Source organism: Pezoporus wallicus, unplaced genomic scaffold (genome assembly GCF_028554395.1).
Source record: "Pezoporus wallicus isolate ANWC-B61680 ecotype Strahan unplaced genomic scaffold, APGP_CSIRO_Pwel_v1 scaffold_7392, whole genome shotgun sequence".
Lineage (NCBI taxonomy): Eukaryota > Metazoa > Chordata > Aves > Psittaciformes > Psittacidae > Pezoporus > Pezoporus wallicus.
This window is the reverse complement of record NW_026639923.1, coordinates 4870931-5158296: the sequence shown is the minus strand read 5'-3', so window position 1 is coordinate 5158296 and position 287366 is coordinate 4870931. Positions and strand designations below refer to the sequence as shown.

At 39.9% G+C, this 287366-nt stretch overlaps 11 protein-coding genes and 3 long non-coding RNA genes across 26 annotated transcripts; 8 read left to right on the top strand and 6 right to left on the bottom strand.

Moving 5' to 3' along the window:
* Nucleotides 1-2031: 2031 nt before the first annotated feature.
* LOC130603303 (acyl-coenzyme A synthetase ACSM3, mitochondrial-like) lies at nt 2032-13296 on the top strand. 2 transcript variants are annotated; one of them, XM_057416951.1, is made up of 13 exons: nt 2048-2551; nt 2786-2996; nt 4317-4524; nt 5369-5512; nt 6369-6525; nt 7381-7460; nt 8594-8717; nt 9467-9547; nt 9697-9798; nt 11169-11296; nt 11404-11503; nt 12127-12246; nt 12867-13296. In XM_057416951.1, exons 1-13 carry the CDS (start codon nt 2351-2353, stop codon nt 12951-12953), a joined length of 1743 nt encoding a protein of 580 aa, XP_057272934.1. In that variant the 5' UTR covers nt 2048-2350; the 3' UTR covers nt 12954-13296. The 2 variants fall into 2 exon arrangements, with proteins under 2 accessions (XP_057272935.1, XP_057272934.1); XM_057416952.1 differs by lacking the exons at nt 7381-7460; nt 9467-9547; nt 9697-9798; ... (2 more) ...; nt 12127-12246; nt 12867-13296 and having other exon boundaries at nt 2032-2551; nt 8594-8733.
* Nucleotides 13297-13591: 295 nt separating this feature from the next.
* LOC130603302 (acyl-coenzyme A synthetase ACSM4, mitochondrial-like) lies at nt 13592-25097 on the top strand. 4 transcript variants are annotated; one of them, XM_057416949.1, is made up of 15 exons: nt 13592-13794; nt 14959-15040; nt 16082-16348; nt 17173-17383; nt 17791-17998; nt 18377-18520; nt 19274-19430; nt 20005-20084; nt 20735-20858; nt 21370-21450; nt 21564-21665; nt 21976-22103; nt 22772-22871; nt 23575-23694; nt 24503-25097. In XM_057416949.1, the coding sequence occupies exons 3-15, from the start codon at nt 16148-16150 to the stop codon at nt 24587-24589; spliced, it is 1743 nt and encodes a 580-aa protein (XP_057272932.1). In that variant the 5' UTR covers nt 13592-13794; nt 14959-15040; nt 16082-16147; the 3' UTR covers nt 24590-25097. The 4 variants fall into 4 exon arrangements, with proteins under 4 accessions (XP_057272932.1, XP_057272929.1, XP_057272933.1 ...); XM_057416946.1 differs by lacking the exon at nt 14959-15040; XM_057416950.1 differs by lacking the exons at nt 13592-13794; nt 14959-15040 and adding an exon at nt 13834-13851 and having other exon boundaries at nt 16172-16348.
* Nucleotides 25098-36868: 11771 nt separating this feature from the next.
* LOC130603309 (uncharacterized) lies at nt 36869-37786 on the bottom strand. Its single transcript, XR_008973120.1, has 2 exons — nt 37487-37786; nt 36869-37151 (listed from the first exon to the last, which is right to left on the bottom strand). It is a non-coding gene; the product is annotated as an uncharacterized LOC130603309 (long non-coding RNA).
* A 1352-nt stretch (nt 37787-39138) lies between these two features.
* On the top strand, nt 39139-48883 carry LOC130603304 (acyl-coenzyme A synthetase ACSM4, mitochondrial-like; the record flags this gene model as incomplete). The annotated part of the gene is made up of 13 exons (XM_057416953.1): nt 39139-39393; nt 39848-40058; nt 40577-40784; nt 42627-42770; nt 43227-43383; nt 44832-44911; nt 45399-45522; nt 45897-45977; nt 46181-46282; nt 46639-46766; nt 46856-46955; nt 47546-47665; nt 48016-48883. Coding segments are annotated over 13 exons (1797 nt in total), but the record flags the coding sequence as incomplete, so codon positions are not given.
* A 1303-nt stretch (nt 48884-50186) lies between these two features.
* On the bottom strand, nt 50187-52642 carry THUMPD1 (THUMP domain containing 1). The gene is made up of 4 exons (XM_057416954.1): nt 52393-52642; nt 51891-52071; nt 51280-51528; nt 50187-50703 (listed from the first exon to the last, which is right to left on the bottom strand). Exons 1-4 carry the CDS (start codon nt 52600-52602, stop codon nt 50375-50377), a joined length of 969 nt encoding a protein of 322 aa, XP_057272937.1. The 5' UTR covers nt 52603-52642; the 3' UTR covers nt 50187-50374.
* Nucleotides 52643-58354: 5712 nt separating this feature from the next.
* ERI2 (ERI1 exoribonuclease family member 2) lies at nt 58355-64251 on the bottom strand. The gene is made up of 8 exons (XM_057416955.1): nt 64219-64251; nt 63838-64088; nt 63651-63778; nt 63391-63547; nt 62793-62893; nt 61561-61642; nt 60828-60916; nt 58355-60199 (listed from the first exon to the last, which is right to left on the bottom strand). Exons 1-8 carry the CDS (start codon nt 64239-64241, stop codon nt 58856-58858), a joined length of 2175 nt encoding a protein of 724 aa, XP_057272938.1. The 5' UTR covers nt 64242-64251; the 3' UTR covers nt 58355-58855.
* On the top strand, nt 63929-79718 carry REXO5 (RNA exonuclease 5). 3 transcript variants are annotated; one of them, XM_057416944.1, is made up of 20 exons: nt 63929-64015; nt 64622-64735; nt 66552-66673; nt 67516-67642; nt 68474-68558; nt 69860-70009; nt 70165-70253; nt 70971-71086; nt 71907-72045; nt 72614-72708; nt 73485-73587; nt 74190-74326; nt 74650-74758; nt 75100-75207; nt 75331-75468; nt 75980-76072; nt 76552-76771; nt 77276-77469; nt 77973-78082; nt 79501-79718. In XM_057416944.1, exons 2-20 carry the CDS (start codon nt 64625-64627, stop codon nt 79568-79570), a joined length of 2316 nt encoding a protein of 771 aa, XP_057272927.1. In that variant the 5' UTR covers nt 63929-64015; nt 64622-64624; the 3' UTR covers nt 79571-79718. The 3 variants fall into 3 exon arrangements, with proteins under 3 accessions (XP_057272927.1, XP_057272928.1, XP_057272926.1); XM_057416945.1 differs by lacking the exon at nt 63929-64015 and having other exon boundaries at nt 64523-64735; nt 79504-79718; XM_057416943.1 differs by lacking the exon at nt 63929-64015 and having other exon boundaries at nt 64524-64735.
* An 8249-nt stretch (nt 79719-87967) lies between these two features.
* On the bottom strand, nt 87968-106377 carry DCUN1D3 (defective in cullin neddylation 1 domain containing 3). 2 transcript variants are annotated; one of them, XM_057416756.1, is made up of 4 exons: nt 106356-106377; nt 95654-95729; nt 90491-91023; nt 87968-89047 (listed from the first exon to the last, which is right to left on the bottom strand). In XM_057416756.1, exons 3-4 carry the CDS (start codon nt 90919-90921, stop codon nt 88576-88578), a joined length of 903 nt encoding a protein of 300 aa, XP_057272739.1. In that variant the 5' UTR covers nt 90922-91023; nt 95654-95729; nt 106356-106377; the 3' UTR covers nt 87968-88575. The 2 variants fall into 2 exon arrangements, with proteins under 2 accessions (XP_057272739.1, XP_057272738.1); XM_057416755.1 differs by lacking the exon at nt 106356-106377 and having other exon boundaries at nt 95654-96361.
* A 196-nt stretch (nt 106378-106573) lies between these two features.
* LYRM1 (LYR motif containing 1) lies at nt 106574-116664 on the top strand. Of its 2 annotated transcripts, none has more exons than XM_057416758.1 (4): nt 106574-106596; nt 113491-113649; nt 114684-114776; nt 116400-116664. In XM_057416758.1, the coding sequence occupies exons 2-4, from the start codon at nt 113491-113493 to the stop codon at nt 116514-116516; spliced, it is 369 nt and encodes a 122-aa protein (XP_057272741.1). In that variant the 5' UTR covers nt 106574-106596; the 3' UTR covers nt 116517-116664. The 2 variants fall into 2 exon arrangements, with proteins under 2 accessions (XP_057272741.1, XP_057272740.1); XM_057416757.1 differs by lacking the exon at nt 106574-106596 and adding an exon at nt 108133-108320.
* Nucleotides 116665-118873: 2209 nt separating this feature from the next.
* Nucleotides 118874-124408, top strand: LOC130603198 (uncharacterized). Its single transcript, XR_008973086.1, has 3 exons — nt 118874-119098; nt 120200-120333; nt 123735-124408. It is a non-coding gene; the product is annotated as an uncharacterized LOC130603198 (long non-coding RNA).
* DNAH3 (dynein axonemal heavy chain 3) lies at nt 123528-190282 on the bottom strand. Of its 3 annotated transcripts, XM_057416769.1 has the most exons (62): nt 190122-190282; nt 187477-187579; nt 185821-185922; nt 183187-183412; nt 181628-181697; nt 180374-180563; nt 179693-179882; nt 177211-177406; nt 176112-176237; nt 175217-175412; nt 173750-173929; nt 173237-173373; nt 172976-173081; nt 172215-172393; nt 171311-171495; nt 169918-170041; nt 169204-169357; nt 167388-167532; nt 166919-167130; nt 166503-166594; nt 165946-166060; nt 165249-165365; nt 163818-163997; nt 161920-162056; nt 161025-161226; nt 160019-160111; nt 159608-159718; nt 157949-158063; nt 157354-157552; nt 155856-155964; nt 155396-155509; nt 154071-154247; nt 153030-153121; nt 152388-152607; nt 151435-151569; nt 150341-150452; nt 149496-149737; nt 148907-149007; nt 148723-148828; nt 147303-147432; nt 146569-146805; nt 146087-146190; nt 144562-144856; nt 143975-144154; nt 142876-142999; nt 142627-142783; nt 140918-141061; nt 139610-140276; nt 139329-139494; nt 138769-138985; nt 137648-137830; nt 136575-136773; nt 133196-135337; nt 132097-132322; nt 131509-131753; nt 129998-130114; nt 128807-128961; nt 127864-128031; nt 126320-126462; nt 125563-125767; nt 124121-124258; nt 123528-123939 (listed from the first exon to the last, which is right to left on the bottom strand). In XM_057416769.1, exons 2-62 carry the CDS (start codon nt 187507-187509, stop codon nt 123586-123588), a joined length of 12216 nt encoding a protein of 4071 aa, XP_057272752.1. In that variant the 5' UTR covers nt 187510-187579; nt 190122-190282; the 3' UTR covers nt 123528-123585. The 3 variants fall into 3 exon arrangements, with proteins under 3 accessions (XP_057272752.1, XP_057272750.1, XP_057272751.1); XM_057416767.1 differs by lacking the exons at nt 179693-179882; nt 181628-181697; nt 183187-183412; ... (1 more) ...; nt 187477-187579; nt 190122-190282 and having other exon boundaries at nt 180374-180444; XM_057416768.1 differs by lacking the exons at nt 123528-123939; nt 124121-124258; nt 125563-125767; ... (8 more) ...; nt 187477-187579; nt 190122-190282 and having other exon boundaries at nt 131611-131753; nt 180374-180570.
* A 317-nt stretch (nt 190283-190599) lies between these two features.
* Nucleotides 190600-196057, top strand: LDAF1 (lipid droplet assembly factor 1). Its single transcript, XM_057416770.1, has 5 exons — nt 190600-190802; nt 192122-192260; nt 193196-193364; nt 193746-193884; nt 195150-196057. Exons 1-5 carry the CDS (start codon nt 190750-190752, stop codon nt 195238-195240), a joined length of 591 nt encoding a protein of 196 aa, XP_057272753.1. The 5' UTR covers nt 190600-190749; the 3' UTR covers nt 195241-196057.
* Nucleotides 196058-218551: 22494 nt separating this feature from the next.
* On the bottom strand, nt 218552-267693 carry CYTH3 (cytohesin 3). 3 transcript variants are annotated; one of them, XM_057416872.1, is made up of 13 exons: nt 267603-267693; nt 240917-240999; nt 240308-240372; nt 239816-239882; nt 235519-235637; nt 231755-231835; nt 229613-229725; nt 228350-228498; nt 227450-227561; nt 220119-220195; nt 219970-220041; nt 219658-219812; nt 218552-219043 (listed from the first exon to the last, which is right to left on the bottom strand). In XM_057416872.1, exons 1-13 carry the CDS (start codon nt 267631-267633, stop codon nt 218971-218973), a joined length of 1197 nt encoding a protein of 398 aa, XP_057272855.1. In that variant the 5' UTR covers nt 267634-267693; the 3' UTR covers nt 218552-218970. The 3 variants fall into 3 exon arrangements, with proteins under 3 accessions (XP_057272855.1, XP_057272853.1, XP_057272856.1); XM_057416870.1 differs by lacking the exon at nt 267603-267693 and adding an exon at nt 251296-251428; XM_057416873.1 differs by lacking the exons at nt 231755-231835; nt 235519-235637; nt 239816-239882; ... (1 more) ...; nt 240917-240999; nt 267603-267693 and adding an exon at nt 230753-230999.
* Nucleotides 267694-270217: 2524 nt separating this feature from the next.
* On the top strand, nt 270218-271315 carry LOC130603264 (uncharacterized). The gene is made up of 2 exons (XR_008973102.1): nt 270218-270866; nt 271000-271315. It is a non-coding gene; the product is annotated as an uncharacterized LOC130603264 (long non-coding RNA).
* The last annotated feature ends 16051 nt before the right edge of the window (nt 271316-287366 follow it).

The following is a 287366-nucleotide window of genomic DNA, read 5'->3' as shown; positions in this document are numbered from 1 at the left end:
TAATAGGCTCCTTTCCAAAGATGCCTTCCAAGTAACATTCTAGGACTGTTAAAAAGCATCTTCTGGAAGTACAGGGAAAGCCTGACAAGGCTTCTTACCTGAACAGGCTTCTTACCTGACAAGGCTTCTTACCTGAACAGGCTGTGTTGTAAGCTCAGAAAACAGCCTGAAGCTCCCAGAGCATCAGTAGGATGACAAAACCATTTGCTTAGAAAGCTCATTTTCCTCTTTCTGCCACTAAAACAAGTAACAGTCAACACAAAGGCCTTTTGGAAATCTCCTACTAGGAAATGGGCGCTATTTTTGATAGGACTTCTAACCAATATGTCCTGGAAGGAAACTGCAGTTTCCGTCATATTTGCAGTGAGGAAAGGAGTGGGATTAAGCAGAGCTGAACAGAAAATTGAAACTGATGGAATACAGTGTTTTGGTTTGGGCATACAGCAGATTAGGTCACATTTCTGCACATTTCTTTATCAGTGCTGACTAGTTCTGGCTCCTTCGTTGTGTGCTTTACAGTTTTTGAGAGGTATATGGAAAATCTGACTTTTGCAGAAGTCACAGGCTGGTCAGCAGGAAACGCTGAATGCAGAGTAAGTACAATTCTTGGGCCTTCTGGTCAGTTACTGCCCACACCCTGGAAATTGTTGTACGATCGAGAGCCATTGACAAATGCCTCACATGTGAGCACCTTCTATTTGCATTTCTGTTTTGCCTCACAAATACAGTGATTTTAGAGTGGTGACACTGTTATTTATTGGCATTTGTCGTGGTTTAAACCCAGTCAGGTAATTCGTTCGCTCACTTCCCCCCCCCCTTTCTTGCCCTCCCCCTGCTCTCGGAGGGACGGAGAGGAGAATCAAAAGAATGCAACTCCCACGGGTTGAGATAAGAACAGTTTAGTAACTAAGGTATAACACAAATCACTACTGCTACCACCAATGATAATAATGATAAAGGAAATAACAAGGGAACAGAATACAACACCTCACCACCCACTGACCGATAACTCGCCCCCAAGCCCGACCAAGCTCCGACCGATACCTCCTCCAACCCTGCAGTCTCCCAGCCCTTCCGGCTAACTCCCAGTTACATCCTGGGCATGACGTGCTGTGGTATGGAATACCTCTTTGGTCAGTTTGGGTCAGGTGTCCTGTCTCTGCTTCCTCCCAGCTTCCCCTCCTCCCTGGCAGAGCATGAGGCTCACAAAGTCCTTGGCCAAACCAAAACATCTCTATCAGCTCTGTTCCCGAGCCGAAAGTCAAAACACTGCACTGCACCAGCTACCAAGGAGGAGAAACATGACTGCTACTGCTGAACCCAGGACAGCATTAAACACTTTAACCTGTTACGAGACCTACACTTGCAATACATAATGAAAGTAACTGTGCAGTATCCCTGTTAGAAAGCTTTGTGCTATTAAATAAGGAGAAGGTAATGCCACAGAAGGGTTTAAAAGCATCAAGAAATTGGTTATACTCAAAACAAGTTTGTCAGAAGATTCTTCATTTGTGAGTAAAGATCCAGTTTTATTGACTTACAAGGCTGGGCTTTAAATAAGTGCAGTATCATCAATTTTGTCTCTTCCACAGGTACCTGTATGGTGTGTAGGAAAGACTAGGAGGAACTGGAAATGCTGGAATTTTCTTTGCACATTTGTTTTACAACATGTATTGTTTTCCAAGTTGCACACTTCAGCTGAATTGCAAAGCAAATGGAAATCTTTGACATTTCACCTTTCATTGACTACTGTTTATTTTGTGTTTATTCCATGCCTCAAATGAAAATAGAACTCACAAGGAAATAAATTAGATTCATTAGTTTTATTGTTGTCTAAGTTCAGTGTGAATCGCCACCTAGTGTATATTTAAGACACTGCATAATTACAGAGATTTTTAAATCAAGGTCGTAAAATGTCCTCAGAACACTTTCTATAGCTAGTGGCATTTTATTTCTGTATGCAGGCAAAATAAAATCTGAAATCTACAGGAATCAAGAGATAGATATTCAGAAAAGGACTGGCAGGTGAAAGTTCAGAGGTATGAGATTCATTCATCAGCTGGCCAAGTAGAGAGCAAAGATTAAAATGACAAAAACAGCACAAGATTTCTTTGCCAGAAACAGAGAAACACTTATTTTACAAATCACATAAAATAATGGGGAAAAATGAGGACAGACACAACCAACCTATTTATTGAAGCTGGCTTGCATTAATTTGTCCAGCACCACAAGGTAGGCAGCATCCAATACATGGCTGATTTTAAATGTGTTTTCTTTCATTTCAGATGACCGATTCCTGCAGGTGTGCATCTGATTTTTTAACCCACTGTCTGATAAAACATCATTGATCATGAGGACATTTATTAAATCATGGATTCCTCAGTGTTTGCAGATTTTTGGGTCACCTTGCAGGTTATTCCATGGATGCAACAGGCTTTTTACATCTCAGATTATTTCTTATTATGACTCTATAAACCAGTGTAAAAAGGAACTGCCGGAATATTTCAACTTTGCAAGTGATGTCTTAGATGAGTGGTCACGACTGGAAAAGGTAATATTTTTCTTTTACTTCATAGACATTGGAACAAATCTTAGATGATACAAATCAATTTTCCTGATTGATACTGGGTAGTATAAGCTGCAGAGTAGAATGCACTGCTTTATTTTTCTGCGTCAGAAATATGAGTGTCATTTTAAGACACTAGTTGCCAGGGTGAATTGGTTATCTGGAGTTATTTTGGATAGAAATGAAACATTTTAAGGTTTGTCTTTTGTTGCATTCTAGGTTGGAAGACGAACAGCAAATCCAGCTTTTTGGTGGGTAAATGATGAGGGAGAAGAGGTAAAGTGGAGCTTTGAAGAGCTGGGATTTCTTTCTAGGAAAGCAGCTAATATACTTTCTGAGGCATGTGGTTTGCAGAGAGGAGACAGAGTTATAGTAGTGCTGCCTCGTGTTCCTGAATGGTGGCTACTGTATGTAGCCTGTATGCGAACAGGTGAGTGAGTTTACTGATCTCTTGGATGCAGAAAAAAATAAATAGAAGATATGAAAAGTACACTAAATTAAATTGGGAAAAAAAATGTAAGCAGGAATATGCTGCTGTGCCCTGTACAGTTCAGCTTTTGCATAGAGGGAGAATTGGCAGCACCCACACAGGAACCAAAGCAACACTGTACTAGGTGCTGAGCAGACATGGTCCAGTCAAACGCCTTCTTAGTTGAAGCCATTGAAGGTTGAATGGTTATAAACTAAGGCCACGTTTAACCAGATACTTTGTCAGTATGAACAGTTTTAATGCAGTAAGATGTGTGACCAGACTGGTTAAGAATTCATCACAATATCTTTTTGCTCAGCTATTACAGTTTTGCAAATTCTTTCACAGAATTTAACCCATTGCATTTTTAGAGCGCTAAGCATTCATAATAGAACAATTTAGCATCAACAGGGACATAATCAAGTATTTTTGTCCCACTTATAAGCTCTGTGATTTTGGTGGGTTGTAAATGTGGTTAAGGCTCAGAGAATCCAGTTCTATCTTATCCAAGATTTTTTTTGGAATATGATGTGGGAGTAGCATTCAGTATCTCAGTGTCTCCATTTCCCAGTTGTAAAATTTGGTAGACATCACTGAAGGTGCATGAAGACTGTAATCAGTATAGGTCAAGTCTGTTGAAATCCTTGGGAAAAGGAGGATATAGAAAGCACTAAAGGGCATAGAAGTGCACTAAACTGACATTCAACCACTCTCAATGTGATTTCAGTCACATTGTAGTCAGTATCCAAACTCAGGTTTGTTCACATTACAAAATGAGTCCAAGCTTGAGGGATTTGTTGACTGAGCAGCGTATGTAAGCTGCCTGACTCAATCCGTTTATCCCATATCAAGACGTATTAATTCCTTATTGAAATGAATAATGGCTTTATTCCAGATGTAAATATAATCCATATGCTGGTCGTCTTCATGTACTTAATAAAGGGGATGATAACACTTCCTTCCTGAGTTATAAATCATGAAGGAAATGCTCAAAACCACTGTAAATCTACATCTTACTCATGATATAGATAACTTTAATATGGATGACACAAAACTTAACATCAGTGCTTCAGGGTTTGAAGGTCTTTTAGAGCCAGATAATTCCAGGTCATTTCTAGGGCACAAATTTACCCAAGCTCTGCCTACAAACATGAATTATACTTGAGTCCCATTTCTCAGAGAATAAGAAATAGCTCAGCTTTTCTGTGTCTGGGGTCATGTCCTGTGAATGTAATAAAGAGAAATGGTCAATTTTCTAAATTGCTTGTTGTTTTTTTCCAGGAATTGTCTTCATTTCAGGAACATCTCAATTAACAGCCAAAGACATCTTATACCGACTCCAGACTTCAAAGGCCAAGTGCATCATTACCAATGACACACTGGCACCTGCAGTGGAATCGGTCATACCTGACTGCCAGTTTCTGAAAAGCAAACTAATTGTAGCCAAAGGGAGCAGAGATGGGTGGCTGAACCTCAAAGAACTCTTTGCGTGAGTATCTAGCCGTTACACCATCACCCCTGTGAGGTGAGAAGCTGTATCAGGTGACATTGCTGAATTTTTTAATTAATTTCCAGAATGCAAATGCAATACAATTTTGCACCCCTCTGCCAACTTGCTGTAATCACTGCATTAGGTACAAAACCCCCCAACACACTTCTTGGGAGCTATGTTCAGATCTTTCTGCTGCTTTTTATTCAGCAGCCTGACAGTTTGTAAAAGCTCTTTGCTTCTACTGGGATCACAGGATAAGCACGCAGAATACTAATCTTGCAGTTGTTTCACACTTGTCTTCTAGAGCCCAGTCTAATGCCACTTGAATTCAATGAGAAGATGCCCATTGCCAGCTCTTAGAGCTCAGCTAACCTGGGATCAGTTATTTCTTCCCTTTGCTATGTTGGTAGCCCAGACAATCTGAATTACTCATCAGTCTCTTGAACATAAATGGTATAGTACATGTCTAGGACCTGGCATGATAGACTGAATTTGGCCCCCATTGTCTTCATATTGTGAGACAATATGTGTTGAGATAGAAGTTGGTTTTGTTCTGTAACAAGCACCCTGAGTGCCCTTGCGAAATAGTTGTAAACAAAGTCACTGGAATATGCTGTAGATACTCACATCTTGAAAGTTACAGCACACAGAGCACACTTGTGACTAGCAAAATGTGCTCTCTAACTCTTACCTATGGTGTCTGATGCAACTATTTATTTAGTGAGATGTATGACTGTATAGTCAGGGGCTGTTTTCCTGTATATTTCGTAAGCCCTGAGAAGTACTGCTTCCTTCGTGAAAAACTACATACAGTAACTGTCATATACTGTTTCTTCTGAAGGGTGGCATCTGCTGACCATAAATGTGTGAAGACAAGGAGTCAAGACCCAATGATAATTGGTTTTACTAGTGGAAGTACAGGCTTTCCAAAAATGGTGGTGCAGTCCCACAGCAGTTACGGCATTGGATTTGCAACCAGTGGCAGGTAAACCTTGCAATTGCTCCCAGTGTCCTGGTTAAGTGACATGATCACAGTTAAATTTAAAATGTGACTGTAAAAACTCCAGTAAATGTAGGCATTTCATAAGTGTAAGTTCTTGCTTCTTCTTCACCTTTCCCCTCTCACAGTGAATCCTTATTATAAAAAGCTTCTTGAAGACTCAGTAGACAGCATCAAACGCAGTGTTCCAGCACTCAGAGGACTGACTGTGGAGTAGCAATAAGGGCAGCGTCCTTGTAGCAAAACCAGATAAAGTGCTTTGGTATTGTGTAAACCTTCCTTGAGAATGAAAGCAACCTTGGGCCATAGCGTTATACCTTAAAAGTTACAGTTTATTCTGAATCTCTGTTTTGGTACTGATTTGCTTTCATTTAACATCTTTTGTTTATGCTTTGAAGGAGTGAGAAATTTCATTAAAATCAAAGGATACATTTTCCAAGGAACACTGAGGTGGAACTTGATGATATATAATCCATAGAAGTAATACGACTAGTTTCATAGAGAAATAAAATGTGATTTAGCTGATGTCACTAATCCACAAGGTGGGGAAGGCCTACTCCAAGTGATCTGTTTGGTTTTTCATATAGATCCAGATTGTGCAACTCAAGCCAAGGATGTTCTGCACTGTTCAGAAGGAAAACAAATGCTGGAAATGTTAAACAGGAGGGAGTGATGGGAAATAAGAGAGTGTTTAAGATATTTCTACTCTTAGAAACTTTCTAAGAAGCCCTACTTGCTGACATAACATCTTCTAACGCAAGCCTCTTGCTCTTTAATTATGCTATGCCTGAGCCTTTCACACTCTATGAAGCATTTTTTTTTCTCTCTGTTTTATCACCAGGTACTGGATGAACTTGACTCCTTCAGATATAATGTGGAATACTTCTGATACTGGCTGGGTAAAATCAGCTTGGAGCAGTGTTTTTGCACCATGGATCTGTGGATCCTGCGTCTTTGTACACAATATGCCACAGTTTAAACCAGAAGTTATTGCACAAGTAAGTGTAACATTTATAACTGAGTTTTATTTCCATTTTGCATAACAGGAGCAAAGCCCATACAGAGCATGGGTACCCACTGTTCTGTAGCAGAAGGGATAATAATTCCCACATCCCAGGCAATCATCCCCCCTTTTGGTGTCCAGAAACCTGAAGGAACATGTGTTTTCCATCCTGGTTAGGCCAAGTGACATGGCTACAGGGTAGAGGGGATGTGGTGAAAGATGCAGGATAAAAAGAACTCAGGATCCCTGCTGTCTTGTCCCATATTTAGCCAAAGTTCACTTCAAGTACAGACTTAAGCTGCTTTGGGTTCAGGATGAGCATAGGCCAGTGATCAGAGTATGGCATAAATGTGAATCAGGGCCTTCTTATCCTGAATTTTCAGTGAGTTGCCAAAATGCCTGTTCCTCCACCCTGCCGTTTCACAAAACCAGTTAGCTGGCCTGTATGCCCCAATGTTGGTCTCTTGTGTGGAGAGGAGACCCAGACCTCCCAAGAATAAAATTGGAAAAGCTTTGATCTAGTTCACTGTTGTCACTTAGTCTTCAGCCTAGGGCACAGTTGCCTGGGAAGCAGAAAACAATCTTAACTGGAGCTACTGCTTTCAGTGATGTTCATTTGCATAAGAATGGTATTTGCGAGAGCAGTGGGACTGACAGGTACAGCCACTCCACAGTCAGGATTCAGTCACTAATGCATAGGTGTTTTCTGTGTCGAATGTATGTTGCATTTTTATAGTTTTCATTTTGCAGACATTTGCAGACATAACTTGTGTTAATCACCTTCACATTTGCAGGATCAGACCCAACATTGCATTCTCTTTTCAGCAAAATAACTTTCTGTGTTTCCTAGACTCTCTCAAGATACCCCATCACTACCTTTTGTACTGTTCCCACTGCCTACAGCATGCTGGTCCAACATGATCTGAGCAGGTACATCTGAGCATCTGTCCATTCCAGGGGGAGTAGAGAGAGACTGGGATACAATACTGTGACAGCTGTAGCTGTTTAGTTCCTTATGTTGCTTATTTTTATTTTTTTCTATTAAAAGAAATATAATTGAAATTGCTCTAGAAAATTCTCAGTGTCTTATTTGATCTAGAATGTTGGCATGTAACTCAGCTGTCCACAAATATCTGATGAGCTTTCTCAGACTTCTCCTTTCTTGTTAGCTCTTCCAGGAGAACACCTTTCCTCCCTCTTCTTCCAGAAAAAAAAATAAAAAAACAGCTACTTCTGTAGGCTTAAATTATAGGTTTAAACTAACAATAGTTCATGTGGCTTTAAACTAACATAGTACAGCAAACTGTTCTCACTTGCTAACGCAGAGAGGGAAAGGAATGTTTGGCTGATGGGAAAAGCATCATCATGGGACTGATAACAACTAAGGAGACCCAAGGATGCTAGCCTTCAAGATAGCAGAGTGGTGCCCAATGTGGGGTGAGACTGGAACAGAACAGAAGCAAGGACATACCAGCTGCTTGGTAGTAGGACCTTGTGAGCATGTGCAAGCACTGAAGTCATTCAGTGAACACAGTGAGGAAGACTATCAGTGACCACCAGAGACCCCCTACTCAGCAAGATAATAAGAATACATAATTAGAATGCAAATATTATAATTAGTTCATGGAAATATCATGAATATGCAAGCTATTTCCTGGAAAAGCTTTAAATATGCATGAGTGTGCTAAATATGTAACTGTTGCCAACAAGTAATGGGCACGCTCACCTTTGCAACACTATTCACATGTGCACCCAGCACTGCAATAAAGAATGCCTGCCTGCTGAAACTCCAAATTGAGTCTTAGAGAGTTTCTCTGTCCAACTTTCATGGTAACACTTCCAGTGACACAGATGTAAACCCCATTGTCCTTAGTGGTAACATGAGCAATCTACGAGTTCAATCCAGATCTGTGTAGCGGGATGATTATTGTAATTTCCAAAGTAGCTTTTGAAGTTTTAAGCATACTAGCTCTGAAAGTTGAGGGAGGCTGTTCAGTTAAGACCATTCACTGCTCTTTTCAGGAGTTTAAGAAATAAATATTTAATTTGCTACTTCTCTCAAGGTATAAGTTCATGAGTCTGAAACACTGTGTAACTGGAGGGGAACCGCTCAATCCTGAAGTGATGGCAAAGTGGAAAATCCAGACAGGGGTGGATATCCATGAAGGTTATGGCCAGACAGAAACCGTATGTTTGCATTAATTCTTGCAGTATGCCTTTTCAAAGGTAACAATACCAGAGGCACATTGTGCTTGATAAATCAATGGAAAAGGTGAGAATCATTTAAATGAATTATAGGCAATATATAATTATGCTTATATAGTTCCAAAATCAACTAGCAGCATGTTTTAATGTTTATAGGAAGTACTGTGACTGTGGAGTTCAGCCCTCTGCAAAATCCGTGCCAGAGATTATCTCAAAGAACGTGTAGTAGATCCCTTCCATCACCTTTACTTAAAAGGCAGAACTAAAAAGAAATAAAATAAATAATTTGCTCTGGGTATCAATTTGGCCTGTGTGAGGTTTTAATGAAAAATATTAAATCAGTTCACATCCAGACTTCTCTGCAAGTGAATATTAACGAAGCTATTAAGAGTCAGATTTCAGGCATTCTCTCTCTCCTCTTACCCTTGGTATAGTCCCAAATTAATTGTCCCATTAGTGAAATAGAATCTGTAATAATTTCACATCTGCTGTCTTGCAAAATCAAGTGTTTTCAGAAGAACCCAGTGGCTCAGACTGAGCACAGCCAACCTCATTCCACAAGGCTGAACTAGAATGCCTCTCAAACCTCTCTGATGTGCTTGGGTACCACAGTGCGTTAGTCCTGATTCAGCCCTTGTCCCGACAAAGTCATGAAGAGGTGTCATGCCTAACGGAAACAATAATAAAGTCTACAAGATGCTGCACAAATGAAAAATAAAATCTATTTGCAGGTGACAATTTGTGCCAATATGAAAGGGATGAAAATTAAACCTGGCTCTTTGGGAAAACCTGTTCCCCCTTATGATGTGCAGGTATGTTGATACATCTCCTCTGAGCTCAGCTGCGGTTGTGGGTACAAGAGTAAGGGAACACTGTCTGTGTCCCTTCTCTGCCCTGCACTGTGCTGTAGCAGATATTTAATTGAGCTAATCAAAGCTGTAATGATGTGTCCTTTCTGCAGATCATAGATGACCATGGGGATGTTCTGCCTGCAGGAGAAGAAGGCAACATTGCTGTCCGTGTTAAACCAACGCGACCATTCTGCATGTTCTCTGAGTACTTGGTAAGTCTTGGTCTGTGCCTTCCAAGAAGCTGAAGAGAGATCCAGGGCAAAGTTCTGACTTATTCAAGAAGCAGAATTTCATCTAGGATCTTCACAAAGTCTCCCTAGGCTGCTTGAGGACTTTGGGCCTGATCAGTACATTGTTCTGATAATCCTGGAGCAGACTGGCAGAGCATAACTTCAAGATGCAATATAAACCAGGTGCTACCTTGTTCCAGACCTGTACCTCGTAGTTGGCACAAACTTCACATTCAATGCATCACTCTCTTCCATTCTACTCCCATCCTTGGCTAAGGATTAATGAAGGAAGCTCATAAAGGCTACTGTAATACATCAAAAGTTCAGGAAGACTTTCCAAAGAGCACAAGTATGTTATGACCTCATATCACTGTCAGAGGTATCAATAGATTTCTCTCTTACATCTTTAAAAGTTACCACCATGCACGTATATCTGGTGTCAGAGAAACCCTTTGACAGTGATGATCCCATGGGTTTGTGGTAGTGGCATATGTAATCTAACATCACTATTCAAATGGGAATGCTCTACCCACTGCAACCAGAACAGGTTTAACAGAATTCAGAAAAATGGCCATCTTGGTTCAGATCAAAGGTCCATCTAAGGTAGTATTCAGTCTGCGATGGTGCTGAGTTGTAGTATGTACTTAAGAAAACACTAGAATCGGGAAGATACAAAGATACTCTTCACTGCATTTGAACTATAATGTGTATGCTTTGGGAACCTGTCTATGTGTTTAAACCTCCTCTGAAACCCCATAAGATTTGGATATTTTTAGCATCCTCAAACAACAACTGCCACAGAGTAATTACTATGTGATAAAAAGCTCCTTTTGGTTCAGTACTATTATTTCAACTTTTCATTTTGTCTTCTGTCGTCAAGGTGTTTTTCCTGTGTAATCTGCACCTGATAGATCAGTTTCGATAGTGAAGTTTTTCCTGTAGGTCACCTCATTTGTGTTTTGATCTTGAAGGCTGGGGGGTAAACAGTTTCCACTGACAGGAGGTTATTGTGGCAACCCCCTGCAGTGATAAATTATTTCCCTGAAGACAGTAGGTTATTCAGTTTAGTAATTTGCTGTGATGGATGAGCATTTTGATTTAACACAGCCTTTTTTCCCTAGAACATGAAACCATATCTACACAAATGATGTTTTCCACCTCTCACAAGTTTCCACCACAAAATTGCTGTTTTTCTTAATTGAAGACATAAAATAATACTTACGTTGAGAACAACTTAAAAATTGTCGTGATCGTTTTTAGCATCACTGCAAATAAATGCATTACATTTCATTACATATATTACCTTTCACTAACAATCAGATACATTTTTTTACATGTTTGATTGTTGTCAGGATAATCCAGAGAAAACTGCTGCCTCTGTGTGTGGAAATTTTTATGTCACTGGGGACAGAGGGATTATGTGTGAAGAAGGATATGTCTGGTTTGTTGGAAGAGCTGATGATATAATTAATTCTTCTGGGTAAGTCAGTTGCTATTAGCAGTGCTCATTTGTCTGTTAGAAGTCCATCTGAAACACCAGTTGAGTGGCTGCCTTGCTGCAGCTGTCATGTCTGCTTTTTCTCCCAGGTATCGCATTGGCCCATTTGAAGTTGAAAGTGCATTAATGCAGCACCCTGCAGTCTCAGAGGTAGCTGTTGTCAGCAGTCCTGATCCAGTTCGAGGGGAGGTAAATAGAAAAAAAGAAGATATAGAAAGAAATACACTTTATTCTGAGCATCAAGTTCCTTGTGTGTACTAGGCTGCTTTGGAATTAAGATGTTGCTAATTTATAAGATTAAAATCAGTCAAAAAAACTTTAAACCCATACCTTGACAAATCTTAGAATTTCATTATTATTTCCTTGTTTGCAGGGTTTTATTTGGGGAAAGAAAAGTTTGCCTCTTAAGACTTAGTTTGGCATCTTTTTGTCTAAGAACTAGGATTCAGATTATTTCTCTTTTTGTCACTAAGCACCTGGTAGCAATTATATGCAGAGTATGTAATTTTTCTTTATGTTTCAAAGTTGACAATATAGAAGCTTTGAGCTCCAGGGTGAGATTTTCAGCTGGTTATTTTTTTTGTTGTTCTACAACTTTCTGAAAGTTTAGTAGTGTATAAAGTGGAAAAAATAGCTGCAGAGTATTTCCTTCATAATATTGCATTCTGTAATAAACAGCCAATGAAAAGAGAAATTAGAGAAAAAGCTCAAATTTTTGCATTCTGAATTTTGATACTCAGTTCTGGCAAGAAATATATCCCTTTATTCCCATGTCTGGAAGGTAATGGGGTCCCTTAACTTTTGTGGTACAGGTAGTCAAAGCCTTCATTGTTTTAGCTCCTGCTTATGTGTCACACGATCCAGAAAAATTAACTCATGAGCTTCAGCAGTATGTCAAGAAGGTGACTGCACCTTACAAGTATCCGAGGAAGGTAAGTACACCACAGAAAGACAGGTCTTCTAATGGCATCAGACATTGAACAGTCTTTGTCCTGCTTTGGCTTCTTTTCAGCTGCCTTCTGACAAACACCCCAAGCATAGTTAAATAAAATTAAGTAAATTACAGGATCTGTTGCAGCTGTGGCCTTGGGTTCACTGTATGTGCTGGAAAGAACCCATAGGGAGGAAATGGTAGTGTAAATTGCTTTTATCAGAGTCCTTTCATAAAATACTGAGGTTTTCATAGCAACTTAAGGGCAAGACATTCAGCTCTTACAAATTCCGCCCTGGAGCTCTGTTCAGACTCTCACCCAAAGCAAAGGGGAAATTCCTGCTGGCATCAGATGGGTTGGAATCCATCCCTTATAACCAGAAAAAACATCAGTAACTCCCTGTCCTGACAGCTGAAGCACTTACCTCTTCAGGACTGTGTCCCTGCAAATACTGCCTGTGCAGTCAGATAAGATGTGTGGTAAGGAGTTTCATCATCCCAGCCCCAAGTTGTGCAGCTTCCCATCTTTTTACTCCAGCCATAATTAAAGTGTCCCTTTCTTGCACCCAGGAGTTTAATCAGAATGTTATTTCACTAAAAGTGAGCATTTTTGCCCTTCAGGTGGAATTTGTTCAGGATCTGCCAAAGACGGCTACTGGGAAAATCAAGAGAAAGGTTCTAAGGAACAAAGAGTGGGGAAGAGTCTAATGTGATCTGGAAACTGAGGAGAGAAGATTCCCATCATCTGTACCAGCCATAGTGCATCACACTTGGCATGTGGTCATGACCCAGAGCACTAGGAGAACTTAGGAAAAAACAAGCCATAGGAAAAAAAGGGGGAAGTAACACTCACATGGCTTGAGAATGCCATCGGCCTACAGATTTCCAGGAGACAGAAGGTGAAAGTAATTAAGAATGAGGACTAGGAGAGAAAAAGATGATTACAAAGGTTTAATTATTTTACTAGAATTAGTATGAAAAGTTTCCTTAAAAAAAGTGTAATGACAATATTTTAATAATGTTTACAAATAAATGAGAAATTAATAAAAATCGTCTTTCTCCTGTAGTGGGTATCAGCAGTGAAGTGATATTCTCTCTTTAAAACCTACCACTGTAACATTCCCAGTTTCTTTCTGTCTGGAAGGAAAAAGACATGCTCTTTAATACCTTCTTCTTGATGAATTTGTGATCTACTTAAGTGGTTAAAGTGGGGGAAAAAAGAAGATACAAAGTACTTTAGGTAAAGGTGCAATTTATGCACAATTGACAACAGTGTAAATGATTACATGAAAAAGGTTGCTCCGCAGGAAGAATCATGCTTCCTGGTCTGTTTTGTGCTATGTCCTCATTACTGCAAAAGAAGCAAGACAAAGAGTATAAAGGGTTTCACTCCAAATCCTTTTTGGCAGAATGTCATGTTTGTCAGGTTCAGATAAAAGCTAATCTTTACAGTGCCTTGTTTGGGAAACATAGGTCCTGAAAGCAGAATGAACTGAATGAAGAGGATTTACCCAGCCAGCTCTCCATCTATACTGTCCACAACAAACAGGTCAGGAAAACATTGTTTGAATTCCTAGTGTTGCTGACGGTTGAGAAGCAGCAGATGGTACTAAATTAGGAAAAATAATGTCTGATTCTTGCAGCAGTTCAGAGGTCTTTGCTATTACCGGTCTTTTCCTCAATTTTTTCATTTCATTTTCACCTGTAAGCTTGCTGGTGAAAAAGTGCTAAAAACTGAAGGCTGTCACAGAAAAACTGTGATGGAATTTTTATAGATCATTAGGGAATCCTGGATTTAAAATGTTCATCTTTCTACCGGTCCCGAATACCATTTCCAATCTTGAATACTATTCCTGAATGTTCTTTCTCTCCTATTTACTTCACAGGCTATTGTGTAAATTTTGTTATTGCAATGCTCTTAAATCTGCAGATTAGAGCTAAACCGTAGAACCAGAGAAGACTAAGAAATGAGAAGTGTCTGTGTTATTAAAAGGAATAATCAGAGTTATTAGGTTCTTCTCTTAAAGGAATTAAAGTGAATCCATTGGTTTTTAGCATTAACAGTGGAGGTCATGACCTCGAAGAAAGGTTACATTTAACAAAAATCTTACCTGTTTTTACTGCCAGTTGTTTCCTCAGGTAAGAAAAAAAAAATAAAAAAAAAAAAAAAGAATGTCTAACCCAAAATATGATAAAAACCCCCTGAATTAATGTCTATTTTCTATGGATGTAATTAGGGAATACTTAAAATACCTTTTTTCACTAATAAAATCCTTTTAGATTAATTTTTTCTGCCAGGTGCTATTAATAGAGTTTTGATTTAAAAACTCTATGTAAAATGTAAGTACTGTCTAAGTTTCTGCTCTATAATCATCATTCTGAAGTGGGTGACACTTAGGGACACAACACTTAGTTTTATATCCATGTCCTGTGATTGTTTCTCTGGAGCAAATTACTCCTTACAGGTTTATTTACAACTGGTCAGTATTTCTGTACCCCAGTCTCAATGTAGCATGAAGAACGCTGTGAATTACTGTTGATTTAACAACATATCTATTCTGGGGGAAAAATTATGCTGTCAGATATCACTGAAAAGATTAAGTTGTCCAAGTTCTAGGTATTTGAGTTCATTCACCTGGTAAGCAGATTAAATATTACTGTAAAAGCTTCTGCTAAGGAATAAGGAGCTGTTAAATAATTTACTTTTTCTCAGGGGATAAAATTTGACCAGAACTGAGATCCAGGCATCAGAGATGTAACGATAAGTGGTTACAGTTGAAGGCACAGGACAAAAGGTAAAGAAATACAAAAAAAACTTTAAACCTTGGGACAAAGGGCAAAACTTTGCAGCTTTGTTCAGGCCACAGAACTTCCCACATGGCAAGGAACTTAGCTGAGAGCTTACCTATAATATGGTCGCTAGTTTGTGAATATCTTCATCCTTTATAAGAACAGAAAATTAACCTGTATTTCAGCAGTTACTCACCTTAAACTTAGTAACCTGTGCTTGTGGTTAAAAAAGGCATAGATAGACCTAGGTTTTAGTATCATCAACTGGCTCCTGCTCTGACTGCAGGCTCTCCCAGATATGTTTGATAATCTTATTGTGCATGTACAAGAAACCTCTTGATAGCTTTGAAATGTTTGGAGTTGAGCACGGTCTTCTAGGTTGTTGAAAATGATAGTAGTAATATAAAAAGAAAGAAAAGAAGTGCAATGGAAAGGAAGAAAATAATTTGACCTCAGAGCTTTTAGAGTCATTATGGGGAGTATAGATGGAAGAAGGCATTTACAGCAAGCAAATGTAGAAGTGTCTAAATAAAATTTGGGGACCTATGTAAGGGATTACTGAAGCAAAGGTTCTCTGAGATATGTGGTGATGAATGGATATATCAGTCAGCAATTATTCAAGCTAAAGCAGTGAGAATCTTGATGGAAATAGTCTGGAAACATCCTTCAGCTCCATGTGAAGGAAAAGGAATAGAGAATCAGCTACTGAATGCTTTGGAGTAAGAACCAGTAACCTTCTTGCATTGCAAACAATAACCTCTGAATTTGTGTTTGACTAAGGAGAGTTGTGGACAATTAACAGCCCCAAAGATCCATAAGGGTCTGCTGAGTTACAGGGAAGAAGCCAGATAAGTACAGTACGTTAAATCCTTAAAAAGCTGATGGTAAAAAATGAAAGAAAGCAGGATGGAGAAGTTCACATCTAATTGAACTGATAAAAACATCAGTTTGGCTGTGACTAGCCTAAGTGACTTCAAATAATAACTTCAAACTGAATTGTCTTTGGATAATCTTAAGGTTCTTTTTTTCTTTTGTTGTTGCTGCAGGATTCACTGCAACGATTCTGCTAATTTTCATATAGTCTATAGCATCTACGTACATCCTCTTCTGCCATGAAGCTGTTGTTCAAATTACAGACTCTAAAATCTTTGTGGACTTTGAAGCCTCCTAATAGAAATTTCCATGGACACCCCAGGCTGCTCACATCTGATGTATATTCACAATACGAGCCTGTCAGGCAGGGCAAACAGGAAATACCAAAATACTTCAACTTTGCAAGTGATGTACTGGACAAATGGTCTGAAACTGAAAAGGTAGTCATCTTTTGGTGTGCAGATGAGATACTTTAATTTGAAATTTTCCTTGAAATAAGTTGGGTATTTCTTTTATCAAAAAAATCAGTTGTCAAAACCCGTTTGCATTAGGAAATGATACAAAATCTCATTCTTTCTTGCTTTATTTTAAAAGTGTCCCTGATCCTTGGTGCTTCCTATATAGGTAGAAAAAGCAGTGGTAAGTCCCTTTTGACTTTGATTTAACTTCGGAATGGCTGTGTTTCTTCTGCATACTATAATATGAGATATTCACATCATAAAAATACAGGTAACATAACAATAACATCGCATGCTAGGGAAAACTCTCACACAAATATTTTAATTGCCTTGTCCCAAAGTGGATTTGTCCAGATGCCCTATAGTTGAAGACCACTTAACTCTCCTGCTCTTGGCACTGTGTCATCCTGTTGTTTTATTTTGTCCTCTGTCTGTGCTGCTTGTGTTTAAGAGTGTTCCACAACTTCATCCAGAATATCAGGAGTAGTATGTGAAGTATATCCTATTATCTGCTATTTTGTAGGAGCATTAATGCTGACCATAAGGTTTAAACTGAAATAGGGTCTAGACTAGGCCTTGAGACTGGAAACAGTTTAGCTGGTAAACATTTCTGGTTCAGAAAAGGAGAATTTATTGGAAATACCTGAGCTTGATCCATTAAGGACAAAGGAAAAAATAATAGTTTATATACCAGTTGTGAAATACTCAAAACTTGCAGATACTCAGTATTTGCAGATATTTGTGCATTATAATTTCATGTTTTTTTCAGAAGAAATGTTTTGGGGTTTGATCCCTGTATTTTATAGGCTGGAAAGAGATCATCAAACCCTGCCTTTTGGTGGATAAATGGAGAAGGTGAAGAAGTGAAGTGGAGCTTTGAGGAGCTGGGGTTCCTGTCTCGGAAAGTGGCAAATGTACTGACTAAAGTATGCGGACTGCAGAAGGGGGACAGAATTTTTGTGATCCTGCCACGAGTTCCAGAATGGTGGCTGATAACTGTGGCTTGCATGCGAGCAGGTCAGTGAGCATATCTGAGACTGGTAAAACTGGCTAATGCAAATTGGTTGAGAGGATCAAGAATTTAGTATGGCTTGTAAAGAAAAAGTAATAATCTAGGGAGTATCCTAGCTATGCAGGCAGTCTTGGATGATTTGCACTAGGTGCTGTGGGAAAAGTGGCCTGTACAGCAGGCATGGAGGTGAAAGGAGTCAGGGAAGAGCCATGGAAGCCACCAGGGAGGTCCATGTTTCATTCCTTACAGGGGAGCACAAGCAGCTCCACTATTCCACTATAACTGTTTGGCTTGGGAATGCCAGGGCAAATTAATCTCAGAGGTCAGTTTAGGATTAGTTAATAGTTTAGGTTCTCAGAAAAGGATCAGATGTGAAAAATGCTATCCCTAACTAACTTTACTGCTCTTCCAGGAATTGTCTTAATTCCAGGAATATCCCAGTTGTCAGCCAAAGACATATTATATCGACTCCAGGTGTCAAAAGCCAAGTGCATCATTACCAGTGACACACTGACTCCTGCTGTGGACTCAGTGGCATCTGAGTGTCAGTTTCTGAAAACCAAGCTAATTGTGTCCAAAGGCAGTAGGGAAGGATGGCTCAACTTCACTGACCTCTACAAGTGAGTATGAGTTAGAGACACTACAGTCATGTTGCAGAAGGCAGACCTGTTCTTCACAAGTACTCATTTACAAGTATTCATTGTAACACCAAATTGCCAGCATTAAGGTGTTAATTGTGACAGCTTGATTGCTGATACACATGAGAATTGTTTACCAACAGTGGTCTTGTTCTGGGCAGTTTCTGTCCTGTTCTTAAGGGGAAGTCTGTCTTTGAGGAAGTGTAACTCCAAATTATTTTAGTCTGATTTGGTGAAAAGCTTCTGTGAAGCTTATTTGGGGTAGGAGTTCTGCAACATGCAATAACTTAATTACATTCTGAATGTAAAGTAACCATTGAATTATTTGCATTATTGATTATTGCATTCTCTATTTTAAAGAAACCAATCTGCTGACCATTCCTGTGTCAAAACAAGGATTCAAGACTCGATGATTATCTTCTTTACCAGTGGAACCACAGGTTCTCCAAAGATGACTGAACATTCCCAGGGTAGTCTTGGTTTCAGACCCCTTTTAAGTGAAAGGTATGAAAGGTCTGAGCCTGGTTGAACTTGGGGTAATTAAAGCTGCATAGTAGAACTGATGAAAAATAACTGAATAAGAAATACAATGTATGGCTCTAGCCCTTCTCTCTCCAAAATCAGACTAGAAACTCCAGCAGATTTCTAGGGCAGTAGGATCACCCCCAGTGTTCCAATTTTTCAATGAATAGATGTTACCCTTTCTTTGGAGTGGTTCAAAGGACAGCCATCGGCTGGAAATGGTTTGGTGCAAAGAACCAATATATATTGTGCTGTTAGGGCTGCAAAATGCTTGGTGATGTGTAGATGAGCAGAGGTAGAGTCTATATTGGTTGAACAGATCATCCTGTCCCATAGCCTTAGAACTGAAATACCCAGTGTCCAACAGAGCGTCCATCAATGCTGCTGCTTCAGCCCTATCTTCCTACCTAGTGGAAAGTCACTTTATTGAAAGAAATTCATACTACTCTCTTCCCCTTACTCTGTCTTATGAATGTCATCATATATGTATGATATACATGTGAGCGTATACTTATGCAAGCATATAGTTAGGTGCCCTTTTATCCTAGGGCTAGCTCATAAAATAAGCTTATTCAGAGCGCACAGTGCACATGTATCTTGTGAGAAATCTTGTGCTTGTTGGGTTTTTGGTTTGTTTTTTTTACATTTTGGGTTTTTTTAGTTTTGTAGTTTAGGTGAAGGTGTTAAGCATAAATTTTTCATTATCTTTTTGATCATTTTTTTCTGCTCTATCAGGTACTGGTTGGATTTGACTCCCTCAGATGTGATATGGAGCACAGCAGACACAGGATGGGTAGTAGCTTCACTGGCATCTGTTTTTGATCCCTGGGTTTTCGGATCATGCGTCTTTGTACATAAGCTACCACGGATTGAATCAGCAGTCATCTTAAATGTAAGGAAAAACTCATGGAGATGTGTCAGTTTGCAGAAAGGGCACAAAAAAAAAATATTCTTAGCAGCATCTATAGATCTCATGACTGTTGTGTTTGAGATGCTGTGTCTGTTGTATAAAGCCTCTACTTGCATCTTTGATGTACACAGAACAGGCCAAACCTGCCCTTCATTCACACATTTTGCTTATATCTGGTGAGCACGTGAATGAAAATCATCCAAAAGCAGCACTAATGGCTGGTATTAATGCAGACTGAAACCTAAACATTCCTCTGCCCATGCTGACCAAGATGAAAGTGAAAACCTTACCTACAATGTTGACAAAGAGAAGCCTATTCTGGCCATGCTCCAAGCTACGTGATCTGGGTGTCACATCGACATGTTAGCACGGGATTTTGTCGTTCCAAATATCCTGTGAATCACTGCAGGAGGGTTTCTTACCCAACAGAGAGTGTATGGTGCTTTTCCATAGAAAGGGGAGCATACATTTTCCTTCTAGATTACCTATTCACTATACATCCAAAACGCAGTTTTTTTGTCTCAGCTTCATATGTCTGTCTTGTTTAACTCACTAGACTCTCTGCAGATTCCCTATTGACACACTGGTTAGTGCTCCAACATTGTTCCGCATGCTGGTACAAAATGATGTTTCCAGGTATGTCAAGGAATTGTTTACTCAAATTTATCCAAACCAAACTTTAGTGATCTCCCAGATCTAGCTGTTTGACCAAAAATAGGGTAGTAGTTTAGTTTAAAATACCCTTCATGAAAAGACTGGCATAGAAAATGTCATAATTTTCAATCACTGAATTAATTTTCCATGCCTTGGGAAGGAGTGTCATCCTAGAAAGTGAGTGTCAGCATATCTGTGAGGGAGTGACTTGTTGTGGCAGTTGTACATCACCCCCTGCTCCACTTCCCACTGCCTGCCACTGTTCCTGCTTCCCCTCTTGCATTTTCCCACTTGGGCTGCTGCAGAGGGTCAGCAGTCAGGGCCCTGACCCAGCAAATTGCTCTGTGATTCGTTATAAGCATGTCCTTAAATCCCAGCTGACTTCAGCAAAAAATTTACTTTGTTTTTCATGCGTGTTTAATTCTGACTACTACTACTCAGAGTGTTGAGCACAGACTGATGACTTTCCTGTATCAGGAGCTGAAGGATCAGGGTTCCTCTGATTTCCCCAGTTCATGGGACTAACTCTCGCAGTAAACAGCTCCCCAGTATTATTTGTTTATAGTTGCATGTTCCTTGTCTTGCCACTAGATTGAAATACTGCTTCTTTTGTTTTTTAACTCCTTGTGAAGCTACAAATTCATGAACCTGAAGCACTGCGTGAGTGGAGGAGAGCCGCTCAACCCAGAAGTTCTGGAGCAGTGGAAAAGCAAGACTGGGCTGGACATCCATGAAATATATGGGCAGACTGAAACGGTACATCTGTAGGGTCAATGTTCTGTTAAATCTTTATAACTCCTTTTTGTTGCATGATGTTTTCATGGTTTGTTTTGAAAGAACACAGCCTCTTTCTTCCTTGATGTTTCTATGTCTCAGACCCTTGCCACGATAACCTCTGAAAGAAACAATTTCATGGCTCTCCTCACAGAACCTGCCAGAAACATGGATTGCTGAGAGGAAATGTGCTAATTTCCATAAATGTCCTTCAGCAAATCCCAAGAGACAGGGACAGGCAAGAGGGCACAGTCTGACTCTTAAGGAAGGGGACTGCTTAGCAGAGGGCATTAGTTCTTTGGAGATAATGGAAAAGTATCCTTTCAGGGAGTTTCTTGATTTTGCTTATCTGTACCACATAGCTCTGACATACAGGATCCTATGAATCTTAATTCCTTACTTTGGAATTACTCTAGAAAGTGCATTTAATGAATTGAATATAAATGTAGCTGTTTTCTATTGTAAAACATTGATTTAATTTTGATTTTTTCAGGGAATAATCTGCTCTGGTTTTAAAGGAATGAAGGTTAAACCTGGATCAATGGGGAAGGCAGCTCCCCTTTACGATGTTCAGGTTTGTTGGCTGCTCTTAAATTCTTTCATCAAGTATTTTGTTTGGTTGGGTTTGGGTTTGTTTTGGGTTTGATTTTCCCATTGGACTAAAATATGTGTTGTTTCTCATTCTAGATTGTAGACAAAAATGCTAATATTCTGCCTCCAGGACAACAGGGGGAAATTGCTGTCAGAAGCAAACCTATAAAACCACTTGTTTTTTTCTCTGGATATGTAGTAAGGACTTCATTTTATTCACACCACCACTGATCTGTCCAGTTGAGCATAGTGGCTCAAAAGGTTGAATATTTTTCACCAGTTTATTATTTATCACCAGAGTAATTTCTTTGTTTGGATTGATGGATGTTAGAAAATGGAAGAGTTTGCTGAAGATTGAGTTAAAATTTTATAGCAATACCAGTAAAATTCTTGAACATTCTTGACTGAAAAATTAAGTTTCAGTGCATTTAATGTTACGTGTGTTATAGCACAATGTGTAGGTAGTGCATGTTCAAAATCTAAACTACTGTTTGTAAACCACTTTGAGGATAACCCTAAGAAAACGGCAGAAACTGAACGTGGGGATTTTTATGTCACTGGAGACAGAGGGACTGTGGATGAAGATGGATATTTTCAGTTCATTGGAAGAGATGATGACATCATCATTTCTTCAGGGTCAGTTTGCACACTTCCTTTCAAAATCTGCCATTGTATAATCTTACATGTTGTGTTCCTCGTGAGCTTCTGACATGGTAATTCTGTGATGAATGCATTGACCTTTGATTTAGGAACACTTGCTTTTATTATTAACTTTTCATAGACTTGCAGTACCATCTTGGTGATGTCAGTGGCATCTCTGTCAATTTCACCTGCAACATCTTGTCTGTTTCAACAAGAAGTGAAGACTGCCATTGACAGAGGAGGGATTTTAATCTAGTTTGGGTTTTTAACTAAAATTGAAGGACATTGCTATCAAAAGAACATTTGAAATGTTTTATTTTTAACGTGGTGGAATGAAACAATTTTATGTTGTATGATGTGATACCATAACATGACATTGGCTGGTACTACAGACCCCAGCTATCAGGTTGAGATGGAGCTCCAGTGTAGGAGCCGCAAGGAAAGGGGAGAGATGGGAGAGCCTCAGCAGTCCTCTACCACATGACCACCATGAAATGCTCCTACCTTTTAACACAGCGAACCTTCCCATTCTGCCTGAGGTTTCTGTAGTTGGTTGTTGGTTTGTTTTGGGTTTCTTCTGCAATATGAACATTAAAAACCCATTTGGTACTGGTTTTCCAGCTCATAAAGACAAATCCTACTTTTTTTTTTTCCTTACCTAGATATCGCATTGGGCCTTTTGAAGTAGAGAATGCCCTGATAGAACACCCAGCAGTAGTAGAAACAGCTGTTGTCAGCAGCCCAGATCACCTCAGAGGAGAGGTAATGATGGCTGAGCAGTGGTGGGGGAAGCAGTATTTTTGTTTAAATATGTAATTTTATAAGGCAGTTCCTCCTTTACTGAATAATGTACAGCTCTAAGGCAGTCGTGTCATCACAGATAATCCTGTTTGGGATGACAGGCAAAATCCCTTCTTATTTACATGCCTTTGCTTTTAGTTTATTTTCATCCCAAGATCTTCTCTGGAGAATATTACAGTGATGTTTACTTTCCTCTTGTTGTTAAGCACTTGTCTATACACTGAAATTGTCTTTTTTGGCTGTCTTGGTGTAACCAAAGTTATTCTGTACTAGCATACTGTAACTGGCATTAGAAAGCACAGTGCTGTGCGGGGATGATATGGGCCTTCTGTCCCCCATGTGAACTTCAGAGAGAAACAAAATGTCCCTCAGCTTCAGGGAGAGCTCTGCAGAGGCACCTTTTATTACTCCTCCTTCTTGATGCATACTGATAAGATAGAGCAAGTGCTCTTGCTCTGTAATGAGAGAAGAAAAACTCTGCTTTCAACTTTCCCTTCTGTGAGACGTGCAGAAGCTGGACACAGCCATTTCTTACATCGTGCTGGTTTCTCTGCTCCTCCCTTTTGCATGTCATGAGACTGAGCAGTACTGTTCACTGGTAACTTGTGTATGAGCTTTTAAAAATAAATGGTGTTAGATCACTTCCATTGACAATTTCTTACAGGTTGTGAAAGCATTTGTGGTCCTTTCCCCAGCTTTTTCATCCACTGATTTAGAGAGTTTAACCTGGGAATTACAGGAGCATGTCAAGAAAACTACTGCACCATATAAGTACCCCAGAAAGGTAAATGCTTCTGAGATGGTCAACCAGGTCACCCTTCCATAAATCTCACAGAATTACTATTTGGATTTTCATGATTGACCTGAAAGAGACAGTGGCAAAGATTCAGCTAAAGCCCTGGCTCCAGGAAATCTTTCCTAAATAACATTTGCTTATTTTGGTTTTCATGCATTTGAGTTAAATGTTTGCTTAAACCTCCCAAAAATTTCTAAGCTTCATATATTATGCTAGTTAGCTCTGTGTATTTTAAGTCAGACTCACAATTATAATTCTCCATTTTGTATTTAATCTTCAACTGAGCACTCTCTAGTGACTTTAGGGTAGTATCTGACTGAGTCTGAATAAGTTTTTATCTACTGCTTCTCACAGTTAATATGTAAGATAAAAGCCCAGGAGGATACACTTGGTGTTTCTTGGTTATCCCAGCCCTACAGGAGAAGAGCTACTAGCAGTGCCCTAGTTCACTTGTGCAGAACTCATAGGAACTAAAGACCATAATATCTCTTTCTTCTTCTATCATTTGTCTCTGACTTCTGATACCATTTAGGTATTCATCCTTCTGTTACAGTACTGATGCTGCAGTACTCGGTTAGTTGGGAGGCAGCTACACAGGTCTTTGGCCATCTAGGTAGCCAAAGAAACAGTTTGACAAATGGCATAATACACTGCTTTGATTTGGCTTGGACTTGATCCTTTAGGCAAGCTGTTCTTACTGACAGGAGTCCTCTTAGTTTTCTGCATATGCTAAGAGCTAGTCTTGGAAAATCAACTCTGTGGAACTTGCTACATTGTTGTCTGTCTTTTTATTTAGGTGGAATTTGTCCAAGAGCTGCCAAAAACAGTCACTGGGAAGATCAAGAGGAATGAATTAAGAAAGAAAGAGTGGGGACAGATGTAGCACTGTTTGGAAATTAACAGAACTTCTTTCATTCCATTAATGAATTACACATTTCCCTGATGTAATTGCCTTCCTCTGTTTTGTTAAAATGCCTGAGTATCAAAAGCTATAGATAACACCAAGATGTGATGTTTGCACCTGCTTCCAAAGTGTCAGTACCACTGTTTCAGTTCCTGAAGCACTGCTGGAAAAGGGAACAAATGATACAACTCCATTCTAGTCCCAAATGTTCACAGGTTCACCAGAATTTGGCTGGTGACCCATCTCTTTTAGATAGCATTCAGGATGAGTGAAGAGAGATTGCTGATTGTCGGTTGTCTAGCTCGAAGCTGCAGAAAAGGCAGAAATGGATTTGAGTGGTTTAAATGCTCTGTACTTAAATGCAGTGTGTTTAATCTGAATGCAGCCCTCCTATCACTTATTGAAGATGGAAAGACTCCTCTTTATTGATATCACCATATGACCTTCATAAACCTTTCTTGATTAATGCATGTCTTGATGATAAGCAGTGCTAGCTTCTCCTGTGCTTTATCCACAAATAATGTCCATGCAGAAGTGGCTTCATTGTTCCCCTCTGTTCCAATGTTTGCATACAATGGACAAAACTCCCCCCTCAACTCCGTTCCATTCCATGCCATTCCTCTCCATTCCATTCCATTCTGTGCCAGCACCTGGCAATGCAGCAGCCACAATGCCCCGAGATAGGATAAAAGAGAACAGCCTCCTGTGTCCCCTGGCAGAGGTGGCAGGGGCAGCCCTAAGACATCCCAGAGGAAGCCCTTGAGCTTCTGGAGTTAGCTACAGGGACCTCAGGCAGGAAGGGCAGCTGCTGGTGGAGGCTGCTGGAGGTTCTCAGCTGCAAGGCCAGCTCCTGGCTGAAACAGCTATCCCTCATGGGAGGGATAGCAATCCTTTTCAGCTGGATAGCCATGGCCAGAGCATAGGAATATGTTCTTGAGGAGCACTGTAGAGCTCACCATCCTCATCTGTCACAGAGCCAGGGGCAGCAGCTGTAAGAAATAGGATGCAGAGGTGTTTCCAGGGATCCTGGTGCTTCTCTCAGAAGCCCGTGAGGTGACTGCAGGTTGAGGGAGAATTGGGCTTGGGTATCTCCTGGGGGATGTGACCAGCCTATGGACCAGGAGCAGGTCTTGCTCACATGCTCAGGGACAGCCAATCGCCAGCACTGGGGTCAGGAAAGAATTTTCCCCCGGGGCAGACTGGCATTGGTCCCCGACGGTTTTTTGCCTTCCTCTGAGCATTGACCAGGACCACTTGTCCTGGCTCCTCTGGTCCATTCTGCTGGGTTACTGCCTGCTGCTCATCAACCACAAAGGTGGCCCCTTGTGTCCTGCAGCTGGGGGGGGAAGGCTTTTTTTCCCCACAGAGGACCTGCAAGTGTCCCCAGGGGTTTTTTGCCTTTCTCCGCAGCCAAGCACAGCCCCTTCATGGGGTTCCTTTGGGCTATTGGGACCAAAGGTTGCTGCTCGTGCTCCATGCAGGTGGCCCTCATGCCCTGCATGCGGGGGGGAGGAAGCTTTCTGGCCTCCCAGGGTATTCCCCGGGTGTTGCTGCTTGTCCTCTGGAGCACTGAGCACATCCCTTTGTCAGGCTTCCCCTTTGGCCTTGGTTCTTGCCTGCTGCTCTTGCACCTCCAAGGCACTCTCGTGTCCTGACTCTCTTTGGCTCCATTGCCCAGTGCAAGCTTGGAGCGGGAGCAAGCTCTGCTCTTCCCTTAGCTCCATCTCCCTGGGGGTTCTTGCTTCTGCACAGCAGCCTGTGCCTGGGAGGGCTCCAACCTTGCTGCCCCATCAGCAGCTGTCACTCTCCAGCTCTCGCTGCTTGCAACAGCAGCAGCAGGCAGGCATGAGAGCACTTTTCATGCATCCCTGGCCAAGAAGCACAGCAAACAAGCAAGTGTTGGAACTCAATTGTGTGTTTATCATCTATAGGTGTCACGCTTTGAGAAATACCCCATGCTACCACACACCTGCTGCTTCTTGCACATTTGTGTGTGGTCGACGACAATGCTCATAAATAATAATATAAAACTTTCAGTCTGGATGTAAGGAAGAAGTGTCAGGGTGCTGTCAGGGTGCTGAGGCACTGGAACAGGTTGCCTAAAGAAGCTGTGTGTACTCCTTCCCATGGCGATGTACACAACACCACCGCATTGCACAGACCCTTGGGTGATATCTCCTAGCGAGGTATAAGACCAGGCTGCACCGAGCCTTGTGGGACATGTTTCTTGTGTGAGGCGTCCCTGAAAATTGCAGGGCAGCTGGAACTAGGTGCTCTTGAAGTCCTCTCCAACCCTAACTAGTCTATGATTCTAGGATGTAATGATTCTAAAAGAAGATAAAATATAAGAAACCAAACCAAAATCAAATGGAATAATAAAATAAAATCTTGTTTCCGCATGAAAGCTTTGTGATTTGTGTCCCTGAAAGTGCTTTTGTAGCTGAAAACCCCTGACATTGAAGAGAAATCAGTGTCACTGTTATTGAGCTCAGGTTGAGCGTAGGGAATGGAATGGAACTGAGTGAAATGGACTACACTAGACTAGACTAGAACAGAATTGGTATAGGTTAGGCTATGTTATGCCTGCAGCTCTGCTTGACAAGAGATGCCCTTGTTGTTGGGCAGGTGGCCCAATTTATAAAACAAACCATGGTTCTTTGCCATAGTAGACACTTGCTACAGGACCAGTCTATTTCTGCAGTCACTTAGGGGTGAAACCAGTGAAAAACATTCCTTGGTCTGCTTTGGATGATCACATCGTTTTTTAACAGTTAACTCTGAACTTTATGAATAAGCATGTACGAAGTGTGCAGACCCTTACTTCTTACAGTGGCACATGCAATAGTGGTACAGACTTCAAGGTAGTATCAGTTCTTAGCTATTCATCCTGGGGTTTTGTGGGGTATTTTTTTTGTTTTTTGAATTTCATTTTATGGCACAAATTTTTTATTATTTAACAAAAGCATCTCCAGCCTTAGAGTCCTCTTATGTTCATTAAGTAAGAAGAAATTGCTGGGTAACAATAGCATCTCTAGGTAAGAAAGAAGGGGTTTTACAGTTGTGTCTCACTTCTGGAGTTCTGTGTCTGCTGTAGCTGTAGAGTGGGATTTGGAGCATTCTAATCTTGAGAAATGAAAACATTTTATTTCTTGAGAGTAAATGCTTCTGTCACTAGAACAATTTCTGTACTACCAACTGCTTGAAATAAAAGTAATTGTCAATAAATACATTTACATCACTCTTTTTGACAGTAGCTTCATTTTTTTGAATTTTTAATATTACAGAGAAGCTTTAAAACACTCTTTCACTCCTGAGTTTTCTAGGAGCATTAGATTATATTATTATAAAACTGATCATTAGTTTCTTCAAGGCACTTGTTTGTCCATGTCACTTGTTGCTGCCTCAAGGTCTTTTCTGTACCCAATTCAGTTTCCTTTAACAGCCATGTACTGTTGGGCCTTCCAAGGACTCTACATCTCCTAGATCTTTCTGCTTGGTTTTAAACAGAAAAGTGTTTTAAAGCAACAAAAAAGTAGACAAAAAAAAAAAAAGGCTGCAAAAAGTGGAATGATGAACAAGTGTACAAACTGGAATTCAGAGCACCTGGAAACTCCCCTTGTACCTGCAGTTAGCTGTTTGGGCAGTTAAACTCCAGTGATGTCTGAGAATTAGGAAGTTTTGTGGTTTTTTTCCCCTTACCAAATTTAAGGACCTAAAATCAAGCAACTGAATTCAGAGTTGGGATTCAGAACCTTAAAAGAAAAGGTCTGAATCGAACTACCACACTGAAGACTGGAGTTTTACCACTGATTTCAGTGGGGTTATGACTCTCTAAATTCTAGTGTGTCTCATTGGAATAATGTGCTCCAGGCTTCAATGCTAGAACTGTCATCTACAGTAATCCCTTCCTCATTTGACCATAGAAACTGGGTTTCTGTTGTGCTGTAGTACCCAGGTTTTTGCATGAACAGTCCAGGGTCAAAGTCAAGCAGACTGAAAGGTTATTCATGCCACCTGCTGTGGCTCTAGGCTATGAGGTGCTCTGCTCCACGCTACAGCAACCTCTTATTAGCAATATCCAGTACGCTGATCTATCTCATGTTTAAGGTAGATGGTTTGTTTACTACTTCTCCTATGCCCAGAATAAGAGAATTGCTGATATATTTCCTCTGATCCATGCAGAATGATTTCAGAGACACAGGCTTGCAGCTACAAGCAATTGAAAGCAAAGTAAATCTCCGTAGCCTGTCTTTCTTCTGGAGCCACAAAGTTTGAAACTTGACTGCATTGCATCATTCTGGCTGAAAAATATAATTTTCAGTAGACTAGTCTTTCCCTTTGAGACCTCCTCGCCTTCCCTCTTACAGCCCAGCTTCATAGTACATGCTTAATGTTGCATGTATATGTATACTCTGTGTGTGTGTATATATGTTGGGTGCATGTATTTTGGCACATAAAATTGTTCTGCTTGCATTAGTAAAAAAGTTAATATTTAGTTTTATGCCTAGAGATCCTTCATACATTTCCAGAATGTGTTTGGAACCTGGTCTTGCAGACTTGCTGGATGGTGATTTTATGACTTTGCATGCCCTTTACATGACTGACTTTTAGCCAGTCCATTGAGCAGGAGCATTTTATAAGTGATCTACAACTTCATCTCCTTTCCAGCATACAAGAAGTTGGAATAAAGGTGCAGCCATGAGGTGAGTTTGGGTTTAGTTATTCATAAGGCAATTATTATGCTAATACTTGATCTGTCCCCCTCTAAGAATAAAAAAGAACACAATTTATAAATGAAATGGATGTAATCATATCTGTGTGAGAAGGGTTCATTATTAAAAAATCAATTACAGAAGGGGTAATTAGCCAAGTTTGGCCATTACATTCAAGTGTTAGATTTAAGATGCAGATCAGAACTCACCATCAGTGTCTGAGTTTCATCAGCTGTGGCAGAGCAACAGAGTCCAGCAGCTGCTTGTTTCTTAAGGGATTCCTTTGCAGTCCTAAAATCCAAAACAAAGTTATCTTCAAGCACAATCTCACACGCTTCTAGTGAGCGTAGAAAATCCACCATGAGAGAAAAAATTTGTTTAATGTGATTCTGCCAGAAGAAAAGTGAACAAAATAAGCTTGTGGTCAAATCTGGGTCTAGCAGCTCTGTCTGCCAAGAAGCCCATGCTCTAAACAGCTCCATACTCTGAATCAGGTTTCCCTAGAGATAAGGAAGCTGCAAGCACCAGACCTCTCCTTTTTTAAGCCCTCTGTGAGTGCCACACATTGCAGATAAATGGGCTTAATCAGAGGAGGTAACACACTTCACCTCTAATTCAGGGTATTTATTTCACTTGCTTCCAGTGGGTGATACAGCATATGGGTATGTTTCCAAAAAATTCTTATCTTAGCCCTTTATGATGCTTTCATAAAAGCTCAGTTTTTGTTTCCCTGTGATACTTCCTAGGCAAGTGCAGGCAAGTGCAGAGGTGAGGTTATTTGTTGGGCAGGGGGACAGGCATTCATAGCTAGATTGTTTAAACCTCATTGCCTGTTATTATGGTCAGATGGGCTAGTTCTGGATAGAAAGCATTATTTTCTTAGTAAATGAAATAACAGAAATTTGAAGGAAGCAGAGAGGACTTTGTGTGCTTCCTTTAATCATTTTAAATACTTCCACGGGTTGTTTTTTTTCCTTTACATATTTATGATCTGCAGCAAAATAACATTAAAGGTAAACCTCTCCTACTCGGTGACATGAAGCTACACTCCTGAGAGATCCGTTAAAGAATCAGGCCTGTTAATGAACGGAAAGAGGATTATGTAAATTGACAATGTCTCCATCTGCTTAGCCCCATTTGCAAATTCTTTTTTCCTATTAAATGCTTCATTTATAATTTTCTCATCATTACTAAGCTTTGGGGGAATTTGTATTCCTCTGATACACTATGGGGTCTGATACAGGCTGGATAAAATTTGACCCTTCTACCTCATTTTCTCCATAGATTCAGGGATCATGCCTCTTTTCACGTGGCTAGCTACAGATGACACAGAAACTATTTTAAATGTAAGAATAAAAAGTGTGTTATCAAAAGCAAAAGCTGTTGTATAGGTGCGTTGTTAATGCCTGGTGGGAGACAGTGCTCTTGGTAGAGTGGAAATTCAAAAACACATTCAGTTTTTTGTACCACGCACAGACACGAGGATTGATCTAGGGCAAGTCACATCTCTCTGTAACACCACAGATTCTTTTTCATCAAAATGAGTACTGAAATCTCCCTCTGCACTGTAAACTATTCTGAGGCATGCTCTGCTTCCACCAAATAATGGTGTCACTGTCTCTCTGATTTTTGCTTAGTGTTTGCTTGTTGGAGCTACATAAAACATCTAACATATGTGTGTGTTGAGAAATAGCTGTGTCCATGAGGGAAATACTGGCTTGTATAAACATTGTAAAGATGTAGACTGGCATTTTCAAATACATTTTTGTATGTATTTAAAATACATACAAAAGAGGAATCTAACTTCCTTTTGATTTCAGAAAAATTAAGGGCACCCACACCAATGCCTTCTCTGTATTCCAGTGAGATCCTATAGCTTGAAGCAAAGTACCCTACCTATTCTTAGGAAGATCATTAAGTAAATATGGCTTATCTAAGTCACTCCTGTTCTTTAACACTGAGGACATGACATGCCTGCCTAACCACCAGTGAAGGATTCCTGTCTTGCTGGGAATGCCACTGTGCTGTTTTAAAGCCCATTTCTGGAACTCAACAAATGATAAAAACCAGTAAGTTGTCCAGCATCCGGCTTGGAAACTTGTATTTCTATGAGTTTGAAAGAGATTTGATTGTAGAAAATTGTGTTATTCGTCTTAGTTTTTCTATTGACCATTATTCATCAAGTTAGTGACTGCTGAATTTTGCCTTACTCTAGCTCTCCCCTTTAGGTGGTAAAAGCTTTTATTGTTCTGTCTCCTGAATTTATGTCTCAAGATCCTGAAAGTTACTTCTTCAGCACGTGAAAAAAAGGCACTGCGCCTTACAAAGACCCAAGAAAGGCAAGTACCACAGAGTTCTCAATATACAGGTAGTTCCTGGCAATACACTCTAAAATTAGAAGTCCTCTAATCAACCCTAATAATCAGATAAGAAATACAGTCAGGTTATGTTTCGGAATAGTAAAATTTTGCTTTTTTTCTCCTGGAACTTCTTTTAATCAGGTTTTGAAATGTAACATTGAGAATCTGACAGCAACACACATCCTTTATATGAGCAAACACTGCTTAGCTGAACATCATAGGGCTATCCTGATAGGATCTAATGTTGTCTTCTTACGTTGAAACTACAGAGGAACCTATATTAGATTTCACTGTGATTATATGCAGGGAAATGAAATGTTCCTTTCCCTAATCAAATTGTATCTATGAGTATAAATTCATCCTGATCATTTTAAACAAAAGAATCAGACCCTACAAATTCAATACAATTATAAGATATTAAATGCATTTCTTTACATCTTGAATGACTAACTGAACAGAGACAGATAATTCTTGGATGTTATAACAGAGGGTTGAAAGCCTCAGCTGGCAACAATTGGCCTGTCAAGTTCCTCAGCAGTTATCACAGTTTGCACTGGTTGCAGATTATCAGGCTCAAGGGGTATGGCAGGTTTGAGGGAATCTCAGCATGATTTTCACATCTTATTACTGGTGGCAGTGGGCTGTGCAAAGGCAAACAGTACTACAGCTAGTGCAGGTGGAGCAGGACTCAGATTCCACTAGCGGAGCATCTAGAAAGGTTGAAAAGAACCCCAGGGCCTCCAGAGTTAACATGAATAGTTCATCAGGAGAAGAAGGATAAGCCCCACCTGGCTAAGCAATGATGTGCCAGGTCCCACCAAAAGTCTTCAGAAAAGACTTCGCTGTCTGCCTTTGGCTTCCCTCAGTTTCTGCACAGGGTTCCACAGCCATGATGGAGGGTTTTAAATTTTCCTTCCCTTTTCCTGAGTAACAGCTTTGCTCTGGGAGATTAATTTTTCTCTCCTTGATTCAGTTGGAACAGAGGGAAAACACATTGGATATTTTAAACGTAATCCCATTTTTTTAGCAGAATAACTAGAAATAGGATTAGACTGTTAAGTGCAATCATAAAAACATGTTGAAAAACGTAATCCAGTCACCATTTTAGAATCTGACTCTTTTTAAGCACATTCAGATTTCAAATGTCAGTACTTTCTGGCAAAGTAATCCATTTTTAAGTGAAGTAATCATAATCCATTTATTCTAGGTCAGTAATTTTTTTTTAACATAATCTAATTATGAGCCTGGAAATTCATTGTTTTTAAAGCAATCTTAAAACTGTAATCCTGGAAAAGATTCTTGGGCTTTGGTGCTGGTCTGTGTTGGGTTTTAAATGGGTATGGTGAGATTTTCCTCTGAGCCCTGTTCTAGTGGTTTGAATTGCTCATTACAGCAGGGAAGGTCTCACACAGGAGATTTCCTGTCTGGTGCAGTGTCGTGGTTTAAACCCAGTCAGGTAATTCGTTCGCTCACTTCCCCCCCTTTCTTGCCCTCCCCCTGCTCTCGGAGGGACGGAGAGGAGAATCGAAAAGAATGCAACTCCCACGGGTTGAGATAAGAACAGTTTAGTAACTAAGGTATAACACAAATCACTACTGCTACCACCAGTGATAATAATGATAAAGGAAATAACAAGGGAAGAGAATACAACACCTCAGCACCAGCTGACCGATAACTCGGCCCCCAAGCCCGACCAAGCTCTGACCGATACCTCCTCCAACCCTGCAGTCTCCCAGACCTTCCGGCTAACTCCCAGTTACATCCTGGGCATGACATGCTGTGGTATGGAATACCTCTTTGGTCAGTTTGGGTCAGGTGTCCTGTCTCTGCTTCCTCCTGGCTTCCCCTCCTCCCTGGCAGAGCATGAGGCTCACAAAGTCCTTGGCCAAACCAAAACATCTCTATCAGTTCTGTTCCCGAGCTGAAAGTCAAAACACTGCACTGCACCAGCTACCAAGGAGGAGAAACATGACTGCTACTGCTGAACCCAGGACATGCAGTCACAGACTTCTTAGTCTATACACTGGGTCTTTCAGACTCACCAACATGTTAGTGCAGTTTTGTAATCATAGATCCAACTAGATTGAAAAAGACCTTTAGGATCATCAAGTCCAATCATTACCCCAGCACTGCCAAGTCCATCACTAAATCATGTCAAAACCTGAACTTGACCAGGAAAATAAAAGAAGAAACAAACAGGTGAATCAAAACATTTCTGTTGGGGGTGTGTGCCGGAGTGTCCAGTGAGCTCTGCCTCACTGGCCAGGGTTTCCAGCAAGCAAATAAAGCCTCTTAGTAGCCCCCTTTCCCAAGTTGTGCTCAAATTCAGTGGGGTGAGATTGTCCCGCACAAGTGGTTTGAAGAATTGCTGAGTGACCCAAGTGATGAACTCTGCTTCTTTTAAAAGTCACTCTTTATTGAGCAATGGGTATGCTGCCAGCCTGCTTCGTCCTCAGAAGAGCTTGTAGCTTTTAAAATCACAGGCTTGCCACAGAAAAGGAACACAGCTTGGAATTAAGCTGGAAGTTCTGTCAAACTGCTGAGTATTGTTATTTCTTTACAGACAAGTTGGAGTTTGTGCAACAACTGCCAAAGATGGTCTCTGGGAAAATACAAAGGAAGACTCTAAGAAAGGAAGACTGGGGAAGAGCTGAGTTTTGCTGCTGAGCTGCTGGCCAGAATGTGCTGAACATGACTGCTTTTCTGCTTTCTGGCATCCTGTTCCCTAACAGTCTTAAGAGGTGCTGGAGAACCTTCTGAGTAAGAGTAGAAGATACCAGGTTTTGGTCTTGTGCTTTTGGGTATTTCTAAAGCAATATTTTCCCTATAATTTACAATGTATGTGGGAGAAGCTGGTTTGAAAATAATGATAAACGAGGGGAAATCAGACTTGCCTTCAGCTTTTGCTTTTATGTTTGTATGTGCATCGTTTCACTGAAAGCCACAAAGTGTGCAAGTCAAATCCTATTTTGTGAGAATGGTTTTTAATAATTGTTCATAATCAGACTTCACACTTTAGACAGTGCTGGGTCACAGATAGTTTCAGGTTTAAATATAATCAAGGATTTCCTGGACTAAGTAGTCAGTTCAGGCTGTGAGAAATTTCCATAACAGCCAAGCAGAGTTACGTGGCTGTGGCTGCAGCAGAGGTTTAGATCATCCCTGTTAGGTCACATCTCACATTTCTTGTGACCCCTCTGTAGCATTTGCACCTCACACAGTGCTGCTACAGCACAGGCTGTGTACTCTTTATTCTTGCTTCAGAAGATGTAAGTAGTAGTTGAACTCTATGACCAATGCTGTATTTACTAGAAGCACAAAAACACCAGTGCACAAAACCACCAAGCCCAGGGTTGTTTATCTCCCAATTTCCTTGTTCTGCTGTAAAGCCACTATGCAGTACCCATGAACCCATCTGCTGTTGTACCAAGAGCCTGGGAAAACAGCAAATGCGCTGCGTAGTAAAGCTGTTGATGACCTTTGAGGACAGCTAATTGAGTTATTAACTGGCTAACAAAGACAAGTCCCAGGAGGGGCTGTGCCAGGAGGGTTCTGCAGGTGGATCTCACCTCTTTCTTACTCTTAAGCTCTGAAATGGATATTGCTTTGCTTTCCACTTAGAAAGCACGAAATTGCCTGAAGTCAAAACCAAAGAGAAAGCAAACGCACAAAATGCTATGTCTGTGTAGATTACATCAATCTAAATGTATCTGAGCTTGCACTACTCAGGGGATAGATGAAAATTTATTTCTTTAGGAGCAGAATTAGACCTCAGATGAAAAATAAACCTTACTCTCTGGAGTATTTGCATGCTGTGAGTGTTAAATGTTTTAGGGAAATTATGAAAGTGACTGAAAGGAGGTGGTTTGGGATATTTTATTAACCAGTCCTTTGGAGATTCATTCCACAGAAAGTCTTCAGACTGTCCAAAATGTTGTACTTGAAGTAACAGACATGCAGAGAGGAACTGTATCATCTGCCTTGAATGGTTCTCTACATTTGCATCAACAGCTGCTCTAAATTCTACTTCCTGGGAGCAGGTAGTTAATTTGGTGAGCAAATGAGAAACTTCTCTGGATTTCATTGCAACTACCATAAAAATCATGGGTCAACTGTTTTTTTTTCCATGTGTGCTAGTGGAAGACTGCTGCAGTACATTCACTGTTTGGGGGCTGTCACCCTTTTTGTTTGTTCTAGGATTTTGTGGACAAGTTGGGCTGACCCATCCATGTGTGTATGGTTCATCATTATTGCACCGAATACTGGTTTATGACATTTACAAACAGTAGCAGCTGTGTTGTGTGTCTCCAAATGTATTTACATGGTGAAGGCAGCACGAGGGATGTCACTGGAGTTGTTGCTGTAAACCCCTGAGTGCTCATAGAAATTTACCCTGGGAAAAAGGCCAAATCTGTCTGCCCTGAAAATTTGTGAGCAAACTCAATCATTGGTTTCAGTCTCTCCACGCTGGGTTGAAGACGGGCTTAATGCCCTCTCATGTATGTACATTAGAAACACAGTGTGTTTGGAGTGGCTCTTCATGTGTGTATTGCACAGCTCAAAAGCCACTTAACAACCACAATAAAATGAGGAATGGGAGGAGTAATTTCAACATGGGGAGAGCAGATGGAAAATTCTGTGCTCTGTTACAGAGGCCTGAAGTTCCTCAAACCCTGACCCAAACATGGGTCCTCCTGAAGTGTATATTCAAATAACTGAGCACTGCACTGTGGCTTTTCTGCAGGTTTCACTGGGAATTTCATGTGGTTGCCACTGCTCTGTCCATTTTAATTTCTCTGAATACGTGAGCTACCAGGCAGCATAAGACATAGTTATCTTTGCTCCTAGTCTTGACTGAAAAATAGTAAGAGGAGAAGCAGAACCAGTTAAATAGCAGTCAGATCAGAAAAATGGGGTAATTCTCTTTTCAGATCACCTTAACATCAGTAAACACTGTCACTTGAGGCAGTCTGCTGCATGCCCTTTTTAAAGTGTTAAGATGAGAGACAGGTAGCCTGCAATTACTTTAGCTTTGGGTATCTGCATTTTCAGAATATCATATGTGATTTACCAAGCTGGGGAGGGTCATCTCCTAACACTACAGCAGTAGGTTGGGGGAGCTGGCTCCAAGTCTACAAGACACAAGAGACAGGGAGAGAGGTTGTATGTGACTTGTGCAAAGACACTGATGCCAAATTGGATAGTTTACTTCTGAGTAATTTCAGAGCTTACATTCAGTTTGCAAAAGTGGCTTGAAAGCTATCCAATATCCCTAACACACAGCAATTCAATGGTTTTCTTGGAAGACTGGGCATGCATTGATGCCTGCAGGGATTCTGCATGTGGTCTCCAGCAGCCTGGTTCTGCCTCTTCGTAGTCCCTTATTTCCATGGCTGTTCTTTGTGCTTGTTGTTTCTAGCAGCATCTCTGTTCCCTGACTCTGATCCTTAATTATACCCTGTACTGCCTCTATATAGAATCATAGAATAATTTAGTTTGGAAAAGACCTTTAAGATCATCAAGTCCAACAATAAGCCCAACTCTGCCAAAGTCCACCACTAAACCATGTCCCTAAGTGCTATGTCTACACATCTTTTAAATACCTATATTTATACACAGCCTGTATATATCATATAGTCTAATGTGTATGCTTATGTATAGCTTTTATTTATCTACATCTTAGTTTAAAAATATTTTTCCCCTTGCAGAGGTTATTGCTTGTGGTAGCAATACTAACAGACATTACTGTGACTGCAGGAGAATTCACCTAGTCCAAGTTTGCCAAGCTCACCATAATTGAATACCTGGAGATCCTGTGTCATGTCTTTCAGAGCATGGATTTTGTGTCTCAGCCCTTTGTGTCCCTTTTCATAGCAATTACTATGGAGTTTTCATTGTCCTCAGAGCTGATGTCAGAACTGCATGTATTTTGTGCACAGAAGTATCCGATCGTGGATATTATAGGTGATATTTATTGGCAACAGGCTTATGAAAATCTTCATATCTTTATCACACCAATTCTCATACTATGTTTAACTCCAGAATCTGAGAATAAAGCCCCATTGTTGCTATTTTCAAAGTCATTGGTGCCATAAAATAGTTATACAGTATAGTTATACAGTAATGTATGGTAGATTATCCATTCTCCAAAGGAAGTGAACCAGAAACACAATCATTCATACTCAGCACTCTTTCTATCTTCTCTCAGTTTTTTCAGTGATTGTGCCTTTCTCCAGAAGGAGATTGGAGAAATGAATTCTGTGCTCTCAGGGGAAATAATCCCCACCACGGAATCTGATGTGTGATCCTAATGAAGGGCCACAGCTGCTCAAAGAACTAGAGAGAAGCCAGAAGGCATTACTCACCAATTAAGTACTAGGCAAGATACATGAGGAGGAGTTGAAAGAAGTCTCACCTGATCACAAATAACACCTCCAGGTAAGCCCAACCTATTTAAACACCCCGAGAAATTAGTTTTTATTTAATAGTTGTTCAGATGTCTTCTCAAATGAAAGATGCCATCTACTAACATAAAAAAATATAACTCTATAGTGCTGTGTTTTATTCCTCTTTCTTCGCATGATTCTCACTTTTATGAAAGAAGGTGGACTACTTTCCTGGTTTGTCCCAAGCAGACTGAAGAAGTAGCTTCTTTCTGCAAGAACATCTTCTAGGTCTGAGTCTGCAATCACTGGCTCAGATCTAAGGGAAAAATAAACCAGCAGCCGTTTCCACAAAGATGTCACTGATTAACCGTGAGTTCTGGAATCTGGCTTTTTTAATGACCTCTTAGGGATAGAGATAAGAAATAATGTGTTATAAGCAAACTATGTGAAAAAAGAAAAACCCTCTTTTATTAGTCTCTGAAGCTGATGTATCCTGAGCACCATGTTCCCACACATATGGCCGTAATTCACTCTTTTGCAAAGTGTTTTCGAGGTAATGCAAAACTACAAACGGTATTTTGTAAAACCAAATGCAACTCTGTATATTTAAGGACAAATGCAAATGTGGCAAAAGCATTAGTCTGGTAAGCAAATCAATAATAGAATGTGGAAAGCCACCTCAGAGTTATTCATAAGACTTTGCTATCCAATTAATAAAAGGCAAATGCCAGTGGTGGGAGGGAACACAGTTTTTTCTGTGAACAGTAAAGAAGGCAGAGGAAATGGTACAATGTAGAATGCTCAGCTTAGCCACTACTTTGGTTGGAAAGAGTAGGAATTGTCAGCTCCAGGGGGAATTCTCTGAGACACCTGTGGGCAGATGGAAAAGTAGGAGACTTAAAAGTGGTACCAGAGCTCTAGCTTACCCATAAGGAGAGGTGGGATAAAATGTCATACAGATATGGACTTGCTGCTCTCATTTGGAGCCAACAGCCCATCTGGGAATATGCACACCGTAATACTATTATTGATTTTTCAGCCTCTTGTAGGAGGGAAATAATCATTAAAAAAACGGTTCTGATGGTTATTGTATCCAAAAGCCCCCATACATCTGCTTTTGTACCACAAAGATTTTACTTGTATTTCAAGTGTTGCAGTCCTCATGGAGCACCCACATACTCCGCAGATTATTCCACCAGTATCACAAGACTTTTGCACCTTTGAATTTCTCATATTATGAAGCTGTCAGTCGTTGTGAACAGGAAGTACCAGAGTACTTTAATTTTGCAAGTGATGTGCTGGACAAGTGGTCTCAAATCGAAAAGGTAACGTTTCTGACCCTGTAGATTCAGTATTTTTAGTAAAACTGTGCCCCTATCCCCAAAATCAAGCCTAAAACCATCACTGGCTTCAGTGGGACCAGAATTTCCTCCCCTATTTCTATTTTAGCATAATATTGACATTGCAGAGAAAGGAGAGGCAATTTGCTTGGCATCAGAAGGGACATGGTGCTTTGTCTCTGTGACTCTGATTCAGCAGTGTGTGTAGTGCTGGGGTTGTAAAAGCCTCTAAGTAAGTTATGAACATTGCAAATCAGGTAGATATACTCACCAACTTATAGTTGCCTTGAAAAAGGTCTCTTTTAAACCACATGTGTAATATCCCTGCCCTAGAATATGTCACACTATCAGATTCCACTTCCTGGACCATCCCAAAAGCTCTGCATGGAACTGCAGGTGTATCAGAAATAACCAACATGCTCTGTACGCTTGTGTATAGGAACGGAAAGGACCATCAAATCCAGCTCTATGGTGGATAAATGGAAAAGGAGATGAAATTAAATGGAGCTTTGAGGAGCTGGGCTTCCTGTCCCAAAAAGTGGCCAACGTGCTCTCTGGGCCATGCAGTCTGGAAAGAGGAGACAGAGTTTTAGTGATTCTCCCCCGAATCCCAGAGTGGTGGCTGCTGAGCGTGGCTTGTATGCGAACAGGTGAATTGTATCATTGCTAATGGTCTGTAGATTGGTTGTTACCTTCTATGCCGAAAGTTGGTTAGCAGTTCATTTAACAATTACTTTCTTATTTGACTGTGTAGCAAACATTTGACAATCAAAGAGGCTGACAGTGTAGTCTCTTATGACTGATGGAATTACCCTCATCATTTTGCTTTGCTTTCTGTGGCTTGCGTTGATTGTGTTAAATCGATTTGGTTGTGTTAAATCAATTTAACTTCAATAGAGTTAAGTTAAAGCTGCTAGTGTTTACTGCCCCAAAGTTATGCTTTCTACTTACATTGTGCCTGGAGCAAAGGATCTCATAAAAGCAAAAGCTATATTGTACTGCAGATCGGCACATCTGTATTCAAGTCCATGTGTGTGGCACTTGTTTATCTTCTTCTCATTTCTGGACTGAATGGTGCTGATTTTCAGCAATTCAGGAAAAGCTATGAAGTTATCAGGACTGAAAGTGACAAATACCTAATAAATTCCCAATCTTATTGCACTTTCAGGTGTTATCATCATCCCAGGGACCACACAACTGACAGCACAAGACATCTGCTATAGACTGCTGGCTTCCAAGGCTAAGTGCATTATTACAACTGATGTGCTTGCTCCTGTGGTGGACTCAGTTGCATCCAAATCTCAGTTTCTGAAAACAAAGGTAATTGTATCTGAAAGCAGAAGGGCTGAGTGGCTGAACTTCAGTGATTTGCTCAAGTAAGTGCCTTCTACCGTTAACTCCATCATTGTTACCTCTAGTGGAACATTTCTCATGTTGTTTAAATACACTTGTGCACTTGTGTCTAGATATGAGATAGATACCTTTGAGGGGGTGTGAGAGAAGGCAATTATGTCTCTTTTCTACAGAGCATTTGGAAATAGCCAAATTAAAAAATAAGTACAGTCTTACAATGACTAGTTTTTTTTATATATGACTATGAAATAATACAGAATAATGAACAGGAAAGCCTCTCTTATTGACAACTGTGGCCCGTTTACCCTGTAAAGCTCAAAGAAAAATATTCTATACCAATTATTCCAATCCATGTTCCTAAAACTCTACTATAATAAGGTTAGTAGGAATAGCTTTTCAGTGTGAAAGGCTAAAAAAGGGCACTGCAAAAATAACCTAATGTGTTTAGGAAACAACCTGCCTCATGGCTGAAAAGTAGCTACTAAAACAGCACCCAACAGACAGCTCTTCACTGCAGTGCATGGGACTGTAGAAAGGGTGGAAAGGCAGAGTGGAGAAGGAAAGCAAGTACCCTGCTAAAATCAATGTAGCTAAAACCATTATTTCAAGGTGGGATCCAAGCTCTTCAGTCACTTTAAGAGCTTCATAAGATGTACCATATGTTCTCACAACTACGGATGTCTGAACTAGTATTACATGTGCAGCTCACTGTACAGCCTGACTGTATTTGCATCTGTTCTTTTGAACAATGGCCCATTTCAGTGTCACTAAACTGAAAGACAGGGAAAGCACTAAGACTGCATTCTCAAACTTCCTAGAGCTACTAAAACATTGTCAAGTCTATTTGATGAATCCTCTTTCATGCTGGGCTAATATTCCATGTCTCAGTTCCACAGCAGAGAGTAAAATTGATTTTGATAAAACCTAAATATTGTCTGGAGCTGCATCAGTCCTGCAGAGGCTGTGCCTGGCGGTCAGGCAGGTAGGCTGGCTGGTTTCCCAGGATGGCTGCCTTGTGAAGTGCTGGCTGTCTGGCTCCAGGGTTAATCAGCTGTCAGGCTCACAGTGTTTCTAGAGTTCTGGGCTACTGTCCCGCCTGACTCGCTATCTTGCCAGATCACTGGCAGCCTCCCTACCTACTGGGATACTTGCCCAGTCTGCCCAGCTCCTCATGTCCTTGGCTGCCTTAGCCAACTGCTAAACCAGCCAGGAGGCTGTGAGGCTCTGGAGCGAGGGCTCCTGGACAGCAGGTCTGCCTGGCAGCCAGCACAGGGAGATGGCTGGCCTGGGCAGACTGACTTCCTATGCCCAACCTTGCAGGCATGGACAGTGTCTGCATGCCAAGTAAAAGCTTTTTGAACATCAGTCCTGACAGAGGAAGGGTTTTGCTTTCTCATCCTAGAAAGTGATGAGAAATATTTCCCTGTCACATGCCAAACGACTGAGAGTTTGAGCCTCTTCATACTTCCCAAACATGGCAGGGACAATTAACTAGTGGGACCATGTACCCAAAGAAATGGTGGGTCCTCCCTCAGCTTATCACATTAAGGATGGCAGATACGCTTTCTGGAGGGTGCTTGGGTCAAACACAAGGTGCTGGGCCCTTTTGGTGGCTGTTAAGGGAGGCAAATAAAGGTCAGCCAGTTGGTGTTTTTACTGTGGAGAAGGTGGACATGGAGAATAAAGACCAACATCAACAATGCCTTAATACAGAACTAGCAGTGCAAGAGTGAGGGAATCTCAGTAGTTTCTTATCACTCACATCTCACTATACAAAGTCCTGCATATATTGGGTACAGAGGATTGAACCTGAGTGTGCTGAATAATGCCAGCCACTGTTTCAATAACCTGTTTTTTCTTCTAAGGGCTGCCTCTGCTATCCATAACTGTGTGAAGACAAAAACCCAGGATCCCATGGCAATCTATTTTACCAGTGGTACTACAGGTTCACCCAAAATGGTTGAACATTCCTATGGAAGCTTTGGTCTGGGTTTTTTTCTCTTAGGAAGGTAAAGTATTCAGCTAATTATGTCTTTACAGCTCTGGAATGTGAAGCAAACAGAGAGATTTTGTGTGTGATAGAATTACGATAGATGATGAGGTGCCAGCAATACCGTACATGTAATTTCTTTCAGTCTCCTCAGCTGAATTATACCCAGGAAGCAAGGATCTATTTCGATATGGTCTGTGGCTCCATTTTAGAAATTACTTGCCTGTTAGGCTAAATAATGAATTAGGATATTGTTTGATTTTCTTTTATCAGTACAAAGGCTGGGCAAAAGGCATTTATTTGAGCTCCTGAGTTTCGGATCAAATTTACCATGCCTTTCTAAGGAAAAATAAAACCAAAACAACCACCAAAAAAACACCAAACAAACAAAAAGAACCCACAAAAAAATCCTGCCCACCTCACATTCCTAATTTCCACTTGCAGACTTTCTTATAGACACCTTTGTCTTCAACAGCTACTGGATGAATTTGACTCCCTCAGACATCTTGTGGAACATGTCAGACACCGCTTGGGTAAAGGCAGCTGCTGGGAGCGTTTTCGGGCCATGGTTCCAGGGCTCATGTGTTTTCATACATGCCATGCCACAGTTTGATGCAAGAGAAACCTTAAATGTAAGAACACCATGTTCATAATGAACAATTACTCATATTTCATGTTGTTTTCCAAGCAGGCCACAAAACTAAGCTTCTCAGGTTTATGGGATTAGCCGTTTTAAGATGACATAACTACAGGGTGATTGTTCTTTGATAGGAATATAATACAGGAAGGATTTTGCAGCATGACTCTTTTGGGCACAGGATATTACCAGCTGCTTCCGATCAGGAGGAGTTACTGGTATTACTTAAGCCTCTTCCCTACTGTATTTCACTACTGAAATGATAAATGAGCTGGCTTACATGTAAATTAATATTTTAATTACACTGTTGTGACCATTAAGGAAGTCAAGTCAGTACTGGGAAGCACTGAAGCTGTGAGATTGACTTGAAAGAAATTGTTCTTGAAAGAAATTGTTTTCAAGCTTCTCAAAGCAATCTGAGTTTTAATCTAACAGAAGAGGAACACTGCTGTTCCCAAAGGGCTCAAAGCACCTATGTGGAAAAGTGTATAATCCTAACATGGGGGTTATTTGGGGATTTGAAGACTGTTTCATTTCCATTTTAAAATTGTAGTTGCTGGTTTGGTTTTCTTTTTGTATGAGTTTCTTGGCTGCTTTACCCATGGCATGGCTGGAGTGAAAGCTGCTGAAGGAGAGGTCTTTCCCCTCTGTGAGCAGACTTGCATTGCAGGCAGAAAGGAGTTTAAAGAAAAAAGAAGTAAGGCTTAGCTCTGCCTGAGTGGCTGCGCATCATCTGCTGGTGGTGTGGGTGCGAATTAAAGATGCGTCAGAAAACAGACGCTTGACTGAGATCTTTATTTTGTTAGCAAGCTGCTCCTGTCCTGGCCCATGTAGAGGAGGATATATAAATATACTAGTCCAAACCAACCTTTTAATACAGCATTACTCACAACTCAGCCAGAGCTCGTGGAGACTTGGCTCTGCATGTCAGGCCTTTTGTTAGGACAGCTGGGGGAATTAGAACCTGTCTAAAGATTAGTGACAGTCCTTTTCAGAAAGCGTGGGGCTAGATAAAAGACAGGCAAAATGTTCAAAAGAAACGTGCAATTTTAGTTGCCTCTATTCTGAGGTGTCTGACTTCGTCCTAGGGTGAGATGTGGGTTTTACAGTATAAAGTTCCCTGCAAAACTTAAGTTGCTCCTCCAGGGCCAGGGTTTCATACCAAGGGGTGGTCCTTGTGCTTCAAGTAAGCATCAGGACAAATCAGTTACACCAGTGACTTACGACAGTCAGTGTATCACCTCTTCAGCTGATGTTTGAGCCCTGTAACATCTTTCCTGAATGCTGAAAGTGACACCAATTACTTTGCTTTCCATGTAAGTAAGTGAGGTTAAAATCAGGTCTTGCATTTTGTGCTGTAGTATACAATAGAAAGTAATAGTTTGCAGCAGGGTTTTTCCCAAAACAGTATTATTTAATCTTCTTTTTCTTTTTATTTGTTAGACCTTGTGCAGATACCCAGTGACCACTCTGTGCAGTGCACCAACTGCCTACCGCATGCTGGTACAGCACGACCTCACCAGGTACAGCATGTCTGTTAACAAGTGGCCATGCTGTGTCTGCAAGCTACTATCTGGCTCTTAACAGTGATTTCTACAGGACCTCATAGCCATTTAAACTCTTAGAGTAGTGGAGATTTGTTGGAGACAGATCCTTCTTTTTAGCACTGCAGAGAGAGGTGATGAAATCCACCCCTCAGGCACCTCCAATGCAGAGCAAGTTTTGCCCTGAGGCATTAAGGATAGTGAATACAGAGGCTGGTATTCAGCCCTGGAAGGCACAGGTGTGGCTGCACTGTTGCCACTCCTGTGCATCTTTGCACCCCACTGCTTAGGCAGCCCCTTTCCAGACGCACTCCAGTTAGAGCTCTAGATTTTCTCACAACCCTAACCCTTACTCTAAGAGAATCCGGTGTGTCCTGAAGTCACAGGGTTGAACATAACAATTGCCAGGGAGAGCATTTGTCCCCTTCTGTCTTCTGATACTCAGTAATGTCCTCTGCTTATGAAGGTATGCGTTCAAGACACTGAAGCACTGTTTGACTGCAGGTGAACCACTCAACCCAGATGTGATGGCACAGTGGAAAAGCCAAACAGGACTGAATATCTATGAAGGCTACGGCCAAACCGAAATTGTACGTTTTTTGTGAAGCTCAGCTGTCACTTGGGGCCTTAGAGTCTATCTCGTTCCTCTTAGTAAATATGGAACTGGGCCATACATATTTGATGAAAAAGAAAGATGGCATTAGAATATGTGGCAATTGCCTACAGGAGGGTTTATGGGTTTTAGAATTATGTGCTTGGTTATGATACTGCTTCTAAGACTACTTAAGCTGTAAAATATCTTGAACTATTTGTCCAAGACTCAGTGAAATTCAGTGTTTTGGCTCACACAAATGGAAAACTTACATTTTACACTAGCTCAACTATGGGCATAGTACAAGAACAGGAAGAGCCTCAGGAATACCAGTGAAAAATACCTGGGCTGGTTGTTTGTCTTTTCCAACAGGGAATGGTATGTGCCAATACAAAAGGAATGAAAATTAAGCCAGGTTCCTTGGGAAAGGCAGCTCCCCACTATGATATTTCGGTAGGTGGTCCCATTTTCTGCTTACTGTTGATTTCATAGGAAGTAGAACATAAGAGAGTAGACCATACTGTACAAGTTTCAGTACCATACAGTGGTATTCATGGCAGGCTTTTTTGGTTGAGCTGTTGGCTGTTGGTTAGTTTTAGAACATGGCTTTCTTAAAATGGGAAGTTATAATCACCCACTTGCCTTTTCTATTGCAGATCGTAGATGAAAATGGCAGTGTTCTGCCTCCTGGGAAAGAAGGAGACATTGCTATCAAAGTAGATGCCAAGTGGCCATTTACTTTTTTCACTCGATACGTGGTAAGCCTGAAGTGAATTTCCAGAGAGCCAGTTGAGGCCTGCAGCATGGTATGTATTTATACCAAGAGGAGCAGGTGCAGCACCAAAGAGCTTTGGCTCATCTTGACCTCACAATGTTTTGACTTACAACACTTCAATTCTCTATGCCAGTCTTCTGCAGACCTATTATGTGACCTTAAGTTCCTTATCTGGCCCTGTGATAAGTTTTCCCCTCTGGAAGAAGCAAGCACAAGCTACTGCATACTTGAGACAGAAAACAAGCAGTGAAAAATATTTGGGTAGTGAACAAAGAGGCAAAACTCATCTCTAAGGTTCAGGCTTCTCAATATTCAGAATAATTGTTGCTTGTTTAACAGGACGATCCAGTGAAAACTGCTTCCACAATCCGTGGGAACTTCTACATCACTGGAGACAGAGGGAGCATGGATGAGGATGGATACGTATGGTTTATGGGGAGATCTGATGATATCATCATCTCCTCTGGGTTTGTAGATTTCAGTTAAAATGCCAAGAAAGGTCTAAAAAATAAGCATATACCTTTTACTTACTAAGCATTTCATTTCTTCCTCCCAGGTACCGTATTGGACCATTTGAAATAGAGAGTGCCCTGATAGAGCACCCAGCTGTTGCTGAGTCAGCTGTGGTCAGCAGCCCAGATCCCATCAGAAGGGAGGTAATTAGCAGTCACTCTCCTGTTCACAAACTGCCTTGTATGACAGAGCTCACACTCAAGCTTCCACTGAACTTCTAAGATTTTTAATACAGCTACACAAACTTCTCTCCATCACTTCACCCAAAGCAAGGGGAGCAGTAGTCTGTGTGTACCCTTTTCTGTCTTAAAAATGAAAATATAGTACTTGGTTTCCTAAAGAACATGACACTGAGTATAAAGGTGACTCTGGTAAGAACTGATGTACACTTTGACCCACTGCCTGGGGAATTATATTCTTTAGCAACATACCTTTACAGAAAAGGCTGTAGCATCTAAGAACTGCTTTAAGCAGTGCTTTAGAGAACTCTAAATTTTAAGCAGAGTTTAAAACTTTTCTTATGTATCACTTAGGACCTTTACTAATGTAAGGTAGACTCAATCTTTTGTCCTAATTTTATATTTGCTTACACAAAAGCAAGATTTGCTGTATTGCAGAGGTATGACAGAATACACCTGTAGTGCAGGCAGTACTCACTCTCAATTAACTGCCTCATTTCTTAGGTTGCTCTGGTTGAACTAATGCTGCATTTTTATCCATTTTCCCTTTGTAGGTGGTAAAAGCTTTTGTGGTACTATCTCCTTCCTTTAAGTCAGAAGATCCAAAGAAACTGGCCCGTGAATTGCAAGATTATGTCAGGAAAGTCACTGCTCCATACAAGTACCCCAGGAAGGCAAGTAAACATAAGTGTATTAAAAAAAATAAATAAATAAAATCCCAAACACCTATTTGAACCATGGGGAGGCTACAAACAAGAACAGACTCAGTTCAAATGCAGTAACAGAAAAAGCCCAAATATTTGCCGTGCAAGAAAAATAACAAGCATTATTATTTAAAGAACCTCTTGGAAAAGAACAGATCCAACACAATCTAAAATGAAATTAGGAGTTATTTCCACAGTCCCCTAATACTTATTGAAATTAAGTAGGATGAAGACTTTAAGTAGGATGGAGCTGTTCTGAAAAAGAAAAAAACAATTTAAGTGACATATACTCATTGTAGTTTCTTCCTCTTTTGAATCAGATTGAATTTGTCCAGCAGCTGCCGAAGACAATCACTGGGAAAATCAGGCGGAATGAACTGAGGAACAAGGAATGGAGAAAGACTTAATTTTGATAAGCAATCTAAAAAGGCCTATCCCTATCAATTTCATTCATAATGGAGTTCTTCTAACAACTGTTAAGCACCAACACAGGATTACATTTCACCCACTGAGCAGTGACTGTAAGAATGCACAAGTATAAAAACTCCCAACTCTATGTTTTTTTAAATGCTTGTGTTCTTGCTTAAACAAAAATCAAGCCTACCTTGGCAAGGCAGATGCAAACACAACTTCCAGCCACCTAGCACTTTTCAGAATCACAGTACAAGTAGAAGTGATTCCAAATGAAGGAGCAGTGTGTTCATTCTTTTGAGACCAGATAATTTAATTCACAAGAGGCTTACTAACAAGGAGATCATGATAGTATACAATGAAGTTCCCAGAAATGGCCACAGATCTTGCATGCATCCAAATTAAGCACCCTGCTTGTATGAATATAAATAAATTTAGGAATTAATGTGTTAACAGTGAATGTTCAGTAAGGGCAAGTTATAAAAACAAGAAGGATGGCATCTTTTAAGACTGCAGCACAGGCATCACGTAAATGTCACACAGACACAGGCTTGACAAACAGCAGCTATTCAGCAGTTTCTTCTGAAGAACTGTTGGTCCTGTAGACACATACGAATGAGAAGGGTAAAAAAAAAAAACCCCAAACCAAAACCCAACAATCAAAAAACTACAAACTATCCATGAGTCTATCCTTGTCCTTAGTAAGTAAGGTAAGCAGGCTGTTTTGAATCATGACCATCAACATGAGCCACCAATAAACATTCACAGTTGACCTTCGTATCTGGTCTCAAACGATTCTTTCCTATGTGTTATCCAGACATTGCTGGTTTTAATTCACACACAAGCAGCTTTAAAATTTAAAGAAAACACTGATGGAGGTAAGAAAACAGAGTTTTAATAAATGGGTGGTAAGGGAAAGAGGACTTGGGAAAAGAGCTGTCTTAATTTTCCAGCTTCTGAAAGAATTTTGAGAAGAAGAAAATACAAATTCAACACTGTTGAGAGACTTTGACAAATCCTTTTCATTAAGCCAAGACAAGTAACAAGTGGTGTTCTTCAAGATGAGTCTTTTCCCACTGGCAACCCACAAGCTTTTATGCTAGAAATGAAATACTAAAGCTAGACAGCTGTACAGGAAGCATACTCAGAACCCTATTGGAAAGCAGGTTATAGATGCACTGGCTTTGGTTGTTTTTTAAGTCACTGGGATATCAAAAGAGCTGCTGTAACAAACAGGCAACAGACAGATTCACTAACATTACTTTCAATCTGAAACAAAATTAATACTGTAAAGCTAAAACTGTACCAAAAATTAAGCTTAATTCCCTTTATCCAGTATAGTTGAATGGAAGTTTCTTTCATAAAAAGTTCCCAAGCAGTATTTAAATTCAAATTTTGAGACCTAAATAAAAAATAAAAACCAAACAAAAAAAAGACTTCATAAACACCCCCAAGGATTAAGTCTTTGGAAAGAGCAGCAAAAGGCTGTTGCAGGAAATTACTCAAAAGGAGTCTGTTCAGCGACTACAACATTTCTTACAAACCAGTAACTGCTGTATACACAGCTAATGTAAACACACATGTAGTTTTTGCTGAAACCATCTGCAATGCCTGCACTATACTTCTACTGTCCTAGAACAGTCAAATCTATTACTCTAAATAGTCTCATAATATTCAAGTATTTTGATGATAGTTCTTCCCATTTACTTTCAACACTTAGCATATCCTTGTAGATCAATGTGTGTGTGTATATATATATATGTATATAACCCTCCATCAGACAGGAAATGATCAGGTTTAGCTCATTCTGTTGATCACACAGAAAACTGTATCTGAGTTCTGCAGTCACACAAGTTGTCAGATCACATCCTTAAAACCCTTCTGCAGTCAACTGTCTTTTTCAGATATCTCACTTTCATCAATACTTCCTTATACAGCTGACTCTGCACTGCCTTTTCACTTCTGTAGCCATCAGATATAACAAAGGAGAGTCAGTGTATGTCAGGATGGCCACATTTCCATATGCCATGCACACACTCCTGCTTTTTGTACTAGGTAAAGGCATTGCAGAACAAAGCTTCACCAGAAAGGTGAGCACTCTTGCATCTGTTGTAATGTCAGCGCCACCTGCAACAAGCATTGAATTCTTACACATGATAAAAACAAGATTTCAAAACAAAACCACTCTCCTCTTTAAAAACACCCTTTCAGAACTCTAGGGCAACTCTTAGTTTGGACTGTGTTTATCTTTCCCTTCTGTCACACTTTTTACACTGTCAGCTTATCATTCCCCTTGGGCTCAGCTTCTGTTTCACCTTGATTCTTGTGCTCTAGTTTTACTTCTTCTGAGCTCTTCTCCTCCCCCTCAGCTTCTGGTTTTACTACCTTGGAGTTCTGTTCTTCCGTCAAACTTGATGGGTTTTGTTGTTTGTCTTCTTTGTTGTTCTTCACCACCTCCTGTAGATTGTATTTTCTGAATAGAACATAGTCTCTCACCACACTCAAGCAACAGACGGTTTTTATTATTTCCACCACAACTGTATATTGTGGGTTATTAAGGTCGACTTTGTTTTCTGGATTGAGGCTGCCCACAATTCCTGTAAAACAAGATGTAGTTTAAAAGATGCTGGGAAAACTGTTTCAGTAAACATGCCCTAATGAAAGGAAAAAAGTTAAGAGAAAGAAAGCAACACGCCCCTTAGTTGTAACCAACTACTTGTTTTTGTAATTGCTTAAAATAGCCAAACGGAGCAGGACTCAGAATATACCAGCGTAACTGAAAAACTGTCCCACTGCAATTACCAAGAAACAAAATACTAGAGTAAGGTGGAGCTATTTTATAAGTCATATATTCAATGGAAATAGTGACACACTATTTCAACATAGCATCCAAAGAGAAAGCCTGACAGCATTAATTTCACAGCACATGTAACTAACATGCCAAACACTGGACTTGTTTCTGCTTGTTGTCTCTTGAGACATTAACACCAGCAAGGAATATTGATGTCAAGATTTTTTTAAGTCTTAGAGAAGCTTTTGTAATTCAACATAAAGATTTTAAGCAACAAATGTGTGTACCCATTAAGACCGCTTGTAATAATCTGACATGTTATGCATGCAGTTGTGGACTGCTTATGTACTTGTTCTCAGTTTTGTGAGAAATCCATACATACCTGCTAATTCCTTAATTACTTCTTCCCTACTCATATGACTGTTATTCCGAGCTTTGTAAACAATCTGAAAAGTACCCTTATTAGGGGCTTTAAACCAAGGCTCAAAAAATGTTTCTGTGTACTTTTTCATATCCTCCATAAAAGCCTTGCAAGTTCCAGAAATGGGCAGCATCCTCAGGATGACTCTTGTTTTCTTCTTTTTAGTGGCATGCATATCCTTTAATATATGGTGCACCAGGTTCTCAGGTTCTACAAGAAAAACAGCTAGGTATGAGAAACCAATTGAAGGCATTTTCTCCCTTCCTGACCCCTCTAAGTAACACAGTGGGGAAACACTCAGCTGCGCTGCTGTCAGTCTCAAACCCTTTTCTGTAAAGAGTTTTTTCCTATACCAGAACTGGGTAATCAGGGATTATTTTGTCAATGCAGATTCCTCTACCTTTAGCAACTCTGCTAATGACAAAAGTCAGGGGCTATGCGAAAAGGAGGGGGAAACCCTGTATGCATTTGATACACACGAGTTTCTTGGAAGTCACTCTCTGTGGCCTTTTACTAACACTGTTCAGTGTAGTTTACCCCACAGCATTACATAGCATCAGCTGATGTCCTACCAATGCCCTGGGTTCTGATGAAGACCACATTGTTGGCACCACTCTCCACCGACTGGAACCGCCGCAGCTTCTGCTCTGTCGAGGCACGGATCTGGCCGACCTCCTTCTTCAGGGCTGCCTCAACGTCATCCTCATCCTCCTCCCTCTCGCTCCCAGACAGCCGCTCCTCGTGATCTGAAAACTTCACACACGGCACGTCTCGTTTGAGTACTGAGCAACAGTGCACACAAAAGCCGCCAGCATGGCCCTGAAACCTGAAGGTGATGGGCAAGGACTTTTTATCCACCCAACCCTAGGGGTTGATGCCAGAGACCGCCATTTTCGTGTGTGGTGACCACAACCATGGGGTTTTACACACAGAGGAGGCTCCAGGCACCGCCCTCCCCGCCCCGCAGGGTCATTGCTGCCAGGCCGCGGGCAGCAGCGGAGCGGCCGATGCCGCGCTCCCCGGCGCCATGGCCGTCTGCCGCCCAGCCCCGCCCGCCCGCCCGCCCGCACGCACCTGCTCAGGCCCGTAGAGCAGGTCCCCGTACTCGCCGAGGAGGCTGTAGGCCTCCCCCACACACTTGCGCTCGTTCATGTTGCAGGTGATGAGGATGCCGCGCATGCCGGCCTCCAGCTGCCTCCCGCCGCCGCGGGGCCGCTTGGCCCGCCCCGCCGCGAAGTGCCCCTTGGGCCGCCGCTTCCTCGCCGCCGGCTCCGCCGCGGCCATTGACCGCCCCTCGCTGCCGCCGTCGCGCACTGCGATGGCGTCAGCGCCGCGCCGCCAGCCCGCCGGAGAGAGCGCCGCCCCGCGGCCCCTTACTGTCGTGCCGGGGAGCGCTGGGGGAGGCGGGCGCGGCGCCTCCTGTGGCGCATGCGGGGGAGCCGGGCCGCGGCCGCGGGTGATGCCGTCAGCCCGCTGCAGGCTGCTCTGCCAGCCGGTGCTGCTGTGGGCAGCGCAGCGCCCCTGTTAAAAGCGGAAACAAAACCGCTCCCTCTAAAACTACGGTTCACCTCAGGGGTCACATGTGCCGGGGGAAGGTTGAGCATTCCCCAGGCAGGTGCTCAGGACTCGGTGCGGTCGGCTGTGCCAGGCTGTCACTCGCAGCCCTCCATGCTTTCTCTCGTAGCCCTTCATGCTTTCTCTTCTGCCGAGCTTCAGTTCCAGCGTTAAAGTCTGGGTTCGTGTTAATGATTCCAGAGCGGATGATCAGTGGGACGGGGCAGGAGGGGATGAATGGTCAGTGAAGTGCAGGGGAGCAAGGAGACCTCAGTCCTGCTCAGCACTGGAGCATGAAACACTGACCTGTACACTCCAATGGGGGGACAGACGAATCAGCTGCTTCCGTGTCTTCATATCTAACTCCTGAAGGTGTCGTGGCGTAGAGGGACCAGCTGAAACAGAAACTCGTTATACAGGTAAATTTAGGCGTGAGGTACTAGAGAACATGTGTTGGGAGCAAAGGCATGGGCCACAGCATGGATCCTAAAGGAAGGTGTCTCTGTGCTTCCCTGGCCGTAAGAGCCTTCTCTGCCTACAGTAACTCTTGAGTTTCTTGGGCAATTAATAGGGGAGAATTAAGGCCCTCCTCATTTTGTGAAAACAGGTAGAGGAGTCAGGTAAGGAGGTTTCTCTAGGGGCAGGACTATCACTGACCTGCAGAGAATCCAGGTGGGCTAAAGTGCTGTCCTCGGGGGAGGGTTTGAGGTTAAAAAAAGTTAAGTTCACTGTGAGGGTGGTGAGGCCCTGGCATAGGGTGCCCAGAGAAGCTGTGGCTGCCCCATCCCTGGCAGTGTTGAAGGCCAGGTTGGATGGGGCTTGGACAACCTGCTCTAGTGGAAGGTGTCCCCGGCCATGGCAGGACTGGATGAGCTCAAGGTCCATTCCAACACAAACCATTCTGTGATTTTATGGAAGTAGGAAAAAAGGGATCTTCATGAATTGATGCAAGTTACAACCACAACAGGAGGTGGCGTTTATGTCTTATCTGAAGCTTTGTTCCTGCAAAGCCTTTGAGGTTCATACAATTCTACAGCAATTGTTAGACATCAGTGGGATTACTGACCATGCATAAATTAAGTCACTCAATCTCTGTAGGGCTGGGGTTGTGTGAAAGACTCAAAGTTGTGGTGAAGTATAGTGATAGTCTCTGGAGTTGGGCATGTCAGAACATGTTTGAAAAGTGAAGAAGTTCTACAGGCAGCTATGAGAGGTGCAGAGGAAATGCAATTAACCATACAGAATGTAACTAGGATACTTCAGTGTTGAAAAGTGCTGGAGGACTTGGAAATACCCACTGGTACTCTGCAGATCAGTTGTATGCCCTACCAAAAGAGTAGGTTACAGGTTAGGTCACTGTGGAAGTTAAGGGTTTCTTCTTGAAGTGGATACCTTTTTACCTACATATTACTGGCACATTTCCTGACTCTTATCACAGGCCATTGCTCTTAATGTTCATGCCTCCTCTGGAGTGATGTGATCTGGGTAGGGAATCCCTTTCAGGCTGTTCCTCTGCCATTCCTCTGGGAGACTTCCATCGCATGCATTTCAAAAAGCTGTTTAAAATATCACTACTGCAGACTGACTGTGCGAGCAGGTTTGTTGTTTGGGGAACTGTTTTGAATCAGTTTCTTTCTGCTGCAGTGAATGTTACAGGGAAGTGGTTAATATCTCATTGGAGAGTGCTGTTTACAGACATGGGCAGAACCCCAGGAGGGAGTTCTGGCAAAATTACAGGGCTTATGTGCCAGGAAAGACTGCCAGTGTCACCCTCACTGATCAGTACCCAGAGGACTGTTCTGCTCCCAAAACGTAAATGGATGTTAGCAAGCTCTCTGCTGATGTCAGAATCGTGATTTGAGGATGAAGATACAGTGGGAGCTATTTAGGACTCTGATAGCCAAACTCTTATGATGATGCCCCAATTTAAGCTACATCTGTCACTAGCTCCCTAGTGAGTGAAATCCCCTCAGGAGAGGCTGAAGGTAGAGGCACCCATCAATGCCACACTTGTGCCCACAGTGATGGTGGGCTGTGGCCTTAATGGCCGAGAGGATGGCACATGTTCCCTCCTGCCTCTCTCATGGGAGCAGAGCAGAGGAGGCAGCAGTGCTGGAGCACCACATGTGCCCTCTGAACATGAGGTAGAGCCCTTACAAAACCTCACAATTTACCAGGTATTAAAGCTGGCCCTGGCACCAGCTGCAGCATCCCAGGAATCGGTACACACTGTTGTCACGGCTGAACTGCTGTGGTTACGTGCAGAGCCCCAAGCTACTTGCTGAGCTGTGTAGTCACAAAACCAGTCACAAGGCTGTTGCTCCTGGGTTGCCCCAGCCACAGTGCAACAGATGTAATCTGGCTGTAGCAAGGTTTTATGACTGTGGTGAGTGGGAAGAGAGAAGGAAAAGGAAGCAGGAAAAGATTCAGGACTCATGTTCTACCTCCACTCTGAGCTCCACAGAAACCTATCAATCACCTTTCTTATTACATAGGCCTTGTCTCTATAGATGTAGGACTGTTTTTACAGTCTCAGGCTGTTCATGATGAGGAGCTAAACACAGTTATGTCCAGCCTGGCAGCAAGGACAGAGCAGAGGTATCACTTATCTGACACAATTATTCCTTTTACAGGAAAAACAGGTTTTGGCAGGCTGTAGATAGAACAAGAAACAACCTCTGGAGAAGATGCTTTACCTTCTGAAGTGTACTGTTAAAATCTGCTCCTCTGAAAATGAACCTTGGTGTTACTCTACCTTCAAATACATAATAAGGTAACATATTCTTGCTGCCCTAGTGACTTTTTCGCTCAGGAGGTGACTTTATTGCTACTGCTAAATGCATTAGCCCACTTTAAGGCACATTGCATGCATACGTTTCAAATCACTTCACGTATCAGGTAGGTGAGATACTTTCTAAAGGTCACACTGTGTGGGCCTATGCTTTTGCAATGTTGATTTAATTTGCAGAAGTACCGGAGAGGCCCAATTCCAGATGAAGGAAGTTCTTCATCAACTACAGAAATCCAAGGCAAAGTGTGTACTCACTGATGATTCTGTGGCACCAGCTGTAGGCTCAGTTGGGGCTGAATGCCAGTCTCTGAAATTCAAATTGCTTGTGTCAGAGAGCCACGGAGAAGGATGGCTGAACTCCTGAAGTGAGTAAATACCACTGTGAAAGCACCATGGTAATAATGAAAGAAAAGCACAGTGGTTTGTTTTGAATAAGAAAAGCTGGCACACAGCAATATATTTTCACCCCATTAAGACTGCACAGTGAAAAAAAATCAGATATTTATGACACTTGCAATTGCTGCAGTTATTTTGGTTAAATATTTTCAAAATAGTGTAAGTCACTTTCAACTCACTTTATTAATCATTTTGCTTATTTTAAGAAGTGTTCCTGTCTGCCCACAAAGTGTCAAGATCCAATGGCTGTCTGTTTTACCAGTGGTACTACAGCATCTCCAAAACTGGCTGAACATTCCCACAGCAGCTATGGTATTGGCCTCACAGTAAGTGGAAGGTATAGATATCCTGGGCTGCATCAAAAGGAGCGTGACCAGCAGGTTGAAGGAGGTGATCCTGCCCCTCCAACTCTGCTCTTGTGAGACCCCACTTGGAGTATTGTGTGCAGTTCTGGTGTCCTCATCATGAAAAGGACATGGAGCTGTTGGAACAAGTCCAGAGGAGGGCCACGAGGTCACACAGCAAAAGGAAGAGAAACATAAATTTTTTTACTAGGAGCTTTTGCTTCAATAGTTCAAAACCAGCAACTGTTTTACATCCCCAAAAGTGTGTGTGGGTTTATTTTTATAAAATAAAGGCAGTTCAGAGAATGTAGCAGTCATATAGTCACTGATTTCTTTTTAACATTAACTTCTGGTAAATTCTTCACTGTGTGTAGTTAATAGATTGCCTATGAACTGAACATTAGCACAAGTTTATGAATTCTGTACCATACAAGGAAAAAAAAAAAAAAAGAGTCTGTTAGGCTTCTGAATTCACATGTGTCTGGATTAGACACAGCTCCTGCAGAAACAAAATACTGATAGTTCAAAGTCTTTAAATTTATAAGGTAATGTTTATAAAACTGATATGGCAGAGCTCTTCACTCTGACAAGCAGAGAATAACAAATGAGAAAATATCAAACTAGAAGTAAATAAACAACAACAAAAAACCCTCATCCCTAAAAATGAGTTCAACAAAACGGCAGCAATCTCATACATATATTCATACAACACCATGTTCTGAGGTGGTGGTAGCTTGGCTGCCAGTATAATTTTTCCCTTAGAAAAATGCAACATCAGTCTATCATGCTAACATCCTCACTATGCTGTTACTTAACTCCTGCTCAGAAATTCACACTTTTCTAATTGCCATTTACCCAAGACAACTGCTGATGGATTTGCTTTACTGGCATGTCCCTTGTTGATATTTTAATATTTGCCTTATTCCTGCCAAATAGAGACTGTGGAACATTTCCTTCTGCACCAGGTACTGGCTGGACTTGACTTTCTCAGGTACGTTTTAGGATACATGAGACACTGGCTGAGCAAAGTCAATTTGGAGCAGTGTTTTTCACCATGGATTCAAGGGACATACATATTTGTACATAAAATACCACACTTTGACCCAAGCATTGCATTTGAGGTAAGTGAGGAGAGCCAGCAACAAATAGCTGTGTTCTCTGTGGCTGCTCTTGCCCAGGTTTTCATTTCCCCTAGCACTGCACAGGGGCAGCATGCAGCACAGTTATAACTTCAACCGCATAGCAACCAACCAGTAAGTAGTGAGTGCTGCAAATATGTACCCTCAAACAAGAACATATTTGCCATCCAAAGAGTTTCATCATACATTCTGCTCTGGATTAGACTGCACAATACCCGCAAACATCCACTAATAGGCCTAAAAGTGAAGCACATGAGAAATCGTTCTGGGATTTGTGGAGCACTTTGGTGCTGTTATTAGAGTAAGTGACAACAGCAGATGAATGAGAATTTCAGTTGCCTGCACCAGGTAATTCAAAGTTAAGGAGTGAAGTGGCAGCAAGGTTGAATTTCTTTAAAAAAGACACCAACATTATATTCCCTTGCATCCTCCACACACAGCTCTTCATAATTTGAATGAAACTATCATATTTCATTTTGCATGGAATGACTTTTTCATCATATCCATGTTAGTTAATTGCCTGTTATTGTTAGGCTGTGTTGAAGAACAGTCAGTTGTAACACCAACAGAGCATCTAAAAAAAGAGCCTTATGATTTCACTTGTTTTTCTACTGCAATTATGGAGAAATTCTGCAAGAGAATTAGTTTTAGGTTTGAATAAATTCTTACCCGATTCCCACCATTTGGCTGTCCAAGATGGTATATTAATAGTACAGAAATAGTACAGAAGGAGGTGGATTGAGTATACAAATGAAATGGGAAACTCATATAGTCTGAGTCAAGGTGGTGGGTAAATAAAGTATTTAATGAAATGCCACCAGCATTTTATCTTTATTGTTACTTAAAGGATAAAAAAACATTAAGAGTTTAAGAAAACATTACTGCTTCAAGAATCCCTTTGTGAAGTGCAACAACTTCTAAATACATTTTCTAAAGTTAGTTATAACCATTACAAGTGTATTTAGGAAAAAAAAGTATAAATAAAAACACTATCGTTACTAGTCCAGACCTTAAAGAATATTTTAAGGTATTTAAAATACTTGATAAAACAGAAATTTAAGATTTGTTGCAACAACTGTTTATACGTTAATTTTAGCGCTTAATAGTTTTGTCTGTTCTCTGACACATCACTAAAGAGATACTTTGATATATTGATATTTTTTATGCTTGATTGATTTCCATTTCTGTGTTAACTAAGCAGTGTAATTTCTGACCCATTCTTAGATTACGTATCTGACATCATTTGGCTGTCCTGATTATACCGAGGATGATCAGCTTAGAGTTTAAGATTTGGCCAAAAAATTTACCAATTTCTAAGTTCGCATGGAGGGCCTAAGACACAAACGCTTTTTGTTGGAAGAATTTTCTGAATTATTAGCAACACTTCTGAGAGAGGTCAAAGCATCTGCATTCCAAGCAGGACCATTAGATTTCTCTTTTAGAAGTGCATATTCCCACTTGAAGTATCCACAACCTTTCTTACTACCTTCGTGCTTGCCAACAGGACAACAGAAAAATGCTTTGCCATGATTTGGACCAGCATTTGACACATACCGTTTTTTAGCTCTTCTGCCACACTTACACAGAGGGGGAGTTGGTTTTCCATTTTTCACAGCTCTTACAGACTGATTCAAATTGACAGTGGAGTTCAGAATGGCAGGAGACACTTCAGACAAATTTGAACATCTTAAAGGTAAGGAATGATCAAACGAGGCAGTTTTCTCTTGATATATAGCAAAAGACACTTTTTTCGCTGGTGGGAACATTTTTGGACTAGTTGGCTTTCTTTTAGGAACCTCTGAAGGAGTAGAATAACTTCCAGTTACTGCTGATTGTGATGAAATAGTATTTACCCTTGCAGACGGTAACTTACAAGCTGAGAAATCTGAAGTCTGCCTTTGTACTGCTCCTACATTATTGACAGTAGTATCAGGACTTTTGTAAATTACGGATTTCAGAGGTCCCACAGGTACTTCAGTTTTCTGCAAACTTTGATTAGCTGAACTCATTACAGCTGATGGTTTCAAAATTACTCTTTCTTCAGACACTGGTAAAAGATCTGTACTGGAGTCATCTTCAAATTGAACACAGTCTGAATTCTGTTCATACTGAGACTCTGGTATTAAAGCGACATCTTCCCAGTCAGTCAGCAGAGATAAGCAATCAGAACTAGTACTGGTATCCTCATTGGAAATATTGATTGAGGAGATCGTAGTGGAGACAAGCACTAATCCTGATCCATATTCTGGAAGGCTGTATCTGGCTGTACTCAGAGGTTGCCCATTGTTCAGTCCTTGTGGAATGCCTGTTGATACAGTGCTGGGATTTTGCTGTGCCTGCTCAAGAGGAACAGGAAATCTGTCAGTACATACGGCTGAAGAGCTTTGGGACTGAGCAGGTAATTCAGGCCTTGAGTTGCTGGTAGGTACAAAGAGGACAGCTGCAGAGGAATCGATGCAAGTGGTCTGTTGTTCCTCAGTTTGTACAGTAGAATTTATCTTAATTCCAGCAATACTGTTACGGTTTTTCTCAGCCAGAGAGTTTGTTTCGCAAATTCCATCTCTAGATGCTTCAGGTCTGCTTTTACTTCCCAGCGGACTCTTGTCAGTGGAGTTTATAGTCAGTGTTCTGGAAATAAAGTTATTTTTCAGACGTGCCTAGGGAGTCCGTAAACAAAAGGAGATTTTGGAAAGTAAACATCCAGCAGTTTTAGAAATTAGTGCACAAAATGAATAAGCATATTATCCTAGGGATATTCTGTTCAGTTCATAGTCAAGGAGCACCTCCCATATGAAGACAGGCTGAGAAAGTTGGGGCTGATCAGCCTGGAGAAGAGAAGGCTGCGTGGAGACCTCATAGCAGCCTTCCAGTATGTGAAGGGGGCCTACAAGGATGCTAGGGATGAACTATTCATTAGGGACTGTAGTGACAGGACAAGGGGTAACGGGTTAAAACTTAAACAGGAAGTTTAGATTGGATATAAAGAAGAAATGCTTTACTGTGATGGTGGTGAGGCACTGGAATGGGTTGCCAAGGGAGGTTGTGAATGCTCCATCCCTGGCAGTGTTCAAGGCCATGTTAGATGAAGCCTTGGGTGGCATGGTTTAGTGTGAGGTGTCCCTGCCCATGGCGGGGGGGTTGGAACTAGATGATCTTAAGGTCCTTTCCAACCCTAACTATTCTATGATTCTAAGATACTGGCTTTATTATTTGAACAACTCACCTCTCATCTGTATTCCAGGGCTACAAAGCAAGTAAAAGGGAAAATATGAAGTAGTTACTAACCTTATCCAAAGATTTGGTAACCTTCAGCACACATCCGTCACAGATCAGCCTCCAAGCTAGACAGGCAGTATTCCGGGAATCATCCAACCCTTCAAAAGGTTATATTAATACCTTATTTTTAGACTACTACTGGGGATATGTTCTTGTTAGAGGAAAAGTGTAGTCTAGGTAAGCCTTACATAAATGACAGGGATTCACAGAACTCTTGAGACATAGTTACCTAGTTCAAAAAAGGAAAGCAGAAGTAAAAAATTCTAGAGAATTCCCTGTGTTGCAATGGCTGAAGGACCAATTCACTGAGCTGAATATACATCCACAAGTTTTAAAATCCTTACTGTATTATTAATCATGTAAAACCAGTCATATTGTACTGGTATTCTCTAACATGCTATCCAGACCTCTCAGGTAAAATCAAGTTTCCTTATCCTCCCCCTGATTCAGAAATTGATCTTGTTGAATATGCGCTCAATAGCACAAGGGGAAATTACAGAAATGAAGCAGGAGGTTAGCAATAACAGACTCGTATCTTTGAAGCATCAAGCTGTTCTTGTTCTGATGTTTTTGCTGGACAGAATGTTGTCTATCCTGGTAACAATAGTTTCTATTTAGATTAATGACTAGCTATTACTAGCTGCTTTAGTTTAACTGAATAAAGCTAAATAGTAGCTACTAAGCTTTATAAAATATATATATATATATATATTAAAATGAGGATCATCATTATCATACATACCAGAATGTTCCCGTCCTGTAAAAGCTATCCCCAAATCCTGCAAAGCACCATTTAGCCCTTTAGGCTTTCTGTTATAAAAGACCTAAGGAAAGAAACACAGGTGCTTAACATAAAGCACTTCATAACCTCTTCATAGTGAAGTGAAAACCATTTCAGAAATAGCATCTTACAAATCTCACAAGGCAATTGTGCAAGTCAGGTATCTTCATTTTACAGTTGGGATAAATAAGCCTAAGACCGTAAGTGACTTATCCTGTAACAAATTAGAATGGAAAGAACCATGAATCCCTTCTCTCAGTCTTAAACTAATCCACTCTGTCTTAGCTCTGGAGTCATTCATTTGCACTTTATGGCTTACATTGAAGGCCTTAAACAGAGCAGCATTGAAGAATACAACTGTAAATGATATCTTGAGATGTTTAAGCTGTTCCATATTGCACAGACATTAATATATTTGGCATAGGTATAAATTCTTTTTAAATGAGAAACAGCAAATATTGCTACTCACTCCCAGCAATTCATTTGATCACAAAAAAAAAAAAAAGAGGGAATATTCACACCATTTATCTTTAATAGAGACCTAATTCTGCTGTCTAGATTAAGAGCCTAAACTCCACTGTCTAGATTAAGAGCCTAAACTCCAAGTGTCAGAACAGGTGAACTCCTAGATCACCCTCCTGAAGTTTACTTGACCTTCAGTGCTGTCAGCCCCCAGGCTGGAACTCTGTTGCAGCATAGACTATGTAATCAAACATACATTCATTTTTTCAATATTATTCATGCTATTCAGATTATACTTCCTGGTCCAAGTGCAGTTCACATGCTAGGCCTTTAAGTATTTCTACACAGATGCTGATGATTATTTTCTACACAGCAATGAAAGGCAGCAATAAAGCACAAAAACAAGGTAAGTTAGGAAGTGAGCAGAGCAAAAGATGTCAGAAAAGCAAGAGGAGCCTGAAAAATTCTCCTAGGAGAATTCATTTATCTATCAAAAGAATTAATTTATCCAACAATAACACCAGGTTGTTTTCCTAGCATTAAGATTTCTATTAAAATTCACACAGTTCTAGGACATGCACTTTGTTACTGAGCAATAACAGCATGGAAAGAAAACAAATGGGTTCCCCTAATCACTGGATTGTACGATATTGGCTTGCAACCTCAGGTACAGTTAGCCTTTGAGACGATAAAATGAGTATAAATGCTTCACAGTTTGTGGATCTTCTCACCCTGTATGTTGCTTTGAGATCAATCCAGGAATTTAAAATGTCAGGTTTTCGCAGCTGCTTCCTTTTACACTCATAATGCAAACACACACCCAGGTCCCAGTCTGCAAGGAAAACACCCACAAATATTCTGTCACTAAAGAACTGGCCTGAAACGTGTGTAAAGGGACGTAACATCAACATAACAGTAGCATCCTGTAGTGCTGGGCAGGAAGCATAGGCTAATGCAGTGTTTGTAGATAAAAAGCACTAGGACTGTTGCAATGGAACATCAGGGTTAGTAAATGCCTGTTGTTAGTAAAGAATTATTTTATGTGGGTAAAGATCTCAAACACCTCAAAATCATTTAGACACAGTGACACAGTGCTTCTGTAAAGCAGAAAAAGGTAACAAGGTCAGACCCTGAAGATGAAGATGTAGGGAACATATCAGGATTGAGGGGGTTTCATATTTTCAGCCTTACCCCAATACTGGACATCTTTAACACTTAATAACAGGGGTTTGGCTCCCTGGAAGTGAAGACAATCTCACTAGCACCACCAAATGTTAATTTTTTAATGTGTATTACTCCCCAGAAAAAGCAAATCAGAACTTTATTTACCTGTCCAAGTAACAAAGGTACATGGCTTTGCTTCTGAAGTAGAATTGCTGAGGATATCTGTACCGAATACAATTTTCTTCTCCATTTTTATCTTTTGAATCCATTTCAAAAACTGTGATAAACAAATGCTTAGGGGGACCCCTTCATCAACCTGATTCTTTATGAAACGGAACAAGAAGTATGTGTTAGTATGTACTGAAAGTCATTTGAGGTGTATTTCTTTTTAGCTCTTTAAATAATACAATAAATAGTAATTATACCTGTGTTATGCCAGTCAGTTCTGTGCAAAATTCAGAGAGAACAGGATGCTCCTGGGGCTGGACGTAGGTGTGGAATTCAGATTCAATCTCTCCTGTTGATGTGTTTAAGAGGACTGCTGGGAATTCGACTGTGACAAACCAGGAGGAAGACAAGGAAGCAAAGAAGCGAACCAACCAGCCCCAAAGCCTGGCAGGTTAGAGCCGTTCACACCCCAGTCCCTTGCTGTGCTCGGGGGTTGACCTGTCAGCCGCGCCAGCGGGCGTTCGGAGCGGCCCCCTGCGCCGCCCCTCCCGCACTCACCGATCTCTGGCGCGCGCCGCCCCGCGTCCCGCCAGCACGTGGCCTCGAAGTCGATGACGATCAGGTACCCGAACCGCTGCCGCGCCGCCCGCGTGCTGCTCCGCGCCCGAACTCTGCTCCGCGCCAGCCCCAGCTGCCTGCGGACCGCACCGGCACCCATCAGCGCCCGCCCGGACGCCACCGTCACCCCTTCCTCCCCACCTCGATCCCTTCAGGAGCTCCACTGGGGCAGCAGCACCCCGTCGAAGCTGCGGCCACGGCCCGCACCTGGCCAAACGCTTGGTGGCCATCCCGGCCCTCAGCCGCAGCGGCCACCCCACGGCGCCGCCACCTCCATTTCAAACCACCCGCCGGCGGCAGCGACCCGCCCCTATCTGCGCTGTCGGCGATCGGCTGCTCTGGCCTTGCCCGCAGGCAGGCGCGGGTAGCTGCGTGCCGACACGGCGAGCTGCCCGGGGGGGGCGGGGGACGCTGTGTGTTCGAGGTGGGATCCGCGGCCAAAGCCCCTTCTCGGGGGGCCGGGGGAGCACGGGGCGGCTGGGGATCGGACCCACGGCGTCAGAGCTGCCCGGGGAGCCCCGGCGGTGGGCGGGCGCTGGGGGTGTCCCCACGTGTGAGGGGCCGGGGAGTGTCGCCCCGGCCGCCATGACCCTGCGGTGGTTTCGTCTAGGCCATGGCGAAGGCTGGCTGCCCGAACGGGTGCAAGAGGCCCGCCGGCGAGGGCGCGGAGGGACAGGCGGCTCGGAAGAGGAGGAAGGTGGATGGCGGCGGCAGGGGTCCTGAGGTGAGCAGCGGGGCCTGTCGCGTCCTGCGGCTGGGCGGCTTTTCCCTCACAGTCCCCTTGTGGTACTTCGTGATGGCATTCACTCTGGGATGCTGGAAATCCAGCAAAAATGAGTTTTACTGGCACAGGGTTGGCTAAAGGTAATCCCTGCGGAGAATGGTTTGGTTTCTGCCATTTCTGCCAAGAAACATGGAAATGAACTCGCTTGGAGTGTTGGGCGTTAATATTTAAAGAGGTTTTTTTACAAAATAAAGACAGTCTCTAATATATTTTTTTCCGTTATGCTTCCGTGTTAAAGGGTGGCTACGAAAAAGCTGCTCCTTTTTACAAGGAGTTACATGGAAAAGACAATGGGTAATGGGCACAAGTTACTCCTGGGGAGATACTTGGACACGAGGAAAATTGTTCACAATGAGAATAATCACCCCATTGGAATAATCTCCCCGGGGAAGTGGTGGACACCCAGCACTGGGCACCTTTTAATATTTGGCTGGACAGGGTGCTGGGACAGCTGGTCTGGGTCATGCTTTGCATGGAGACGTTGGACCTTAAGGTCCCTCCCAACCTGGGAATCTACAATTCTTAAACAAAATAGATCATGGAAGAAATACTGTGTTCAAGTTTCAGCCTGATGGTAACACCTTGCTCACCCAGGTTGTGACTTACTTACTGCCCAAAAATAGGACAAGAGTAAGCGTGTCTGACCTGTGAGATCAGCCTTATTTGTACTCAGTTAGAGACTGAAATTCCTGTGGCTGGCAGGTAGCCTTTGCTTGGTGAAATGAAACTCATGCTGTTTGGTTGGGTTTTTGGCAAAGCTCTAATTAGGCTCTATTGAAAACAACAGTGTCATTATTTACTTGTCTGAGCAGGAGAGATGAGGGACTGGCAATTATACAACCCTATGTTATTATTATCAGATGATTTTTAACTACTTGAACCTCAAGGACTGTCACCTCTATTTAGCTTTCTCACCCAATGACAAATAGCTTTCACAGTGCACCAGCTCAATCCCAGGTGGGCCGGCATTGTCAATTAATGAGCACAAAGCTTGTTAGCGTGGTGGGAAGACACAGCTTCTGGTAGTTGTTTGTCCTGTGGGATTCAATATTCTGTAGTGTTCCGTGGTCTTTTTTCTTTTTCCCTGTAAGCTGTGATGTCTTTTTGTTGCATAAGAGCATCTTTAAAGTTTTTACAGTCTGAAAGAGCCCCATTAGAACAGGCAATATAGTCACTGGAGGGCTCCAAAATCATGCATTTACTTGAAGATTAGCTTTGAGAATTCCTGCATTTAGGCTTAAAAAACTGGTGTGTTGAACTGCGTGGTACAGTCTCCATCTCATCTGTTTGCTTGCTTTCTGCAGTTTCCTTGGATTTTACTGAAACTTTTCCTGCAGGGGTCAGCAAACCCACATGCCAAAACAGATCACATCACATAAATGAAGTAAATGAGTTTCAGCAAAACCATACCTAAAGTGGTATAAATGCCCAAAGCTGTAGAGCAGCAAGTGGATGAATGGGTTGAGAAAGCAGAACATTGTGTTTGCAAATCAAATAACCTTGTCTCCTTACTACATACATCTCCTTACATTAATCTTTATCAAATCCTTGAAGTTAGAATACCTGAAATATTAATAGTAAAATTAATATTGAAGAGTGATCTGAGGGGAGCCTTGCCTGTAGTGAGTGGAAGAGTTATTTTAAATATCACTGATTGTATCCAAATAGTTTCCTTTTACTTTATAACTGTCTTAATTTTCTGTGAACCCGTGTGATCAGATAAAAACTTTGTTAACAAGCGTTTCCCTTTTAACAGGAAAAGTCATCTCGCTTGTCAGCAGCTCTGTTTGGTGAGGACTGTGAGATCAGCTGCGACCAGCTGTATGAGCTGTTAAAGTATGCAGCTCTGGGAAAACGCCACAATGCAACACAGCCCAGGTATAACACATTCGGGAATCAGCTGTGCATTCCCACATGTTGTGAAAATGTAGCTGAAGGCATATTGGCCATGCTGGTTTTGGAATACTTGCAACACACTTACCATAATGACAGCCTGTATTATGTAGATACAGGTGCTATTAGACTTGCCCAGAGACCAGAATTCCTCTTCTGACAAAAAATGATACCATTTCGTAGTTTTGTTTCATGCAGTTATCAAAAACTAAACAATTTTGTAGAACCAGAGAAATTCACACTGAGAAGTGAAGTACTATGGTAAAAATACTAACACAACACAGAAAATTGGAGCAGTGTTCTAGAGTGTTTTGGAAAAAACATTTTAATCACTTTGCCCTTTTTCAGGGCAACTTCTCAGCAGTGGAGGGGGAAGGCTGAGGAGGGTATATAACCTTGGATGGCCAAAATATGGTGAAATGTAATGACTCTTGAAATGAAACTCAAGGCAAAAATGATCCCACTTTAGGTTTTTAGTAGTAAATAGAAAATGATTTTGTGAAACCTTTTTGATGCATTAATTCACTAGACTGCATCACTACAGCTGAAGTTACTCATGTATTCACATTCTGATGCATATAAATGAGGTATAAATGTCTTGAAATGGTACTGCAGCACAGTTGTAGCAAAACTGATTCTTTCTTTGCCTCATATATTCTGTTGCTTTCAGGAATATGTAGTTCTTTGAGATAAGCTATAAAGTCTGTTCTCATTGAAGTCATTTGGCACTTTGCCATTCAGTGACTTAAATGCTGGGCTGGTTCCAGGTTTGTTTTTAAGAGTGTTTGATAATTGTTTTGCTTTGATTTTTTCTTTTTCAACTGCAGCTGGTGCCGTATTTCTCACCAAAGCCACCTGGCTGGGGTCGTGGTTATTGTTCTACATGAAATGAGCCAACTCCATTTCTACAAATTCTATTTGCAGTTCAAGCACCTCAGGAAAGTGTTCCGGCATGTAAGTGCCCAAACTATATCACTGTCTTCTAAACTTCTTCCAGTCCTGAAACCGTGTTCCAGGCACTAATCGCTACAGTGAAATTACTGCCTTTTCCAATAGGAAGTGGACATGTTTTGACTCTCAAAGCAAGCTACTGAGAGGATCTATTTGTAGCCATGTCAGCTCAGAACAAAGGCTTTGATATTAGAAACAGGTTTTTGAGACTTATGTCTTTGAAGCCTTACCAGGTGAAACATGTATTGATGTTTCATTCCTCTGACTTGTTATGCTTCCTGCATCATCAAGATGCCAGTGAGGTTAAAAATATCTCAGTTAATTTGGAATTTACTCTTGAGTGAGTGATGAGACTCTCAGTAGAATTATGGTAGTCTCACTTCATTACAAGTTTCTCCCATTTCCCCAAAAGATTATGAAAGGGATTATTTCAGTTTTTTGAGTTACAGGCAACATTTTTGAAAGAAGAAAGAAAGAAAAAGCATTTCAATTCAGACTTACAGAGAATTCTCCCTGAACTTCAGCAAATGCAGATCGCAGCTCAACTGGAAAGTCTGGTACTTGCTTTAGTTTCTATCAAAGTCTTGAGATTTGCCTTCTTGATCGTATCAGGCAAGGCAAATCTGTCCCTTACTACAAAGAATCCTATATCATCTGTCATTAAAACAGGTTGGGATTTTTTGTCTTCCTTGGGAAAACACCAGACAGATTTCCACTACCTTTTTATCCATCCTTCTCTAAGTATGGATGGTTTGGGCATCAAGAAACATCTCAGTTGCTTGATATTTCTGCTTCTGTTTGAAAGTGTCTGACATGTCTGTGTTTTTTTTCCAGAGATTCATATTAACACCTTCAGCTAACTTTTTCGCCAGCCTGTATGGAGAGGGAGCAAACCTGAAGCCTCAGAACACTACACAAGGTAGCTTGTTTGGTTTTGCATCATCTCTTTCAACAGTAATTTATGCCTTTGCATCCTGTGCAATCCCAGCATGCTGCTGTGGTAAACTTATTTACAAAGAAAAATGTACAGTGGCTTAAACCATGACACTAGTTACCCTGACTCAATCAGTAACTCTCTGTGGGGCTTATTGTCAGAAGTAAATGCAAAAAGCAGAAAGTTTTTAACAAGTTTAATCCAAAATTCTGATGCTTTATTATTCATTTTGTGATTATTTTGTTCTAAGGTGTATCTAATAAAAGATACAGATATATAAATCAGATTCAAGTTAAGTAGTTACTCATTTCTTCTTAGTTTTCTTCATTATACTGAGCAGCAAATCAAGTTAAAAAGATGGGTGTGTTGACAACTGATTTCCTACTTTTATACTCTTTATAGAGGTGGTTGTGACCCATCAGGCTTGTACAAAACCTGCAAGATACAACAGTGTGAACTTCACTGAAATTGTTAAAGCGTAACAAAGAATCTTGGAGTCCTAAATGGGAGAACGAATAGCTGTTACTTTCAGTGTATTGGCAAAGTCCTCTAGCACCCTGACTGTAAACCTCACAGATCTGAGATGTCAGATATATTTTTCTTTTAAGTGCAATCTGCAGAGAGTCACCTACAGATTGTTTAACTTTATACAGCTGTGGATTCTGGTGTCAGTTCAGCACTTGCTTCTTTGTGAGCCACACTTAGAACGCATTTTCTCCTGATAATATTACAGAAAAGAATTTCACAAAGGGGTAATAATAATAAAAAAGATAACTTCTTTTACAGCGTGCATGATTACGTTGTCATGCTTACAAGGCAAGTTTGTTTTCTCCATCTCTGAAAGAAATGTGAGACACAGACTTGTGATGCTTCTGAATCAGCCAGCAGTCTGTAGCTGAAGTGGGAAATGATTCAAGTATCCTGAATATCAAGTATATTTTTCACATATACAGAGTATATATACTGTATACATTACGTATAGTATTGTGTATATATAATTATGTACATATAATTTCTACAGTGTATGTATGTATAGGCACACAAATGTAATGTAAACTGAAGATACAAAAATACATAAACTGGAGGGAAAGAGAGAGAAAAATAAACTGGAGATAGACAGACTATTGTCTGTCTATCTGTCTATCTAGTCTATTTCTCCAGTTTATTGTTCCAGGCAGTGTTTTCCTTTGAAATGCTGTAGCCTGTTAGTGTGCATACTAATGCAGAAAACCAACTGCAGGCAGGTAGTTCTATCTGAGCTTGACGGATGCTTCTGTATTTTACAGGTTTGACTTCTACTGGCAGTGAATGTATTCAGAAAAACTCAGACTTGCAATGTGATCCCATCATTCGGAAATACGGAATAAAACCCCAAGGCCTTACTAGCTATATTCTAACTTTAGAAGAGCAGAGAAAAAATGACTATCCCATAAAAGGTCAGTTCTGGGCAGCTTTTGGTTGGTTAGTGAGGGTTTTTTTGTTGTGTTTTGTTTTTAATTTTGACAGTTGTGATATGTTTGGTCATATAAGATCAGTGATGAGTTCTGAAAGAGAGGTCTGTTTCTTATTCATGGGTGTCTTTTCATTCCAGGCTCCCCAGGATCTAAGGGCTATATATATACAGAGTGTGATCAGCAGAGGACAGACAGCAGCCCCCTCTTTGGTCTGGATTGTGAAATGGTAAAAATAAATGTGTATGGCCTTACAAAATGCAGTCAATCAACCAAACTTCTAGCAGCTATTCCACCCTGTGTATTTGCTAAACCACTTCTGATACATTAGTATCTGCTGCCAGCCCCTTCACTGATGGTACCAGTGCTAAGGCAGGCATGAGAAGGACTCAGGAAGTGGTTCTGGTGCCGAGACAGAAATATCTTGAGCAGTGCAGCAGAGTTCAGTTCTGTGTTGGTTGTCAGAGCAGCAGCTGGATCTGCCGGGCCCGTCAGCAATGCTGCAGTAACCCCTGACACTGCTGTGGAATTCCTCCTCCCAGCCCTCCCCAAAGTGTAGGAAAGGAAAAATGCTTCCCTATCACACATCTTTCTTCTTTGGCATCATCACTGAGTAACTAATGATACAACCTAGACTCTGCTTTTAAATCTTCTCTGGTGAAGATGCGCTCAGTGACACACAGGCTGATTCTATGAAATCAGTACTTCTTTATAATGGTTTTCTTTGTGTTGTGCTTGCCTGTGTGTTTGCTGCACTAATGGTGGGCATTTAACAATTAAAATGAAGTATGCTACAGTATAAAACAACTAGTTATGACTGGTAGATCTCCAAGTTGAGTTAACTCCTTAGTAGCGATGCTGGCCACAGCCAAAGCAGATGTTAGCAAAGGGTTTTGAGTAGCAGCATTGTCCTGATTCAACAGTTTTTTCTGCTTCTTCCCCACAGTGCCTGACTGCAAAAGGGAATGAAGTCACTCGTGTCTCTTTGGTGGATGCACAGGGTCAATGCCTCTTGAACGAACTAGTCAAACCTGAAAGCAGAGTGATGAACTACCTTACCAGGTGACTTGCACAGAAGGTTCTTATCTTGTCATCTTTAAGAGCTGCAACCCTTTCAAATTAAGCCTGTTACACAGGACCTTTCAGAAGGCTTTGATTTGCACAGATGCCTATTGCATTTTACTCCCTGTTAAGAATAGAGTTCTTGCTGTGTGGCTAGAACAACCAGCATTATGTATACACTCTGCTACATAGTGCCTGCATGGCTACTAGGCAGAAGCATTACCATTCTGCAGTGTTGTAGGAAAAGTTCTGTTACAAATTAATGATACACAATGCAAGTTACTCTTTACTGCTGGGTATAAAATAAGGAGGGTAAGGGTACAGGATTGCAGTATGGATCTCTCTGCTCCATAGTTAAGTTTGCTTATCTCTACAAAATTAATAAAGCAGCTCATCAGCTTGTACACACCTCTAGGGCTGGGCTCAGGATTATAACAAAAGCAGGCAAAACTCAAGCCTTGTCTTTTCCAAAACTTTGCCTGGCTTCATCCAGGAGGTGATGTGCCAATTCCTCAGGTTTCTTGGAAGCATCTCTTCCCACCATCAGTCTTGCAGCATTTCCTTACCTGTGCTAGCTGGTTCTGAGAACTGCATTACTTAAGAATAAGTTGTACTTGAGAAAGATAAACTTTCAAAACCAATGTGGTAGCACTCATACCAGTTTACTATACCTGTAGTATATCTTCTTATGTTGGAACAGAAAGCAGTAAATAGTGTTCTGTCATTAGTTACACTGAGTTCATATTTTACATGCCTTGCTCATAATATAGCTCAATAGGCTAGCATGTTGCTTTTACTTTATCCAACTTTTGATTTGAAGATTCTCAGGGGTCACAAAGAAAATGCTTCTTCCAGTGAAAACAAGACTGTCAGACATCCAAACCAGACTAAAAGAAATGCTTCCCCATGATGCAGTATTGGTGGGTCATTCTCTAAATGCTGATCTTCAGGCTTTGGAAGTGAGTATGCTTTTAAGAGTATTTTTCCCGACCCTGTGATACTTATTTCAGACCTGAAAACTCCACAAACAATTAATCTTTTTGTTAATGAACATGTGTTAATTGTTTTTTTATTATGAATAGCCTTATATCTGTAAGGATTTAAAAGATAAAGACTCTACATCTGTAAAACTTGTATGGGCTGTTCAGAACACAAAAGGAAGGGAGGAGTCTGTCCATATATAGGTACGGTTGCAACAGAAGCTTTAAGTCTCTGCTTTAGCCAGATGCTTCTGATATGCTCTGTCATGGGAAGAACTGAAGTCCTTCCTATATTTAATTTAACCAACCTAAAATGCTTGAATCATAATTAATCTTTCTAACCCAATCTAGATCTTCCCAATAGAGTGCTGATAGGAGAGTTGGGCGTGTTTCATTATTCCCATCTGCTCTGTTGTTGTGGATCAGTTGTCTATCACTGAGAAACTGGCAACTGAAATGAAAAGGCAGAGGCACAGATGATAATGGAGTTACTGCCCCATTTTGTATGACTGCTGTTCTTAAATGGGTGATGTTTTCTCTCCTCCAGATGATCCACCCCAGCGTTATTGACACTTCACTGCTGTTTGCCAGAAATGAAGGTCGAAGATTTAAGCTCAAATTTCTAGCCAAAGCTGTTTTAGGGTAAGATTATTGCTGCCTTGTAATGAGAAATACTAGAAACTGTCATGGTGGGTCATAATGAAATTTGAAAGAAAGGAGCAGGCTCTGCAAATAGACATGGTAAAGGGGAATTTACTGCCTGCTGGAAACATCAGGCAGCATAATAAATTGGCTTGTGTTTCAGCAAGCAGGACACTGTGACCCAGCCAGGTTTGAGTCCTAACAAAACAACCTTTTCTGCGGGCCTGTAGCAGGACCAGTGTATTGAACTGCAGAGCAGCAAAAGCACTTTGGCTCACACAAATGAAATTAGTTGCAGTTAGCAAGAAAGAAAGGCTAATGTATGAAAGTATGTTTTACTGACATAAGTTATATTCCTTGGTGTACTAGCAACCACTGGATAGTATCTTAATGCTACAGTTCTCACTATTCACATTAATATTAATATTCTGCAGTGCCAAATTTCACTGAGTTGTTGGCTACTTCCCTGTCTTTGTGCAAATTGTGAGCTGGGTCATTGGTCAAAGAAGTACAATTAAAAATAGCCATGCATTAGAGTACCAAGTATTAGCACTGCTTGTGTCAAACCCAGTAAACAGTGTTTTGCTCAACATTGCAAAAACATTTCTTGCAGTAACTTTGGGGAGTATTTCACAAGAATGCTGCTGCACAGAACTGAAAACCGTTTTGGAGAGGGGAAGCTATTTTGCCTGAAAAGGACCCAGTTTAGAAAAGACAGGATGTTGGTCAGTGTGGAAACAGATAACCTGCCTGTACACCTGATTTTGATGCCGTAGGAAGGAGATTCAGTGTGAACAGAAGCTTGGGCATGATCCTGCAGAAGATGCTAGAGCTGCATTGGAATTGGCTCAATTCTTTATTGAGCAAGGACCAGCAAAGGTAGCTACATCTAATTTAGATTTCTGTCCTTAATTGCAGAACATACAAGTTGTGAAGGAAAAAAAAAAAATCATTTCTCTCCATCCTTTTGTTGATTTAAAAGAGAAAATGGAGCTGTGGTAGAGGCCTCAATTTTGACAGCTTGTTACTTTCAGCATATATCCAGGTATCTCAATAACCTGAGAGTTACCGGTGTTTCAGTACTCCAACACTGACGTGAGTCAGCATTGCTGCTGATCTTGAAGAGGGGTATTGAGTAAAGAAGCATTGAGACACTTCCAGCCTACAGGAATGCCTGTCATTTTTCCAGATGAAAGAAATGAGAGACCTTGTATGTTGTGGTAGTGATTCAGCTGGCTTTATGAGTCTCTTGCTTGTGTTGTTGATTTCTGGAGAACTTTTTTGGAGCTGATTGCTGGTTGATGCTGTGAGTGCTGCATGCTTCAAATGACAACAGAAAATAATAAGGCAAAAAATTAATGCCCGTGTTTGTTCACTGCTGTGGAGTGTGCCTATGTGACTCATAGAGAAAGCACATGCTTTTTGGTTAGCTACAATTAGCTGAGATGAAAGCCAACTGTTAATCTTCTTCCTTCCCCAAGGTAGCAGAACTAAACTTGGAGATGCTTCTGACAATTGAAAAACTGGCTGAGGACTCACAGAACAAAGCTGCATTACAGCCACAAGGATGTAGAGTCCAGAAACAGTTGAATGAGCCTCCACATTTATCCAAACCATGGTAATAAGATTCTCAAATACGCATGTTTTTTCTTCAGTCAGACTCTCAGTAAAATCAAAGAAGTCATGTTATGTTTTGCAGAAGCCATCAGGATCTTCAGAGAGACACACAAATAATTATAGCATAGCACTGATAAACTTACTGAGAAGTTGCATTTATATTTCACAAAGCTTTTTCTTGGCTTCTTTTGATGTTGTGGACAAGAATATTTTTTCAAATATCTTCAATGAACTGTATCATTTTTCTCTGACAAGCACTTCTTAAAAGCTTTTAATTCACCATATCAATAAATCTGTGATTCACAGCATTCTTCTCTCTGCTAGTTTTTTAGACTGCTTGCAGGTGACTGGCCAAAAACCCGTCCTGTTGGGCAGACAGGGACTAGACTCTTCTGGTCTGTGTCAGAGTAACCTGAGCACTTCAAACAAACAGGTGAATGGGCTTAGAGTGAGTGGGTTGGTCTAAGCAAGCATCAAAGTAGTTCAAAGTTCTTGTTCTGGGGGTGGGTAGATGAGTCCTATTTTAAAAAGCTGACTGACAGTACTGTTAGCAATAGTGTTAATACCAGGTTAGCTAAATCCATTTTAACATTTTGGCAATAAGCTTTGATCTTCTACATCCTCTCATGAGTCACTAAAGAAGAATTTCTGCCTGAGGGCTTCCTTGAACAATAATGAAAATTAAAGTTGGGAATTCAGTTCTGTAGCTTTGTTTCTGCTCCTTTGCAGTACAGTTCTCTTGTATGTCTGAGCCTTATACTCTTCTCCCTCCAGATTCTTAAGAGAGCCTTAGAAGATGTTCCCCTGTCCACATTCAGTATCATTCAGTTCAGTTTGGGTCCAGAGTACATTGCATCTCATCTTCCTGCACTTTGTGAACAGGTACTATTTTTTTGAGAATAGTCTTCACTGCTGAGCTTGGAAAGAGTCGTTATTTATCTGAAGGCACCAAGCGGTTAGTTCCTTTGCTTTGTGAAGTTTCTTCTCAACTCTGTGTTCCTACAGGTGAGAAGCAAGCTGACTGACATGCTGACAATTTATGCAGGTCCTTTTGAAGAAGGCTTTTGCCTACACTCTGTGAAAAAAAAATTTGGGAGGTGTGGACCAATCCAGTCTCTTACAGTGGTAACTGAACCATACAAGGTAGGGAGTGCTCAAAGCATTAAGCTTGCTGATGGGCAGCGCAGGGTAGGCTGAAGTAATCTCTTGGAAAAATATGGATTAGAACCACTGAAATACCAGTTACTCCATTCGGTTTTGGGGTTGGTTTTTTTTCCTGGTGGTTGAGGCATCAGCTACAACAGTTCAGGATATCTAAAAGTTGTTGCACAGAATGACAAGAGTAAGCAGAGCTCATGTGGCTTTACTGTGCTGTTGAACACAGGAGTACTTTGAGCATGGAGCTGAGATGCTTTTTGTCCCCTTTTTGAACTTACACGCTAAGGCCTTTAGTGGCAAGGAAAAACAAAGTTGTTAACTGATGAACTAATTGAAGGTTGTTTGTAACAGATACTGTGTATGAAGTGTTAGATGTATTACCTCTAAATCTTTTTATAAAAAGAAAACACAACTTTATTGAGACCTGACTTTTAAAAAAGGGAGGGCTAATGTGTCTTATTGATCAGCCTGAAGTATCTTATCATTCTGTTTCAAGCCTTATGTCTGTATCCAATATGAAGTGCTAGAAGCTGCCCAGCTTGCTGTGGAAAGCCTAAATGGAGCTGAGGTAGCAGGATCCTGCATTAAGGTAAACAACACAAATAGCAAAAGCACAGGAACAGCATCCAGTATGTCTCTTAACATCTACTCCCAGCCTAGCATCTGAGCAAATGCTGGCTGTTTGTGCTGTTACAATCTCCCTGTCCCTAGACAATTTAGGGCCACTGGCAGAAAGGAAATGGTGATAGCTCCCTTCTTCCCTTTCTGCCTGTCAGCAGAAAACGTTGTCCTCCAGCTGCAGCTTCAAAAGGAAGAGCCAAGTAACAGGGTGTTAAAATGCCGTATCCAAAGCATGGAGTTCTTAATTTGATAGTGGTTCTGCATTACAAACATAATCTCTCTTCCTTCTTTCATGATTAATTAAGTTAACCTTCATTAGTCATATTTTTTTTCTAGAGAGAGGAAATAGCTTGTCAACTCTTGGTAATGGGGGGAAATAATTTACTATAGAAGCTCAGAACACAGAGCTGCTGGGGCTGACATTTGTGCCTGCTGAATCTACCCCAGGTCCAGAGACCTGTCACTGCAGCAATGCTCGACTGCGATGATTTGATAAAGGAACTAGAACTGGATGTAGAAAATGAAGGTGTGATTTATGTGGCGGGGCTAAAGAAGTCATTAACAGAGATGGACTTGCAAGAAGAATTCAGCCAGTTAAAAGACCTGGAAATACTGTTCCTGCCAAAGGACCTCCAGAGTGGCAAGCACAGGAACTGCTGTTTCCTCAGTAAGTAGCTTCACATACAGCCTGCTTATTTCCTTCAAGTAAGCTCATCTAGCAGCCCTTGGGCCTTTGCAGAGACAGAGCAAGAACAACTGCCAGTCATGTGTGCTCAAAGTGATGGTATTTAAAATACTGCAGTGAAAGAGGGTATTGTTTGGAGGAGCAGTTTACACCTAAGTATTTTAAGGGGAGGTGTGGACCTGCTAGAATTTGACTTTAGAATAAGTTCCAGGATAGCTCATTGACTCTAGTACCTCAGCTTGAGGGCTGGCCACTATGCAGCTCCACACAGACAAGTAATCACCTCAGAAACCTGGGTGAGTGCTGTTGTGGTTAACTTGCAGTTCTATGGTCTGATGTTTACCTGTAGCAAAACGAGGATCTGTTTGCTGCAGTGATTTCAGTTTCTTAAGTCCCTTTTTCTCCACATCTGTAGCCCTGCCCTGCAGTGCCAAGGAACAGGGCAGCAACATCCCTGCCAAAGCACATCTTCTCTTTGTGTTTCAGAATTCCAGGAATCACAGAGTGCTGCAGATGCCCTTGAAGTTATAAATGGATGGACTGTGAAGGGTAGCAAACTAAGAAGTAGGAATGCTCTTGCTTCAGGTCACCTCTGGAGATGGATTTGGCAAATGAATCACAGCAATGAGAAGCAAGGAGGACACATCTTATATGAGAAGATGGAGCAACTGTCTGACTCTGTGAGTTTAAGGCTGTGCCGATGTTCGTTGCATTTAGTGAGGAGGTACTGCCTGGGAACTAGCAGTGATAAATTTGAGCAGATTTAGGTGTAGAGCTGCATGTGGCAGGAGGGGCTTCTTGTGAGAGGAGAGCAGAAAGGCTGCCAAGGATCAGTTCCCACAAGGCAGTTTGGAGAGGTAATATCGTGTGAGATATTACAGGGTACTGTATAACCTTAAAACCAGCATAGCTGTGATGCTACACAGGAGCTGAAGCTATCACTTGAGAGCAGATAGAGCTATGTACAGGTGTAATAGGTGGTATGGGAGCCGGAGGGAGAGGTGACTAGTGGTGTAGCCATATGGGGGGGGCAGATCTAGTTGCAGTAACAGAATCACTGCTGTCCTCACCTCTTTGCTCTCAACACTGCCTGAGGTCAGTCTCGCCACACCTGCTTTTAAGTGTGATTGCTACAGATCTGCAGATGAATTGGGGATTTTAATGCTCATATTCTGTTATGCAGGAGCAGGATCTAAAGAAGAAAGTGAAGAAGTTAGACCATCATATCAAAAAGCTTTATAGAAGTCTTCAGAATAATACCCTGTGTGTTGTTCTCTTTCCTGGAGTGAACAGGTAACTTGCCACTGATTTTGCAAAGTGCCAAGGAAAATACATAGCCAAATAGTTTTATCTTAATCTATTAAAACCCTGCACAAGGAAGTGAAAGCCCAAGAGAAGGCCTGAAGAAGCTGTTGTACTTCTTCAGTCTGACTTTCATGTTTGGCCAGTAAAACCTCAGCAGTAAGTTCTGCTGAAACCACTTATGTCGCAGATGGGCCAGATTAGCAAGGCTGAAGTACACAGCCTTGATTAATTATGCAGGTCTTCTCAGTTCACCTGCCTTTCCCAGCTGCATGTTCCATCCCTATAAACAGCAAAGGTAAGTTTTACACCAGAACCCAGCAGTTTCCACAGCAGCCAGTTTTTTGAGTGGTTGTTTTTTAAAATGACCCAAGTGCTGCAGCTGAGGCTCCACCTACCAGCTGTTGTGTTGTTGTACCCTGATGTGCTTCAGCCACAGCTGATGGTTTATGCCCTCATTCTTACATGAAGGACACAGCTGGGGAAAAAAAGAACACTTTCAGTCCATAAGCTGCTGTAGGAAGGGACAAGCCCTGGAGCTGAGTTGGGCTTCAGCAGTAACACTGGGGATGCTTCCAGCTAGGGCGGGCTTCGTCATTTCAGACTCTGGAGCCCAAACTGCCAGTCATTGACTGCTTAATTTTTAACCAGCAAGGTTAAAGCTTTCCTAGGCAAGGCCCTAGTTACCGAGGCCATACTTACTTCAGCAGTCTTCTGTTCTCTTACTGTGTCACTAGTTAGACAGTCAAGTTAAGGTCACATCTACCCTTGCTGTTCTTCAGTTTCCCTTCAACAGAAGGGGTACCATTCCTTGTGGAGACAGAAGACATGCCTTGAAATAGGAGCAGGGAGGCAGGGCTGCTCGGCAGCATCTCTTCTCCGTGGCCAGGCAGCCAGGCCCGTTCCCCTCTCTTGTAAAGCTTCCTGAGAAGAACATTGATGCTGTATTACCCTCTGCACCAAACAGTGTCCCCAAAAAGGGAGATGCATCCCAAGCCACAGGTATATTTAGGCTTAATAGCAATGACAAGCTGTTTCAGCAAGGTTGCGTGCCAAGGGCTGCTCTTGGTGTGATTTGCTCCAATTGTTCAATTTCCAATAACTTTGTTTTTTTAAAGAATATGGTTTTGGTTGGTTTGTTTGCTTGGCTGGGCGGGTTGGGAGGTTTGTTCGTCCCAGGCTTGGAAGAGGCTTCTTATCCACAGGACTGTTTCCCAGAGGACTGGCAGCCCAGGGGAGGTTTCTTGATTAAAAAGAATGCCAAATAATTATTGAGTGGGGAAAAAAAATAGGGTTTCCAGTCTGCTGCCTCTGAGGGCTGCAGCTTCCCACCACTAAGACCAGCAAGCTTATTGTGTGCATCAAGGTTACCCTGAGCAGAAATGACGCCCCTCTTGTTTATGTTGCAGCAGGCACGGAGCACAACCTGGCCTTGGTCTGATGGCAGTAAAAGATGATGGAGGGAGGAGTGCTCACTGAACTGCCAAGTTTTTAAGCAAAGTCTTTTGTTAAGATATTTTTAATTACTTTAAATATTGATGTCTTTGTAAAGCTCTCCTACCATATGAACAATAGGCTTCCACTCTGTATATTTTACAAAGTCTAAAAATAAAAGCTATTCAAAACATCTTAAAGCACAAAACTTTTTCCATTAACCCTTCCTGCCATGGCAATTTCCCTTGGCAGTGGGTGAGGTAGGCAAGGGCATGGGAAGAACTGGGGACAAGCCAGGGGGGAGTGTTGCTTAAAAGCCCATCTTACAGGCTGGGTTGTCTTCACTGAATCATTGCAGGCTGCAAACCAGCAAGCCCAGTTCATGCAGTACCTGCAGCAGCTGCTCGGTATTAACAGCTGTCCTCAGGAATTGTGTGGATTTCTGGCAACACAGTGTGCCAGCTTCTGAAGCAGTCACTGCCTCCTTTCTGGGAAAGCATTGTACTTAGTCCATGGAAAGGAGGAATTGGTGATTCATACTTCTTGGACAATCTCCACTTAATCCTCCCTCCCTCATCACCCCCCATACCCTTCACACACAGAAAAAAAAGAAGAAAAAAGAAGTTGCAAGGGCTGTGTTAAGGAGAGCACAGTCTGTGGGAGCTTCACACATCAGTGCTTTCAGCAGGGCGCTGGAACTGCAGTTGGAGTAACAGTGCACAACCAGCTGCAGGATGAGGTGTTTGCAACAACTTCAGACCTATGCTTTACAGCCATTGCCACCTCAAATAAAGTCTGCTGGAGCATCTCTTGTTAACCTGGGAATTTCCAAGCAGGAAAATGCCTGGGAGACCTTTTGGCACTCAGAAAAAAAAAAAGGAAATGCTTGTTACAAGGTTTGAACATGAGACAAAGAATGTCTTGATATGAATTAGAATGGGCTGAGATGAAGTAGTTATTATTCCAGAAATTATTAAATACAGCTGATAAAATACTTACACCCTCCTACTTTCCAACCCCAAGTTGGCAGTTTATGGAGTGGAAGCTGTGAGTTGCTGTGTGGAGGAGCAGACAAAAATAGAGGCAAGAGTGAGAAAGGAGAAAGACAAATGCAGTGCTAGCCCAGCACTAGTAAGTGGGTAGTGGATGCACACGTCAGTGTTGTTCCCACATAAATTTAAAGGCTCCAAAATTCCTGAAATGAAATCTTAAAGATGAATGCAGCCAGTTTTTTTTTCTTTTAAAAAGGCACTTTATGCCCTCCAGGTGAGCCTGGTGGCCTTTGGCTGCAGCTATCAAACTGGGAATAGCATCAATATGTGCTACTACAGGATGTGAAAGGAGGCGGTCCCTCACCCAGCACTGCCCATCCCCTTGGCTCCCTGCTCCGTGGAAGGGGCTGAGTGCCGGCCTGCCCCAGCGCTCACCTTCTGTGAGAGCACACTTCTGTTAAGGCTACTCACATCCAGCATCTCCTTCTTGTAGACATCTGCACTGCGAAGCTGGAAAATCCCAGCTGTTTTTCATTCCATGCACTGAGAAACAATGGGATCACTTCCTTGCAAGGACTAGGCAGAATTTAGTAAGCATCCAGGATTCCTGCTTGAGAAACGCTGGAGATGACAAATAAAACTAGCAAGAGTCCTATTTATAGGCATGAAAAAATAATTAATTTGTCCCCTTTTAATTGAAAATGTAAAAAGGACTTCAGCTTTAAATAAGACATTTTGTACAAAGCTTGAGCACAAAAAAGTGAACACCAATGTGTCATGTAAACACCAAAAACATTACTCATTTGTTCAGTAATGCACAGAGCAGCGTGCACATGCCCCTTCCAGTGGATTAGATTGCTGTAGCTGTTCCCCTCCCTCCCCTCAGACCTTAATGGAATACAGGAAACCCAGAAGCTTTGGAACATTTACAAAGCTACAGTAGGCAGGATACATTGTGACTGAAGGGTTATTTTGTTTTCTTTGAGGGATTGGTCATTTAAATATACAGAATTTCAATAGTCTCACAGGTAAATGAATGGCAACTTGGATTAGAAAAAGCACCAAAATATTTAATATACATCTGGCACAAATTCCACAAGAAGTCAGTAATGGACAAACCAATGCTTTGCTTAAAAGAAAAAACTCAGACTGCACTTAATGTTCTTCTTCCAAAAGGGACACGACAAAAACATTGCACTCAGGATTGCTATCAAGTAAAGACAACCTTCTCATTACAACCTATTTGCATTGTGCCTTAAATTGCACATTCTAGAAGATGCTGTTTCCATTCTGTTCCAGACAACAATGGTGAGCAGAATTTCACATAAGAAAAGTAACTGTAAAACTACAAACCCAAAGGGATGCAGGAGATGCATCGGCTTGAACTTCTCCCACTTGTCCTCTACATCATGGTTTACAAATTTGGCCACATCTCTTTAAAAAAGGCCCTACATGAAACAGAATTTACTCCAGCCATTTCAAGCATTAAATTTACACAGCACCTCTGATACTGCTGCCTTAAAGAGGAAGCACAGGTCTGCTCCACAACAAGCAACACATTCATTGTTTCCCAGAGCAAAAAAACTGGATCATACAGAGTCATCTCTTGGGTGAGTCTGAAAAGGCAAAACCCACTCCCAACAGAGAACAGCAGATCTGATCCTATCCACGCTTACTGCTTTACTGAGGGATGGGGAGACTGATTCTATTTCCTTAGTTAGAACTACTTACTTCTCTGGGAGCAAACACTATCAAAATGCGTTCCTTCCATAAAGGGTGAGTCAAGACTAAGTTGGGGCCACAAAATCCACAAGCAAGTCCTCCAAGAAACCCAGCTTCGTCAACGAGTTCCCCCAGGCTGACCCTTCTCCTCCAAACATCCTGTCAATGATGTGCAGTTGTTTCATGTCCTCAAGACCAGCCAGCACAAACTCCAACAGTGCAGGGACAGGACCTAAACCTGACCATTGCATCCACAGCTCTTGGAACTCAAGTCATTCAACAACTTAACAGCATGAGGCCCCCCGACCATTCCTACCAGCCCATCTCCTTAGTAAGGACTCTCTCAAACTCAGAGCTAAGAAAGCAAGCCTACTTTAAAGATAATGTATGTTTAGTGTGATTTAAAAACTCACAACTTCAAAATATTAAGCACTATTCTGTGAAGTCCTCTAATGGGTAATACATATGGGAGTACAAAAACAGCAGCCAGCCCTCCTCAGCTCCACCTCTGTGTGGGATTGCCACTTCTGGCCACACATCTCCCCCTCTCATGGGCCCAGAGAAGAGCAAGACTCAGCAGTTGTAACTGCATACAATGGCAACATTCAAGTAAACACACTGGTTCAACAGTAGGCAACCTGTAGTCCAAATATAATTTACAGGGAGGAAAAGAAACACTTTACAGCAAGAACACTGGAGCTGGACGGTTCCTCCACCTGCGTGTGAAGTGAATGCTATTCAGAAAGGGCTCATCTCAAGAGTGCAATTATGCAAAGATAGAAGCTTTTCAAAAATAATTTAAAAACTCTGTAAAACCTCCAGAACCTGTTGGATTTTAAAACCTAACTACAGACAGGCTGAGGATTGCTATAGTAGTGAGGAACTGCTCTAACCTCAGTGATTTAAGGCAAGCTGTTAGCAGGACTAGGACCTTCAGCCTCCTTTTACCCAGTGTCTCACACAGCCCCCATTCCCTTGAAATATGTGCCTGTACAGATAGTGCAAGAGGTCACATCCCGAAAGCAGCCCCCAAACGGGAAGAAGAATCCTGTGGCAACAGTTGCGACAGCACAGCATCTGCTTGGGATCTGCAGTGACCATAACTGCGGTGTAGTTCTCTTTGGGGGAAGAACACAAGGAACACAGGTGTGTTCCATGACAGAGACACCACCTGAACACACTAATGAGCACAACGGAGACAATCTGGCACCTCCAATACACTTGAGAACACTCCAGCTTTGCTCATGCACATGGGTTTTGTCCTGAGCAAGAGTCTGACCTTGGGGATGAAAAGGATGCGTGCAGCCTCCTGCAGCTCCCATCTTTGCTGGGTGTTACAGGTCCAGTCCAACACGGAACAAAACACAGTCATTTCCAATTAAAAGAAAAATACACTCATGGCACTGCATCAGGTGGGTTCCTACAGTTTTCCAAGGGCAAAGGAAAAAGCCGATGGCTCCCTCCCTCTTGGGGAGCAGCTGCTCCATCATCAATGTATTGTCAGTACAGGCAGCCCGACCAGGGGAGAGGGTGCGTGATAAAACCCCTGAGTCACATGCAGAGTAGCTCCCAGCTGGTCACTCTGTGGCACTCCAAAGCTAGCACCCAGGAAGACCAACACTTGTTTGCAGCTTGACTTGGCTCCCTTTCAAAGGGAGCATGCAGATTAAAAGCAGTTTACCAAAAAGGATGGCAGAGAGATAATACTTAATTTGGGTCAATTAAAACAGAGTACTCATCCAGGCATTAAATCCTGGGAGAGAAGGATGGTAACCTCAAACAATTCAAGTCTAAGAACAAGAGGTAGAGTTACCTATGTACTTCATGGTGAAGGAGTTACAGCCTTCCATCTTACAATCTCATGTATTTCACTGCAGTTGACAATATAAAACCAAAGCTGCAATCTCCAATAGTCCAGAGAGAAAATTTTAACACTGGTGGTTTTGTTTGCACACAAGATTTAAGCAGACAGTCAGCTTTCAATACTCATTGGAGAAAACATGTAATGTTTTGCTGTATAAACACTACCCTGAAGAGTTTTTGAGTTTCAGGTTAAGCATCTTCCTTTTTAATACAAAAGGCTAAATTCACATGCACACGTTTTGAGCACAGTGAGCTCAAGGGAAGAACCAGGCACCCAATTCACCAAGGGTCTTCTAAAAAAGGATCACACTGCAGAACACAAGGCTGCAAGACCCAGAAGCTCACAATGACTATTATTTTCTGATGAATGGGAATGATGTAGTCTCAGCCAACAAATTACATCACGACTGAGGTGGCTGTTAAACTACGTGGTGTTTCTTTAACTTTGCTGGGCTTTATTTGGAAACAAGGATTAGAACTGTAAGGAAGATACTTGTGTCAGGAAAATACTAAGGTATAGCCATGCCTGGGAACCACGGGTGACAGACTAGCTCTGGGATCCATGGGTTCTTCAGGCTCTGACAGACATGCAAGGAGAGAAATAGAAGTCACACAGGCAAAGCTGCTGCTGCCCCCAGTGCTCTGAACCCTCACCTCAGAGCCACCCTGCCTGGGGGGGGGGGGGGGCTGCATCTGTGTGCAACCGGCCTCAAGTCACCCAACAGCAGAGCAGAGTGAACTCGTTTCATACTCTTCAGTGTATTGGCTGAAAAGCCATCACGGTTCAGAGGCTGATGCATGAGCAGATCTGCCATACCAGCCAGGGGCAGCCAGGGCTCAGCACACCCAACTGCCACAGGTGTCCACTTTTCTGCCACACCTCCATGTATTTTTCCTGTGGTTCTTTCATTACAATTGCACAGTATTAAAAAGCTATAATCCTCCATTCAGAATAGCACCAGCAGCAAGTAAACTCACAATTCAGCATTCAATTTCCTCAGTCATGTCTTATGGGTGGAATCTTCCAAATCCATACTTGAATCAATAGCATTGACCTCAGCAATACTCACAAGTAAAAATTAGCACAACTGAGCTTCCAGTCATTCTGGGAGCCAAATTCTAAAGGTGTTGCAAACTATAATGCGGTGCAGGTGGTCAGTGTTTTATTCCTAGGGACTGAAGTTTACAGGAGTTGTATTTCTTTGCATATCAGAGAAGGCAGTAAGATGCCACAGAGTGTGGATGTCAGACCAGTTTTCCAGTACATTACTATAACTAACTATATAGCATTCTATAGTTATTTACCCCAAGTTGCAGCAGATTCACTACATGCATAAGGTTTCCTAGCACATACTATAATTAAAATAAAGTTAAATAGTTGCAATGGTTCCAAGGATTTCATCAGCTGCTCACTACAGTCCTGTGCCTACACGAGGATTTAAAGTATAGAAAAAATGAAGAGTGAAAGTATTTGGCCTGTTCCATAGATATTCACAGTTTAACCATTAAACAAGCATATCTTTAGAGGCTTCTCAGAACCATATAGAACCCCCACTCCCACACGGGAACACCAGCATTACAGAGTATGGTCTAGTCTTGTTTAGGGTCATACAATCACCAGACAATCCAAGGGGAGGTCTGACTCCCTCTCTCACTGTCAGCACATCACACGGGACCTTCAGCTCCTGGTTCAGGAATATAAAACTGATACAGGTCTGGTCTGCATTCTGTAAATGGCAATTAAAACATTGAAGTTAGACTAAAAATAAATGGTACTTTGCTAGATAGAGCATTTGGCTATTTTTGCAAGTATTCTACCCATTGGGTGGAGCTGCTCCTGCTAGGCTGAAAGCAGCAGAACAAGAGCAAGGCTGGCCTCATATACATGGGACTTAAGTCACTGAGAATCGTATGTCTTTTCCCTAGGAGGAAAGAAGATTTTCACTTCCTCTATATTCACCACCACCAGCTTTAAGAAGCTGTATTATTTTTGTTATACTAAAATGGCTCAGCCTTCATGTGCTTCAGATTGATTTCCTCATGGCTATCCACATTCAGGCCACAAGATAAGTGCCAGCCTTAAAGCACTCCATCCCTCATCCTCTGGAGCTGCTGCAGTTTAGCACATGACTCAGTAGCAGCTGCTGCCATGATTTGGTGTGTGTGTGTGTGTGTGTGCATGCACTGCCTATTCATCTGAATACTCAGTTTTCACACTCTGGACATTTTAAATTACCTTTAGAGGAAAAACTAGAGATGAACAAAGCATTTAATAGCTGAATGAGAAGTCTCAAACTTATAAATACAGTTTTCATTTACTAAATCAGGCTCCATATGGAACTTTCACTAACAAAGCAGCCTCTGTTAGGGAGCTTTTCTTTTTTTAAACAACAGCACCAGCAAAAGTCTCACCATAAATTCAATTATAGCAGCACAAGTGCTTTGGCCTGCTTTGTTCACCGACTTGGAATAAAGTTTTGCTGCCAAACTGTGCTTAGGCCATGGTAGCTTGTAAGGTTATAGTAGCAAGGACAAAGCTTTGGGTGCATTTACCTGTAACACAGCAAGTTCGGGGCTCCCCTCCTGCAAAGGGACAGACTCAGCTGCACCTAGAACAACATTTGTTTTCTACAGCTTAATGCATGTCCCAGCAAGAGCTTGCAGAAGCAGCATGGACCAAACTCTCCTTTTATTAGATGAAAGAGATGCTATCTGTGGCTTGTGGGTTTGGTTTTTAAGTTTTCAATACCCACATTTTGTTGGTGATTTATGATCTCAGACCCAAGCTATTGCATAGGCTGCACACCAGTAAAGCCAGTGACAGAATTCAGGCAGATCCTCCTCTCTCTGCTACCCCCTCTGGGCACAGCAGACGTGCAAAGCATGCCAGTGACAGGCTCATCACCTAAAATCTGGTTCCCTTTAACTTTAAAACCCTGGTATCACAAATGCCATTAGGTGCTATGGATGACTGTCCAGGCTTTGGTTTTGGTTTGTTTTTTTAAATTGAAGCCATTCTATGACCCTGAAATGCAGCTCTAAAAATAAAAGGTGTGTAATGGAAATGTATCAAATTCATTAAGCCAGCACTTAGCTCTGCAGAAAGCCTTGGCAACCATCCCTTTTACCAAAAGGTGTAAAAAAGTTGACATACTAAAATTAAAAAAGGTAGCATCAATAACCAAAAAAAGTTTCAACCAGTGTTAATAAAACTCCCTTTAAGTCACAAGTTTCAACAGGCAAATAGTCCCAATACAGGCATTGTAAAATAATATATTGACTCCTATCCAAAGATTATCAAATCCGTCTAAAAATGACTCATCTACACTGTTGTCATTAAGAACACATTAAGAATTCACTTTGTCATCAGATGCCGATATTGTTGCTCCAGGAAGTGTGCAGTATTAACTGCACCTTAGCAATTAAACAGAGGCTTTAAAAAATTGGTTTGTCAATATTAATGCAAAAGATAGTTCGTTACATAGAAGTACTGTGCTTGCCAGACAAGTAAGGTAATACTTTAGGTATAAATCAAACAAATTAAAGCAGAATTATACCACAGTTTTCCTTGAAGACTTAGGGTTTGTGTGTTGCTTCTGTCAATGTGTAGCAAACTTAAGAAGCAGAACCTTTGGTTCTTTTAGTCAAGTAAAAATAGTCTCATGTAACCACAAAAATACAACTTCCAGAGAAAAATGGAAGTCCATCAAGAAGTCCACTTTCAATAAAACTGAGGTAGTACTGCTCTTTTATTATGTGATGTGTAAGAGATTTGGGTACAAATCGTCATTTACCACTCAGTTGACTGACAGGTACAGTAATTTTATAAAACAATCCCAACATTTAGTTTGAAACTCCAAAAAAAAAAAAAAAAAAAAAGGAATGATCTGGACTCATTCGCTAAGAGCTCAAATGGGAATCAGCTGTATTACAAAAGGCTGTTGGTTTTGTTGGTTGTTTGGAACCTTATACCGGGGGATTAATGCATTTGTAGTTAACACTGCTGTTCATCTTGGTAGAAAACCTTAAAATTATTACAGCCTAAAACGTCAACAATGTAAACAGCACTACACACAGTACAGACCTGCCCTGACGGATGTGGTATGAAAAACTTATATCTGGCACTGTATAATTTAGCAATGTTAATTTAACCTAACGGAAAAGATCTACATTGTGCAAGAAATATCAGATTTACTTATACTAATCTGAAGTCTTAAAAAAACAAAACAAAAAACAACCCCAAAATGCTTAACTTGGGGCCAGGGTCAAATATTTCAGGGCAAGAGTAAAAGGAATAACCAAAATTAAGAAAGTGCCTAAAACATGTTACAGCATTTTAGAGCCCTTTCAAAGACAAGGCAGAAAAAGGTGTAAAGTAGAAAAATCTGGAGCCTTGGTAATTTCCAGAAACATCCAGAGTTTACATTTCATGAAGGGCAACAGGTTGCTTCCATCACCGCTGCTTCGACGCCGCTAAGTCTGTTCTGCCTCTGTGTCCGAAGACAGAATACATTTGGTTTCCTCCTCCTTTTTCCTTCGCTCCATTTCCCACTCCACAAAGGTATCGAAGAGACTCGGCCAGGCCTCATCTTCACTGTAGTTGCTAAGGTCCGGTCCAATCACCTGAGTAAAATTTAGAAACATGTTCCACGTGTCCCGGGAGATTCCCTTGATTCCTGAGGGGTTCTCGACTAGGAAGTGTAACCACTGGTCCAAAATAGGGGGCTTGTTTTGGGTGAAGACTAATTTCCAAAGGGCAATGGCTATTTCCCGATGTAGCGACCTCTGTCCTTCTTCAGAGTCCAGGCCAAACTGGAAGGTGAAACGATAGAGATCCTTGAATTTATCTTCCTGCTTGGCTTCGTTTAAGAGGCTGGGGAACCTTGCACAAATGCCATCAATGCTGTCTGCGTTTATTGCTTTGCAGCCTTCAAAAAACTCCTTCCTATTGAGCAAGAGAAGAGAAATTAGTGTGAGCACTTCACCCTGACCTCACATGCTGAACACTTCCCATCTCCATTCAGCTATGCCAAATCAGAAGAGGGTTGTCTGGGTAAGGCAAGGTGTACTCTTAAGCCCAGGTGGCACAAAGATTTTGGCAATGGGGCTGGTGGAAAGAGACACATTTCCAAGCAGTTCCTCATGGCCTGGGGAATCACATACACCCCTCACATTTCATGGGGTTTGAAAGATTTTGCTGCCTGGCTTTCTGACAACAGAAGACAACATTGCTTTCCTTGATGAAAGAAGTCAATCAGCACCAATCAGTGTGCCCTTGAACAAAGGTAGCCTCTCACCACTAGATTTGCCCTCTCCAAGAAAATCAAAATGATGTTAATAAAACTCACGGTGGTTGTGCAGAATCCCAGACACTACACCTGCAATTCACGTTAGCAAATACCTGTCCCATCAGTAGTCATTAAATCCACATTTGCATTCCAGACTAATTCACCCATTTGACACCCTCCCATGTCCACACAGACCCTGAAGGTGCTGGAAAAGTTGTGTTCAGTGCACAGCAAAGGCTTGTTTCAAGGCTCAGAACACCAAAGTAATTTTGAAAGTTATAAGCTGAGTAAAAATAGGAAGCATTACTGAAAATAAAAGATTCATTCTCTCTCAGCAAGTCCCTGTAGGAAATCTTGCTCTTACCTGGATATCAACAATCAAGGTGGGGAAGGCTGCTGTAGTTTTGGAGGGTTTTTTGTTTGTTTTTTTTTTTCAGTTTTTATTGATAAGTTTTAGCCATTCTGCTGTTTCCTGAAGGATCACACGTGCTATCAGCCAACTGACTGACCCCCTTGTCCAAGACAGACAGCACTCTAAATACCAATCACTTGTCAGCCAGTATGAAATAGCTACAAGTGTCAAAACCCTTGCAATTTCCTTCCCTGTCTATACTTCAACAGGATTATTCTTGGAAAAAGACATTAATATAATACTGGTTGGGCAGGAACAATTCTTTGGAAGCAGTCTGTCATTCTTCACAGGATGAGAATAGAGCTGGTAGCAATTATTAAGGAATCTCACATTACTTTAAAGCAAAAATTAATTTTTGTGTCCAATCTCATCACCAAATAATGCTGGAAACAGTTAAATTGGTTTTGGTAAATTAAGAATAAATTCGTATCTACAGAATTTCATTACACTGTTGTTCTTTAGCAGCACAATGTCCAAAACCACTTTTAGGTTCTGAAACCCACTGTGAGGGGAAGGGGAAAAGAGGACAATACAAAGCTTACCTTCTCAGCAGTAGGAATTAATGTGATCAAAACACTAGTGTTAGAAAAAATAGGTAAGTGAAGCTAATAAGGCTGCCTCTCCAACACACAGATGACAGGATATACTTTAACATATGAAAATAATTACAAGTTCTACAAGAACTAACCTTGTAAATTTGCACATGGTAGCAGCCTGGAATTTCCAAGCCAAAACTAGCACTTTAAATTCAGTGGGATCAACACAGAGGTCATTGCAAAATCGTTCCATTCCTTCTTCCAGTATGGCATCTTCCCGTTCATCCTTATATCTCCTAAACAACTCCCCGATCCTTTGGAGTGAAGATTCTTCTGCGCTGGTAACAGGGTCTTTCTTTATATCTCCAGAAAACGTTGAAGGCTGACTGGACTCCACAGCAGCGTCTGCTTTCTTTGTCCCATTCACAAGTATATCTCCTGGAGACTTCCCACAAGCTGAACCATGGTCATCTTTGTGGACTGTACTTCTTTTACTGTGCGACTTGCTGCTGGATTCCCTTTCCCCATTTTTGCTGCCAAGGGTAGAAGAGGGATTCTTGCACTTCGTTACACACTGGCCCATGATGTTGCACGCCCAGTTTCTAGAGCAGTCCCCTTACTGTCGGACACCCTCGCAGCTGCTCTTCAGCACATCTCACCATGCCATTAGTGGTAGTCAACTGACCTGAAAAGCAGTTTCAGAGTCAAATTGCTGGTTTTTCCACAAAGAATATTATAAGTATTGAATGTCGGATAACATTCAGCAGTAAGAGACCGACTTCAGGATATTTAAGTCTTGCGTACTGAAAAGGAGTAGTGTAGAGAAGGTTGGCATATGCCATAAATTTCAGGCAATTTCAGGCTGTTTTACCTAGAAATCAATGCAGCTCACTCAGTGGCTGCAGTATACTAACAGGTCCTAATAAAGGAAATTCCTAAAATTCTTACTGTAACATAGGTTACAAAGAGGTTGATTCATGTACAGGCTTCATCAAGACAGACTACTCTAACCCAGAAATATTCTAAAGGAAATGGTTTTAAAAGTATACCCACATTTCATTTACAGAAAATAACACACTAAAACAAAGTAAGGGGAGAGGAGGCAGGGGGAGGGAGGGTGGAGACACCGATGGGACAACCTGGCAGCGTTAAGCATTAGACTGTACCTTCAGCAAATGGGAAAAAAAGGTGTTTTTTTTTTGGGGGGGGGGGTTGGGTTTGGTTTTAACCTGGGGGGGGAAGAAGGGGAATGACGACAAGGGGAGGCAGGGATGATGGGAATTGTGCGTTTGTTTGGGTTTTTTTAAACTGAGTCTGTAATCTAGATTTTTTGTTCTTGACACACATACAGAGGGTGTTTGCAGAAAGGTGCAACACTCACTTTCCATGCAAGATAGCATTTAGGAATTATTCATTGTTTCAAGTGGGTTCCTCCCTTCAGGTAAGGAGACAGACAGAGGGAGGGGGCCTTTGTAATGAACCTCTTCAGACAGACGCCCATGCAGATAAGAAGTAGCAAATCCAGTTCAGTTTAAAAAAAAAAATAATTAAAATGCCAAATGATTTCATCATTTTCTGTTTTTATAAGTCATAATGTTAAAGTCTTTGGAAAAGAATTTTTTCCCACAGAAAAGGTTTCTTAAATGATCCCTGTTAAAACCAAGCTAACACTCTGACACTATCCTATCAGCACGCAGCCACACCATGGACAGTCCATTTCTCAGAAACATCAACTCCAAGAAAGCAATTGCTTATCATATTCCTCCTTTACCCACTTACTTGCATTTCATCTCTGCTGTCAGGTAGGCAAAAGCCTTGAACATAAGAATTGGGTTTGCCTTGTCTTTGTTTACTGCTCCCAGGTTACAGAACAAGAAAGGAGATTAAAATTACAAATGAAAAAATGAAATAGACTTCAGGTTTTCTGTATTCTTCTGAGATCAAGTCCCCATTTTAAGCTGTAAATCGACTTGGAACAGCAGCACCAAGTGCAGATGAATTCTCCAGATATTAGGATTACAAACATCAATCTTCTCAGCCATTATACCCGCTTTGTCAAAACAGCATGTATGCAGTTTCAGGAGCAAAGAAAAGGTATTTTTTGCCAAGATGATGGTTTCAAGTACCTGGCTTCCCCTCCCCAATTCCTTTTCTTAAGCCCACAACCCACAAACAAAACTAACAAAAACCTAGTTTTAAGCAGCAGAAGAAACAAATACCTGGTATATCCCCTCATCAAACTGCTTTAACCATGAACTTTGCAGCATCATTTTTATAGGCAAGTAAAGTTCAATTTAATGTATTCAATAATAATTTCTTATTCATTTGTATTTTAAAGGATTCATTAAAATATGCATTTCTACATAAACAACCCAAAAATCAATTTTATCAGTCCTTAGTACTTCACAGCTCTTTGTGAATTACAGAGTACAGCCTGGCACTGGTTCCTGTGCTGCCATGCGTCTGAGCAACAGCATCATCTCCAGTCTATACCATTTCTTCATTACACCAAAACAAACAGGATATTATTAGGCAGTGTAAATTACTGCTTAGAGATGAACTCCCAGATACCAGCCTTTTTTTATTCTCCCCTTTAAATTTATCAGAATTCAAATGCTCCATCTACATTAATCCTTGTTCTTCCATCAGTTTCTCCAAGGCAGCTAGCACTGCGTTGGTAAGTTTTCCTTTAGACAGAAGCATGCAAGTAAAGGGACAGAATGAAGAAATCCTAAGTAAAAACCAGTAGCAGAATTTAAAGTAGAGTATAGCTAGTTTATGAAGCTTTCTGCTGTTCAGGATTCGGAAAAAGCTTTTCCCTATGGACAGCCTAAAGAATAGCTGCCTGTTAGTGAAAGGTACTATCCTTTAAAATAGCTGGCAGCAGTCAAATCACACACGACATAATGGACAGAGATTAATCCAATTCACTTCAGGAATCCACATTTAAGGTTAGAAAGACAGTTTGCAAGACTTACTTATATACTCTGCCCCTAAGTTTTCCTAATGCAAGAGATTCATGCTGTCATATTTCCTAAGCAATGGCTTGTATTAATGATGATCTAACATCTGAGTCTATAAAGTGACATCACCAATCTGATGAAACAGATGGGGTTTATTGTCATTTGCTGTCAAAGACAACATTACAGTACACAGAGCGAAGGTCAGCCAGCATTATTGAACACCTGTATGTGAGGAAGTGTCCCAACAGCTGTTTCCAAAAACCACTGGAGAGCACAACATTAACCCATAGAGTGCAAGTTAACCACATCCCCTGCAGCATACCCCTCTAACAAGCATGTTTTCTGTACTTCAGCCTACTTGCCTTACAAGTAACTGGCTGCTGCTCCTGAACAGCCACGGCCTGGGCTCTGCAACCACTGCTCTTCCCTGCAGTAACAGAGTTCTTTCCTCCTCCCTGCCGAAGAGGCTTTCAGAGTCCAATCCTACTCATTAGGAACAAACACTATAGAAGATACTGAAATACAGTTACTGCAATGCCTCACTTTTCTACTACACGAAACTTGATGCCATGTGCCAGATACTTTGAAGCATTCTACCCCAAAAATAGCAAAACCTGCTTAAAAAAAAATTAAAGGTCAGACTGCATCCGCTGGCAGCTTGTGCATGTATCTGGTTTTGTAAGAGAAAAATCTTCTGGCGCTCCATCAGTTACACTCTTACAAAATGCCTTCACTGAGCTGGATCCACTTCACTTACTAGTCACCTCCGCTTCCTACATGACTCAGGTTTCAAGGCTTGAAAGGAACAAGAGCCTCGGAAGGAGATAGAAACAAGTGGGAGAAGTCGGCCCTTTTGTTAAGGGAGGCTGGAGAGAGGATCCAGTTGCAGCATCGGGAGCTGCATGGAACTCAGCGTTCAAGGAATATGGAAAAAGCACTCTTAGGAAAGCGAACAAAGCGACTCATTTAACTGCAAAGCAAAACAAACATCATGTCTAGGTCATACTGACTGCAGCTAAGTGAGCCAAGGATGTGCAGAGCTGTTTCTCCCAGCTGGATCAGGAACTACAAGTATGAAGTTCTCATATACCCAAAGGTTATACTAGATTGGTGACAAAACACTAATTCCCAAACGGATCATATCCCAGGAGCAAAACTACTGTAACAGTACAACATGAACTGTGAGACACAAATGTAGTGCTCACCACTAGTTTTGCCGTTCTGCTAAAAAAGATCAAAATTGAGGGCTAAGGTTGGAACATACTTAGTGCTACAGGATACAGTACTCCCAAAGAGATACTCAGACAAGCATTGAGCAATAACCTACAGTAAATATGAATCACCAAGAAGCCCATGAGGCCATCTTCCACGTAACAGGAACTGCAAAGCAGAGATTGACAATGATGCTCTCTACTCCTTTCTAGAAGGTAAGGAAAAGGAGAGCCTCCATCTAAGAACAAAGGATGTGTAGAACTACATTGCCCAATACATTAAACATAAAACCTAGAGAAGATTGGAAAGACCTCGCTATGCCTGGGGGGGCTTTTTGGTTTGCTTCTTGGGTTGGATTTTTTTGGGGCTTTTTAGGGGTGGGTTGGTTTTTTTTTTAAGTGCTGTAAAGGAATTACTTTTCTCATTTTCAAGTGACCAGATCACATGCAACCCAAGATTGGAAGGGAGCAAAACAACAAAATGACTCAGTAATAATTTGCTGTCATACAAGCATGCCATGGCACAACTGAAAACAGCAGCACTGCAGTGGGGGAGAGCTGGCAGAAGGAGAGAAGATGCAAAGGAAATATTTAAGTCACCCTGTATTTTTCCTTAATGACCAACATTAGTGTAGTAATAGAAATTATCAGATACATCCAGAGAACAACACAGGCGAGCATTATGCCATTTAATAAAGTGTTGCATCAGAAGGTATTTACAATGAGTTTCAAAACACATTAAGTATAAAAAGAAGAGGAAAAAAACCCTCCACAGACTCAAGAACAAATCAAAAACAAATTTAGGAACTCTCGTAACAAAAGAGGACACAGCTCAGCCAACCATTAAATCCCTTCCAAAGTAGCAGTTCACTAGTAAAGGCAAAGACAACATTGCTAGAGCTTAACTCAGCCTCAACTTTTCACTACACACTATCTACCTTTCAGTGGACAGGGATACAGGACTTCTTCAATAGCTGGAAGTATCATGGGTGCCCTGTCTTTTGCTAGCTTTGAGCAGATACACACAGATTTCCTCTGGGGAGGCACGAAAGGATCACTGCAACTGCTGAACCAGAAGCAATTGCTGTTTTAAGAGTTGATGCTGGACAAGTGATACTGTAAGCAAACATCTAATACTCACATAGTTTCAGTTACACGGGGAATCATTCCACTAGCTTCACAGCCTCCTTCAGGCTCCCTGGCTTCCACATGAAATGCTGCAAGACAAAAGACCACACAAGTCTTTACGTTCAAAAGAGGCTATGAAACCACAGAATACACCACATTGCTCAGAAACGACTACGCACTTAATAAAACCTTCATAGCCAAAATCCATTTGTTGAAAGAGTCATTTTATACAACTATTTCACTTTTTGACTTACAAAGTATCATTAACACCATTACCTCTGCACTGTCATTAAAGCATAGATCAGGTACTGAATTCAACACGCAAGCTCAAATGTTTGTTAGCAGTAAACACACACTTCCGGATACTTGCATGGCTTTCAGCATGGGAGAGTTAAATCCTCATTTCATGCACTCAAAGCAAAACAGAGGACACGCTATCATTGTCAATGCATGTTAGCTAAGCGGCTGTTTAATCTGTGAATGCCAGACAGCTGCTTCCTAGCAAAGCATCATTTGGGTCTAGAAAGCAATTCTCTTTTTTCATTCTCTAGCACATTCTTTTCCATGTTTGTTTTCCCATGTTCAGTTCAGCTGGCTCAACTGCGCTTCTCTTAAATTCCCAGCTCTGCTATGGAACTATGAAGCTCTGAAGATGACAGACAAAACGTGTGGTTTGTGTAGCAAAAGCTACAACCACAGCACCTAGTCAACACCTCTGTTTATATCTGATCTAGGGAACAAAAACACCAAACAAAAACAAGACAGCTCTGGTAAAGCTCCTCTGCTCCACCATACTAAACCACTGAAATGGCTTGCTTTTACAGCTCCTAGTACATCTGATGAGAAAGCAGGTGATCAAAAGCTGCCTTTCTGCATACTTCTTTTTACATAAAACCTACTACTGAGGAAACAAGTGGGAACATTAGCTTGTTCAATGCTTCCTTCAGTAAAAGCAGGCAATGATGTAGAAAGACTGCCATGAAATAAGTTCATATCGCACAGGCCAGTCTCCGCACAAATTGAGTTTTCTGCAAACTTAAGTCTTAGGACAAATCTGACCAACAAATAAAACCTAGTGCAGATCAAAGCTTTTAAAAGCCCAGGAAGCAGCCTCCAAAACACTTCAAAACCCACAAACACAAAGCAAAAGTATATCTCAGATGTACCATTTTTAGCCATTTACTTTTGAGATGGATAGTCCAAAAAGCCTACTTCTGTCTGGATTTACATCCTCTGCTTCCAAACCTCATCTTCTACACAAACAACAACCCTTTTGCATCCACTCCATGGCCTCACAGCTATTGTAGAGCTCTTGTAGCACACATTCCTGCTGAAAGGGCCACCCTGCGCAGGTGCACAGCCATCAGCCCACTTAAACGTGTATATGAACAGAGGAGTTCCTGTCCTTCTCACAGTGGAAGCACTAGGTTGGATTTCTTTCTATTAGACCATAGCACTTCATGAATTTCAGGAATTTAAGAAAAAGTAACACTTAGCACTTCTGTGTCAATTCCTTTTGGTCCCCTGCAACCAAATAATTCCTTTTATAAATCATTGGGGAAGGAAAGAAGCGACGGGAGGGACATCAGGGCACTGTAGAGCCTCATTCCCCCAGGAGCCGGCTTAAATAGAGGAGAGGGCAACATCTTACACTTCACATTTTAAATTCATTGTCATGGCAACTTTATGCAACAAATTAACTACTTTTCAAACACATCTGTATTTCTTTGGAAGAAATCTATGATCCACCAAAACCACATTTCCAGCTAACTACTGGAAGCAAACCCTTATTTCAAAGTTCAAAAGGAGCTGAATCTGATGGAGTTCAATTCTACCCAGCAAAAGCCAAACTTTCTCAGGTTGGTTGAAGTAGTTTCCAGGTCGGCTGACCTGTACACACACACTGTAGAGCTGGGAGCTGGAAGCTTTAACATCTGTTAGAACCACCAGCTACAATTCTTCCCCCATTATTACTACTTCTATTCTACCAAGTTGCCCATATCACCTTTTTTTTAATTTTTAATGTAGTAGCAAGTGGAAACTTCTGTGGCAACACCATTATGGGATGTGGAATGAAAAGCCAGTATGAGTAGTAAAGAAACCAAGCTCTTCAAGCTTGCATTTAAAGGCTATCAGAGCACAGCAATGTGTTGTGGCTGACTTGATGCTAAATAATGTAAGGTGACTGGGATGGGAAGAAGCATCAAACACATGACACAGGTTTTAATTCAGTCCTTGTGTCAGGTTTGCAACGTATAGCTGTATGCTACGATCACCAAGCATTTCCCCTTGCTGGCACAGCAGGAGTGTCACACTACAGCAACTCAGAAAACAGTCTGCATCGTGGTTAGCAATCCTACTCAGTGGTCCAATGGGACAATACATAAAGGGTGTGTGCCCTCAGGATTATGGAGACCTTTGTTTTGCTCACCTGCCTTTCTTTACACCTGTGCCTGACTCCCCCCTGCGACTTTGGCTCTCCTGCGCACTGGTGCACAGAGGATCACACTACAGAACACTGCAGCACCAAAACTGCTATTGCCTTCCACACTTGTCTTCAGCAGCTTTTTCCAGGTATAAGAGCTGACAGCATTCTCACAAAAGGCAACTTTCTTTGCTTTCCTGTGGGGAATCAGTGAAGAATTAGTGATACTGTTTCCCTCTTCAGCAAGCAGAATTTTAGAGGATGTAAGCTTTATCATACAGCACCAAAGCAGTTGGTGCATTAAGTGTTAAAGCACCAAGAAAGCTTCGGTCAGCAAAGCCATCACATATGGAAACTGCTTATTTCAAGTCATAACCTGCAATTAAACTTTCTCAGCAAAAGCAGTCTGACTCCAGCACAATGGGCACATTATGGGCTTTCATTAGCGCAGAAGACACCTCACTACATCCCTACCCAAGCGCTATGCTAGCACCAGTGTGTCACACACATCTGCTCTGCACCTCTGCTGCAGAAAAATGTTTATGCAAAGTTACTTAAGAGGAAGTCTTAAGCAGGAAAGTCCTGCTGCAATTAGTTACAATGAATTATTAGTCTGTCAGGCTACCTGCAGTTCAAGCACCTTTTGATGAACTACAGCCAGGTAATGATTTTGGGAGCATACAGATGGGAGCTCTCTCCACCTCTTCCAAATCACAGATAACAAGCTATCTCTAATTCACCTCACTTTGAGCTTTGGAAACAAATTAGATTTAGAAATTCAATCGAACTGCATAAGTCTGTCTCTATAGAACATACCTGTAACAGAGTAGAAGCCACGTATGCTGAGGCTTGAAAAGGGACCATACAGAGTTTTGGCTGCAGGCTAAATGGCAGTCAGTGGGAAAACCAAGCCAGATAATGTGTATCTTGGAAGCCTGAATACTTTATCAAATGAGATGTGGTCATCTTTGAGAAAGACAATACCAGAAAGGCTTAACTAGCATGGAAGAAAAAACAGGGGCAGATACAAAAATGCCTAAAAAATATTGTATTTAAGTGACAATATATTCAGAAACTGCCTTACCATGTCTACAGTCCATAATGCTGGGCCAGCTCTCAGTGTCAAAAACCAGGGATACCACCAAACCACTACCTAGAAGCAGCCCCACTGCTGCCAGAAGCAGACAAAAAACTCTTTAAAGAACTGATCCTCAATACAGTGTGCTGTCACTTCAAGACAAGGACTGGGACATCAAGGAAGTCTTTTCCATTCAAGACCTTGGGCAGAAGAAACCTGCCTTCTGTACTCTGGAAAGCACCCTACTAAGATACAGGTCATGACACCACTTTTCATGTCCAAAGTCCAACTAGTAGTTTTAAAAAACAAAACAGATGTTTTGGAATTGTAGTTAACTGTCTGAAGTAATTTTACAAGATTATTCATTTTTTTCTTAAGATAATGTGAAAAATCATTGGGAGAGTAATGGCACCTTATTGCTTTCTCTCATGAAAGGCATTCCTTAAGCAGCTTTTTCAGCAGGCACGCATCATCCTCAAATCCCTCCCTTTCTTTTATACCCTCTAACAGCACAATACCTTACTTACTGATTACTTCTGTTTTACCACTTAGCCCCATTTAAAAGTCTTAAATCCTTTCCCATTATGCACTTCATCCTACTTTATTAGGTGGGTGAAACAATTTGTTAGTATTATTGTATTTTCACAGAGCGAACCCAAGTCCAGTTAGCTAAATAGCATATAATCTTAGAAAGGTGCCTTCAGGTGCTTCTGTAATGTAAATAAATTAATGAACCAATTCATACAGCAGCAGTACTTGTTTTGAGAAGTCTATTTATACTATGAACAAGACAATGGGCAGAGGGGAAATCAAGACAGCCAAACAGCATGGCTCTTCAAGATCACACTGTTTTCAGTAAAGCTGAAAACAGAACCCCAACCAGATTGCATACAATGCCCTACCTCATTCATACTTAGACATGAACAAACTCGTTTATTTCACTGCACATAACTCAATTCCCGGATGAGTCTGAATCTATCACTTTGAAAAAAAACAAAGAATCAGTCAGTGAGCAACTCATCTCTATCGGTTTAAAACTACCAACCTTCCCCCTCTGCCCTGAGATGAGGCCGCACAACTCTCAAGGTCCAGCACTTCCGAAAAAGCAAATCATCATCTAATGAAGGTGTGTGGGTTTTTTCCCTTTTACATGCAAAGGGCTGTAAAAGAATAATCCTTCAGTATTTTTCCAGGGTACACTGTAACTTTTGCACAGCACGATAACCTTTAGCACCTCAGTATGCATTATGAATAATTAAAGCAGCACATACCAGAGCAAGAGACACTTTGTGCTCAAACACAACCAGCAAAACTGCAGGTTATGGGACCAACAGAAACCATGACCCTCAGATATCTGACACAGATTCATTCCACTGTAAGCATCTGAAAGTAGCTGCGCTACAAATATTGACCTTACCCTGTCTCAGTCAGTTCTGTAAACTAATCTACGGAAAACTCTAACTAGCCTGTAGCCAAACCAGAATAACTCTGGAAAACCACCTTGTTCTACAATCCACTCTGCAGTGGGGAAAAACACATTGACTTTTAAACCGAGCTAAGTGTGCAGAGATTTTCTTTTGCACCAAGTTCAGCTAGCAGGCTTCACCCTGAAGCAGCTGAGGCATCTTCATCCATTATGTCCAGCTGAACATAATTCAGGTAGATAAAGTGATTCCTTGATATCTACTTGAATTACATTCATATAATAAGATATGCTTTAAACTAACTGTAATAAGTGAATAACTTTCTATTTCTTACTCCTGTTAATGATGAAGAAAACACACTGATCACAAAACATAAAGGAAGTCCTTCCAGCAGCTCTGGTCAATAGTATCCCATCTCCAGCACAAAGCACAAAGCAGCTGTGAGAACCATGACCCAAACAGCCACCTCACAGGGCAGCAAAGGGACAAGTCTAAAGACAAGAGCCAGACCACCTCATAAGATCACTGCTGGCAGCAGATGCTCATAAGTTTACAGAAGCAGTGACAGCCATCTCGGTAAGTGTAACATGGTTTACAGGATGCCAGCCAAAAGAATCACTCATTTAACACAGTTGTGTAGGAACTTCATTACCATTCTGACCACATAAAGACTCAAATCATATTTAGTTATGTACAAAGAATTGTTCTAAGTGAAAGGGCTGACATCTGAAAGTGCTTTAAGAGAACGTGCTTGATTTTTACGTCGACTGCAGTTTTTAAAGCAGAAAATACACAAGCCACCTGCAGAGACCCCAGTTCACTCTACTGATTAGAGTCCTGACTTCCCTATTACAGTGAATCATACTAACACTTCACACTGTACAAAGGATGCTGCAATATTTAGATGTTAACCGTATCAACTGCTTCAAAGGAGCTCCTCCGAGTACTCAAACTTAGGCCATCAGTTATAACATAGACTCTCAGCTCTCCTTGAGAAATCTGGTGGCAGCTTCAACCAACACACACATTTTGTTAGTAAGTTTTCACATTTCCCAGATTTCACTTGATGTCCTGTGTCTCAAGAGACATACGGTGTGTAGGCATGTATCCTGTGCTTCATGAGACATAATCACTAACTTCACTCACAGGTAACTGTGCTTGAAGCTGGTATACATCAGACCTTTGGCACTTCCAGACCGCCCACTTACGTGCTGATCCAGACTACCCAAGGCTTACAGTACAGACTCATCCGCAGTGAAAACATTGAACAGTCAGCATATGACCAAAACCAAGTTCTAGGACATTTGTGTTTGTGAGTCCATTACTAAGCTACACACGCCTCCCATAATCATAGGCATTTAGGTGATTTTTCTCCCTCCCTTTCAATGTTTAAACAAAAGGGCAAGACTGACTGCATTAAATGTTTCAAAGCTGCAGAAGGAAGTTGTATCGCACTAAAAAATTTCAGAATAAGAACTAAAGCCTGTCACTTTCTGCTACTACGTGGATGCAAAAATAAGACTGGTATTTTTCAGGAACACATAATCCCTTTGGTTTAAAAAAACACTTATGTTCACTAAATAGGAAAAGTGAAACAACAAATAACTGACTGTCATACTGTCTTTGGCAGTCTGACTTTCTGGGACTAACAAACTGTGACAGGAGGTCAGTAACAGCATTCTCACATTTTGCTAAGTAAGTTTTGTCTTTCACAAAACAGATGTCACAGACAGAACAGCATTTATAACTATTCTTTCTGAGACACCAGAAGATTATACTAGTTCATTCTCTTTACCGGAATCCTGGCTCACCACCTATGCTTCTGTTGGTTTCTCTACAGTATTTCTACTTCTGTGAAAGAGCTTTTTAATACTTACTTCTCAACAGTCCCCTAACCATCACTCTTTTAGTAGCAAAACACTGCAATTAAATAACCTTTACCTGAAATCCAGATTTTCTGCTTCTTTCAAGATGCCCACCACTGGACTAGAGAGCTGCCCCTCAACACACATGGATAAAAAGAAGACATAATGAGTCTAAACTGGTTAGCTCTCACATTATCTTTTAGACAAGCAGCTTTGTTTCAGCTCTTCCCTTGTTTGGTCTGTTCTGATTAGCACTAGAATCAAAATGTAAAAGTCACCAAACTGTCACACCAAAGCCACATGCGACAAGAACGTTTTTATAGCACCACAAAGAATAGCGGCATTTGTGCAAGGGAAAGCAGAGGTCCCATTCAGATGTCAAACACCATTGCCCCTGGAGCTCTCAGACCTCCTCACCAACAGCCAGTTACCAATAGCTGAGCAGTTCCACAAAGCCTTCCCATGAAAGGGTGAGGTGAAGGTACAAGTGAACGATGGGAGCAAGTCTGGAAGTCTTGGCTTTTCTGGTCACTCCCTGGAAAGGCTTCAACCCAGATCTGTAATTACCTGACTCAAACTAGAGTCAAGGGGGGGAGGCGTAGGGAAGAGATAGCTGACTGTTTTGAAAGACACACTTGAGACAACTTACTGTACAGAAGACACTGAGAAAACTAGCACAGACAGTTTACTTGTGTCATATGTTTACAGGGGGTAAATTGCAGGTGGCTCTTTACCAGAAGGCAACATTGGCCTTGAGCATTTGCCATGAAATTACCATTGTTTCAAGTCAAGTTACTATGTCATTACTTCTGAATAATTTAGTCAAGTATACAACTAATCCATCTCACCAATGTAGATTATCTGCAAAACATTACAGCCATTTAATATAGTATTTTTAAAAGGAAGAAGGGGGAAAGAGACAAAAGAAATTATTAGATTTCCAGTAACCAGAAGACAAAGCCTATTAGTCAGAGGCAAACAGACAAAAGGAAGCCAGTGAGATAAGATGCAGACCCCTAGGGACAAGCAGCCAGAGAGAAGGAGCCCAGTCAGGGAATTCTGATGAAGGCTCTTAAGGGGGTTCCCTCTTATCTTCCTGTGTCTACTAAGTCCCTTAAGTGTTTACAGATTGTTCTTTCAGTCTCCAAGAATTCTGGCTACCAATTTTCAGCTCCTTTACTTTTAAGAATGAGGATGAAAGAAATTACTGTTTTTCTAACATCCTATGCTTTTATTTTTACAGTCTCCTCTTACTCAGAACACAGTTTTCCTGTTAACATTCACCACTACAAATCATGTGCCTAATGGAACAATAACATTGTTTCTGTACTTTGCAAGTTCTTACAAACTGCCAAAACCCATCACAGTGGATTTTATAGCGCTCCAAGACTCTAAATTTATCAATGCTTCCCCAGCACCAAGTGCTAAAGTGTGGGCCACTTCTGAGGAGACTCACCCCTGGCAGCTTGCAGCTGTGCATCTGATATCCAAACCACCTTTACATGGTTTTCTGCCATGAGGAAATGCAAATTTAGAAGAGTAATTTCTATATCCCACTGCTCCATCTACTTTATATTCCTATGCCCCTATTCTTTCCAACACACACACACACACCATACAGGATTTTTTCCTGTTCCTTAAGCTGAACCAATGAAAGCAGCAGAACCAATCCTCTTCCTCATCCACACAAATTTGTCAGAACAAGTCCCTTTGTCTCAATCTGTCAAACTGGCAGCCCCTGTTGCTCAAATATATACTATAACTAATTTCAGTGACAGTCTTCCAAAAGAGCCGTTCTTAGTTTTCTCTCAAATCCACCTCTTCAGTTCATCTGATCACTTTATTTAATACAATTCATGCTAAATAGAAGATACAATTGTGAATTTCCAAGATCAACAAACTGTAAGAATTACTGACGCAAATCAGTTAGACTTTGCTACAAACAGAAAATGTTCAATTCCAAAATAAAGCAAGAAACCGTGCAAAGAATGAACCTAACCCAGCCTTTAAGATCCAGGGGCTGATTACAGATCATGTTGCAGCCTATCAGTCTCCAGGTGAAACCAATTTCACACTGAGCAGACAGAGAGCATCAAAGCTGCAAGTCCCCCTATTAAGTTCTGCGAATTTGTTTAAGGATTATCATCATTCACACCTGCATATAACTTACTATTAGAGAATAATCTGTATTTCAGAAACCATTACAAGAGCTGATATTTGCAGTAGCTTTGTAAAGGCAGTTACACTTTGCAAATCTGAACCAATTCAACACAAATCACAAGTTCTCATCTTTCTGCTGATGTGCAGAAAACCTTTGCTTTAGACTGCGTGCTGCCTTTCATGTAAAGTGCTATGAAGGTTTCCCACAGGTCACACACACACCCGTGCATGGGGAAGATTTTAAATACAAGCCTCAGAACTGACAAGAACATGAAGTCAGATCTCTCTACTTGCACATGTGATTTTAACCAAGGAACTGTTTCCTTTCCTGAGGATTATCTTCTACTGGGGAAACAAATAGCAGTGCTAAGATGCACTTGAGAAACACCAGTACTCACTCTCTTCCCATTGCTAGCCCAAATAAAACACTAATACCATAGTTACATATTAACTATTTAACAAAGAGGCTCTTAAACACATAATGTGTTTAGAAGATACGTATTCAACCGGTTGTTCTCCCAACAAACACAGACCATGCAGTGCAACTGCCAGTGAGGACTGCCTGTAATTTACAGGAAGGTAAGGCAGTTTTGTGCTTTCTCTGCACAGCTCTACCCCTTTTTTCAGAGCACTTAACCTATTACCTCTTTAAATTATGCGGCAGACAGTCCCATTTAAAAAAAGTTCCCAGCTGTGGATCAATGCTGTATTCCGATAGCCAGCATCAGGCTGTTCAGTTATCAATGTAACATTTTGAAGGACAGCATATCAGCAGTGTTAACTATTTAAAAGATAATCAATGATTCTTTCCAGCAACCACAACACTAAGAGGAAAAGCATATTGCTTCAACCAGTATCTGCTTGAAACAGTGATTAAGCAAGTTAGAATTTATGCTGTTAGGAGCAGCTTGTTTGTACCACCATAGCCCCAGACACTAAGAGTGATTAGCACACACTGCAGGTTTCACAAGAAGGATATACACATCCTCGGGAGAGGGGACGAAAGCTGAAGTTAGAGGAAAAGTGGCTGTGCAAGGGTGGCATATTCAGATTATGGAAAATATGTTGGATATAAATTGATCTACGTTTCCCCTTTGCCTTTTCTCCGCAAACACAATGATTATCACAGTGCTACACGCATAAAGCTTGACACGGAGTGGGGTTGAACAAAGCAGCTGATCCCCGCGGAGGGATGCGGTGCTGCTCGCAGAGAGACGGCTTGTCAAGAAACGTCCTGGAACCCTGTAGAAGGCACACACCGACATGGAAAAATAGGGAGAGGACCCTGAGGTGAGCCGGCACCATTACTTGAGGCGCACAAATTGGTGTCGGGCGGGGGGACTCCAGGGGTGCACCCGCCTGCTGAGCAGCCGTATTGGCCTGCAACGGAGCCAGACCGAGCGACCACCCGCCAGAGAAGCGCCCGGACGGGGCGGCCCCGCGCCGCTGCAGCGGGGGAGGCTCCGGCTCCCGGCCGGGCAAGCCGGCACCCGAGGACCATTGCAGCGGCTGCCAGCCCCACGACCGGGCGGGCTGCGACGGGCCCTGCCGTGAGGGGGCGGCGGCGGCGACAGGGGCCCCCCGCACCCAACCGGCCCTGGCGGGGCTGGGGGGCAGAGCGGAGGCCCCCGCCACCGCCGAGTCTGCCGGCCGAGCCCCGCAGCCCGCGCCGAGCGGAACCCGGAGCCGAGCCCAGCACCGCCGCCGTACCCCCCTCCCGCTGCCCGGCGCGGACGGGAAGAGACACGGTCCAATTCACTCACCTCCGCGGCTCCCTGCGAGACTGCCACCCCTCCCCGCATCACTTCCGGGGGTGAGCAGTCAGCTGGCGGCGGCGGCGCCGTGACGCAAGGCGGCGTGCCTGACGCCGCACGCACGGTGAGGGCAGTTTGGGCGGCTGCTCGCCGTGTCCCTCGCCCACCGGAGCGGGGGGACGGGGCCTACTGGGGCGGAACCGCCGCCACGAAGGTGGGGAGCGGGACCTCGATACTCTTCCTCCCTAAGGTAAAGCGAGAAGATGGAGGGCGGGCAAGCCGACACGCGGGGAAGGCAGAGGGGAGAGCACTGGCTGGAGGCCTTTGGGGTTGGGCAACCCTCTCCTCTTCACGCAGTGGTTCCGCCCGGCTGCAGGGGCAATGCCGCCCCGGCAGCCAGCGGGCAGGAGGGCGCCCGCTCCTGCAGCGCCCCCCGGCGGCAGCGGGCAACGGCGGGGGGGCGGCCACCGCCATCGTAGCGCTGGCAGCAGCCTGCGTGGTGCACAGGAGGCGGAGGACGGCCAAGTCCCACAGTCACACTGCTCTCCGCCAGTGCATTTACAGCCCTGCGCTGTGTGAACGGGACCTTTCTTAGGGTAGGCCTGACCCCCACAGCCTGTGCCTGCCTGGGTGCAGCAGTAGCTGCAGAGGTGACTGTGGCATGGCCTGGGTCCCAGGTGCTGGCAAAATGAGTCCCGAACCTCTCACCTGCACCTGCATATCCTGTCAAGGAGGTGTCCTGTCACCATCAGGCCCAAGGGTTCTCCACAGAACCCGAGAGAAGACTGGGACAGATAGAGCAGCACTTCCCCAGTGTTCCTCTGCCCTTGTGCCAGCAATGAGGCAGGAGCCCCAAAGGCTGATCAATCGACCATTCAAGAGCGTCTAGTGCAAGTACTCCGTGAGGTTTTCTTGGCTCCAAAACTCCATATATATGGCGTGCTACAGTGCTCAGATAGTGACTGAAAATCATATCTATCAATGTCCTGAGACCAAGGTGCTTGGAAATGGAAGGAGAGGGCTCGTAAGCTGAGTTTCATCAAATGACCCACAGAATGAAGTAAGAAATGGGGTAGGGAGGATTGTTTCTCGGATAGCATTAATATTTATACCTGTTCTTGAGTTTGGGAGCATTTCCAATGCTGGAAAATATTTCTATTCATGCATTCAGTTGCATTTGGCTCAAAGCCAAGATATGAATAAGGTGCATAAATCCATACTGGGATTTGTGTCTACACTGGTATCTTTCTGTATGCTTCTCTATTATATAAGTAAGGCCATCCAAGGATAGCTGAGACTTCATTTTCTCTGCTAAATATGTTGCACCACATTAAAACCTCTTTCTCTGCTTGTAACTAACAGAGAACTAAATACAAAGGAGGAGGAAAAGAGAAAATGGTTGTAACTGTATGAAAGCATAAGCAAAAGGGCTGCACAAGACTAGAGACAAGTTCACATTGCTTTAGTTTACCTGGAGACTGCGTGATTTTCAGGAGAAAGCTAAGAAATAGGTAAAGTGCTATTTTTTTTTGCTTCTCCTCCCCATCTCCACAGTCCAAGTCAGTATTTTTGTTCTTCCTGAGGCTACTCCAGCCCAGGAGGCACTCACAGCGCTGGAGTCCCTATGTCCTACTAAAGGTAGATAATGCCTCGACCAACTCAGACTGACAAAATGAAAACTTCATGATCAAAAGAGACTAGTTAAGGGTTCCCCTTTCATTTATACAAATGGAGAAAATGTTGTAGAATCCTAATTTCCTGAAATTTCAGTTATTTGAAATAACATAGGAAATCCAGAGATAAAACACAAGTCCTTGGTTTTACTACTTAATTGTATTCTCTTTGCATGCAGTTCCCTTTTTCTGATCAAAAGATTGCTCCGTATGTAAGAAAAAGCTTAGAAGAGATCCCAGTTCAGTCAGAAATCCAAGGCATGAATAGAACAGCAAAGCCTCATCCCAGCTGATGAACAGTGTAAGTACAACGACTTAGAGAGGCTGGTTCAGACGTATCGATCGGGGTTTCAGATCACTTCAGTTTGCCAGCACAAAGATACTGGTATGACAAAATCTGAACCCATGTGAAAGTCACTTTGCTTTCAGGTATCGTAACTGAGTAACTTGATTCATTAACTTCATTCTTTTTCACCAAATCTGCATAGATTTCTGACTGCAGCATGTAGATTGAAACAGTGAGAAATAGTTGGAATCGCATTAATCCTTGATGGAAACTACTTGAAATTTACTTGCATCACTGGTAGAAAGGAGGATGTAACACCATCATGGAAGAATAAGAGCTTTCATTTTAGTTTGTTTTTCACCATGTGAAGATGGACTATTTTAGCTGTGATTAAAGTTCTGCTATGATTTGGTTTTGACTAAATACTAAAGAAAGATTGTTCAATTAAGAATAAAAATCAGATGAGCTTTCACTTTGCTATGTACTGCAGCCACGTGTGGTCGATGTTTGCAGGGCACTAGCTGTCACAGGCCACTAACTCACTGATTTGAGTAAAAGAAGATAAAATTATTTTTGTAGAAACTGGATTTTGGAAATTAGTATCACTGGAAGGCATGTGACTTACCCAGCTATCACAGGAATCTGTGACCCCTTCTCTTCTCCCTGTGCCACAGGAACTCATTGTTTCAGTTGTTGTCCCTCAAGGGAATGATAGAACAAATTCACTGCTGCCTTAAGAAGCGCAGACTCATTTTGGCAGACTGGCATGAAAGATGAATATGGATTACTGACCTCCAGTTGCTGTATATAGCTGTGAAAGGAATGATAGCAGCAGGAGAGAGACTGCAGGTCATTCTTTCGCTAAATGGTATAATTTAGCTCTTAAAACAAAGGCAAGATATGTACAGGTCTTCACATCTCTTTAGTTAGCCAAAAAGTGCATTTGAAACTATGAGATATGGGTTATCATGCAGGCCATAGCTGCTGTTGATCCATGCTATAATGTTGATACGCCATGCTTTTGAATTATGTCACTTATTTCTGTAACAGAAATGTGATTATAGCTTGATTTGGATGGCAGTCAGCCCAGCAGTTTGTCACTGTGTCTTTAGGACTATTTGCCAGTAGCAAGCCAGCTGTCAAATAGAATTTGTGTTGTTTCTAAATAAAACATTTTACATCTGAGAAGTTCAAAGGCGTTTTTTTGAATTATTTCACACAGAGTTCTGTTCCCCACCATCTCTTCCCCTGAGCAAATATGGTTTCAGCATCAGCATTAATGCATGCCCTACTTAGCTGGGACGTAAAAGAAGAGATCTATTTGTTTAAAATGTAATTTTTTACCCATGAGCTATTCCTTGCACCCTTTGTTTCCTAAAATCCTCAATGTACTCATTGCTGACAGATTTTATATTTCAAGTGAGTAGCTAATACTTGACTTGAAAAGAAAGGATGAAATAAAATAGACTTACAACTTCATCAAAGGAGATAGGAGGAGAGTGCTGGACATGCTTTCTTAGCCAAGCATCCCTCCCTGGGAAGTAGCTGTAATTTAGCTGCTCTTAGATAGTCAGTGTTCATGCAGCTTGCCTTCTTTGCTTTGACAGTGCACTGTTGGGGTCACTTTACAGTGCAGTTGACAGATTCCTCTCCTTATTTTTATATAAACTTTAAATTCTAAACAAACCTGCAAGTAGCAGAAGACAACTGGTGTTTGACTGATTATTTAGATTAGTGAACTTCTGGGTCAATCATCTAAAAATCCAAAGGAATGCGTATTTGTTTCCCCAAAGAAAAATGTTATTACATTTCATAGTCTAAAGGACTATTTGTTTTAATTAACAATGAAAAAAGTTTGCATCCTCACCATGCAGTAACTCATTAACTGCTCAAGCCTCCTTTGCAAGTTTGGATACAATGGGATATTTCACGTGTTTGATCTGCATATTGGTAACAGGGGTTTGCACGTAGATCAAAAGAATGATACAACCCTGCGTTACCAGAACTCTGCCACGGCATCCAGCAAATGCTGTGTGGAAGGCAGTGCTTGGCTTCCCTCCAAAGGCTGAATTCTAACACTCAGCTCAAAAGCAACCTACCACTTTTCCCATCGATACATTTGTGCCTACAGACCTACCTTTGACCTCTCACAGCTTGTTTTGTTGCAGTGAACACCTGAAATTTGCTCAGTTAATACAACAGCCCTGTACTTTTTGACAAAAATGCCTGTGGTTAACCTCTGTGGGCTGCATTCTGCAATAAAATGAAGGGTGGCAGAAGTTAAACAATGGGTGTGAGTACCACAAGATGAGTGTTAGTGGGAAAGTGGTGTAACATCCACTTAACATTCCAGAGATGTGAAATATAATTATGATTTAAATGCCAAAGATGTAAGTTGCAAGATGAGTAACTACAAGGACATGAAAGCCTCCCTTATCTTCCTTTCTGTCCCACTCAGAATCATTTTTACACACCCACAAAACTAATACAAGTAGTGTCACTTCATGAAATTACACCTGATACATTACTTGTACTGTCACTTACATTTCTGTCAGTGTGGGCTCTGTTTATACCAAAGAAGAAAACCTGCAATCTCATTTACAGCATTTTAACTTGGAAGTAATTTTGCTGTTGGTGGAATTATCCTGTATTTAGAGTCCCACTCAAAATCTGAGCCAGGCTTTGAGTTTTGTCCTGTCTGCTCCCATCTGTGATAGACAGGGGTCCTCTGGCCGTAAAGAGTTCCTCACACATTCATTTATGTATCTTTGCAGAAATGGTCTATGAGCAGGTCTGTAACATTAGAGATTGTTGACTAAATGAGCCATATATATGAAAAGCTGCTTAATGTCTTTCACATCATCTAGCATATGTGGGAAGGAGAGCAATAATGCAGAAATGCAGCCCATGCCTAGGTGAAGGGCTACACAGTTCTCTATCAATTCCAACACTAAGAAATTAAAAAGTTCTAGGTGGGGGAGCAGAAGCAACTAGTGGGGAAAAAAACCCCACTGATTCTAAAACTTTAAACAATAATTTTATAAACAGGTTCTTGGTATGATTAAAACCCAAAAGCGACAGGTATGATTACAGCTCTGAGCAAAGGACATGCACTGTGCAAGTTGTGGCCTTGGAAACTGTCTGATGTCTAGGTCAAAATTTAAACCTCTATTTTAAACATTTTTTCTCCTGACATTATTCCTCTAATTTTTCTTTATGTATTACATGAAAACCTGAGCTGACAGTTTCCAGTGCAGTACTACCTTTTATTAGCTGTCAGCAGGAAACAAAGAGTCTACCAGAAAGTGATACCTTCAACTAAAAGCAGAGGGGTGAGAGGCCAGGAGGGGCTGTAGGTTAAGGACACGATGTGGGACTTGGCTTGTGCTTGGTCAGCCGTTGTAATTGAACTGTTTATTTTCTGTACAAAATACGCACTTCGCAGAGGGAAGCAGTGGTTTTTCAGATACACGTACACACATAGCTTTGTGTATGACTAACGCTATTGCCTGAAATGGAGCTGCAAAGTGGGTAAAGTGAAGCATTTATTCCAAAGTGTTTCCTATTTCTATTTCCTAGAAATACCATAAACATTTACTAGAAATACTGGGTAGGAAGGATCATTTTTATATCTGAGGGGAAAAGATATGATTGCTTAAATGTTTTAAAAATACAAATAGAAAAATAAAAAATGTTCTCTCAAGAATCAGAGAAAAACAGTTTTATGTCTGTACTTCTTAAGATCCTTAACAGAGTTCATGAAGCAACAAAAAGTCCTTAAATCATAGCAACAGTTAAGACAAAATATGCTTGGATTTAATACACTGGGGGCTTTTTTAGTGAAACGAACTATGGCACGAGTCATGTCTTCAGTTAGCATCTGTAACTCCGACTGGTGAGGAAAAGACGGTGTGAGTAGCTGAAGCCACAGGAGGACCGAAATACTACTAGAAGTTAGCTGCTGTGGTGGAGGCTGCCACTTGGGAACTAATACGGCTTGAGGAGACTTTGGGTCAAAACCCTGTGCTACTACCCACACGACAGTCAGATGAGTGACGACGGCCACGCTGCTAGACTTCGGGTGCGTGCATTGGGAAGTGGCTTTTCCTCTATGATCAAGGGAGGAGAGTGCTCCCTCCAGAGGGCTGTTCAGGCCATCTGGATTACCCTGCTCCACACTGTCCTTCGGAGGAGCTGTTCCCAGCTCACAGGTCTCATTTCAGGGTTGATTCAGCCACAGTAACTAGAGTTCCAGGTTTGCAAATGGATCCTGACTCAGTCAGGTAGTGGCCTGTCCCTGATATCTGTTCCTCGTTGCATCTATATACTTACTGTGTAGTGCTACTGCATCTGCCTTTTGGACAGGAAGGTATCCTCAGTAGCTGTGGTGTCCCTCAATAGCTGTGGTGTCCCTAAAGCACTAGTCATTGTTTCTGCAGTGGATTTTTTTCACAAATAATTGTTGTCTGACATGAAATAGTGTCAGTGATGATAAAATACTCATTTAAATAGAATAAGAATAGAATAGGATGTCATTCTTGATTTCTGACAAAGATTCCTACCACACCTGGAGGCTGATTCAGTGGGCTGAGCAGGTATGCAGCTCTCTGAAAATAAAGACATTCAGAACTTTCCTAAATCCACAGTTAGTCTGCCTCTCCTGCAGTGCTTAGATAAAATAACTTTCATCACTTTTTCATCACATCAAACTCCAGCTGAATCATTGTGGTTGTTTTATCATGTATTTTATTCACAGATCCAAGATGCTTTGCAAAGACAGGGGCAGCACTGGTACAACAGTTTCACAGGAAGAGGGATGCTCAGAGTTTCAGTGACTCGCCCAATGTCTGTTGCAAAATAGCAGTGAAGCAAAACCTGGGCATTCTTGTACCAGGCTTGTGATTCAGCAAAGCACTAAAGCAAGTGCTTAACTTTGAGCAAGAACTGGAGCTGTTTGAATGGAGATAGGTTTGAGTGTCAGTTTAAATACTTGGCTGGACTGAGTCTTCAGCTTTCAATAGCTAATAACTGTTTACTACTATTTTGGGGCTTTTGTATAGCTCAGCATATCTTTAGATGGTAGAAATATCTTTAATTCAATTGTGTGAGAAAGCATACTGCTTGCTGGCTTTTTAGCAATTCAAATGTTCATGCATATGTCTGGGGTTTTGTGTTGCTTTTTTAGATGACCCCAGTTACTCGACAAGAAGTTCTTGGCCTTTACCGCAAGATATTCCGAATAGCCAAAAAATGGCAATCAGCATCAGGACAGATAGAAGAAACTGTTAAAGAGAAAGCGTACATTATCAATGAAGCCCAAACATTATTCCGAAAAAACAAAAATGTGAGTATCCTTACAGTTTTGATTTTCTGAATGGTTGTCCCTCTTGCTTTTTGGACCATCACAGTGATTGGGTGCTAACATATGAATATAAGAGCTGATTTCCCAACACTTCACTCACCTTAAATGCTGGTGTATTTTGGTTATATTTTAAATCCCACCACTGAAATAGTAATAAGAAAACTCAAACCATTTCAGCTCTTCATTAACTACTGTAGAAGTCTACAAGGTTTAGAGCTTTCACTAAAAAGTACTAATAAAAAATTAAATTCAAAAGACACTGCTTATGTAATTGAAGCAGCTTTTATCTTTTAGAAAGTTAGATAAATGTATCATTACCCCTGCAATGGCAAACAGAGCTCAGTAGCTTCTTACACTTCTTTTCTCTTCTCAAAGCAGCAATTATTGGAAATTCTTTTAAAAGAAGCACTTTTTTTTTCTTAAGGAAGAAATTTCAAACCCCTCTTGAAAGGGACAATACAGACTGCATGGTAATCGAAGGTCCTTTTTGTAATCTAGATCGCAATGCTTACTTATATCCCATTTTGGAGTGGGACTAAATTGGAGTAATTCAAAATAAAAAAAAATGGATGTAAGTCACAATTTACACCACATTTCTGACTTCAGAGGGAGTTTCAGGATAGGATGATAACAGAGTGTAAACCAAGGAGTCTCTTCTCTTTCTTTTCTAGCTATCTTGCTGAGTGATGAATGGGTGAGTGTGGTTTTTTTCATAACTATATTAGTAGTTTACATGTGTATAGTCTTTTTTACAATGAAAATACCATGTTTGGGTAAAACCCTCTTTCTGTAGTCTCAGTCAAGATAGCTCCAGGCCTTAATATCCAGCACCATCAAGCCTAGAACTATTGAGTCAATGCAAATGTTACCTTTTATGGATATGAAAAATAGATAATTGTATTCTTGGGATTGCCAAAAAAAGCTAGAGAAAGTCATGTGGCTGTGCATCATTTACACTTGAGCTTTCAATTGCTAACTGCTGTACTCATACAAAACATTTGTTTCTATGATCTTAGGTAACAGATCCAAAGTTGATTAAGCAGTATATAGAAGAATGTGAGGCAAGAATTGAAATTGGACTTCACTATAACATCCCCTACCCAAGGCCTGTGAGTAGAAATCTTAAGTCACAAAATCTTCAGCTGCACCCTCTTGGCTCTCACTAGGCAATAATTACATCACAGTCCACATCACTGTCTCTGCAGTGCATTTTTAGATGAGCCGGTATTTAAATGCCATGCTAAATCAGAGCCAAATAAGCCAAATGTGTATAGAAATGTTTTCTATCTATCTTATTTCCCTGTAAATTGGCTAATTTCTTCACAAATTAAGAAGTCAAAGTCTAAATGGAGTTACATGAGCTAAACTCTCAAGGCCTTTGAATATTTAGGCAGTCTTGTCCAACCAATGTCCAACCAGAAAAAGACATTAATGGAATCAAATCTGTTAATCTTTCCACGTAATAAAACAAGATAATAAAAATACTTAATTACATCTGCCATAGATACAGTTATTTTCATAGCCTGCGTTACTGGTAGCTGTTCTTCTAATAAATCAGGTCTTATGAAACACCTGCCTATGTTGCTTCTTTTCCCCTCTTCCTAGAGAAAAACATGTCCAAGATGACCAAAATGCTGAAAGTTGCAGCAGTGTCTTCTATTGCACCATTCAGTATAGTTACCTCACTGCTGAGTCACTTCTGTCTGTAGTACTTTATGCTGCCTCCCATAGAAACTTTCTCTCAACTCCTGTTGATTAGTTTGTATTTTCACATCTGTAGTTTCCTTATCAAGGAAGTCAAGATTAAATTTTATCTATCTCCATCAGATGCTTGCCTAGAATATGGTCAGTGTTAGCATCTGCTTCACATACAGCTTTTTCTCCAGGATAGAGAATAACAATGCACATCTGGCAAACAGTGCTCCTAGAAAAGGGCTTAAAATTTATGCTCTGCAGTGGCTTCAGAATCCCAGAGGATCAGTCCAAGATCCACTGTCTCAGACAAACTGGATGATCATTATTTTTCAGATTCTAGTAATCTCTATTACTGCTTTAGTCAGTGCTTTTACTACTACTTGCACCTAAACAGCTCTCTTACAGGATGACAGCCTCAGCAACAATAACATCTGACTGCTAACACCTACATTTTTCAGTCACTTAGCAGGGGGGGATATAGTTGCATGACTCCCACTAACAGTCCTATGAAATACAAAGACATTGTCAATCAAAGGAAGACCCTGTTACTTATTGCTCTTTCTGCTTGTGGAGTCATTGACATTGTGCATTTTAATATGGTATACATAATCATAACAATAAGAAGACAGTCTTTCAGTACATACAGTTTTGTGACTTGTTAGGTAGGAATGAGTAGAATACACTGCTACTCAGGTATTTTGAGAATTTTCTAGGTCTTACCGTTCTGGAACATTGTCAGCAGTCCTATTTCAGCAAGCATTATATCATTACAATCTGATACCAAGCTCCAAAACAAGGTCATTAAAGCCTAATGTATATATGATTTTAATAAACACAACATTTAGGGCCTGAAAGTTACACCACTAATCACACCTCAGAGTGCTCTTCCTAGAAATCTAATAAGCTGGATGGTACAGTTGCCCTTTCCAAAGTGTGAAGAAATTATTTCAAACTCAATGAAACCTAGTCTGTATATATACTTTCTTTTTCTTGTAGCTTCTCAATTTGCACCTAACTGGTTGGATTTTCTTTTCCAGATCCACCTGCCTCCTATGGGTCTTGCCCATAAACAAGGCCGTATGTTGCGACACCAGGAAAAGTTAAGGAAGATTTCTAAGCCAATATACTTGAAATCCCATGATGAAGTTTCATAACCCATTATTTAAGATGTGATGTGTAATCACATCATTTAAACTGTGGACTGCAATCGAGGTGATTTGTGTGCACATCTGTGAATGAAGCTGTTTGGTCACCTGCTCACATATTTCTGGATGCCAGAAAGCGATGATATAATGTATACGATGGACAAGATTGGTCTGGTATTTATTACATTTCAACCACTGACGCCTCAATAAAGGTAACACTTTTCAAGGAGCGAGGTGTGATACAAGATTACTTTGACATCAGGAAAATTACATCAGGTTTTTAAACTCTGTTCATTTATAGCAGGGTTCCCTGGTAGTTTGAGAATTATATATGCTCAGTTGTGATTCAAGGCAGTGCCTTGTGTAAGAGTCAGCAAGAATCAAGAAAGCCCAGGAGAATAAAGCAGACACTGTACCTCCAGACCTTCCAAATGCAGGTGGGAATACACTGACTGCAGCTGCACTCCTTCCTCTCTTGTCCCTGCTCTGCCTATTGTCCCTGAAGAATCGTTCCAGTTTCATAGTACCCTTATAGAGAAATATTGTTTCTAAAGGGACAGTAGCAAAGGGACAGCAGAAATGCCACAAGTCCTCCTTTTATCTTTTTGCAAATTGCAGGGGAGTAGCCTAGACCCTCTATGTCATCTTTTCTTTTGGTTCCCCCTCACTTCCTTTGGACAGGGCGTGGATATGAAATGCAAAGTTTGGAATGCCATTACACAACTTGGAGTGAAACATTCCACTCTTGGGTTCCTCGGGTTCCTCAGGTTCCCATGTATGGACTGACTGAAAACTCTCCCTTCAGGGTATCACTATGGAAGCCAGCTTAGGATGCTTTGCGTGTCTTCACTGTGCATTTTTACATGGTTAGCTTTTCAGCATAATCAGCACACTGGCTTTCTCAACAATTATTTTAGAGTTAGGTTTTAATTCTTACATTATGGACAGAACTTCACCTTTATTAAAAGAAAGCACCTACAACTATTTCTTCTGCCTTTTAAGTTTGAGGGCCATTTCTGTTTTGCAGGTGCCTCGTGAATGGAAGTGAAATTAAATTAATTGCCCCCTCACTGGCCACCAATTGTTTTGGCTCCCTTTCAGTGCTCTGGCTTTACCAGGCTGTTTTCTTCAGGAAAGGTAGGCTAGAAGTACCAATGAGACCAAGCTGTGGACAAGAACCACACTCTACTGGGAGACTGTATAAGCACAGCCCACAGCTGTGTTGAGGGCAGAGGGTATGAGCAGCAACCTATTCCAGCCAGAAGTTAAGGATGGTAAAAAAAGCAGATTTGAAAAATGCAGTGTACATTATTTCCTACTGAAATGGGCAAAACCAATGAAGTATCATTTTCTGAGCTCTACAAGTTCTAATAGAAAATGGCAAAGAAATATTCCTGTCTACCTTAAAAATAAGTTAAAACTGGTCATGTGCAGAACAGAGTGACAGTTGCTTCCCAAGAATGTACTGTGGAAAAAAAAAAAAAACAAGTGGATGAGAAAGTACAAGGAAACAATGAGAAGAACAAGTCAGCATGACAGGTACTGTCTAGTCCAATTTCTCACTACCTTTTATGGCTCCAGTCCACAAAGGTATCTATTCCCATATAATTATTTCCTGGGAATACCTCCTGTGGGAAGTATCATGTAAAATGCCATTGTTCTGCCTGTCAGTGGGAGCTTTGCAAATTTACTGCTGCCAGGAAGACACAAAACAAAACTCCTTTAGCAGAGGAAAAGTGGGATGGAACAAAGACAGTAAAAAATAACGTGATTATACACACTGCTTAATCCTTCATTGAAACAAGTCCAAATACAGTCTTTTCCTATCCTCATGCACAGTGTAGACGTGTCAATTGAGCCAAAGAAAAATGTGCAGAGACAAGTGTTTTGAATGGGAGCTTAGGCTTATTCTTTATCATTGAGCTATCATTCTGAATCTTCTGAATTGTTAAAATTCACGTGGCTAATGAAGGTACTGATGCTGTGACTCATCAGGTGGATAAACAGCTATGTAAATGAGCACTGTCAATTTACTGTCTGTATTATAGTCACAACTCTTTCCTGAGCACATACTGTAAGATGTAGATTATTAAAAGAGAACATCCCTAAAGTTACCTAATTGAAATAACGATGAGTTTATTTCTGAAGGAAAATATAAATAAGCAATTTTAAAAAGTCTCAAGTAGCCTTAAGTAACTCAAATGAGTATCCACTTCCTTGACTGAAAAGCCAGTAAATTGAACTGCAGTAACATTATCACATTATTTGAGATGCTTTCAAATGCTAGTCTATTTTTCAAAGTAAGTGTTTGAGAAACTAGTATTAACTAGTGCCTGATCTTCATTATGGCCCAGCACCATAAGACTGAAATTTCTTAAAACCCCAAGTCTGTTCAGCTAAAGGAAGGATTAGATCTGCTCTTTCATCAAGTCTGGAGGCCAAACCCCTTTTTTTCACAGCTTAAGTTAAACTCTGTATGACAAAGAGAACCTGCCTTAAAGAGAGTGCTTTGTTTTTAGAGGTCAAACTGGCAAACTTCCATTTTGAGGGAGCTTCATAAAAAGAATTTCATCTGCAGGTCAGTCCAGTGGGTAGGCAGACATATGAACTGGTACTCATTGTATTCATTTCCAAGGACCGTGCAACTGCTGTCAGGTATCCCAACAATGGTGCAATATATCATTCCTACACATTAATTTTACTTGCAAAAAGATGTTGTCCAAAATGCATCTGAGTTCTTGAGAGTTTGTAATACACTGGATTCAGCCAGTCAGTGTACACTCTGTCCTGTACTTCCTTAACTTTGTGCACTCCTGTTCCAGAAAATACTGTCTCTTTCAAGCTATCACACTAGTCAGGAGATGCTTTAGAATAGTTTAGAATAAAGATGATAGTAACTTTATATTCTTTAGAAATTAAATTCCGAACCAGCTGCATGAAACTCTCCTGCAAGCTAAGCAGTAGCAATGCAGTGGTAATTTGTTGATGGGGTATCTGGCCTTGAATATCTCAATAAAACCTCCTTTCTGAATATTCTGTCCCTAACTCCTTATTTATGAACCCATGTGCTTATGAAACCAAATTAACACTAACATTAGTAAGCACATAGTCATTTAAGAAGATGGAGTTGATACCTGCTTACTGAATGCACCCCCTCACTGTTGTCTAGGGATGAGGAAACACTCAAGAAGTTGCAGCAGTGACCCAATATATCCCAAGGGAAGTATCAAACTGAAACAGGTTAAGAGGGATTAGGCTATCTATCTGATCTATCTTCCCACAGATACAAGTCTGTTCTTGTAATACCTTTTAAATCTAGAGAAAATAAGCCAACCTCACTTGCTTGGGGCCCTACAATGTATCCGTCAGAAATTATTATCAGTAACATCCATCTTTTAACCACAGACAAAAAGATCACCTACTTGATCATATCTATAAATTAATTTTCAAGAATTGTAATTACAGGAGAGATCCACACTTTTCACTAATTTTTCTGATCCTATTAGGCAAAACGTTCTAGCTTATAGGAACTTATAAGTAGAAGAATGCTTTGTACTGTCTTTTGCTTTTTCATTGTATAATTTTCTCTTTAACAGCCCAATGGTGCTAAAATCAACAGAGATAGTACTTTCTGTTCTTGAAATGGATTTTTGTACAGATGAGATAAGAGAAAGGGAATGTCTGTCTTACAGCATCTCAAGCTGAAAATCTGACTCTGCTCTAAGGAAAAAACATCTCTTGCTCTGTAATGTCTGCATACTGCAATTTTTCCATCTGCTTTGAGTTATTAGCGAGGCTGTAAATCTATAATTTGCTGTAACTGCAGGTATTTTTTGTGGTTTGTTTAATGAGAATTTCTAATTAAGAAATTGAAATACTGAACCTGTAAAGCCAAGAATTCTAATATTATTACAAGGTACTTTATTTCCCCAAAGATTTTCCACATTTTTATCATGTCTAACAGCTGAGTTGTTTTTTATTTTATTTCTTAATGCATCTCAGCCAAGAAATCTTGTGAATGCTAATGTTTAGCCAGTTTATCCTTCAGGAACGTCTGGACAGTGCTCAGGAAATAAGGTCAGGAAGCTCATTTTAAAGAACCACAGAAAAATACCTCCAAGACAGATATCCCTCAACAGTAAATTCCATTACTTTTTCTCTAACAGTAAGGGCAGCCCAGGAAATCACATACTTCAGTGACCATCAACTAAAGCAACTCAGCCGTGCTTGATCCCTGATGAAAGGGCAAGCAAGAGATGCATGAAGACAGACAGACTTCTCTCTTGTCTAGATCTGTTGGTCACACCTACAAAAGCTTGAAATACATCTTTAATTACATTCTGAGAGATACCTTCATCTCAAATCTAACATTAACACAGAAGAAGCATTTAGAAAATCAACACAGTAACAAGGACGCTGCACACAATACAGCAGCAAAGCCACTATATATTCACAGAACTGTTGTTATTTAATAAACTACCAATTAGTGTTTGTTCACGGAAAGGTGTTAACAAGCAACCCACATGGCAAGCTATCCTACAGTATTTTCCAGTAGTTTAAAAGTAATCTATCTCCATAAAATATAATTTAGGTAGCACTTACTAGTGAATCTGTTTTTAACTTAAAAGGGCTTAATTTGGAGGACTGTGCTTGTAAGACTAGTATTTTCTGAAGAAGGATCAAGAAACTCAATCCTCAAATGCCATCTTCTCTTAATTTTACTGTTTTAAGAATCATTACTACATTGTTGCCTCAGCTTCCCTTTCAGCAGTGCCTCAGCAGCCACAGGTAAGCTGTCACCAGTCACTGGCATGCATGAACTCAAATCTAAAAAGATCGATCCTTCAGAGGTTAGTGATTGAACTGATCAGTCCATAGGGAAGGATCTAAGAGCCAGGTCTAGCCTCTCCGGCCTGCATGTAAAGCACCTGGCAAGAGGAGGCTCATGACTAGTTTTTAACCTCTGATGCCAGTATGACCTAATTAGTGATCTGAATTGTTGCTGTGATAACAACAATTAGATGCAGCCATTCAAAACTATGGTAACTACCACAATGGGTTTTTTTTAAATATATAGTACATTTCAGTTACTTGTAATCATGTTACAAATACAAAGTGTCTGTGTTATGAAGTCTGACAGAATACAGGGGTTTTAAAGGACCAATTTTAATTAATTTGTTTCTAGATCTTTTGAAACATAATTCTCTTATCAAAAAATGGTTGTCAGTTTGAATGACTGTGCTGTAACATTCATAAACAAGTTTATTTCTGCTATAGGTGCCAAGTATCTTTTGGTCTAAATTGTTAAAGAGTAGTTTCTTCCCATCAGTAAGCTGAAACCCTTGCACATCTCTGTCCCATTTACTGAAACAAATATCCATTAAGGCCTGACATTTTTGCTCTAGTCACAATGTAGCCATAATGATGCTCCAAGTGCTTGTATACTGTACTGTTAGTGAGGCACCAAATATGGTTCAGGAAGAAACTGTACTCATGATCTATGCTTATCTTTGTGCAGAGCAGCATTGTAAAACATAGCTGTAACTCTTCTGGCTTACCTGTATGTTACTGTTCTTAAAAGTTAGTATTTTATGAATATCTGTATAAAACAACCTGAGGGTTAATAAAACAATACTTAACACTGTTTTCACCTATTACAGCTAAGCACCACATAACAGAGAAATCCCTACGATAAGAACTGCATGTTCTAATGAGTCGTAGCACCATCACTTAGTGACTGTAGCAGGATATTGCAAATTGCTGAATTACAGCTGCATCTCTGACTTTATGAGGCCTCAAGCAAGTTATTAAAATGCTGCAATTTGGGCAGTGAATAAAAAAAACCCAATGAACTAGGGCCCTAAATTAGTGGATGTTTATGCAATGGGGTTTTTTTTTAAATGTTTGCCTTGATCTTCGTGCTTCTCCTGTACTGTGTACACACAAGTCTAATGATGCATCTTTAGTACCTTCTTGGCATGCTGTGGGGATTAACTAATGACTGCACAGCTCTTTGAAGATGTTCAGGCCATTTTTTTTTAATTAATGTTTGCAAGCTACTTTGAGCTTCTCTGATGAAAGGGCTTAAACAGGTACAAAATTTCAGCTGGTTATTAGGGCAATATGCAAGAAGGCAAGATAAGGAAGAAAATGAAACTACAGGAAAGAAGGACACAGCTCCATTTATCAGGAATCTGGGATATGTGGGTAAATAATAGTGAAATAAAAAGTTAAAAAACTATAAGACAGGCATACTGCTCCGAGAAGTGACAGGTTCCCAATGCATGTGCTGTCTAGAGGTTTTCCATGGAATTGTGAGGGTGATGAGGCACTGGAACTGGTTGCCCAAAGTAGTGATAAATGCTCCATTCCTGGCAGTGTTCAAGGCCAGGTTGGACAGAGCCCTGGGCAACATGGTCTAGGGTGAGGCATCCCTGCCCATGGCAGGGGGATTGGAACTGGATGATCTTAAGGTCCTTTCCAACCCAAACCATTCTATCATTCTATGATTCTGAGGCACATTTTCACAGTGTCAGTTATTACAATTTTACAATACAGTCCTGGCAGTTCATTCTAGCTAAGGACTGGGTTTATTTGTTGGCAACAAACTATTCTCATCTTCTCCCTCTTTGCCCTATATACTCCTGGGACAGGGAAGTGGTAGGCAAATCCAGAGAGTCTTATTTGCAAGAGTCATGGATTAGATTCCCATTAAAATCAGCATAATTTCTTGGGCCCAATTTCATGAACAAAGCAGCCCTATGATAGTAGCTAAATGTTAGTATTTGGATTTCACAAGACTTGTAATTATGTGGGTAGCATACAGTTTGATGGGAGTTCTGTTCATTCTGATCTATTGCTAGATAAAGCCCAGGCCTTTGAAATAAGTTTCTGTTTGCAGTGTTCTATTTTCACTGACTCTTGGTTCAGTGGCTAATAATGGCTAAAAACCAAAGGAACTTGGGAGCTGCTTTGAAGTCAGCAGGAAATCCTGATACATAAAAATAAATAAATGCAGACTTTGGGGAGTAAAGTATATCTTTTAATAACAAAATATGAGTGTTTGACATACGTATCCTCAGTCATCCAACTGGCATAGTGCTGCCACACCTCGATTTATCCAGTGTTTCTGGGGCTTGTCTGATGGGAGTTCAATTGAGAGAACATAGTTGGTTGAGTGGCCAGTAGTGGATAAGACACCTTTTCTCTCGCTTGTCTTGTATACAGGGCATAAATAGATGTTCATATGAGAAAATTTGGAACTATCTCCAGGTTTCAGCCAAATTACGGGCAAAGAATCATGAAGGATTTTTGGAAGCGATTCTCCAATTACCAGGGATTCTCTATCCCATCGTGCACCTTCCAAAAAAAGGCCTCTCACGTAAGCCCCATCTTCTGGCATTTTCTCCATTGTGTGCTCCTGTTGCATCACCTAGAATGATTAAACCATTGCTTGCTTTATTTTTATCTGGAGTATATTAAAACCTATAAGTGATAGCCTGAAATTGCTCCTTTAAATAAAACTGCTTTTCATTTGCAGACTCTATTCCTTACTGCCCCAGAACATGTTTCAAGCTGTTCAAGAAAAACAAAATTCTGCTGCATTTTCTTACCTCAAATTCAAATCCAATATGGTCAATTGGGATTGCGTATTTTCTGGCATAGTTTTGTAAGACACCGGTCAAAAAAGACTGAGTGAAGTAGAATCCTGAGAGCCAAAACACTGTGGGTGGCCCATTGATGACCCAATCCTGAATATATCGAGAAAAAGCAAACAAGAAAACATACATTTGTAGCTTCACTGTGCCGATTCACCAGAAAAATGATGTCTTTCAGGATGCTGTTCCAGGTATACCGAAACAGCACAGTGAGATGTAAACCTTGATGAACGCTCTGCATATAACCATTACTTCTGTATATTTCAGAGATGGCAAATCACAGAAGTCACTTATTTATGATGAAAAGAAAAATAATCACTCATTTTTAAACGACCACAACTCGGTGCTACTGAGAAAGAAATTTCAGAAAGTAGAATAAGCATATTTTGGTAAGTCTAGATTCTAGCCAGAAAAAAATAAAAGGAAAAATTATTTCATTTGGACACTTGTACTCTCTTTTACAGTCTTGTAAACACCAATCTCCTAACATGAAAAAAGGCCACATTTTCTTACATAGCATTTTTACCGATCACCGTGAGGGAACTACAGCCAACACATCAAATCCTAGTAGAGGAAGCCAATCCAGTAAAAAGATGACAGACAAGGAGATCTTGGGCCAGGATCTTTGTTGTGTATCACAAAGGCATTAGGAAAAAAAAGTAAGGGCGCAATGTCCTCACACTACTCTAAGCCATTTGGAGTGAAAAGAAGCCCATGTGGTACTCTAATTCAGTGAACAGGAAACTCTGCTGCTTACACAAATCTTTAAGACACTTCTTTCTAGCCTTCTCCTCCCCTGATTTACATGAGTGTCATGGTTTAACCAAAACCAGGACAGTGGAGTTCCACTGCATCTCAGTACCCTAGCTATTTAAGGTACATCTAAAACTTTAAGTAATTTAAAGAGAGCTCTAAGAATGCAAGGGAAAGGGTGATGGAAGAGTGAGTAAAGAATAAAATAGCTTCTTTAAAAATGTGTGGAAGCGGTGTTGCTTTCTATTAAACCTGAAAGAGATTTACAGTCACATATATAAAATTTAACAGTGCCCGTTACGCACCATTTCTAAAGCACCCTCACACCTGGTTCAACACCCTTTGAGCAGGGAAGTCATTAAGACATCAATGCAAACTAAAATGCCTCTTCTAGAAACAGAAACATGGAAACTACCATATGCAGCTCTGGATTAGCACCAAAGGATTATATTCCCAATTCACCCTGCTGAGCAATTGCCCAGCTAATTCCAATGCTGTCAATGCAATGTATATTGGGTCATAAATCTCTACAAACAGTTAACAATCTGGAGCTATAAGGCTACTGTTGAGTGAGGACAGTACTGATACACATTTCAGCTTTCAAACACTAACTCCTTAGACCTGTCAGTCTCGGTTTTGCATACCTGGAAGAAGACCAAGCGACAGAGGAGATCAGACACATAACTTCCCAGTGGCTTCAGTGATGGATAGGATTTGGCAGCCCACATTGATGGTACTTTTCCCATTAGCATGCTGTTGAAAACACCTTCAAGTTCAGATGACATCAACACTTGGCCTTTAATGGCTTTGCGTAAATTAATCAGACTGCTCCGAATAACTTCAGTAAGCCTTCAGATAAAACAAAGAAATTGTCATCTCATTATTTATTTCTTATTATCTGGCTAGAGGCCTCCGAGTCCAACTTGAATGAAGGGCTGATCAAAGCTGGTAAATGTCCTGTCAGAAAATCCTTACCTCACCTGTAGTTACCAAAACTCCTACTTAGAAAAACAAACAAAAAAACACAGAGAAATGAAAGACAGTGAAAATTCTCATTCTAGACAAGAGAAATCAAGTGACAAGAGCTTTAAAGATTGTAACTCTGATTAACACAGTGTGCTGTGAACACTGGGGCCTGGGTATGACTTAAAAAGAATAAAGTATGCTGTCCTACCTCAACACGACAAACACAAATGTGATTTAAGTTCATACGCCAAGCATGTAAGCACTATTTCTATATTAAGGTAGTCAGCTGCAGCTTTCAAGTCTTTTTTAAAGGTGCATCCAAAGAAGAATCTTTGTTAAGAACAATGTATTGTAAAATGCTTATAACTGCTTAAGCACTGGTAAACACAAGCATATTTCAGTATTAGTAGTGCTACACAAAACACTGAGCCATACCTGTTAAATCGAATTAGTTCTTGCCTAAGAACTGTATTCATCGACTCTTCATAAAGTACTGGGTACATCTTCATGACCACCTCCATATCAAAGTCACTTGGTAATTTGGAAAGGATGTCCTGTGCCAACTCTTCAACAGTTTCCTGAAAGCACAATTTTGCAGTGATAAGGTATTTCCTTTTTTTCACCCATCTTTATTCAATAAATTTCACAAAACACCACAGATTTTATATTTTTTCTGTACAATAACATATGTATTTTAGTCCATTTTTCTAAAGAAATAATGCTGACATGCTCTTACTCCGTGCAACATCCTGTCTGTCTCTGCAGGTGCCTTCTTGCTCCTTTTCCCTTCTCAATCATTTTAAATTTGTTAGTAATTTCTATTTAATTTGCAAAAATGTTTTTGTCAACTTCTACGGAAATAGGCAGCAGAACAGACAAACACAATCCTACTACTGCTACAATGAAGGAGAAGACAAAGCATGAAGCATGGGAGAAATGATAGGAAGACCCCAGCTACGAAAGAAGCTTTACTTATAGCATCAGCGAATAAGATCACTAGACAGCCCTGCAAATGAGGAATTGTCTATTGTCAGTTCCACTTTTCAACACTCCACTTGTGTATAAAATATACTATGTCAAATCTGAGGGGCTTGAAGGGTCATTTATCTCAAATGGGCATGGAATTGGCCTGAGTAACCTGAGCTGCAAGGACAGGATGAAGAAATTCCCAACATCTTCACAACCAGGTCCCATGGAGGGGTAAGGTGACAGTGAGGTCTGTGTCCAAGTGATTGTATTCTGCCAAACTGTCTGCTTTGTGCCACACAAGTCACAAACACAGTTACATGTTTGGGACTACAGAAACTAAAGCAGGCAAGGGAAGCAAAAATATTACATCTCAAAAACCAAACATTCAGTGAGTAATAACAGACTGGAAGTACCATTATAGCACAGACTTCACCAGGAAGACAACTTTTGCCTCTAATAGGTGTACATTGACTGCCTGATGGCTGAATGAGTTCACATAACTTCCTGTCACTCTGGCGTCTGTCCCCTAGTGAGAATGGCAGGGATGATCATACAACCACTGCTGGATGAAGTCAGGCCAGCGCATGAACCTCCATCACTGGAAGTTGTAGACTGGAATTAAATGTCATACTTTCAAAACTGCCTAAAGACGGATGTGATTTGAGGTGCTTTACCAGCTCAGATTGTTAACTGTGGTCTAACTACAATCCATGACTGAAGTGAAGTACTTCACTGTTATTTTAAAAAGTGAAATATGAAAGGAACATTCTTATTCAAACTGCATGTTCTACTAAGATAGGTGGGGTTGTACGTTATTAACCTATTGAATTCAAAGTCATTAGGGTATCTTCAATCTTTAGAGGTTCTTCTATGCCAAATCTATCTATAGGGACATTCACATCTACTCCCAGTGCCACAGTCATGTGATGAGAGGTGCTGGATTACCCTTAGAGAAAGACAGGAAAGGGCATCTATTGAGCTTGTAAATTGATCTTTTTTTCCCCAATTACCTGAGAGGACTTTCCACTTCCCCCTGCTTCTCTTGGCAAAGTCAGGAGCACTCCATGGAAAAGCTGGTTAGTCTCCTGGTTATCCTTGGTGATGTCAGCATTTTCATGAAGTCCAAACACTTCAGGGTGTGTTATAATTGGTAAATTTCGTATGTATTCAATGTAAGACTGTAAAAGAGACATTCAGATACCAGAAATCATGCAGTGCTATATTCATAAATGATCAGTAAACCCAATTTGGACAGAACCTTCCCATTTGCAATCAAACACATTAGTTCTCAGGTAAACACAACCATGAATTGACTTACTCAGTCCACAGAGAAAAATATTAAAGATTTGAATGCTTCAAAAATGCACAGAGGAGTTGTTCTTACCACCCTCATGAAAGTAGCAAGAGAAAGCAAAGGAAAGGAATATACATTATAAATACACCAGAAGTGCTGGTAGGAGTCATGGAAGAGAGTAGGATGCTGTATGCATCACTTTCACAACTGCAGGCTACACGTATATTATCTCTGTATGTGCAGTTGTCAGAAGAGCAAAAAGGGATGAAAACTGAGTCAGCAATTCCACCATTCGTGCAATTCCACCTCCTCACCCTGATCACTGCTTTCAAGGCAAAAGTGGTTGCAAGAGGGTGCAGAAGTACCCTGTAAATTCCTGAAGCCTGATTCCTATGGGCTTTCTAGAACTGTACTGGAAACCTGCACAGCAGTGGCTTTTTGTATCAAACATCAGGATTTCAGATGATCACTACATCTCCATTGGTGTGTGTTAAATATTAAGTACCAGATTTGTATTTCATACATAAGATATATTCTGGCATCGCTTTGTGATCTTATGTTTTTATTTTCTATTTGTTGTGTTTGGCATATCAAAGTACAGTGTAGGTAAGATTTTTTCCCAATAACTCAAAAAGAATTTATAGCTGTTATCTTCTCACCTCATATGGACCATGTGGTGGTATGTAGTAGTCATCTCCAGCTGTAAGCATATACTTGTCCTGCTCCATATCCTTGCTGTAGACTATGGAAAGAAGGGACAGGAGAAGACGCCTGTCTTTATCATCTGTTACTCTGCCTCCATAGTTACATTCCCCTGAGAAAGGACAAAGAAAACCAGGATGAAAAATTCAAAGTTAACAAACAAATAAATATTGTTTCATAACAATGGACAGCTCCAGTAAGCTGAAGTTCCAAAGCTCTGGATCTTCAAAGATTTTAGGTCCTATGCTTCAATTGATTAAATGGAAATTAGTCTCTTTAACACCACTGGGCCAAATTTGTGTCTTGATGATGAAAGGCTTAAGAAACACTATAAGCTGGTCTCAGAAACTGCTACACATGCCACAGTAACTAAGGTCATGTTTCAAATGACAACTCTTTTGCTTGAAATTCTCATGAGAATTTTTAGAGCTGTCAAAATCTGAACAGTGCTATCCTTGTCTTTTTCCTTTCATGCAAACTTAACCTGATTATGTACATATTAAATAGAAAAAAAAAGGATCATAAACATATAATACCCCTGCACAGAAGAGATTTAAGCAATGAATGGGCAAGCAATGAGGGGAGGTTTACACTTGATATAAAGTACAGAAAGCAACTGAAAGCTCACAGGTATTGCTTTAATTCTGACTCTTGAAATTCTTTTTCATAAAGCTAATCATAATATTAGCAAAAAATCAGGAATAATGTTTATAATGTTGACAAAGGAGATGCCAAGAAGCAGCTGTCTTTCTAGAAAAATAGAACTGAATAGCCACAAGTTATTTACAGAGGTCAACACCTCCATCTTTAAACATGAGTATTATCACATCCTCTGGTGACCTGCCAGCGCTCACTCTGTCAGGATCATATTGACCAGATAAGGTGGAACAGAGGCCATTGATGTTTTTATTTTACATATATGAAACAATGACCAGCAGGAATGCTGGAACATTAGTCATTGTTCCCATATATATGAGCCAAGCAGGGGCCTCTGAGAATTTGGGTTCCGACTTCTCTGTATGTGCAAGGCTAATAAAGTAAACCTGAATGGAATTCACTCAGTTTGTCAAGAACACATCAGTTTATCACTCCACCAGCTGAAAGTGTCTAGCAAAGTCAACATGTATTAGACAGTGTAATGCCTGTACCTGTAAGATACATCAGAGCTTCAAATGGGACTTCTTCATATTCGTTCAGAAACATCTGGATCTGTCTCATACTAATTTTGAGGTCAGATTCATTGAACTCATACGGAATATTCCAACCTGTTTAATTCAGAAAAGATGGGGCAATAGTGCACTGTACTGACAACCATGCTCAGGAAATGATGGTATGGTAACTCTACTGTTACTACAGAGCTGAAGATAACAGCTGCTAGACAGTACCTAGAAGTAGCTTTGGAATTTACTGGGCTATTTATTGCACAAGGGACAATATTATTCCATAACAATATTGTATCCTAAGGCACTGTTACCATCGTTCTATATAATTAAAACATAACCACAGGCATTCTAGCATCACATTTTTTTACCTTAAGTAGAACACAGACCTGCTCAGTGCTTTCACCTAATCTGTTGCTATCTGGAGACTATGAGAACAGGAGGTTTAGTTCATTGACTGATTTAATTTTCAGTTTACCCATCTATTAATGTTGTTTGTATGCAACATTCAGAGTAACAGCACAAAAAAAAAAAACAAACCAAAAACCAACCACACATGAGAACGATTCACATAAGAGAATCCTTCAGAAAAACCTATAACCTTAGTGCAAACTGAAAAAAAAAGGGCTATTGCTGCAACTATCCTTCTTCTCTCAAGCAGCTGGTCACATTAAAATGTAGATGTTTCTTTAGAAAATCACTTCTTTATCACTTACAAAAATTATATTTTTACTTTAAAGCAATAAATATCTTCATAGTGGCAGACTAGTGTTTATTTAAATAGCTGTCAAAATATAACACTTCAGAACTGTAACCTGTTAAGACAGAATCAGTCAGAATGAAAGGCTGAGAACTTCATTATGTATACCAGTGGAGAGTGTAAGCTTTCTATAGTTATAAAAACTGAATTTACAATTCCATACATTTCTACATTTATGTAGAAATTCTATATAGCTTTCAAAATATCTCAAGATTTCAGAAAAAGCTGAGGCACTGATTCTTATGCATATCTTTTCACTGTTGTCTGACAAACAATACACTGTAGCTATATGCATTTGTTTCATGCCAAGTAAACATAAGCGCTAGCTTTGTTAAAACAAAGTATACACGTAAGTAACAAAAGCAGAATTGAGGAAGAAAAACCTTTACTTGCAAAAATTTAAAACAGCACTGGATTTGATGGTTAGTAAGAACTACAGTAATAAATAACATTGCAAGCTACAATTTAATGTAACTACTGTGTAATATATTTACTTGAAAAAGTGGTACTTTCTAGTCCTCCCTCAGGGTAATACTTTTAGTAACTTTAAAAGTAGTTTTGCCTGAATAAGAATCCCTACAAATAACAGCTTTTAAACATTACTACGTCTTGTTCAATACAGATTGCCCTCTGGAAATGTTGCTAACAACAGTACTGCCTTTTTACAGAGAGGATCCAATAATGCACTTCAAAACTACTGAGCTTTTTGAAACAGTCTGCAAAATATTATAAACCTTACCCAGCGGGCCAAAGTTTCTCCTTTCTTGCACAACAGCATGAAAAAAGCAAAGGCCAAACAGCAGTTTTTGCCACATTTCTGGCTTTTGGCAACCGTTAAAGAACACAGGGTCAGAGACAGGGTCATTAAGGTATGATCGAAGAAGGTTCACTCTCACTCCTTTTGGAGGCTCATTTGTCATTTTGATACCATTCTGGAGGATACTAACAGGAAACTTTTCTGACGGATAACTGGTTAACCACAACCTGAAAAGAATTTTAAAAAGCACATTATAAAAAAAAAAATAATAAAAAATCATCAATGTTGACAAATCTTCAATATTGATCTGCAGAAAACTAAGGCTTGTTACTTGCTTAACTATAATAACAACATATAAATTTGTTCTAAAATGAAGGAATAAAGCAGATTGTATTGGACAGATAAAGAAGATGACATCCTAATTAAGTACGTTTATTTTACCATTGCACATAAATGACATGAATGTTATACTTAGTTGCTCACACAAAGGAAGTTTAATTTCTTTTTGCTAGTGTCTTCAGCAAATAAGCAGTACTCCCATTAAAACGAGGAAAATATTAAAACCCCTACCTGAACTTATCATTGGTATTCTCAGGTACTATAACTTCCTCACAGATTTTTTCCAAAGCAGGCATCCAGCTAGTTGCAAGGTGGCAGTTTTGCAACACTACCCAGGTTCCATCAGTAATAGCCTGAGAAATCATTTTTGCTGCTATCGGGCCCTGTCCCTGTCCAAGTGAAATGGTCTGAATGCTTGCGCCTCCCATGCCAACATCATCAGCAAATTTTAGCAAACCTATGATGGTAAGTTTCACACATTCAAACAAAGACAAAGTCTATGTTATGTCATTATTTCTATAAAAGGGCAAAAGTCAATAAATATTTTATTAAATTGATAAAAATCCACCTCATAACCCAGAATAGTATCAAATAGTATTAGTCACTGTGTTTCTGAGGCATATGCTAAAATTTAGATGCAGAAAGTAATACTAACAAAAAACAAAACCAAAAACTAGTAAGGTTAAATGCCTGTCCTCTCCTTTAGTCCTGAGTGCTCAGTTCCAGCCTCTCCTCTCTGCTGTGTGGGTACAATTGCTTGTGGGGGTTGAGTTGTAAACTGGAGCTTTAGATCTGGTCAATAATAATGCTCCAGCTTTGCCATCAAAGCCAGTACCTCCTGGAAATACATCCTTAAGGTATGGTTCCACATGACAATTCTCTTGGCAGAAAAACAGGTTTAAAAATAATCTGGGTGGTTATATGCTAAAGGACATTTAACAGATGTGGTTTTAAGTGTGGTCACATACACCCTTTAATTAGTGACTGAGAGGGAAGAAACTTTCTGGAGGAGAGGCTGCAACAAAGACTGGAGCAAGTCCCAGACACTCACTGAAAGAATTGTATTGCAAGCATAAATTATAAACTGGTCTGGATGTTACAAGCTGTTAGATCCTAAATTGCTGCTCTGAGACCTAGACATTTAATCACTGCTACATTCCTTCCACCCTCTAGCAATTTTACTGTTGCTTTTTTACAAGGGCAGATGCAAATGTTTGATATTCCAACATTGCTGTATTGTACTTTAATGACACTTTAAAGATCAAAATACAGTATTAGCAGTTTAGTCTCAGAGACATTTAATTAGATGAAAAAAAGATAACAATCTTACCTGCCATAGGATCAGCACCTGGTGATAATACAAAAATCAAAGGGGCACAGCAATTTGAATCACTGTAACTTTTTCCAAGATCAAAAGTAGGTGGTTCAATAAATGTTCTTCCCATATTTTCCACAATGAACTCCTGCACTGCTGCAATAATTTTGTCCGGTCTCAAACATCTGAGAATAACCAAGCGATCTAACCCCATCAGTGTGCTCCAAGCATCTGGGAAGGCTTCTTCATGGGGTCTTGAAGAGTCATAGATTAGTTTCCACTTTGAGGAATTATCTCTTATATGTTCCATTAGTCCATGCAGGTTTGTCAGACTAGATGCACGTACGAGCTCAGCCCATGATTTCTCAGATAGCCAATCTGGAGCTGGATTGGGGTGAGGATTATCAAGAGCAACACCTCCTGTCAGTAGGAAATGCCAAACCTCATCATCTATTTGGTCTTTTCCCTTCATAATACCTATTGTCAGAAGCAAGGAGAATAACAGCTTATCCTTTTCAAACAGTGAACGACACACATTATTATAGATGCTCACTGTGAAATGCTCAATTATATTTTTAATCCTCTCTTCTAGATCTTCACTCTTTTTGCTTTTAGCAATAGACTGAACATACACATTAATGAACCAAATTAACGAATATTGGTACATAGGTTCAATGTTTGCCAGATCAGAGATGCAGAAGAAGATAACAGCTGAATGAACAGCAACCGGTTTATACCCCATTCGAGTAGTATCTATTTGCATCTCAGTTATAGAGGAAATTTTTTGCTTTTCAGAGATTTCTTCAGATAAAACTTTGGATGAAGACAAAACAGTAATTGCTGTTTCATCTTCTAAGATATTTCCTTCTGAAGTGGAAAGGATCTCCAGGATTTTATCTTCTATTTCCTTTAGTTGTTTCTTGTTGGCTGCACTTTCTATAATAAGTTTATTTTTCTTTTCTTCTAGCTCAGGTTTTTCCTCTGCAGTTACAATTCCAAGAAGTTGATCCTGAAGACCCGAAGGTGTAATCACAAAGTTGATTAGACAAACTTTCACAGCCACTTCAGGAAGATAATGAGGATTTCTTAAGCAGGTTGTTATGTAAAACCTGAAATCTCTTGAATATTCAATTATATTTTCCCCTAATTTAATGTATTCTACTCCTTGTTGTTTAAACGTTAGCTTTAATAAAATGGGTTCTATGAAAGCATCTAGTTCTTCACCAACATTTTCTAGCAAGACTGGTGTTCCAAGCTGAATAGCATTTTCTAATACCCTCACATAATGTGTGCCAGATAATTTGATAACTGACAGCCTGTTAGTTTTCTCCATGTTTTTTACCCACTGATTAGCTTGCCTTTGAGGATCTATCATTAAAGCCCATCTTCTTGAGTTAGAAACAATTATGCCATTGTCAGTGGAAAAAGAATCAACTGGTAATCCAGCAACCTGCCATGCACGGATTTTGACTGGATCCCCTAACGTATTACTTAAGCTAAAATAACTGGAGCATGGTATGTTCTTTTCATTACAAAGGACCTGCCATTGCTGCTGACATTTTAGGCGGTAATCAACAGTAAAGGCTCCCAGATAAGCCACAGTTCCTGATGATAACAACACATCTCCTGTAAGGTCTATGTACCGAATTCCTAATAATCGTGCAGCTTCTGTCCACCTTTCTTTTTCTCCACCAAGACCACTAATCAGCTTTTCAGCTCTCACAATCTTTTGTGAGCAGTGTTTAATATTATCTTCTAATTCTTTCTTCCGTCCAATCATGTTGTCAAGCTTATCATTCAAAGCTTGGAGGCGATCAACTACCTCCTTAAGTTCTGCTTGTTTGATTTGTAGCTTCTGCATTTGAACCTCCAGTAATTCTTCTGCAGCCTTCAAACGTTCACGCTTTGGGGCAACCACTTTTGCAACACGGTCGTATACCTCCATGGCTTGTACCCACTTGCATAGTCCTTCACAGGCAGATGAGACATTTTTTATGACAGCTGGCTGAAAATCTGGATGATCAATAAACTTCTCTCTAATTTTCTTCATTATAGCAGGAGGAATATTATCTTTGTCATATGTCTTTAAGCTCTCCAGGAATTTCAGATCGCTAAGAAGTTTTCTAGATGGCCCCCAGTAGTCTTCTACCATTTTACCTATATTGCAAATGATACTAAAATCAGGCTTAAAACATACATACCCAAACTGAAAAAAAAAAAAAAAAACAACAACAAAACAACTTTAAACACAATGCAAACAATTAACATCAAAGATTTTGGAGTGATATTTTACTATAACCACCAGTTAAGCACTGTTAACTAGTTTTTGAAAACCATTACATAAGGAATTTCAGATAGAAACTTCAGCATCACTAACTTATGACATATTTATTAATTGCATATTAATTCTAAATCAACCAACCAAAATAAGGGAAACATTACTATGAAGTCTTTCTTAGCACAGTTTATTAGTTAAAGCAGCAACTATGTGAAAACATTCCTTCCTGATCTAGATAAGACAATTTGGGATGAAAGATATTTATAGAGTTATTTTCAGTTATGAAGTGATAAACTGTTGGGGCCTAAAGTAGAAGGAAGTGAAAGAAAAAGGTCTCTTTCCTCTCCTACCTTGCAAATCCTGTGCACTCCAATGATAATCTGGGGAGGGACTATTCATTAGGGACTGTACTGACAGGACAAGGGGTAACAGGTTAAAACTTAAACAGGAAGCTTAGATTAGATATAAGGAAGAAGTTCTTTACTGTAAGGGTGGTGAGGCACTGGAATGGGTTGCCGGGGGAAGCTGTGAATGCTCCATCCCTGGCAGTGTCCAAGGCCAGGACATAGCCTTGGGTGGCATGGTTTAGTGTGAGGTGTCCCTGCCTATGGCAGAGGGGTTGGAACTAGATGATCTTAAGGCCCTTTCCAACACTAACTATTCTATGATAACAACATAAATCACACAGAAAGAGCTTGTTGGAATAGTTGGCTATGTCAGGGGTATAGCTAGAATTCTGCTTCCCAGCATAACTCATGAAGTTTGGTAACAGGAATTAGAGGGGAAAATACAGGTGAATGGTGCCCAGCACACCTCCAGTTCCTGGTGTTCCTCAAGACAGTGCAAATCTCAAGACTGGGTCAAAGCAAGTCAGAGATGACTTTGTGCTAGTGACTGCGATTGTATTTATAAAGCTTGTACAACAGTGTCAAGCAAGGGCAATATGTTAACAATGGCAAAAGCAGTTCTCAGCTATTCAGTGCGGTTTTAAGTAACTGCTAGCAAAATGCACTTCTAGTGCACATGGCTGCATTCACACCAGAAAGACTTCACTAGTACAACACAGCAGTACCCCAAGCATTCCCAGAACAGGGATAACAAATACTGCATAATTACCACTGCCATTTGGATCAGGCTTTCTCTCTGGTTTAGCTCCCTTCATGACACAGATACTCTCCATTACGAGCTTAACAGGACCAGGTGGATTCTGCATGGATTTTACAAGAGAGATGTCTGAAGGATTCAGAGTATCAAGAGCTGAAAGTGCTGCCTCCAAAGCTGGCATGGCCTCAGCAAGGTCTCCTTCACATTCATCCTGTTAAGATATAGGGCAGAAGCCTGTAGACCTTTATACAATACCAGGTTTGCAAACTGATTAACCCACTACAGCACAGCCTCAAGAGAGCCTTCTCTGCTTCTAAGTACCTAATAAAAACACTGTTCGCAACACTGTTTCTTGGAGAGAAAACAAGATTTCTCTGCACAGTTTAAAGAAAGAAGGTTTGTAGAGAAATTAGTTACTTCCATAAGCTGAAATGATAGCTGAAAAAGCCATACAAGCTTTCAAGATCAAAATCTCTCTGCTCTGAGAAGGAAAATTAAAATGTAAGTTAGATACAGTTGTTCTTGGTTAGATCTGTGCTGATCAGGTAAATATATATATAATGTGTAGCTAAAATTCTTAACCATGCAGTCAGATGTCAATAATTATCTAGCTTCTCTATTACTGACATTTTCAACGAGTTACAAAAAATACTGAGGAGTCCTGCAGCTTCCCACAGGAAATTCTGTGCTACAGGCAAATGGCTATGGCAATATCTCTTAGGTTATGCCTAATAGGGTTCCATGCAGCACTATGCCAAATTATCTCAGCTAACTCTAAGTGAATTGTCTTTGCACCTGAAACAGTTTAATGTCATTGCTCAATCTGTTGAGAAGGAGATTGTGTTAGTACAGAAATAAGAACTATAGTTTTTGGAATGTGAACTAGAAAGGGAAGCTATGCAGTACTGTGAGATACAGTCATAGTCCAAACAGCCAAAATTTACGTTGTTTATATGAGGATCACGTCATTCATCATCTCTTGCAACTTTGTTACTTTAAGAGCTTGGATCATTCAATTAACACATCATCACAACTCCCACTTACTTGGAAAGACTTGGAACCAGGCTTGAACCCTTGTACACTACCTTAATAGCTTTAGCAGCAGCTGCTGCTTCATTAGCCTCTTTTTCATCTGCTGACACTAGTTCTTTTTTTGCATCTACTTCAATTGTTTCCTTTTCAATACGGACCATCATTTTGTCTGTTTCTTCAGAAGTTTTAATCAGTTCAGGCTGAAGGGCAGACAGTTCTTTCTGCATCTCTGCAACCTGATGAACAGAACAGGAAATCAAGAAGAAAACCTGTGTAAACACTGCATGAATTTCACATCTTGATGTCTTAGAAAGAAAGATCAGAAGACACTATATTCATACAATCTAAAAAGGGACATTTGCTTTAATAATTATTAAAATAGTTCTCCAGCCTATTTTTACTAAGAGCTGTTTCATTTAACAGAATAGATTATTTTTAAAGGATTCTTTTTTTTTATCATCCATGCAATACTCTCGCTTTTTTATCATCCACTTGATTTCAATAATGAGAAATAAACTATTAATTGTATTTTTTTCATCACAGTTTCAGTTTAAGGAACCCCAAATAATCCTTTATTGTACAGGTGGAAAACTGTTTGGATATACCAAAAGAAACTTGTGAGGAAACTGAGAATTAGTGACAATAACAACTGTAAACTGAATGTCCTTCATCTAGCAAGTATCTGGAAGCCCCTTTGCATCTTGGAAAGACCAATCCCTGGATCACATGGGTTCAATAAGGGGGTTATTTACCCAGAACCCTGCTAGGAATCTACTCAGGAATTAATGTTTATTATTGCCTTACAACATTCTTTAACTTCCCCTCTATTTTGAAAGGGTACTAGGATGCCGAGTCATGGATTCCCCATATAAAGTTTCAAGAAAATAATAAAATTTGTAAAGTTTATTCCTTCAACATTTAATGAGTGACATCAATTTCATTTAGCTTTCTATTAAGTGCTATAATCCAAACTTACATATCATTTTTTTTTTTTAAATGACTAAACCATAATCTAATTTTTCCTGCTGGCTTTCTATAGAAAATGATCAATAGCATCATGACTATGGTGAATATGGAATTTGATGGTTTATTTTTATGTTTTAAAGAGCTTATACAGACCCGCATACTAAAGTATGCACATGGCACACATTCAGTGTTTTCATCTGAAACTTACTTGTAAGGCTGCAAAGTCAAGTTTTTCAAGTCCTATAAGATAACGAGTTCTCATCGTGTCAACTTCTCGCCTTTTGCTATTCAGCAGAGTCTTAAAGGTAAGAATCAGTTCTAGGTATGAAGTTGGTGTCACATAGTTGTGTCTTTGCAGTGTAGCATAATAGCTGACGGAGAGCTCTCCCACACTTTCTTGGAAATATTTGCACATTGACACAACCCTAGAGAAAGTTTTTCCACATTACTATAAAAATACAACCTGTCTTCATGCTAATTATGAGGAAATTATGCTAAACTTATCAAATTATATTAGTGCTAGTGAAGGCAGAATTTAGAAGTTTTTTACCCATTATAAGAAATATTTTACACTAATTTTCAAGAGTGGCCTGATTTTCAGAAATATCAAATACTTTTATCTAGGTCTCTTTGACTTGCACTGAAATCACAGAATTGGCTTTGCTTTGTCCATTTATAAGGACACCTTCCTGATCAACTATGTTGGGGGTGCAAGAGGAAGGGGAATAAATATTTGCTTTTTATGTTTCTTGATAGATAAACTCATACTCTTTTCTAATATCATCTTCCAGTTCAACATCCTCTAAAAACTTGTTAGCAACCATTTCCAAAGCATCCGTAGGCCAGGTTTGGAACCAGTCGATGGTGCAGCAGTTTATCAGTGAAGGGAACATTCGTAATCGATTCCGAAATGCATCTCCAACAGGATTCATGGCTAAAAAAAAAAACACCCCACATGATTGTTACCTAAGTTTGTTTGCAGTTAGGAAGCAGAAAAACCTAAGCCTAATAAAAAAAACACTCTGAGAAATAACTCACTGTATACAGACCTAAGACAATATGCAAATTTTTCTTCACCCTTTCAATAAAGAAATTGTACATAGCAAGGGGAATGGTTTCGATTTTCCTGTTCTCCATCCTTGCTGCAGCTTGCATTTTCTCAACAATTTCAGCTTTCTCATCTGCTGCAAAGATATTAGGCACATCACCGGAATTTAAAAGCATGTTGATATCTTCTACAAAGGCTTCATCCTTTATCTGATTATCAGAGAACAAAAAGGACACATTCTTGTTACTAACACCTGCTTTCAGCATCACTCGTTTAACATCATCTTTCCATTCACTGACTCCATAGGACTTCGTAATTTCAATTTGAAAGAGTTCAAAGGAATTCATGAAGGTGGCCAGCTTGGTAGCACTTTGTCGACCACTCCCACCAACGCCCACCAACAACAGATGTCCATTATCCTGTTTCAATACTCTGCATATCCTTGAGATATGTTCAATAGCAAACTTGAACATAACTAAGGACATAGGTGCTTTGCTGATATTGTTGTATTCCTCAAGGTAGTATTCCATCACAGTTGTCAGTTGCTCTAAGTCTGTGATTTCATCGTACACTTTTACATCAGTGTCCAGGTCTGAATAATCTCCAAAGAACAGGCTGCGAATATTATCATCAGAGACATTTTCAGTGGGTGAGAGATGGCTCAGTATCTAAGGAAAAGACAAGAATCAACAGATAATTCAAACTATTAGAGAATTATTTTCCTTAAAGTCATAATAATTCTTGTCTACATAGTAGTATTACTGTGGGAAACACTGCTTTCCAGCTATTCTTGTTATTACCTTAGTTTGGGGAAAAGAATCCAAAACCAAACAAAAATAACCCTTCACAACCCACATGCAAAAAAACACTTAAATGGGGAATATGCTGTAGGTTGACATGCAAGTTTCCACATATGCATACTTCACAGAGACATTTCTGCTGTCAAATACAGGGCAAGTTCCCAAAAGGCTTCTCAGAAAAGCCACTACACCTACTGTAGTAGTAGTACTGCTCACACAATATTATGGATATCACAGATAAAAACTGTGTTAGACTTTTATTCCAGATAGTCCTCTGTACCAACACAGAATCCTTTTGAATTTATGAATCATTCTGGTATGAAGTAACTTATATTAACTTGACTGAGACTATGATAATACTCCATACTGAAGATAAGACCATCCATACTTTTTAAATGCAGTGATTGAAATAATTCAAAATTTGTCCCATACTAATGTAATCTCAATGTCTAAGAATTTCTGAAAATGCATCAGTTTCATTTTCATCCCAGCACATTACCCATAAATACCTTATTAAAGTCCTGCTTGAAGCTGTTTGTTGTTGTCTCTTGTACCATTTGAAAGAATACTTTCCTGTCCTTGTCATCAACTAAGCGATCATAGAAAACTCGGTAGACCTCATGAATCCAAAGTCTGATCAGTTTATCTCCATCCTGAAAATGAAAATACAAGAAAATCAGTAAATACGGCTCAGGCAGGATTTGTTAAACACCAAAAGGGTAGAAATGTCCATCTGGACTCTGCTCTATCTTGTACTAAACCCAGTGGGAATCTTTCAATTCTAAGCCATTCAGCACATGGCCCAGCATCTGCTAACTTAACTGGATTCCTCACCTAGTTACCATCTTTTCCAACCTGCCAATACAAACTGGGATTCTTACATCAAAGCTTTTTTCTCTACTGTATCAAATCTCCCCAGCCTCCCAACATAAAGTGAGGAATAAATCTGTCAAAGATACAGCTTATGGGCTCTAACCCTAACTCTGCTTGAAACTATTGCTGGTTAAGATTTCCCCTGAATAGCCTGTAGCCATTTTCTTCTGTTTCTGCACCAAAAATATTCCCTCAACAGAAATGAAACTTTCAAAACTCCTTTATCCTCACATTTTAGTGAAAATTGATGAAAAAAGTAGGATGAAAATCAAATATGTGTATCAGTATTCATTTGTTGTTTGTGACAACAAGCTGTCCAGTTGTAACAGCTGTAACAGTTACTTTTCTCCTTAGTAGCTGGTTCAGTGCTGCATTTTCTGCTTTAGTCTGAGAACAAATCTGATAACACACTGATGTTTTAGTTGTTGCTCAGTAATGCTTACCCCAAACAAGGACTTTTCAGTCTCTCAGGCTCTGCCAGTGAGGAGGGGCACGGGAAGCCAGGAGGAAGCAGAGACAGGACACCTGACCAAAACTAGCCAGAGGGGTATTCCATACCACAGCACGCCATACCCAGTATATGAACTGGGGGGGAGGGGGGCAGTCACCCAGAAGGGCTAGATCACTGCTTTGGTCAGGCTGGGTATCAGTGAGTGGTGAGCAATTGTATTGAGCATCACTTGTGTTTATTGAGGTTTTTTTCCCTTCCCTTTTTAGTTTTATATTATCCACCCTGGTTACTTCCATTATTATTATTATTAGTTGTAGTAGTAGTTTTATATTATATTTTAGTTACTGGACTGTTCTTATCTCAACCCATGGGGTTTACATTCTTTTGATTCTCCTTCCCATCCTCCTGGACAGGGGGAGAAAAGGGGGAGAGTGAGCAAGTGGCTGCATGGTTCTCAGTTACTGTCTGGGCTTAAACCATGACACAGGCAAACTCGGGGCAAAATTATTCAGTTATGCTCAGTGATGAGCTTGACATTTTTAAAACAGAAATACTGAGTCTTTTCCCACCACAGTTGTTTCTTTTGCATATTTAGTTTGCAAGTTCAAGAGATGGGACTGCCTGTCTTGATGTACAGGCCTTAACAGATGGGATTAGGACCTCTGAGCCCAACTATAATACATGCAAAGAATATTAACAAAAATGTCACCTGTCTCCTCCAGAGACAGACAAAATACATAGCAAGGTATTTGGTAACTATCCTGATTTAAAACCTTGTAAATGTACTGAAATCACAGTTCATGTATTTTGAGACATTTACTTGCTGATATTATACAAATAATTTACTCTTTCTACTGCTCTTTCTTACAGTAATATAATAAAATGACAACTTACTTGCAAATGAGTGTGTGGACAGAGCAGCACTCCTTTAATAACCCTGGAAAAATCCCGTAGATTAAAGACATAGTGGGATTTTGAGGGAGTTGGGAGAAAATTATCAACTGCCATTTTATAAATCACCATTGTCGCTTGAACCATCATCTTACCCAGCCTGAAGAAGGAAAGGAGATACAATTTTAACTTCTGCAGATAAATTGCAGGAGAAAAGATTTCCAAGGTGTTAAAGGAAATACGTCACATTACCTCAGAAACACAGGTTCAAAGCCTTTGCTGAAGTGCCAATCAGCAACTGCATTAAAAATCTTGGTTAATATTTCATCATCAAAAGAACAGATAGATACAATATTCAAGTGCCGTGTGAAGCGTCCTGTAATACATACAAAAACAGGCAGAAAGATTTAGGAAAGCCCAAACACTTTTCTAGGATTGACTGCCACTCAAACAACATCTGAATCTGGCTCAAGCTCCATGATTTTGTTTCTGGCAAATTCCAACAGTGATGCAGAAGAAATATAAACTAATTTATATTTCATACCTGTATTTCACTTAGAGTAAATATTTTTAATATGAAAAACATGAATCTCCATTACAAGTCCACTATTACCCAAATTTAAATTTCAGCTTCCATTAGCCCTGTTGATTATGATACAACACAGTAAAACTTTACAAAATCAAGTATCTTGTTACTGTGTTTCATGTAAAAAGAAGTATAAGTTTATACACTAGCAAATTTAACAAATTTAGCTACATCAAAATAGTTATTTTAATAAAGCCTCCTCAGAGCACATACAGTTATACCTGTCTTAGTGTTTATATCAAGCAAAGTACCATGAAGTGCCTTATAATGGTGTAAGCGGTAGCTACATTAGGGTTATACAGATGTAACTTTCATTGGAAAATATAACCTCCCTTATGGTGATATGACAGGAATCATGGACTTGCAGGAAACATGCTTGTAAGTAAATGCAGGCAGCCTATTCCAGCAGCAGGAGATACAATTTCAGAAGGGAAATGCCATAAAGATTTGGCAAGAAGATGTATTCCCTCCCTTTTCCAAAGAATAGAAAATGGAGAAAGTGTCTGATTCTCTAATTTTAGAATTATTTTAATCATTCACAGTTCATAATAAACATGAAAAACATTGTTTCTAATATTGATTAAACTCACCCACAAAAGGTACAGATCTGACCTTGAGAATACAGACTTCTATTTGGAATGACACAGCCAAAGAATATCTCTGTAGGCTTACAAGTAATAGATGAATGTAGCAGTCTGTATGTAGATAAAAGTTAGCATTTACAGTCAGTTAGATAACTATTTGCCATACCAACATATTTCTTACCTGCAATATCATTCCTGCCTCCTCCAGGTGGACCCATAGCTGAAATCAGCAGCGTATCTACGATATTAATCTTGGATGTATCTTTCTTGTCATAGAAGTAACCATGATCAATCCATTGTCTGAGAAGCTCAATAGGTGGCTGGGCTCCATACACTTCCTTTGCAGGCATGTTTAAGTCATCTACGGAGAGCGCAGACATTGAATAAAAAAATCCCTCAATGTTTTGGAATTAGAAACTTTCTTTCAAAGCCAAGAAGAAAACAATAACTGAACTAGAGGTAGAAAAAGTTTGTGTCTTGCTATTCTTGCTTTCCATTAAACTAATCATACATCATACTTCACAGCCATACTTAGGCTGTGGGATGATGGTTTAACTTAGTGCGGTTAGCCATTCTATTTCATGCCACACTGCAACACTAACATAGCTAGAAAGCTTTCAGCAGGGGGCAGTGCTAATCCTTCTTTGGATGCCTGAAAAAAAACCAAAGAGCACTAGAGCAATCCAAAATTACTAGTCTCAGTGAATCACTACCTTTGCCTTAAGCCAGAATTAAAATTAGATAAAAACCCTGAAAAAACTGTCTTACCCACAAATATTACAGCTGTTTTCCCCAAAGGGGGTCCAAAGAATCCTTTTCTTCTTCTGTCCAGCTTGGACATAATCATATCATGAGTTTGGTTAGCAGAGGTTCTTGCAGAGAAGGTGATGAAGTTTGGCACGTATTTTTCCTTTGGAAGTTGTAGTAGAAAACTGTTTGTTATAGCTGTCTTTCCAGTGCCAGTAGGACCCACAAAAAGCAAAGGAACATTATGCTCAACATATGTTTTAAGAAAAAACATCTGTCTGGCAGTTTCAATTGTGGGAATGATCAGCTCTGATACCTGTTACACAAGAAAGTAAAATAGCACATGGAAACCAAACATCCAATACCTTAATCAACATGAATATTTGCAAGCATCTGCAGGAAGCCTGCAGTGCAAATGCACTTTTTTAAAATTGTTTTCTCTGAAAACCTGGGCCATAACAAGGTTCTGGTAGACAGTATGGCTCCACTTTTTGTTCAGTGTTTATACAGTAAATAGCACAATTAGTATTATCTATGTTATGGTTCACTGACTGCATGAAGCTCAGAAAGAGAACTGCAAAGTATGGTTTAATTCTGATCCCCTACTGTGCAAGGAGAAAGGAACAGTGCTATGGAAAAATTTTCTCTTCTTCATCCACCACTTACCCAGAAAAGATTTGAGACAGCAGAATTAAATGCAATCTTACATCTCTCATGTATGTAATAGACAAGACAGTTGCAACTACAATGTAATGAAAAGCTGAGCAACATCGCTTAAGTTACCCTGAAATTCCACCCTCAGAATAGAAGTGCATAGGTGTCTGCTCTGCTACACTTCAGTTCACAGTTATCACCAGAATGTGAGTACACCTATTCTGAAATGGAGGGAATCCAGGACTCTCAGTACTGCTCTCCATCTAAAGTCTCTTTCCTTGCTTTCTCTGATCTAAATAATCATAGAATCATAGAATAGTTAGGGTTGGAAAGGACCTTAAGATCATCAAGTTCCAATCCCCCTGCCATGGGCAGGGACACCTCACACTAAACCATGCCACCCAAGGCTATGTCCTGGCCTTGGACACTGCCAGGGATGGAGCATTCACAACTTCCCTGGGCAACCCATTCCAGTGCCTCAACACCCTTACAGTAAAGAACTTCTTCCTTATATCCAATCTAAACTTCTCCTGTTTAAGTTTTAACCCATTACCCCTTGTCCTATCACTACAGTCCCTAATGAAGAGTCCCTCTCCAGCATCCCTATAGGCCGCCTTCAGATACTGGAAGGCTGCTATGAGGTCTCTACGCAGCCTTCTCTTCTCCAGGCTGAACAGCCCCAACTTTCTCAGCCTATCTTCATATGGGAGGTGCTCCAGTCCCCTGATCATCCTCGTGGCCCTCCTCTGGACTTGTTCCAACAGTTCCATGTCCTTTTTATGTTGAGGACACCAGAACTGCACACAATACTCCAAGTGAGGTCTCAGGAGAGCAGAGTAGAGGGGCATTAGTCAGATAATTATTTTCTATAATGAAAAATATCAGTGAGAACCTTAGCCCCTGGGGGAATAACTTGCTCTTCTTTTGTGATGTAGTCAGTCCACATGTTCCAGTGCCCACTGCCATGCTTGTGAAAATAGAAATCATAAACACTTCCTGTTGATTGAAAAACACAGCACAGGAAAAACCAATGATTAAAAGAATAAAAATAAACTTCAACCATTTTAGTGTGAGACATCCAACACTGTAAGATAATAAAGGCTTTCCAGTATACAAGATACCCACCCCCCCACCATTATCATCACCAAATTATTTTAGGTCAGATTCAGCTACATTATTTGAGTACAACATGAGGCATATGCTACTCCTGGTTAAAAGAGCCAGGAAAGAACATCCAACTGCCCAGACCAAGTCTTGGCAGATGGTGGCTCCGCTGCAGATTTAACATCTGCCAGGGACTCTATTCTCCCTTGAAGTTGTGAGTTTTCTTACAGCTTTATAAAAGGCCAGGCAAGTACAGTTATGCAGAAGCACCTTTTTCTGGGAAGATATTGTTTCTGGTAATCTTCACACTATTAGGGCGTGGGTTTTCATCATTCATTCCCATTAGCAAGTTGCGGTAAAACACATCAAATTTCTTCCTGCTGTCTGCATCGATGATCCCACCAATTGTCCAAACCAAAGCAAAAAGGAAAAGCCCCTGCAGCCACAGCATGATTTGCTGAGTAGACATGCTTGGCTTCTCAGCTTCCTCAGATTGGCTTATTTCATCTAAAACAGATATTTTGAAATTTAGTGAAATGGCAGGAATAACTACAAATCCCAATTCAATATGCATTTCTGCAAAAGTATTCTGAGACAAAGTCAGAGCATTGTCCTCACTGGAACAAAGCCAATGTACAGAGTGAAAATGCCTCTGCAAAATACTGTTTACAAATGAAAATAATTGAGAAAAAAAAATATTCACGAAGGGTCCTAATAAAAGGTTCTTTTCTTCAGATGCTAGCAAGCAGCAAGTAGAATATACGAAATAGACTCACAAGATCATGCTCAGTTTTGTAATTACACCAGTGTCCAAATGTGAAAGCTCTTATGCTAGGCAAAGAACTATTATTAACACTGATCAGTGAGATCACCAAGTGCATTGTATGATCCCAACAGTAAGGAATTCCTTTGGCATATCCTTGCATCTGACAAACTACATCTTGGCATGGGACACAGCAGGAGAAAAAGAAATTAATAAAAAGAATAAGGCTTATAGTACTTACCAAGCAGACAAGTATAGAGTCTCATCAAGCTGTAACTCAGATGAATAGAAGACATCTGTACAATGGCTTTGCAATTAAAGCGAATGAACTCTAAACAGGGATCGACTAGCCACATAAACATGTCATTGACCTACCAGGAGAAAAACAAATGGCTTTGAAATAATGCACAAGTTGCCACATTTCCCACTATTCCTCAGTTCTCTCTCAATAAAACATAAGGCATCAGAAACTATTCAAGTTGGCAGAGGGGAGGTAAGGAAAGGACCTGTGCGAGGTAGTAATTAAGTGATCATAAAGTCACACTGTCATTATCTGATGGCGAAAACAAGTTGCTTCTAGTCAGAGAAGTTTTCAGCAGCAATTCTGTCACCCAGTTACTAACCCAGACAGCACAGCAGACTAGGGAGGCCACTGCTTTGCTCAGGCAATGAGAAAATCATTCCAACAAAATCAAAGAAAAGGGCTTAAACTTCCCTTAAAAAACACAGGAACCAGCACAGACACTGTGCCACAGTATAAATTCTAGAAAGCTGGAACTCGCTGGTACTGGTGGGAGTGCCATAGCATGCATGTAGATACCAACCATGGCTCATGGTATCTGCTCCATGAATGCAAACAGGAAAACAAGAAAGGAATCATGACCTAGCCTTTTCCCAGGGAAAGAAGATGCTCTAAAGGGTAAAGCTGTCTGCTGGTTAAGGAGTAATTATTTTGCTTTGATGAACTAAGAAAATTGTCAATGAAGAGCTCTTCTAGTCTTGGTACTTCTTTATAATTTAGTTCTAATTTCCTGCAAAAACTCAAAGGGTGTTTTGTCAAATCACAGAAATCAAAGTTTTCTCCAGCTCAAATCCTATTGTGGACAATTATTATTCTGATTATTTTACTAGATTTTAATGCCCAAAAAAAAGAGAATTTTAATTTTTATTAAATTAAAAGCTGATTCTCACCAACACCTACTTTTATTTGCATCTACAGTGAAGACACACTACAATACACAACACAGAGTTCTCATTCATGCAAGAAATCCAGTACACGAAAGACTATTTACCAAAGATTCATAAGGTGACTAAGGCTTTGAAAATCAAGCTAATAACAACAACAACAATTTTTTTTTAGCTAAACTCTAAATGCCTTAGAAGAAGGATGAGTTCAAAACATTTTGAATCTTCCAGTTTTTCCCACATTGCTTTTCTAATACTCACAGTATCTCCAGCTCTTAGGCACTTTCCTTGTGACATTTGACATTCATCACTACAAAATAACTTACAACAGCCTCTAGGAGACCTGGGACCCTTGAAATCATGGAGGTTCTTCAAAGAGTTTTGATTCTGCATGGCTGCCTTCAAGTGGGCAAACTGTGAACATCACCTTAAAGTTAATCTTAATTAGATCTGTGCAAAAAAATCAAGTCTCGCACCAGCTCTCGGTGTTCTTCCTGTAGGTTTGGAGGCAGTGTACTCATGTAGGAATCCTTCAGTGGCTTCCAACCTAATTCTTGCAGGTCCATATAGATCATACCACACCTGGGAAGAACAAACAGCTATGGTACAGGAATATATGTGCAAGGTGGGACAGCTGAAGTTTGAATTCTTTCACCTTACCTGCTGACAGTTGCTGGAGATGCCTCCTCTAAGTCAGCTGGCTCAAAGATTACACTCATTTTTGAATTCATCTGAATTATTTCACCACTCATTAAGCATAGCTAGAAGAAGAGCATCACATAAACATGATCTAGTGATGTCAGTGCTGATCATCCAGCCAAAGCAATGCTTGTCAAAATCACTGAACATTCAATTTAGTGTCACTCCTCACGCACTCATTTGCATTCTTACAGCACAGGACATTTTCTAACCTTGTCTCAGCTTTTCCATGTGTTACTGTAATGGCTTTCAGAGACATGGAGAACAATGCTCTAACTTTAAATAACTCTGCAAGGAAAAGCAGTTATGACCTGAAGCTTTTTTTTTTTATTATTAATTTATTCACTAAGTAATTTAAGCAAGTTCAGTAAGTAACAGCTTAATCATCTACTAAACCCACTCATATAATTGGGGGAAAAAGCAATGTTTTTAAGCACATTAGCCTTTCCTGAGCCTCACACCTCCTTTGACTAACATGGTAACAATATTCCTACTCCTAAAATAAAGTATGTATATTCAAGAACGAGCTTATTGGCAAAAATCAGGCTACCTTTTTATTATCATCCAGCACAGTGTTCATGTTCTCTATCCAAACTGCATCCACCGGGCCATCAAAAATAATCCACTTCCGATCATCTGTGGTAGAAGTTGCTTGCTGCCTGAAGGTATTTGCAAGAACTCCATCGCTCCACTCATGGCTTACAGGATCAAAACTGCCATACAACTGTCCCATAGTAATTGCTTTGGGATTAATAACTTTGTATTCAACAGCAAACTCATCCATGGATTTTGCTGTGTAAAAGGACAAATAGATGAGTTTGAATATTTGTCAGATTAGTTTCATTCAACAACCAAGTACAGAATAAAATCCCTGAGGATCCTACTTTAGCTGCCCAAGGCAAAAAAGCCCCAGACATTTGGCAGCTAGACAGCTGTAAATAAGAAATTCTGTTACTTGTGCAAGGAATTTACAAAGTCCTACATGCAAAAGTACATGAAAAAAAAAAAAAGCAGAGGAGAATAGATTTTATATGTTTACGGGAGCCACTTACAATCTCCCTAAAAGGGCTAGGGTTTTTGTCACGACTTATGCACAAATACAGTGCTTAAAAAATTCATAAAAGATTAAACACACTAATATGTGCAGAAATACTACTGTATTTCTGCAGATAATGTAAATGCATTATGCATTTAAATGAATTTATTTCTGTAAATGCGGAAAAAAATCATTTCAGACAAATATATAAGACAAAAATAGTTCAATGATTAGAAAATTCCCAGTTGAGATAGCAGAATATAGGACAATTAACAATCTGGACATATTTCTGCAAAGGAAAAACATTAGTCATAGAATCAACTTCATTTAGGGAGAAGCTTGTCACTGAACAATGTTACCTGAACACAAATCACCAAGGGCTCCAGCTAGCACTTTGTACGCAGAGGTCTTGCTGCTCATAGCATCTCCAATGATCATAAAACCATGGCGCACCAGCATCATTTCATATATCTGTATCAATGGCAAGGAAAATCAATGATTAACAATGAAGATAACACAAAGGGATTGAAACTACAGTTCTGAGGATCTGTCACACGGTTGGTCCCACAGAGGCTGACTTTGGACTGCAAGAGTCACCCCATAAGATATTCCCAGAACTCAAGTCAAAGCCTCAAAGAGAAGAACACCTTCAAGTAGAAACAGACCTGTAAGAAGAACCCCTAAGAAGATTTTTTTTAAATCTCAGGTTAAGGCTGATATTTTCTGGTTTACCTTAAGCTGCTAACCAGTTAATACTACCCTTATTTAAATGAAAGATCAAGCATGCTTTACAAAGCAGCATAAGACAAGTCTGAACATAAGTCATAAAGTCTGAACTGCTGCTGGAGGGGTCCTTCATAATCCTGCCCCAGGCCACAGGCTTTTGCCCCAGCCATCACACTATTACTAGGCTACACAAATCACAGAAAAAAACAACAAAAACCCCAGCAACCTCTCCCCCCTCAACAACATTAAGCATTCTTTGAAACATCACCAACACCCACAACCAATGGGAAACAACAGAGCTGGAGGTGAAGCATAACCAAGAGTGATAAATATCACCCCTTTCAAGACTTCTCAAGGAGACTGTGAACAGAAGCAGGAACACAGCATGACTCCCAGCCCAGAGTTATGTTCACTAAACTACACTGCAACAGATTCAGTTTAATTTTCAATCCTGAACCACAAGACCTACAATGTGGCTGCACATGCTAGCTTCCTCACAGGCTGGCTGAATTAAAAGATCGCTATGAGCAAAGCAGGCTTTCCTCACAGGCTGGCTGAATTAAAAGATCGCTATGAGCAAAGCAGGCTTTTAATCCATGATGTTTTACTCAGTAAAATAAGCTGTCTGTAATATTTTATTAATTGATTATGGAAAGTGACATAGACAGTGAATGAAGAGTGTTTCTGCTCTCATACTTTTCTTCCCCAGAATTATGTGAAAATAAACCTGTATAATTTTTCCAATAAACCATGGAACTGGTTGAAGATTCATTTTTAGTATATTTTCAGTTACTGCCTTGATAAACAGGTCATAGTCTGGTGTAGGAAGAACCACTCCAGGAAACAGGTCAGATACGATGCCCTATTAAGGAAAGGCAGAACAGAACACTATTTAAACACAGGTTTCAAAAAGTGAAAATTCCAAAAGTACAGAAATCTACACATAAAACTGTTCATAAAGATAACAGGACTTTAAGTGGAAAAGTCCTCAGCTGTACAAAACTAAATTGTAAGCAAACTGTACCCATGAAAGTATTCTGTATGCATGAGACAGAAATAAGTGCTGGCACTTTTCATACACACAAGGAAGCTCAACTTGCTGCAGATTTACCCCAAGTAGTATTACAGCAATGGATGTGAAAGTGGTGGAAAGAATCTCAGTGATGAAATAGAAGAGTTTGTGTTCTGAAATTTCAGAACAATGACTCTGTGTGTGCTTGTACCCTACCTTTTAGACCTTTACTAACTGATTGCTTTGCAGTTTAACACAGTCTTTATTTTCTGTTAAAGCAGTATGCAAACAGAAATGTCATCATTTTCAATCAGACTTCAAATTTCTAGTTGACCTTAATTTAGTCGTCTACATCTCTTTTGCAGCACAAAGCCAGAACCCAAACTTCAAATAATGGTTTCCACAAATGAAATAGTACAAAGTGACTTCTTCAAAATATCTTACTTAACAATTTTATGGAATAACTTAAAAAAGCCCCATTGAAACTTTGTTTTTCAAAATAACAGAACCAAAGAGTGCATCTAGACCAGTGGACTGAAATAACTCTATACTAATACGGCAGCATCTAGATCAAACTGTTCTAAATTAAGAAAATGACCTGTTTCTGTAGGTTCTTTTAATGGACTTCATCATCACAACTCTTAAAACACACCAGCCTGAGAGCTCACCTGAAACAATGGTACATCCTGTGCCAAGAATTTGGCTAAGTTAACATCCATCAAAGCCCGAAGTAACAATACGCTTTCATTTTCATTTGGGTATTTCAATTTTAAGTTTCCTGCTGCTGTCAGGACAGATTTAACAGCACGCATTCCATAATCATAGTGATGCTGAGATGACAGCTGCTCAGAGCACAGACGGTAAGTGGCAACAATTTTCTGGGCAAGACTGTGGATATTAAAATACCACATGTAGAATGAAAATATCTCACCATGGAAAGAAAATAATTTAAGTACCTATATACACAAAGTAATAGCAGTGATTATCAGACATATCAGCTGTTAAGATGGCCCAAAACACCTAAGAAGTAAAACTGAAGATTATGCTATGCCAGACAATGCGTGTGCCATTTAGGAATTCTGGTTGATACTATGATATGTTTTCCAAATGGTCCTATGTAGAGGTGCATATCCATCAGCTTGAAGCGGTAAATGAGAACTGATGATCAAGCAGGAGATTAAAAAATAGTTTCTGGAAAAACAGAACAGGGACAGCCTTCCAGAATTACATGCCTCAAACACACTTAAATGCCTTACAGAGGAATGAGGTATATCAGACTTAACTGAGGTGAAAAATTCAGCATGCCTTACCTCCGAGAGTCCAGAAATCCCATTGAATAAAGTGAAATTTCTCCAATCAAAGCATAATCTGGAACCATCATGGCAACCATTCGGAACAGTGCCTGTAAGAAAAAATACTATGATATAAGCTAACACCATGGAATATGGTCATAACTTGTGCCTGTTTTTTTAATAGTATCTCTCTGTAAATTCGTGAACTAGAATTCAGGAATCATCTGAAAACTATGAGATTGCATTGAATGCTAGTCTAGCCTATTCTACCCTAGTCTAGCCTATTCCAATCTTAACAGGTTCAAGAGGTCTCTGCTAAGGACTGCAGGAACATGTGTTTAGAATGTCACAATCCTAAAGAACTATTAATAGAGGAAGAGGGAGGTGTCATTCATCTCACTTCCATAACAGACAAACTAGCACATGGTGTGGTTAGCATCTTGTCAAAGGACATAGAAAAAATTGTGGAAAAGCTAGGAAAAGAGCTGGAACCATATCGGTTTCTCTGCAATGTCTCAGCAACTTGCAAAGTTTTAATAAATTTAAATTGGGATTTGGACCACCAAGCCACTTTAAAACAGGAAAATTTCTACTTAGAGAAAGCACAGTTAAAGCTGTGAACTGGTATCAATATGATTAGACTAAGACCTTTCACTTGTGCATTTTGTGCAATCCTAAACACTATTAAAGCTTAGCAAAAAGCACAGCAGAATGCACTTGAATGGATTATCAGTTATGTTGGTTTCAGCTGTGTCCCCTCCTAGCTTCTTATGCACTCTCAGCCTACTCATTGGTGGGTGGTATGAGAAGCAGAAAAGGCTTTGACTCTGTGTAAGCACTGCTCAGGAATAATGATAACACCCCTGAATTATCGAGACTGCTCCCAGCACAAATCTAAAACATAGCCCTATGCTAGCTACTATGAAGATAATTAACCATCCCATCTAAAACCAGCACATCAGTGTGTTTTTTGAATGATGTATCCCTTTTCTTATTACAACAAACCAGAAGTTGCAAATTCTGTATAATTTCTACAAGAAATCAGGATTCCAAATTTACCTTCAGATTATCAGGCAGCTCTGCCCGTCCAGCATACCCAGGATTCATCGTGATAAACACAGCACATGTTGGATTAAGAGAGATCTCTGTCCCTTCAAAGATGAATGTTTTGAGTTTGCGAATAATAGCTTGCTGGATGCTAAGTATTTGTTGGGCAACTACAGATAATACTTCAATCTAATACAGACAGAAGAGATGGGAAAACATAAGACACTTGGAGACAATATTTTTGTTTATATATATTGATGGCTATAATTGCATTCCTTCAGGTGAAAATAACTCTTTGCCTTCTAACTGAGCCTAAATATTAGCTGCCTATTGAAGTGACTCTCTGAAAGTTAGTGCCACCAGTCCCTACTCTACCAATTTAGACAGATCAACAGAGGCTTCTAAAAGACCCCACAGGGAAATAACCACGTGTCTGATGTAGACATCTAAGTTAGATGGACAGGAGCTCCCCCTGGAGGCCTCCAAAAGCACTTTCCTTTCACCTCATGCCAAGAATTCAGCCACTGCAGAAAAGACTGACCCTGTGCCCAAAAGTAAGGGTAAATCTAAAGAGTGGGTAAGGCAGTCTAGTGCAGATCCTCAGCGCTTTAAAGTATCAAGGTAACAGAATATTGGAAAATGAGAATGCCAATACTTGAATTCATTAAAAAACAAGTTACAGCAGACAAACGGAGAAATTAAAGTGTTAATGATACTAAAACACACAAACTAGATCTTCATGGAATTTTCACATATACTAGCATTTACTTAAATCTAACTCCATCAGAATAACAGCAAAACATATTCAAAGAAAAAATCAAACCCCCCAAAACACCCCCCTCCACAAAAACAAAAACAAAAAAAAAACAAAAAAAAAACCCAGAGTAAGATTGATGAGGGGATCAGCTGTGTCTGGTTACACAGCTAGTTAACCAGGTCACTCAGTGATCACAGGAATCCCTCCACTGGGATTTGCCTGTCTGTGCTGAACATAGATAAATACATCCCCACAACAGTGGTTTGGTTTCTCAAGAAGAGAAGGACAGATCTTTCTCTACAAATGAGTGTCACATACAAAAGAGGTAACTGCACAGAAACATTTTTTTTTTCAGCTAAAATAACCCAGAACACAAGACTTCAGAAACACAGCACAGGTAGGCATGTGCTCCTACAGCAGGCAGCTGAGCATCTATTTCTGTGTCAATGATTATTGAAACAAAGTGGTTATACCACAACTAAAAGGTAGAAAATTAGCAATAATGCTGTCATGTCTAAATCTGAAATTTGTGTCTTAAATTAAAGCTTTATAATTTTATTTGGCTGTGTTAAAATATTACCTCAATTCTGTTGAACTCATCAAAGCAGGCCCATGCACCAGACTGTGCCAGCCCCTTAAAGAACTTGCCCATTGCCTTGTAATCAAGACCATCGGAGCAATTGAAGACCACACACTACAGAAAAAAAAATACACATAGAACATCTGTCAGTATTAACACAAAGTCCACTATAAAATTCTTAGCATCTAAAATGGGAAGGAATTATTGCTGCTAGTTTTGGATTACAACACTAGGATGCTATATAGAAATGGTCCTAAACATGTGCTTCTTACCAACTATTTCTGCAAAAAATGAAAAAAAAAAATCATGGAATCATTTAGGTTGGAAACGAACTTAAAAGCTCATTGAGTTGGACATAAACTAATATGTACAGAACAAGCAGTACTTGCTTAAGGATGGCATTTTAAGAAATACCTACATATCCAAACATAAACAACACAAGAAGTTTGTATTTTGGTACCTGCTTAGCTAGGGCTTTTGCTAGATCTTTTGTTGTTTCTGTTTTGCCAGTCCCAGCAGGTCCTTCTGGGGCACCACCAAGACTTAATTTCAAGGCACTCATTAATGTCCTACATAAACAAGAACACGGGCATTAGAAATAGTAATCTTTAATGACAGACTGTTTCTGAAGAGATGGATAAGTATTTTCCTATACAGCTTCCCCTGGAAATCATTTACTTGTTCCCTACTGACGTTGCAGCCCGCCCTAAAAAAACAGTATTGTCTTCTAACTGATTCCCAATTGTGGAAACTTACATTCACCCACTTGGCCTACAAGGAATGTCAAGGTTTTGTATTACCTGCATCCACCTTGGTTGAGGATAAAGCTCAATTACACAAGCAAACACACAGTGCCATAAGCAAAAAGGCAGAGTTCTCAAAACCACACATTTTCATCAAGCAGCGCTCTTCAAGACAAGAACTTGAAGCTGGCTTTATAAATGAAATCAGTCTCTAGAAATGGCAGAGAAAGCACAAAGGTTGCTTCAGAAACCTGGGAATCACTGGGCTCTCCAAGTGATTTTCATACTAAAATGAGATCTCTATTAACACTGGAGTGATTATTTTACAAAAGCCTCATTCAAAGGCTTTGCCAGCAAAAGCAGCTGTTAAATTGTGCTCAATGGAGTCTACTTGCTCACTGCTTGCACTGAAACTACATCTGGCACAAATAACTGCACAGTCCTAGTTTAGATTGAGCTAATCCTAATGACAACAATCCCAGTTTACAGCTAATGCACCAGCCATGTGGCTCTTCAGCACTACTGTGAATGCCAAAAGACCAAGCATTTGCCAGCATACGCACTAACATTGGCACTTTACTACAAGTGCCTTGTACACAATGGTGAGTTCACAGCTCAGAGCTCCAGTAAAATCTTTCCATCTTCAGCATATGTTTACCTGGTTATATTATAAAGCAAGTTCTTTAAACTTCAGACCTAAAATTACCTGTCTCCAGGGCTCACCAGAAGTGAAATACCAAATGCCTTCAAATATTTCAACCTTGGAAGATGAAGCATTTACATTTCAAACTCTCACAAGCAAGTGGAGAACAGGAAGCTAACTGCATTCACACATCTTTAAAGGGCTCTCTAATTGCCTCATTTCTTTTACAGGCAGGCATACCCTACCTGTATGTCTTATTTCAAATAAAATAATTGACCACTGCTACTGTAGAATTCTTTACAATTCCAGTATCATGATCTGACAACTCTTTTCAGAAGCACATTCTTGGACACAATAGACTCTCACTCTTTAAACAATGACATGGGGTAAAAACCTATACATTGTAAATATTTTACCATATTTGGGCAAAGAAGATACGTAAGTTTTGCCTCCAAAACCTACAGGAAAATCTTAGCTGCTGGGGTGCCTACAATTATTAACTATAACAAATGAAAGTAAATACAGATCAGCCCCCAAAATGAAAACATTATTCACAGAGAACATGACTTTACCTATAACATCGATCTGTTAGGGGGGTTATAACCAGACGCTGACAATTGCCCAGATACTCATAACCATATCTGGCTTCTGTTGTAATCATTCGCACTATTACATCCTTCTCTTCCCAGTAGTATCTCAGCTGAGAAATCCACTGGAAGTCATTCAGATCTGTGATTCTGTCTTCAACCAATTTTGCAACCACATCACGAGCTGAAGAGTAAGAGACATTATTTCAAAAACTATAAACACTTCTATGTTAGTTTACTTAAAACAACATATAAGTAAACTAACATTTACTTATAGCTATGTAAGAGTAAATTAACATTTAAAGTAGTAGGCTGGCTTTCATGTTAGGAAAGAGTCTGCATCTGTTTAGTACAGAGAATCAGCTTAATTTGTCCTAGACTCCAGTACCTGTTCTAAGCAGACAGCAGATAGTTGTGCAGGACAGACCAGCGTGCATTTGCCCACAGACATTGTAAAAACAGTGTAAATGTTGTTTCAAGTTAGAGAAAGCATTTTAGCTGCCTCTTTCAAATAGTTCACCCAAATAACGATAGCGGCACTGCCCAGATGTAACAGAAGGACCAGCAACTGCACATTTACCATGCACATCAATAACAATCAGAGCTCCAAGTGTCAGCCGGGCTCCACTGGACAGCTGTCCTCTCACTAACTCAACAATGTCCCCAATTTGTTGATTGCTCTTCTCCAAGAAATCCTGTCACAGAAACAGAACACAGGCATTAAGGTAATGCTGTAGCTAGCAGTTCCTAAGCTCCTGGAGAAACAGGCAGACAGGAAGCTCGCAAAGTTCAACAGAAGTCCTCTCTCTGGGAAGGAATAACCTCATGTGCCAGTACATGCTGGTGGCCAAGTAGCTGGAAAGCAGTAATGAAGAACAGGACCTGGATGCTGGTGGACACCAAGGTGAACGTAAGTGTGCCCTAGAGGTTAAAAAAAGCAACAGCATCCTTGGCTGAATTAGGAATAACACTACCAACAGGTCAAAGGAGGTGATGATCCCTTCCCTCTAGTCAGCATTGCTGACACCACATCTGGAGTGCTCTTCCAGTTTTCAGATCTCCCATAGAAGACAGGTTTAAGCATACGAGAGCAAGTCCATTAGCAACCAGGTTTAGTCTGCCCTGCCCTAAACAAGGGTTGGACTGCATGATGTCAACAGATCCCTTATGTCCTGTGATTCTTTCTCATTTTTCTTAAGCTATGGATTGTTCAGGATATTTTCTTTGAAAGTAATACATATTTTCAGTTCTGATGGGGTGTGCGGAATAAGACCTTCAACTGGTATTAAATCATAGAATCATAGAATCATTAGGGTTGGAAAGGACCTTAAGATCATCTAGTTCCAACCCCCTGCCATGGGCAGGGACACCCTACGCTAAATCGTTATCACCCAAGGCCTCGTCCAACCTGGCCTTGAACACTGCCAGGGACGGAGCATTCACAACCACCCTGGGCAACCTATTCCAGTGCCTCACCACCGGAATAACAAAGGGAAGTTAGGATCCAGGTATAAGTAATCAGTAAGATAATCAGTAAGGATCCAGAAACAAAGAGCTAATATTAAAATGTTAAATATTAAAATTTGATGTAAAGTTTATTAAAATTTTTCTATTTCCACATTTAGAAAGAAGCCCAAACACTGTTGACAGAATTAATTCCCAAATAAATCCTCATCCACCTAGCTCCATAAGGATCAGACATAAGCCTACCAAATTAGTAAGAAATTATTTCTATTACTTGAGCATGCATCTGATTAGCCTCAATGAAGTGATACTTAAAACCACTGTGATGACAGAGACACTACAAACACATAAGAGCACATAAGAGACTTGGCTGCTGCACCTTTATCACCAGGAGAACCTAACAATAACCAGGCAAATAACTGGGCCATTCTGTCAGAAGCTTTCCATGAAGCTTCACATGTGAAGACAAAAGTTACAAGTCCAAATACATAGTGTTTAACAACAGTCTATCCCTTTTTGTTTGGTACTTTAATTTACATCAGTATTACTTTTAAATAAAGTAATACTATTCCCTTTAGTGGGAATTCTGATACACATCAAAGTAAATGAGAACAAGCTCCCACTAAGACACAAGAAAAAATGAAACACAAAATTAAGCACACTATATGAGTAAATTGCAATACGGTGTGAGTGAGGATCTTCTTTCCTAGAAGGTGTTTTTATTAATTAGTCAGATTTTAGTGCTTAGAAATATAAAGGTAGAAGAAAATCTTACTGGTAAAGTTCCTTTCCTTATAGCCTCAGACACTTCTTCTGTCCAGAAAATGGATGAAACACAAATAACCACCTGTCCAGGCCACTGAAGTACCCATGTTTTTCGAGGAACCTTAAACAAAAAGACCCATGCCAGATGTAGGAAGTTGTATAAACACAGTAGACTACAGGCACTGATAACAATTACTTGTCAAAATGTCTCATGCTGTAAATAGATGAGAATCAACATGGAAAGCTTTAATAGCTTTTATTCAAGAAGTTCAGAGTTAAAACATCACACTGATACTCCTGAACAAGGATAGCTGATTTCTGCTTAGCTTCAAATGAGTTTCCTTGGCTAAGAATTTCAGCAACCTGTTCACATACAGTTGTTTGTGAGATCTATTTTATTCTCTAATTCAGGAACAATTACCTCGATATATTCTCCTATGCCATTTTCAATAACTTGTCTTACACTGGCCAGCATCATTTCCTCTACTTGCAAAAGCCATTTTTCTACCATGCCCTTCAAAAAAAGAAAACCAGTCAAGAGTCAATACACATTTCCTGATTATATTCCTCTTGAAAGACATTTTCTTTGAAATATGCTTAAATATGCTTTCTACCAATCTGGGTGTGGTATATAGGAGGAAAAAAGGTTGAAATTTCCCAAATTCTGAAAGGCAGTACTGCAGTTTAACACTGTCTGAAGACAGGCATATCAAGTTAACTAAAGACAATCCAGTTTAAGAAATAACTGGATATGTTTCATATAAACACACACAAAAATGCAGATTACAGATTGCATGGTCAATCAAGCTTGGTCATTTTAACCCAGGGCATTTTTCCTCCAGGTTTTATTCCTGGAGGATTAAGAGAAAAAGGGTATCTTTTAACTCACAACATGCCCCACTTTTCATCTCTTTTTTGTTACCCTACAGCAATTCAGCTCCATACCTTCACACTGAGAATAGCAGAAAAAAGATGGAACTGAGATACTTTTCAAAACTTACAATGCTACTACTTCTACCCAGATCCCTTTTGAACTAATGCTCTGATCCTTCACTGCCAGCCATCATTTCCCTCATTTTTCTGCGTTTCAGCTATGCTGTGCAATGTTAGATACATATGTATATAGAGAGCTTGGATTATACACATGTGTGTATATACACCTTTATTTATCTATCTATTTACATCTTAAAAGTAGTAGGTGTATAAACCTGCAGGAAAGTGCCTAGAGGAATTTACCACAAACTTGGTATGTCTTCTCCTTTCTCTAGCAAATCCTTTTTGTTCTAGAATACCAGTCTGTACTCTCACTTTCTAAACACCTTTCATGATCTGAAGTCTTCTAAACTTCATTCACCAAAAACATAAACTTTAAGCAAAGTATTAATTTAATATCCCATAGTAAAAGATGTATATATTTTTACAATTACTTTTGCATTTGCTGGATAGATTTTATCTATGAAAGGAACAGTTTCTTTCTCTGAACTGGTCATGCCTACGATCTCCAGCTTGTCTATGAATTCCAGTTTAGCAATTCCTTCAAAACACTTCTTTAAATGTGGCTGCACTCGAAGGAGATCCTTTGTTTCAGACAGTATTTCAAGTAGCTCATCATTAGACAGGAAAAAGAATCTGTTAGAAAAGCACAATTAATGATCATGCACTTTCAAGTAATCAAACTTTTCATTAATTAAGTCAAGATAGATGAAATTGGTTTTATGTTGCTTAAGACACTAGTATAACAGAGAGGAAATTATTATCTGAAATCCTTTGTCTTCAGCAATTTTGAACATTACAAAACTCATCGCTTGTTTTTTCAGAATTTCAATATAATCATCATTTTATGCAGAGGAAGAAAGAGGGGTTCTCAAACTCATAAAGGAAAAACCATATATATATCTATGCAGCCAGTAAGTACCTTGTAAAAACAAAGAATTCTATTCCTCATAATCATATATAACTCCTATGCATCACACACCTCTGCACAACTAAGTAGGATAGGGCAGAGAAATAATTGCAAATCAGTCATGGGAAGGTAGCAAGTTCCTTCAAAAATGTCCTATAAGTGATAATGTCTTTCTGATTGTAAGTTTACACTGTGCTAGACAGATTTTGCCTCCCCACCTTTGTCTATTTGCCTATTGCATTTCAAATTCAACTAGAGCTGAGGCAAACTATGTCTGAAGAAAAGAACAGCTTTTCATTTTTTGTTGCATGGGACTGTTCCCCACATGTTTATACAATGAGACTTTTCAGTTCAATAGAGATGGTTTGAAAGAGCTTTTGGCTTTTTCTCTCTAACTTAGGCGTGTTTAATTAATTTACCTTGGGAAAAATAATCTTTTCTTCTCCAAGTAAGTATTCAACCCCTTTTGAATATCTTCTAAGTGGGCATTTGCTTCCTGAAGTTTCTCTAACATCATGGGTTGTTCAGTTGCTACAAGTACCTTTGTGCTCTTCACCTTTGTAAAAACAATTACACAGTAAAAACTGCTCACAGTAGGTTTGTACATTAAAATTATTATCATCAATCACATATGTTGCAGGAGTCTAAAAAGCTAGAGACTCTTCTTTGTACTGTGCCTTCACTTTATTAAATACATATGCATATTTGACTGTTTTGTTTTGAGACTGTCACTTTTACCAATTTGAACCTTACAGAAAATAATGAAACAAGGAAATATCCACAGAAGTTAAAATCTTTGTTACTTGCTCTTGTTTATTGAGCTTGTTACATTTTTCTCCATTCACAAATAAGTTCTGTCAAACAGAGCTACAGTACATGACATGCGGGTCGGAGCAATCCCAGGCACAGCTACAGGTTGGGCAGAGAAGGGATTCAGAGCAGCCCTGTGGAGAAGGACTTGGGGGTGTTGGTTGATGAGAAAATGAACATGAGCCAGCTTCAGTGTGCACTCGCAGCCCAGAAAGCTGGGCTGCATCAAAAGGTGCGTGACCAGCAGGTCGAAGGAGGTGATCCTGCCTCTCTACTCTGCTCTTGTGAGACCTCACCTGGAGTATTGTGTGCAGTTCTGGTATCCTCAACATAAAAAGGACATGGAACTGTTGGAACAAGTCCAGAGGAGGGCCATGAGAATGATCAGGGGACTGGAGCACCTCCCCCATGAAGACAGGCTGAGAAAGTTAGGGCTGTTCAGCCTGGAGAAGAGAAGGCTGCGTGGAGAACTCATAGCAGCCTTCCAGTATCTGATAGGGGGCCTATAAGGATGCTGGGGAGGGACTCTTCATTAGGGACTGTAGTGATAGGACAAGGGGTAAAACGGGTTAAAACTAAACAGGGGACGTTTAGATTGGATACAACAAGAAATTCAGCACTGTTAGGGTGGTGAGGCACTGGAATGGGTTTCCCAGGGAAGTTGTGACTGTTCCATTCCTCTCGGTGTTCAAGGCCAGGTTGGACAGAGCCTTGAGTGGCATGGTTTAATGTGAGGTGGCCCTGCCCATGGCAGGGGGGTTGGAACTTGATGATTTTAAGGTCTTTTCCAACCCTAACTATTCTATGATTCTATGACAGTTATTCTCTGTTCTTGCCATCTTGGTCACATTTTTAATTTCTGATAACATTCCCCTTAATTTGAAAGAATACACCTATTTCTGAATGGGCTTCATCATTGACAGAGTCTGAGCTGTTAGACAGGTCTCAACTTCTATTTAGTTCTATTATTTCAACACCTTTATCACACAATTACACACTCCAAATGTTTTTTGACAAATATCTCAGCTTACACTACCAGGTAGTGTCCTTTTACCCAACTTCTCAGTTAGGGAACTTAACAGAATAGCCAATTGCACTTGCAATCCCCATTATCTTATCCTGACACACTGCCATCTCAGTACACATTCACCTAAGTTTCAAATACCCATGCCACCACATATTAGAGAAAAATAATATGCAAAAAAACCACATTTATTGCAGTAATAATTTAAGCAAAATATACATTTTATTTTGCTTAAAAGTCACATGCAAAATCTAACTGTATCCAAAGTAGAATGCTTGAAGCAATAATGATACAATAAACCACTTTTACTGCAAGATCAGATATTGGTGTGCTTTAGTAAGGGTTTTCCATGCCGTATTATACCTTCTTGTGATTTAAATAGAAGTATCTAACTCCAGAAAAGCCTGTATATCTTCATGAGAGTAATAATCATGTTACCAGATGGGCATAAAAATACATGCTTAATTAAAGGCAAGCACTTACCACTTGTGCCATAATGTCCTTCCAATATGAATCCACAATTCGAAACTTTCTGCCCTCTTCAGGCATTTGAGCTATAATGTCTTCTGAACTAAAAATTGGTTCCAAATACAACCATGTTGCCTGACATTTTAACCAGCTATCTACAATATCTTGTATTAAACACAGTTTAGCTTCCCAAGCCTGTAATGAAAACATTAAATATTTAAGCAAAATTCTATCAAGAAATAATCTACACTGAGGAATCAAAAAGCGTAAGTTGTTTGGCTTCAAAGGAAACAAACAAATAAAATAAAAAAAAACAACAAACAATTTTAAAGGAGGGAGAAACTTTAAGAAACCCCCAAGACTAATAAACATCTGAATATTTCTTACAAACAACAGATTAATTCTTTTGCTAGCACTTTTTACAGTAATTTGTGAGAGAACTGCTTAAGAAGTACAGAGATGAGCGGCATGCCAGTCCAGAATCTCTTCTTTTAATTCTACTTGTGTGCATTCTATCTTATCAGCAATGAAAAGATAAAAGCTTTATAAGGTATTCAGCAAACTGAAAAAACATCAATTCACAGGCCCTACAAAGAGTCGGTTCAACTTTTGGACCCCTAAAAAAGCTATTTCATGCAACTCTAGCAGAACAAATCTGTTTTAAAAATAGAGAAAGATTCTGAATAAAAATTTCAGACAGCATTGCTTTTGTGACTTTAACAGTCTGCAGTGTAAGAGATATGCAAGGGAATATATTGCAGGAAGAAAACAGCCCGTATTGTTCATTATTCTGCAAGAGGTACATGAAGACTGTTAAGATAGCTCTGTATTAACCATTCCCTTTCATTTCACCAGCTCTACTGGAAAACAGAACTCAGCTTTACCTACAATTTGGCTAAAATCCACAGAAAATAATAGAATTTAGGTCTCAGCATTGCTTACAAATCACCACTATTAGGCCAGAAAAATTGGTATTACATACTGATGGGAAAGAAGTCTGCTTTCTGCATAGCCTTCCTATTAGAAATCTATTATCTTTAACAAAGACCACATGTTTACAAAAGAGTAGGACAGCTAAAAAGACTTTGAAACTTCTATGGATCAATACCAGGGGATTAGAAATAAATTATCTCTTATAACTGACAGATCTATGCCTTTTTACACAATGCAGCAGGATTTGTTTAAATCGACTGACCCATTCCCCAGACATTCAACAAAAACCTGATGCTTATAACGCCTAGATTAGCAAATTTCTTTAGTTGTTAAGCAAGCTTTACATACCTTTGTCTGGAAACCATTAAAATTCAAAGCTCTTGAAGAAAAATATGAATGTGTGTTCTTAGAAACAGCTTAAAACTATGTAACTTCTTATCATGCCAAAATATCTTAAAGCACTTCAGGAAAGCATATTATGAGACTTGCAAGCTCAAACCAGCTTTTCCTTACCCGGCATTCAGCTTCTATTGGTTTGATGAAGGGAGAGCCACACATTGTCTGAACTTTAACAATGTGATCATCCAGCAAAAGCTGGATGTCCTCAACTGCTGACAGGATGTTGGTGTCCTGTAAATACATCACATTTTGACAAGACAAATAGTAGTTGCTTTATTTCACTGCTCTTCAACCTCACACTCATTCAGCTTCCTGTTTCCCCCTTCTCCATTATGCTTGAATCTAGGAAAGTAGCAAGGCATTGAGAAAGCCTGCAACATGTTTGAAGATATGAAATATACATACTATAAATCTCTGTTTCAAAGGTCAAGAGGTAAGTTGTTTTGTGAATGGGAAGCTAGCCAGGGATGCTGGTGACTTCTGACTCAATCTTTTGCACTGTGGTTCCTGTTTCTTCCAGGCAAGTTAAAATTTCATTACCAGTCCAGCTTCCCTTATGACACTGGAGAAGCTCGCAGGCTTACAGATTTGTTAGGATGAATATGTTGAGATCACAAGTTATACAGATACTTAGGTCCAAATACAAGGATATATAGCAATATATGTATTTGCCCAGGCTCTGAGATATGATACCACTTTCCATCATACCACAATGAATCAGCCTCTAATACTCCATTATTTCTCAATTGTTATTCAGAATCAAAGTAATTCTTTTCCACAATATATGCATATAGATTTGGTGTTTACTCACAGTACCCCTGTACTTCGTCAAACTGAACTGCACGTTAGCCCATTCTTGTTTCATTTTGTCTATTGCTTTTGCTAAGGAATATTCCTTACTTGCAGCTGCTCCAATAGGTTCCAGCCTAAATGGAAATGAAACACATCTTTGAAATGTTTTGCAACACAGCTGAAGAGCCAAAAGAAGCAGTTGTAGACAGAGCTGTGTATCAAGACTACCTTTCATATGAATTAGTTAATAATATCATACTCTTATTTAAAGGAATATTTTTACCCTTTTAGGCTCACCAAGTTAGAGATATTAATATTAATTTGAAGATACATACAGACAGACATTTTTAAATGTGCAAAATAAGTGGTTTAGGAATAAGACTCTGGGTTTTGGTACCTCTGTGCTATACGACAACTGACAGTTCTATCCATAGCTTGATAAAAGGAGTTGAGTTTACAGCATGTACTTACAGCACACAAAGAACCCCAAACAAACTAATATTTGGTATCTGACATACGAAACACAACGACTGTCTAAAAAGTGAGAATTCACAATTCTGAAAGTCAGCTTCTTACTTATCAATATATTTTGAGAGTCCAAAATCCAGTATGTTTTTAAGAGTAGTAGTTTCATCAGGTTTGATCGCACATCCTACAATTTCACTAATCTGAAAATAAAGTAAAAAATAAACTGTATTATCAGGATGCATGCTTCCAGCAGACTTCTCAAACAACAGGAAATAAATGCTAAGGAAGTACTAATACACCGCCCTAATTTGCTTTTCCACCATAAATTATTAAGCAATGAAGATCCTGCCTCTACCATTACAGTTTCAAAACCTGATCTATCATGTGACAGGATAAAGGATCTTCCTATTGTGAAATACAGAAGTATTACTGTATTTCACAGAATGGAATATATGGAATAGTGCATTGAACTGTCAGTTTCTGTGGCAGAATACTTCCATGGTTACAGCAGAGTTTTAAAGTACCTGTTCCCAGTGTCTCTCCCTCATTCCACGATTGCAGGCAACTGACAGGACAGGAAGATGCAGTTTAAATTTATCAAGCTTAAATTTCATAGTTTCTGCTAAGCGTCTAGGCTGAGGCAGATCTGGAAAACTCTTAGTGAGCTTGTACATAGTCCTCCACATACTTCCAATTTCTTCAGTAATTTCTTCAGCATTCAACATCTGGATTGATCCTGAATACAACAGTATAAAAATGCAAAGATTTACAGGGTGGTTTATTTACTGGTATTTATAATCATTCTCCTTTTAACTGGAAATCAATCATGTTACAAAAAAATTATTTTAATGCAAAATCCAAGTCAACAACTGTTTCACACTGCTTAACAGCATTTATTTATTGAAAATTATTTTCTCACAACTAATGAACCTTTCAGCTTCTACTTAACTAACAGAAAATTACATGTTTCATCAATGAACACCAAAGCCTCACCATTCATCCACTCCTCAGATTTGGTATGGAAACTATATGCTGTTGTCCAAAGTTGCTCAAAGGGTTCTTTGTTTGCAATTACAATTTGCAGTAGAGGAAACTGACTCTTGGTCAACTGAAGTAACTCCTCTTCTTTATTAATAGCCTTTAAGAGAGGGGGGAAAAAAAAAAAAATCTTATTTCCATCAAAAATACCTACTGTTTTTTAAACTTTTAAATAAGAAATATTGAATTTTATTTTTTTTTTACATGTCATAAAGCCAGGCAGATTTGCAGAGTTGTGCCTGTGAATTTTAGGTAAATTAGGTAACTATGCTCTTGAACCCCACCCCCCCACCCCCACCCCCACCCCAGTTATTTGCTGGTATCTTTTACTACTCAAATAATTAAAAAATCTGCATAAATTTTAGAAAAAGATAATGTACCATGGCATTCAGTGAAACCAAGGCTCACAAGTTACCAACTCACTTTGAAATCTGGATGTAAGCTTCTCGGTCATATAAGCTCACAGGAATTGGTTTTACTTGTGATTTTCCTATTACAGAAACACCTGGGAGCTCCAACCAAAACAGATACTTATTGCTGTGCTGTGCTTATTCATGGTAAGATATGGGGTTTTTTTCCAAAAGACTTTACAGTATGAATCAATGTGCAAAGATTTAGATTAAAAAAAGCACTCCCTTCTTCATGTTACAGGTAGGGAGGTAAGCACAGAGAAAGGCTCTTTGAAATGAAAACACTGAATTCAGACTGAGTTTCAGGCTGTGCTTTTACAGTGCAAACAGACCTTACAGAAAACTTTTAATTATTCAGTGTCTGATGCAGGCACAGAAATGTAAGGATCCACATTCCAACATAATTTTTAACTTCATGTATCCTCTAAGCTCATTGTCATGTAATTTGTGTGGATACAGACCTCATTGTGATCATGTATTAAGAAACTCAATTACTTATTCTGATCTTCCTATAGCAATGTATCAGTGCTCTTAACTCACACTAATTAAATATACTGGATGCCTTTAAATCAATTTTAGTGTTGATATGTAAGACTAGCAATTTTTCTAAATCCTGAACTCATTTAATTGGCTCAATTTTCTCTTTTGAGCAGGACTTAATTAAAATCTTGATCCTTAAGGCTCCATATATGCTGAATATGATTTACAAGATTAATTAATCCTCACAATGCCTGTGAGATCTCTCAAAGGTACCTGTTCTCATTTCCCAGCAGAGGCACAGCTAAGGCAAACTATTCAACCTAGAAACACACAGTACACCAGATGGAGAGCCCTGACTAGAATTAAGGAGTCTTGATCATCTAGCATCTGAAACATCCCTTTCTGTGATCTAACATATATTTAATACCTATAGGCAACTTCTGGAAATGATACACACAGTCAAAACACATTTGGTTTTAATTAGAGGACAAGTAGGGGGACTGAGAACATAGCTGCAGCAGCACAAAGCACGGTTCAGGGAAAATGTCACTCCTCTAGCATTCTGCTCCTGCCATCACGGACAGAAAAAATCTGTTTTCCATGAATAGCATCCTCCTATTACTTACTGCTTGGAAACACTGAAATTCAGTATTTCAACTTTAAACTTTTTTCTCCTAAGAAACTTCCTCTTCTACTCAGCAGTAGGGACAACTCAGCATTTAAGGACAAGGAGATATCTGCCACATGGTTTTGAATTTGGAAATTTTAAAGCCATCTTGATAATATATGGCCCAAACCCTGAAAACAACAAAGGCAGGAACCAAACTTCAGCTCATCCAGCACATTGCAAACCACTCCATACTTGACTAATAAATACTAACCTCATGTTCTGTTACTGCATTATTTAGATTCTTGTTTAACTCTTTAAATTTTTCAGTGTTGTTCTTCATTTCTTCTGTGGTCATCATACCCCGCTTTTTGAAGCTTTCTACTTCTCTGTTATAACCTTCAAGAGCTTCCTCAAATTGAGAACACCTAAGGTAAAGACAGCTAAGGTAATACGATGTTCTGGTTTTTGTCTCTTCAGGCTTCAAATATTTTATTAATTGTAACAGGCACTGTTCTCAATACTAAAGTAAATACAGATGCCAGTGAAAACTCACTGATCAGTTATAGCAATACTATGCAGTTCATAGGATTAGATTTCAAGAATCATTTTCAAAACTACAACTGATTTAGTTCACTTGTATTTGCTATCTTTACTACCTAGAGGAAATAAAGGAAGAGTGAAAATAATCTAGCAAAATTATTTGCAATGCTGTACTAAGCAACATACGAAGATAAAAAATGATGACTATTCTAACAACATCCTTAATTCCTCCTTTCAGACCTATTTAAGAGTAGGAATATTCTAATCCACCCTCAACAACAGTATTTTCCTGAAATTTCCATAATACTATAAAAAGGTTTATTTCTTATTTTCTCAGCTGCTTTCCAAGTTTGCCTTTTTTTGACATTATTTCCCTTTTACTGATAATGAAACTTTTATTTTCTTTAAAAAATACCCAGTGAAAAAAAATGTCTTAACACCATACCTTTCAAGCAAAGCCTTCTCTATATGCTTCCTCTTGTTAGACAACTCGTATCTGCTGTTATCAAAGATTGTCTCAATCTGATTAGGCCAATGGAAAACTGTGCTATTCAGGCGTATGTCATCATCTAAAATAAAAAACATCTTTCAGAAAATACCTTTTAACCAATGATCCAGTAGAATGACCATTGTGAAGAGTAAGGAAAATAGCTACAACTGCATCTATGAGTAAGCTGTCTAAGAAGCTACACATTTCCAAGCTGCTGGCTGAATTATCTTCACTGAAAAGAGAACTGTTCCCTAAAGCAAGTTAGATTGATAGTAAAAATCTAAAATCAAGTAAATAATGTGAAATTCTCTGAATAAGACCTTAGCTAGGCAGTGACAATTAGAAAGAATATTAATTCCATTCAACTACACACAGAGACAGATCATTCCTAACTAAATATATATACCTACCTAAGGTGGGTGAAAGTAAAGTTTAGACCATTTTTAGTGCACAATGTGTAAATGCTGAGTTATTCACAAAAGCTAGAGAATAATAACTATATTGAGCAGATATCTCCATCATCATATTTGTCTGTTTATTGCACTTAGCTCATTATAACTAACTGCAGGACATGTGCCTATAAACTCAGTTACAAGGAACATACAATTATGAACTACTGTGCATGCAAACATTCCAGTCCAAAATATAATAGAAAATGCTCTGGTTTCCATAAACATACTAATTTTTATCATAAATGAATTGTAATAAACATGGCATATCCTAGTTGTTTCTATCGCTGTCTGATCTGGGACTGTATTCTCCTTTAGGAGAAAGGCTCATCCTGCCACTAAAATGGGTAAGAATTCATATAAATAACTGCTCTTTGGTTTTATGCATGGCAAATAATATCAGAAGTGCAAACTAAACGCAACTTCTACAGATGCTTCCTGTATCTTGGCAAATAACCTTTGTATCAACCAAGAACCATGGTAGCAAAACAACAAAATGCCTCCACTCAGCTGCAGAGATGCAAGTTCTCACTTTTGTACCTTCCAAAAGCTGTCCTAGAGTCTTCAAGACATGGCTTTCTAAATGGTATTTCACTCAAGACTTATTGCTGAATAACATAAAGGTGTAACACCATTGGGACAGATAACATTACATCAATCTGACAGTATCTAAGACATTCTCTAAACCACAGGAAAAAAAATCTGCCTGTGCTGTATACTATTTCTAACCATGCCTTCCTGCATTGGTACATTTTGGCCTTTTCTAAATTCTTTAAACTTTGTTTCTGCCTGTTTTGGAGCTTTCCATTAGCATTCTAGAAGATGAAACATGCAGAGCCTAATATCTATATATAAATATTTTCACATGGAGACTTTTATATTCTGTAATTGAGACATACCAGAAAGAAAAGCATAATCCATGAGGAATTCCATTCTGCGTGCTGCTTCAGCTACCTCCCATCTCAGTTTGACAACAGTAACTTCACTGGATTTCTTTAAGTACGCATTGTACTCCACTAGCTCTACAGTGTTCATAGGCAGCTCATTCATTCTCCCTGCAATCAAGTTATATTCACCACAAATTCTACAACAAAAAGAAAACAAACACATCACTTGGACCATAAGTGAAGAGTGATGCAAGGTCTTGTTAATGAAATTCGTCTTTTAAAGAACAATATTAAATTTCTTCATAAATTAACTATTCAGATAGGCATTTATAAAGGATGCTGTTTTACTCTGGACAATCAGTTATATTGTTATACGTATTTTTTAATATATGTTTATGTATCTATAATAATATATATGCTTATATATTTACATATCTTCATGAGAATTTATATATAATAGAATGATTAGTAAGTTGGTTTCAAATTACAATTAACAGCATATTGATGTTTCCTTCCTATAGGTTTAGAATTTCCTTCCCAAGAAAAAAAGAGGAAAAAAAGAAAAGAAAAAAAAAGGGAAAAAAATGTCAGGGACAAGACAAATGCAGCTGCATAGTACATTCTACATGTAGCTTTAGCTAGACACCAGCAGGGGAAGCAAGGACCTCAACCCAAATCCTAGGTCAGTAAAGGAGGAAAGAACAAGGGCGTTTTTCCAGTCTAATATGTAGCCTATATAGACTGAGTTAGATATTTATTTACAAGTATTTCTGTTCCTGTTAAACACCCACTTTGGTGTCCCTTGCATGTCTGGGGAGCACTAGAAACCCAGCAGGTGTAGAAATTTATCTCACTCACGGATTTACAGCATCAGTCCACCCAGACAGCAAGAATCATGCATGTTCACAACATGTACCTTTCATTTAATTCTCTGTTTACTGTGACTTCAAATTCAATCAATCTATCCTTAAGATTTTGGGTCCGATTGCAGAGCTCCTCATTCAGCTGTAAAGCATCCAGACAGAACATGGCCAGAGGAAGAGTGACGTGCATGGAAGCAATCTCTCTTTTCAGCTTTGTAAAGCTGTCAATCTTCTACAAATGGAAAATAATACATTTGTTATTTTTCCTTAAAGTCATAGAAGAAAAATACTAAACAACTAATTACTTCCCATCCAGCAAATTGATAAAATATTCCAAACAGAAGAAGGAGCAACTATTTTTTATCTTTCTAGAGCTCATCTCCTACCCACAGATTTCACAGCTGAAAGTTTTGCTTAACAATATGCCAGATTAAGGAATACTACAAGTTGCCTAACTTTGCCATAGGCTAACTCAGGAATGCAGATAATAAAAGTAGACAGGACTTACTAAGGATAAGAAAGTCAAAAGACCAGCAAGCTGCAGATTCACTGAATATTCTGGGAAGCCTTCCACTGGTCTTCTAGTATAGACACAGCAAAACCCATAGAACCCATAGGCCCTAAAGAAACCTCCTTCTACATTTGCACAGCAACCCTACGGTAAGGAGCTATGTAAACCGAGATGGCTTCCCTAGTATTCCCAAGGGAGAAACAAGTGATCTGAATAGGAGTTCTTTAGGCAACAGATTAGGAAGTAAAGTGTGATGCGTTAGCTGCTGTATCAACATGTAGAAGTTGTCAGTTACATAATTACCTCACTTAAACCTTCTAAAGAAAAATCTCCTTGCAAGAAATCTGTGACATCTTGCTGTGCATTGCCGTTCAAAAGATTGCTATATTTCCTGTACACGTTTAAATACCTTAAACACCGAAAATCACATAAAAAACATGTTAGATTCCAATATGAAGATTCTCTATAAAAAGAAACAAATCAACTCAAATTGTTTGAGTCAAATGGACAGTGTGATGAATCTGAGGGTTTGGATGGGCAACAGAGTCAGCAGCCAAAACTTACTTCTGTGGACCAAGTATGTTGCTCTCAAATATCTTCTCAAGTTTGTTCACATACTCTATAAATAATGATTCATCTGGTTTGACTGTATGGAGGATGAGATCATCTCTTTTTAATTCTGGAAACAGAACTCTTTCTACCTAAAGGGAACCATTGCAAATACTGTAATTATGCATACCATAAGGGAAATAAGGTGTTCTATTACCCATTTGCCCACTACTTCAAAAACATTAATTATTTCATAAAAATACACTTTAATATGAAAAGGCTCTGATTCATAATTAACATTTGGTTACATTCATAGTTTGCTTGTGAACTCTATATGAAAATCAAATCAGAGCTTTAATAAAGTTTGACTCTGAAAAAGAACAATTCCTATGCTATCTTCTACAGTCACAGAATTTCACACAATTCATGATACACAGCCCTCACCTTTATCTTTCATTTGTCAGCTTTCTGCTTCATTCATATATCACAGACATATTTTATTCATATGGTATTTTGTATATCCAGTACCTTTGGAAGTTCCTCAGCACTATGCAGGATTTCCCTGAAGCAATGACTGATTAAATCCCAACATTCTTTCAAAGGTGGCTCAAAGACAATCTTGGGGTCTTCCACATAGAGTTTGACTATTAGTATCTGAGGTATAAAGAACTGCAGTTCTTGATATGGTTCTGGAAAATCATTTCCATCCTTAGGGAAAAGAATTAAAATTGTTTATGTTCAAGAAATCACCTACAACTACAATAATTTTTAAGAGATTCAAACTCCCCCAAATCTCTTAAATACACAGCACCAATGAGATATTCTACCCTGATTTTTACTCAAAATACCGATGCCCCAATACACTAAATTTCAAGATGCCAAATCCTAAATGAATCTCTAAAAGTTGGAATTCAGAAACTGCATTTAAGCCTAATGGCCTTGATTTTCCCTTAAGGAACAGAAGTAAAGCACTAATTACCATGAAGAACAAAAATACATCCATAAGGTCTATCAGAAATAAAATCTAGATTCAAATACAAGATCCTGTTGCCTTATTTTATTTTTTTTTAACTACCTTGTATGGTAGTAAGAACTGCCTTACCCTCAAATTACCTTTGAGTCCACAACTAAACTTGCCATGTAGACACTATAATGATTTACACCAACAACAAAAAACAAAAACAGAAAAAACACCAAAACCTCAAACCAAAACTATCCCACAAGACCAAAAAAAACCCTAAAAAAAAACGCAGCCATCAGCAACACCATCATCACCCAGATGCAAAGTTTAGCATGAGGTCTGACAGCATACAGTATAAAGTGTGATCCTCTGGCTGTAATGCGGTATTTAATCTGCCACATTTATTCTGTTTAAATATGTTTGGCTTGTCTATCATGGTAACTTCTGGGTGATTTAAAGAACTCATTTCCACCGAGGCAACTTTATCATAGCCAAAACAGTTGTAAAAACTCTTAGAGTGTATTATTATTATTATAATCATGTACATTACTTGAAATAATACAAGCTACTCATTTGGTACAGACTGAAACTGCATACAGAAATTACTTCTGTCAAGGGTTACATGTATGATTATGCAAACTTTTGACTTCAAATGGGATTAATCTGCTTATTGCAGGGGGGTTGGACTAGATGACCTTTGAAGGTCCCTTCCAACCCGAACTATTCTATGAATCTATAATCCTATTCATATGGCTTCAGCAAATGTGCGTTATGCACAGCCCTCAAGATAAGAGTTGGAAACTATAAACAGCTAGTTGCAACCCCAACCCTGCAAATTATTCAAGTAGGTAGTTCTTGACCATGCAGAAAAAATCTGATAGTATGCACAACTGTTTGAAGGATCCAGCCCTTTCTTATGGAGGCAAGAGCTATCTGGGATATTTTAGCCTTCAAAGAACATCACAATTTATGGCTAGATGAATTATTATCTCTATGTAATACTGAAAATTACAGATATACTTAACAGCATATACCTTGTGGATCATAAAAAATGCAAGAAGATCTTCTAAGGAGTTAACAACCATTTCACGTAATTGTAATGACATTAGACTTGCCACCGAATAAAAATAGCTTTCAACCTGCTCAGAAGAATCACAGTCATTTTTAGGAGCAAAATGAAGCCATTCTCTTTTCTGATCACGGAAAATGGATGCACAAGCTGGGATCCAGCTACAATGAAATATTAACAAAGTTTTTAAAAGCATCTTAGTCTTACTTTGCTCCTTGCAATGAAATCAGAAATTACTCAAAGAATTAGCAAAATTCAAAGGGCTAGCAGAGAATTGTCAACTAGATGTCAAACAAAACTGTACCTACTAGAACTTAGAGGAAACCTGAGCTTTTAAGCTAAGTAATCTTGTTACAAAGGACCCCTACTATTATTTTAAATTAATATTAATAGACAAAATACTAGTGACAATATTAAATTACTGGCATTAAATGGCAAACTTAAGTTTGGAAGAGACCTCAGGTGGCAGAATGCAGTCACCTTATATCATGGGCAATGACCTCATATAATCTCTTTCTTAAATTGATCAGTTTCCATTCTTAAAGAAGTCAGGTTTCCTGTCACTGTTTTTATAGGTTTAGGCTCCACTCTCTCACAGGTAGAAACCTTCTAATTTCCAGTCTATATTTATTCATAGTCAGTTTATTCCCATTTGTTCATGTACAAGCACTCTTGCATTTCAGTAGCTGTTTCAGCACTCAGATGTTTATTCCTCTCCTCTCTTTAGCCCCTTTGTTTTGGCAGCCTTGCAGCTGGGACTAGTGTGATCTCAGTCTAAGATCTGTTTTAAAAACGGAGCTTCATGTAAATCAGAGCCTAAGGCACTCTATTTATCCACTGTTACTACAGTTGGCACTGACTGGTTCTGAAGAATATCATGAGCTTCCACACAGTGTCTTCGAATAACCTCCTTGAAATCAGCAGGCAACAGTGGCAGGTTTCCAGAAAGGATTTCTTCAGTACGAACAAACCTTAGGTGACTATACCTGTGGAAGTGAAAAAATAGTACATATTTTACAGAATTCTGTTTAAAAAAGAAAAAAACAAAAAAAAAAATCCCACAATGACATATAGTCAGGAAGATCTCATATGTATTTATGAACACTAATAATATAATTTCATTGATGCATGCTACTTTACTGCTAGGCTGTCCAAAAAGTGCACTTCTAATGGTGGGGGTTTTTGCTATTGGCAAGCATAGAAGGCTTCACAAGTTTCATTTGGTACTACTTGTATTTAAAATTGTGTGCATTCTTTGCTAAAATGAATATTTTCTTGGTGTTTTCCTAGATCTGTTAGCGTATGCAGGCATTGAAGAACATATAAAATGACACCTACAGCTTCTATTCTGTATTAATAGTAATGATACCTAACCTGGCTACCCTGGGGGGGGGGGGGAATTCATCAGCATTGCAAGTATCACAATCTGTAACATACAAGAACTTGAATTCCTACAAATGTTACTTAAATGCAAAACCAGCTCTCAGCTCTCAGGATTACTGCCTACTATATCTAGCTTCATAAGGAGACATATTGCAATTTTCAGAAGTCCCCAGAACAACTTCCAACTACAGACATTTGAAAGATACTCAATTTTAAGAGTTTATTTTGTTAATTTCAGGACTCAAGATGAGAATTCCAATACTTGAGCACTGAATCTTTATTTAAGGATAACATCTTTAACAAAACAGATGATCTTTTCATAGCATGAAGTTACTCATTCTTTACTGTGGACAGCAAGACATGCTTCAGAGTCTGCAAGAAACAACCATTTTATGTTGAAATTCTTACAAGCTCAGGAAAAAAAGAATAAATCCAAAACAGAATAGATTTTGCTACTTTCTCTCCAGTGGCTCCTCCAGAATCTCTGTAACGTATGCTGCGAGATACACTCTGTAAGCAAGCCATAAAATAAACACATTCCCAATTTAATTAATGTTGTATGACAAGACATCTTACTGAGAAAGCCAGAGTTGTTGCAAAGTGGGCATCAATGGATTCACTATGAAGAGATTCCTTTCATTCCAGCTTTTCGCTTCTACATAAGAGCTGTGCCATGGGACTGGTGCACGGACAACTCTCTGGGGAAAGGGGTGTGGGGTACTTCCAATAAGCAGTCTCTCTTTCTCAGCTGGATCCATCAAGATGTAATCAACTAGAACAAAACATATGTATCATGGTGAGACTGCATGAATGGTCAAAACCTTCACATGAAAACACAGTATCTCCATAGTTCAGGAAGTTGTAGAATTCTGCACACTTAAAACTTACACAATGTCATATAGTCATTTGTGTGTTTTCAGGATGAAATACAGCACAATAATCAAATTAGCAATTTGACTAAAGAGTTATTTCAGGAAAAGAAAACAAGAATTGCTCCTGATTCTAAAAATGGGAAGCAGATTAAAGGTCTTTTGTTCTGTCTTTCCTCTTGAAGGTCTGTTTTGTGCTTCAGCTCCTTGTCCATAAACCAGGAGTGGAAATATCTTCAAGGATGATTCTTAAAAGGCTGCTTAAACATTAGTGAAACACAGAAATATTATGAAACATCTATTGCATCTAGGAAGGATATGACATTCAAAGGGCTGACTATGATCTGCTAAGTGCCAAAACTCATGTGCTACCAGTTCCACCCAATGGCCCATTATGTACAAGACTAACAAAAGCTGAGAAGTGGACTCACCACCCTTTGTAGACATTAGGGACTGCAAACACTAAAATCATGACATTGATAAAAGCCAAATTAAAGGGTATTTAGAAAGATATCAGAGACTATAGAAGGCAGAATGAAAACTTCAATCTCTCATTTTTATGCTGTCATGAATGAGAGGCCACAACTTATTTACTGGTCAACATACTTAAGAAAATTGAAAGGAATTACTTCACATGTGGAAAACCCAAGAAAACTGCAAGAATACTGTAAAGCAAATAGAAAAATCTCATGTTCTACAGAGCTATCTCTTTCACATTCCCTTTCAGGTGGGCACTACTGAATTTCAAGGATTATGACATCAATTTTATTTATTCATATATCATGTTCTTGTATTTGTTAACACAAGCAGTGTGATCATGAACATAAATGTATCATCTGATTTTCTTTAATTGTGTAATATCTTAAATGAATTTATTTTAACTTGCGACATGATCCCAGGGTCACATATGATTTCACTAGAATTGTTGGATAGATGAATTTGGCTGTTAATGGGTATCACTGACTTACTGCAGAGTAACAGAAAAATTAGCATGGAAAGTATAGCCTAGATTACCCTCTCCCACCATCAGGATCAAATATACTTTGACTATCATGCACTTCATGATAGTCAAAGTATTTGACTATTATGCACTTCAAAGCATCATTCATCAATGAATCAAACCACATTCATCAGTGAATAATCTGCTACAGTGCTTCATGATCTTTATAGTCACAATGTCTTTCTAATTTCTTATCTAATTTCTTTGCTAGAAACTAAGATGATCAAAAGGAGCATCAAAAGGAGCGTGACCAGCAGGTCGAAGGAGGTGATCCTGCCCCTCTACTCTGCTCTTGTGAGACCTCACCTGGAGTATTGTGTGCAGTTCTGGTGTCCTTAACATGAAAAGGACATGGGACTGTTGGAAGAAGTCCAGAGGAGGGCCACGAGGATGATCAGGGGACTGAAGCACCTCCCGTATGAAGACGGGCTGAGAAAGTTGGGGCTGTTCAGCCTGGAGAAGAGAAGGCTGCGTGGAGACCTCATAGCAGCCTTCCAGTATCTGAAGAGGGCCTATAAGGATGCTGGGGAGGAACTCTTCATTAGGGACTGTAGTATTTGGACAAGGGGTAATGGGTTAAAACTTACACAGGGGAAGCTTAGATTGGATATAAGGAGGAAGTTCTTTACTGTGATGGTGGTGAGGCACTGGAAAGGGCTGCCCAGGGAAGTTGCGAATGTTCCATTCCTGGTGGTGTTCAATGCCAGGCTGGACAGAGCCTTGGGTGACATGGTTTAGTGTGGGGCAGGGGGGTTGGAACTAGATGATCTTAAGGTCCCTTCCAAAGCTAACTATTCTATGATTCTACGATTACTCTTTGAACCCCATCATTTGATCAATCCCCTTTATACACTTTATGATGCAGAATTATGCATTTTGAATGTGATTTGGATTCGCATTAGGAATGGGAAATTGTATAAGTATGGCCAAAACAATTCTATGCACCCAAAGCTACTGAATTTAGAAATTACTACATGTAAGTAATGGATGTACAGTTTAGTAAATAGATACTTGTTGAAACTGGAATGCTATGTAGTATGATCGCAGATTATATTCTCTCAGGTATCCACTGCAGTTCTACTGACCCCAAAAGAATTCTTCATGGGTGCTAAGAATAGAATACAGACTTGCTTTCAAAGTGCAATATATGTCTACATACTCTGAATTGCTAAGAGTTTTTGAGTCTTACCAATGGCTTTCATGAGATAGATACAATAGTCACTCTTAATCTCTTCTTTCAAATTTGCACATAAATCCTCCAGGTTTGGGTTAGCAAGAATGTGAGCTGGAATATGCTTTAAAATTGCATTAATCACTTCCTTATCCTGAGGCGCCAGCATGTCTTCCCGCACTCCATTATGTATGTAGTAACAGTACCGCTAAAAATGATGGTAAAAATATTATGTTTATTGTATGAATTTTATGATAGATAATGAATTTACTACAAAACATTTTCAGCTTTTCTATTACTTGAACCTTTTCTGCACTTGAATCTTTTTAAAGCACTGCCAATGCCTGACATTTTTACACTTCCACCTGTTTTGATGTAAGTGTACATACCAGTAGAGCTGAGTGCAGCATATTAAATTACTAATCACTGAAGTACTAGCCAACAATGTGAGAGGTTAAGAATTTGGGAAGGTCCTTCTACTTGCAAACCCATTAGAACAAAAATCAGACTGAGTAGCCAGAAAGAGAACTACTAAAGGAACTGACAATATTTAACAGCAGTTTGCTATATTGAGTATTTACATCTTCCAAACCTCATGTCCTGCCTTCTTTTCTCAACTACTTTTAAGTAGAAGTTTGGAGGTTTTCTGAAGATGTTTACTGCTGACACTTCTAGCTTAAAACAAAACTGTATAAATACCTCTATATCATTTATTGAAGGTGGCTTTTCTCGCTTACTTATCTCCTTCTCATGTAAGTGCATGATAACAAATTGTTCTTCTGGGGTCAATGGCTGGCTGTCTGAATAATGGAAGTCACGTAATTCTGGCATATGAGCAAGTGCACTCAGTGAAATGGTATCCAAACTTTTCAGTGAAGTTGGTTTAATTCTGGAAAAAAAACCCAACCAAATTTAATGAATAAAGAAGCAGTAATGGATTCTTAAATCTATATGGACAAATGACAAGCATTATATAAACCACTTACACTGCACTGAGGACAAGTGTGACCTATGAAGTATTTCAATTACTTGTAAGAAAAAAAAAAAAAAAATCAGTAGAAGGGTAGCATAATGTAGCATACTGCTTTCACAGAAAGAATACAAATATGTAAACCTTACAACCACACAGTATCACAGAGACAGGCAGCAGCTTACAAGCAGTTCTATCATAGCCAGACCAGCTAGCACTATTATTTAGGTTGCCCAAGATCTCCACCTAATCAGGTAATTATCTTACCAAAATCTTAACTATCTGAGCTAAAAGTTCAAATTGGCTCATTTGCATAAATATTACACTGCAGACTTCTTTTTTTTCATGATTATACGCTGTTTTCCACAGGGCAGTCCACACTCCGTGGGATAAACAACACAGCCAACAAGCTGTCACTCCATACCTGATTCACCTCACATTACCAAGTCCTTAGCTGAAGAGAATTCAAATATCCCTTTTGTCTTTTTTATGGTACTCAGCACCATGTTATCTTAACAAGGAGTATGAAAATTACTGTCATAGCACTTTAAGAGAGGATTATTTCCTTGTTTTACAGAAGAGAAGCACAAAGAAGAAAAGAAATATTTAGTACAGCAGAGCACACAATTCAACACATCTCTAGGAGCACTACAGAACATTTAAACAATCACAACGAAACTGAGAAAATTCATTTCCACAATCTGCATCTCTATGAACTAAACTATGGCTTCGCAAGTTTACTAAGTCTTCACTAAAGGAAGACCTTTCCTTCATCATGCCTAAAACCATCATTTGTCCTGCCACAAACAAACAGTTAAAGGTACTCAGTTAACACACCATGGAATTTCAGTCTTAAGGCACATACTTTCTTTGTAAAGACTTAACATTTCATGCCTGGGTGCTTAATATAGCATACAAGTAAAAAATCAGATATCTGTACTGACTGTAATAATCTGTACCCTTATAACACCACAGTACATTACCTGTCAGAAATCCATTGACTTCTTTGTGTAAGTTTGAGCTTTCTCCTGGAAGGACAAAATTCTTCCGATGCTTTAAGCAGCAGTTAAGAAAACATCACATAAAAGGATATTTTTCAAATAAAATATTATTTCAGATTGGTGAAAAACAGAGCTAAGTCAATTAATCAGATAATGAAATAACAGAAAACTACAATGTCAAAAAGAAGATCTTAGTTTTGACTTAGCATTTAGCAAGACATTAAAATCATATGATAAATAATCTTGCTGATTCTGGGACAATAAACCAGCTTCAGGGAAGCATTCTGCTTAAGCTCATGCTTAAGATTTTAGTGTTTACTTACCTCCCTGCACTAACCATATATTCTGCAATGTGACTTTTCTATTTTGAACATAAAAGCACTTCTATAAGCTGTATAGTTCCACCAAATACACTGCACATGAAAAATCTGAGAAGTACAAACTATTACCACATGCAACTGTATGGACAAATAAACAGGTCTTTTATCAAAATTAATATATCAAGAAAAGTACCATGATCTGCTTCCCACATACCACCCATGTACTGCAGAAGTACAAGTAGTAGAAGAATCAGGTGTATGATAAGGAAACCATTAAAGAGACCCAATGAACAACACCAAACCTTTCTTAAATAGCATAGAAGGGGACTAAGCAGATATTATGTCTCATCTATCCCAAGGAAACAGAACAACTTCTAACACTTCAGGAAAGCAAAGCAACAATTCAGGATGAGTATATTCACAGACAGACTATGAAAACTATGGGTTTTGAATGTCTTACCCTTAATGCAGAGGACATTTAACGAGATAATTAGGAAATAAAGCTCATTAATAACTTGCTCACTTTGGAATTTTTAGACTAAGTAATGGAGTTAATCTGACACATGCAAATGGTACTTAGAGCATAAAGATTTTTTCTTCATAAAATGCTATATATATATATTGATTGGTAAACATAAATAGCAAAAGTATTACAACTCAACCTTATTTGCCTTATATCACAATGTCATGTTGAATCAACAGCGTGTAATATCTCACATATGTATGCAGTTTGCTAATAAATACATCAATTACATTATTTAGATATAAACAGTGTATTACGCACATTTCTTGAATTTGATTCTCAGGTAAACATCTTAATGCCTGGCCCACATCTTGTTTTCCTGTGTAAGACTCATGAATATGAGCGTAACAGGGATGCACATTGACTTTCTGGTTTTCTGCTGATACTAACTTTTATTTCAAGCAATAATAAGAGCCAACTTGTGTTCATTTTCTGCTTTGCAAAGAATTCCCTCCAAATCACAAATCACAAGGGATTATCTGGAGGGATGAACCTAACTAATTAATCAGAAACTGGCCTTACCTTTATTGAAGTTATGCATGCTTTCAGAAATTTGTCTATACTGACCCTGAGGTGAGAAGATTGTGTTTATTAGGGATAAACAATCTCTCCAAGGATGCTGCTGTAACAAATAATCAATTAGAGATAAAAACGTACAGAACTAGCAAAGCTAAACTTATAAACACAAATATGGATACACGTTGAGGCTGTTTTCTGCTTTGCTGAGCCCCCTGATGTCCCTGTCATTGAAGACAACTTTAATTCGTTCACATTTTTCATATTCAAATCCCGTGCAGTAAGAGTATAGTTATTAGCTATGGAATCACTTAGGCTTCGGTAGTAATTCTGTTCTTTGAATGGAGCTGCCAAAGTCCATGATGCTTGTTGCATTAAAGGAGGATAACAGCTGCTATTAAGGACAAGCTGAAATTGGGAAAAAAAAAATAAAAAGCAATAGTTTCATACAGCACAGTAATTTTAAGTCCTCTTAGAACTAGAATAGTGTTAAAGATCAATTAGTATAAAGAGCAAATTCTTCAGTCTAACTTAGAGTCATTTAACCACCAATCTATTTTTATATCCTGATGTTCCACATGTGTAAGAATAATTTTACATGCTGCCTCAGTATGAATAATTGTGCATTTTTTTGCATAATCAAGGTCTTTTTTATAAATAAAAGGCATCAGTACATTATCTAGTATTCGCTACTCCCCCACATCTCCATCTTGCTTCTTTTCTTCTCCTTACATTTGCTTAAATTTAGAAAATTATTCCTGAAGCCTTTGTCATCTATTTTTAACACTCAATCCTTGTAATAGTTGAACATTAAAACAAACTAACAAATTTAGCTCTCATCTTTCTCTCTCTCCCACATCAGCACAGGATTTGTAACAGATTTCTTCTGTCTGTTTATCCCACATTTTCTCAGGTGACTTAGTATTGACTTGTCATCAGTCCTGATGTCTAAATTTTAATGAGAAGGCTCACAGGCACAAGGGACGTGGGATCAAGAAGTATGTATGTTTCTTATCAAGACACCCTCAGAAAATGTGTATAAGACAGAATCATGAGTGTACTTCATACCATGGTTCCTTAAAGCTCTTAGTCTAAATTCGTATTTAGCTTGCTTCTGTATTAAGTCTTTTTCAACTATTTTTTACAGCATTGAAGTAACACAACCATATCCCTATTACCCATTTCTTCCTCTTTACAATGCAGCATCACCATTATCAGTTTTACATCATGCTCAAAAAAAAGCTTCTAAATAAATTCATGATGTTTCCATCTTTAGTCTCCTCGTTTCCCTTGCCTTTCCCTTAGGGGCAGCAGTTAAGCTCATCTTCTCAGCATTTTATGACCTCTGAGAGGACAGCACAGTAAAGCATATAACACCTTTTCATTTCAGCTACAGATGCAGCTATGAACTATTTACTTTTTTCAGTCTATTATGAGATTTAGTGAGAAAAACAATGGTTTGTCAATCTGAAATGCAGGCTAAGGCAAGATTATTACATCTGTCTTGCCTTTTTCTTCTGACTGACAAGGATAATCTTATCAGCAAAGAAAAAAAAGTATTCACACTACTGCTGCAATCATAATCCTTAAATTAAGCCTCTGAAAGCTCATAGAATCTTTTCAGCTCCATTTCTTCCACAGCACACATTATACCAGAGGGTAGGTCCCTAAATTACTGTTTTGGGAGACAGATACAAGAATTAAAAACAATTCAGAGATTTGGAGACTTTCCCCAGAAAGTCACTATGCACCTTTAGGAAATGCTGAAGTCAGCATAAATTCTGAATTCTTATCTTCTCTCTTAATTAGGCCCACTCTGTAAACTATTTTCTTTCTTCCCCACTAGGTAGAATAACCTTCTGGGTGCACAGCAGGTGCCTTGCTAATCATCATACCCACAGGAACCCCTGGGGCAACAAGCTGGTCAGAGAGGAACAGCTGTTTCTGGAGAAACAGGAAGAAAGTTACCTGGCAAAAATCTACTGCTTATGTGACACATAAATCTCAGGACTGGCTAAATCAGCTCCCATATCTTATATAAACCCTTAAGATATCCCCAGAAGTCTGATCGATTTTTGGCTTAAAATATTTTATGTAAATCTTCACAGAACCATTTTCACTTTTTAGCCATTAGAGTATATCTTTCACTTAAAATTTCCTGTTTTCAAACAAAGCCCAAAAATAACCTATTTTCCATCAGAAATTACTTCAATTTCTTCACAAGCACTATCTTTCTGAAGAAAGACATCTTAGATGGTCTTAAGTGCTGACACAAATGAACCAAATGAGCAACTGCAAGTCACTTATGGTGGGAAAGCCAGCTACCTCTTCTTCCTTCCCTTAAGAGTTGTCATATGCAATTTTCGTGTCACAGGCTATCCATTCTGATCAGTGCTGCACCTGTTCAGCACTGGAACAGCAGTCTAACTCAGGGAGTTTTGTGCTCTGCTATAAAGTATTGGGAGAAGGGGAGAGAAATCACAATTTCTTTGAGAGAAAAATATTTTTACCATTTGTTTCCTTCCCCAGAAACTTAAAACTCAGAATACTTAACTCAAAAATGAACAGCAAATAATTAACTGTAAATTTAGAACAGATTTAAACTGCCAATGTTTAATATCCAACTCAAAACTGAGGTTGTACAACAGTTTTCTAAGAGCAGCCCTGAAGAAGTATCTGACAATCTGGTGAGTACTTTAACTTAGTAATTTAAATAGGTCTTCCTATTTTTACTTCTTCTACCTAAGGCCTGGTAATATATGATGCCTAAAATCATGCATATTGTTTACCCTGACACAAGGGGAGAGAGCACATACCTGATACAATTCTGAAGGCGCAGCTGACACAGAAGCAAGTAGGGGTGGTAACTCCGGTAACCGTTTTGCAGGACTCATGTTATACACAGACTCATTTTTTGACTAAACAGAAATGGAAAACAATGTCAAAGACATTCATGAATACACTGTTTTGAAAAAGATTAACTCAAAAGAACAAATACTTTCAGTTTTCATTGGAAGTGACGTACTGTGACTTTTATAATTTTAGGGAAATGGTCATTCTCTGGAGTACGTTCCTCAGCAAAACAGGTTTTCAGATTGCACCATTCTTTGTAGTCATTTGATCAAACTTCTAATCAACAACAAATGTCAGACTAAAAAAAAAATAACCCACAACATTTTTATATCACTGAAAACAATTCAAATTGTTTAAAATATCTTTAGTTACACTAAAAATTCCCCATGGAGTTTGTGATGGTATAAACATTGGACATTAAAATACTAAAGCCTACCAGACTGCCAAGTTTTGGACACTGAAACAGTCCAAGCTGTGTGAACTGTGTTACTACAGATTAAAAAAAAAAAAAACACTGGGGTTTTTCATGTCTATAATGACCCAGTTTCAGAAAAAGCTGTATTGCCAGGATGCCACTGGAAGAACAGATTGCTCACAAGGACTCTACAGTCTCTTAATACAAATGTTAGCATACCTAATATGTTTTAGGACTATGTTCCACCTCCTCATAATGACAATACTCTAAGGTCACCTTCCAGGACTCCATATAAAGTTCTCTAAGGATATTTTCTCCAAATTATTCAGCCTCACACTGCTTTAAAATGTTTTTTAATGGCAACTTTCCTTAAAATAGGCCAAAACCTCACCCCTAGTCTGCTCCAAGTTTCCTAAATCAGGTCTGTTTAGGAGAGTCATGAGGAACAAATTACAGATTAGTCACACTATCAGAAAAGGAGGTGGAAGTATGTGGTATCTGAACACCAGTGAAATAAATCATCATGAAATAGTAAGTTATTACTCAATACAATGATGTTTGTATAACATAAAATGATTTTTACATAATTTTAAATACATTTTTAGCACTTGGCTATTGCCTTCTAACATATCACTGGAGAACTAGGTTGCTCAGACCTATTTTTCCAGCAGATAAATCTATGACCTCCTCAACATCAAAGCAGAGCCCATTTAGAAATAAAATTTGAGAAAAAAACTGATCTTATTTACCTCTTTGGTATTCCTCTGTGTGCCTGCACACAGGCGCATAGAAATCAAGACATTATCACTGCCAGACATATTTCACTAAAGACAGCATGAATTGCATTTGATTAATGACTAAAAGATTGGGCCTTAGGGTACTTTAAAAATGAATAAACCATGCTCTTTATTAGGAGGTTTGTTCATTCTTAAGGTAAAAGAGTTACTAAGAAAGCCATCATTCATTCTAAAGCAACTCTTGTTTTATATGCCGCCTAACCTTTCAGAAAGTTAAATACTTGAGCAAAGGAATTCCTAATAAGAAGTATATTATAAAGGCTTAGGTCTAAAGAATATTCAACAAGAATGAGTGTCTTCAAGTAAGAGTTCTTCCAATGTCAATCCTAGTCATCAGTAATGGCCTATTTCAGGTGAAGTTTTGGAAAAGTAACCAATCTTCCACAGTCACTGCAGAAAGAACTTACCCTCAAGAGCCCTGAGCTCTGTGTTGGCTTCATCTTGCTTTTTTTGTTTGCTCAGAAGTTTTTAGTCCTCCCCCTTGGTATAAGCATCCTTGTCATTACAGCACTGAAAAAGAATGAGAGAGTCATTTCAGATATTACACAAGGGGTCAATCCCAATTGCCAGGAAGAAGAAAAATCCCAGCTTTCTTCCTCCTTGTTCACAACATGAAGCTTTCTTCCCCTCCAAATCACACGCTTGCTCATTCTCCATTCCTTTCCAAGCTCACTTTTCATATTAGTATTTCTAACTCTCTCCAGATGCCTTTCAAGAAAGATGTTTTCCACCATGCTCTTTCCACTTTGACCCAAACTAGTTTCCTCCCCGCCTGTTCTCTTCTAAGATCCCAGGGATTCTCAGCCCAGACTTGTAGTTTACAGCAGACAGAGCCACACATTAATAACCGTTAAGAACTAAGCACACATCAAAAGGAATGGGAAAAAAGATCAAGAGAGATGCCCAGCATGCCAAACACATCCACAAAGTGCATGATCAAGCAGGGTGAGAGCAGATACTACCTGCAGGTGCCTGTGTTACCAGTCCCTCTGCCCTTTCCAGCCTGGTGAACTCCTCTGACACTCAGCTTTGTTGCCTCAGTTACAGCATAGCTGGTGCTTGGAGACAGGAATTCCCTCCTCCTGCACTTCCCCAAGCAGAAAAAAACAGACCCTTTCAGCACAGTGTTGTGCCAAGCGGTGGTCAGGGAGATTCAGTCATGGAAGCTGTGAGCAACTGTACAGGTTTCTTCTACCTCTGAAAGCTACTAAAAATATAGTCCTAAGACATCTGAGATATTCTGACATTCATATGAAAACACTGCACACAGCAAGGGAGCTCCCAGAGCAATAAAGGCTATATAAACCCAAGCTCTGACAACACAGCAAGACTTCCATTTTAACTTAAACTCTTTCTGAACATTTTTGGATGCTACTTTTCATCCTGTTTTCTGTAAACTGTGGGAAGGCTGACATGTCTGAGTTAACAGCAGGGTTTTTCTTACATCTTGATATAACACCAACAACAAAGTGTGACGTTGTTCTTCCCTGGCCACACATGAAAGTACCTACCATAACCTAAGCTGCTCTTTAAATACGGGCCGGCAGCGTGGGGTACAGAACCAGCACTGCAATGCTGGAGCTGGCAATCACTTGGCTTGTATGTGCCATAACTCCCCAAACATTTTAGTGCTGGTTTGCAACATCAGCATCCTCCTGCTAATTCAAGCTGATGCTGGCATGAAGACAAGCTCAATTAAGCAATCCACACAACAACTCTGATGCGTACATATGCATGCCCTTTGAAGTTAAATAAATTACTTGTTCAGCTTAGGAAACATTAAAAGCAGTTATTTTATAAAGAAAGAGATTATATGTGAATTTTTAGCTGAATAAATAATTATGCATAGCAGGAAAATAATTTACTAAGATGTATATGACTATCTCCAAAACCACAGCTATGGCATATTTCAAAACCAGGCAGAAATTTAAAACCTCCAACATACTTCTAAACTCAGTGGAGCCATTACACTTTATAGTGCCATTATCACTAGATTATGTCACACCGTAATTCTACCAGTTATTCCCTGTGATCACCTTAGAAAACCATGCAAAATCAACACATTGAAATTTAATTTTATATACCCTACTCTACTAGGAATATCAATACACTATGTATTTTAATAATATGAGATCTAAAGACTAACAGTTCAACCAAAATAAACTTGCCCTCCCAATTCTCTTTTTGCAGGTATCTTGTGCTGGGCTTTTTGAGCCCACAGTCCAAACTGGCATTAATATGCAAATCTCCCTTTCACTCCCTCTGTCTACAGAGATCCTTGTACCTGCAGAGCTCACTGAAATCAGCACCTCAAAGACACTGAGCCCTGACAGTCTGACAGGTTAAAAACCTCATATAAACTTTATAACCCCCCTCTTTGCATTTGTAAGACTGGCATGCTCTAAATTAAGCACGCTATTTATTTTATTGCCTTTAAAAAAATAATCACGAAACCATTAATGTTCAGTTTTGCAATACTCTCCTGGGCAGCACCAATAAACAAGTTATCAAAGCAGTCATGAGAAGCATGAATATTTTACTCATTTCTGGCTAATTTACAGTGCAAAAAAAAAAAAAAATCTATGTAGCAAAATCTGGGAATCCACTGAATCTTCACACTTGCATAAAATACCCGTGCGATGGCTCTGGAAAGTAGCCAGGCCAAGCCACAGAATCATAGAATGGTTTGGGTTGGAAAGAACCTTAAGTTCATCTAGTTCCAACCCCCTGCCATGGGCAGGCATCATGCAATAACCTCACCGAGCATCATTTCTGAGATGAACAGTCCCATCCAAACGCTGAGACACCAAAGCATGCACTGATCTTGCTGAAAGCACAGCTAAATTTCTGAAGGAATTATTCCTCACATGGAGCATCTCCCCAATCAGGTTTGCATGTGGCCACTCAAACACCCGTGGAGACAGCAGGACAGGGTGCAAACGAGCCGGAACAAGTAACTAGAGATAGGGGAAGGTGGTTATGCCAGATGAAGTGTTTCACAGCTGCCATTCCAAACAACCCGCGGCGTGACTGCCCAATAGTCACAACTCACTGAAAGCTGCCTCTGTAGCCTCCCACTCAGATGGCAGCAACCCCTCTAGCTGGGGATGGCGGGACTGTCGACATGTATCTGAGCAGTTCCTGGCACACGAGTGGTGAGATGCAGCCCCAAAGCGATGTGGGAGCTGAATACACCCCAGCTGCTCCTCTCACCCCGGCCTGTGGCACCCCAGTCTCTAAAGGCTAAGCATGCCTCTGCACGTCTGTGCTTCCCACAGGGAGGAACTGTGTGGCTAGCACAGCCACCCTCGTCTTCTACTCTCAATTCGAAAAACCTCAGGGCTGTGTGTCCTAAAGCCACACAATCCTCTGGGACCCTCCCTGAAGCTGCCAAGACCGGAGCGGCTGAGGCAGGGCCTGGGTGGTGAAAGGCAGGACGTGAAGGGGGACATGAAAGGGAAATAAATACAAGCCCCTCAAATCCGGCGGTAAGTGGAAACCTCCCGGGCCCTTTCCTCGCCAAACACCCAGCCCGGTGCCTGCGCCGCCACGCCGGGGCCTGCCCCGGCTCTCTCCTCTCTTCAGCGCCGCCAGCCCCCTCGGGGAGGAGACAGCGGCGGGAGGGCGGCGGCGCTTCCCTGAGCGCCGGCAGGCCCAGCTCGGGCCGCGTTGGGTGTTGCATGCGGCGGGCGGGAGGTCAAGCCGCTGCGAGAGACCGCGGCCCGGCGGGCAGGTGAGAAGGACGGCCGCGGCTCTTCAGAGGGCGGGTGGGGAGCGGCGCCGCCCTGCTCCGCCTGGCCGGGGACAGAGGCCGGCCTGTTCGCCCTGGCCGCCGCTCGGCCGTAGTGGGAGGGCCGGCGGGAGCCGGGTGCCCCTTACCTCCGCTGCCCCCCGTCCACGGCGGAGGGGCCTGTCAGGCACCAGCGCTGACCTCTCAGTCCTGCACGACCTCCTCCCGCCACGCGCGGTGGGGAGCCCCGCGCTGTGCGCAGCGCGGGAGGCCGGGAACGGCGGGACAGAGGCTCGGGGCTCGGTCGCTACCCGGGAACCCACTTTAAGGGCAACGGCATCGCGCCTGTGGCAGCCGCTGTGGCAGCAGTGGCATGGCGGGGTGTGGTTTATCGGCTCCTGACCTCGCTGGTGAGGGCCCGGTGCGGGCCGCGGGGGTGGTGGAGTGAGCGGTGCGCCTCGGGTGCGGGCAGCTTCGTGAGGGGCGGCTTCCTTCGGCCCGAGGTCTGCTCGCCGGTGCCTAGTGAAAGTGCTGTGTAAACAAAGGGGGGACCGTGTGTGCAGGTAGAGTATAACCCAAGCATGGACACGGTGACTTGTTTAGATTTACAAGTAGGAAAAAATACCTTCTACTGTTCCATTGGTGAGGGTTCCCCTAGCAATAGCACGTTATGTTTTGGTAAGGGAACAGATCTTTTACCTGATGTTGCCTTTACACCATCACAATTCAATATGCTGAATACACTCCATCCCTGGCAGTGTTCAGTGCCATTTTGGGCACAGCCTTGTGTGACATGGTTTAGGGTGGAGGCAGGAGGGTTGGAACTAGATGATCGTAAGGTCCTTTCCAACCCTAACTATTCTATAATTCTATGTTCAGAGCCTTTGGAAAGTATTTTGCCTCTACATGTAGGGTGGAAACTGTACAGGGTGTGGCTTCAATTCCAAACATGAAGCTGCTCACAAAACCAAGTCTCATTAATATGGGACAAGTTTCCAGCACTAGAAGTGACAAATAGTCTTTGGGAATAGTTAGAATTTACCCTTTTACTGGTAAATTAACACCCTCATGGTTAAATGCAGGGTTAATGTTACAAAGGAAGAAGAAAGTCACCTTGTGTCTTTATACTTGGCTTTGAAGGGTTTTAGCAGAGCTTGCAGGGCAAGCCCTTGCATTTAGATGAATTTTTGTAAAAGCAACATTTTAGACTTTGTGGGTCAGATTAACATCTATAATCTACATTCTCTGTGTTTGCAAAAGGAAGACTTCATTATCAAAAGATGTCTGTATGAGGCTGTTATTAATTGTACCTTAATTTTAAGGAAAATTGGATGGCTGAGTGAGAACTGGTTGCTCAGAAGATACATGACTGTGGCTGAGGATTACAGCATGTCTAAAGAAATGCAAGAACTGCAGAAGCAATGGCACTCCATGGTGCAGGCCATCCACAGCAACTCGAATGTGGGTCTGGATTATAATTTAATGTATCTATAAAGAAACTACTTTCATAACTCTCAGAGTATCACATCCCAATTTATTTAAATGCAATTTCAAAACTGGGGGGGAGGAGGAATTGGCACTCCCTTTTTTTATGTGAACACTGAGGAGCCTACAGGAAGGGCTGTCTTCCCGCATCTTCATCAGTCAGGGAAGCCTGCTCATTCTGCATTTCTGTGTCATACTAGTATAACCTTTTGAGAGAATAGAGTAGTATTTTAGTGGAACGGTTATGCTTCTATATAAAGAACTAAAAGTACAACAGGTATTTCCTTAAGGGAAGGGAAATACATATTTTAGTATACAATACTACAGTAAAAATACAGTGTAAAAGCAGGACTGCCTCTGTAAAAAGGATTTTTTTTCCTACCAGTAACATTATAATTAAATTCCCAACAACTTTGATACAGACATGCCCGCACTGGACTTATGCTCAGTAAATGAGCAGGTTGCAGATATTACTGAGGCATGGAAAAAAAGAAAAAAAACCAGAATTTCTAAATGTTACAGTATTTTTTTTTCTTAATAAATACATTTCTCTAGATTAAAATCATAGCTGTGGAGACACCTCTGAAATCTGTGCAGCTAATCTGTGATTTGTTCTTTTTTTCACTTGTTTTCAGTTTGGGTTTTTTGGTTTTTTCTTTGTGTAAGAATGGAACTGGGAAGTCTAAGAGAAACATGTCTGGGTTTGGTAGAATTGTATTTGCTATAAAGTTATCTAAATTTGCAACAAGTCCTCATGTTTTTGAAATACAAAGGCAACGGCTCTCCTTTATTCAAGCTGCAGACTTGGAAAAAGATGCTACCTGTAGTTCACTGAAGTAACAGTCGTCTTTAAAAGTTACCTATGACAAGACATAAGAACAAAATCTGAAATGTTTTTCTTTCATCCACAGGTTGTTGCATTTATGAATTCTCGTGTTGGCCAGTACTTAGATGACCATCCTTTTATTGCCTTATCACTCCTAGTGTTTATTGCAGTGTCTGCTATTCCTGTTGCATTCTTCCTGATTTTTGTTGTTACAACAGCCATAATGGCCTGTATCGGTGTGATAGTCATGGAAGGTATTGTATGCATGAATGTATGAACCTATTTACTACCTTTTAAGGCGTGTTGTCTTCTCCTTTTTTCCTTCTTCGTTCTGAAGTTCCCAGCTCAAGCAATTGAGTCCTCGGGAATCAGCAGCATTAAAACTCTAAATACAAGAGTAGTAATCTGATTAAGTGTAGATTATAGAGGGGAAATCCTATTTCCCTTTTTAATTGCAGCCATCAGGATATGCCTAAACCAGTTATCTTGACCTAGCTTTTATAAAAGCTAGCTAGTTGATTGCAGAAGACTGTTTTCCCAAATGGAGTGAAATTGGGGTTGTGGTAGAATGTCAGCTCTTCTAATTTACTTGTAGATAAACTTGTTGAAATAACAAACTGATTTTCTTTTATTAGGTGTTGTGATAGCCATAGGTGGCATAGCCCTCCTTTGTGTGCTGTGTGGCCTGAGTGCGCTCTCACTGGGAGTTTCTGGAGTGCTGAGTTTTTGTTATATCATTCTTTCAACTCTGGTCAACTACTGGTGTGCTTCAGGGTGAGTATCGATGGCTTGATCCATGCTTGGCTTTCAAACTGCAGCTGTACTAGTGCATTGATTACTTCAGTTATTCTCAGTGAGCCACTATTGCTTAGTTTAACAAATATTTCTTGAATACTAGAGTGTCTTTGGCTACCCTGGTGGCTTAATGTGCAGCATATAAATATCTGGTCATCAATATATGCTTTAGTGAGAGTGAATACATGCCCTCTTTCCTCTTCAGGAAATGCACATACCCATTCAGGAACCTTTCCTGAACGTGATTCAGAAAAGAGGAAATATAAACGGTCCTTAAATGTGCATGTGCTAACACAACACAACATCAAGCAATCAAATAAAACGTTGTCTCCCTCAGAATATTTGCTGCTTTAAGTGTCATAAAAACACACTTCCCAATTGGACTTTACCTAGAGGATTTGCCTTTTCAGTTCTTTTTTCATGATAACCCATATCAGTTTGCTTACCTGCTTTTGTAGAGTAACGGACCAAAATTAATTGTAGATTAGGGATAGGCAGAGGGGTACTTAAAAGGCACAGTGTGGCCTAAATAGAAATTACAGGGTTTGCTGGATGCTGCACATGTGCAGGTTGCCAGTTATGTCACCCAGTACTTTAGGCTTGGAGGCCTATTTGCATCAGCATGGCCTTAGCCATGCTTTTCCCAAGCATCTGGCTAGGACTAAGAGGCACCAGCAGGTTGTGCTGGAGTGTCACCTGTTGGCTGCTTAAATATCTCTCAGGGAATGAGTAATGGTAATCACTTCTTAAGCATAGGGAAGAGCAAGAAGAACGTTCTCAGTTTGCTCCTTCATCACAGCTGTGCTTCTTGCGCAGCTCTCAAGGACACACAAAACTGCCTGTTGGGCTTGTGATATCGTCAGGATGACTGTGCAAGGCCCAGTGTACTTGTATTTGTTCCAGGGCACTGCACCACTCCTGTAGGTCATGATGCCAGGTCTGTAACACTGCCCACCAATTCTAGAAAATATGTCTTTTTTTTTTTTCCATACCATACCCAGATACACAACCTGACCTACAAACCAGTTATACTGACATGCAGCTTTAATGTTAAGACAGGTAATACCTGCTCTTTTTATGTTCCTGTGTCTTTTGAGAGAAGCTCTGGTAAGCTGGCAGTCAATGTTCCAGGAGTCTCAGATTTACATTTCACAACGCTCAGCTTTTCTGAGCAGAAAGTTAAAAGACAATAATCTTACGGAAGAACAGGCTGTAAAATCATTCTTTTTTTGTCCTGTTTACAGGGGTCAGATAAGAAAGAAAGAAGTCAATGGAAGTCTGCCACGGAAGACTCCTCCTGTCTCAGATCTTTCTGATCTGAGAAAGAACGAATAAGTGGGTTTCTCTCCACTTCCTTCAGAGGCACTTACCTGCACTATTCTGACCTTTGCTGTATAATAGTTTACTCTTTCAACCTTTGTGCACTCCTTACGGGAGATGAAAAAAAGTCAATATGCATCTTAGATTGCCACTGTAAAACTAGTATTAGGAATAACCATTAAACATCAGTGCATTGCAATATAAAGTCTATGCGCATGATGGAATATTCCACAGAATCTGGTAAAGGACTGTAACAATAACTGCTACTGTTAAGTTAGTGATGATTAGGTGAAAGAAAGGGTAGGTAGGTATTGGACATTTGTTACTGGAGTTCTGGATGTACTATCATTTGGAATTCAGATGCAGCAGTTGGTCATTTTGATACGTGTGTCAAAGCGTATAACAACACAAATGTGTTTTGAATGTTACAAGAATATTTTAAGCCTTAACAGCCTTTGTTAAAATAGGATGAGCGCACCATGCAAATGCTTTATATTTATTATGCAAGGAAAGTTAGGATTTATTGTATGTTAAGTCATGATACAAGCTTTTATACACCTTTAGATGCTGCATTATTCTGAAGGGATATTTTTCTTGTTCTCATTGCCTCATCACATCAAGGGTATGCACTTAGGTCTTGCATTTTGTCATACTTGTTTAGGTGTTTAAATTGCCTGGTTTGCTTTTCAGTTGTAACTTCTGGTATGTTATTTAAGTTGGGGCTGGTTTTGTTGTTTGTTCCGGGTTTTTTCATTTTTGGGAATGCTGTAATATTCTTAAGCATTAAGAAAGTATCTAACTCTATTATTTTAATAAAGTGCTGTTTGTTTAACTGAGTTGTTATTCTACAGGAAAAACATTTCCAGATCTATTTCTAGAAAGGCTACATTTGGAACTGAATTTTTCTCCTCAATTAAAGTATTTTGGCTGGTTAATATTGCTGAACCACAAACTGCAGATTACTCTCCTCATGCCTGTAAAGAAAATGCAGAATTCTAAGGACTACATTAGGGTAATACTCCAGTTTTGCAGGAACCAACATGCTGTTTGACTCCAACTGGAGTCAAAGTTTACCCAAACCGCAACTATCAACTACAACAATGATAAGGGAAAATAACAAGGGAAGAGAATACGATACCACCGGCCAAGAAGACGAGTTCCACCCGGAAGCCCCGTGTCCTTCCGGGTAACTCCCAGTCACCCCCCACCCCGGCCATGACGTGCTGTGGTATGGAATACCTCCCTGGCTAGCCCGAGTCAGGCGCCCCATCTCTGCTTCCTCCCGGCTTCCCCTCCTCCCTGGCAGAGCATGAGCCTCACAAAGTCCTTGGTCAGGGTAAACATCACTTAGCAACAACTGAAAACATTGACTTCACCAACACTGTTCTCAGGCTGGAAGTCAAAACACAGCACTGCACCAGCTAGCACAAAGGAAAAAAAAAAAACAAACATGACTGCTACTGCTGAACCCAGGACATTATCCACCCCTTATTCCATACCATTCACGTCGTGCTCAGATCCCACATTTTCAGTACACCATCGCTCTCCCATATATATACATCCATATACATACAGACCAAGAGGAAAAGATCATTTTCTTAGTGCATGGACCAATCCCTATAATGCTGCCGAGTCCATTCGGTCCATGATGTTCAAAGTTCATTCTCTGTTGGGATGATGGCTGGAGGGAAGTCAGGGCCAGTCGCTGGTGACCTGGAGACATCTAGTTGATGGGCTATAAAAGCATTACACAGCAGGCAACGGCATACAATTGAGTTCACTGGCTGTTTTCCCCTAAAATCAAATCCCCTTGAGGTATACATCGGACTTCCCCATCTTCCTGCATTACCCACCAAGTATATCCAGGTCCCTGAGCAAAAGCAATCCCACGAGTGGGTTTGCCTTTACCTGAAGCAGGAATTACCCAGACTGTCTTCCCCAGCAAATTCTTCATATGCACCACGGGAACTTTGTCCCCCTCTACAATATGTAAAAGTTCTGACTGGGCTGGGCCAGCCCTGTTGGCAGATCCTCTGGTGTTGACCAACCAGGTGGCCTTTGGTAAGTGTGTATCCCAATGCTTGAAAGTTCCCCCACCCATTGCTCTCAGTGTAGTTTTTAACAGCCCATTGTACCGTTCGATTTTCCCAGAGGCTGGTGCATGGTAGGGGATGTGATATACCCACTCAATGCCATGCTCTTTGGCCCAAATATCTATAAGGTTATTTCGGAAATGAGTCCCATTGTCTGACTCAATTCTCTCTGGGGTGCCGTGTCGCCACAAAATCTGTTTCTCAAGGCCCAGGATAGTGTTCCGGGCAGTGGCATGGGGCACAGCGTATGTTTCCAGCCACCCGGTGGTTGCTTCCACCATGGTAAGCACATGGCGCTTGCCTTGGCGGGTTGGTGGCAGTGTGATATAGTCAATCTGCCAGGCCTCCCCATATTTATACTTCAACCATCGTCCTCCATACCAAAGAGGCTTTAACCGCTTGGCTTGTTTAATTGCAGCACATGTTTCACACTCATGAATAACCTGGGCAATAGTGTCCATTGTTAAGTCCACCCCTCGATCACGGGCCCACCTGTATGTTGCATCTCTGCCCTGATGGCCTGAAGTGTCATGGGCCCACCGGGCCAAAAATAATTCACCTTTATGTTGCCAATCTAAGTCCATCTGAGCCACTTCAATCTTAGCCGCTTTATCCACTTGTTGGTTGTTCTGGTGTTCCTCAGTGGCCCGACTTTTGGGTACATGGGCATCTACATGACGTACCTTCACCACCAGGTTCTGCACCCTGGCAGCAATATCTTTCCACAGTGCAGCAGCCCAGATGGGTTTACCTCTGCGTTGCCAGTTGCTCTGCTTCCATTGCTTCAACCACCCCCACAGGGCATTTGCCACCATCCATGAGTAGTATAGAGATAAAGTACTGGCCACTTTTCTCGTTCAGCAATGTCCAGGGCCAGCTGGATGGCTTTCACCTCGGCAAACTGACTCGATTCACCCTCTCCTTCAGCAGTTTCTGCAACTTGTCATCCAGGACTCCATACAGCTGCCTTCCATCTCCGATGCTTTCCCACAATACGGCAAGAGCCATCAGTAAACAAGGCATACTGCTTTTCACTTTCTGACAGTTTATTATATGGTGGGGCCTCTTCAGCGCGCATCACCTCCTCCTCTGGTGACATTCCGAAATCTTTGCCCTCTGGCCAGTCCATGATGACTTCTAGAATGCCTGGACGACTGAGATTTCCTATTCGAGTTCGTTGTGTAATTAGTGCAGCCCATTTACTCCATGTAGCATCAGTTGCATGATGTGTAGAGGAGACCCTGCCTTTGAACATCCAGCCCAGCACGGGCAGCCGGGGTGCCAGGAGGAGCTGTGCTTCAGTGCCAATCACTTCCGAAGCAGCTCGAACCCCTTCATAGGCTGCCAGTATCTCTTTCTCAGTTGGGGTATAGCTGGCCTCAGATCCTTTATATCCCCGACTCCAAAAGCCGAGGGGTCGACCTCGAGTCTCCCCTGGAGCTTTCTGCCAGAGGCTCCAGGTAGGACCGTTCTCCCCAGCTGCAGTGTACAGTACATTTTTTACATCTGGTCCGGTCCGGACTGGTCCAAGGGCTACTGCGTGAACTATCTCGCGTTTAATTTGCTCAAAGGCTTGTTGCTGCTCAGGGCCCCATTTAAAATCATTTTTCTTCCGGGTCACATGATAGAGAGGGCTTACAATCAAACTGTAATTCGGGATGTGCATTCTCCAGAACCCCACTGCACCCAAGAAAGCTTGCGTTTCTTTCTTATTAGTTGGTGGAGACATTGCTGTTATCTTGTTGATCACATCTGTGGGGATCTGTCTACGTCCATCTTGCCATTTTATTCCCAAAAATTGAATCTCCTGTGCAGGTCCCTTGACCTTACTCCGTTTTATGGCAAAACCGGCTTTCAGCAGAATTTGGATTATTTTCCTCCCTTTCTCAAAGACTTCTTCCGCTGTATCGCCCCACACAATAATGTCATCAATGTATTGCAGGTGTTCTGGAGCTTGCCCCTGTTCCAGTGCAGTCTGGATCAGTCCGTGGCAAATGGTAGGGCTGTGTTTCCACCCCTGGGGCAGTCGGTTCCAAGTGAACTGGACACCTCTCCAAGTAAAAGCAAACTGTGGCCTGCACTCTGCTGCCAAAGGAATGGAGAAAAATGCATTGGCAATATCAATCGTGGCATACCACTTGGCTGCCTTTGACTCTAGTTCATACTGAAGTTCTAGCATGTCCGGTACGGCAGCACTCAATGGTGGTGTGACTTCATTCAGGCCACGATAGTCTACTGTTAGTCTCCATTCTCCATTAGACTTTCGCACTGGCCATATGGGGCTATTAAAGGGTGAGCGGGTCCTGCTGATCACCCCCTGACTCTCCAGTCTACGGATCAGCTGATGGATGGGAATCAGGGAGTCTCGGTTGGTGCGATATTGCCGCCGGTGCACTGTTGTGGTCGCAATTGGCACTTGTTGTTCTTCAACTTTCAGCAACCCCACAGCAGAGGGATCTTCTGAGAGACCAGGCAAGGTGGACAGCTGCTCAATTTCCTCAGTCTCCAAAGCAGCAATACCAAAAGCCCACCGGTACCCTTTTGGGTCTTTGAAGTACCCTCTCTTGAGGTAGTCTATGCCGAGGATGCATGGAGCCTCTGGACCAGTCACAATAGGGTGCTTTTGCCACTCCCTCCCAGTCAGGCTGATTTCAGCCTCCAGCACAGTCAACTCTTGGGATCCTCCTGTTACTCCAGAAATATAGATGGGTTCCACCCCTTGACAGCTTGATGGCATCAGGGTACACTGTGCACCGGTATCTACTAGAGCCTTATACTTCTGTGGGACTGATGTGCCAGGCCATCTGATCCACACAGTCCAGTAAATCCGATTGTCCCCTACCTCCACCTGGCTGGAGGCAGGGCCCCTCTAATGGTCGTCACAGCTTTGGACACTTAAGTCGTGGTGAAAGGGATTATTCTTCGTTATCACAGGAGCTGGAGTAAAATCAGCTCTTCCATTCCATCTGGGAAACTGCTCACCAGAGACTGAAGCCGTAGCTCTCATGGGACGATCAGTCTTGGCCCTTGCTCCCCTCTTCAGTTCACTCACCCGTTCCTCCAAAGCTGAAGTAGGTTTTCCATCCCACTTTGTCATGTCTTCTCCGTGATCCAGCAGGTAAAACCATAGGGTACCCCGTGGCGTATACCTCCTGTATCTCCTCTCTTGAACAATAGGACGCCTTTTGTTAATAGCTGAGACGTGTGTTGGTACACGTGAGGAGCTGGATAAATCAGATAGATCGTCCCTCAATTGTTTGAGGTCCTGGGACAGTTTTTCCACAGCTGAGATGATGGAAGGGGTGAGGTTGTCTTCGAACTCTCGGAGTTTATGAACCATTTCATCCACTGTTAGTGGTACTATGTCATTCCAGGTTACTGTTGCCAATGAATGGGCATATGATGACGGTGCATTCCGTGTAAGTTTTCGCCACATGGGTCGTGTACATTCAACTTCATCTGGATCTATAGGTGTATCCCCGTTATTCGGCTTGATGTGATAGAGCATCTCTACGATGGCCGATTCCCTCAGAGACTGGATGCCTTTGTCTATAGTAGTCCACTTGGCCGAACGACTCGTAACATCGTCCTTGTACGGAAACCTTTCTTTCACAGCTGCCAAGAGCCGCCTCCAAAGGCTGAGGGACGTTTTCTCTCTTGCGATTGCTTTGTCAATTCCCCCTTCTCTAGCAAGTGATCCCAGCTGCTTGGCTTCTGTACCTTCTAGTTCGTGACCATCGGCCCCATTGTCCCAGCATCGGAGTAACCAGGTGATGATGTGCTCCCCTGGTTGACAGGTAAAATCTTTTCGCATATTCCGCAGCTCAGTTGAGGTCCGAGGTCAAGAAGTTACCTCTTCTTCTTCTTCTTCGTCATGTGATGATGATGACTCCTGATCAGATTCTGGACCGGGTGGTGAATTCATTGGTTCTTCATCTCGCTTCACCCTTTTTGCCTCCTTTTTGCTTGTTCTCTTGTGTACAGGGGCAACCGATATTGGTACGAATTGGTCCTCTGGTTTGGCTGCAGTGATTATCACTGTGGTTTGAGTAGCAACTGTACTTGTTGCTGGGGGTGGTGTAGCTGCTGTACTTGCCACTGGGGTAGCTGCTCTGTTCATTGAGGCCAAAGTTTGAGTAGCGACTGTACTTGTTGCTGGGGGTGGTGCAGCTGCTGTGCTTGGAGCTGGGGTAACCGCGCTGTCTGTTGCAGTTGAAGTTTGAGCAGCTGCTGTACTTGCTGCTGGGGTAGCTGCGCAGTTCATTGCAGCCAAAGTTTGAGTAGTGACTGTTGCTTTGCCCTCAGATCCGCTGACATTCTTTTCCTTTTGAAGGTGCTGGATAGTGTTGAACAAGGCCCTGTAAGCATAGGCCAAGCCCCAGCACGTTGCCGTGATTTGTCCATCTCTGGTATGGCCAGAATGACCACACACCTCATTTAAGTGTTTTACTAATTCTTCTGGATTTTGCAGTTGTTCGGTAGTGAAATTCCAAAGTACTGGAGGGGCCCACTGACCTAGATACTTGCCCATACTATCCCACACACCCTGCCACTCATGGCTGTCCAGCCTCAGGGAAAATCTCTCGGTCCTCCTACATTGTCGTTTGACCCCAGACAAGACCCAAACCTGAATCTGCTTAACTCTTGAAATCAGTAGTGGGCAAAACACACTCTGTATGCGTGTTAGCATGGTGATTCCCATCACCATCAGCAAACAAGTCTCAACAGCATTAAAATGCCATTCAAAAAATTCAAAACTCTCAAATGTAAATGGTCTGGGGGGACGACTGGGAGGGTAAAAGAATGTCTCCTTCACAGGTTGAGCACCTGAGAAGGAGAAAAAAGATGTGTAATTGCTAAGCACCTCCATCATATACCTCCCAAAGTATAAAGGTGGTGACCACACTGGGAACATAAGCCAGATCAGTTTCATGATCAATGATTCTATTGTATTACAAGTCATTACCATAAAGTACAATGGGACAAAAACCTTAGCCCAAGCCCCACACTTGAAAAACACTAATACAGCAAATACCGGATGGACGTAAGATACGATATACTGAAACTGTGAGATCAAGAGGAACAACCTTGAGAGCCAATAAATCAGCATTGTGACGAGTGACTACCAATCCAGTCAGATCTGTTCTTATCTCTACCCCTCGTGCCCCACGTTGGGCGCCAAAAAGAACTGTCGTGGTTTAAACCCAGTCAGGTAACTTGTTCACTCACTCCCAGTGAGTGGTGCCGAGCTGACAACAATCGAGGTCCGTGTCCCCCCCCCCCCCCCCCCTCCCCCACTCCCGGAGGAACGCGGGGAGGAGGATCGAAAGAGTGCAACTCCCACGGGTTGAGACAAGAACAGTCCAGCAACCAATGTACACAAATCACCACCGCAACTATCAACTACAACAATGATAAGGGAAAATAACAAGGGAAGAGAATACGATACCACCGGCCAAGAAGACGAGTTCCACCCGGAAGCCCCCGTGTCCTTCCGGGTAACTCCCAGTCCCCCCCCACCCCGGCCATGACGTGCTGTGGTATGGAATACCTCCCTGGCTAGCCCGAGTCAGGCGCCCCATCTCTGCTTCCTCCCGGCTTCCCCTCCTCCCTGGCAGAGCATGAGCCTCACAAAGTCCTTGGTCAGGGTAAACATCACTTAGCAACAACTGAAAACATTGACTTCACCAACACTGTTCTCAGGCTGGAAGTCAAAACACAGCACTGCACCAGCTAGCACAAAGGAAAAAAAAAACAAACATGACTGCTACTGCTGAACCCAGGACACCAAGCTATAATGTGTTCCACATAGCATTGGTGGTAACATATTCAGCTCTAAAGATAAGCTGGCCCCAAACTTCAGCAGTGGGGTGAAATCGTGCTCAGCCCTAGTCTGTGTTACTCTGTAGGAGACTGACAGGACTTGATGCTAGTTCATAAAGGGCTCCAATAATTACTCAATTTTCTTTAAATGTGAAGGATTTACAGAATGGAGATCACACCAAGAGATTTTTTTCATCATTTACTAAGTAGGTAAAATGTTCAGGTTTTTTTCAGGTGCTTCAAAGCTTTATCGCAATCAGATTTTGCTTTTTTTAAATTCCAGTTAATAGTAGTATACAAGTGGCAAGAAGGAAAGGAAAAAAGAAATAAGGAAAAGTATTTTCTCTACTTTCCTTGTAAGAAAAGCTAGTCTGTGTTACTGTTTACATGATGTACAGCCTGGAGAAATCTAGCTGAAATATGGAAGAAAGTTTTAACGTGAATGGATGTACACAGTTTATTTACATTGCTGGGATCCCCAGTTTAGGATCTAACCATAGCACCTGTCAATTACAGTAGAGCTCTGCTGGTCTACAGCAGGTGAGGATCAAGGTGAGGAACAGAATGGTATTCTTAACAATTGTGTGGTGCTGTGCAGTGATGCATATCACAGTTATAGGTAATGCAACCTAAAAGCAAATTCCCCAGTGCCTACACTGGACTTCAAAAAAACTGAAAGATACTGGTGTTTGCAAGTGAAGAGACTCCAGCTAGGCAGTAGGTCAGGGGCAATGAGGTGAAAGAAGCATTTTGCACTGGCTGGTAGATGGAATGCATTATCCCTTGCGCAAATGGACTGGTGGCTGCCTTTAAGAGCTGTGAAGTACTAAAATAAGAACTATTTCCAAGTGCTAGAAATCCTTATGACTAGCAAAAAGTGAGCCTTGAAATAGCAGCCTGATCATTACGGAATCCATTCTGCCTGTCGCCATTCTACTGGCTCCCCTCGGGATACAACTTGGGTCTAACTTTACTTTGCAAATCTTCTAGGCAGTAATGCCTTCAATCTAGGAGTTTACTGGCTGCTAAGAGAACAAGGCAGAAATTAGTGTGACTTGATTATAACACAGTCACCACTTCATTTATTTAACGTTTCCAATGTTGTCTTTTTTACATGTTGAACTGCCATAATTTCAAATACACCTTGAAAATAAATCCCTTGTTTATCTCCTATTGTCTTCTACGAGTCCACCTAAAATGAAATATATATATAAGTATTACTGTGCTCGAGACCTCAAATGAGTTGAGATGGAGAATGCACTCCACAGGAGGGAAATAATGATGCTGTTTATCATCTGTGCTACAACTTATCAGGCACAGCCAGAAAAATACTAGCTTTCTGCATACTTATTCACACAGCTTGTACCTTTTCACTTTTATGATCTCGCTTTAGAATCTAAAGAGATTAACACCAGTCTATACTTGCAAATCTTGCTGCAAACTTGAGTTAGGTTAACACAGTTCTGTGCAGAATTTTATTAAGATATTTATACTTAATTAGGCCCTGAAAGTAAAGTGTGCTCTCAGTGCTGCCTAGCCATCATTTTAGTTACAGGATTTACTTCCAGGCCCCATTTTCCCCAGCAGATGAAAAGTTTTCAAGCCTTTTATTAGATCACCCCACATGCAAAAAATACTTTGGTACAAAATCCCAGACAAGTAACAGTCCTCTGCTCATGGATGAAACAACATCACAGTTTGAAACTCAGAGACTTTCAAGTTAACTTTTTGTTTTAAGCCACCAAGGAGGAAAGAAGTAATTTGGACCATTGTGGGTATTTTTTTCACTGAAACATGGCTCAGGAGCACAACAAACTTCACAAAGGTTTTAAACAACAGGACAATTACGTTTTCATCTCCTTTCTAACACACCAGCTCAGTGGCATGTTTAACAGTACATGAGACATCAATAATTTTCTGTCATTTTAATGCCAACAAAACTGCCCATTTTCCAGAATCAGCAACTGTCAAGAAGTCAAATAAATACTCCCAAATACATTCAAATTAAAAGGAACCAGCTTGATTTATTCCAAACCACACCAAGAGACAGCTCTGTACCATCTTGTTAGGGAACAAACAGAAACCCAAATTATTCAGTTGCTAGAACACACAACCTACTTCAGTTTTAATAAAAGCTGCAGACTTCATCACTAGCTTGATTGATTCCTTCTCCCATAAAGTAACCAAATGTCAACACTGTGAATGAAGAAAAGCACCTATGGTTATTCACATGCACTCTGTAAGGAGGAGGATCTTTATCTCCACTCTTTAGATTTCCAGAAGCCATTTACTTTAATGACACGTTAATTCAGCAAATAACTATTACAAAAGCACATGGCCAGCAATCCCTGAGGCAAGGCTGCCTAAAACAGGAGGCACTTCACTGGGTTGGCCTCTGTGTTTGCCACTAAGAAGAACCTTTAGCTCCGCTGTTGGCTGCAACCCAGCAGGCGTGGAGCGGTGGGGACACATGCCATGCCAGACCTTGATGTGAAGGATGGCCTCCCCTGTTACCAGAGAGCCATACAGCAGAAAAAAAGGGGCAGGCCCAGCAGCCTGCAGTCGGCATATACTGGAGATATGATCAAGCCCAAATCCCCTGCTCAAGTAGAGTCATCCAAAACATATATAAAACAAAAAAGGGGGAGATGTGGAGACAGTGTTCTCACAGGAGAATGGATACTTGGTACATAAATTCTGAATAATCCTGAAAGATACAGCAAGGCCATGAGAGGCCAGAGGAAGCCTAAACAAGCAAGATAAGAAGCTGGAATTCACCGAGTTAATGAGAACTGTGGACTGTTGGCAAGCTTTCGAGGTCAGGTTCTCACACCTATGCTTAACCAATTATATGTTAGTCACTAAGGATCTTCAAGACATGTATCCAATCATAATATGCCAAATCACTGTAAGTGCATGTAAGAAACAATATTTAAGGGGTTAAGGCTTTGTAATAAACGGCTTTTGTCTGATCATACTGATCTCTGACTGAGTCCATATATTTTCTGCGGCCCACTTCCAAAGATATAGCAATAAAACCCTTAACACCTGTCTCAAGCAACAGCACTCAAAATCTTTAGGCCATAGCTCATATGTGAAATCACAGCTGAAGGGTTCTAATCTTTTTCCCTGAATTTCCTTTTGACCTTTATCTTTTGCTGAAGGGAGCGGGCATTGCTTAATGAACTCCACAGACACCAAAACAAGTGAATTTATTCAAGTTCAGGATCTGCCCACATGAACTATTTCCTTCTGCATTTTAAACAGATTTTTCATTATGTAGTTCATTCTGTCATCAGCATTTACCAGGAGCTAAAGCTGGAAATTCTCAGTTACTAGCGGGTAACCACAGAGCAGTTTCGCTCCTGCTGCCCTGGCCTTTGCATGTTTATAAGTCACTGCTGCTTTAAAGTTTCTCACCACGTCCTTTTACTAAGAGCTGCTTTCAGTGTTGTGCCATCACCACAGTTTTTGATAGGGATAGGCTGAAGAAATAAAACTAGGTCAACCCAGACCAGATGTTTTTACTGGAGACAATGAGGCCATCCCTCAGCTGAGGGTGTTGGTTGTTTAGTGTGGGTTTGGTTTTAATTATTAAACACTGCAGTAAAGCTGAGAAATCCTTAGCAAAGGGAACTGGGAAACGGTGGCAAGGCCTCATGTCCTCAGCCCTTCTTTTGGCTCCCTGCAGAACAGCACCAGCCCAGCAGGAGCCTTTCCTACCCTAGTAGGAAAGACGCACCATTCTCAACTTGGACCTCAGCATATCCAACCCCAAAGATAGAGTTCACTGGCCCTTACTTCAAACATAAACAAGCCTCAATAAATAGCAACTCCCATGGTGCTAATCCCTACATCCTGGGGGAGTCTCGACATCCCAAGTCTTTCAAAGGAGATTTGGAGCAAGCAACTTTGTGAGAGTTCCTGAAGCAGCTGCCAGGACGTAAGCCGTAGAGACCCCAAGGCTGACTCCACAGGCAACAGGTTCATTGACTCTCTTATGCCTCCTCTTGCTGCACTGTCATTCATGCTTCACCCTTCCGTGTGTGTCAGAAGAGAGGGCCATCAGGCCTGAATGCAGTAAAGGAACCCTTTGCATTTGTAAAGTGAGCTTAAAAATTCCACAGTTAGCGCGCTTCCACAGTGGACTGAGAAACACCAGCACTTGTACAAGAAGAAAGGAATGCGTGTGGGCTGGGCTCCAAGATAAATTATTTACAGAGTAGGGGGCAAAGAAAACACGCCATGTTTTCCTTAACTAAGTTACAGGAGTTCTCATTCAAACTTCCCCTGTGATGGCCACCAGTAGAGCATAATTGAACCACCCCAGGAGAACTATAGAGTTAATCCTCACAGAGGCTAGGGCAAATCTCCTCTCATGGGCTGTCTGACAGTCTTTCTGTAAGCAGACAATATTAAACAGGGACAGGAACCAGGCAAGAACATGCATCCCTTTGGCCTGGATGGCTGGCACTGTGTGCAACTTCTGTCTCACCTACCCAGAGAGGAGTGAAAGAGCAAGAGTGAAGCTCTTCCGTCACTTACATTTAGTAAGGGTGTGTCCTGGGTTCAGCAGTAGCAGTCATTTTTCTCCTTCTTGGTAGCTGGTGTAGTGCAGTGTTTTGACTTTCAGCTCGGGAACAGAGCTGATAGAGATGTTTTGGTTTGGCCAAGGACTTTGTGAGCCTCATGCTCTGCCAGGGGGAGGGGAAGCCAGGAGGAAGCAGAGACAGGACACCTGACCCAAACTGACCAAAGAGCTATTCCATACCACAGCACGTCATGCCCAGGATGTAACTGGGAGTTAGCCGGAAGGGCTGGGAGACTGCAGGGTTGGAGGAGGTATCGGTCGGAGCTTGGTCGGGCTTGGGGGCCGAGTTATCGGTCAGCTGGTGCTGAGGTGTTGTATTCTCTTCCCTTGTTATTTCCTTTATCATTATTATCATTGGTGGTAGCAGTAGTGATTTGTGTTATACCTTAGTTACTAAACTGTTCTTATCTCAACCCGTGGGAGTTGCATTCTTTTCAATTCTCCTCTCCATCCCTCCGAGAGCAGGGGGAGGGCAAGAAAGGGGGGGAAGTGAGCGAACGAATTACCTGACTGGGTTTAAACCACGACAGGGTGTAAGTATTTTAAACACCCTCTCTCACTCACTCAACTCTCCATACATATATGCAAGTTCTGTGAGAAGTATTTGAACTTATGGGAATGTTGGCTAGTATTTCTCCTTTAGAGTGTTCCTGTGACAGACTTAATGTTCCTTTGTAAATTCCAACCATCCTGGATTGGAAGTTCAAACCATCCAGCAACAAGAAATAAGGAAATACTTTACTGCCTGAAGATGCACTGATCTTTTCCCACACTTAGGAATGAGGAGAAAGATAGAGAGGGAGGAGTATTAAAATACCAGCCTTGTTTGGCTCAGAAGAGCTAAAAGCCCACACAGTTAAGTACAATATGCTGGCAAGTATATAAATCCTCTTATTTGAACACCACTTTCCTAGCTTTTGCAGAAATACTAAATAGTCCGTCCAAGTGCCAAGTCAACAGGACTTAAATATAGTAGGTGGTTTGATGGGCAACAGCCTAAGTAATCACTTCAATCCTAACCCTTATCAGACTAATAATAGATAGTAAGAGTGACTTGCAAATAAACAGCTCCAATATGAAATTCATAGTTTCATTGCACTTTGACACTGTAACAGCAGCATAAAGCCTTCCTAACGGTTATATTCTCAGTACTCCAATGCTCTCCTTGCATGGAATTTACATTAACATTTGGAAAATATACCCTGAAATCTGTTGTATTAAAAATAGCTCATTAACAAGGCTCATTAAGTGAAGTTAGGACTGTGACAGATAAGTCCCAGCCCAATGTTACTGATACACAGCATGCTTGACAATTAGCATTAGTTCAAGTCCACTGACTTGAGCAGAAGACCTGCATGCCCACAGAACAGAGCTGGACTTGTGATGATCAGCCTACCTGTTTGCAGAGAGTTGTCAGACAATATTTAACCTAAGGCTGTTAATGGAACAGAGCACTTTCATTCCTTTTCATTGTCACATGCAATTGTATTTTTATGCTTTGTTTCCTTGACTGTGTAAGGCACTGTATATAGAATACAAAATAAAAAGCATAATTGTATGACTGAAACAGCCTCACTTCAAATGGACTCTCAAATCCACAGGTAGCACTGTCCCTGTCTATACTGAAAGCTGCAGTGAACTATAATGACATTTCAAAAACATACACTGACCTTTAACAAAACACTCATTACTATATTTGTTAAACTACTCAAGTTTGAAGTGCAGCCACCTTTCATGCCAGCTTCAACAAAGAAAAGTCTTAGGCTCCCTTTCAGGGATATTAAAACTAAAGGGCCAAGAGTGCCTCAAGTGTACAGCAAGTCTGAGTGACTCTGCTTTTGCTCTGCTACCAGCTCTAGGATGGAGGGTTTCTAATGTATTTGCTTTGGATGCAACTCCAAAATTTAGGTGTTTGAAAAGGGCAGTACAGCTGAACCTCACTAATCCTAGTGTTAGCGTCGAGACAAACACATAACCACCAGAATGGTTATATGAGGTGCTTTATTGAGGTGCCGGGAACCAGGGGTACGCACCCAAACCTGGTTCTGACCCCGTCACATCGCGTTCACAATTTATGCATAAAAGTTTCGCAATTAATGCATATTCAACATGTGTTGCTACATTAACTAATACATATGCATCAAGGATTACTTTATTAGTCCATTACGACATCAGCCTCTTCTGCTCTTGCGCAGCCCCCTCTGGTGGTCGACCCGATGAAGTAAGGAGTTCCTCAGATGAAGTAAGAAGTCTTCCTCCCCTTGTTCTTTTCACCTTTCCGTTCTTTGGACAGGCCCCAACCATTCTGTGGACGCCAGCATTCTCACTTCCTCACTTGGCTTGTCCTTTTATGTTGCAATGATTTCGCAAAGCTACCAATATTGCAGAGATTAAATTTTCTGCAGATTAAGATACATGGTTTCTATTTTTTGACAAAGCTTCCTTTTAAGCAATACAAAAAATTATGAATGTCTGTATTATCAAGACGCACAGTTCCTTGTTCTAAACCACAAAGTCTTAGGCCAGACATCCTGTGTTCGTCTTGTGGTTATGCTAGTTTCTACTGCTAAGGCTACCATTGTGGTGTTTGGTTATAAAGTAACTAAGATACAGAACAGCAAAGTTACAACATTCTTCTAATATACAGAAGTCTACTATTGATTCGAAAACTTTTCAAATATAGTCATTTCTATTGCTCTATATAATTATTTTAACGTAAAATTTCACTCTTTCTAACACTAGCACTGTAGGTCTCACAATTTGGCTTAGCATAGAAGAGTAACTCTTAATACAAGTCACATTCTTCATCTATGGCTATAGAAATGAAATTTCCCCTAAAAATTAGCATTTTGGTATAAAACAAAAGCAGGGTAATTTAGAAGAGGAGAAATAACACCATAGATGGCGTAAGGGTGAGATGTGGCTCTGACAAGAATAGTCATTGTAGGGAGACCATTGTCTGTTTTTTAGTTTGTAGTCTTGGCTGAGTCTTTTCTATATGGCTTCTGTGTCACGTCATCTGTTCTTATAAAATTACAGATGGGGTTTTAATCCAAGAATAGATTGAAAGAAAAACTCTAAAGTGATATCACTGCTTTTTTCTCAAGGCGCTACGATTTGACAGTTGGAGAACGTGGTTTTTACTTACCAGCAACTTCTTATCCCCGTTCATTCCTTGGTCAGCGGGGGCCTAATAGTAAGCAGGCTGGATTTACGGGACCACGGCTTCCTCTTCATATGTTTAAGGTAATTTGCAGGGAGCAAAAAATGGCACCAAACTGAAACTCAGTGATTTTGCTTGCCAAGTCCAACCTGCTAAACTTCTGAGATTTTCTTTGCTAAAACAAATGGATTGCTTGAACCAGCGAGTTATGTTTCTTCCATCTAGAACTTCTCACCTATGGTGTGTTTAGTATTCAGGAGCATTAAAATGTTCCTAAGTCATGTGAAATACTGTGAAAACAGACAGCACAAATTTAAACTTCATCGTTAACACTTTGTGCGATTGGCCCATTAGTTTTCTACTGGTTTTTTGGGGTTTTTTGGGTCTGTTAACGTCTGCGTTTTAATTGTAGATACCTGTAGCTGAGTCACCCATTCCTCAAGAAATAATCTTAGAATCCCGGGCCTACAGCCACCTGAACAGGTTGTCAGAGAAAACAAGGTAAATTGAGTACACTCTGATGAAAACAAGATTTCATACAAGTTTATCATTGTTTTACCCATCTACTAGTACTATTGAATAGAAAGCTTTAAACCAGTACAGCAAATTCCACACTGTGCTTGTAGGGTTGCAGATGTCAGCGCCGAGCATGTATTATTCTGATATTAATTAAAGGCAGATGCCTCCCAGAATGGTTCTGTTTCTTCATAGAATTATTTTCCTTTTATTTTACGATCGGAATTCTTTTTCTATTTTTTTTTTCCCATCCTAGGATGTGTGAATGTAAATTCCCACCTCGTGCCCTCCCATTTTGTGGAGAGAGGGAAATGAATGAGTTGACTTCTTTCTAGTTGGGGGAGAGCGAAGGTAGTGGTTTTGGCTATTGATACGATGCAGAGCAGTGAGCAGAGGGAGACAAATGTGTTGGGTGTGGGTTTTAATGTACTACTTGCAAGCTCAAGAGAAGAAAAACATCTTCTCTGGGCACTGCTGAATGTGTAAGAGTCGGTTTCTAAAGGGACTGCCTTACAGAGTCCCTTTAGAAAGCTACAGTTTCCAAACTGTGTAAGGGAGTTTAGAAACATACAGGGTTTACCAGTAGCCACCAGATCTTTTACTTCAAGGGATTTTTGCTCCTAACATTTATCTTTTAGGGGAACTTTTTCAAGTGAAAAATGTGTTTTAATTTGTGCAGTGTCCCTGCACCTCAGAAGTCCGAGGGTGATCATCTGATGGAAACTGTAGTGACGGAAAATAGTAACTATGCAGAGCTACCACCTGTTAATGACTCTTCTATTACAAAGCTGGATAAAGTTCTGGAGAGTCCTAAGCAGAACTACTGCAATGAAGGCAAGTACAGACCTTCCCATAATGAAAGAAACAGTCCAAATAATGGCAAAAGCTCAGGAAAATACTCTCGTTACAGATCCCGAAGCAGAGAAAGAACGGAACAAGACAGGAATCAGTATTATCATTCCAAAGGAGAGAGAACCTGGAGCATGGAAACATACCGTCGAAGCACGGAGATGGGAAAAATGCAGATATTACAAGCCGTACGACTCTCTTCATAGAAAAGGAGATGGTAGAGAGAGGAAGTCCTTTCATTTTGATAAAGACTTTCACAAATGGAGTCAATTCTCGAAATCACAGAGCGATGATCCCTGCAAGAGCAGATGGGCTCACAACACTCACTGCAGAGAGGAAAGAGTGCATCACTTGAGCAGCCACAGCGGAAACTTCCGTCATTGTTCAGTACCTCAGCAGCAGTCTGAAAAACACTCTCGGGAAGGGCACGCACCTCCACCTGCCTCAGCTCGTGCACAATTTGACAACTCTTTCTGGGAAAATGAGAAACTGAGGCTTGGCAAGAGGAAATACGGTGACGCAGAAGGAAGCAAAAGTGAAGTGGAAAAGAAACGCCACGAGATAGATGATAAATACCAAGAGAAGGATTACAAGTAAGCAGGGATTCCAGCACAATCCGCAATTATGTTCCTAACTCTTTTCTGAATGTTTCCCATGCCTGCCCTTTTCCCATTGTTTCTAAGTGATTTATATAGGATAATCTGACTACGGGTTGGTCATTAGGCTGGTCATTAGGTTGGTCAAGCAAACATAGGAAGGATGTTGCTGAATAGCGTTAGAATGCTAGATCTGGAGCACAAAGCGAAGAACCTGTCGTGGTTTAAGCCCAGCCTGCTGAACCCAGGACAGAACCACATCTGCGCACTGTTCTTGATTAGGTTACAACAATTATATATTTTTAATTCCACATATTCCACAATTAGCCCCTGTAAGGATTTGCGTACAAACCAAGATTTACTGTTATTTAATCTGAGGTCTTATGTTTGTTGCATCTAAAGTCAGATGTGCAGAAATTACTACAAAATAGCTGACACACAGCACGCCATCACCTGTGATAAAATAAGTAACATTCCACACACGCATCAAATGCTGTGTCCGTTTTCCTATTTTTAACCTGCATGTTTCCCTCAGACTTCAGGATTTGGATGGCCTTGTGTTCTGCATTGACAGTGACAATCGCAAACGGAAGAAAAAGAAGCAGCACATCAGGAAACTGGAGAGTATGTTAAATTCCTGCCACCGGTTTATTTCCTTATGATTGTTTTCTGTTAGCACAGGCTTAAAAATACAGAGAAGCGGGCTGAGGGAGAGTTCTTTTGCAGTCAGAAGAAACTCATCTGCTCTAGGACTGGTTTGGCTTTAGTGAATGCTCCTGCCAGCAGGTGGCCAACTCTGGTTATTTCTAAACCAGTCAAAAGTATAGGAAGAAGTTAAATGCCTTGCACTCCCCTACACAGGTCACGGGCATTACGATTAGTGCGCTCTCTGTGTAGGCGTAAGAGATGTTCAAAATGTGAAGCAACGTAAAGCTTATTTTGTCAGAATAGTGTCAGTTTTAAGTCAGTCCGGCTGAGCTGAAGTTTCCCGTACATTTCTCTGCCTGCACTGCACAGGCACCGTGGCTGATGGAAGCGGCCACACAGTTCAGATGCTGAGCGGAGCCGGCACGGCAAAAGGAAGGGAAAGAGACCGGCGGGAGCAGCCGGCTCGGCTCGGCTCGGCTCGGCTCGGCTCAGCTCTGGTGGCCGCTGTGGCGCCGGTCGGGCACCCGGCCGCTACCCTCCTGCCTGCGGGGCAGCGGAGGGGTGGAACTGCCTGGCGCGGCGGAGCTGGGCGACGTCCCCAGTATGGAGCGGACGGACCCAGCTCCGCCGCCGCCGCGGCCGCCACCAGCGCCTGGACCGGCAGGACCGGGGCGGGGCGGCAGGGGGCTGAGGCGGCTCGGCGCTGCGCCTGCCCCCGCAACACCGGTTGCCGCGGGCCGGAATTAGCGAGCGGGGCTGGGTCGGAGCGGGAGGTGGAGTGAGAAGGGCGAGGAGACGTGAAGCGAGGGATCCCTCGGAGCCCTGCTCCGGCCTCGCCTGCCGCGTCGGCTTCGGTTTGGTTTGGTTTGGCTGTGTTTGGGCTCTTGCCGCTCCCGAGAGCGGCCATGCTGCGTGCCGCGCCGGTCCGTGAGATCAGCGGTGCCACAACGCTCTTAGGGACCAAAACCCCTCGGACAGGCAGAGCAGGGGGTGAGCGGGTGTGTGCTTGATGCGTAGCGCTGGTGACGGAAGGCCGGACAGTTCCATTTCGGACTGGACGTTAACCGACGTTGAGAGCTTATCTCGCGACCCCGCAGAAGCAGACCCTCGGACCGCGGTGAAACACCGGGCACACGCCCCTGGGGAGGACAGCGAGACCCCTGGGGGGTCACAAACTCCGGCCCCTGGGCGGAGAGACGCAGACCCCGGGGCCGCTCTCGCCGCTCCGTACAACTCGCGGTCCCCGATCTCGGGGTCGCCAGTAGTGGCAGGAAGCGTTGCTGGGCGCCGACAGCGGGGAATGAGAGCTTCGAGTGCCTCTCTACTTCGTGTACCGAACTGGCTTCCAGTTAAGATCTTCCTTAACTGGAGTAACTCCGAGTTTCCCAGCTTGGCAGCTGGATTCTTTTTTATGACAGTAAACGAGTTACAGAAACAGTAAATATTTTTTGAAATCTGATTTTCTTGCAGTTGTTAACGACGGAATTGCCCCGCCACGTAAAATTCTTTTTCCACCTGAGAAAACCTGCATGGATTGCCAACAGCCACTGAACGTTGGAGCTGGACTGCAGAACCTGGGCAATACGTGTTACCTTAATGCTGCTCTGCAGTGTGTAACTTCCGCGCCTCCTCTGGCCAATTACGTGCTTTCACTGGAACACAAGAAGTCACTGACACAGACCCCGACCCCGGGGCGGACAGAGCAGCAGACCCCGCAGCTGACAAACTCGGACCCCAGTTCGGAGGGACACAGACCCCGGCGCCGCTCTCGCTGCTCCGTGCTACTCGCGGTCCCCGGGCTCGGGGTCGCCAGTAGTAGCAGGAAGCGTTACTGGGCTCCGACAGCGGGGCAATGGGAGCTTCGAGTGCCTCTCTACTTCGTGTGCCTAACTGGCACGGTTTTTGTGATAAAGAACTGCGAGTCTCCTAGCGTGGCAGCTGGACTCTTTTTTCATGAAAGTAAAAAGCTATTACGTGTGTGCCTCTCGGGGACGTAAGGGGTGGATTTTGTTGAAACAGACGTGCCTCCTGCCTCCCGGAGACGACACCCCCAACCTATTGCTGTATCTAACTTGGTTTGCATGAGGTGCGTGCCTCTTAGGGACTTCAGAGGTGCGTTTTGTGGAAGCAAAACGCTGCCTCCCTGAGGCGATCGTCCCGTTCCGAAATGGATAGCAGTGAAGCTGCCCCTGAGGGCAGAGATGTGTTGTGTGGCCTTTTAGAGCAACAGAAGGCTCGCCCCTCTCTGCCAGGGGCAGAACGGGCCGAGAAAAATCGGTGTAATTCGCAAAGTCTAACAGACCGAATAAGCGCCCTGCAAAAGGATGTGAAACTGCGGCCCGGAAAGGGTAACTCGGTTGTCTGGGCCGTACCGGGCGCCATCTTGGCTGCTGCACCGGAGGCTGGCGAAGAACAACAAAGAGCTGGATCTCAGTTCAGTTCATACAAACTTTACAAGACCTGCTCCGAGCCCTGCAGGACCAGGTAGTTAACCGTTAGACAAAGAGAAAAATCAGGCTAACTACTTGCAATTAGCTCTGAAAAAGGAACTCCTTGCAGAGAACCCCGCCCCTGAATATCCCCACAGGGGCCTGGGAGGGGGGGACGGACTAAGGTCATTAGGTTGGTCCAGCAAACACAGGGAGGATGTTGCTGATCTGGACGAACGCTAGATCTGGACGATTTTGCTTGCCACGCCCAACCTCCTAAACCACCTGAGATTTTCTTTGCTAAAACAAATGGATCGCCTGAACCAGTGAGTTGTTTGTTCCATCTAGAACGTCTCACCTATGGTGTGTTTAGTATTCAGAAGCATTAAAATGTTCCTAATTCATGTGAAATACTGTGAAAACAGCACAAATTTCAACGTTAACACTTTGTGCTATTGTCCCATTAGAATTTGCAGAGCTGAACTGGCATGTGAGAACATGCTGATGTGCGGATTGACTCCACAACTCGTTAAAGTTGTAAAGCAGGTATGCTTTTTAGTCAGCGCTGAGACGCACGGGGATAATTCCTCAAAGTCATGCGTGCCTCGGTGTTGTTTCCCTCTACGTTTATGCTCCAAAGTTATATGTATTCATAAGGTTGCACAATATGCCTATATATATTCATGTCCTGTCCCTGCTTCGTATAATGAGCTAGAAGGTTCTGTGCACCTGCGCAGTGCCCCCTCTGGTCATGGGCAGGGGTCTCAAGATGGAGTAAATGAGTCTTCCTCCTGTGGGTAGGGGTCTTCAAGAGGAAGTCAATGAGTCTTCCTCTTCTTGAACTTTTCACCTTTTAGTCTTCACGTATGGCCTTAGGGTTTGGTCGGTGTCCCGCTTTTGTAATCTCACATTTCTCCAGAAATACCTTACTGGCTGCTTTTCACACCCTTGCACTTCTTGGTACCACTGATTCTGGCTTATTTGCATTACAGCTCTACTTGTACAGAGCTCAAACTGATGCACGCATTGCTCAAAAACAAAACCTGAAGTTGCGGAACAGAAGACTCGAAACAGGTGATGTGAGCAGCTCTGAGATCACGCTGCTTTGCAAACGCAGGACATACGACTCCAAATCATTTCTAGAAAGAGTTTAAATGTGTTCCATTAAGCAAAGGTATCTCCACGCCGACACTTGTTCAAGGATTGTACCTCCGCTGGTTGAGTTTCACTCCCTTGAAAGTACTTGTATCTGAACAGGCATCCAAGCAGACCACAATTCCACACGCTCTGGGGAAAATCTGAGGTGTAGAAACGTTTACTTTGTTCTTTTCCTCTCAGCCTTTATGGCAAACATGCAATAAAGCAGAACGCTGGCAGGATGACACCCCATGCAAAACAGGGCACATCAGCAAGACTGGAACAACCAACCAGCCTCGCCTTGACAGTCAAAAGGGGATTTCAAACACATCGCCTTGGTAAGTCTGTGGCTTTGCCAGGACGGCACGTTTCCCTGTGCTGTATGCCGAGCTGCTCTGCAACTCCACCAAGCAAAATTGCTTTGATAAAGCACTGGGTCCCCAAAGCGGTCACTGGCACAGCAGGCACGGCTCAGGTTCAACAAGTCTGTGAAAAACTGCCTGCTACCGGAAGCAGTCCAAAAAAGCCACCCTGTGCGTCCAGCATGGAACTAGGGGCTTTCCCTTCTGAACAGTACATGCACTGGGAGTAGAAAAGCACTGTGGGAAAATCTGCCATAGCAATTCGTGTGCTACTGAAATACTATAAATAGAACCACTGAGAGGTCTTCCACAAATTATGAAAAAGAGATGTGCTTGTGGGGAATACTCTGTAATCAGTGTATAAGTTATTAAAGTAAAATAAGGATGTCTATTCGTTTTTTCAACCTCCCCTGCTGAAGCACAGATCTGAAAAATCACCTTAAGGAATGCAATAAAAATACTGAAGTTTTCTGTATGTTTAAAGTTTGTTAACAAGCAGAGGAATGAATCCTGCTTGATTAATTATCACGGGGTGTTATCTTACTGAAAGATTTTACCTTCCTGGTTTTCTCCTTTAAAAACACTAAATGCATCTGAAATGATTTGGCATATTTTCACATGTAAAGCCTAAACTCATGCAAACCCTGTCACTTTTCTCCATTAATAGTGACTTAGTGTTAATTAAACTACAACATATCTCAAACATGAGAAGAATGTTACTATATAAAAAAGCAGATTATATCAGTCATTAAAATCTCACTGCTTATAGTAAGCTTATGAGCAGACAGGAATGAGAATTAGCCTACTGGCAAGTATCAAACCCCATCTGTATTTAGTGTTACGCGTACCGACTCAAACCTTTGCTGCGGGGACCTCTTTATATTTTAGTGTTTATCAACCAAACTATTTGGCACAACTAGTTAACGCTGTAGCTGCCAGTCTACCACAGAGTTGCATTTCTGATGAAGAAAAGGTATTTCCATAAAGGTAGGAGAGCTAATCCTAAATGAAAGCTGTACGCAGTTGTTCATTTACTGCATAACACACAAAAATGAGAACTAATACTGACATTGTGGGGTTCCTGCTTGCAGAAGAATTAAGTGCTAAATCACACCATACTCCACTTTCCGTACTGCATTTTAATGAGAGATGGAAGTCTTACAATCGCTCCTCCTTTTGTGGGACACATGCTCAAATAACAGCTATAGGACATTTTACTATTAGGCTCAAATTCTTTCCCTCCCAACCCAAGTAAACTGGAGCTGTAGCTAATATAAGTAAAAACAAAGCTTTCATGTTTTTGGTTGAATTAAGTTCCAGTATAATCATCCTCTGAGATTTAAAGCATACTTGAAATCATTTGCCAGTAACTGTTTACCCTGAAAGGTCTTGCCAAGTTTTTTATGTTATAATAAAGTGTACATATATATAAAAAATTACAGTTCTTGTCTTCATTTAGTTTGTCCAATTTTTACATTATCATTCAACTGCATGCTCATTTATAGGTTGAGGCAGGTATAAAAGCTGCTGATCATGTTCTATTTCTTATTCGCAATTCTTCGTTTCCTTGTTGCCAGCATATCATAAAAGGGATCCCTGCTAATACTTGCTCTAGAAGAGAAAAAAAAGGAATCATCGGTTTGGTTAACAGATACCTGTTTTTGAAAACTAAACCTATTTTGCTCTCTTCCCTGTGCATGACTCCACACTCTTAATGAGATCATAGACCACTGAATTCTAAGCATCATGAACATTTCTTTAGAAAAAGATATTACTCAGCTGCCATTTGCTAAGAGTTCGTATCTTCATCTTGACTATTTCTTTAGGTGTAGGTCTGCTTTATAAACCTTCCAGATAAAGTCAAGCTGTGAAAGTTTAAAGCTGCACTGTGAACATGTTTAAGATAAATGTCACTGAAGTTAATTATCAGGTGAAGTAGGAACCTAATAAAATTAGGGTTAAAGACACAAGGCTTTTATAGTTGTTTAAAAAGTAATAAATCCATATTTTCCTGGTCTGAGTTAGCAGCACTATTTCTTGAGGACCAGTCAGTAACAGGACACTTGTTTCTTGATCTGGCAACCCCATGTAGTTTGTCTTTAATCCTTGAGCATATTGTCACAGCAGAATTCTTCAAACAAGTTAGAATACAAATTCTCTTAGTATCTTACTCCAAAAAGAACTTATACTTCATTTCTGAAAGACATTTGAGACGTTAAACTCACTTGATAGATTTAATCCACTCTTCCTTTTCCTCTGGGGTGGGAGCAGATATTCTGTACACTACATGGTTGCCTTCCACCACTCTACCATCAGCTTCAGTTTTACACGCTTTAATTACCTGACCTTTATGACTAGGGTTGTAGAGCTCAAAGCAGTTCTGGAGGGTAGAAATGGAAGAAATCAATTTACAAACCAAAACAAAACTGACAAACATCCTCATTTAACACGAATTTCTATGAGGTTTAGTTCTTAAAAGAAAAAGAAAAAAAAGAGGGGGGAAGGGAGAAGAGGGGAGAGGGGAGAAGAGATCTCACTGGTTTTCTAGGGTCTTCAACTTCTCTTATGCTAAGATTTTCTAATGGAATAATTCCTCTTGGTTCTTTGTCCTAAAGAAAAAGACAATATGTTATTAGCCACTTAAATATCTTTACTACAAACAAAGTTCACTGTAATATATACTCACTGTTGTGTATTCAAAGTAATACAGGCAATTATCAGTCAGAATAAACCATCTCCGTTTCCACGTTTTTACTCTTCCCCCTACAATCAAAGTTATGGCTGAATTAAACCTGTGTCACCATCAAGACTTCAACAATGGGTAAGACAGTGATTTAGTTTTGCTTGGTTTTCAAAATGTAGCTTGATTACTTCATCCCAAATGGATCAGGCACAGATGAGCTGAGGTTAGAGGAACATGTTACCGTAACTCTCATGCCAAGACCAAATGCCCAAGGCAGCATTAACTATGGTGTTGCTGACCAGCCACAAAAGCTGGATGCTCTAAAGTTGCAAATGTCTCCTCTTTTACAGGGAATGAATGCAACAGTTCAGCAGTCATGCCCACTCCCTCTGTCCATGCCATCACATGTTTACTGCATCCAAAACATTAATACTATAGAGCCCTCAGAAATGCATTCAGTGCTGCTACAGCAAAGGGAGGCCAATCACCAGTGTCTGGTTTAAGCTGGTAAGCAGCTAAACACATCACTTGCACTCTTGCTCCAGGATCAGTTGTATAACTACCTGGTTGCAAAATCAGTAACTGGTTTCCAGCAACAGGACCAACCCTATCCACAGCACATATTGTACAAGAAAAGGGTCCCATCAGTAAAATCAAGGGCGTTTTATCACCTTCCTTTAACTTGGGAGCATACATGTGGTCAAGAAACTACTTTCAAATTTAACATCAAGTGCAGAAGATGCTTATAAATATTACTAGCAGAACAAATATGTACCATGAATAAAGAGCAAATCTTATGCCAAAATGTACCAATTTTAGTCACCTGCCATAATTTACTATTTTAAAAGCATGTTCTCCTTATGGGTTAATATATCACTGAGTTCCCCTGACAGAAGAAATAGCTACTGCTCAAAAAATGCCAATTTTTCCTGCATTAACAGGGTAGAAACAATGACCATAGAGCTCCTCTTTCTTACACCCGCTAATGTCACATTGTAAGGAACAATTCCTTTTAGAAACACACATTACTGTCTTGGAGCTTTCAGCTGGTTTTCTGCCATTGGCTACTTCAGAACATGTCTAGCAGTCCACAAGCACATTATTTTTCAAACTCATTTCCAGGAAAGACAACTGCAGATAAAGCATTCATGTGTTCTTAAGATCCAGGCTTAGCTCCACCATAGTTATCTGACTTCAGGATTACGTCACCACCTGTGCATCATCCATTCAGCAGTGATTTAATCTCATTAATCCAACATTTCAAAACAGTTGATCTTGCTGTTGAATACCACACATAAAGGAGTACTGTCAATACACACAACCACCCCCCCCATTCAGTCCAAGTCATAGAACTAAATCTAAGACATAAGCATAATTTTTTTATCTTTTTGTTCTACTTGAGATAGCTAGGATTTTTCTTAATACAGAAATCCAAATAATATTAAAGAACAACTCTAGGAATCTCATGAAACTTCTTGATACCAGTGTACTACACGTTTGCATTGCAGACCAAGTATGTTGCACATTGTATCTTCCTTTTGCTTGGTTTCACGACCTACACAATTACCCCAGTGCTAACGCACTGCAATGCTCAATATACTCAATGAACTTTTATGTTTCTACTACATACACACACACATATTTTAAGAAAAATTTAATCTGCAAGCAGGTGTGGTGAAATAAGAGAAGGCAAAATAGTGCAAGATGCAGAAGCCGTGACAGAATGAATGGCTGAGTGAACTGGAGACAGTGAGGGAAGAACTGGTGGCAACCACTGTGACAGATCCTTAAGTAAAGCATTGTAGAAACATTCAAACTGGCACGTAAGTCACTAGAAAACTCCCATCACCTTGACTGAGAGCTGGTTCAAGTATCAGGAAGTACTTCACTTCAGCTTGACTCACTTCCAGATCGATGCATAAGCAGCAGCTGAGTCAAGGTGACGGCCAAGGCAGTCCTTGCTATCACAATAACATGACATCTTTTCATACAACCCAGTGTTCATTGCCAGGATTTCTAAGTCATGTTCTGTTCTCTAAGGTTAACATCGTTTAACATTTTTAGGGCACAAACTCATCAGGCTAACAGGCAACATGAGCTTGCATCAAATGTCATGGCTTGCCTAGTTCTAGTAGAAAAACAATTCAGCAGGGGAGAAGATGAAACAAACAGGCAAATAGGTAACTATCACAGAGGCAGATTAAATTGAGCAAAGGTTTTCCTCAAACTTTTCCCATGCCAAAACACAATAAAAAAATTAGCAGGTAATAACCATGTAGTTAAAAAGAAGACCTACTAATAACTTGAAGCAGGAACAATAGACTTAAAACACACACCTCCTTGGACAATATGAAATGCCAAGTAGTAAATTACAGTTGAGTTTGCTGAAGTTTTTCCTGACGTCACCTCCCTGCCCCTTGGGAAAAGCCGTATTTCTCAAACCTGAAACCTTTTGTAAAATCATGCTGCAGCTTTGATGAAGCTTTTGTCATGAAACATTTCCCAGCTCCAAGGTAGTATTGATGTTGAAGCCAGAGAGAAGATCAAGTATTTCCAAAGGCATCCCCCTTACTGCTCCTTTCTCCCTAAAAGAGCCAGGAAGTAGCTCATGGGGTTACAACATTCATGTGAGTTGCGGAAATAGACCTGAAGTCTCTGCTCCACTAAACTCTCAATTACTTTTCCAGGAAAAAAAAGCAGCAAGGCAGGAGTTTTTGGCAGGATAAGAAACTATTCTCACATGTAAGTCTCTGTGTCCCCACTCCACTGCTTCGCTGCAGCTGTCAACAGCACAGAAATGCTAATAAAGCTTGAAAGGCAATCTAATCTGTACTCGCCAAGTTTGCAGGGGTCACCATAAAACAAGCATTTAATATGCCTTTACAATGGGCTGAAACCCAAGAAGCTGGTTGATAAGGCTTTGTGGCCCATAAGCACTGTAGGCAAGATTAATGGTAAGAACTCGTGATAACAAAACATTCTTTTCTTTGGCCAAGATTGCCGTAGGCTCACAAAACAAAGGGTTTAGTACCATACTTCATATCTTATTCCAGCTTCCAGCCTTTTAAAGATTAAAACTGGAAGGAATTAAGTTAGCAGAAGAGGATCAAGAAAATCAAAGTATGAATCCATAAACATTTATAGTAATGGAGAGATATAAGTGATGTACTTCTGAAAGATCTAGTTGATTAATTAAAATGCAAAGACTTCAAGAAAATAAAGCAGCATTATATCTTGTAGATGGAAATCTAAGGAAACCACAGGAAAAGGCCACAACAAGGCACAAGGTACAGAAAGAGGAACAGAAACTCTCTTCACTTACGTAACCCAACATAGGATTTTTTTCCCCCCAACTGTGGGCAAAGTACAAACTAGACAACATAGGTAAAAGAAGCCTATAATTAAAGGAAAAAACAACTGACAATAACTCAGGAAACACATATTTAAACATTAAAAAAGGTCTTAGGACTAAAGGCAGCAACGTGTCTGAAGTTAGAAAATTCTACCCAAATCTTCAGCACCTTTATATGAAGTTTTAGAGGGGAAAGAGAGAGATGCACCATCAAGACTCATTTTTCTTCTCATCAAGAATGTTTATTTCTCATGTTGATACAACTAGGCAGAATGGACCCACAAACTGTACAGTTATACAGGTGATTTGCATCAAAGCTTGGATTTCTTTGAAAAAGAAGTTTCCCTTGACCACATCATTGACTGCCTCAACCTGGAAGAGCATCAGTTACTACAAGAACAAGGCAGGTACCAGAAGGCACCAGTTTCCTGATTAACCACCACTATTCTCTTACCCCAGATTAGGGAAGAGAGAAAGGGCATCCTCTCAAGGCCCATCCCTGGCAGGATGGGCCCAAACGTGGAGCTTTTGAACTATCTCCAAGTTCTCAGTAACTGCCTGACAGGCAGAAGAAAAGAATGTGAACATGTGTCTAGCTTGAATCATTTCCTCTCCGGCTTGGTGGAATAATGTCATAGTTTCCCTCAAACTAGATGAAAATATTACATAAACCAAGCTGTTTGCCAGGAGAGGCTGTTTTAGGCAAGGAAATGCCTCCCTGTGCAAAATGACTGCAACTTGGACACTGAGACAGAGCACAGACTACAGCTTCAAAATACCTTGAAGTGGATGGCAGAAAGCTTCATGGTGCCAACACCACTAATAATTATGATGCAGAAAAATCTAAAAGCTCACAATGTCTCAAGCTGCCCTAAGCAAGGATTCATGCTTCAGACAATGTAGAACTGAATGATAATTTAGGCTTACCACGATAAAGATGTCTATATAAAGGAAACAGCTGAGTCTACATAGATAAAACCAGAACTACTGTCTGGCTACCAGGTTTAGGCAAGACTTATACAAAGTCACCTCTGAACAATTCAGGGCAGCAAACTCTCCAAAAGCATCTAGCACCCTCTCAGCTTTCTAAAGCCCAGTGCCAGCCTGGAAAGCTAGGGTGATCTTTAGGATAGTTGAATCTTATAGCACATGAAAGGTCTGTGACATCCATCTCCTGCTCACAGGATAATCAATATGGGGAGCTGCAATACTAAACAGACGGGCACAAGTAGATAAATGGGAAGAGTTAACTGTAAGAAATACCAAATACAAAGTACTGTCATAATATACTCAAGGTTTCCAAGATGTCTTGGTCATACTTGTAGTTTTAGATGAACTTTCTGTTTCAACTCTAAGTATTATAACAGCTAAACTCTCACACAGCAGTAGTCTCCTTTGCATTTCAACAATACTGAAACTTTCCATATCACCGTTCTCCAGAACTGAAGGAAACCCTACTCATTTCACAAGATGTGTTTCCCAACAGAAGGGACTGTAAAAATGCAAACGATGTGGATTGAGACAGCACTCTCAACATACAGTTTAAGCCTCCTAGCAAATAGGAAACCCAAGGGAAAGAAAGAAAAGAAAGAACAGAAGAAAAAAGAACAGAAAGAAGATAGGAAAGAACAGAAAAAGGAAAAAAAAAGAACAGAAAGAAAATGAAAAAAAGAAAGATTGCCAGGCTTATTTCTGGTCAGTGCACCTACACTCGTAAAATGTATTTGTCTGTCCCAGCCTGTGTGAGCTGAAAAAAATGCAGTCTTTCACGGAAGCACAGCTTCACGCATTTACAGGCTGAATCACCAGAGGCTTGTGGATATGTTTGATTTCTTTATTCAAATAACCCTCATGTCATGGGAGTGTTATGTGCCACACCCTGCTGTTTCACACACACTTTTACTACTGGGTTTTCTGTAGGCTGTCTCATCTACCCTGTACATAATAAAAAGCTGATTTTATTGACCTTGTGCCAGAGCCAGAGATGGATTGTGCAGAAGTAGCTGGCAGCTCTCGCTGACTTTCAGTCACTATTTTTTTCAATTTCTTTGTTCCTCTATTTTTTATTAGATCTCTTATTGATCTTTATTAGAATTTTTATTGACAGCTTCTTCCGAAACTGTCATTCCTCTACACACACTCTCACTCTTGCTTGCGCTCTCAGTATGTGTATATGAAAGGGTACTAGCAATAGAAATATGCACAGCATGGGCTTATACCCAGCTTCTTCTCCAGAAAGCACATTACCTACATAATTTTGAAAGCCATTGCTGTTGAGATAGCTATCACCTTGTGCTACAAAATGGAGAAAATCTGCAAAGTCATCTTTGAAATTGTGCCAGCTGAGTCAACACATGTCAAAAAGCAAGAGCTTTGCTTTTTTGTAGTTAGAAAGATATCCATAACATCTGTAGTGCAGAGGCCAAAATAAGAAGACATCAGAGAGCACGTGAATGAATGCCAAATGCTTCCTCTTCACATCTATTTCTTTCCAGCAGTAGCATGACCACCAGTTTTTAGGTGCAATCAACAGAGTGGGCCCATGGCTCTACCTGGGCTCTACTTTCACCATACTCGCCCCACGTGCACCACACAGCACATCCCTTTTCACACTTCAGTCATCATTCTCCAAGTGCAAAGTTCCTTCTACTTTAACAAGCAGTTACACGTTAAATTGGCCAACAACTGGCTCTACTGGAGTGTGTACGGGTGTTTTTATATAATGAGGCTTATTTCATTGAAAAACAAATGTGAAAACAAAATTTCAGTCTCCTTTTTAAACGAAAAAATTCCCTAAGCCCAAGTGAGAACATGAATCTCATCAACTCTAAAAAAAGTTTGTGAACAAAGGCATCTTGCAGTGCCAGGAGACTGCAAATTACCAGAGGTTTCCACAACCCTAATTTGGTGCTCATTCAAGATTTTGTTACGTAAGCTAAAGATTGTATTTACAAAGGAAAATAAAAAAGCAAAATAACAGTTTTTATAAATGCATAGTTCAAATGTAATCAATCTTTCAATAATCCAATTGACATACAAGGAACAAAATCACCCTGGAACTTCATTACAAGAGTAAGGTGTTGTTTTCTCTTGGTAGAAATCATTCTTTCCCTCTTATGTTATTCATCGAACAAGAACAGAACAAGAATAGTCATCTTTATTTTTCTCCTTTACATGTAAGCACTTTCTTCTTTTCTAGAACACACTTGCATGTAAGCCAGACACTGACAGGCCAGTCAGAGTACCCCTGATGATACTGTTAGTGACACTGAGTGAAAAAGTAAAACGCTACTATAAATTTAATTTAAAAATAAGAAAAAAGAAAAAAAGAAAAAAGAAGAAAAGAAAACAGGAGGAAGGAGGAGGAAAACAAAAGAATGAGCAACTGAAAAGGATGGGACTGGAAAGCAATCAGATACGTACCTCCTAATGCAGAATAAGCAGAGACAGCCAGTCACAGAACAGAAAGGTGATAGGTCATAGGCCATAAGGAAAACAAGAAGGCACATTTAAACCACTCATTAAAAAATCATAGCCAAAACCAAACCAAGAGAAACTCACAAATAATATGGAAAAATAAAGACATACAAAAATAACTGTTTGAAGAGAAATCCTTTTTTGTACACAGAAAACTGAGTTGAAATATCAGAGTTTTCTGAAATGACCTTATAGAGACTTAGCTGCTATTTATCAGTCACAGCATATGGTAAATACCATACAGCATTTCCCTTTTGTCACTGAATTTTACTTCTCATATATCAGAAATAGAACTCCAAAGTTTGAAACAAGATCAATTTGGATATGTAAAATAAGAAGTAACAACATTCAGACATAAAAGGGTTACTTATTTTGGTTCATCCATTTTTGAATACAAATTACAAAGTTAATCCTATTACCTTCACAAGAAAGAAGATAGACAAAAAGCAGCAAACATGCTAACAATGAACAAACATGTCACAGCAAAACTGCCCTTATAACTAACCTAGTTTCAGCAGCCAGCCTTCTCTATCTGGATTGAAAAATGTATGCGTTAGATCATTTCCATCATCCTCTGGGATCTTAAATGGCTCATTCTTAATACTTTCATATAAATTCTAGAAGAATAAAAAAAAGAGGAAAAAAAGGTCAATTAACAAATGTCTAACAGCAAATGCAACCAGGACATCTTATTGCTTCTCAGACTCTATAAAATGCATAGTAAACAATATCCATAACATTCTGGACCATCCCTTCTCAACTCTGTTTAGTACTTTGATTAAGTTTGATTTTAAATTATTCCATCTATAAATGTCTCTTCTTACAGATTTTATAAGCACTCTTTGCAAAGACATCTTTAAGTTAACTTCAGCATTCAGTATTTCAGAGGCTTCAGCTCTCATTTAGTACAAGTTTTGCCAACTGAATCTGGATTTTCAGAAAATGGTTTAGACCACCACAATGTCTTAGAAAAATAAGTATTTTTACTAATATCTCAAGGGACAGGAGGAAGCTCCACAAGACACATGGGGAGGCAATGATGAAACAATGATTTTCACTGTTTTTTTTCCAGCTTTTTTCTGACTTATCCAAATACTTTTTCCTTTTTTTTTTTCCATAAGGAGCCAATTCCACAAGATTTTTGCCATCAGCAAACTACTGAGAGATATACAGTGTTTTCCCTGGAATCTTCTCTCTTCAACAAAAGACTGAACATAGGGAGAACCAGCTCAAAGCAGCTGTTAATATCAGAAAATGCTTCTTTCAGCTATTCAAATGGTTATGCATGCTAAAAAATGTTCTTCTTACTTTCCCTTAACAAATTTGCCTGAGAATTTTTGCACATGCTTCTACATTTCCTATTAAAACCACAAAACTATGTCTTGTCTTACCCAGTCGAACTTACCCGTAGTAATTCTTCTGGAAGGTCTCCACCTTCATTAATTCCACGATTCATAGAAATAAACCTCTCTACGGTTGGTTTATCTCTTACATTGTGGTTGTGCAGACTGGTATTCAGCATAATGATCGCAAATGAAAGCACATAGCATGTATCTGAAATAAAATTTGAAGGAGTTATCTTTCTATGTGTTGAAGTGCAAACCTGTGAAATGAATATATAAGCTCACCCTGACTGATAAAGACAAAGGTAGTAAAAAACTCTTGAACATGAAAAACTATGGAAGCAAAGTCTCAAATCTTTGTTTAAACTGCTGAAGTAAGCCTAAAAAGAAGAAAAATATGGAACCATTCAACTTTAAAGCCAGTAAGTGAAAAACAGTACAAGAGAATTAAAAAAAAAAAACAAAACAATAAACCCCTCTCTTTGAAAGCATTCCTATCACCCTAAATTAACATTTCACTTGAAACACTGAAGTGCTGTTGTGCAAAACATTTGCTGCACACAGATTTTGCCCAAATCATACTGGTAGATCTTGGTCAATCAGACTCCTACTAAAAGTACTTACAAAGCTTTCTCCGAAGAATAGTCTCTTAAAAATAATAGTTGAACTATATTTACACAGGCTGAAAATGACACTGACTCAATTTCTTGGCATGCAAGATGACAACAGAGATCTTATCATGCCTCTTGACACAGTTATGATTATAGTAAATTCTCCCAGAATTCAAGTACTAGGTCTGTTTTAAGAAAAAGCAGGATGGAAATCTCTCTGCTACATAGAGGAAAAATGTGTTTGCACCTTCAGCATGTTGTTTTCAATATGTATTTTCCTCTGTAGCTGTTGCAGACCTGCGTTACGTCAATCCTTTCCTAGCCTGTATGCTCCTCAAACTAAGCGATCAACAGCGAGCTATGATCATGTATAACTAAACATACCAACGGTGCCAGAATGCTAGAGTGTTCTGTGCAGTATTTCAATTAGCTTTCATACTTTAATTGGCTTAGATATATATATTAATGTTGAAGTTTTATAAATGGAACTGCTTTCTGGCTGTAAGCTTGCACCTCCTGAAAACAAAGTGTAGAATCAGACAGTTGCATTTTCTCAATTCTGAGAAATTTCTCATTTCACACATTATTTTATCCTGAACTTCCAAACTAGACATCATCTCCTTGCATCAGATGCAGAAGAATGTATATGATTAAAAACGAAAATAAAATACATATACACACAATTAAGAACTCCTATTATTTCCTGTGACTCACCTGTAGACTGGAAGACTCCTGGGTTACAAAGGCAGTAGCGTGAAGCAAAAGCTTCCATCATACGATCAATTTTTTGAGCCTCTCCTGGGAGTCTGAAGCTCCACAGAAACTGCCTACAGAAGGGATGAATAGTCTTTAGATTTATATACTCAGCACATATGACCAATAATCAGAAACTAACAAAAAAAAACAACCAAAAAACAACCACAAAACCAACCAAACAGCAATGTCTATATAAAACGTCCTAGAAATATGTTCTCAATCTCTCAACACACAAGTCAGGAGCTATTATAAAGCAACATGCACAGATGGCTAGCCCAGTAGTTCAGCCAGCAACACTGCATGCTATCAGGCAAGATAATATAGCAGTTCATATTCTGAGACTCTTTCTTCCAGACTAGTAAACGATTTTCTGTATGCATCCCATTTTTGCTGCAAGGCTGCTATGGGGAAACAATAAGATCAATCTTTTCTGTGTTTCCTGGCTAGTAAAAGCAATACTCATTCAGCTAGACTTTACTTACAATGTAAAAAGACACATTACAGAAAATATTTCTGGTAGGGAAGAGAAGCAAGGAATATAAAAAGCACTTAACATCTTTACTTGAACTCATCAAGAACATTTTAAAAATAGTAACAAGAAAACCCCCAATGCTTAGAGAGGTGCTGCCTGTCTAATGTAAGCTCACCCTGTAAGAATCAGACCTAGATCTCAAAAAGAAAGATTCATGATATTGTCCCAGTAATTCTGTAATATACACAGGAGATCTGTGCTCCTGTTTGGCAGCAGGAACTGGAATACAGTTTTTACTTTCATAACTTACTATTTCTATCTATAGGTACACTGGAATGCATACAGGACAGAAGTCTTCACAAATTTATTTTGGCACACTGTGGCGCTAAAAAGCTCCAATGAATCTAACATTTTTTAATTTCTTAGCAAATTATCTAAATTAAAACAGGATCTAAACCAGCAAAGTTACATGCTCTGCCATGCAAAACAAGTTCTTGATATTCCCTGTACAGTGGGTGCCAATATAGTAACCATTTATTCCTGTCTTCATCAGTTTTCATTTCAGGACATTAAAGTGTCACAGGCCATCTTTAGTTTCTCATCTCTATATACTGTCTTTTACTCACCTCATGCAAGGTTCCAACCCAGATCACGAATTTTGTAAGCTACCAAAATACAAACATTTAATAATAGCAGCTGCTAAGAAGAATAAAGTTAAACCTAACGTTAAATTGGGAAAAAGTGACAGAAACATGAAGCCTCCCAGAAAAGCTTCAGCAGACAGAGAAAAGGCTTCCTTAGCTCCAGCCTCAGGCAGCTCAAGTTACCATTACTCAACCATAGCAAAGCTGTTCTGACTCCACATCACAAGACTCTGCACCAGAGACAAAGATGGACATGGACATTTCAATTTATCTGGTGTCAGGATGGTGTCACTAATGACAATGAAATTGGCAGAACTATCTAAATCAACTTAAGTTGTTAGACCTGTAATGGATTTCCACTAAGACAAGAAGGGACTTCACAAGGTCACTGCATGCTAGCATCCTAGGGAAGTCAAGTAAACTGTTCACTTAGCAAGGGAAAAAAGTATACTAAAATATTATACTTTCATTCACATGACAAGTGGGAAACTCGGAGGGAAGTAGAAATAACTTGGTTCAAAGTTTACCTCTTTGAAATTGAACATAATCACAGATTATGGTCAACAGAATTCCACCCCTTCCTTGCCCAGAGGAACAAACTGAGGTGGAAGGAAAGAAGAAAGAAGAGGGCAGCAAAGAAAATTATTTGTTTGGGTTAGGAGTTTGTTTTTTACCTATCTCAATGCTGAGATATGAAGCAGATCCTCAAACGTCCACATATGGCAGGCACACCAAAAAGTTATTTGTGTTTGTTTAGTTGTTTGTATTGGACTGAAATAATGATGAAGTTTTCACCTTCGAAGGCAGCACATACACAAGCAATTGGAAGGGTTAAAAAAGAGCTGTCTCTGCTAACTTCCACAGTAATGCGTATAGTTGTGCCAAGCTGTAGATCAACTTTCTGATGAATAAATCTACACAGGGACTAATATGAACGTGCAGTTCAAGAAAGAAAGCTCAGGTCAAAAGAAAGAATTTACTCACCTTAAAGCTTGTACAAGATTGAGATCAGCAAACTCATGGAGTTCAACAAAAGCCTGAAGAACTTTAATATTAAATTCATCTCTATGAAAGACAAAAATGCAAATAGACGATTACGATTCTGAACTTTAAAGAATTCCTAATTATCTCTATTTGCTTCAAAGAATAAGCAAGAAAATAAATGATCATACTGACCAAATCAAGTCATCAGAAATAGTTTACAAATTTGAGAGGCATTCTGCCCATTATTGCTAGGTACTTTAGCAAGAGCCAGTATACTTAAACCTATTTTAGCACCACTTATTTAAATGACTCAAAATGGCCTGGCCTTTCCTGCTTCCCATTTATTATTACTGCACCTGCTTTGATATGGGATGACACCAAATAAATTTATCCAGTAAAATGTCTTTTGCATAAATTGTGCCATGAACTCAAACCAGTAGTCAACCCGAGATCAATTTCTTTAGCCATTCAACACATGAAAACCAAACTATCCTGTTTCTTCCTCTAAGAACAGAAAATATTAAAGCAATATATTAATTTATGTACAAAGATAAGTACTTTGGATACCGATTGTACCTAAGAAAAAGAACAGCTTTTTAAAAGAACTACTTAGTATGCACTATATTCTTACTCCATTCTCAAAAACCGTTACAATAGAAGTTTATTAGAGTCAGAATAGGGTTTGAACAGGCTTCTTCTCACCTAGCTTTTATATTGCTATGTAAATCATGAGCCAAATTTTGCTTTGATACAAAGATGTTGAAATGAAAAAGTAACATTTAAACATTAATGAACCCAAAACTGTTTGGATGCAGACAGTATTTAGCCTATGCCATCACTCAGTTCATATGCCAGAAGCATAAAGGTTTATAATCCTCAGAGTGTGCTTTAAATGCATCACCAAGACAGAATGCTGCATATCAGCCTCCACCCAAAATTAGAAAGGTGTGCACCCACCAGAACTTGTGTTGCATTTCTAACTGCATAGCCAGACTGCTCAGTAACACTCACAAGTAAGTACCTTAACACAAATTATTCATTCATTGAGATGTCCCCATTTTGTAAACAGAAAAACACATCACCTCTGTCAAGCAAAATGAGGTAATTCTCATGAGATTTAGTAATGCACTTTCAAGTGCATTTAAAGTTCAACTTCACTAGTTTTCAGTGCAGTAAAGTGTTATAACAGTATAATGAAAGAAACCATTCAATGGGGGTACTTTGTTACTTTAAGCCAAATATTGATTTTGCTTATGTGTATGGAAAGCTGCAGTAATTCAGAACAAGTATTAGCCTTATACTCTAAATTTTGCTCTTCTAGGTTTTACCATAAACTAGATTAATAGTGATACTTGTGCTGGGTACAGCTCCAAAGACACAAGCCAAATATCATGAAAGGTCTAGGAAGCCACTTAGAAAGAATAAATGAAGGCTTACAAACATACAAAGAGCTCTCCAATCTTTTATAGGATGTAATTAATCCCTTATTTATTACATTTTTAGGTATTATCCCATTCCATTTTACCATTCACTTTTTTCAGGTTCCTCAGTGCCATAACACTGTACAAGTCAGTAATTTAAAGTATCTCTCTTTATGGCAGAATGTTAAACAAATATTTCATTCTGTTGACTATCTTGGTGTTGTCTTCAGCTGTATTTAGGTAGAATGCAGAAATAATTCATGATGAGCCCCCAAGAGGGAGTGGGAAAGTAAAGGAGAATGAATGCTCTTAGACTCCAAGTGCCTTGATAAAAAAATAGAAAGTAAAGGAAAAACTCATCAATAATACGCAATGCCATTTGTATAGCATAAATCACTTAATAGCCCATTTCTGAGGTAGTCACAAAAGCAAAACTATCAGCTTAAGACCACCTCAATTGTTAAATTTTGTTTTATTCTAGGGTATTTATTTTATCTCAGGACCTAAAGGTCTACTGCATTCTTTTCAGAGGAACATAAATAAAAATTACTAAGATGCTAGGAAATTAATGTTGCAGTTCAAAGGTTTATCAAGAACCAAATCCCCATTCAAGGGGGGATCTTGAAATTTCTATACACATTCCTGAAAATCAGACTGTCATCACTTCACCTCCAGCCCCCCTTACTAATTAATGTAAGTGAAGAATAGAGAGAAATATCCTTTGCTTTCCCATTACCATATTAATATTACACCCTTCACAGAAATGAAGAAACATGAAAAAAAACAACCAAACAATTAAGACTGACTGGACAGACTGAATAAAAGCTTACTTTAAAGAAAAAGAAAAACAAACCAAATTTGAATTTTACTTCAACTGTTCCTTAAAGTGGATAGGCTGCTTCTGCCTTGTGGCAAAACAGCAGCAGTAGGTTAATTTTATTATCCAGCTGATTCATACAAAATTTCCTGATCAAATCCACTACATTTCTATTTAAACCTTGAAAAGTCTAGAAGATATAACTGAACTACATTATTTATCTGTATATATACGCAATATTAAGAAATACTGCATTTTCAGATTGGACCACAGTGCTACTCAGCAGCATCTCTGCCAGGGATGCAGAAGAATGAGCAATATTTTTTTTTTTCATTTTCAATGTGAACCCATGAATAGTCATAAAAATATCACTGATCACTCCAGTGGGCTTGGACATACTGGTATAACCTTTCTGCTTGGTACAGGAGTTCTGGGAATAAGGCTAGAAAAACTGAAAGTATTTCAGATGAGAAAACCAAGATAGAATGCAGCTCTCAAAACCAAACACAGACTCCTTTATACAAGCTTTGTTACAGTTTTGCAATTATGGACATTAACATATAAGTGATTTTATAATACTGATAGTCCAAATATTCAAGAGAAACAATATACTGCTGTTGTATAAAAATCATTGAAATGTCTACACGTACTATACAGAAACTTCATAGCCAAGATCTGTTTTCAAAATCTACATATTACAGTAAAAACTTTCATTGACACCATTAAAATAAGGAGGAAATTGCCAAGCACAAGCTAAGCTGTTGATGCTGTTAACAAGAATACAGGTGCCTCAAAAGGGATCTGCCAGAACATATACACTCCAGGAGTATATCCCAAATGAGTCAACTTTTAAACCTCTGTAACTGGTATCTGACCTGGAACACGTGCAAGCATATAGATACACATACTTCAGCCCACTCTTCTGTCTCTTTCTGCTACCTTTTTCAAAATCAATTCCTGGGTTGCACAGCAATGGGAGTAATTTGCATTTTGACTCTGTTTTGCAATAGTGTCCATAAATATGCATGTTGCATGTTTATTGTACTAGGATTGACAAAGATATGGTGCAGCTGCCATTTCTGATGCCTCCTTACTAATGGGAAGTCTGTGTGCACAGAAGATGACAACACTAAAGCCTGCATATAACTGCTGTCCCACTTACTAGTGATTGTAAAACACTCCTTGTCTGGCACAGCATCAAGAGTTACCGGAACTGTTGCAGCTCTCAGACATTCCAAAAGCTTATGGTATTAAATTCTGCACTTCAGCCAAATTTAAGGGTATTTTCTCAAAACAGTAAGTTACAATGAATTCAGTATCATTCCACAATGTAGTCTACAAGAACAACCTAACAGAAAAAACCCTGTCACAATACCGTAGCAGTTTTACTTCCCCCAGTAGCTTTTATAGATCACAGAGTAGTACAGTAGCACTCTCATGCAGCCTGTGAAGGGGAAGGTAACTACCGAAATCTGTAAGTATGCTTTGTAAACTCAAGAACAAAATTTTCAATATTTCTATTTTACCTTTCACCGAGGTAATCTCCAATTACCGTTTTATTTAATCCTTCTCCTTTATAAAGGAACTGTGCAATGTCTTCTGCAGTGTTCTGCAGGAGGTCATTTTCTATCAGAAACTGTATTCCCTAGGAAGAGCAATTCCAGAGGAAAAGGAATGTTATGTTTTCTTCTACAAGCATTTGTGCAAATACCACTCAGAACATTTGTTATTAATATACTGACACAGACATATATATAGCACATTAAGAATTACATCAACCTACAGACTTTTTTAATGAAATGGTAAATGTTTTTCAGTTAAGATAAGCAGGTAGGTAAGTATTCATTTTAAAAAAGCTAGATGTACTAGGTGGCAGTTTGAATCCCTCAACAATAGAAATATTAAACATTAACTGAATAATGATTCCACATTGCTCTTCAGAGTTACTGCCTGAGTTGGCCTGTTCATAATATTGTATAAATGTCTCATAGCAATAACCTAATTACCACCATGACACAAAATAAAGCATCTGTTATAATCTACAAACTGCAACCCAATACATCAAGCCATTTCTTGCAGTAGAAGTTGCGGCTGAAGATATTAAAACCAGTTTAAAACAGTTTATCAGCGACTTCTGGTTGTGCTGGAACTAAACTATTCACAGAGGACTTGAACTAGACTATTCACAAACCAGTCAAGCTTCTACCACGGAGCTTCTACCAAAGCCAGGAGGAGAATCTTACCCTGCCCCTCAGTGGGTACTTGATCAAGTCCCTGGACTCCTATGCCTCCATAAATTACTGGCCCTATAACTGGTACATTCTAGGGATGCCCAGAGAACTGCAAAGTGGTAAAGAAAGGAAACTAGAAGTTACATAAAGATTACATAAAGGATGGAAGGGATGTTATTCCAACACTCAGCAGGTCATAAAGACACAGTGCTCTTTTCTTCCCCACCACACGCCCCAACAAAGCTATTCCTGCGTGCTTCTTAAAACTGTTAATGACATGCTAGTGAAAAGTAGAAATGGCATTTGTAAGTAATCTTAATGCCTTGGATTCCAAATATGTCAGAAGAGCTGAACAAATTATTCCAAATATTTTCTAACAGAATATTTCATAATTTCAGAAATACTAGAAGTTTCCCAATTTCTGCAAATTGAATAGGTTTATCTCATTACAACTGGGAAGACTCCCATTATTTTTTGATATAGCACAGGAGACCCTGCAGTAACATTCAAAAAAGTAATTATCCTTCTATTTGGTTGATTCTGGGTTTTTTTATAATGAAATTGTTACCTGCCTGAGATAATAAAGTCAATTTACTGACCTAATTTAACAAAGAAAATGCACTGTGATGTTACAAGGCTCAAAGCTTTCAAGGAAAAAAAAAAAAAAATTAATTCTGGAACACAATTTTCTCAAAATAATTTTATCACCATCTGAAAACTTGATTTCAGTGACAGGCCAGTACTCTGACAACTTAGTATTTTGATAAGTCATTTCAGAACAGACATGATTTTGTTTCAAAGAGTACATCCATTTTATCTTGAAGCAGAAATACTCAAGCTTCCCTCAGAAATGACCCCTTCAAAGTTTATTTGATAACTAAATATTTGGACAGAAAAATCATCTCAATATGAAACATTATGTTTTTTCCCATACCAAGTTATTCATTAAGCTCTCAGCTCTGTCACCAACAGAGAAACTTCCTTAAATACCAGAAATGGCAGTTGCAGATTCCCGCTTTCAACACCTGGAGCATATTATTAACACTTAGACTGACTAAAGTAGTTTTAAAAACATTGTACAGGTTACTGGAATGGATATGACTAGAAGCATGGAAAATAAAAATTCTGTGCACAGAAGCACTTTAACATACTATCCCCCCCCCCAAAAAAAAAAATAAAAAAAATCAACATAATCTTTCATTTTCTGGATTTTATTTTTTTAAATCCTTAAGATGTTAAAGAACCGGAAGTCAAATAGACAAGAAAAGGGATCTGTCTGGGACAACAACTCCAGCGTCTGGAATAAATGGTAAAATAGGCCAGCCAAACCCCCATCAACTCCTACGCTTTCGTCTTGATGCAAATTTTCTTTCTGCAGACTGACAGGAGACTGAAGAGAGCTGCACTAGTTCGATCTCCCCACACAAAATTCATAGCGACAGAAATATTCAACATTCACCACAGGTATTACATTGCTTTTCTAAAGTCAGATTTCAATGAAATCTGCTTTGAATTTTATAGGTTTTACAGTAACTTGATTACAAATTTTGCAGTTATTTAAACCCTACTTTTGTCACAGGGATTCCAGTTTCTGGGCCCAATGCAGGAAGCACTGATTTCCAGTACTGCGAATTTCAAGCACAGCTTTATGTCCTCTGTGCAAGGATTCTTGAAATGTTTTACAAACTTTACCATTACAGCCCTTCCTGCACTTGGCTAACCAAATCCAAACAGCAAGGTATGTGATATTACATCACATAATTGTATTAAGCACAGCCATGTTGAATGAGGGTTTTCTGGGTGTGGGGAAGAGGGAGAATTTCTCTATGTACACACCAGAACACGTAAAGGTCTTCAAACAAAAGTGGTAAAAGAAAATTACCTCACTATGCTCCTGCTAATTGAAAACATTAGACCTCCGTTGTTTGCTTTTAAAGAAGAGAAATTGGAGGATTCAGTGCATGTATTATTACCCCAGTTCTTTCACATTCCTAACTCTAGAGACCATCTTCCCTTCCTTTATGAATGAAAACCACCCTTTTCACAATGACCCCAAGTTAATTCTCTCAATACTACAAGGACATACATTTTGGCTGCCTGTAATTTAAAGGAGTAGCTGCAAACAAGATGATCTAGCTTTAGAGCAGCCAGCTACTGCAGGCCACCACTGATTCACAGACATTATTAAGCAAGTAGTAGACTTACCACTGTAAGTCTACCACATTTAGATTATGCTACAGTAGTAATGTGGCCACAGCATCTATTTATAGAAATAATTTCGCCCAGCAAGCACAGTAACAAAAATAGTTAACACTGGAATGAAAGCATCTGACATCATCCTGTGACTTTGCCACAAACTTCTAGGACGTGAAAGAGCTGGGGAACAACAGCTAACTACCAGGATATTTGGGGGTATTCTGCCCTCAGCAGAATAGAAGTTAGACAGTCACCAAATGGAAAAGAAAAACACAAGACATGGTCAGTAGCTTGAAAAAGAGTTTCATATCTCGAAGCACTTGAGTGTTTCTGGTAAACTAAAAACAGCCTGAAGAATAGCAGCCCTCCCTGTACAGAACATTACAGAAAAGCCACCAAAATGTAACTGAATTCAATACAATTTGGAAGAAAGCATGTCAAGAACTAATACAGAAAACCAAATGCTAAACAATTTCCAAGAAGACCTCAAAGAAGACTCCTCACAAATTCAAAATGGAATCTTAACCACAAACAAAACAAAACAGTAAAACAAAACAAGGAAAATGTAAAATGAAAAGTAAAGACAAGACTAAAGGTCAATTACGTCAAAGCACCTCTTTTAAATCTATCAGGAGAGGTCTGTAAGAGAATGTCCCTGAATTTTCCTGAAAATTAACAACTATTCATGAAAAGTACAGGTACTCCAGAGAAATGAACTATTTCTTGGCCAAATGCACAGCAGACTTCTTCAAACTGGTAACCAAATTTCTACCTGTAGGTGTTTGTACAAGACATATAGGTACACCTATATATTTATAGAAACAGATATTCATACATGCCTTTTCCACAAACAGAATTTAGATATGCAAATATAAAAGCCTGGATGAGAACAAATTAAAAAACCTGTGAAAGGTATTTCGGAAGAAAAAAAAAAAAAAGGGCATAAAAAAAAAGTGTGGCCTCACTAATAGCCAAACATCAAAACACCTATAGAATGATATTTGACATATCAACATAGAACACCTCTATCAGGTGCAAGTAATCTTTCTGCAAGCCAGCTCAATCAATACTGGCATATTTGATTGTTGATAAACAGTCTCCATTATCAAAAAAGGTTTGCTTAAGTGAAAAAAAGTTTCTAATTTAACCCTCTCCTCAGTGTGTTACAGGATATACAAATAAGGCCTATGAACTTACATTACCAGAAACGTTTTCTCAAGAAAACTCTATTTATTATAGATCGTATTACAAGCAGGAACTTGATTCCTGAAAAATAAAAAAAAAAAACAAACCCCAAAACCAAAACCACCAAAAAAAACCCACAAAACAAAACAAAAAACCTCCACAAAACCACAACAAAACAAACAAAACCAAGCCCAAACCAAACATGCTCTACCTTCTTAGGGTCCATGTTGAATTTCTTCCTTCCCATGGCTATTTGCTTATTTCTTTGAGTAGTTTTGCTACACATGGAGAAAAAGAAGAAACAATAAGCAGTTATCAGTTGCTCTTTTACAAAACCAGCAACTTTTGGGTGAGCTTATTTGAATTGTATTTTGGCTACTTTGTATTTTCTATTACAAAATGGAGACATTCACTTTTTATAAAGCAGAAAATTATGTTGCTATTTTCAATTCCTTCAAGTAATTCCAACTTGAGAGAACTGTATGATTATCAATCAGAAATATTTCATGTTCTATCCAACATATTCTCTAACCAAATGAATGGCACAACCGAACAGGATAAAGTCAGGCTTTAGAGACTTTATAGCAGACCAAATAAAGGTGATCCAAGGTTTACTTAGTGTGACAAAGCTATTTTCATTTGCAATTCCTGGAAGACCTGTTCCAAGGTTTTATTGAATCGTGTCCATGTTACCACTACTTACCTTTCTTCTACACTAGTCAGATTATCAATTTCTGTCATAACCTCAGCAATTTCAAATTTTAATCTCTGCCAAAAGAAGGAAGAACAATATGTTAATCTACATTAAGATACTCTTTGAAATCATCTATCTTACATTAATATGATCAATTAGGTTTTATTTTCTAATTGCTAGTCAACTGAAGAAAAGTGATGAATTTTGTGGCTTCCTTAGATATTTAGCTTAGAGATTTTACCACAACTGATTTGACTGTTAAATACAGATCTGAACTCCCAGTGCGGGCTCATGGCAGAGCATTGAGACCAAACCAATTTCAGTGTAAGATTTCTTTATGCAGATTTTTCACTTACTTATACCCTGTATGCGAATCTGCTGTTTAACGAGTTCTTGACTACACAGATCAATTGTATACAGATGATACATACTACATTAAATCCAAAAGCTATCTTTTTCAAAAGCACACAAATGATGCATAAATCCTATACATTGACAGAATTTAGCTTAAGCCATTTATATGCTTTTAAAACCATCATCTGGAATTCATACAGCAGTTTACTGTAACTTAATCTACTGAAGCAGCCCTTTAAGGATCTTTACAGATAAATCAATTACCTCAATATCATCAATCAACTCTTTTTTCCTGCGACGAATATTTAAAAGCTCTTCTCTTTCTTCTATGGAGAGGTCATCAGGCACTGGAATAAAGCAAAATGTAGAGTCTTTTACCATTTGCAAATATGAGAGATGATCCCATATGAAAACAGAACAAATAATTTCTGCACAGTCCTCATTTCCAAACCACCTCTGTTCTGGAAAGTTTTCACCAAACTTGCAGTACTACACAGGCATTCATCTCTCAGTACACTTCAGACTTAAAACTTCTTTGCTCTTTGTAATGGGTTAAAACTTAAACAGGGGAAGCTTAGATTGGCTATAAGGAAGAAATTCTTTACTGTAAGGGTAGCGAGGCACTGGAATGGGTTGCCCAGGGAAGCTGTGAATGCTCCATCCCTGGCGGTGTTCAAGGCCAGGCTGGACAGAGCCTTGAGTGACATGGTTTAGTGTGAGGTGTCCCTGCCCATGGCAGGGGGGTTGGAACTGGACGATCTTAAGGTCCTTTCCAACACTAACTATTCCAAATACACGTCATCACAGAAAACTGAATAAACCCGATTAAGAAAAATAAGCTTACATAAATCATCAGGGCATGTGGGCTTGTTTTTTTTTTAAGCTGTGATCATTTTCAGGGTGGATGGAGGGGGAAAGCCACACACAAACAAAATAAAAAAAAAAAAAAAAACCAAAAAACAAACAAAAAAACCAACCAAACAAAAAACCCCACCCAAACCAACCAACCAACCAAAAAAAATCCCTACACCAACAACCCTAATTTATTGGAATTCTACTTTATAAAATCATAAGTAAAGTAACTGAATGAATGACTATGGACAGAATCTGTCATTAAAGTGGCACAAAGGAAACTGTGGGAAGATTTGGCTCTACATATTAATTGTTATATTCAAGCCTGATTCATTCCAATTATCTCTATAACAAGCCAAAATTTATGTAAATTAATTATGATTCAAAACACACAATTAACTTTCATGGTCAAAAGCCAAAGAATAGCCAAAGCTCTATACAAGAGGTGTATCCTGGTGCTGACTTCAGACAACATCATAATTTTAGCAGTACCCCTTCATTTGCTCGCTTTGAAGGGCAGAGAAGCAGGTAAGTACAATACTACTAACATTCTTAACAGTAAATTCTTTCCACCTGTAGGATATACAAATAAACACACAGTCAGAATCAATTATTTAATACAGTGCTTCTTAAACTTGTGGGTTTTGTTTAACATCATTTAAGTGAGTCTGAAGTATTTAAGTCCATTTTAGGTCTCTCCTTGGCTCTGCTAAAACAAATGTTATATAAATGCTGATAAAAATTTATTGCTACTGAAGGTGCAAACACGTTTCTCTACACTCCTATGGCCATCACTCACTCTAGCATCAGCTCTTTATCCCGCAGGCTCTGCCTGACAACCAGCAAATGTGAAAAGTTATTTACACAAACCCTCTGCTTTTCTTGAGCCATTAGGCTTTCCCTAACAAGAAATTTCTTTGGACAGATTACTCCTGCTCACTTGTACAGCAGTAGATATTAACCACAAATATTCACCTCCTTTGCGATGATCTTATAACAGCAGTTTTAATGCTACCCACTTTTGTTGGAAATAGCTACTTAGTTAGAGAACAGCTGCTCCTTTTACCCCTCAGTAAGATGGAATGACAAAAATAATTATTAAGATATTTAAGGAGCTCTGTCCCAGCAGCAACACACAACAAATACCGTCACTTGGGATGGCTAAAGCTGTTTCTGTCATACACATGTCACAGACTGTAGCAACAGGATCACAAGCAAAGGTTTGGCTTGATAGATTTTTAAAGCCACATTTGAAACACAGTCTTCATTCAAATGTTAATAATGAAATATATTGGTTATTTTCAACATCCAGTGGTTAAGCTCCTTTCATGATTCAAATCATAATATAAAATCCAAACGGCAACAGGCCTTGTTAGACATGAAGTAATTATGGCAAATGATCTCATTTAACTACTCCAGATACAAACATGATTAAATTACTTCCAGTTTAGGAAATAACAGTCTTCTGTTGAACGAATACCAGGTTTCAATATGTTTACCTACTTTTTCTCTTCATCTCATCAGGAATCCACCCAATCCACCCATTCCTAAAAAGTTCTTTGATGCAAATACTGATAAGATTCTTTTTACATCAAACCTTATAAATACACGCGCCTCCATCACATCTTTGTCTACGTGTATACTTTAAGACTTTAAACCTCAGAAGATCTTTTGACTACATGAACACTCTGTATATACCCATACCATAAATACTCCAATTAGTTAACCAAGGACTAAAAAAATTACAACTGTTATGCAACGTCGACTGTTAAAAAGGCAAACTGTGTATAATCAATCACTCTCTTAGCTGGGAAGTATGCTGAAGTGTATTTAAAAACATTTCTATAGTCTTACTTCAGTAGATGAAATTAGATTAAAATTTTGCACTACTAGCATTAGTAAAAGTTTTTAATTTTTCAACTTTTTGCCACAGCAGACATTTTCGTGACTCTCACCTTTGCTGGCAGCTGGAAATACTAATCAGAACCCAAACAGAAAATAATCTTTAAGAATTAAAGAGATTTAACAGGGTGTACTTGATTTTTCTTCAAGCTGAGGTATCAAATCTCTGGATTAGCTGCTATCACAAATCCTTGACACTCAGAACAGTTTTGGAATATCTAGAACAAGTGAAATTGCTGTCACAATTCATGTTGATTTCATATAGTTTTTTCTATGCTCAGGCAACCCACCAACGAAAAGAAACCAAACACCTCAATACTTTCCCTCCAGCACCCAAAGACTGTCTGTTGTGGTTTTTTCCTTTGCTCTGATCACAGCCACAGCAGAGAACAACCCTCACAGTATAATTAATGATACTGTTAGACAAGAAGGAAATAAACTAAATGGAGTCAGACTGCCTTTTGCATTAGGAAATAACATCAAGTATTTATCTACCAGATGCAAGACAAGGAAAGTCTACTGGAAAAGAAAATTCTGCACTTGGAGAGCACTTAGTATTAAAGAGACAACTGCATAACAATGCAACATCTTTAAATAATGGTATTAATACCAGAGCCAAAAGATTTGGTATCCCTGATAAGAATAAAAGAACCAGGATGCAACTGAGTGAGGGTTACAATACTGTTCAGCTTCCAGAAACTATTGATATACTCAATATTTTACTTCCACTCACACTCCCAGCACAGAGAAGGGATGACTGACTTGACAGGATGATTCCTAAGTGCACCATCCTATCCTCACCATAAACTGGCATGTGTGCAAGACACTGAAGATGTCCGCCTTGTTCTCATCCTTCTATTGGTTGTGCTTCACCACTCTCTTCTTCAGTGCTGCTGTTCACGCTACTGAGAAATCATCAGTGGAAAAATGAACTCACGAGAAAAAAAATGGTTCTTAAAGAGACTGTATGTGGCATTACAGCAACTTCAGAGGCTGAACTTCTCCAGGAAGCTACATGACTTTGTCTATTGTCCCTGTTTTGATTCTCTGTCTTAAACCAAAATTTAACAATATTTCTCTATTTCAATAAAGGTCTTTGAAATAGTAATATTGGAGGATGTGCCTACTTTAAATGAAAGGAAGAGTGGAAGATACTCAACTGCAGCTAAAACCAAACAAAAACAAAACAACCCCCACATTAACACAAAAGGGCACCCACCATTAATTAAACCTTTTCCTTACAACTAAGAAATGAGGATCTACTCTTTTTCATGTCAATTGTTCTTTGCTTTTTATTGATCCCTAATGAACATCTAGAAAATAAAAAAAAATCCTACATTCCAGTTCTAAATAATAAAATGTTTCTTCAGTGACAGCTGCAAATGGCAATCGGTTCTTCTGACTTGAGCATGAGGTGCCTTATGCAACATGCAACACAGGGAGAGCCTGAAAATAATTTTCTTTGGAAAGCAAACCTGTAAAGCTGCGGTAGCCAGGTGTTCTTAGAAAATGGAATAAGCACTTTTAATAGCTACAGTTTGAAAAGAAAAATATTCATTTTATTGACTCAAAAAAATTGAAAACCACAGTTGAGATGTTTTGTGTCAAAGCTGATTATTAGACTCATGACAAGCAAATGGGAGATGGAAAATGGCCAACGAATAACAACAGCGCATTAAAACATCTTTACAGTCCTAAGCAAATACAGCAGATACATGACAAGTGATGCTCTGCCCTGGCAGGGCACCTTCCATAAGCCACCTTTATGACCTCAGCAGCTTGAACGCTTCTGCTTTTTCTAACCTTGTGTTCATGTAATCCCCCATGCAGAAGAGCTCATAGAACATGTATTCCGTGTTTGTGCTGTAAGACAAATTTTCTAGTTATCCTCTCTAAGTCATTTCAAGTTTTTTGTCTTTCACCAATCTAAACACAAAGTAGACAGGATGGGAGGAGTTAACATGAACATTTAAATACTGAAAAAGAAAAAAAGCAATTCAGTATAGTGAACAAACTGCAGTTGCAGTATGCTTTCATGCTATCTTCTAATCTTTAAATAAAGACAATGTTCTAATCTAACTCGCTTGTGGGAAAACCATTTAGTTTACAGGGAGTGTGTTTCCTTTTCCTAAAACTTCAGTTTTAGCTGCTACTAAATTGAAAGTCAGTATATCTAATGATATTTTATTTAAGAGGAACAAAGTTGTTGAAAATACAAATTATACTCTTGGCCAAGCAGTGTTGCTACTCCTCCTCCTCCTAACAGAAAAAAAAAAAAAAAAAAAGAAGGAAAAAAAATTAATACATACCAACTTGGCCTATCTCTCTTCAATTACCATAACTGACCTAGACATAAATAAATTTCCTGTAAACTAATACTTACTGGAATATACTTTCAATGCAGGTTTGTTTACTCCAAATGCATTAGAAAAAAGCCCAACCAAAACCCAACTGTAGCTTGCCACAGAAATTGGTGTACTGCTTTGCAGTCGTGTTGTCACTTTAAACCATTAAACATGTTAAACAATTTTCCACTGCTGACAACCCAAGTACAGTATCCAAACAATAGCATCAGTCCACAACTCTGACATTTACAAAGACACAAGAAGCATTTTTGAACAAGCAGGCACCAAAAAAAAATAAAGGCCTTTTCCAAATTGAGAAAGAACTGCAACAGACCAACTTGCAAAGAAAGTCACACAGGTTAGTAAAAATTAGGAACACACATAATAAGGGACAAAAATCTAATCATTTCCAAGTTCTTACCCCATATACATCAATCATTTTCAGCAGTGAAAATTAAATCCTTTCTACCTCTTGAATGGTATTATATGGACCAAAACTACTGCCTTTTTTTTTCTTACTAGCCTTTGGATCAGCAGTCACCCGTCAAGGTGTAAAGAAAAGCCACTTCACTCCACCACTTCAGTTGACGTCGGAGTTCAGTCTCCCAGGAGGACACGGTAAAATAACCCACAGCCAGCAGAAGGTAATCATCTACAATATCTAATGATAGACAAAATACTAATTCTGTTACTCCACTTATGAAGCAACACAACTCCCTAACTCCTACTGCTCAATTAACTTTCTGGTTTCATACAGATATTTTCCTTCTTGTGTGTCAGCCCAAAATTGGTGGTCTCAAGTATTCCCATTCCAAGCAAAGATCAATTTGACTGAATTTAATTTTGCTGCAATTGAAATATCTTGCAAGTGTAAAGATATTTACACATCGCAAGGCTGAAAACTAAACAAACCTATCCTCACCCATACACCGAATGGGTAGACATGTTTCTTCTAGCCTTTAAAATAATACACATTCATCTCAGAACAAATCTGATTGTCTCAGGACATTTTTCTCAAAGGATATTCTCAGGCTATTCCCTCTTTCTTTCCCCCTACATGCTCCCTTTTTTTTTTCAACTTAATTATAGGAACATTTTCCAGCTTTCAGATGAGATGTATAAACAAAGCTGTGACCACTTGTGACTACTAAAAATTCCACAGAAGTTTTTGTAGGAGGACATCCTCTTGAACAGTGCAAAATCAAACTATAGCTGCATTAAATCCAATCAGTAAAACTAGTTGCATATGATTGCTTCCTTCTTTTAACTACCCTTCTGCACTCATCTTTGCTACTTAGTCACTGCTGATCATGTTCTAACACAGGAGCAATCACACTTCCATTAAGAGGACAAATAATCCTGTACACAGCATCCTTTCACATACAGAAAAAGAGCAGTCAGTGGTATGAGGAATTTATGGCCGAGTCCATGGCTCACAGAGTTATTCTGAGAGCTTTCAGTCACAAGGGACACTGTGGGCAGAAAACACATTAGTGGCCAAACCCAGAAGAGAACCTCAGACTCGCATGCATTGTTGTTATTGTTTAGCTGCTGGAAATCACACCATCACAAGACAGTCCTGCAAATATTTTTCCACTCTAGGATAAGGACATACTTTACAGGCAAGTTATTGTTAAGATATTGTCCTTTTGGGCTTCTAATAATATGGCTGGGGAGGATCCCTAATAGTATTAATCCTATTACTACATGAAAATATGTTTTCAGGAATTTAGGGGAAACTGTTTCCCTGTGACATGACCCAGTAAATCTTTAGGATTTTTTTTCTTTACTTGTACTGTAAGGTAGGTTTAATGATATCAGTGATTCACATCCAGGTGTTCTTGAAAGAACAAACAAAAGCATAAAAAAATTGGAAATATGGAATACATTTTTACTCTATACAAAAGAGACAGCAGAGTAACTGCATTGCCAAGTGTGAAATAATCTCTTGTAAAAAAACAAACAGCATTTATTATAATCCACAAGAATTACTTCAAGTTAGGTAAGATTGTTTCTGTCCTGCTCAGAAATAGCTATATATAATTTAATTAGTGCCAAGATGCCTAGTCAAGCAGAAAGTAGGTAGTTCCAAAATTGAATGAAATCAGGGTCCACGTAAGAACTGGTATCAAGTTAAAAAAGGGAAAAAAAAAAAAAAATCCAATACACATTTTACCAAAACCCATTTAGTTTCAGCTGTCACACACAGAAGAGTGCTGCCTTGCCAGGCAAAGCTTGCCATTGCTGCAAATATGCTTCTGTCTATAAAGTACAAACCACAGTAAACGCATTTCTTGAACTTGATGGACCAGGATTTTGCAGCAAACAACTGAGGCACACGTACCTTTACAAACTGCATGTAGATAACATGAGCAACAACAGCTGTGAAGTGGAAGAAGAGGGTATAAAGGCTTTTCATAGCTCTTGCATGAGCTGCTAACCCTTGCTGCTAGCTATTAGTTGCCCTTCTTAATGGCACTGAAGCACAAATAGGTACCTTACAACAACTTTCAAATCTTTACATCTTTACCTAGCTACATAGATTTGCCAATAGAAAGAGCTGGAGAGACACACACCTTGATTTTTAGTTCCTAATTACACCATTGACACAGATATTTGCCATTTGAAAGCAGTGTGTGTTTAAGTTATTGAGTATTTCTTTTTTACTGTCCATGCTCTGTTATGAACAGGCAGTACTGAAGACTACTAATACATTATATTTACCTCCTTTACATCCTATATTCAATAATGTATCTTATTTCATCACTCTGGTGTATTTCCATTAGGAAACCACGTGTTTTGCAACAACAAAGTAAAAGAACCACCTTTAAGCACATAAAGGTGCATCACTTTAGGAGAAAGAAGAAAAACCACACAGGGACTAGCTCTGAGCAAGATTTCACAGCTAGCAAGTTGGTACTGGTTCCTGTATGTTCCTGCATCACTTTGCCACTTGCTGGTCCTGGATATATAATCCTGCCTGGATCCCTTTTTTTTCTGGGCTTGTTTTTTCTCCATTTAGCAGGCCAAATGGTTTCACTGAAGGACCACAGAATCGCCCAAGCCAATGCAAGAGAAAACACTGGCAGCAGGGAGTACAGGGGACAGCAACTCCCTCGATGTCAGCCAGTGCTAAAACCAGCTTAGCTCAGCCCCAAACCCCCACCTTTACAGGCTGTATTCTTTAAATCCTAAAAGTAGTTCAACCTGATATTAAAAATAGATATGTGCGGATTTCCCTTTAGAAGCATTTTTCTTTTGAAGTCACTCTATTCTTGCTTCAAGATCAGAAGATGCTTCTAGGCCAACTTTTCTGTCTAAAATATGTAAATACAAATTACTGAATATGAAAAGAAAGCAGAGTTTAACTTAGCATTCTAAGTCTCCTACCCAAATACATTAATACTTTCATTAATAATATAAAGCGTTAAAATATGCATGCCCATGCATATTTAAGAAGTGCAGAAAAAAATTATGCTAGCTAACATGGAACTTATAAAGGGAAATATTGGGCACACTGTAGTGGTAGGCATTTTGGAGAGGGGTATGAACAGATCAGCACAGATGCAGGAAATACTATCCAAGATAACATGTGCCTTCATTAGCACCAGTTACCAATCACTGTTCAAGAATCTGATGAACCACCATTCTGATTACAGTGTTCCAGCTATACACTGTCAAACTATCATCTAATCATCATAGCCCTCTTTCAGTAGGGAAAACAGTAACATCGGAGTAATGTGGGATGAATGTGATATTTCACAGTGCTAAGCACCATCAGTAAAGATGCACAGACTTTCACTGTCTTGCTGTTTTATAAGCTTGTATTTATAATGCTGTGATGCATTTATAATGCCTGTAGAGACCATGGGTTGACAGCATACAATGCATCCACTTGCAGTGCAGAACAGCCACTCTTAAGTGGGAGTCTTGGGAAGGAAACCAGGGTTCCCCCATGCCCCTGCATTACATACAAGGTGAAAGGAACAGATCACCATGCCAAGTATGCACAGCATGGCTAAGTGACATATTAAGATATGACATGTTTAATTGAAACCCTTCATTCATTACAGTGCAAAGGGCAGCAAAAGAGCAGTGGATTTTGCTTGTTTGTGGCAGGAAGGGAAAATTCTGAAATATTAGGAAGTGTAGCTGCTTTCCAAGAGTAAGATCTTTTAAGCCATTAAACAGAAGCATCATGTGCCTTTTAATTTGTATTATTTTCCTCCTCAATAAAAGTGTAGTGTATTACTACATAGAATTATACAAAGAATGGGATGGAAAGGGACTGGATGGATCCATGACTGGTTTCTACGACAGCACAGTTAACTTCTGATGGAGCCGATCATACAGGCAATGCTGACAGCAATTAAAAACCACTTTAAAACCTGCTTTAACCAACTGCAGAATTACAAACTTCAGGTAAGCAAGCTTTAGCAGATTTCCACTAAGTCTTCCATAGACTCACATTAAACTATATAATATCAAGCCATTATCTAGTTGAAATCCAGATCAGAAAATTAGCAAAGAATATCCACCTTTGTGAGTTATACAACATTCCATTTTCATGTAAAATAGGAAATGGTTAACACTGGACTACCTGCAGCCCACCAATGCCACTGAAGTTGCTCTCCTCTAAGGGAACAAAAGTAGTCCTGTATGTACTCCAAAGCTGACCAGCATGGGAGAGCTATCAGCACACTGCTGGTGGAAAACAGGTCAAAAAAGTGGAAACTCATATGGACAGAGAAGCTGAACTGCTTGAACTATTGTTACTACTGACCAGGATTAGGCTCTGTGTTCACTTCAGAGGGTTTGGGATGATTTCTAGCAACTTTGCTGAGTACGAGGCAACATTTAAACTAACATTTAAACTACTAAGCAAATCCCCCTCCATTGACTCCTTTTCCTTGTCAACTAGGTCAGGACACTCACTCTCCCCAACAATCCCAAGGGATATGTGTGGATGAAAAGGAAACCAGTGATACTGCATCTCCCGCTGGCACACAACTCCCACTAGTCCTTATGAACAACAGGACTAACCACAGATGTCCTGCTGCCAATCTGGACTGCTTTCAGCTCCAGGATCTAAGCATCTGGACCAAGAATGGGACAACTCCTGAAAGCAGAGATCATTTCAACTCTCAGAAAAGGAAGATGCAAACAAGAACATGTTGTTCCCCTCAGCTTTTGAAATGTTATGAGAAGAAAATAAAATCAAATTGTAGCAATATGTTTCAGCTTTGCCCTTACAAAATGGCTTCATTTCCCACAGTACCCCAGTTTCTGGGAAGAGGAAATGGTTGGCTGGCCAGCACCTACATTTTTTCCTAGGATAGACCCTGGAAAAAAATACTTGAAAAGCAAACACACCAGAATAGTAGCAGACATTCCTGTCAGATCCATTTCAAGTAGCAGCATGGAAAATTGACAGGAATGTCACTGAGCAGCTGCAGGGGGGTCCCAGAGCTCAGCCCCTGCAACTGCCCGCCAGCAGTACCCTCAAATCCTGCTCAAGATCCAGGCACAGCTCATCAGACCTACTGTGTTCCCAGCATAACAGTTGGGGTTCAGACAGTCTTTCTGTTACACATTTCCAGTAACATCTACTCTTGGCAAGAAGGGAGCTGCTTGCTGTACTTTGCTCATTAGTGGAGCACATTAGCCAGTTACGCAGGATTGCTGGCAGTTTCTAAAGCACACAAATCCAATTTTCAGAAAAAGCAAGGCAAAGTTCATCTTTTCCTTTCCATCATCCCTGCCTGACACAGCCCCGGAGTTAAATTTCAGAAGCAGTATTTATTGCAGAAGCTTTCTATTTATTCATTTTCCAAGATACGCACACTGAAAGTGGTGGAGCAACTGCTGGACTTGAAAGACTGCCTCCAAAAGGCAGGTATAGAGTGCCATACGGGACTGCTCACTCATCAAATAACTGCTCAAGTAGCAATTACTTTCCCCCCAAACCAGACAAATTCCAGGATGTATAACATTGTGCACAATGTGAGGCCTAATTTCGTGTTAAGTTTTCAGCAATCCTGCAGTCTCCTCCAAAAAAGTAACCCTGATACCTGCTATGGAAAACACTGAGCTGCAGTACATGGAGAGAAATGCACTACAGGTAGTACAATATTTTCTTCTTGGCCATCTTAGGCTTGAATTGCTCCAGCTTCTTGCTATTACCTCAACAGGCCCATTGGCCATGTGCCCTGTGGCCTACAATGGCACTAAGAGAAGTCAGGAATTTATTCATAGATCTGTTAGTGAAGGAATCATAAGACTTAGTATAAGATGGTAAAGCATTTTCAGATTACTCAGAAAAGAGTACAACTAACTGTTGTGAACTGTCGGGTTGCTATCACACCATGAAACAATTAGGTTGACAGGTCACTAATCCAGACATAAAAGCTTTTTATCTGGTCCACTGACAAGAAGTTTGCTGGATGGCTCCACTTACTGTAACATCAAACCCCTGGTCTCCTGTTCTTTGCTTGGCAAAAGACCATCAGCAGTTCATACCAAATCTGGTTTACCATACTTCCAAAATAGAGCACATTCAGCAATGCTAGAATCCTGATAAGTACAGGCATAAGCTCCATGTTACAGAAAGGTTTTTTCATACTCCAAGCAGATCTTCCAGCATTCTGATCAAAACCTCGCTTAAATAAATACATTCTTCCCATTTAAATTTTCCCTAACAGTTTCAGCCAGGTCTGCTGCCCTTTCTAAGCTGTTGTCTTCTGCCCAATACTGGCAAAATCACTGCATTCCTTCCAGAGATCAGTGAAAAATAATATGAACATTTTACTTTCAAATAATTTAATCATTTTAAGCTAAGTACTTAACAAGAAAAAAAATCATACCCCTACAACTTCAAAGACCATAGCAGTTTAGTTTATTACTCTCGATGTCTCTGATTAAGAGCATATAAAATTCATAATTTTCCCTGAAAACGAATAGAGATTTAAAAACTTTAAGCAACTGGCATTTGACCCTCAACCTCTTTTTAAATCCACCAGCTCCTGCTGCTCCTATTAATAAACGTTCTTTCTCAGATTTCCACTTCATCCTGCCATGCTCAAATAGGAAACATTTTTGTTGACTGGAAAACAATTGAATGGGACCAAATGCTTTAGTTCTGCTATCCCACAACATGACATAGAAGGTAACAATAAAAGATACCACTTCCTAAATTAATAAAACCTACAGAAAGTAATTAGCTTTTACCCACAGATACCAGCTTCATAGTCAATGTGATTAAATGTAGCCTCTTCTAAGCACATTTCCAGAGAGGTAAGTCTCTTATTCAGAGTACTGCTCCACCTGGCATGAGCTTTAACTATACAAACTTTGTGTAAGGCTGAAAATACCTGACTCGTATTAACATATCTGCAATCAAATTTGCTTTAGGGCAACCAGAAACACCAAGCTGTAACTTCTGTTAAGCAGTCTGTAGCAACAGTGTCTGCAATTCTGACGACACAGCTCATGCAATTAGTGAGAAAACTTGCTAATGCAGTTTAGAGTTTCTTCCATATTTCACAAACATGGACAGCACAGCAATGAGCACATAACATCTGCACAATACCATTCACAAATAAACTCTTAATTAAGTATTTCTGTCCACTAGGAAAAACAGTTGGTAACAGAAGTAATGACATTATTAAGCATAGATTTTTGCCACCAACAATCCTGACAGCATACATCTAAGACAGGCCAATCTACAGTCCACTTCAAGATTCTGCACAAACTATTTCTCCAAGGTTCTTCACTTACAGAACCTGTCCTACCATCTCTTCAATGTCTTAATAAATTTGATCTCAAAACTTTGCTGAAGTATTTGAAATTCAATCAGAACACCCAAGTACCATACCAACTGAAGCTGCAAATGTTCAGCCAGTATCTCATGTCCAGAAAGTTCTGAAAGGTTGTATTTTGATCCTTTAAGAAAAAAGGCCAACAATAATCACTGCTCTACAAGTTTTTAATCAGGCTGTTAGATGTCATTAGCTATGACAAATATTTTATCATGAAAGATTACAAAGGTTAAGACAAATGAAAGCAACTAATTTTTATTTTTCCTGAATTCTTCCACAGTTGTACCTTATAGAATGGTTTGGGTTGGAAGAGACCTTGAAGATCATCCAGTTTCAACCTCCTGCCACAGGCAGGAACACCTCCCACTAGACCAGGTTGCTCCAAACCCTTTCCAAGCTGGCCTTGAACACTGCCAGGGAAGGGGCAACTACAGCTGCTCTAGGCAACCTGTGCCAGGGCCTTACCACCCTCATAATGAATATTTTTTTCCTAACATCCAATCTAAGTCTCCCCTTTGTCAGTTTAAAGCCATCCCCCTCTGTCCTAGCACTACCTGTCCTTGTAAAAAGTCCCTCTTCAGCTTTCTTTTAGCCCCTTTAGGCACTGGAAGCTGCTCTAAGGTCTCCCCAGAGCCTTCTCTTCTTCAGGCTGAGGTCCAGCCTTCTCAGCCTGTCTTCACAGGAGAGGTGCTCCAGTCCTCTCAGCATCTTTCTGGCCATATTACATCTTATCATACACCAAAGAACCTCGAAGTATAATTATTTCAAACTATCAGTGGAAGTCCACCCATCCTGCATTATTCCAGCTAAGAAGTTATGAACAGAAAATCTTACCATAAATTTTCCATTTCAAATGGAAAATGGCCAGATTGGTCACTGATGAAATCTAAAAAATACTTTCTACTGATTTAATGATGATGTACATGCTTTCACTAAACACTACAACATGCAGCTCTGCATGGCACGCATAATGTGCTCATATTAAATAGACTGACGTAGTTTCCATGAGAATTATTAGCAATGGAAAAACGACAACTTAGACAGACCCACAGAATATAATCACAACATTGTTCATTAATGCCTGCTACCACTGTTAACTCTATTCCAGAAAGTCTCAAGAGGAAGCTAGATATAGTAGCAGAAACTGATGAACTTTCAGCTGCAAGGGGGTGGAAGGGAAAGGAAGCAGACTGATTAGTTGAATAGATTTATTGTATGCCATATTCTAGGTTAAAACCCTGTATCTACTGTAACATAAATTCTTTTGAGTCATTTGACTGTTCACAATTCAAATACAGGAAAATGCTAGCAGGCTAACATGTGTTTCTTCAGCAGGAAACCCTTTCTTCAAAATGTAAAATGAAGAACTGAAAAGCCAAAACTTTGCTAGAATTGTCATACTATTATTCCTCAAATATGAGAAGGACCTTCTGATGTTCTCCCATCACATTAGAAAAACATCTAAGTCCACATGAGCTACAGAGAAAAATACAATGCACTAACAGTTGAAATGCAGTGTTGTGTCTCTCAAAGATGAAAGACATTATCATACCACTTTCTTCAATTCAGGTGGCAGATTTTATTCTCAGGCCATGAATATTTTCTGACCTTATTTATAATACATCATGAATACAAACAAAACATCTCAAACCAAATCTGTAAGCAAGGTTTCTTGTTCTAGTTGCTGTATTTCAATGGTCTTTGACATTGGCAGAGTCTACATACAACCAGTTTAGCAAAATGCACTGTAAGTTGACCTGTGCTTCAAGAAAACAATTAAACCAAAAGAGATTCCTTTAGGCTCTTCACAATTCAAATAAAGATCATGATCCTGAAAAACCTGGAGAAAATCATTTTGATTACCATTCTTGCAAATCAAGGATAAAATTAAGTAGCAGTGCTTATTTAATCACTGCAATGTTAAAAAAAAAAAAAAAGAGGGAAAGCAAATTATTTGCCTTGTAATAATTTTAAATACAAAGAAGATAAACTACAAGAGTCTTTGGAAAACAATCTGACTAAAGCTCAAATATAGCCACCACATACATCACCCGATGCAGTAATAGAACAAAGTAAGTGTCATCATTTGCTTAAACAGAAAAAGGAATACATGCCAATTAAAAAAAAAGCCGCAGATTTACAAAACACACTGAACAGTGTGAATTCAGTCACCATGCAAATAGTATCAACTGCTATTGTCACTCATCCATAGACTGCAGCAGTCCTGCCACTGAACCAAAATCTCATTATTACAATCAGTATCAGTGATCACGTTTAAGAACTCCAAAAACGATTTTACACTGCTATGTGGACATCATAGATATTTTTGCATTGCAATAGTTTTTTGTTGGAAGTATTTCACCTTCAAAGCACAGTGTTTTGTCCGCATTTTACTTCCCCTTTGATGGCACAGAGCAGTTCCTACTAGCTCAGGAAGGAAAATAAACTGTTGTTGCTGTTATCTTATACCACTGTAGGAAAAAATGCCAGGCTGTCCAGCAGTCAACAGACCAACCACAGATCCTGCTCCTTTTTTATTCCCTCCCAATAAAAAAATTGCTATTGACAACCAATTAAGGCACATGGAAAGGAATGCACTAATACTATCCAGGATTATGCTGGAAACAGTAGTTAGACTGGAGTATAATTCACGAGTAATGGAAATAACTCCTTGTATTTCAAGCTAGCTCTTCCAGTCAATTAGGACTTACAATTTGTATACTATTGTTAAGCTTATTAAATTAGACTAGCATAATTACAAACTGATTGAGCAACAACATCCAAAATTAAAGACTCAGCGTAATAGTACAAGAATTCTGAAATACAGGTAGCCACTTGGACTCCACCAGTAAGTTAAATTCAGAAGGAAAATATGGAAAGGAAGCAGATACCTAAAGGACAATGCATTTCTACACCGGCATCCCTAGTCACAAATAACTAGGAAACAGGATGACTGGCTACAATTATACAGAAACTTCAGAAATATGACCTTTTTAACAATGAGGAAAAACAACTGTTTTGAAAGAAAAAAGGATGCATTATTTTGATCATCATGAAGTATTCTCACCGTTCCATATACCTGCTATATTGCTCACTTATTTCATTTAATCTCGCACCAAGGCACTGTCTACAGAGTTGGAAGCACCAAATACACCAAAGGTAAACCAAACTCTCCAGGAAAATATTAGGCTTCTCCCCTCCTTACATACTCCGACTTTGCAAAACAAAGACGAGTAAAACACAGCACAAATCAGTTTGATATACTCACACTCTGGCATTACATAGTGTAACATTACTTAAAAAGAGTAAAGAATTTTGTTTTAACTAAAACCTCATCCTGCAAATGAGAAACTGGTATCTTCTTCCATAAGTAACCTAAAAGAATAGCCACCTTCCCACTTCAATAAGCTAACTTCATTTCTGTTTAAAAAATAAACCAAGAACTCTGAGATGACTTAAAGTCTACAGCAAAATCTGAAGGCGTTTTAAGTATTTCAGGATGGGATTTATGGCAGAGTTCTGAAATGGATACTCCTAGTTCCTGTTGCTTTTACTGGAATATTTTTATAGAGAGTCACTTTTTTCCCACCCTACCCTTTTCCTTTACTGAATTTCCACACAATAACTCAGATTCGACCATCACCGGACATCTGAACAACAATAAAAAAAGCTACAGCTGGATCCTGTATTACTCCCAGCTGCACAGGATCTTTGGCTGCCTTCAGAAAACAGGAGAGCCAATAGGAAAACAGTAGGATAACTTCTTTTAGCAGCTTACCTTTGAACAAATTGGTTTTCCATATGCTACTACAAGCTATTTTACTACTTGATGCAAACTGAAGTTAGTCTTACTATTTTTTACCCCTCTTCTAAAAAAAAAAAAAATTAAAAAAAAATAATAATCCTCTTCAAAAACCTTTACTACAAAATGCCAGAAAATAATCAACTCCATATGGTCTTTCAAGTCTAACATACCACAGTGGTTGTATATGCCAAGTCCACCCACCCACAGGCTCCATAAACTTATTTGTATTTAATTTGAGTTACCAATTTCACCCAACCTTTCCCCTTCATAACACATTACTTTTTCAGGCCTACAACACAGGTAGAAGATACAAAAGGGAAGTTTTCAGCAAGAGAACAGTAACAACTTACACTGTCTTTACCTTGAATATTAGAAGTCACATTGGAAGGCCTTAAACTAGTCTTCTTTCAATGTTTGCTCTTTTAACATATCACCTAATCTTCTAAAACATTCATGTGATACTGTGTCATTTATTGGTACAAGACCAAGACTAAACACTGAAGTCTTTCCAACTTACATCGCACAAAATGAGAATGAAGAGAGTTACACGTATTTTGATTTAAAACAACAACAAAAAATAATCACTGGGAGTTGGGAAGCTTCCTCCCAGATATTAAAAACAAGAAAGTTACTATATTTAATGCACAAAAATCCACTTCCTAGGGCCAAAAAATAATCAACTTCATATGCACCATTTATCTGTCCTTGCTAAAACATCTACAACAAACTGAAATGTCACAAGCTGCCTAGAAAGGCTGACCTCATTTAATACATAGGAGATAGGTTCAAAACCCTACCTGAGATTCCCAGATTACAGAATTCATCAGCAACACCTATACAAGGAACAAACTAAACACATACCTGAAACCTTTTAGTATCTCCCTTCTGTGACTGCAAACATTTTCCTTGACACAACAGCCATTTCTCTATACTTTGCCTCTAACCTTGGCTACCAGTTAAACTTCCACTTAGTAGGAAACAGCATCTATACAAACTGCAATTCAGGAATAGCAGCACAAACGATAAGAAATGGTGGGAAAACAAGCACAGATATTCTCCTTGCCCCTAGATAAATGTTGGATGCTGCCTAAAAATGTTGCAAGTACGTGATATAACAATTTTAATAAATAAAAGTGGTACACTAGGTCAAAACTGACTTGTGGAAAAGCAAGTTAGATAAAAATAAAGCTATGTTGAAAAGTTACTTTTCAGACTATAAACATACGCTTCCATAATAGAGACCACCCATTTATGCATTTATGTGACTGATACCACATGCAGAATGAGTTTTCCCCAATTAACATAGAATTGCCACAGAATCATATAATAGTGAGGGTTAGAAAGGACCTTAAGATCATCTATTTCCAAACCCCCTGCCATGGGCAGGGATGCCTCACACTGGACCATGTCACCAAAGGCTCTGCCCAACCTGCCATTGAACACTGCCAGGGATGGAGAATTTACCACTTCTTTTGGCAACTTAATCCAGTGACTCACCACCCTCACAGTAAAGACCTTCTTCTTTATATCTATCTTCCTTATAGCTAACCTAACAATTTTAAATGCAAGTTTTAAAATGCAAGACTAAACCAAAGATTACTTCAACCTGATAAAGGCTCTCGAAGGTATGCTCCTGAAATATTGTTTGTTTTGGGTGAATCCCAAGCAGAATCCTTTCAGTTAAAACAAACTAACAAAAAAAAAAAACAAACAAAAAACACCACACGACATTTTAAAAATTAGAACCAAAAATAAGAAAAGAATAAAGGGAGAATGACAAAATAATATATAGATGCACATTCACCTACCCCACGAAATAAAGTCCATATATCTATTATAATGGCTCATCAGCCTGCACAGTTTGTACACAGTAGCTCCTGTGAGAGGCAATCAGAAACAGCTGAGCACTTTATAGGTACAAGAAAGGGGTTAGGCCCATTTGGTCTTCTCAAGAAGGACTCAGAACAGTCCTATGAAGGACCAAGCCCCTAGCTTGTACACATTAGGAGTTTCATTGTCAGAGAACACATTTACTTGAAAGGTTCTTCCCAACAGTTTCTCCACAACAGCACCACCATCTCTTCTTGCAGCCACTTTAACCTCAACTTTCTGGGAAAACTCTGCTCCACATCCCCTAGCTGGCCAGGTATAAAATACTGAAATAGAAACATGCAGCAGCTTTACAAATTCAAAAACTGCATCTGCAAGTGGTCAAAGTTGTGCTCAGAGAGAGTACACAGCCTGGTGGGAAAATTCCTCCTTTGTGTATTAGAATGACTAGGCAGGAAGTTCATTAATCCAAACTTACATGAGCAAGAAAAAAAACCTATTTGGGAATCTGACTACTGAATGTTAAGAAATACTGCTTCAAGTAACCATAATTCTTTACCTTATAATGTCCAATGCAATTACGAATGTCCCTTTTGACAACTACCCGTCTCCTGTATTAAGGCAAAAGGATCTGTTTATGTCCAAATTTAACCCTACAGACAACACTGTTTATGAACCAAACAAGGATCTTAAGGAACATGATTATCTACAGTACATGAAAGCAAAAATGTAACAGCAAATAAAGACTCTTGAATACTTAAAATTAAACAAGAAAACAACCTGGTATTTTGCAATATGAATCAGATAGTAAAAAATATAAATAGATAAAACCCACACCACACATCTCCATGTGAGAAGTTATTAACAAGGCGGTTGTATAAAAACGCAGAGGTGACTCATTAAATGATTACATCTCACAGTTCCTCTCAGATAAAACAGTAAGAGGCCGTTCCCTTACTTGCAGATGCCAATTTTTTCAGCCTTCTTTTGTGCATGCATGTGTGTGAGAATGAGAGTGAGTACAACAGAGACTGGACATATTTCTTTTCCTACCCATCAACTCCTCCTTCCAAAGTATGCCTATTTCAAAAAGTACCCAATTTCAATATAATTTGACTGAGGAGTAGGTATTCCTACAAGCTGCGTGAGAACCTGTAGCTGGGTAGAAAAGCCACTAAAATTAATTCCCACAGTTATTGTTGAACCCTCTCCATACCCTCAGTGACAGATCTGCGGTTAATCATTCTCACACAGCTTTTTTGTTTTGTTAAGAAACTCAAGGAGTTTCATCTAAAAAATCAACAACTTTCTCCTTTTGTATTAAGGACCCGCATCTGCAAAGAACAGAGGCAGTTCCTTAAAATCCAAGTGAGCCCTTAGATGTGATAGCAAAAGGCAGAGCTGAATTCAGATTTCACTTTCACAAATGAACTGATCTTTTATTCTTTTGAAGAATTTTCTTATGGAATTCAGAAGAATTATTGGAATTCAGAAGTTAACAGTCTTCCAGCAAAATCTATCCTTGCTGGTACAATTTCCATTGGGTTGCTAAATAACAGTATCACCTTGCATATAATAGCATAAGGTAACTATTTCTTTTTATTCTAAACAGAACATCTGAAAATGAGGCCAATTAGTAAAACCACACCAAGAAGCCCAACCTGTACTCCACATCCTAGATGAGATTCTGATTTAGATTTCACAAGGTTCTAGCACACAACATTTCCTGTTAACTCCGTAAGACTGAATATGTCAAACACTTTTTCCCAGGAAATAGTAGATAATGTTTGTATTTGCCTTTTAACATGTCATCTCTATTGTGAAATCTACCCACTTTTATCATACCCATGTATAAGCAGGTATCAGAAGTTCAATGTAATTGTGGAGGCAGCTATGCATCACTTTATTTTCCTTAAGTAAAACTTTGTATTACTAAATAATGGGTTTCAAGAACCTCAGAAAGTAATGAAATAAATGTGACACAGATGTTCACAAGAAGAAAAAGAGAACAAGAATGTTTTTAGTTCATAGCAACCAAATAGGTCAAGCCATTTCCTCCTCCAGGCAAATCTCAGAGGACCACAAAACACATGGTTTTCTAGTGGATTTTGTGTGTCTATCCCACTAAGAGGAAATACTGTTGTCCAAAAAATTTGCAATACTATGTTTTCCCATGAAATTGTTGGAATTAAAAGAAGGAAGTCATATGCAATTAAAAACAATTTGCTAGATGTTAAATTTATACAAATGGCATAATTAAATATGCTTTACTACCTAAGTCACGTACCTTTCCTCTACAACATTTTGCTTCAAAAGAATGGACAGTGAAGGAGTCAGAAATCTTTCCTTTCTGCCTTACAATTCTATAAATTGACAGGTTTTTCTAATAAACCAGATGTCAAGTACCTATTTTTATCCTCTGTGAATGAAGCACACAGTCAATATGTCCAAACTTTTCACTAAGTGCAATTCTTCCGTACGTGCTTAAGTACTCATTAACTATAAGGAGACAAAATGAAGCGGACATCATTAATTAGCACTTTACTTTAAAAAGGAGGAGAAAATTCATATAGATTCACTCAGTTGTCACAAAACACTATCCTGCATGCTGGCTAGTCCAATGCAGAAGCCTACAGAAAATGTCATATGTCATCCCATAAACATATTTAGTCTATATGTGTGCTCAAACAGGAAAATGAATATTGCATAGGAGAATGTAATTTATTTCATAAGTTTGAGATTGCAAAAGTGTTCCATTTACTGCCATTTTTATTATAACTTTTATAGAGACTATTTTTTGAGAAAGAGTAAATTAGAACGTTTCTCTCTTTACTTGTCAATAGCCACTTGGGATGTTAGCATCCACAGACACCAAAAAAAAACACAGGAAGTGGGTGGAAACAACATTAAGAGCTCTGATTTAGACTCATTAAACTTAAGATGACAATTACACAATCTTAAGATATCAAACAAGCCAACATGTCAGCTGGACAGATGGTACTGGATATAGAGCACACAGTATATCCCGCGAGTCATCAGTTTAAATATGATAGTTCCATTTTTATTTGCAAATCTGATTATCCAGAAACAAGATATAGAGAAGAGAGCATAAAATCAAGCACAGGGTCCTGTAAATCTTCACCAAAAAAAAAGTTGGAAGCAGACATATTATCTTCCAAATGAAAAAGAATTAACAAGATAGGAAAGGAACAAGGTGAGAGCAGTCAAAGAAGCCAAAAAAGAGCAAGATTTCAAAAAGTATAGTAAACAGTACTAGAGGCAGCTGGCAGGACAAAGAAGAGGAAGAGAATGTACTGAGTACAAGGGGTCAGGACAAGTGCGGAAAGGACCCAAGACGAACCTGGAAGAGATACTCTTCAGACAGTGACTACAAGCAGCTCTTTCAATGACTTTGAACACGAAAAGGAAATGGAGTGGTAGTGGTAGTTCAAAAAGTAAATGGGGTCAAAGACAGGGTGTGAAAAGAAAAGAAAAGCCTAAAGCATGTTTACACTGGGAGGGAAAAGAAGGGATAAAAGATAGAAGCAGGTAAGATGCAGCTACAGTATAAGCAAAACAGTTTAAAGCTTTTAAAAAGTTTCTGTTGTACTAGGAAGAGAGACTTAAAGGACAAAAACAAATGGCAAGCAGAAGAAACCAGAGGAAAGCCACGTGTTTCATTTGTCTTGCCTTCAAAAAGTGTTAAAAATCCTATAAAGAAAGGAGGGGAGGCAAAAAATATGATGAGACTGATAAATTTGATGTGAACTGCAGACTACCCTGAAAACAGCGTGTTGCTTCATTATCTGCAGCTGCTCAACTGGTAAAAGCTCTTATAACCTCAGTGATATTAAAAGATTGCAATATCCACTTGATAACAGTAGCACATGGGGAGTCTACTTTCACATGGCTATTACTGTTATTCCTAGACATTATTCTGCAAAGTGCACTCTCTTCCTGTGAGTAAATCCTACAGCTTTCATTCTATAACAGAGATGTTATGTTATAGCAGCAATGCTCCCCTAAACCCATGGCATACTTAGTTGCTGAGCCCAAGTCACCAAATACCATTATATAAGAAAACATCAAGTTTGGCGACTGACAACCTCTGGAAATTGTATCAGCAAAAATTTCATGTTTTCTTCCACATCAAGCTAAAAATATTGAACATTAGGCAAAAAAAAAACCTTAATGCGTTACTGCCATTAACAAGCCCATTTTCTGATTTCACCAGAACAACTAATATTCACAATTATTAATATTTTATTATGGCATTTTTTTATTAACATGATAACAGATTAAACTGCTTGGGAACTAAAGGTTGAGATACTAGTGAGCTGACAGGTAATCTATACAAATACGAGATTAGTTTAGCATGAAGAAGTATTTTATTTAGCAATAAGAGGCAGCATGAAGCTCTACTGTCTGATAAAAGTTATATTTCTGTCATTTAGTTTTTTGTGTTCCTATTCTGTATCTGCTCTTTTTCCTTCCTTAGAATCAATCTATGTGGCTAGTCTAACACTCAGGTGGATTTTTATATTCTTGGCATCTCCCTAGAATGCTATTTAGAACTGCAAGCCCTCCACTGAATACTTCTTGGCACAACTTTTTAAAACTACCAGTACAAGTCATCCACTTTGATGAGTAGGGAGTGAAACATATTTAACATTCTTCTGTGTTAAAATACATTTCTTATTAGTTTCTTTTATTATAAACAAACTATGCAGATTTAGTCTTAAATGCAGAGCAAATGTCTATAACCATGAGGAAGCCACACACACTCTTCTATCTTTAACATCTACTTTTGAAAGATAACTGCAATATGAAAAGAACAGAAACGATCAGGCTGCTCATATCTAAAAGTGAGATATTTTATTTTAAATCAATTTCAAAACTTTCTTTCCTAGGAAAAATCTGGGGGTGTGTGTTACATTTAACAGCTTTACCTATAAATGGATAAATGCTTTGTCCTGCAAAGGAACAGAAGTCATCTTGCTAAATTTGGTTTGGCAGCAAATCTATTCTTCTGACTACTCTGCAAGACGATCTGGTCTCTCGGCCTAGTTCCTCATGAACGTCTGTCTACATAACAGAATCAGTGCTCTACCTGGCATCATCCCTGGCAAGTACAGCCAACTACTAACAGAGCTTGGCAACTGAACTGCTCTCTTCCCAGAAAAAAGCTTCAAAATTCAGAAATAAAGCACAGAGTTTGGGGCACAGCAGAGAAACCTCAATACCACAATTACTGCTGTAATCTGGCCTATTTGTCAAGTAGAAGCAGGATTTTAACTTTTTGGCATGTCTGTTCATAGAGACAGCTTAAAACAAACATATATACAAAGCTGGTAAGCACTCAATCTTACAGTCTTTTCCAAGAGGAATGGCACAGAGTTGAATTTGGGAGGCTACAAAGCTACCGCATAACTAGACTCAAATGCAGAAAAATAAAGAGAAGTACTATTCTGTGCTTCCAGCACTGTTTTTTTATGCTATACAGAAGATCACTTACTGTTTAGCAGTACATAGCCAAAGCACCTGCTGCCAACAGCACTATTCAATTTGAGGATCATAGTGCAGTGGTACCCCCACCACGTAACAGTAAGCATGTAAGAAAAGCCCCAGTCAAATCACAAAAGATGTGGGTTTAAACCAAGTGAGGAGAGGGAGGAAAATTTCCTGGCTTAAGTAAACCACAGAGATTTTAATCAGAACACAAAAGAAGGTTGAGACAGACACCAACTGACTCGGATCATATCACATCAATAATCCATGCACAGAGCCTCTGCTGAAATCAATGGGAGGCTTGTACATAAGTGGATTGTATAATATAAACGCATGCCCCTATTTAGGGCTCTACATACAAAACAGAAAGAGCTACTAAGAACAATTCTCTTAATTAACATTTCTTTTCCATCAAGTGCTTCTAAAATAATAAATCCTTTACACAGCTCTGTTTTCATTCACAGTTTTTATCACTGTGGTAGAACAACTGACCCCATTTGACAAATACAGGAACTGAAGCATAGGACACAAATTAAACTGAAGAGCAGGGGCAGCACGCAAAACTGAGCTGGGAATAGCAGTTTACCTTCTGAATCACAGTTTAATGTCCTAGATATTTAGATGTTTGTCTAGTTCAAGTCTCTAATTAGGGTGATTTTCTGTGCAGTCCTCAAATAATTTTGCATACTTCCTAAAGTACTTGTGAACAGAGATATGCTTATCTCCAAGTTTCCCACATCTGATTTGAGGATTGCAAATGTCCTGCAGAGGTTCAAAACACTGTACTGCCCTAGTCAAACTCCTAGCCCATGTGCCTCACTACTCAGCAGCAATGAAGGATTTTAAAATTGACTGTCAAATCCATGCTTTCCACGTGCTATTGTTAGAAAATAAATCAATAAAAAACAAAACAGCAAACTCTCAATTCAAAATACCAAGTAATTAGCTGGAAATGACCTAACTAATGCTGATGTTCCAAATTGACAGCGGTCCGTAAGAAAACTGGATCCCTACTCAAGAAAAAAAATGAATACTCAACAACACTACAACGTAAAACACCAAATACACTGACTGCAAAAAAATTTCCTGTCTTACTAGTCCATAGTTGTCTTACAATGAAGTCAAGTAGGGAGAAACATGAACTGTACTGTAATTTGACCCCACAGAAGCAATATGTGTATTAATGAGATATATGAGGTTATAAGTAATACTTTCACTCTCATGCTAGGTAAAAATCCAGCTTCACCTATAGAACCAGCCTTCAGCTAAATATAAACCGTCTCTTCCCGAGGTCCTGAGTGTTCTCCCTCCCATGAAAATCCAACTTTGAAATGCTTAACACCTTATCAAAGATTGATTCAGCAATAAGTCCACCTTCTAGTTTACATCTTGCATGTGATTAAGTTCTATATTACACAGAGTTAGTGCCAACAATTGTGTTCATCTCCCTTAACTACAGATGCAAGTCCATAATACTATGAAAATAACATATTTTGAGTTGAATGAGCTTTCTGCTCTTTACAATTACAGCATTTAACTGTTTTGAATAATAACTTTTCAGGACTGTCTTGTTTTGTCTTTTCAGATTTAAGAGTTCAGTCTATCACTGACAAAATGAGCAGAAATGCTACTGAGAAATGGCCACTTTTCCAGACAACTGCTTGAAGAATAATTTTTCTGATTCATCATAGCATTTTTTTTTTCAAGTTGTCAAAACAAACACCACACCCACTTGATTTCCGAGTTCTGGGTAATTATATTTAGAATTAGCAAGCACCGTGCAACTATTAATCATACAAGGTTTAGCCCTTACTTTACCTATTTAGAAATCAGCCAGTGCATTCAAACGCAGTCTGTTTAGCATTTAAGATACGGTCTCATCACTTCACTCTGTACCACCGCCACAGTCACAGAGAATATAGGGCAGTCCACTCAAGCCAATCCCTCCGCCCCAAGGCAGGATCAGCCACCCCTCAGTCACCACAGCCACCATTATCGCTGATGATACACAAGAACTGGTTATTTCGGGCAGCAGCTTTACACACGTACTCACAAAATACATTATAAATTAAAGGAGGGAAGGGTGTTGCACGTCTGCAGCGCCTTAACTGGGACGGTGCTCAAGCCGGTCTCCGAGATTAAAATGAAGGATAGAAACTCCCCCAAGACGCGAGTCGGATTTTCTAAAAGTAGTATCTGGCAACATGAACGCCTCTGCAAACAGTTCACCTTGTTTAAACTGGATGAACCACCCCGTGATTATCACCGAGCCTCCATTAAGATGACACACACAAACAGAGCCCTAGCAGAGCTCAATTACTCTGTTCGCTGCTCGCACACTACAAGACACACACTTTCTTTCTCTTCTTTCCCCCCCTTCCCCTCTCCCAGCAGACGAGCAACTGCCCGCACGAGCACGGCGATGCCCCGGGGCTGTCACCGCGGCGGGGCCACCGGGAACCCCTGCCCGGCCCGGTCACCCCCTTTGTGTCCGAACCCCGCCGAGCCAGAGCAAACCCGCCTCCCCCCTCCCCACCTCCGCCTGACCCTTTCCGGCCGCGGGGGCGCCCGCCGCGGGGCACAGAGCCCCCATTGTGCCCGCCGGCGACAGGGCCAGCCCCACCACGACGCTCCCCCGCTCTTGGGTGCTGCTCGGTGCTCGCTGTTACAGTCCCTCAGCGCCGGGCAGGACGGGGACACAACAACGGCGGGCAGCTCCGCACAGAGGGAAGGGCGCGGCGAGTGTCACGGAGGAATCGCCACGAGTGTCACGGCCTCGGGCAGGCGAGCAGCAACCCCTCTTCCCAGGAGCGGAGCGCCTCGGTCGCCTTCCCCGCGCCCGCACTGGCCAGGTGAGAGGCAGCGTCTCCCGGCACAACCCCTCCACTCACCGCAGCCACCTCCGCCGCCCTCTTCGTCCATGTTGAGGCCGCAAGCAGCGCGCTCCGCAACGGCCGCAGCTGAGAGAGGCCCGCGCCTCAGCACTCGGCGCCTCGCAGACGCTTCTCCTTCGCCGCCGCGCGGCTCTGCCCCTTCCCTCTCCGCCCCAGTCCTGCCTCAGCCCCAGCGGCACCCGCCGCCTCGGCCCAGCCGCCCGCCCCTCTCATGTGACCTGCGGAGGAGCGAGGGGGGGAAAGGCAGGCCCGGCCGGCCTGCACAGCCTCCCCGCCGCTACAGGGTCGCTGGCCATCGCCGCGCTGCCTCCTCCCCTCAGGGGGCGGCAGCTCCCTGGCCGTGCCCTGTCGGCGGAGCGGGACCCGGGGACGGGGGTTGCCTCCCTTTCGCCTTCCTGCTTCTCGTTTTCGTTGTTCCCTCCCGGCAGGTTTCGCATGGTGCGGCCTGGCAGCGCTCTGGCGCCTGAGCCGACTCCCCTCTGGACTGTCAGGGCGGGCAGGGGGCGAGGGCAGCGGGAGGAGCCTGGCCTGCGGGGCAGCGGCTGGCTAGCAGCCTGAGAGCGATAGCGGGAGGGGCTGAGGGGAGCCGTCGAGTCAGTTGGATTTCGTGTCGGTTGGGGTTGTTTCTTGGGGGTCTGCGGTGGCCAGAAAATGTCTGCAGAGCTGCTGGCTCTTTTAGAGGGGTCTGAAGGGGGCAAAGCGCAGAGGGTGACAGGAAGGCGAGGGTCGAGCTGGCTTGAAGCCGCGTCGTGAATTCGGACAAGGTGGGTCGAGTCTCTGACCTGAGGGGTATGATTTTTTGCATGTTTTCTTACAATTATTGCTTTCTCCTTGTTCTTGGGTCCGGTCTGGTGCTGGAGGGGTGCTGGATGCATCCACTGCAACAGGGGTCATGAAGAGCCTTGTGTAGAGACTGTTTCCCCATGTGTAGCACAGGGGTTTGTATTGGTTTGTGTTATCTGTGTTGGTAACAGAAAGGATTTGTCTGCTTACTGCAGGATCTGTGAGATTTCTTAAGTTCTCAGTAAAGATCGTCAGTGACATATCATGGGAGTCCGGATATCAGCAGTCTTCAAAGTCTCTGTAAAGGTAAGCAGAAGTGTGCTGGCACAGGCCACTCTTCCTTCCTTCCCTCCCTCCCTCCCTCCCTTCCTTCCTCCCTTCCTTCCTTCCTTCCTTCCTAGGTAGTACCCGTCTTTATTTTTTTTAAACCTTTGGTGTCAAAATCTTATTGAGAAAGGAAGCTGTGAGGGGAAAGGGTCAGCCAACAGGAAAATATCGGGTGTTCCACTTTCCTTTTGTAGGCTGGCATGGGACAGAGCACAATCTAGGAAGCTGTGTCGGAAGCGCTCACCTCTTGACACTGCTGCTAATAGGTGGTTATTACAGCCCATTTTGCTGAGAGCTGAGGTTGGGCTCTGGCTGCTGCTCTGGTGATAAAGCATTTTACCTCATCTAGAAACCATAAATATCACAAACTTTTAAAATACTCCTCTGTATTTCCTTTGTTAAATTAAATATTGTTATAAGTTTAGTAAGGGTATAAAAAAATATGATTACATAAAACAGAAGCATTACCTAGGTAAGGGATTTATTTTGAAATGTGTGTCTATAAAGTGCAATTATGGGTTGTTTTTAAAATAAGTCTGAATGCAGATGAACTGACAGTGGATTCTGAATATTTTTGCACACTGAGAAAACTTTACATTAAAGGGGAGTCTGCTTCATGAGAAAAATTCTGATTTCATAATTGATCACAGATTGTTTCCTTTCATTTCATCTGTTGTTTTCCACTTTTATATAAAATATATTCCTTTCTTTTGTTATTTTTGTTTGTCAATATCTTTTTTTTTTCCTTCCTTCCTATATTTCAGTATAACTTAATATACTTTTGTTGGACAGAAAATTCTAGTGCAAAATGAAAGGTAGCCCGATCACTAAGTTTAGTAAAAGAGAAGGGTGAGCTGCTGGTAACAGTCCACCTCCCACTAATTCAGTTTAAAATTCCTGTTGACTTCATGGAAGCAATAAGTGGTTATAAAATTCCCCAAATTAATAGCAAAGATTTTATATGAACTTCATGGTAAAATCAGACAATTCTAAACTTATGAGATAAGCAAAATGTTCTTTATTATAACTGCAATACTAACTTGACCAAACAGTTAGATTATCAGTATTTTGCATTATTGAAAATGTAGCTGACCCTGTAACTTTGAAATATATGTCATTAAATACCCTCTCAAGGAAAGTCTATGCTTTACAGTCCCATTTTAGTAGGAGGATTTATTAATGATACATAGTACAAAAGAGTATTGACATTACAGTGTCTTCTCAAGGCTGTATGTCTCTGAAATGATGGCAGATGTTCCTTAAAGCTTGAAATTTTCATACATACTGTGTATATTATGAAGAGACTTACTTTTGCATGGGCCTGATCTGCAAGTGTTCTAATTAAAACTATTAGTTCTGAGTACAAAGTGCTTACTGCTCAAAGCTGTTTAATCTTCAAGTGAGGTGTGCAATAGAAACTTTGAAGATCAAACCTTTTACCTTGTTGTCTCTTTTTCCTGTGTGTAAAACAGGTCTCATGTCTGGCTAGGTCAGGAATAGACCTAACCAGGTCAGGAATAGATTTTTTGAAAATGCACAACATCAACTAAAGAATTACAGTCATATTTCTACATCATAGCTATAGTAGTTCTACCATAGCAGAACTACTCTATAGTTTTTGATAATTCACAAGTAACAATGGCATTATCATTAAATACTGGGTAGCGCCTTACCAACAAAGATGACAGGCAGCAAGACAGCTTACAATCTCAGCAAACTGTAGGATACTCTCCAATAAACTGTTACCTACTCATGTGAATAATTCTCTTACATCTACTCTGTTTTCTGAAACTTTGATCATTCTTCTGTTTTGAAATACATATGAATTTTATTTTTCTCTATATATGAATAAGGGTTTCAATCAGCAGTTTCCTAAAGATTGCTTGATCTTGTTTTGTTTTATTTTTCTTTCTTGCAGTCCATTCTGTAGTCATAGATCTATATTTACCACAAGTATGCTTTGCCAGTTTTGTATCCACAAATCTAACCTTCTGTGTTGGAAGAACTTCATAGTCTGTCATTTCTGCAAATAAGAGTCTAATAGCTGGTCTGTTTAAATTATTTCTAGGAGAAAATTGGGCTTTCTCCAAAACCTGCTGTTGGCAAGGTTGATCCTTTAATGCTAAATGTGGTTATTTGGTGAATTTTCAGGTAATACACTTTGTATTTTATTTTATTTTTATTTTATTTTTATTTTCCCTTTCCCTCTCTTTGTATAGTTTAGTATCTGTTTTGGTTCAGCTTCCACTAAGCAGTAATTTATCATGTCATTTTTCATTTTCAGGGGTCAGGAGCGTATCTGTTACATTTGTCCTTACACAGAGAGTCAGTGAGGACAACTGAATCCCTTACATCACATTATCACATTTGTGTGGTCTGAAAGGCTCATTGAGTATTAAGCTATTTCTATGGATTTTTTGAACCAGATTCCAAATAATACTGGCTGAAAATGAAAATTACCCTTTACCCTTCCTTTTTCTTCTTTTATTTTAATAATCAAAGAATTCAAGAGTAGGAAAGGTTACCACATCCTTTCCTCAGCAAGAGTGAACTCCCTTTTTTCTGGATTGCTCTTTATTTCTTAATGGAAATTCGGGGGGGGGGAGGGGATCATCTTCATTGTTCATCTTTAGTTTACGTGTAGAAATAAAAAAGCCTAGTCTTACTTTGTTAAGTTTCCTCTTTCAGAAATGTAAATGTTTCAGTGATGTAAAATTCCATTGTATGATGATAGATTTCATAAATCAAAAGGATGAGCTGTGATGATGTTCATTACATGACTAGCGATTGGAAAGTAGATACTAACATTGTATTCAAAGACCAGAAATACAATTCTGAATTTTTTATTAATCCAGAAGGAAGTAAACTAACTGCCATTGTGCCATCAGACCAGATGTCAGTATCCGATACAGGGAGGTGGAATAATGCACTTTACTGTCAGAAGGAAGAAAGAATCTTTGAAATCTTATTTGAGGAGGTAGTCATCCTGCATGCACGTATTCCTATTTCATGCATTCAGTCAACACATCACTAATTTGGAAGTCTGGCTTATCGTCACTTCTGTTAGATTTGGCAAGAAGTTATGCTTAAGGAGAACAGTTAATCTCAAAGACATGAATGTCTCTACAGTCTTAAGAATACATTCTTAAAGAATATAGATCTATCTTAAAGAATAGATGTATATCTCAAGGAATATATATACATCTTAATACAGATGCAGTGCAATGTTTTGTAAGCTAGAATTTTGTGGTTTTATTATTACGATTTTACTACTTGCTCACTTAGATGCTCACGTTTGTAGAAAAATGGTGCAAGCATTACATTTCCTAAGACAGTATCTTCTTGATAGTCAGAATCAGTGTCATCGATACTAGGCCATTGTATTAAAGAATACTTCTGTTTATTTTTTAAGAAGCAGTGCCTTATAGTTTCCAGGCAGGAAGGTCTTAGTCCATCATTATATCTTTTTTTCATCTCTCTTTTTTAATTTTTAATTTATCAGTACTTGAAAGCCTGGTATTCTTAAGCCCCTAAGGCAAACTCTTTGACTTCCTCTGTCTGGCAGACGGGTTTTAGCCATGTATTGTTTATTAAAATGTTTATGCTGTCACACATACTCTGTTTGTCTCAGCTGGAAAAATCCTGTTTGCTGGTTGTCTTAACGGTTTCAAAAGTATTTGCATTTTCCATTTAATCCAAGAAAAAATTACATGCAGGTATTTTATATTGTTGTCAGAGACATCAAAGCTGAAGCTTAGCAAGTCAAACACCTTTTATGAATGGTGCTTTTTTGTATGCATAGGAAGCTCATTCCCTTAAAATAGTCAACCCCCCAAAGTTAAAGATGTCCCTCTTTTAAGAATTTTGCATGAGTTTTTCTCCAGATGAACTTCTAAATCATATCCTGAATTTTATTTGCAGCTTATTTCAGATCCTAATTCCTGACTTTTTGTTGGGTTTTTTAAGACTTCTAAATGAGCTTTATCTATTCCTAACATCAAATATTACTGGTTTTGGAAGTCAGTTCTTGTTTGCATTGTGTAACACTGATAGGGCCACTGATGAGTAATTGAGTAATGAACAGCAGAATGCCCCACTGAGGAAAAACAAATGCATTAAATATTGTGGAGGTCCACCAACTCTGTAATGCTTATGATCTGAAACATACTTTGCATTAGAACTTGTTTTACCTGTATCAATTATGCATACATAGTACTAGACACAAACAGGATGCTTTCTAGCGTGGAAGCTGTGCCTAAAATAACAGAAAAGGAGGACTTTGATTCAAAGGACATAAGCTGAAAAAGATCATGAGTGGAATTTTGCATGAAGCTTGAGAGAGTTTTTCTATCTCAGGAAAATGATAGAACTTGATACAAAGTAATTCTCAAGGGAGGGTGCACTGATTAAGGCCAGATTCTGTTCCCACCCTGCGAAGTAGCCAGCGTCTGTGAATTCACCTCTGTTGGCTAACTCCAGCTTGGCATGGTTAAATGTATTACCACTTACCACTTCCCAGGCTCACCAAGACCCGAGTATTTGAAATTCCTCATTCATCCTATACTGAGAACTGTAGCAGGGCTGCAAACCATACACAAGTCCTGCTCTAGCTGCATGCATATAGCAGCAGTTGAAGGATTTATTGTAGTAGTGCTAATAACAGGAGAGGCCTCTACAGTTCCCTCCTCCTCCCTGCCCAGAGAAGAACTCTTAAACAATTCCACAGCGTAAGAGGGCTGGCATCCCATGGTACATGTGGCAGCCAAGTGACAAGGTGGACTTGCTTGTGACATACAGTATTAGAAGGGTTAGACCAGGTGCTCTTGTTGGTTCACCAGTGAGCATCTGAAATGCAATTGCGTATCTCCACATGAGCTGGCTCAGATCTTGCTGCTGGCTACTCAGCAGTGCACAAATCTGGGTTTAATAAATATGGAACCATAAATTTAGACAGGAGCAGGAACAGGCGACTAACGATTGTGACTTTCAATGCCCTCTCATCTGTTCATGCAACCATTTGTGAAGCCATGCTGTAAATCAGATTGCTCAGTCCAGATTTTAAAAGTTCTGCCTAAACCAGTGATTTTTAACCAGAATTATTCCACTGATTAAGTTCAAGCTCTGATACCACAAACAGTTGCATTGGCATGGTTACAGCATTGGTAGACTGGGACACACAGATGGTGTGGAAAGAAGGAGGGCAGGCTGCTGGATAGTTATCTTGCCAGTGGGGACAATATCCCTGCATAATTCTAACCTTATTCTGAACCACTGACACTATCAATTTTAATTTTTGACCCGTGATGCTCAGCCCTTCTCAAACTATGCCTATAGTCAAACTTACACGCTTGTTAATGTCTCATTTGCAATGCTAGAACACCTAATGGTAATAAATTGATCAAGATCAAATTCCTGTCAAGATTAGCCAGCTGTGAGTTACAGTGTTTAGACAAAGCTTTATCCTAGCTTTATACCTGCAACATGAAGACAAATCTTACCAACTCTAATGTGAAATCATCAGGAGTAAACCTATATCCACTCCTTGTTTTGTGAGGGTTTTGGGTTTTAAGTAACTCTATAATGGTGGGTTGAGTTTCTACAAAGAATTTTGTGCCATGTTACCATCCAAGACCTAAATTTATTCTACCATGAAATACAGCAGTTGTATACTGGTGAGAGTATGCCTTCAGCTTCTCTTATAGGTTACTTTTGAATACATAGCTCCTGTTGAGTTCAGATGAAAAGGGGAGGCGATTCTTTGTTAAAAGACGATGTGTCACATTTTAAATTCTCATTGTCTCTAACCAAGAAAGGATCCTATTTATTTCAACTGCTGCAGTTAGAAAGAAACATGAGGCAGAAAAACGTCACTTAAATCCTTCCCCTTTTATGGCTACGCATACTATTTTACTCCTTTCATATCCTCATGGATGTAAGTATAATCCCCTACATTGCTCTACCAAAACAAAAAGCTCTTGGTATTTTCTTGAGATACTTGAAATGTACTTTCAATTTAAAAAGCAGATCTTCACCTTAATTGTCTTTCTCCTGCTGTGTTTCCCCTTATAGTCTTAAAGAAGGAAAAACTGTCTCTAAGCACGGGAATATGTTAAGCAAGAGAGGCAAAGTTAAAACTTGGCAAGCACTAAAACAAAGAAATTTTCCAAGGAAATGGAGGAGACCAGTAAATTAATTCCTTATGTAACTCCATTTACCTCAGTGCAGTTACATGAAGGATGAACTTGGTACCTTATGCCTCTGTGGTCAGAAAAGGATTTCTATGATCTTAATCAGCAAGTATAAAATAATCATTCTTAAGAAACAAAATTGTAATTTAAGTATGATAGAACTGCCCTTGCTATTTTTAGACCATTAATATAGTTGTAAAAGAACAATAGGTCTACAGAACAATGACAAAAATGTCTTAATAAAAAGATTAGTACATGATGATTTGCAGCTTACATCCTTAGTAACAGTTTTTTGTGGGAAAGAGGAATTCATGAGAGACTGCTAAAATGGGCACTGACATCAGGGACAGCTTCTTTTTCTTGTAAGTTTCAAAAGCTTTTCTCCAGTTTGCTGAATCAACTTAAAGTTTTTTCCTCTGATCTCATTCTCCTCCCTGACCACTCCTAATTCAGTGCTCCTTAATTTTCTTTGGGTTCTGCTGCATATACAGGGATCTCTCTAGCTTCTCCCTGCTGAGTTTTCTAGGTTTTTTCTTCTTGGGCAGAAATAGTCAACCTCCTGAGACAAATAGAGGTGTTTGGATTCCACCGTGATTTCTTTTTAGATTTTAAATTTCAGTATACTTAAATTTAAGATGCTTTAAAATAACATTTTTTCACTGTGAGAACTCAGCCTCCATGTGTCGATCTTTAGTACTCGAATATAGCTGTACACAGAGATTATTTCCATTTTGTTGTTCTTATGAAACATCAACCCCTGCCTCCTCACCCCACTCCCAAATTCACAAAATGCTTTTATATCAATATGTTATGATCTTTTAATACTGTAATATAAAAGCGTCCATATAGTATATTATTTCAATGAAATTGAAGTAAGCAGTGTGACTTTTTATCTTTGCCAACTTGCAACTATCAGTTTTAATACTGAGGAAAGGATCTGTGTATACATGCATATAAAAGATGTGAAAATACAAAGGTATTTATTTAAAACAGACAAAACCAGGAAGATGATAGAATAGCAGAAGGAAGTGGCCTCAGATATAAAAACTTTTGCTTTGTATAGCAGAATTTATCACTGAAAGCTAAGGTTGGCAAATTGCCATGCTTGGGATAAAGCAAGCAATGTAATGTAAAAAAAAAAAAAATTGACTTAGCGTACAAAATACAATGGACGCATTTGAAAAACTAATGTCCTAGAAAGTAATTTACTTAAACATTTTTTGTTTCCTTTCTTTTATGTGTATCTTTAAAAGCTTCATTATATTTTCAAATAGCAGAAATCTCAGTTGTACAGATGCATGCAGTCCTCTAAGGATGTCTGAATCAGTTGTGCCATTCAACAGGCTGTAGAAAAGTTCCAAATACCCATAATTAAGCAAAGATGGTGGAGATAATTTTGAAATCAAAACTATTAAAGCATGTTTTATATAAAAATTATTCACATACTGCACAATTTTAATCCACAAAGCTACTCAAGTAAGTGTGGATTGCTCAGTGTTTAAATAGAATTATCCATTTCCTTTGTTTGTGGGGAAAAATTGAAGGCCTTAGGAAATACAGTACATTTACATCTGAAAGACTTTTCACGTAAAAGTTTTTGAAACCTGCTGTTGACTGAGAACATTGCAAAAGCATGAGAATGTGGGATATTTAGTTCAGTTATTGTACCAGCTGAGAATGAATGAATTCTTACCTGGAAGGATTATTCCTCCTCTCTGGCCTGGTAAGACCTGCATTCTGGTATTCCTGCTAGAAGAAGATGGATAATGAGCACAGCCAAATTCTCACGATTAACAAAACCATGCCCTTGCTCTTTATTCCCATCTGTAAGACTTTTCCAGAACTCAGTGTGTATGGAAAACTCCAAACCTGAAAAACAAGATGGCTGGTAACTGCAATTAAACAACCAGATAATTTTTTCAATATCTTCATCACATTTGCAAGATAAGTAGACTGTTATCTGAGTACTATCTATATTCTTAAATAATGTCTCCTCTCACAGTGAAAACCTTTTCCAACTTGTTGACAAGAATGATTGTCTCCTCCACGGATGAAATCATTATAGAATCATAGAACAGTTAGGGTTGGAAAAGACCTTAAGGTTATCTAGTTCCAACCCCCCTGCCATGGGCAGGAACGCCTTCATGAAGTATTTTTAGGCATTTCTTATATTTCAATTTTTTTGTGTCCTGTCTGCTTCTACAGAATTTCTAGATTTGCTCTTCATGAAGAACAGGATCCTGACAGTTCTTTTTCTAGCTGCTGCTTTTTCCTGAAACGATCTGGACTTTCTGCATAATTTGTACAAAGCTCCCCTTTCTATAAACGTGGTATTCTGTTTTAGTAAAGCTGAGATACACAGGTGTGAGTTAAGAGAGAAATTCTTCATGTTCTTCAGCTAAAATAATGAGAGCCTGTTTTGAAATTACTAGAAAGGAGAGAATATTGTCTTTATTAAATTATAAAACTGCAAGTAATGACAGATAAATGCAGATAAAGCAGTCATCTTAGAAATTCTAACTGGTAATCAATTAAGATGTTATTCTAGAATGCTCATCTTAGGCAATGGGAACAAGTAAAGCGGTATATTTATCACACTGGGATTTTGATTGATTCTATTAATTCTAGAATAATAGAAAAGAAAGGTATGCTTTTACCATGCTTAATGTAGCACTTGGGGATGTGTTTCCATTCTTTGCTACCAGACTTTTTATCATCTATGGAAAGCACTTAAGCAGAAAGTTATTCTAAGCAAGCAAAGATATTCATGCATGTGTGTATATATATATATATAAATATTTATATGTCGTTATATACAGGCAATCAGAAAACTACAATTTCATATTTTACGTTAATGAAATGGTCTTTTATCTCTAGATCACAGGATTAGATGTATGCAGGGAGTATTCTTAGCTAAAGACTCTCTGAATGAAGGCTGCTACAAAGCTGGTGCGGATATACTGCATTGGTTTCAGTCAGCTTTGCACAGAGCCAAAACTGTCCTATCACATTCAATAACTGGTTAAAGAATGAGAAATCTTCTTTTATTTCCTTACAAAGCCCATTAGCAAAAAATTTAGATGCAGACTCTACCTCTGAGTTTGGAGTCTGCCTGATTAAAATAATTTCTCCTCCCTTTGTGATAACAACCCGCAATTGTTTAACACTCCTGTAGTACTTCTTTAATAAAGCCACTGGTAATAACAGCAAATTTACCAAAAGATTAATGTAAAATTACTGAATTTACTGCTACTTGGGGTGTCTTCTGTTATAAATGGAAATTGCAAGGAGACACCCTATTAGTTCCCCGGCAATGTGTATGTCAGTCACAACACCCTTTAGAAAAACGGGGAGAAATTGACTATGGATTCTTCTGTACAATAACGAGAAATTATTACAACATAACAATGTTTGTCAGATTAATTTGAAAGCAGAATTTGTTATGATTTAAGCTATGAAAAGAAAATGAGTTCTGAAAATACTTCTTTATGCCCTTTTCTTCTAAGAGCCTAATTTCTTGGAAGTACTTTAATCAGTGTAATCTGGTGTGACTTCATTAAGCCACCATTTCAAATAGATAGTCCAATATTTTTTTCTTGATCAGTAGTAGTAGATAAAATTACTAAACTTCTATTTCTTTAACTGCAGCACCAATGTCAAGCATGCGAATTTAAACACAGTAATACAAAAGCCAGCATACCACAGGTGAACAGTGTGTACTCCAGAAACAGAAAAAAAAAAGAAACTTAAATCTCCAGGACAAAAGAGTTACACTTGCTTTGCAGAAAAAGTTATAACCACCTTGTTAACAATGACTTTGTGCAGTTCATTTGGAAATATCTAAGAATAAAAAGCAATACTGACTAAAGCTATGTAAAAATCCTCAGCAAAAGCTGTTACCAACTTAATCATTCACATAAAGTAACAAATTTATACCCTTTTACAAGTTGAATTCCTGGGAGTTTTCTGTGGTTTAGAAGACCATCCAGTATGCTGTAACTTTGGACATTGTGTGGTTTATTTTTATAGTTCTCAGTTAGTAAATGCTGACTGTTGCAAAATAATACACTTAAGATTTTAAAATTGTTTTTTGATGAGTACAATATTTGGAAATTATGCAATGAATGTCAAAGCACTTGAGGAACATGGTATTGTCTCTGTCTGAATTGCTGCAAAGATTCACATTGACTCTACTGTCAGTAGGCCTGGACTTTTAACTTGGCCTAAATTTAAGGATATTCCCATAAACACGGAAGTCCAGACCTTGTAGTTTGGTTCATATGCGGATATCCTCGTGCTCACAGAGCTTTGATTATGTCAGCAAGGCTAGACATCAGCACTGATCTTGTGTGATTGGATTACTGGATTGAAGCTGCGATTTGTCCTACTGAAACCACTTCAAGTTACTTACACAGATAAATCCTACTATCAGATTTTTTTTTATTATTGATTACACTTTCTGAAATTAAAAAAGGAAACCCCAAAACCCCACAAAAACCTCGATTGCTTTCTCCACCTTTTCAATGGACTAGTACACTGTCTAGTTCTGCGTTACCAAGTTTACATAGGACTGGAAGGACAACAACTCTGGCGAAAAATAGTAAAAGTGTTATTTTCCTTTTCCGTGAAACATATGTAAAATACCTGTGATTTTTTATTTCCTGTGAATCCATTTCCAGGCCTTATTTAATGCCACCACCTCGTGGGATCAGAGATATTTGACAGAGTTCCTATTTATAAAGGAAAATCGGATCCCATTTATGTTGCCTCTTCTCTCAAGCCATAATTCACATCTTCTCATGTTTCTGGCAAAATGATCTATCAAAATTAAACCAGAATATGTTCAAAGCACTTTTTTTCTTGGTTGGTCTCTCTTCTTTATGTTGGGTTGAGAAAAGTCATCTTGGGTATGTCACTGTCTATCACAGCTAGAATATCTGCTAGGAAGCAGAAGTGCAGTTCCGAGGCAGATCAACTGCTGGATTTAACATGTGAGTAACAAAATTTACCAGAGGTATTTTCATTATAAAAGCATTCTTTTATAGTAACTATAGTAAAAATAGCAATATACGAAATGGAATCAAACCTTTGGACAGTGCTGTTTCAAGAACAGCCTTCAGAAAAAGCACTTCCTATGTTAGGAAAGAGAAACAGCTAAATAATCTGTTCAGGAACAGCAACAATGCCTAATGGATACTTTATGAAAATATACTAGAATTAAATGTAAAGTAGCAAAGATTGATGAACTGTCTGTAACAAAACATCCAGTGATGAAAATCTCGACAGCCTTCTAGGTTGCTGGCATTGGCAAGAAAGTAGTTCAGCTAAACAAAAGGAAATCAGAAGATACAGTTACAAACTGTGAACCAATGATTATGAACCAGTGAGAAAATGTGAGGAAGATCTCTGAAAATGATGTTTTGACAGTGACAACACAGACCAGACAGCTTTTATTTTGACCAACAGACTGTTGGGAACAAAAACTGTAGATCAGAGTGAAGGACTCCAGTCTGTACAGATGTTCTCACTCAGAAAGCAGCTAGAGGGACCGGAAAATAAATGAAGGCTGTCCAACTTTGAAAAAGGTTTGGATTTTCATTCTGTCTTGATAAGTAAATCCAGTTTTTGTTTTTTTCAGCCTGATAGAAAATTCAACATCTATAGACATGACCTAAAATGACAGATACCTGAAAATGCACAAGCAAGACCTTAGAAAGGTGCTATACAATATCATAAAAATATTTTTTGTTTTAAATGCTTTTATGTCAAAGAAGGGGAGCAAAGACCAGAAATTGGAAACATTGCTAGTATTCTAACTCTGGAGCAGGTCATACATGCTTGCAGGCAGCATGCAATACTTGGAATGCAAGGCTAAGATCTGAAAGGCGATTCAGTTATCTCTCCTGTAGAAAACATTTATTATTATTATTATTATGGAAAGCAAGACAGGATTACTGAGCTCAGAAGGGTTATTTGTGAATAACTTCCAGCTAAAGTGATTAAGGGCTTCAGCCACTAGCCAAAAAAAAAAAAAAGAGCATCAAAAACATCCTGCTTGTCATTGCTGCTGGCTTTTTGTTCAATGAGGTGAGCATTTGTCTTGTGTTGGTGTTGGTCCTCTGCCCTTGGCAATACTTCTAACAATGAATAATACTTGAATTCCAAAATGTGTGGGCTTTTTCTTTTTCCCTTTGAACTTTGTGCTTAAAGATAAGTATTTTGGTAAGTCTAGAAAATATTTGTGATAACAAATAGATGTAGTGCTCCCTAATGGTCAAGAGACTTACAACGTGCTTTTTACAAGCACGCCACAGTCCTTGATAACAAGAACCCCACCTAATATTTTATTTTTTAACTGAAGGTGAAGCACTGTATCTACTTTTAAAAAATCATCTCCTCAGAAAATGTGAAATGTGATTATCTTCAGCAGAATCTTTGATATTTGTGTTTAGCTAGAGGATTTTTTGGTTTGTTTTTTTTAACTTTTAAGCTGCCCTTTTATCTGCCAGGAAAGGCAAGAGCTAAGAAACACACTGAAGAGGAGAATGTTGTGATGTTTGTGATGCTAAAAGGTTCCTCTGGCAATCTCAGACTTGCATAGAGGAAATTTGAGCTCCTGTACAGATGAGCTGCTGTCATAGAATCCAGTAGTATGAGATAAACAAAGACAGACTACCACAGAGTCGTAGGCCACCACCTTGAATCTGACTTCAAAATGCTTCAAATCCTAAGCAGAAGAAATTTGGATAGTCATAGGCTGTCTATTCCTGACTTATTTTACAGAATTATTCTGAGTTCCTTGAAGCTCCCCATGTACTGCAGGCATCATGTCAATTTATATAAATACACATAAAACAACTGATAAACCATCTGAAAGTGATGACAACGTGAGTGATTAAGACTAGATCACATCACTGTGAGAGTAGGGTGGCTGGAACATCATGGGCAGCCAAAGAGATTAGAAACCATTACTTCAGTATGTACCCTGCAAATTCCAGAAGCAATGAGGAATCTAAAGTGAGAATCTACAGGATCTACAGCAGAGAGAGCATTGATAGCACTTTCTTAACTGTGAATGTCTAACCACATGCTGAAACTTCACAGACCTTACTGGATTACATTCTTTTCTCCTCCTGCCCTCCCCCCCCTCCTTTTTTTTTTTTTCTTTTCAAATGCTTGTTTTGAGGGAAAGATGCTCTCAGTATTCATCATTAGGAAAAGTAGACGTTCATTTTGTACTCAAGGTCTATCAGCCTTCTCTTCAGGATTGTCAATACCACTTCTTTTCAGAATAAATCCAGCACACACCAGTAATATACTTCCTCAAAATATAACACAGCATCAAGGGATGCTGAGATCAAACACAAACTGTAAGTTTATTATGTCTTTTGAGTCTAAAATCCAAAAGTCACGTGACAGCAATTTTCAGAAAAAATCTGAAAAGTGAGGGGTTTTAGTTTTTAGTATATTTTTTTAATGCTCATCATTAAGCAGAGGATACATGTATATTCCACTTCTTTAATTTGAATATTTTATTCAGCAAAACCAAGGTCTGGCCTATCTGTTAATACTAAGGTGGTTTTAACCCTGAAGAGAAACACCCAGGATGTTACCCTCACTTACCTAAGAGAGCTGCAGTTGTATGTATTTAGCATGGCTTGCTTTCCCCTTCTAAAATGAAACTTGGTTACAAGATCAGAGCTAGTTAGTTAGGAAATACCTTAGAATTATATTGAATGTGTCTGGATTGTTAAGGTGCGTAACTAAAAAACATGCAAGAAGAATGCCTATGAATGAACATAGGTGGCTAACATGATAAAGCTAGCCTAGAGCTCAGATGATGCATTTCCAAGGCCAAGCAAAAGGCATTTAGCCCTTTTATTCTCACCCAGGTTTTAAATTTGTTTGGTATTCAGTAAACACACATCTCCCAAATTGTATCTCTGGAAAAGCCACTCACTGACATCATATTGTCAGAAACAAGATCTCTTTAAGTAGAATCTAGAATTTATAAAGTGAAAAAATGGAATGAGAAGCAGCAAAACTAGCTCTGTTGTTGACCACAGACAAAAGATTTTTAAAAATACTTTTATTTCTGTTTTTAAATAGCTTGATAAAACTCATCAATTGGTACGCAAGAGTTCAACTGTAAACAGTTACAATACATTACCACTGTGTATAGATTTTGTACATTAACCTATTTGCAGTGACAATCCATAAGACAAGTCAAAGTCAGCATATTTATAAACTGAAATGCACTGTGCTAAGAAAAAACAATGCCTTTAACTGAAAATATGTAAAAGACTGATGTTTGACTCCCTCCTGTGGTGTAAGCGAGCAGCATCACCATTAACAGCTTCTGGTAGCTTAGGTAGCTCTCTATTATTCAAAAGTCTCTATTCACCTCATTAGAACAGATTTCAAGTTTACTATGGAAACTCCTCTCACAAGTTAAAAAGTGTTACAGTAAATTTCTAAAATACATATAAACTTGTAAACATCTTTCTCTGGAACAAAAAAAAAATGGTTTGTGCCAGCCTCCTCCATGTCCCACACTGCAATAAAAAAAAAACCAGGGCCAAAGACCAAGGCCATAGACTAAAATTGTTGTGCATGGGTAACATCACAGCTTACAGGAAGAATTAAGGGTCAGCATTTAAAATTAGTGTTAGTCACCAGCAGGTAGCAAAACCCATTTTCAAGGAAGTTCATGGAACACTCAACGTGATGAATCAAGCACTAAGCATTAGATTTACCTACTTTTAAGAACAAAAGCTTAAATTACATCTCGGTATTTTTATATTGGATAATACGCAGAATTGACTACAGACAGAAACTTAAAGAACACCAATACTGTCACAAGTTTGGGGTTTAACCATTTTTGCTATCTGGTTTATACAGATCTTCCACAAAGAAGGAAAAAGATTTGTGAAACAGATTATAATACTGAGATCACATGAATAAACTTCACCTTTTCAAGGCAGATATTCTTTCTGGAAGTCCCTCTGGCCATTTTCTGATTCTTTAGCTTTTAAATTTAATTCATTTTGAACAATGAAATAACCATCTGCTTGGTCTGGATCTTTTATCACGAGTTCCAGAAAGACTAAGATAATTGAGATTTCGGAATGCAATACAGGACTAATTTCAAAGTACACAACAGCAGGATTTACTTAGTGCAGGGTGGTAAAGGATAGCATTATTCTAGCACTTCTGTATTATTCTTGTTTTCACAGTATCAGCAGATTGATATCTATGTCCTAGTGTATTTGAGCTGATCATAAATATTAGTATTTTCAGATGCAGCAAGTTGTTTATTTGACATTGAATACTATTGAATGCAGCTTTTCCTTGATTGGAGGCTTTGCAATTTGAGATATCAAAAGTGGATTATTCACAAACAATTAAAAAAAAACCAAGTTTATTTTTCTCAGTTATTGACTGTGCATCACAGAAACAAGTGGCATAACACATTTTATTCTATGCACTCTTAGAAAAACAAAGTTCCAAAATACTAAGAATGTTTGTGAATTTTTTAGAAAGATACACCAATAATTAAAAAACAAGGAGTACTGAAGCTAGTGTAACTTGTTTAAGCTTTGACCTCAATGTATTTGATAAGCCCCAAATTCTAGCTGCAGTTTTCAGCTGACAAAGATACTACAAATTCAAATTAAATATTAGATTTCAATCAAAGAAGCTGTTTGGAAGGGAAAAAGCAGAAATGTCACATTGACCACCTGTTGCTCTGCCCAATGTACCACTTTTCATACACCCTAATGATAGACTACGGGTGCTTACATCTCTACGTGATTTCTGTCAATTTGTTATACACAATTAATTACAGGGAAGTGTTTCTGCAATGGAATAGCATATCAGTATATGCTTATGCTGAGAAATTATGGGGGAGGAAGAGAAGGAAAATACACATAAGAACAGACCATAAAGACAAAATGAACAACTTGACAGTAACATGGTATATTAGGAGAGTACATACATTCTTGCTTCTTCCAAAAATTCAGTGTGCATGCCTAGAATGAGGGGCGAGGGAGGAGCAAAGGAGAAAGAAAGCATCCTTTGGCCGAGTTTAAGAAAGTGCAGTTTTTACAGTCCTTAAAAACAAAACAAAACAACAATACCCCCCAAAAAAATCCAAACAACAAAAACCGAACACTGAAAAAGCAAAAGGTTAACAACTGTCTACAAATAAAACTGTCTCATACTCCATGACAATGCACACTATGATTTCCAAGGTTGCACTAGCTAATATCACACTAAGTACACCACCATCTCTACTGCATTTTGCATTGTAATGTCAGAAAGTAAAAAAGCATTTGCATAAGCATTCCAACATCATACTCTGATAAAACACTTTTTATCTACATGCAGAGCTCTGTGTGCACACATTTAGAAGTGTATTTTCTTTTTCAAAGCAGTACACCATATAGTAAACTGTCACACAAGTGTACATTTATGGGAAACTACTAGGCAATTCTCTAAATACTGGATATTTTCTTACTTAATTTTTTTTTTTCTAATGGCAGAAATAGAACACTCTGCTATGTAGTGCAGGAAGAATCTGGACACTGATGCATATTTTAGAAAGCATGAGTTGTTTAGCAGAACCCTGACATTTTGCTTAGAAATACCTCTTTCCAACACCAACAGTAGAGCAAGACAAGAGGGGAACTGGAAATATGAAGGCAACTCCCGGTTCAGTATAAAGGTCCTTTACCTCTCCTAAAAATGTTATTCTTCTGTACTGTAACAATCATCCAAGACAGTCTAACAGCACACTTCCTCAGAAAGCTCTCCACATCTCACTAATTGAAGCTATGACACTCCATACAAACTGGTTCTTAACTGAGACACCTTCCATCTTTTGAGATGAGTTAATATTAAAACACTTTTAGGAAGAGAACAGTGGCCTAAACCATACAGCGTTTGACTCATGTATAGTTTCAAAGGACTGCCATCCTGCTGGTTCACTATTCTCCCCCCAGACAGTAAAATCCATTTGAGTGTTGTCACCACCGGTCCAACAGCTCTATTAGTGCAAGAACAGTGCTTTCAATTTATGGCCTCCCAGAGCTTAAAGTGCAGTATATTATGTGAGATTTTAACATACCAAACTATCCTTTACTTGAATTTCAGAAGGAATGTTCAAGTTAGAAAGTTACCTTTTAGGTTTTAAGCAATAAAATTCAAGGCAAAGTACATAAACTATCTTAAAATGGATTAAATCCACTCACCTAAGGCTTATTCTTTGTAACTTATGTTTAATATACATACAATATCAATCATTTTGCTTAGCTGTACTGTATCTGTATTAAAGTAGCCCTGTAGTAAGTGATTAAAGGCCATTCAAAAGCAAATTTTGCTTAAAACAGGACTGTTTTAGTTGGACTGTAATAACGCAACGATTCAACATTCCAAGATCCTCTCCTGCACAGGCTTGTCATCAATAGAGACAACCCTTCACACCCTGCTGTACATGTGTTTAAGTTCTAGTTTACATGTAGTTTTGTTCCAGTCCCCCTTTAAAATCAGCACAAAGAACAGGGGCATTAAACACTGGATTCATGCTTTCACACCTTTAGCTACTCCTCTTGCCTGTTAACCTGACAATATCACCACCAAGTTTACGTACAGTAGAGCAGAGAATCTTCCAGGCCAGAGAATCTTCCAGGCCAAACTATTCAGCTGAACAAATAAGGTCTTGGGTAACAATTACAGGTACAGCCATGCTAGTCAGTTCTTTATACAGAACAGCATTCAGTTGTGGATCCATGACTGTGTTTGTATGCACCTTAAAAAAGCTGACTATACGGGAAAATGATATTTCTTTACCTGTATAGCTAGTTCTAGAGATCAGGATGCAATTGCACAATGTTTTCTTTAGCGATCAACCCATAGTAAACATGCTCCAACCCCTCACCACCTTCATTCCTCTACTCTCAGCTCTGCCAAGTGTTTTTTTGTTGTCTGTTGTATGCACAGCAGCTTAACGCTGTAAGTCAAATAAGCCAGACTTTTGGAGAAATGTCTTTGTTTCTGGGGTTTCAGATCCACATTGCTTCCGCAATCCTGATCCACAAACACTCATGTTAATACCACTACAAGGATGATAAGTTGCAGCAGTGGAGATGGGAGTGAATAGTATGAATGGCTTGACTAACAGGAAACTTGCTGTCAAAATAATTACTTACAATATGTAATCCATTATTATTTTGAGGTTTTTTGTAATTTTGCAACAGGTAATGATGAGGTTAAGTCTAGAAGTTAAACAATTAATAAAAGTATACACGAGGGGAAAAGTTACTTTTATATTAATATAAATGGCTTTTTCTCTCTTCTGACATCCAGAAGAAAAGCCAACCAATGGTACAATTAAAACACAACATACCATTTAACATAAGAAGTAGCGTATCTTACTTTCAGGACTCAAATAAGTTTAAAAAAA

Bases quoted from the DNA above. Each gene is read 5' to 3' on its own strand.
- LOC130603303 (XM_057416951.1), top strand. From the start codon at position 2,351: ATGAGGACATTTATTAAATCATGGATTCCTCAGTGTTTGCAGATTTTT. The intron at 2,997-4,316 runs GTGAGTGAGTTT...GTTTTTTTCCAG, and splicing joins TGTAGCCTGTATGCGAACAG to GAATTGTCTTCATTTCAGGA. The intron at 7,461-8,593 runs GTACATCTGAGC...ACTTCTCTCAAG, and splicing joins GTCCAACATGATCTGAGCAG to GTATAAGTTCATGAGTCTGA.
- LOC130603302 (XM_057416946.1), top strand. From the start codon at position 16,148: ATGAAGCTGTTGTTCAAATTACAGACTCTAAAATCTTTGTGGACTTTG. The intron at 20,859-21,369 runs GTACATCTGTAG...TGATTTTTTCAG, and splicing joins TATATGGGCAGACTGAAACG to GGAATAATCTGCTCTGGTTT. The intron at 22,872-23,574 runs GTAATGATGGCT...AATTTCTTACAG, and splicing joins CAGATCACCTCAGAGGAGAG to GTTGTGAAAGCATTTGTGGT.
- THUMPD1 (XM_057416954.1), bottom strand. From the start codon at position 52,602: ATGGCCGCGGCGGAGCCGGCGGCGAGGAAGCGGCGGCCCAAGGGGCAC. The intron at 52,072-52,392 runs GTGCGTGCGGGC...CCGTGTGTGAAG, and splicing joins TGCTCTACGGGCCTGAGCAG to TTTTCAGATCACGAGGAGCG. The intron at 51,529-51,890 runs GTAGGACATCAG...TTTTTCTTGTAG, and splicing joins CATCAGAACCCAGGGCATTG to AACCTGAGAACCTGGTGCAC.
- ERI2 (XM_057416955.1), bottom strand. From the start codon at position 64,241: ATGGCCACCAAGCGTTTGGCCAG. The intron at 63,548-63,650 runs GTATAATTACTA...CGTTTCATAAAG, and splicing joins AACTGACTGGCATAACACAG to AATCAGGTTGATGAAGGGGT. The intron at 62,894-63,390 runs GTAAATAAAGTT...TTTTCCTTGCAG, and splicing joins TACCTTTGTTACTTGGACAG to ACTGGGACCTGGGTGTGTGT.
- REXO5 (XM_057416944.1), top strand. From the start codon at position 64,625: ATGGCGAAGGCTGGCTGCCCGAACGGGTGCAAGAGGCCCGCCGGCGAG. The intron at 68,559-69,859 runs GTAGCTTGTTTG...TGTATTTTACAG, and splicing joins GCCTCAGAACACTACACAAG to GTTTGACTTCTACTGGCAGT. The intron at 70,010-70,164 runs GTCAGTTCTGGG...TTTTCATTCCAG, and splicing joins AAATGACTATCCCATAAAAG to GCTCCCCAGGATCTAAGGGC.
- DCUN1D3 (XM_057416756.1), bottom strand. From the start codon at position 90,921: ATGGGCCAGTGTGTAACGAAGTGCAAGAATCCCTCTTCTACCCTTGGC. The intron at 89,048-90,490 runs GTTAGTTCTTGT...CTTGCTCAATAG, and splicing joins ACCATGTGCAAATTTACAAG to GAAGGAGTTTTTTGAAGGCT.
- LYRM1 (XM_057416757.1), top strand. The intron at 113,650-114,683 runs GTGAGTATCCTT...CTATGATCTTAG, and splicing joins TATTCCGAAAAAACAAAAAT to GTAACAGATCCAAAGTTGAT. The intron at 114,777-116,399 runs GTGAGTAGAAAT...TTTCTTTTCCAG, and splicing joins ACATCCCCTACCCAAGGCCT to ATCCACCTGCCTCCTATGGG.
- DNAH3 (XM_057416769.1), bottom strand. From the start codon at position 187,509: ATGAAGCCAACACAGAGCTCAGGGCTCTTGAGG. The intron at 162,057-163,817 runs GTAAGTGCTTGC...GTTTTTACAAAG, and splicing joins AGGACATTATGGCACAAGTG to GTGAAGAGCACAAAGGTACT. The intron at 155,965-157,353 runs GTAAAGTCATGT...TTGTTTATGTAG, and splicing joins CTAACAGATCGATGTTATAG to GACATTAATGAGTGCCTTGA.
- LDAF1 (XM_057416770.1), top strand. From the start codon at position 190,750: ATGCGGCGGGCGGGAGGTCAAGCCGCTGCGAGAGACCGCGGCCCGGCG. The intron at 190,803-192,121 runs GTGAGAAGGACG...CTTAATTTTAAG, and splicing joins GACCGCGGCCCGGCGGGCAG to GAAAATTGGATGGCTGAGTG. The intron at 193,885-195,149 runs GTGAGTATCGAT...TCCTGTTTACAG, and splicing joins AACTACTGGTGTGCTTCAGG to GGGTCAGATAAGAAAGAAAG.
- CYTH3 (XM_057416870.1), bottom strand. From the start codon at position 251,413: ATGTGCTCCACTAATGAGCAAAGTACAGCAAGCAGCTCCCTTCTTGCC. The intron at 235,638-239,815 runs GTAGAGCATGTT...TGCTCTTCCTAG, and splicing joins TCAACATGGACCCTAAGAAG to GGAATACAGTTTCTGATAGA. The intron at 229,726-231,754 runs GTGAGTAAATTC...TCCCTTCTGTAG, and splicing joins AATCTTGTACAAGCTTTAAG to GCAGTTTCTGTGGAGCTTCA.